At 40.5% G+C, this 288,358-nt stretch overlaps 7 protein-coding genes and 2 long non-coding RNA genes across 16 annotated transcripts; 3 read left to right on the forward strand and 6 right to left on the reverse strand.

Moving 5' to 3' along the window:
- Nucleotides 1-20,169: 20,169 nt before the first annotated feature.
- On the forward strand, nucleotides 20,170-89,556 carry LOC124277824 (acetyl-CoA carboxylase-like). The gene is given in 53 exon segments (XM_046713538.1): nucleotides 20,170-20,303; nucleotides 23,452-23,702; nucleotides 36,183-36,306; nucleotides 37,344-37,482; nucleotides 38,017-38,126; nucleotides 39,062-39,143; nucleotides 39,578-39,897; nucleotides 40,863-41,004; nucleotides 41,007-41,071; nucleotides 41,840-42,013; nucleotides 42,938-43,115; nucleotides 43,118-43,262; nucleotides 43,697-43,951; nucleotides 44,829-44,910; nucleotides 45,592-45,662; nucleotides 45,914-46,054; nucleotides 47,178-47,306; nucleotides 48,095-48,189; nucleotides 48,880-49,088; nucleotides 50,086-50,205; nucleotides 50,487-50,676; nucleotides 51,159-51,283; nucleotides 51,632-51,745; nucleotides 53,230-53,343; nucleotides 59,142-59,183; nucleotides 62,821-62,910; nucleotides 63,622-63,740; nucleotides 64,900-65,049; nucleotides 65,298-65,403; nucleotides 65,819-65,932; nucleotides 66,566-66,622; nucleotides 67,523-67,564; nucleotides 68,506-68,643; nucleotides 69,386-69,463; nucleotides 70,276-70,365; nucleotides 70,577-70,648; nucleotides 71,819-71,910; nucleotides 72,689-72,956; nucleotides 74,070-74,216; nucleotides 75,481-75,612; nucleotides 75,813-75,950; nucleotides 76,291-76,411; nucleotides 78,378-78,586; nucleotides 78,709-78,852; nucleotides 79,550-79,670; nucleotides 80,491-80,584; nucleotides 81,849-81,945; nucleotides 82,880-83,015; nucleotides 84,005-84,182; nucleotides 85,261-85,528; nucleotides 86,203-86,374; nucleotides 87,149-87,281; nucleotides 87,954-89,556. Coding segments are annotated over 53 exon segments (7,068 nt in total). The 5' UTR covers nucleotides 20,170-20,273; the 3' UTR covers nucleotides 88,069-89,556.
- A 2,694-nt stretch (nucleotides 89,557-92,250) lies between these two features.
- Nucleotides 92,251-154,696, reverse strand: LOC124277825 (CNK3/IPCEF1 fusion protein-like). Its single transcript, XM_046713539.1, is given in 22 exon segments — nucleotides 92,251-92,616; nucleotides 97,230-97,438; nucleotides 97,982-98,188; nucleotides 101,389-101,501; nucleotides 102,308-102,356; nucleotides 102,359-102,375; nucleotides 106,764-106,840; nucleotides 107,979-108,100; nucleotides 108,103-108,129; nucleotides 110,418-110,463; nucleotides 110,611-110,683; nucleotides 111,047-111,141; nucleotides 111,906-112,135; nucleotides 113,705-114,129; nucleotides 138,543-138,802; nucleotides 146,794-146,862; nucleotides 147,565-147,624; nucleotides 147,850-147,966; nucleotides 148,179-148,308; nucleotides 149,504-149,724; nucleotides 151,762-151,925; nucleotides 154,583-154,696. Coding segments are annotated over 22 exon segments (2,880 nt in total). The 5' UTR covers nucleotides 154,656-154,696; the 3' UTR covers nucleotides 92,251-92,520.
- Nucleotides 93,106-96,372, reverse strand: LOC124277826. 6 transcript variants are annotated; one of them, XR_006898926.1, is made up of 4 exons: nucleotides 93,798-96,372; nucleotides 93,572-93,695; nucleotides 93,386-93,469; nucleotides 93,171-93,195 (listed from the first exon to the last, which is right to left on the reverse strand). It is a non-coding gene; the product is annotated as an uncharacterized LOC124277826 (long non-coding RNA). The 6 variants fall into 6 exon arrangements; XR_006898927.1 differs by lacking the exons at nucleotides 93,171-93,195; nucleotides 93,386-93,469 and adding an exon at nucleotides 93,106-93,141 and having other exon boundaries at nucleotides 93,554-93,695; XR_006898928.1 differs by lacking the exon at nucleotides 93,386-93,469 and having other exon boundaries at nucleotides 93,171-93,224.
- A 3,671-nt stretch (nucleotides 154,697-158,367) lies between the features above and the next one.
- LOC124277828 (NADH dehydrogenase [ubiquinone] 1 beta subcomplex subunit 2, mitochondrial-like) lies at nucleotides 158,368-165,519 on the reverse strand. Its single transcript, XM_046713541.1, has 3 exons — nucleotides 165,355-165,519; nucleotides 161,243-161,366; nucleotides 158,368-158,627 (listed from the first exon to the last, which is right to left on the reverse strand). The coding sequence occupies exons 1-3, from the start codon at nucleotides 165,513-165,515 to the stop codon at nucleotides 158,562-158,564; spliced, it is 351 nt and encodes a 116-aa protein (XP_046569497.1). The 5' UTR covers nucleotides 165,516-165,519; the 3' UTR covers nucleotides 158,368-158,561.
- A 156-nt stretch (nucleotides 165,520-165,675) lies between these two features.
- LOC124277827 lies at nucleotides 165,676-186,571 on the forward strand. The gene is given in 8 exon segments (XM_046713540.1): nucleotides 165,676-165,768; nucleotides 167,730-168,766; nucleotides 173,272-173,431; nucleotides 173,434-173,493; nucleotides 182,194-183,177; nucleotides 183,579-183,783; nucleotides 184,754-185,093; nucleotides 186,141-186,571. Coding segments are annotated over 7 exon segments (2,988 nt in total). The 5' UTR covers nucleotides 165,676-165,768; nucleotides 167,730-167,752; the 3' UTR covers nucleotides 186,366-186,571.
- A 9,098-nt stretch (nucleotides 186,572-195,669) lies between these two features.
- On the forward strand, nucleotides 195,670-208,710 carry LOC124277829 (deoxyribonuclease-1-like). Its single transcript, XM_046713542.1, has 9 exons — nucleotides 195,670-195,719; nucleotides 196,851-196,984; nucleotides 199,032-199,114; nucleotides 201,185-201,268; nucleotides 202,469-202,569; nucleotides 203,037-203,149; nucleotides 203,589-203,746; nucleotides 205,022-205,118; nucleotides 208,600-208,710. The coding sequence occupies exons 2-9, from the start codon at nucleotides 196,853-196,855 to the stop codon at nucleotides 208,651-208,653; spliced, it is 822 nt and encodes a 273-aa protein (XP_046569498.1). The 5' UTR covers nucleotides 195,670-195,719; nucleotides 196,851-196,852; the 3' UTR covers nucleotides 208,654-208,710.
- LOC124277831 lies at nucleotides 208,385-218,498 on the reverse strand. The gene is made up of 3 exons (XR_006898929.1): nucleotides 217,461-218,498; nucleotides 215,270-217,112; nucleotides 208,385-208,405 (listed from the first exon to the last, which is right to left on the reverse strand). It is a non-coding gene; the product is annotated as an uncharacterized LOC124277831 (long non-coding RNA).
- Nucleotides 218,499-224,391: 5,893 nt separating this feature from the next.
- On the reverse strand, nucleotides 224,392-235,657 carry LOC124277830 (bcl-2 homologous antagonist/killer-like). 2 transcript variants are annotated; one of them, XM_046713543.1, is made up of 5 exons: nucleotides 235,604-235,657; nucleotides 233,004-233,334; nucleotides 229,325-229,468; nucleotides 226,248-226,437; nucleotides 224,392-225,690 (listed from the first exon to the last, which is right to left on the reverse strand). In XM_046713543.1, the coding sequence occupies exons 2-5, from the start codon at nucleotides 233,258-233,260 to the stop codon at nucleotides 225,580-225,582; spliced, it is 702 nt and encodes a 233-aa protein (XP_046569499.1). In that variant the 5' UTR covers nucleotides 233,261-233,334; nucleotides 235,604-235,657; the 3' UTR covers nucleotides 224,392-225,579. The 2 variants fall into 2 exon arrangements, with proteins under 2 accessions (XP_046569499.1, XP_046569500.1); XM_046713544.1 differs by lacking the exon at nucleotides 235,604-235,657 and adding an exon at nucleotides 235,461-235,558.
- Nucleotides 235,658-248,488: 12,831 nt separating this feature from the next.
- LOC124277815 (probable insulin-like peptide 7) lies at nucleotides 248,489-274,545 on the reverse strand. 2 transcript variants are annotated; one of them, XM_046713530.1, is made up of 4 exons: nucleotides 274,476-274,545; nucleotides 263,857-263,989; nucleotides 254,609-254,793; nucleotides 248,489-249,186 (listed from the first exon to the last, which is right to left on the reverse strand). In XM_046713530.1, exons 1-4 carry the CDS (start codon nucleotides 274,486-274,488, stop codon nucleotides 248,972-248,974), a joined length of 546 nt encoding a protein of 181 aa, XP_046569486.1. In that variant the 5' UTR covers nucleotides 274,489-274,545; the 3' UTR covers nucleotides 248,489-248,971. The 2 variants fall into 2 exon arrangements, with proteins under 2 accessions (XP_046569486.1, XP_046569485.1); XM_046713529.1 differs by lacking the exon at nucleotides 274,476-274,545 and adding an exon at nucleotides 267,888-268,206.
- Nucleotides 274,546-288,358: the final 13,813 nt, after the last annotated feature.

Consider the following 288,358-nt stretch of genomic DNA (forward strand, 5'->3'; position numbering starts at 1 on the left):
CAGGACCCGTGAAGATCCAGGTTTGAATTGATCTTCAGTAACCCATGCTTGTCGTAAGAGGGGACTAACGGGATCGGATGGTCATACTCCCCGGCTTGGTTGACACAGATCATCGTATCCTAATTGTGAAGATCGATGCTCATGTTGTAGATCACTGGATTGTCTGGTCCAGACTTGACCACCACCATATAGCTGGAAAATTGCGAAACAGTGTGTCTCACAGTCCCAAGAACCATAGTATTTCCCCTACTGCCTTGAAGCAAGTCCCAGGTTCAGGTCATCTCTGGTCTCCCTGGGGCTCCTTTTCAGTTTAAACGGGTTTATTTGTTACAATCAAAATTACATATATTCAGAGACTAAGAGCTAGCCTATCAACGAAACTGCACAATTTAGAGAGAATAGTGCAGAAAAACAAAAGCACGTCAGTCCAACAAAAATGTTTATTTTCCAAAACTACAACTTGTGAATGAACATTTTATACTTTTTCAGCAATCAGTGAAAAGTGTTAAACTTGCAGCACTAGTTTGAAGTAAGGTACCCGTAAATGCCCAAGTAATTTACGTTCATGGGTAACTATACTAGGCACATAAAGAAACTGTGCATACAAAAATTTAAAATCTAAATTTATCAAACCTGTGTAGACACATAAGGATTCAAAATCAGAGATTAGTGACATGTATCCAACATGCATGCATGTGCCACGTTCCGTGACGTCAGTGGGTTCGTCCTTGAGACGTGCAATACGTTGTTGCACGTGCATTCCGGGAAAGAGAAACAGAGCAAATGAATGCCACACAATACTGTCACTTTGGAAAGCTCAACCGCTGCCCTTGCGATCGTTCAAAAATTAAACGGCTATTGAAACGCATAGCATGCCAAGGCTCACGTCTGCACAACGTCATGGGGCCATTGGGATGGTCCGTGGGGGAATGTCTCAACGACAAGTGGCTGCACATTTCCACTGCCACCGGAACACCATTTCTGCACTGGTGATACGCTACCAGACCACAAATGACGTCATCGATCGGCCACGTTCTGGACGTCCACGTGTAACAACGCCAAGACAGGACATATGGATAAGGGTGACCCATCTTCGCCACAGGTTTCAGACTGCAGTGATGACTGCCCGAACCATCCCAGGACTTCGCCGTATCCACCCCAACACAGTTCGACACGTTTACGTCATCACGGGATCAGACCACGACGTCCCGCCATACGGCCTATCCTGACACAACGTCATCGACAAGCTCGCCGAATGTGGTGCCGAAATCATGTCCGCAGACCCTTGTTTTGGTGGAGAAATGTTGTTTTTACAGATGAGTCCAGGTTTAACATTTCCCATAGTGATGGACGTCAACGTGCCTATAGACGCGTGGGAGAACGTTATGCACAGGCCTGTGTCTTGGAGAGGAATCGCTTTGGTGGTGGTTCCGTGATGATTTGGGGTGGAATAACAGCACGCCAAAGAACTCTTTTGGTGATTGTTCAGGGCAACTTAACTGGTGTGGGCTACAGGGATCAGATTCTTCGACCTTGGCAATTCCTTTTCTGCAACGTCATGGCCCTGGGTTAACATTCCAACAGGACAATGCCCGCCCTCATACGGCAAGGGTTGCTATGGATTTCTTGCAACACCACAACGTTGACTTACTGCCTTGGCCTGCAAATTCAGCGGACCTCTCCCCGATAGAGCATGTTTGGGACGAGATGGATCGACGTCTACGCCGTCTTCCTCATTTGCCAGATAACGTCCTTGACCTTGCAACAGAACTTGAGAGAATCTGGCGTGACATCCCACAAGCCTTCCTTGCACGTTTGATAGGCTCTATGCGTCGTCGATGCACTGCTGTTCTCAATGCCGATGGTGGACATACCCGTTATTGAGCTTGTGACATGGTCGTTTGACCCCTGTCCCGCTTGTGGACTCGTGACGTCATTGTGATTGACTTTTCAGTTGAAATTCTCCCGACTTGTTATGGTCTCATGATCCCTCCATTAAAGTTTATATGTACCTTTGACATTGTTATCGTACTTATCAACTGGGATAATATTTTGACAATACACAGTTTCTTAATGTGGCTAGTATATTAGTATCAACATAAATCTCGAGAAAATCTTTTGTTCTTGTTTTGATTCAAACATCGAATAAGGAAACAATTAATTCATCTGAAAACACATTTGAAAATCAACCATGGGACGCAGAGGATGCATGCCTGAAAATCAGAGACATAAAGCGATTGGGAGACTGAATGCTTGTCAAACAATTACAGACGTAATTTCAGCGGAGCAAAATTTCACGTCTCCAGACACATGTCAGCAAACCGGTCATGTCAGAGATCGGCCACTCTCTGGCAGACCCCGTAAGACCACACCCCGGGCAGACCGATTTTTGGTGACGTCATCACGACGTCACAGGTTTACAAGTGCTCCAAAGTTGGCTAGCCAGTTGCAACAGGCCACCGACACGACTGTTCATCCCTAAACGGTAAGGAACCGTTTGGCCTGACTGTTTGCCCGACGTCCAGTGGTTGGAGTTCCATTGAGTCAACGTCACAGACAGGAACATTTGCAATGGGCACGTGCTCATCGGCGCTGGCGTCGTCACCAATGGAACCAGACATTATTCACTGATGAATCACGTTTCTGTGTGGAATTTGCAGATGGACGACGAAGAGTATGGCGTCGAGTGGGTGAACGTTTTGACGCCAATAACGTCATCGAACGTGACCGCTATGGAGGAGGCAGCATCATGGTTTGGGCTGGGATCCATGCAGGAGGAAAGACAGACTTGATTCTTGTCCCAGGAAACCTGAATGCACAACGTTACTGCGACGAGATGATCAGACGCAACAAAACCCCGGCTTTACGTTTCAACATGACAACGCTAGACCGCACACAGCCATTCGAACAAGAGATCTTCTTCGGCAACACAACATTCAACCTCTACTTTGGCCAGCAAGATCCCCAGACCTCTCTCCCATAGAGCATGTGTGGGACATTCTCAGCAGGAGGGTCAGAGAACATCACCCCCTTATTGATTATTGTTGTGACCTTGAAAATGCCCTCATTCGTGAATGGGGTAACATTAACATTGGTGAGTTGAGAGCAGTTGTTAACAGCATGAGACGGCGATGTACAGCTGTAATTCAGGCCAATGAAGGTCACACACGATATTGACGTTTTTGGAGCAATACCCCACTCTTGATTTTGGGGTCATAGTGGCGTTATGGAGAACAATGAACAAAGACTGAATTTTGATTAAACGCCAAAGATGACAAAACAGTAAAAATCTTTGCACCATATATGTAACCAAAAGGGAAGTGGAAATTCTTCTGGAAACATGGCCGAGACAGTCGAGCAACATTGAGATGTCTACAAGCAACAATCACACTTGTTTACTTTTGGAGTCATACTAATTTAGAGTAAGTTGAAAACAAAAGAAAACCAAGTTCGATGGATTAAAAAAACATTCTGGATTAAACAATCTGTATAGTTTACAAAACGTACACTTTAATTTCATCAACATATTAAATTGCTTTATCATCTTAAGTAATGATTCTGTAAGGAATATTCGTATGAATATACGTAACAGCTTCAATAATTTACGTTAGGGTGAAAAAGTGGCATGATCGACAAAGGAATCCATAGAATTGGCATTGTTTCATATTATTACGTCTTCTCAATTCGTAAAGTGTCAGAAACTATCAAAGACACATATAGGTACAAATTAGAAGTGATAAAATGCGAGGAATCATTCATGCATACCATCCACCAGTGATGTGTGACTTGAAACAACTTGATTCTTCAGTGAACAACCCTCCCTGCTGGCATACAGAAATTCAAACGGGTATTAACACATCATTTTTGGATAACGGGTCATTTCACCCCAAACACGTTCACCCCAGGCTGTTTCACCCTGGTTGTTTCACCCGCAGGGTTCGATTCACTGTTTGGACAATAATTTTAAAAATAAAAGTCTAGATTTTTGCAACCGTGTTTTGTTTTCATATGTTATGAGCAACTTATATTTCAAATCTGAACGAAATCGGCGAAGAAATGGAGTTTTTAGAAAATTCTCCCGCTACACTCTAGATTTTTATTTAAAAAAATTATTGTCCAAACAGCGATTCGAACCCCTGTGGTTTCACCCCATACAGTTTCACCCAATTTAGAGGTTGTTTCGCCCAGAAAATAAAATATTATTATTATCAACTATAAAATTGGTTCAATAATTTATTCATAATGTATAGTTTCGAAATAGCATATTGAGATTGTTTGAATAATTATTCAGTTCGTATTGGCTGTGTTGGATCGGGTGAAGTCCTTCAGTGACGATAGCAAGTAGCTGCCTTGGACAGGAATGAACTTGTGGAGAGTTCCTTGTCTATGTACTGTGTCCAGAGGTTAAGAAGCTTCTCGTGGATCTTCTTGAATTTCTGCCTATTGTCTCTTGTTAGAAGACCATTCTGAACCAGGCGCACGTGGGTTTTCACTTGGTTAGCCTCACTTCCCAAGAGTCGCACAAGAACATAAAATGGCAATCCAGCACCACCACCCTCACTTTTGTTTAGCCGCCCGAGCCATCCTTCTACGTCATTATTGGTCCTGACTGCATGCTGGAACACAGATGGACTCTGGTGTGTACAGGTCTGATGTCATCCACGTTGTTTCCAGGTCACAAACTCTCGTAAGTGTTCTGTGTTGGCACGGGTCTTCAGAAAAGGCTGGAACAATGTGGTCTGCAGGGAGAAACGGCAGTTTAAGATGAACATACCTTCACCACATCCGAGGACACAAGTTTAGAACCTCCCCTCCTGTTACCGTTTGCAACAACAGCAAAGGTCACTTCTTCCGGAGTTTCAATGAAGGTTTCCGTCATCGATGGCTCTGGGGTGGAATAAAACATGCAAAGACAATATTTTAATATCCATTTAACGTTTGTATATATGTGACATGAGACGAAAATATGATAAAGTATATTTGAAATCTTTTCAAAAACACTTACTTCTCAATGACCTCCTGGATGTCTGTAGTAGCTGTTGTGATGTCAAACGAGTCATTCAGAGTAGCCGACGGATCAGTTGCAGAAGGTGAGGTGAGGTGAAATTGGGTTTAACGTCGTGCTTGAGAATATTTCGCTCATATGACGACGTGCATGCGTGTGTATGTGTATGTGCGGCTGCTTGTACTAGCCCAGACTTAAGCTGGTTTTATAGTGCTAGCTCACTGAGATACCATGCCGCAGTGAAGCATGAATACCCCCACTCAGACACATTATACTGACTCCGAGCCGACCAGTCCTTGTTGTACCCATTAATGCCGAGCGCCAGGCAGGGACCAACAAGTACCATATTTTAACGTCTTTTGGTATGACGCGGTCGGGGATCGAACCCGCGACGTTCCGCTCTCCGGGCGGACGCTCTAACCACGACACCACGGAGGCGGTCAGTTGCAGAAGATGTCTGATGTTCATCGGTAGCACTTGAGATCACCAACCTGTCAATGAGTAACACATGCAAACATCACTGAGGTACCTTCCTTTCACAATATCCATCTTTCCATAATAAGGTTAACTGAAGAGCTTTGTACCTCACCCCTTTCCAATATTAAGCTTCGTGTATTCTGTGCTGCGGGTCTGACGGAGGAACTCTACATATACTCATGCCAATAATGGTTGTCACCCCCTTCAATTTTTTTTATTGGAGAGGGGGGGTGACAACCATTATTGGCATGATTATAGAATAGAATAGAATAATACTTCAATGCCTTTTCAGGAATTTGTGTTACATCAGCACAGCTACTGACACATCAGAGAGATACAATTTATACATAACATATTTACATAAATTCATTGATTTAAATATCTTCACATTTGTTTATGTGAGATATGGTACTTGGAATAAAGGATGTACGGACTATCTTAGTTTTTACAATTGGAACTTTGTAGCGGCGGCCTGAAGGGAGGAGGTTGTATTCCGAATTTAAGTAGTGAGTTGGGTCAGATATAATTTTTACAGCTTGATTCACGATTTGCCGCTCATATATTGATGATAAACATTCAAATCTGACTCCAGCGGTTTTACTTGCAGTGTTAACAATTTTGTCTATCGTAGATTTGAGATGAACTGAGAGAGACCCGTACCAACAATGGAAGGAAAATGTCAAAATACTCTGAATAAATGCTGCATAAAATGATGACATCACAGATGGGCTAACACTAAAAGATCTCAGTTTACGCATGAGATGAAGACGTTGCTGACACTGGTTGTATAGGGCTTCAGTGTTAGAGTTCCAGTTCAGCTTAGAGTCAATGAAGGTTCCCAGATACTTATACTCCGACACTGTCTCAACACATTCACCGTTGATTACAGTCTTTGATGACTGATTTCTTCACAAACTGAAGCTTTTATATGCAAGTATGTAATAAACAAATGTACATGTACTTTGTCAGTGTTTCGTCTTTATACGCATTCATGTAACATGTGTTTCATGCACAATCGTATGTTCGTCAAAGGGAGATAACTCCATTACAATCTGTGTACTTCGGACTACTGTATTATTCGGACTTTTTAGTCGGTCCCAAGCTGGTCCGAATTAGACAGAGTGCACTGTATTACTGAAAGCATTTCTGTGGGCTTACTCCGAAAGTCAATTATCAGTTCCTTTGTTTTTATGACATTTAAGAGTAAGTGGTTTTCTGCACACCAAGTCGTGAAATGATTAATGTCCTCTTTATACAGTTCTTCAGAATCAGTGTCGTTCAGCCTGCCGACAATCATCTGTGAACTTTACAGCTGAACTGGTTGAATTAGAGCTTGCACAAGCATTAGTGTAAAGGGTGAAAAGAACAGGAGATATTACACAGCCTTGTGGTGCACCAGTGTTGATGGTCCGTTTACTCGATACAGCCCCGTTAACTGTGACGAACTGCTGTCTGTCAACAAGAAAGTTTTCGATCCACTTGATGAGGTATGAGTTAACGCCCATGTCTAACAATTTCTGTATCATGATATGTGGCTGGATGGTGCTGAACACAGATGAAAAATCAACGAAGAGGATCCTGATATTATTAAGACATTATTATTATTATTATTATTATTATTATTATTATTATTATTATTATTATTATAATCATTATTATTATTATTATTATTATGTTTTACAGATTAAAGATAATATGCAGCAGAGAGGGTTCGGGTGATCCTGGCACAGTCAGGCTGGTAAGGCTCATCATCAGCTCAGGGCCCTTGCCCCCTCTACACGCAGCCCAGACAGCGAATGGGACTACTCCCAGGAAACGCTGCCTAGTCGAACCCACCAAGAACTTTCCGGAGAATATGAAGGCTCCCCAACACTGCAGCCTTCTGCATTACCCAGAGTGTCAGAAGGGCTGTACTCCCGGTGGAGAACCCGGGCACTCTCTTGATCTGCGCCAAGAGATCAGGAGGTACCAAACCAAGGGCACCGAGAACAATGGGGAGCCTGACGACAGTGTACTTGGGATGCAAGCGAGACATTTCAAAGGCGAGGTCCGCATATTTATCATGCTTTTTCCTGAATCTTGCCAATCACATTGGTGTCAAAAGGGACAGAAAATTCTATGATATAAATAAATTCATTGGCTTTATCAAAAAGGACAAGATCAGGTTTGTTGGCTGGAATTCTTCTGAGGCTGTATATGGGCCTATTCCACAGAAGTTTGAAAGCATCATTTTCCATGACGCCCTGGACATGTTCAGGGTCGTACCATGGATGGACCTCGGAGTCAAAGCCACAGGCATGGCGGAGACGGTAGTAAAAGCAACGAACCATGTCATCATGTCATTTAAGATATGCTGTTTGTGCCAAGGAAGGGCATCCACTGACAAGGTGTTGGACGGTCTCTGTAAATTCATTGCAAAGTCGACATTTCATATTGATATTTTCTTTAAGAATCACATTTAGGCGATTACGAGTGGGAAGTGACTGGTCCTGAGCAGCAAAAAGGAAGCCCTCGGTTTCACATTTAAGACCAGCCGACTTCATCCAGGCGAAGGAGTCGGTGGGATTGCTATTCTGTTCAACACACTGCATGTACACACGATGCAATGGCTTCTCAGAAAGCTTCTCCACAAAGACCGACTCTGGGCAGACTTGGTGAAGGACTTCACCTGGTTTACTCCCATCGCTGTACCGTCCAGCAGTACATTGCCTATCAGCAAAGTCAACCTCAAATTTCAGATTCTGTCCAACAACCTTGGCACGCTTAAAATAGCTGTGGAATTCCTTGCTTTCATCATGAGTCTTCACATGCATCACCAGAGGATCATCCGATAAATAAATATGTGCAAAAGTACACAATAAAATTCTGTCATGAAGAGCCTCCACATTAATCAAACCCCGACCTCCAGAATTGATTGGCATGTATAAACGGTTAAGAGAGGAACGAGGGTGGTGGGCTCTGTTATCAGACATGATCCTTCTGGTCAGACGGTCAAGACTCTGATGTCTTGTTTTGTCCAATCAACTACTCCAAAGGAATAGGAGAGGACTGGCACAGCAAAAGTATTGGTGGCTTTGACCTTGTTACGAGCATTTAGCTCTGAGCTCCAGATTTTCTTTAAACGAGATTTATACTGGCCCGAAGTTTGTCTTGAATCTGGGCATCCTGGAGCTTGTCTCGAACTTGCATTCCAAGATAGGTGTAGGCCTGATCTTCCACAAGATGCTCAATAACTCCTCCCCTTGTAACCTGACCGATCCATCATTAGTTACCTTGCCACGTTTCAAATGAAGAGTATTACATTTGTCGAGTCCAAATGTCATACCAATATCATTAGAAAAGGACTCGACAAGGAGAACCTGCTCTTTCAATTGGAATCTCCTTTGGCAAGGAGTTCGATGTCATCCATGTAAAGGAGATGAGTAAGAGGTGTTGGGGATCTGTGCTGAGGAGGTCCGATGGTAACCCTCCTCTTTATTGAGCAGAAAGCTCAAAGGATTTAGAGAAAGACAAAAAGCAAAGGACTAAAGGAATCCCCTGAAATATTCCCCTTCTGATTGGAATAGATTCCGAAGTCTGCACCTGCCCTTGTGAGTACATCTCAAGTTGAGTCGACCAGCAACTCATTAAAGACTTGAGTAAATCAAGTAGTCGCTGAGGGATGTCAATACAATGAAGAGACTTCAGAATCCATTCGTGAGGGACAGAGTCGTATGCTTTTGTGTAGTCAATCCAGCACATGGAGAGGTTGCGGTGATATGTTTTAGCCTCTTCCAAAATCATTTTCTGTACAAGAAGTTGATCCTTGCACCCCCAACATCCCTTTCTTGCCCCCTTCTGCTCTCTGTAAATGATATCATTGGAAGAGCAGTAAGATGACACGAGGTTTCTTAAACACCCTGTGAATAACTTGTTTGAGTGGCATTTTAGAAGTTGAGACGTACAATATATAACAAGTTTTATGGATAACAACTTCTTTATTTTCGTGAGTGCGACGTTTCGATACAGATTCTTGTACCGTTGTCAAGCAAGAGTGAATATTTTGTATTGTGTATTCAAACATGTGATAGGGCGGAAGTTTTTGGGATCAGTCAAGTCTCCTTTCTTGGGGAGAAGTATTGTGCGACCTTTGCAGAACCATGGAGGAACATCACCTGTGTCCACGAGAGTATTGAAACAGTGTAGTAATGGTGTTTGGACACAGGGGAACAGTTTCCAATACCCGTTTCGAATGCCATCAGGCCCTGGAGCTGTATTAGATTTGGACTTTTTTATAACACTTTTCAGGCAATCTGGTGAGATGTAACAGACAAACGACCTAGTTACCTTCTCATGCATTGCATGGTCATAATCACGGACCCATGGTGCCTCAAGGTTACAGCTGCCAGGGTACAGACCACAACTGTTTCCAGAACCTTTCATTGGCATCCATGGGAGGCCTTTTGTCATGTTCACCATCACCTTTGTTTTCAGTTGCCTGTAGAAGTGTTTTCATTGGTTCTAAAAAGTTTATTTTGTTTGATGAATTTATTTTTCCTTTTCCCATTTTTCTTTCTTTCAGTCCAAACCTTTATTTTAGCCTTAAGGAATCGACAATTTGAAGAAGTACCTTCTCTTTTGTTGTCTTGTATTGTAATTTTAATTTTCTCCAAATTGCCTTTTGCCGTTTTGACATTGGACTCCCTGATGATCTTAACTTCAGGCACAGTTCTATCCAGGAAATGTATTTTCTAGTTTCCGTTAGTTTTACTTGAAACCGCTTTTTCTTTGGTGTATTGTCCTTAGTGTTAGATGTTTTTTCTTTGGAAACTGTGTGAATTTCCTCCAAGGTTCGAGCAGCAGCATGGACAGCAGCAAGTTTCATAGAAATAATATCATTTAATAAATTGATTTCAGTTTTGGGAAAAGATTCATTTGTTTGTTTAATTGGCCTCCGATTTTCTACAGGTATGCCAGATATTTCATCATAAATAGAATGAAACAAAATATACACAGGGTTTTCGGAGAGATCTGCAACTGAAGAAGAGGAAGAGTGATTGTCCGAAATTTCGGGGCCAATTAACTCTTTGTCGGAAGAGTTTCCATCAGCAAGAGGAAAGAGGTTGACACGGACGTCCATTAGAAGTTTTGGGTCTGCTGCCACTTGAGCATTCTGTTTATGCAAAGGTTCCTGACGGACACCAGTTGTGGGTTGAACTGGCTCACGGGGCAAGAGATTTTAAGTCACCGAATTGGTCGCGGAGATTTTGCCCGTCAGGTAAGCATACATGGGCATGGCATTGTCCCAATGCAGCTTCAGCTTAATTTGCCATTGATTCGTGGATTTTCAGGCCATCCTGTCGCTCTCACACTCAAGTAGTGTGGTTTTAAGGTGGTTTGACCAAGATATTCTTGGTCGGGTTCTGTGCCTTCCCCTGGGGCAAGTCCCATCTCCAGTATGGTTGGTGTCACTACCGGAGGAAGGCTGACTGGGCTGCGGAAGTGAATCTAAACTTTCCTTTTGGCTGTCTGTAACCCAGTGAAAAACCAGCTTCGGGGGGTCAGCCCTAACTGGGTGATGCACGTTTGGTTCAGGGAATATAATTCCCCTATCTAGGCCCACCACGGAGAGGCGTACATCATCAGGCCCTTATTATTATTATGTTTTACAGATTAAAGAAAATATGCAGCAGAGAGGGTTCGGGTGATCCTGGCACAGTCAGGCTGGTAAGGCTCATCATCAGCTCAGGGTCCTTGCCCCCTCTACACGCAGCCCAGACAGCGAATGGGACTTCTCCCAGGAAACGCTGCCTAGTCGAACCCACCAAGAACTTTCTCGGAGAATATGAAGGCTCCCCAACACTGCAGCCTTCTGCATTACCCAGAGTGTCAGAAGGGCTGTACTCCCGGTGGAGAACCCGGGCACTCTCTTGATCTGCGCCAAGAGATCAGGGAGAACCAAACCAAGAGCACCGAGAACAATGGGGAGCCTGACGACAGTGTACTTGGGATGCAAGCGAGACATTTCAAAGGCGAGGTCCGCATATTTATCATGCTTTTCCTTAATCTTGCCAATCACATTCCTGTCAAAAGGGACAGAAAATTCAATGATATAAATACATTCATTGGCTTTATCAAAAAGAACAAGATCAGGTTTGTTAGCTGGAATTCTTCTGAGGCTGTATATGGGCCTATTCCACAGAAGTTTGAAAGCATCATTTTCCATGACGCCCTGGACATGTTCAGGGTCGTACCATGGATGGACCTCAGAGTCAAAGCCACAGGCATGTCGGAGACGGTAGTAAAAGCAACGAACCATGCCATCATGTCGTTTAAGATATGCTGTTTGTGCCAAGGAAGGGCATCCACTGACAAGGTGTTGGACAGTCTCTGTAAATTCATTGCAAAGTCGACATTTCATGTTAATATTCTCTTTAAGAATCACATTTAGGCGATTACGGTGGGAAGTGACTGGTCCTGAGCAGCAAAAAGGAAGCCCCCAGTTTCACATTTAAGACCAGCCGACTTCATCCAGGCTTAAGGAGTCGGTGGGATTGCTATTCTGTTCAACACACTGCATGTACACACGATGCAATGGCTTCTCAGAAAGCTTCTCCACAAAAGACCGACTCTGGGCAGACTTGGTGAAGGACTTCACCTGGTTTACTCCCATCGCTGTACCGTCCAGCAGTACATCACCATCAGCAAAGTCAACCTCAAATTTCAGATTCTGTCCAACAACCTTGGCACGCTTAAAATAGCTGTGGAATTCCTTGCTTTTATCATGAGTCTTCACATGCATCACCAGAGGATCATCTGATAAATAAATATGTGCAAAAGTACACAATAAAACTCTGTCATGAAGAGCCTCCACATTAATCAAACCCCGACCTCCAGAATTGATTGGCATGTATAAACGGTTAAGAGAGGAACGAGGGTGGTGGGCTCTGTTATCAGACATGATCCTTCTGGTCAGACTCGGTCAAGACTCTGGATGTCTTGTTTTGTCCAATCAACTACTCCAAAGGAATAGGAGAGGACTGGCACAGCAAAAGTATTGGTGGCTTTGACCTTGTTTCGAGCATTTAGCTCTGAGCTCCAGATTTTCTTTAAACGAGATTTATACTCGGCCCGAAGTTTGTCTTGAATCTGGGCATTCTGGAGCTTGTCTCGAACTTGCATCCCAAGATAGGTGTAGGCCTGATCTTCCACAAGATGCTCAATAACTCCTCCCCTTGTAACCTTGACCGATCCATCATTAGTTACCTTGCCACGTTTCAAATGAAGAGTATTACATTTGTCGAGTCCAAATGTCATGCCAATATCATTCGAAAAGGACTCGACAAGGAGAACCTGCTCTTTCAAATTGGAATCTTCTTTGGCAAGGAGTTCGATGTCATCCATGTAAAGGAGATGAGTAAGAGGTGTTGGGGATCTGTGCTGAGGAGATCCGGGATGGTAACCCTCCTCTTTATTGAGCAGAAAGCTCAAAGGATTTAGAGAAAGACAAAAAAGCAAAGGACTAAAGGAATCCCCCTGAAATATTCCCCTTCTGATTGGAATAGATTCCGAAGTCTGCACCTGCCCTTGCGAGTACATCTCAAGTTGAGTCGACCAGCAGCTCATTAAAGACTTGAGTAAATCAAGTAGTCGCTCAGGGAGGTCAATACAATTAAGAGACTTCAGAATCCATTCATGAGGAACAAAGTCGTATGCTTTTGTGTAGTCAATCCAGCACATGGAGAGGTTGCGGTGATATGTTTTAGCCTCTTCCAAAATCATTTTCTGTACAAGAAATTGATCCTTGCACCCCCAACATCCCTTTCTTGCTCCCTTCTGCTCTCTGTAAATGACATCATTGGAAGAGCAGTAAGACGACACGAGGTTTGTCAAACACCCTGTGAATATTTTGTATTGTGTATTCAAACATGTGATAGGGCGAAGTTTTGGGATCAGTCAAGTCTCCTTTCTTGGGAAGAAGTATTGTGCGACCTTTGCAGAACCATGGAGGAACATCACCTGTGTCCACGAGAGTATTGAAACAGTGTAGTAATGGTGTTTGGACACAGGGGAACAGTTTCCAATACCCGTTTCGAATGCCATCAGGCCCTGGAGCTGTATTAGATTTGGACTTTTTTATAACACTTTTCAGGCAATCTGGTGAGATGTAACAGACAAACGACCTAGTTACCTTCTCATGCATTGCATGGTCATAATCACGGACCCATGGTGCCTCAAGGTTACAGTTGCCAGGTACAGACCACAACTGTTTCCAGAACCTTTCATTGGCATCCATGGGAGGCCTTTTGTCATGTTCACCATCACCTTTTGCTTTCAGTTGCCTGTAGAAGTGTTTTTCATTGGTTCTAAAAAGTTTGTTTTGTTTGATGAATTTATTTTTCTTTTCCCATTTTTTTCTTTCTTTCAGTCCAAACCTTTATTTTAGCCTTAAGGGAATCGACAATTTAGAGAAGTACCTTTTCTTTTGTTGTCTTGTATTGTAATTTTAATTTTCTCCAAATTGCCTTTTGCCGTTTTGACATTGGACTCCCTGATGATCTTAACTTCAGGCACAGTTCTATCCAGGAAATGTATTTTCTAGTTTCCGTTAGTTTTACTTGAAACCGCTTTTTCTTTGGTGTATTGTCCTTAGTGTTAGATGTTTTTTCTTTGGAAACTGTGTGAGTTTCCTCCAAGGTTCGAGCGGCAGCATAGACACAACAATTAACTTCATGTAATTAACAGTCCGATGAAAGTTTCATAGAAATAATATCATTTAATAAATTGATTTCAGTTTTGGGAAAAGATTCATTTGTTTGTTTAATTGGCCTCCGATTTTCTAAAGGTATGCCAGATATTTCATCATAAATAGAATGAAACAAAATATACACAGGGTTTTCGGAGAGATCTGCAACTGAAGAAGAGGAAGAGTGAGGGTCTGAAATTTCAAATAATTAGCTCTTTGTCGGAAGAGTTTCCATCAGCAAGAGGAAAGAGGTTGACACGGACGTCCATTAGAAGTTTTGGGTCTGCTGCCACTTGAGCATTCTGTTTATGCAAAGGTTCCTGACGGGCACCAGTTGTGGGTTGAACTGGCTCACGGGCAAGAGATTTTAAGCCGCCGGAATTGGTCGCGGAGATTTTGCTCCGTCAGGTAAGCATACATGGGCATGGCATTGTCCCAATGCAGCTTCAGCGACTTGCCATTGATTCGTGGATTTTCAGGCCATCCTGTCGCTCTCGCACACTCAAGTAGTGTGGTTTTAAGGTGGTTTGACCAAGATATTCTTGGTCGGGTTCTGTGCCTTCCCTGGGGCAAGTCCCATCTCCAGTATGGTTGGTGTCACTACCGGAGGAAGGCTGACTGGGCTGCGGAAGTGAATTTAAACTTTCCTTTGGCTGTCTGTAACCCAGTGAAAAACCAGCTTCAGGGGTCAGCCCTAACTGGGTGATGCACGTTTGGTTCAGGGAATATAATTCCCCTATATAGGCCTACCACGGAGAGGCGTACATCATCAGGCCCTTATTATTATTATGTTTTACAGATTAAAGATAATATGCAGCAGAGAGGGTTCGGGTGATCCTGGCACAGTCAGGCTGGTAAGGCTCATCATCAGCTCAGGGCCCTTGCCCCCTCTACACGCAGCCCAGACAGCGAATGGGACTTCTCCCAGGAAACGCTGCCTAGTCGAACCCACCAAGAACTTTCCGGAGAATATGAAGGCTCCCCAACACTGAAGCCTTCTGCATTACCCAGAGTGTCAGAAGGGCTGTACTCCCGGTGGAGAACCCGGGCACTCTCTTGATCTGCGCCAAGAGATCAGGAGGTACCAAACCAAGGGCACCGAGAACAATGGGAAGCCTGACGACAGTGTACTTGGGATGCAAGCGAGACATTTATATTATTATTATTATTATTATTAAAGACATTATTAAGGAGTGACAGTGTGGCATCAATAACTCTTCTCCTTGACATGTAGGCGAACTGAAGCGGGTCCAGTATGTCGGCAACTTCCTGTCGGAGATGTCCCAGCAAGATGCGTTCCAGCGACTTCATTGCTATAGATGTGAGAGCAACTGGCCTGTGGTCGTTGAGTTCTTTAGGTTGTGTCTTTTTAGGAACTGGTACAATCTCTGATGTTTTCCAGACCGAAGGAATAACGTGTGTATCCACTGAGAATTGAAAACTGTACACAGTTGAATTGCACTCCTTCAACACAATGCCTTCATGGTTGTCAGGTCCTTTTGCTTTTCTTATGTTAATTCTGGAGAAACGTTGAATGACGTCAGCTCCTGGTATATGGATACGACTTTCACTATCCTGTACGGCTTCACTAACTTGAGCTCTCTCATTGGTAAAGTCGTGACAATCAAAGGCTGTTGAAAGTGTTGAGGTCCTCAGCAAAGGTCTTATTGTCCCCGGCGTTGATTGTCTGTCGTCGTCTGCTCTTGCCAATCATCGTGTTCACGCCTTGCCAGGCTTGTTGCAGAGTGCTTTGCTGAAACTGTCTCTCGACTTTGTTTGTACGCTAGTTTACACCCACGAGCTTTCAGATTGATGTCCTTCTGTATGCATTTGAGTTTTATTCCATCTTTCTTGATGTACGCTCGTTTCTTTTCGTTTAATAAAGATTTCATTTCTTTTGTAATCCAGCACTTATTGTTTGGGAAAATTCTGATTTCTTTTTCTGGTATTATCTTGTTGACACAAAAGTTATACAATCAGTAATGACGTCACTCATTCCTTGTAATGTTTGTTCTGGATCATAGAACATGCGGGCTTGCCAACACGCATCATAAGACCAGCTGTCATTTGCTTCACGACGCATTACCCGGTAATAAAGTCTTGATATTCCTGATGGTTAAATGTATTCCTATACAGACACATTAGACAAGTAAATATTCAGTTTATTGAATAATAACAATTTACCGATTACATTTACCATGTTTCCATGTAACACCATGCCCGCCATACATATAACTGGAATAGTGCTGAGTGTGGCGTAAAACTACACTCGCTCACTGTAACGTCATGGCCCAATCTAACTATCAGGTAAACGTAAAATACAAAACGTAATTATATTTTGTTTATCTGAAGTGATCCTCCGGGTTGTGCGGTTGTGTTTCTGCGTTGATGCTGTATTAAACTATAGAACGAACTGTTGTTTCAAAGTAACCAATAGTCCCATAACGCTTCGCAGCAACGTAACAGTATCATCACCGCCACGTATGATTACGTTCTTTTAAAATTCAAGCTTTAAAATGAAATTACAGCTAGGTCTGTATTCACCTAACGTGTATCTTTCTTAGACATAACATATGCTTGCTATCTAAACTATTTCATTTCATGTCCTAATTAACACTTTTTTGGTATTGTAACAGTTTCTAGTTTTTAGTTGTGGGTAATACAATCTGACATAACGTAAATTACACGCGTGCTTTGCCGTCAATGTTTATTGCTTTAATTGCAATGTTGTATGTTTGCACATGTATACATGCGTATTTGATGGTTTGCTTTTTCATAAACAGTTTCCTGATTACTTTCAAAACTTAACTACATTCGACTCGTGGTAGCAGTGGTCATCTTAGAGGCAGCTTTTATTGACGGGTACATCACTCACCGTCACCAGAAAAACAGTCCCCCTACCCATGTATGTCAATCCATGCTAAGCCTTTGTTTAAATGACTTGTTAGTTTTCTTGCTTTTATGTTTCCTCTACTTTACTTGTTATTATTAACGTATTTAAAGATCAAAAAGTTCTTTTGGTTTCGTGAAAAGCATCTTGCAAACTCCTGCACTATACTGCTATATAGTAAATAGTCGTTCATTTTGTTTTCAATCAATTGACGTAAATGTGACGTAACCCTTTTAATTGAAGGTATATTTTGAAAACATTTTTCTCTTCACTACATGCGACTTCAAAACAAAGGAAATAAACTTACAGGATTATAAAATAGAAACATCGTGTGTGAGCATCTGGGATTCTCTGTTGGTGTCATTGACAAATCACTGATAAATGCGAATCAGTGAACATGGCCAAACTGCATGGATATTTGCATTACCGTGTACTTAAGAAATATTTAACATCGATTAATATTCACTTCTACATTATCAGCTACTGTGCGTATAATTATTTGACACATAAGACTACAGTAAACATCATACGATGTTATTTTTTAGCCCACACCCCATTCAATCCATGCAAACCCACCCAAACGTGGCTAGGCCCCGCATGTGAATAACTAATATTTCAAGCTCACGCCATATCGGACGAAGATACTATTTCCCACAAAGAACATTACATATTGAGTGAAATATTTTAACAACGAAACAGTTTATTAATGTATACTTCATGATGCATATATTTGTATAATAAAACCGTAACACGTCTGCTAAAACAATATTTAACACCATTACATGTTGCACACCCATTAATTTTTAATAATAACAAATATATAGATGGCATAAGTCGTTATACATGCCGCTCCGCATTTACCGGAAGGGAAAGATCGTTTTGACAACAAACTCAGGTGCACATGTTTCTCGTGTACTTAATAGATTTAAGAGTTGTGACTGAGAAAGGTAATGCGCCATGAATTCATATTCATTGTATATTATATTTTTTTAATTGTATGCTTATCCGTCCTTAGGTAGTTAAATTCAAAAAATGCGTTTTTGCTTTGAAAGACAAATTTACAAATTACAAGCCGGTTGCCCGGTTGTCCGGAATCTATATTGGGTCCCTTTGATGAAATGAACGCGCGTCACAAACAAGTATGACAGGTTAATGAACGTAAACCTCTGTGAATTACATTTATCCAAAACATGTTTGGAATATATTGCATTCGTCAGAATCAGCATAGTTGCATAGACTTTTTTACGAAAAGGCAGATGTGGGCGTGACCATTTCAAATGATATCTATCGGCTCCGCAATTAAAAACCACAATATTCACATAGTTTGAACACAACACACTGGTATTTATTTCGTCAAAGGTTAATGGCAGTTGTCAGTCCTTTTTTTTTAGTAGGCTGCATATTTTCTGCTAGAAGTAGGGACTCTGCAATTAGAGATACACATTGTTGACGCAGGACGGCACAATAGTCTCAGGTGGCGTTTTCCATAGCAATAGGTACCCAGATGCCTTTATTGTGGTACAGCCACAGTTTATGGGCACCATGCAACTGAATAAGTTTCTGACATGCCATAATAATGTTGTTCCAATTAAATGTAACAGCTGTTGTCATGCTTATTGTCATCATTATTCTTATGTATGAACAAAAATTGGAGCACTTTAGTTTTTTTGGACACTACATCTCGCTTAAAGTTTTATATTACCTATCAAGGCCCCAAAGTTTTGTTCCATGTCAAAAATCCGTTGTCCACGTATTCGTTCATTGTGTATGTATTACACTGTTCTACTTGTCACAACTGGAGGCTACATATCAACTCATTCGCTATCGGTCCAAGATTATACAAACAGCCCTGCAACACACAAATGTCAAATGACACATGTCATTCTATCCCAGGTTTACAGACCGCCATCATATAGCTGGAATATTGCAGAGTGCAGCGTATGACTAAACCCATGCACTCATTCACAGTTAGGTGAAATCATTGCTGAGCCGAAGGCCCGTTTCTGGTGTCCCCTGCCATGTAAACCATACTCTCTCACTTTCTCACTCACTCATTCACCCACTTACTCTCTCTCTCTCTGTGGCTGGAATATTGGTGATTGAGGTGATAACTCCCTCCATTATTTACGGTCTGCAGTTGTATATGAAAATACAGCTGTGTGCACTTGTACTGACAGTTGTATATGAAAAATTCGGCTGTGTGCAATTGTACTAACAGTTGTATAGAAAATTCGGCTGTGTGCACTTGTACTGACAGTTGTATATGAAAAACCCTGTGAAGATCCAGGTTAGAATTGATCTTCAGCAACCCATGCTTGTCAAAAGAGGCGACTAACGGGATCTGGTGGTCAGGCTTGCTGACTGGGGTGACACATGTCATCGTATCCCAATTGCGTAGATCGATGTTCATGCTGTTGATCCATGGATTGTCTGGTCCAGACTCAATTATTTACAGACCTCCACCATATAGCTGGAATATTGCTGAGTGCAACGTAAAACTAAACTCACTCACTCATGTATATGAAAATACAGGAAAAAAATTCACCGCGTCCAGAAGGACACACAATATTATTCACTGTACCCACAACCCATCAATGACTTTGTAAAGTATTTGTTTCTTTTTTCTGTGCAGTTATGTGCATCATTTCGTATGTCAGTCCACATGATCAGTGATTAATTCCAGGCTCTCAAGAAATTATCAAAATGTACGCTATTACTTCACAGGACCCTCGTGTTGCCCGCAAGGACCCTTAAAAAGTAAAAAGTGTCACTTTAATTTCAGTGAAATATACAATTAGTGTCAGTTCTTGTGCTACTTAATTACTGTGTGGGTATAGTAGACTGCATGAAGGTGCAGTAACCGGTGGGTTTGATTGGCCATTAGAACTCTGGAACACAAAGACTGATGTCATTTATGTATTATGTTCTGTTGAAATATGACACATCGAAAGTGGCAAAATTATTTGAAAATTTGAATGGCTGATATTAATGTATGTTGTTTATTGGCCATCCGTTTAAAAGGTTCAATTCAGACAGGCCTTTTCAGTCAGTTGTTTGTTGGTGTTGGGGAGAAGGTTTGTCAATATCACAGGAAGGTGTTGAGTTACTGGCTCTAGTTCCATACTTGCTGGACGACTGTGTTTGAGAGACAGGATAGTGCTGTTGCCTTCTGGTTGATGTACAGAGTATATCAGTGGTTGACACAGGTTGGTAGTATGCCTCGCTGATTGTAGGGTTTCAAATTGGTTTGAAGACTTTTGTGTGATGGGGAAAAGATCGGATTGGTATAAGAATGGGTGTCTTTTTGGATTGTTACCTGTATTTAGATCTTACACTACGATCATGAATCATCACTTTGATCTTTTCAGTGGGGCAGTAGACAATGTTTTTCTCATCAGTTGTCATGGTTTTAAATTGATAACAGGGCCAGGTATGAAAAAAATGGTCGACATTTTTATTGTTACTTTTATTCAGACCTTTACTTTATGATCCTGAAGTACCAATGTGTTCATTTCAGAAGGGCAGTATGGTAGCCTGAGCCCGTTCACAAAGCAATTGTAGCACTTAGGTGATCATAACTCCCATACTTTAACATAGACTAATGACAGTCGTAGCACTACAATCGCTTTGTGAAACGGGCCTAGTTGATTTAAAGTGTTTGTCACAGACCCAGGTTTCATTTAACACATAGGTATAATGTGTTTAGCCCATTGCATGTGTTCCCAGCTGTTGTATTCCTAAAAAGCAGCATACAACCTTACTCTTTTTCAGAAGTGACAATATTTGCAATGTGAGAAATTAAGAAAGCACCTGGTATCATTGAGATTTTCGGATGGGTTATTTGAATCACCAGTCCCCTTTAATCTTTTATTTGTGCTGGAGTGTGACAGATTTTTATGCACTTGTATCATCATTTGATAAGACTGTATTTGAGGCTGATGAAATGTATGATGTTCCTTTGATAAATGTACATAACTATATACTAACTATAACTATGAGTGAGATTTCATGAAAATTAACGAAAACAAACGGCGGTTATATCTTATTACAGTCTAAGTAAACTTAGTCTCAGTATTATTCGTTACACCTGCTATATTTCTACTGAGTCTGAGTAGTCAACAAACCCTAGTAGAAGGTCATGTCAGCTAACCTTTGAGTGAGTTGAATTGACCTATGACCGTCCAATCAAAAGTGTGAGACAGCTGAACAGATTTAACCAATAAGACAACGGCTGCTTTTACGATTCAGTTGGACTTACAAAACGCGTTTTTTATATTTTCACTTCCCTGATCGCTGACACTGATCTCTCAACAAACGAAAAAGGTCCGCTAACCTATAAAAATCACTGATATTTGACCTGCAGTAGCTATATACAGTTGCTTAGGGGTTTCTGATGACGTGGTTACTATTCCGCAAGATGACATCCTGGAATATTGACAAAAACGCTATTTTCAGCGACTGTTTACTCGCTGTTGTGAATAATGTGTCCTCCATGTGTAACATTTGGAATCGATCATGCGGAAAATAGCATCTGGAATCTTTCGAGGTAAAAGTTCAAACGGTATGTGCGAATGTTAACTTTCGCAATTTGGTAAGCTGCTAGAAATGTTCATTGTAGAAAACTTAAATATCTTATATTGGGAATAACAGATTAGAACTGTTTTGTGCGAGCATTTGGTCAGCATAATACATATTTTTACTGCCACATGTATGTGTGTGTGTATGTATGTATGTATGTATGTATGTATGTATGTATGTATGTATGTATGTATGTATGTATGTATGTATGTATGTATGTATGTATGTATGTATGTATGTATGTATGTATGTATGTATGTATGTATGTATGTATGTATGTCATGTTATTTATGACAGTGATAATTCTTTTTTCAAATATTATTCTTAAAATAATGGATGTATAAAACATGTATGTATGTATGTATGTATGTATGTATGTAATGTTATTTATGACATAGTGATAATTCTTTTTTCAAATATTATTCTTAAAATAATGGATGTATAAAACATAACTACGCTAAATGAAGAAGTTGTAGATGTACATATGAATACCGGTACATTTTTTTGAATGGGTCATGTAGTGCCAAATGACTTGTAGGCATGTTTGTTGTACCCATGAAAATCTGGGTTAAAACTTCAGTAACCCATGCTTGTCATAAGCGGCGAGTAACCGGATGCAGTGGTCTGGCTTGCTGACTTGGTTGACACATGTAGTTGTATCCCAGTTGCATAGATCGATCACTGGATTGTCTGGTCCAGGCTCAATTATTTACAGACTGCCACCATATTGCTGGTATATTGCTGAGTGCGGTGTTAAACAACCAACAAATCCCGCTGCTGGTACAATGGTTCCTATAACACTATGGAATATATGGGTATATTATTCTATATTATTGCTAAACTGAACAATATTTGTTTTGGTCAGCCTATGTCCTTGAAAAATGAACTGATATGAAGCTAACCTCAACCGCAAGCCTTTGAGATAGATAACTCTGTCGAGCATACTTGTGTTGTGTTCACACTGTATTGTTTCTGTAACTATCAGCTGGTGGGCTCATGACGCAGACTGTGACCCTCTTTTCTCTGGGAGTAGTGGTCTCATACTGAAGTCACTTACTGAATGAGTGATGTTTACGGCCAACGGCAGTCATATTCAGCCATCTCAGCCTGTGAATGATTTATGGAGTAATTCTTTACCCAGTGGTGTGGATCTATGCTCATGATATCAGACTCTGTCAACCTTCCTGTGATATCACTGGAATACTGCTCGAAACAACAAACACTGGATAGACCTCTATGGTGTTGAGATGTGATTTAGATTTCTCATCTTTTTACCATTTTTGTGTTCAGGTATTTATTTTAAAGCATTGCCATGGCTTGATTCCCGTGGGTTGAAGAATGGAGCCCATATCTGGAGTCCCAACCCATGATGTTGCTGGGATATTGCTAAAAGGGCATAAAACCATATGCACTCATTCATGTTATAGACCTGTGAAGGTCCGGGTTAGAATGAACCTTCATTAACCCTATACTTGTCGTAAGAGGCGACTAACAGGATCGGGTGGTCAGGCTCGCTGGCTTGTTAACACATGTCATCGGTTCCCAATTGCGCAGGTCGATGCTCATGCTGTTGATCACTGGATTGTCTGGTCCAGACTCGATTATTTACAGACCACCGCCATATAGCTGGAATATTGCTGAGTCCGGCGTAAAACTGAACTCACTCACTCACTCACTCATTCATTCATGTTATATGTAATCTGATGCCATGTTTGTGGAAGACTAGTCATCTACAGCAAGTACAATAATATTTTAACAACCTGTTTTTGTCCACAGACAGAGGACCAAGCAGGGCCCTCCAATATGGCTGAGGATGGTAAAGACAAGGTGACTTTTGACCTTGGAGAATCAACAGCGAACGATGATGCTGGCTCTTCAGTGGATGAACAAGAGCAACCAGAGTCGGAGAGAAGAGATTCTGTTTCGGAAATTATAAGAAGGAAGCCATCCGATGGTGATAGCGCCCGTGACTCGGACTCATCCTTCTTCTCCAGCCCTGATGCACACAGTCCCAGAGCCCAGATGAGGTGAGACCTTGTTGTATGGCAGTTACATGGCACCTGTTGTGTTAAGGTGAATTTGATCTCCAGAGTTGCATCCCTTAGTTGTGCTAGAATACTCTTGACCTTGGTCTTCAAGTAAGCATGACAGGATACGCAATCGAATTGAAAATAATCATCTTTTTTGTGCCTTTAAATTTGTTAGTCATGACACCTTTACAAGTTGATTGATGTGGTTGAAGAACTGACTCGTTACGTTCTCATTCCAATAGATACCCAAAACAGCTGCTTTCTTTTATTTCCAATTTCTGCTGGGGTGGTAGGGTAGCCCAGTGGTTATCATGTTTGCTCGTAATACCGAAGATCTGGGTTTGATTCTTCTCATGGGTACAACGTGTGAAGCTTACTTCTGGTGTCCCTCTGTCATGATATTTCTGTAATATTGCTTTAAAGTGGCATAAAACCATGCTCACTTATTTTCTATTTTCATTGGACTTGGGAAGATCAAGGTTAGAATTGATCTTTAGTATCCCATGCTTGTCATAAGAGGCGACTGACGGGATCGGGTGGTCAGGCTCGCTGGCTTGGTTGACACATGTCATGGTATCCCAGTTGTGTAGATCGATGCTCATACTGTTGATCACTAGATTGTCTGGTTCAGACTCGATTATTTTCAGACCACCGTTACATAGCTGGAATTTGGAATATTGCTTAGTGTGGCATAAAACTAAACTCATTCACTCACTCATTCTTATTTCTGTTAATCACAAAAGCAAATTTCAGTATTATAGTGAAAGGTACAAATGCCTTAATGATCACTTGGGGTATCAAAATTGTAGTTCTCCATATTGAATATAGGTGTCCCTCTAGCACTGCTCCGTGGCTGATGATTGGTCACAAGTGACCTGCAAATATTACGAATTCAGAAATTGAAATTAAAGGTCTTCATATATCTGAATATCTGACCCGCTGTACGTGTTTACATGTCCATTGTCATGTGAGAAGAAATGGCTGCCAAATTTCATTTCAGTGAAGATCTTCAACGGTAAATCGTTTTGTTTGATGTTAAGTTTAATATTTATTGTTATCGGTTGGATTGTTGACAGTGCCAGTTTGATTTCTTGTGTATGACTGGCAGTGCTCTTGGGGAACATGGATTTAGTGTGGATCCAGCACACCATTGCTTTTCATGAGGGGCGAGAAAATTAAGAGAGAATCTATGCAATAGGTCCCCCTAGTCTATGTTGGTTTAAGAGGTGACTTAACCATGGAAATAAATGGGTTTAGAATTGATCATCAGTAACCCATGCTTGTCATAAGAGACGACTAATGGTATTGGGTGTTCAGGCTCACCGACTTGGTTGACACAAGTCATCGTATCCCAATTGCGTAGGTCGATGATGCTGATCACTGAATTGTCTGGTCCAGGTTCGATTATTGACAGACTGCCCTTATATAGCTGGAATATTGCTAAGTGGGCGTAAAACTCACTCACTCATTCACTCGTATCCTGACATAATGGATCACTGCTGACAATGTGAATCAGTGGATTGCCTGGTCCAGATGTGATGAAATAGAAAGAATATTGCTGTGTGCTGTGTTATAAACAACAATAAGAAACACATGGGAACTGATTTAACAATCACTTACGTCTCACTTTAGGTAAACTTTTAGCATGAGCAACAACTGTGGTTCTGTGTCAAATCAAATTCAAATATATATATGAGTATTTTCAGTGTATTGTTACCAATTTGTAGATTGATGCTCATGATGTTGATCACTGGATTAACTGGCCCATACCTGATTATTTAGAGACTGCTGTAAAAACTGGAATATTGCTGAGTGTGGCATTAAACAACAGAGTATTATTAGACAAAAATGATCAAATGTCCTGGGACAAAGCCATCAATGGTCTGTGATATTGGAATAGAATTAATAACCTATAGTGGATACAGCTGGTTGAAAAGTAACTGATACCCTGGCCGTATTTTTTACGAGTTGCTAAAATGAAGTTGCAGCCATAGTAATTGCCAACTGTTGCTGTGGAATTCAGCTGGAGTCACAAGTTATTCTCAGATTGTGTTTGTCGTGTAGTGGAACATGTGCAGGGGCTGTGGGTCCGCCTTATGGTTAAAACTTTCTCTCATCACGCTGAAGACCCGGGTTCGATTCCCCTCAATGTGTGAAGCCCATTTCTGGTGTCCCCCACCGTGATATTGCTGGAATATTGCTAAAAGCGGCGTAAAACTAAACTCACTCACTCACAAACATGTGTAGAGTTTGTCTGTATTTAACCGCAAACTAATCAACTAATTTTTAAACACTTCCTTTTGAGCTAAACAAGAAACTGAACTAACCTATCACTAATAATAAAACTATGGATGATTAATTAGCAACTCTCTTCTATTGTTGAAAATGAACTTTGAATGAAAAGGCTAACTGAAGTTTATTGTCTAACCAGGGCCCCTGGACCGAGAGCATTCTAATTCAAAGCAGTACCCTAATCTTATGCCCAAACCCCTAACTACCTCTTTTTTCACATGCACTCATAACCATCTTTAGGTGTATTCCATCAACCATCGACCAGTCGGCAACAGGTGCCCTTGGCGTGATGTTTTAACATGTTTAATGCAAAACCAAAATGTTTTGGGAGTCTACTCGGGTATGATGAGGTATATTGGATCACACATTGTAACTACTGGATGACTTGTGTGGTAAGGTAAACTTATCTTTTATAAGTTAGTGAAATGTTTTACAGTTGTTCACGTGATCAGCCAAACAATAACAAATGTTTCTTATGTGTAAACCCATAATACAAGGACAAGTGATTCTGTTCCATGTCTGTGACGCCATAAACGGCATCTCTGAAGGAAAAGTACAGACTTTTTATAAGGATTGTACAGCACAAATTGTTATGATATTCAATTATGGGCTTATTACTGACCACAATCAATGTTAAAACCTAAATCAAAGGAGTTCAAATTACACAGATTGCTGTTTCTGCATATGAACACATAACAGTCACTGACCCTATTGTTTGTAAACAAACATGTTGTCACATCCACGATTTTCATCTTGGTAACCTCTAGGGGTGTTTGGAGATGAATTCAATCTCCAATTAGAATGGTTCAATGATGACCCACTAGATTCAACTGATGTGAATGAAATTCCTAGCCAACATAATACAGGTATAAATATTGGAATAAAAAAATAGCAAAATACAATGTTGGTAAGTTAACTCTTACAAAATTAAGTTAAGTGTTACAAAATGCATACTACATATGATTGCTACTGTCAAAATTTACATGAATATAAAAACAAGTTTTATAACTGTTTCACCAAACCAATTATTTTAAGGGTAAGACATCTGTGTTCTTCCTGAGGCTATTGTAGTTTCTTGAAAACTTCACACAACTCCCTGAATTCAGTCAGTTTAGTGTAACATTAGTCTGTCTCCTAGACCCAAGAAAGGAATACAACTCATATCTAGAATGATTGTAGTACCAGCCAAAGTTAAGAAATTACCCATAAAGATCCAGGTTAGAATTGGTTGCTGAAATCAGCTGGCATGAGAGATTATCTACACTAATATGAACAAATCAAGTGGTCATGAACTTGTCTTTAGTGCTATATATAGGACATGTAGGTACACACATTTGTCAAGGATAGAAATACTTTTTTTTCTAAGTGTGCCTTAGGGCACCAGACAAATATTTTAGGTGTGCCTTTCTGAAATCGAGTATGCCCACATGTTTTTAGAATAAATGACAATGATGATGATCATTTGAAATTTATTGTTAAATAAAGAAATGGGTTTATGAGCATTCAGATATATATGGTATTATTCAATTTGGAAAAAAAATTGTTTTGGGGATTAAATGACTAAATGTGAGTTATGTCTCTTAAAAAATTAGGCGTGTCAAAAGGGCACTGAGAACATTTTTTAGCCGTGCCATTTCTGTATTTACCGTGCCATGGCACACTAATATATGGGGTATTTCGAACCCTGTTTGTACTGAATTTTAAGAAGGGAGAACTTTACGGCCTGATTGTGACGATATAAATAGAAGTTAAAAACTTGACATTCATGTCGTACCTGTGTCAAGTGAACTTTAGCTGTAACTCTTGTGTAGTGAGGAGGGTTTGAGCAGGTCAACCGGGCATGGACACGGCTAGAGGCTATGTTGAGGCTATGTTGAGGCCATGTGGAGGCCATGTGTGTAAGATGTGTAAGAAACAAGTGATACATGGAAGGTGTCCCATTAACAGCTGTGATTTGCTTGTCGGACGAGGGATCATCTCAAAAGTATCCCATACCATTTTGGAAAAACTTCTCTATTATTGACTTGATATAGTTAGCAATTATTTGAATATAATTAATTGTTAATTTCCTCTTATGGATATGTGATGCTGAAAGTTAATTTAACCTTGCTTTTACAAATAAGCTAATATGAGCTAATAAAGTAAAGTTGGTTTTGACATGCCCCCTACACTTGAGACTCCATGTCATAACAGTAGACATGAAACAGGATGAAGACACACGTAAGGGTACACTACTGAATGTTTACAGTCATCATGTAGGCGTAGCCTGGGATACTGCATGGTTTAGTGGCTGTAGTTTTAGAGTAGAACGAAGTCAGTGTAAATCATCACCACCTCAGAGGAGGTTACCTGGTTCAACGTTCAAACATGGACAAACCTACTTCTCCCAGAAGCTTAATGCAGGAGCACTATGCACCCAGGTATATAGCTCTCCCAGCCTCATATCTGAGATTTAATTAATAACATTAAAAAATATTTGTGTTCACTCTGTTACAATTTCATTCCACCTGTAGATTACATTATTATTTTTTTGACTTCACAAATTTATAATTGTATACCTTGAATATGTACTACTTAACTTTTTACTACTTAACTATTGTTAATAATAGGGAATATCTAGTGGCATCTGGATGGGATTTATTGCTATGATAAGTCATCATACAAATAGTATTCGAGATTTTTATAAAATGAAGTTTGTGTGGCTTCATTGTTGACTGATTGTTGAAGTTGAGTGAACGTAAATACACAGTTGAACAAGTTGTCACTTTCCTTCCCAGACTGAAATATCTTGGTATCTCTATGAAAAAATGAGTTATATTTTGAGGTATTTTATGTATTTTATGCTATTACAAGCTAAATAACAGTGAAGTCTTTTGTCTTGTTAGTAGGTGTGTTTTTTCCATCATATTTATAATTACGTACAATATCCATTGCGGAATATGTCCAATTGGTTGTTGAGTTACAATTTGTTTCATGACACCAAACAAACCTCACATTGTGTACAGAGAACTGAAACTGTCAGTAAAAGAATGAAAGCAACAGGTGTTCATGACATTATGTCTATATTGATTGTAACTAGTCAATTAATATTTCACATTTGGCATGTTGTAATTGTGACCTGATTTGATATTTCATGGATGAAAACTAGTGAAATACAGATGGATTGCTAATTGTAACCACAGCAAATATGCAGGCAACAATACTAGACTTATCAGGAGCAAATGGATTTCCTCCCAATACTGCATTTTCATTGGCTAATAATAATGTGCTTAAATTCTCAAATCTCGGTTATGTTTGAATTATAAAATCCGTAATAGGAGTTTGAACATCACATTCATTTTTCTCTGCTAATGAATAAAAAAATAAAACTAATAAAACATAAATTTATTTATATATTTTCATATTTATTTCTATACCTTCAAATGACCAAGTGATACTTTTTAAAATCTAAAACACATGCAGTTTCTGATGCTGGTAGTTTTCCCATACATCAGTTCCAGGTCAGATTGTGTCCCCAGTTAACCATATTATGAATGGAACTAATTAAAATGGGTTCTGTGTGATCAAGCTCTGGGGAGTGCATGTCATCATAACTTTCTGGCAAGGGTCGATGCTCATGATATCAGTCATTGGATCATTCCCAGGCCAAAGTGTTTCTTGTTAAATACTGCACCCAGCAATATTCCAGCTGTATAACAGACATGACTGTAAATAATCAAGTCTAAACCAGACAATCAAATGACTGACATTATCCGCATCTACACATTCCAGATATGGTGACAACTAGTGGTGGTATAATTAATTGAAATAATCAAAGATTGGTCACAGTGACTAAAAGACCAAGCAATTGATCATGTTTTCTCATAATCAAACACAAGCAATTTTGGAACACTTGTTTGTATCAACAATATTTTTCACAAGGTTGGTTTGTCTGAGTCGTTGAATTTACAAAACATAAGCACTACGAGCTCGTTCAAAGTCATGATTGAATTTATCTTAAAGACTCCAGGAAATGTATGTTCCTAACGTACTAGTCATCCATTAAAGATGTGAACTTTGCAAATGCATTTTGTGCAATTTTCAAAAGGACACCGAAAGAAGTACACTGTCTTCTTTATTTTTTTGTGCATTAACAAACATAACAGGAAAATTTGATGAATGACGCTAACCAATTATTTTCGATGATTGGCCCAAGTGAACTATCGCTGAGTTTTAAACAATATTTACTCACTGGTAGTATGATGCAGCTATGATGGTCCCAACTCTACTACCCCTTATGAAATGAGAGGGGCCTCTTGGGGATTCAGTGTTAGGATTAGTCCTCAGTACATGTGCATGTCACGAGGATCAATCCAAAATGGACCGGGTAGTCAGCTTGGTTACTTAGTTGAGAACATGTCATCGCAACCTCATGTTGCTCATCATATCAATCACTAGTTTTTCTGGTCTGGATCTGACGTTTTTGACTGATGTCATGAAGCAGGAGACACTTGAATATTCCAGGTTAGAATTTATCCACACTCAATGATTTACAGGCTGCCACCATATAGCTGGAATATTGACAAGTGTGGCATTAAACAACAAACAAACATGTAGCTGGAATATTACTGAGAGTTATTTTAAACAACAAAGGAAATAAACCCTCAGTAATGAGGGTCCTGGTCTGTGTTGTGTATATTACTGAGAGTTATGTTAAACAACAAATGAAATAAACCCTCAGAAAAGAGGGTCCTGGTCTGTGTTGTGTATATTACTGAGAGTTATGTTAAACAACAAATGAAATAAACCCTCAGAAAAGAGGGTCCTGGTCTGTGTTGTGTGTCCACCTGCTGATATCCACAGATACAACACTGTTTCAATGTCAGTAATCTGGGCAGAGTTATCTACTCTTTCTTTACCACTGATCATAATAAGGGTGTTGACATTAGAAGCATGGTCTTGTGTGAAGCATGATGTAGTAGCGGATAGGATTTGCCAATGTAATGCACACTATATTCCTAATATCTCACCTTTATGATAAAGATACACATAAACATAATAATATCTTATCAGTATTGTGAATTAAGCATAAATGTCACAGCTGATAGACATGAGATGGATATTGAGAGTTTGAATGCCTAGCACACCACGTTTACAACAGTTTCATTAATGTAACAATTGATTTTACAAATTGTCACATATGTTTGTCCAATTCTAGTGCCCTCCTCCGTGATACTACTGAAATAATATGCCTAAAAGCAGCATAAAACCAACTTCACTCACTCATACATGTGAAGCAGTTTGATGGCAGTCCCTACCATGTGACCTCATCTGGATTTTTATCACATTGTGATACAGGGTTTATCCGATAGGTCATGGCAAGATAACACCATATATACACTGTGTGACAGATGGAGATATAACATTCTTATATAACTCAGTGAGTAAATATGGTTTTATGCCGCTTGTAGCAATATTCCATCAGTATTACAGCGGGGAACATCAATGTCACAATACCACACATTTGCCAGGACATGTGAAGACCTTAACCACTAAACTACCCCACCGCCCAAACAACTTTTGGAAATAAGTTGAAATGAACCTGAAAATTTGTTTGATTATTGTGCCATGAAATACTACAAGCCTTTCTATGACACTATTAAATGCTAATTGTTCAGCATCTTCAAGATAATAGTCATATTTAGTGACCATTGTGTGGAATAAATAAAACCAAAAATTCCCTTTCAAATTATTATTCTGAATCCACAATACTATATAGAAACAGGTAGAAACAGGTAAAATGTAACACATGTTATATTTAGGATTACAGAACAGTGTGTGGTGCCGATTAGGTGTCTCAGTGTGGGTTCGAATCTCGGATGGGACGCAACCAAACAAAGTACTACAAGGTGGACATTGTTGAGAAAGTGTAATCCCTAAAAACAAACAAACATGTATTACTTTCAAAAGGTGGTGAAGTATTTGTTAATTCTCCCTATCTGGTGATTTCTGCCTGGTTGTATCACATGCTTATGTAGTACACTCAAGGATAACATTCATTATCTACTGAATCATTGTCTTATCCATGTGATAAACTATTTTTATAAACTTTTTGATTAATATGCAAATGAGGTCATCTAGCTGGAACAACTTTTAGAAAGGTCTATGCATTACTGCATCCACTATTAGGGGTTAAAGAACTGCTTATATTGTTTGTTAAAGAAGCACAGCACATGCATCAATAGTGTAAATGTTTTACTATTTTGTCATGGAATTGGTTTAAGATTTTTGAAAATGTGATGTCAAATAACATTGGTGTCTAATACAAAGTTCTGTCTTTTGATAAGTACAATCTTTAGGTCACGTCTTTGAAAGCAAACCTTCGAGGGTATCATGTGGTTCAACCCCAAAATTAAGATTAGTAAGACTGACCTTCCCGACATTTAGTGGAAATGGTGTTCATAGCTGTGTAAGTATAAACTCTCTCTCATTGCGTTCCATATGTACTCAGGGCAGTGGAGTAGTGTTTTGTTAAAGTTTTCGGTCGTCATAATGAAGATCTGTGTTGAATCCCACATGGGTACAATGTGCGAAGTCCATTTTTGGTGTCCCCTCCCATAATATTGCTGGAATATTGCTAAAACTGGCATAAAACCATACTCATTCACTCACTCACTTACCCCCACATGTACGCAGAAGTTTTGGGATATATGTTTCTTTTTTTCGGATATTTTGAGGTGTTTTGCACTTTTTGTGCCTAGAGCAGTATAAATGACTATCTTCCTGTATCAGTTGTCTTTTAAATATCTTAATTGTGAAAGTACATTTTAGGCCAGACATTTTCTAAGTTAATGTTCAGCTGACTCTCAAAAGAAACCTAAAATGTGTAAAAAAAAATGAAAAGACAATAGATAATAGAAACTCAATGTTATTTAATAATCATCTTTGTAAACCGAAAATATGTAAAATAATTTTAATAACATTTAACATAGACTTAAATGAATTGTAGAGCATGGGTCACTTTGTGTTATGGGACCATGTTGGTTTCTCATATCTTCACGTTAGCCTGAAGTATCAATATGACATCTACATCATCATAAAGTGGATGATAAACAACCATGCTGTCACAAGCTGGGAATCCTCAGGACAGGTTGAAATGTACCTATCACCAAGACACCATACTATGCATGCAATGTGATAGGGCTAGAATTTAGCGCTAGAAGTACTTAAGGTGTCATAAGGGCTAGAAGTACTGAAGGTAAGTTCGGGAAAATTAATAGCATCTGTATCGGTCAGTGCTGGTCAGTGGTCAAAACTTCCTGCCCGATAAGCAGGTTGATGATAGAGGCTGCCTCACCCAGCTGCAAGCTGCTTGGGTAAAGGTTAAGGTCCTGAACTGTTGGATCAACAATTTCTGTTTCTCAGACTGACCAAGTACATGGTAAGATTTGGCTAATGGCCCTTTTTATCGGGGGTAAAGATGTGAATATGAATGTATTGAGATTCTCACCAATTTGTGCTTCCATGTCAAATAATACAACACTGATAGATAAATGTTAAAAATTAGGCTTGGAGTTTATTATAAGATTCAATCCGCGAGCATTGATATATCTGATATCCACAGATGAGGGTGAGATTCTATTTGTTATAACAAAAAGTTGTTCATCAAAATATTTCAGTTATTAAGACCAGTGTCTTATGTAAAAAGGGCACAGCTGTGCATCTTCGTGGCAGAGAGATTAGTGATATTGATTGTGATGACATATTGATTGTGATGTCATAATTAGATGATAGCAGTACAATGGTTCCTCAAATTGTGATGTAATTCTATTGTAGCAGTCTCCAAGAAGATATACCTGTGAAGGTCCAGGTTAGAATATTGATCTTCAGTAACCCATGCTTGTCGTAAGAGGCGACTAACAGGATCGGGTGGTCAGGCTCGCTGACTTGGTTGAGACATGTCATTGGTTCCCAATTGTGCAGATTGATGCTCATGCTGTTGATCACTGAATTGTCAGGTCCAGACTCGATTATTTACAGACCGCTGCCATATAGCTGGATATTGCTTAGTGCGGCGTAAAACTAAACTCACTCACTCACTCCAAGAAGATATTGCTTTATCCAAGTGAGATAATTTCTGAAAGCATATTTTAAAGGATAAATTGTGTAACTGTATTATTAACAATCATTTGTGAGAAGGTGATGAAATATTTGTTGAATGTTACATTCTTTTCTAATTTCTGAAGTTTACCAATTTGAAAGTTTGTTTGCTTGTTGCTTTTTTTAACTAAGTGCTACTCAGTGTGCTAAATTTTACATTTGAAAGAACATGGCCCATTTCTCAAAGGGACCATGATTCATTGTGCAGAGAGTTATGTCCCTTAGGTATGCCAGAATCCTATGATCTGGGGTTCGAATACTGGTTCACAGCAATTATCATTCTTGGTTTTTCAGCACTATACCTGTGCTATCGGGTTTCAGCAAATTGGTTTTAAATGAGACTTCCTTTAGTTCAGGCTATCTTCACATTTTAACTGTAATACCATGATAATATGGAAATACTATTTTAAGTGACATCATACCCAAATCACTTACTTGGCTAACCCATGAAGATCGGGGTTAGAATTGATCTTCAGCAACCCATGCTTGTCATAACAGGTGACTAACGGGATCAGGTGCTCAGACTCGCAGTCTTGGTTGACACATGTCATCATATCAAAGTTGCATAGATCAATGCTCATGCTGTTGATCACTGGATTGTCTGGTCCAGACTTGATTATAGTCAGAATACTGCTGAGTGTGGCATTTAACAACAACCAACTGACCACTTACTGGGGCTGGGACGGGTCCAAATTTTCTACCCAGGTACCCTACCCCCTATTACCCTACCCTACCCGATACCCATAATGTTTATTCCTGACATTAAATTTGCTAGAAATGGCAATATATTCTTCAGCTCGGAGGCTAAAATTTCGATTTGTTCAAAATCTTAACCATGTATTATATTCAAAAGAAGTGACTGTAAAGTATGTCTAAATCTTCAAAGACAATACAATCATGAAAGAACAACATGTTACTTTGTTTAATCTATTAGTCACATGATCGATCATTATGGGTCCAGGTATTGAGACGGGTACCCTGGTCCAACGCATTACCCATCCGTCCCGGGTATCCAGGTTACCCTATCGGAATCCCAGCCCTACCACTTACTCGGCTAATCCCTCGGTATCTGTGTTAATACACCAGAGTTTATTGTGTCAAGGTAGAATCAGTATTGCATACTATGCTTCAGTATATAGCTTGGTCAGGTGTACATTTTACCAGGCTAATACAGAAAAAAACACAATATGTTTATCACACAATTAAACGCTGTAAACTTATCAAAGCTGGATAATATGAAAGACCTGTTGCCATGGTTACTTTGATTTCATGTTATGCGAGGCCACGATGCCATGTTCCTCATATTAACTAAGCCTATACTTTACTGAATGTTATTGATTGTATTGTTTCTGTTTATCATGTCTATGATATGAAATTCTTCAAAAATAAGACTTCTACTCATGCTTGTGTAAGGATGATAAGATTGTTATCTGAAGGGACTTAACAGGCTGAATAAAGTAGGCATAATTTGGCTAATGCCTGCAGTTTCTCTTTCTGAAGGTCACTGTTTGTTTTTTCAAGGGTTATATTGTCAACTGAGTATTGATAACATGGAGTGGAATTTAGCAGTTGCTGATATACATTGGTTGACATTAGTTGTGTGTCTATCGACTACTCAACATTACAGTGGCAAGCCTGATTAATTGGAGCCCCCTGTAGTAGTTGTCGCAGGATGGGTGTGGCTATGGTGGTATATATGTGATATACACTGAGTGTTTAGAGTTGTCGGTGTTTTTCAGGTTAGAATATTCCTATATTCCCTTCTTGCAGTGTGCATTTGTCTACTCATGCTGAGAAGTAAATATTGTTTGTCATGGTAGATATTCTACACATAGTGTATTGCGTTAAATCTTTGACCTGCTTACAACATTACTAATCTTAATCCACATGGTCAGTTGGTGCCATGTGACATGAAACTTGTTACGTACTTGCTCTTGGTGTTGGTGTGTGATTTGGATATCGTCCAGCTGGTATTGTTAGGACGTTGAGGTTGTGGTGATGTTGTGAGGGAGGGTAGAACACTGTTGACAATGCTGCTGTTTTCAGGCATACAATGTCCGGGATCACTCTGGACACGACGCGGGGGAAGAGGCAGTATTTGAAAGACTTCTGTGTTGCCACACCGGAGGAGTATGTGAAGCGCTTTGGTGGCAACCGAGTCATTAACAAGGTCAGTCTCATTGGTTAGGTGTTTGTGGGAGGATTAGGTCACTTCCCCCTGCACACCCCTATTTCACCTCTCTCTATACTGGACCACCTCTCTCCCACCCATCCGTCTCCCTCCTCTCTCCCTTCTCCCCCTCCCTCTCTCACCTTCCTCCCCTCCCTCCTCCTCTCCCTCTCCCTCCTTCCTCTCCCTACCCCTTCTCCCCATCCCTCCCTTCCTCTCCCTCTCCTCCTTATCCTCCTCCCCCCTCCCCTCCCTCCTCTCCTCCCTCATCCCTCCCCACCTTTCCCTCCTCCGCTCCTCCTCTCTCCCTTCCTTCCCTCTATCTCTCCTTCACCCTCCCTCCTCCCTCCTCTCCTCTCCTTCCTCCTCCTCCCTCTCCCTCCCTCCCTCCCCCATCCCTCCCTCTCCCTCTCTCCCTCTCCCATCCCTCTCTCTCCCTCCGTTCCTCCTCACTTGCCCATCCTCTCCTTTCCCCTCTCTCTCTCCCTCCCTCCCTCCCTCAACATCCCCCTCCTCTCTCCCTTCCCTCCTCCACCATCCCTGCCTTCCTCACCATCCCTTATCTCTCCCTTCCCCCTCCCTCCCTCCTCTCCCTCTCCCTCTTTTCCATCCCTCCTTCCTCTCCCCTTTCCTTCTTCCCCCATCCGTCCCTCTCCCCATCCCATCCATCCTCCCTCCCTCCCCATCTCTCCTCTTCCCTCCCCTCCCTCCCCCCTCCCCTCTTCCTCCCCCCTCCCTCCCTCCCTCTCCCTCTCTCTCCCCCTCCTCCCCATCCTCCCCTCCTCTCCCTCCCTCTCCTCCCTCTCCCTCTCCTTCCTTTCCCTCCTCCCTCCCTCCCTCCCCTCCTCCAGCTCCTTCCTCCTCCCTCTCTCCCCCCTTACCCTCCCTCCCTCCCTCTCTCCTTCCCTCCCTCCGTCCTCCCCAGTACAAATTGTGTGTCTCTCTCCTAGGATTTAGGTGCAAAATAAACCTCCAGTACCTTGTTCCTATGTCATTGTGGAGAATTGCTGCTGTAAAATGTCTTGTCTGTGCTGCAGGTTCTGATTGCCAACAATGGTATTGCTGCTGTGAAGTGTATGAGATCTGTACGGAGGTGGGCGTACGAGATGTTCCGGAATGAGCGGGCCATTCGTTTCGTGGTAATGGTCACACCAGAAGATCTCAAGGCTAATGCTGGTATGCATACCTCTGAGCCTATATATAGGTCTTACTTAGCATATGAATGATATTTAATAAGTATAGCGATGTAACAATGTAATGATATACTGTGTAACATTATGATAACATATTTCCTCGAAATAATACCATACCATACCCAGACAGTGTGGATTATTGTTCTATATAGATCACTTGATGTGATCATTTATAATTTGACCTATAACTGAAACGCTTAGTCCTTGAATGTATATAATTTTGATAGTAACAAATAAACCCATTTAAATTGAAAAGGAGCCCCAGTGAGTTGGGAGATTCCTGAACAGGGGGAAATCTAGACTTGCTTCATTTAGGCTTTAGCATTGCAGGGACAGCTAGGTATTAGGAAAATAATGTGGTTCAGGTACTGTGAGACAGACTACTGAAATGCTGTTCGATGCAACATTAAACCAAATAGACTCAAGTACTTATGCACCATAGCGAATGGATGAGCAGTAGAAACCTTCTGTGTCATGACACCTACGTATGATGCTAATAGCTGATGCACCATTCCAGAATACATCCGAATGGCAGACCAGTACATACCTGTGTCTGGTGGCACCAACAACAACAACTACGCCAATGTGGAACTCATCCTCGACATCTCGAAGAGAACACAGGTTCAGGTGAGGCAAGGGACACTACTCTCATAGCCAGAGATCACAAATATACTGATTGATCAAAGTAAGGGAACGCATCTGAGTATATCTGGATACATTTACCCTTTTTGTGTGATGAAATCTAGTACAGTCGAGCACCGTTGTTGGGAATATCATCACTTATCACTATGGAAGAAATGTTTTGATTCGAAACTATAATCCGTTATCGGTAGTGTTTAGTCGTAACAGTGAGTACTTCCAAATTAAATACCAAACAAGTGACACCTTCAACTCAATTAACCCTAATTAGTTTACACTACCGCATCCCTTTGATTCATGCCGCACCGTAAACATGTGGAAACAATCTCAGTTCAGAGGGATACTTGCCCAACAAAGGTAGGTTAATATTGAGTTTCTTTGCAGATATCGAGTTAAAGGGTAATTTTGCTTGTTGGGACCATGAAATTATATCGAGATATCTGAATTATCGAGACATCCGTATCGAGTTAAAAGAGCTTGAATAATGATAAATTATGAAGGATTTTGCCAGGACCGAGATATTATATCGAGACAACCGAGTTATCAGAGTTCGATACAACGGTGCTCGACTGTATAACATGACAGCAATATTGATCAATTCAATTATAGAACAACTTAGTTTTACTTTGTCATACAAAACTATAGGTCCAGTGAAATCCAAATGCCGGTAAGGTAATGAATGGTTTAGTCTACAGTTCTGTACTGTATTGTCAGATTTAGTAATTACTTTAGTTACAGGAACTTCGTTTCTTGTCAGGAATTGTTACTATGGCGATTATTGTAAGTGCTCCGGGATGCAGTATGCCTTATTTTTCTGCTTCAGTTCCGTATATTTGTGCATACTGCGTGCACACTAAAACCCCGGATTCCATTCTGGTTGTATTTCACATAGTGTTTTCTAATCACCTGATTCTCTCCTCTAGGCTGTGTGGGCAGGATGGGGCCATGCCTCTGAAAACCCCAAGCTTCCAGACTTACTCCACAAAAATGGGATCGCATTCATAGGTGGGTTTGTCAGCATTGTGTCTGTAGTGCCAGGTGTACATAAGTTTGTGTTGAATTACGATTAATTTACAGGTGATAAATGCTTGATAAATCAGTCCCAGAAACTATATAATTATATGAACTTATCCATAGTATTTTTTACAAGTGCAGTGCCAAGATGAGGTAAGAAAGCAAGGGCTTCTAAAGGGCATACAAATTAGTTAATTTTATATCAGGGAATTTTTTGTTACGGTAGTGGTGAAAGTGTTAGTTCATCAAACAGTAATCATTCCTAAACATGATTGTATTTACAGTACTGTCTTTAAATTTACGATTAATTTATCAATTATTTATAATTAGGTCATCTTACAAGACTCAAACTTACTTTTAGCCCTAACAACTGGCAACGAAATGTTTTTGACTGTTTTGCCGATATAAATGTATGTATGTGACAGGTCCCCCGGAGATGGCTATGTGGTCTTTGGGAGACAAGATCGCCTCCTCCATTGTGGCCCAGACAGCTGGAGTGCCCACCCTACCCTGGAGTGGCTCAGGTGTCTTGCTGAAGATTGCGGAGAAGGACATGTCCAAGCTCAGGCAGGTGGTTGTACCCAACGACCTCTACAAGAAGGGCTGCACACCAGACGTGGAGTCTGGCCTCAAGTCGGCCAATGTCATCGGCTTCCCTGTTATGATCAAGGCTTCGGAGGGTGGTGGAGGCAAGGGCATCAGGAGAGCTGACAATGCAGATGACTTCCCAAATCTCTTCAGACAGGTGAGATGCAGTTAAATCACTTTGAGTTGTCTCAGGGCTTTGGGTTACTGTAGGGTTTATTCAGATTTGTGTTAGCCTTTAGTGGGAGCAAAGCTGAAGTGATGTTGGTTGCAGACATCAACAACCTTGGGGCAACCCGTAAGCAGGACTTTGGTGCTAGCAAAAACAGGATCATAATCTGGACGAAAAAATAGGTTCCAAACCATAATTAGCTCGCTTGATTTCATCTGTGTCCAGATTTCCATATACAGTGAAACCTGTCTAAACCGGCACTCAACGGACCGAAATAAAATGTCGGTTTAGACAGGGTGCCGGATTTGACAGTGACAATCATTTTCCAATATGGCTGCCATTTAGGCTCATCAATCTCTTTATCTCATACCCATGCCTGCTTAGAGCGTTTGATTCACCGTACAATCACTACTTCCTGATTATCTAGCGTGCCAAGAGGATTACAGTGTAATTAGTGTATTGGATTATGGGTCCTTGATTGGACTGCTCATACCCAGGCTGGTTTAGACAGTGGTAATTACAGTCAAGTCGTGCTTGAATACGGAATAGACAGGTGCCGGATTAGACAATGTTTTAATGATCATAATATCGTTGTAAAATGGCGGGACCAAAGTTTTATGCCGGTTTTTACAGTGTGCCGGATTAGACAGGTGCCGGTGTTGCCAGGTTTTCACTGTAGTTTTAATGACCATGAATGTTGTTGTATATCACCAGAGCAAAAATAGACTCCCTGCCCATCATACTCCCTAAAAATACAAACTCATTTAATAAGCTGAAGCCAAGTGCATGATAAATGGGTTGACCCCTTGACACTTATCATGTTAATAAGTTAGTTAGCACCATGCTCACAGGTTTATCGCGCATCCTTTGGGCTTTCCTCCCATATTAAGCGGACACACTGTCATATAATTGGAATAATTTTTTAATTTTCTTCACTTACCTGATGACTGCAGGTGCAAGCAGAGGTTCCAGGTTCCCCAATTTTCATCATGAAGTTGGCGTCTGCTGCCCGGCATCTTGAGGTCCAACTTCTGGCAGACAATTATGGTAACGCCATCTCACTGTTTGGCCGGGACTGTTCCATACAGCGGAGGCACCAAAGATCATCGAGGAAGCACCAGTTGTCATTGCAAAATCTGACATCTTTGAGAGAATGGAGAAGGTAATTAGCTGTTGTATATTATACTGTAAATGTGTTGTCATGAATCTTAAAGTTGAGTACCATGTAATTGCTAGAAACTCTAGAACTGGGGCTCCTTTCACGAAGTAAGCTTTACTAAGGTTAACCTTAACTCCCATTCTTAAACACTGCACTAATGTTACCTTCGTGACTTACGATCACCTCAGTGCTTTGTGGAAAGAGGCCCTGTTCGTCAATAACACCTTGGGGCACTCATGCTTGTCGTAAGAGGCGACTAACGGGATTGGGTGGTCAGGCTCTCTGGCTTTGTTGACAGATGTTGTGTAGATCGATGTTCATGGTGTTGATCACTTGATTGTCTGGTCCAGACTTGATTGTTTACAGACCGCTGCCACATAGCTGGAATATTGCTGAGTGATCAGTGTTCACTTAATGGTGTCACCAATTCTTAAACAGGCACATTGGGTCCTGTAAGTTTCAGATGTCTGTCTGACCCATTGAAAATTCACAGGATCCACAGAATAAAATTAAACGCGACATTTGTCAGTTTTAACATTTCACTAATTGGCATTGAAATTATCAACAAACATAAGATTTATAAACAGCAAACAAGTGTCACATGTCACATATAACAATTTCAGTCAAAGTCATTGTGAAATATACAGTCAGACACTGGGGATCGGTGGATTGTCTGGTCTTCTATCGAACCGCTGGCGAATTGCCGGATTTGTCAGACCGCTGCCACATAGCTGGAATATTGCTGAGTGATGTTTAATCTTGGCATTGCAGGCTGCTGTGACGCTGGCCAAGATGGTTGGCTATGTGAGTGCCGGCACCGTGGAGTACCTGTACAATGCGGAACAGGATGAGTTCTTCTTCCTGGAGCTGAACCCCAGACTGCAGGTGGAGCATCCCTGCACTGAGATGGTGGCAGACATCAACCTCCCCGCCGCCCAGCTACAGGTGAGCTTGTCACAGGCTAGTCCACAACCAAGATGTTAATACTTTGTGCCTCTATCTCGAATGATTGTGACTGTTTAAATTCATGTTCTTTCATACAGACCGTATTCATTTAAGGTCACAGGGCCCTGATTCTCTGTTACTGCTTGATACTCAAAAGGAACAGGACATTTTACATCATAGCTGGAAGAAGAATCTGTTATTTCTTGAATTGTATCTTGCATTTAAGAACCTAAGAGATTGCCACTTTCCTTCTGTCTATGCTCTGATACAGAGTCGGCAAAGGAACTCATTGACTTGTTGATCTGTGTAGTAGTGATCTTTGATAAACTACTGGCAAACAAGGATAAGTTGGACCGGCGCAGAGAACGCATTTACGAGAAGTTGGCGGTGCATGGCAATGAGCAAACCCATTTGGTTTGTGAAAGGTAGAGCAGATGTAGGCTAGTGCACGTGCATTGCATGATGATGAAATTGATTCCGCGCATAGCTGCACACGCCTTGCGCCTTGCTTCACCCATCGCACTAAACTTGATCGCGGACAACCTGGGGCTAACAATGGCAAGCCAGTGAGTGGCACTCATTACATGTTAATAATTGTCAGGTCGATGCTCAACCTCTCCTTGTTTGCCAGTACATGTTGTTGAATTCTCCATCACCCAAGTTGAACAATTGGATTATAGTAAGTACTGAGTGCATATATGTCATCCCTGGCTGTTTGTGTCTATGTATCACAATGGCTGGATTGTAGCTTGTTATGTCAGCCATTGATATTCCTTTATCAGTCTAGATGATTCCAGGGTTAGATATTGACACACTGCTAACAGTGGCCTAGTACTTCATATACTCACTCACTCACTGACTGGATGCCTGCGTATCATGTACAGATTCACCTGCTTCTAATCACCTGGTTTGCTTCTCTGTCAGGTTGCGATGGGTCTGCCACTTCATCGTATCAAAGACATCCGTGTTTTGTACGGCGAAGACCCATGGGGAGAGACAGCCATTGACTTCGAGAGCCCACGAGCTAAACCCCATCCTAGAGGTCATGTGATTGCTGCCAGAATCACCAGCGAGAACCCTGATGAAGGCTTCAAGCCCAGCTCCGTACCGTCCAGGAGCTCAACTTCCGCAGCAACAAGAACGTGTGGGGATATTTCAGTGTGGCAGCATCTGGAGGTCTTCACGAGTTTGCAGACTCCCAGTTCGGCCACTGCTTCTCTTGGGGAGAGGACCGAGAAGATGCTAGAGAGTGAGTAACAGTTAACACTTGGCTAAACCTGCCTCTGTGCAAATTTAGGATCAGAATAGGTAAGCAGCAATGTATGCTGGCTGAAAGAGACAGTTACATGGATTGGATGACTATTATCTCCCACATGAAGCTGACATTCTGTGTTGTAACTGTTTGAAGCAGAGTTAAATTGGAGGCTACAATCTGTAAGGAATTCTACAGATTCTGTCTTTGTCATTCAGTCTACATATAGGTCCAGTCTGTGACTTAAGCCACTAATCCATGGCTTGAGTCAAATAAGTCTAGCTAATAATAATTGTTCATACTTATTGTGGTTAGGATCTACTGAAATGGTTTCAAGCCATGTTGGGCAAGTAGACTCTGAAGTTTTTCCATTGACCGCAAGTTTGAAACTTTTGCAATGAGACCTGACCTTGACCTTGTGATTTGTCCAGGAATCTGGTGGTTGCCCTGAAGGAGTTGTCAATCCGTGGAGATTTCCGCACAACGGTGGAGTACCTCATCAAACTGCTGGAGACGGAGTCCTTCCAAGGCAACACCATCACCACAGCCTGGCTGGACAAACTCATCTCGGAGAAGGTTCAGGCTGAGAAGCCAGACACCATGTTGGGGGTCATCTGTGGGGCATTGCACATTGCCGACCAGAGGATCCTTGGCAGCTTCCAGGACTTCCAGACTTCACTGGAGAGGTGCATTTTGGTTCCTGGTTCTTGGTGACAGTAACAAAATAATTCCCATGTTCTTGTATATAGTTCCTTTCTTCATCGATATCATTCCCCTTTTTGCTGTGTATAAGTTTCTGTTTTCATACATACATTTCGTTTCATCTTTGTATTTCCACTTTTTCAAGGTTGTGATTCCCTTCATGTACATAATTCCTTTGTAAGAGACTGCCTCCGTGGTGTAGTGGTTAGAGCGTCCGCCCGGAGAGCGGAAGGTCGCGGGTTCGATCCCCGACAGCATCATACCAAAAGACGTTAAAATATGGTACTTGTTGGTCCCTGCCTGGCTCTCGGCATTAATGGGTACAACAAGGACTGGTCGGCTCGGAGTCAGTTTAATGTGTCTGAGTGGGGTATTCATGCTTCACTGCGGCATGGTATCTCAGTGGGCTAGCACTATAAAACCAGCTTAAGTCTGGGCTAGTACAAGCAGCCGCACATACACATACACACGCATGCACGTCGTCATATGAGCGAAATATTCTCAAGCACGACGTTAAACCCAATTCACCTCACCTCACCTTTGTAAGAAGCGACTAATGGAATAGGGTGGTCAGACTTGCTGACTTGGTTGACACATGCCATTGTATCCCAAATGCTTAGATTGATGCTTATGCTGTTGAACACTGGATTGTCTGGTCCAGATTGGAGTATTTACAGACTGCCACCATATAGCTGGAATATTGCTGAGTGGCATTAAACAACAAACAAACAAAACACAATTCCCTCCTGTTGTTTAATGCCAACTTTTGAAGTTCATGTTGGTCAGCTACACAGGTTTTCTGTGCTGTCAGCCATTAGGAACCATTTCAAATATATGAGACAGGAGTATTTTTTGTTTCAGAGGCCAGATCTTGCCATCATCATCTTTAAAGAACATTGCTGATGTCGAGTTCATTATGGAAGGTGTCAAGTACGTCTTGCAGGTAGGTTCTGCTTCATCCTGGTACATAATAAGTTTGGGGCTGGGGTAGCCTAGTGGTTAAAGCGTATCTTTTCATCCCCGGTTCGATTCCCCACATGGGTACAATGTGTGAAGCCCATTTCTGGTGTCCCCCTAGGCCCGGATGTGTGCTGGAATATTGCTAAAAGCATGTACTCACTCACTCACATAATAAGTTTGTATTTTTTTATGTAGCATGTTCCATTTTATGGTTTTAGTCATATAATTTCAGATCTGTAGGTTTTTGTTAAGGAGAACAAGTTCTCACAGGTGGTTTTGAGAATTAAGCCAAGTAGTGTTTTGAATTCAGCTGTCAGCTGATGACTCATATTGAACATGGTATTTGGGACAACACTGCAGGGTATGAATTTACATGTGTTGGAGGAATGTTGTGTATTGTGTTTCATTGCACAGACACATGGTCCTGTGAACAGCAAACAGGATACATTATCAGATGAAGTTAAGCATATGTTGGTTGCAGAGTGTATGTAGTTGGCTGTGTGAACTGCTTGTCAGGTTGGCTCATGGTTTTAGGGCTTTAATCCTGATTATATTCGATATATGCCTCTGTTCATCAAGCAGTGAATGGGTACCCGGTGGGGTGAGAAGGTAATGTGACTGTTAACCTTGTTTGACCAATGTGTGGCCTGTTGTGTCTCTCCAGGTGATCAAGACCGGCATCAGCAGCTACTTCCTGTGCATGAACAACTCCGTCTTGGATGTCGAGGCACATCGGTGAGAATTGATTGTCATTGAGATTCAGTTCTGGAAGAAAATATTTCACAATTTGCCAGGTTGCTGCTCAGTTCAGTTTGGCACATATTCCATAGATCTCCAAACTCTGAAAACTTTCTTCTCTTCTCAGTACAATTTTGTGCATATTTCATGCTAGTAATGGCATTTAACAAAGGCACATGCTAGTTCATTTGCTGCCCTTCTTCCAATGACACTTTAATTACAGAATTCATGTTGTTGGTGTGTTTCAGTCTGTCTGATGGCGGCCTGCTTCTGTCCGTGGATGGGTCCAGCCACACAACCTACATGAAGGACCAAGTCAGCAGCTACCGTGTCACCATCGGCAACAAGACCTGTGTCCTGCACCGGGAGAACGACCCCACAGTGCTCAGGTCAGTAGCGCAGGTCAGTAGCACACAATCACTCATCTATCACACATCACACCATTCTGAAGACAGGGGTCCAGGTCATCGGATTCACAGTCAGTCAGTCTATCACTCTCCATGTCATCACAAGGAATCATTACATGAAAAAATTGAACTCTCCACCAGGCCCGTGAGTAAACAGGAAGTCATGGAACATTGTAACAGCTTGAGTACTAGAAATGTTGGATGGTTGGATTTTACAGGGCATGCTGTAATTCATTCCATTCATGTTAGTTACAGACAAGACTTAGTGTTCAATGTTACAGATAGTAAGGGTGGAATTTTGAAAAATCTAATCACATCCATCCAGAATTAAGATTGCAATTGGGTTCCAGGAGCTTTCAACAAGTTTATGCAGTATATGGACATAGTAGTGATGTGTATATTGTTAAAAAGCTAAGGGGGGCGGTGGGGTAGCCTAATGGTTAAAGCATTGGCTCATCACGCCGAAGACCCGGGTTCGAATCCCAACTTGGGCACAATGTGTGAAGCCCATTTCTGGTTTCCCCCTGCCGTGATGTTGCTGGAATATTGCTAAAAGCGGCGTAAAACCAAACTCACTCAGTCAGTCAGTAGAAAGCTAAGGAAATGAGGCTGTTTGAAAGTCCACAAGTAGACTAAGCCTGTACCACCATAGACTTTATGTGAACTAGTGCCAGATACTGAAGTGGTATGCTGGTCTGATAGTTGCAAGTCTGTCATGTGTTGCATGAAATATACTGTCATTTATGGAAATGTAATCTGAGTGCTTATTGGGGCGGTGGGGTAGCCTAGTGGTTAAAGCGTTGTCTCGTCATGCCGAAGACCTGGGTTCGAATCCCCACATGGGTACAATGTGTGAAGCCCATTTCTGGTGTCCCCGCCGTCGATGTTGCTGGAATATTGCTAAAAGCGGCGTAAAACCAAACTCAGTCAGTCAGTCAGTCTGAGTGCTTATTGGTCTAAGCACATATTGATTCATTGGTCGAACATAACAACCACATGGCAAATGAGATGTATTAATTCATAGGTTGTTGATTAGCCGATTGAGCTTGTGGAAATAACATGGAAGCTTTGACAGTGTTATGATTAGTGTTTTTGAACCATTTAGATCACCATCTGCTGGCAAGTTGATCAACTACATCGTGGAGGATGGAGGTCACGTGTTTGCAGGGGACGCGTACGCTGAGATTGAGGTGATGAAGATGGTGATGGAACTACGTGCCACCGAGAGTGGATGGTAAGTTGAAGCCTGTGTAGATCTCTGTGATCTTGGCCTCAATGTGCATGTGGTTGAAAATGCTGCAATGCATGTGGTGCATCCTTTATCTGTTATGAATTGTATGTAGAACAAACTATGTGATAGAGAGATGTAGCGGTAATTTAAAGTCTGTAGAACGAACTACGCACCACAAAGTGGGTGGTAACTTGACACACATGTGATATTGTAGATAAATAACCTTCGAATCCACATAAATCCCAAAAGTCACTCTCATAAGCTGTTGAGAGTGCTGATAAAACTAATTGTTCCCTCTTCTTTTCAAAGTAGAGGGTACGTAAGTCCCAAAACTTTCAAAGTTAAATTTTTGCTTACCCTATTTTTAAACGTAGTATATTTGTTCCTTTAAATTTCGGCTAAACTTGCCCTACAATCGCCAGCGGCTGAAGGGATGGTCTAAATCCAACTAGGGTCCATGCAGGTAGCAAAGGCACTGTAAGTCCCAATGGTCCCTAGTATGGTGATCTGCCTTCAGTTGTTGGCGATCTATAGCCCATTTTACATTGTATTGTCCAGAAATATCTTTCTACTTTTAAAGATATATGCTAGCTAGTTTTAACTCAATCTGTGATAATCTAGTGGTTTTACTGTCCTTCGTTGACAGGCTTGTATATATTATATGTATGCATTATGAATTTAGAACTAGTTTTAGTCACGATATGGCTGAAATATTGCCGATGTGACTTTAAATCTTAACTCACTCACTCACTCTTCTTTTCAAAGTAATGGAGACTTTTCTTTTCTCCCAGCATTCACTACGTGAAGCGTCAGGCAGCAGTGCTGGACCCAGGTGTGATTGTGGCTCGCATGCAGCTGGACGACCCAAGCAGAGTACAACAAGTATGTGCATAGCAGTCTGTGACTTTAATTGCTTGTCCTTAAACCCAAGTCCACTCTGTTTAAGTCAAGGAGTGAGAGAGTTTAGGTTTACGCTGCTTTTAGCAATATTGTAACAATATCACAGCGGTGCACACCAAAATGGGCTTTAAACATTGAACCCATGTCGGGAAATGAACTTTGGTTTTCAGTGTGACAATCGAAAGCTTTAACCACTAGGCTACCCCACTGCTCCTTTTAGTCAAGGAAGTTGATTATATAACATTAAGAGGTACTGAAAATGGTGCTAGGTTTAGTGTAGAGGACCCAAAAGAGTCATGCAAATGTACTCTTCAGTTTGAGCACACTGTGGTTTAGTAGACAGAGCATCTGTCCTGAAATTGGACGGTTGGTAGTTTAATCAAGTTATTATGAAAATATGTTAGTTGTTACCCTGGCTTATGCTTGCCTGGTTTGTTCATAGTCACAGCATATGGGAAATACATTTTAGAATGTTTCATGCCTTCTCAAGTAACCATAAACCTGGCTTTAGCCTGAACTATTGCTCATACATGTACACTGACACATGTGCTGTTATAACAGTAAGACCTTGGAGATCAAAAGTGCCATGTTCGACATTAATATGACCCTGTAGATGACCCTGTAGATGTTTCTGTTTCTGTTGCCTGTCAGTTGTAGCTGTATGTTTCAGGCCCAGTTGTTTACGGGACACTGCCGACCCCCCAGAATCCTACGCTGCATGGCGACCGCCTCCACCAGGTGTTCCAGCGGGCCCGCATACAGCTGGAGAACATCATGGCAGGATACGTTCTCCCCGAACCTTACTTCAAAGAGAGGCTGATGGCCAATTTGGAGTGCATTATGAAATGTCTAAAGGAACCTTCTCTACCGCTGCTTGAGCTGCAGGTAGGTTGTGACTCTGAAGAGTTGGTTTTGGTATATCGACTGATTTGTTGACAGCTTAGGGAAGGCATTATCTGAATTATGTGCATTTATTTTTAATTAGATCCCCAATACTCCACAGTTGTGTTGAAGGCTGATGATGGAAGGTTGCTGTCAACCTCTAGTGTGCCTGGCCTTATGTGTTGGTTACAGGTGATGTCATAGGTCACAGTGATGTGCAAGGTCATTGTGATGTCATAGGTCACTATGATGTGAAAGGTTACAGTGATGTCATAGGTCACTGTGATGTGAAAGGTTACAGTGATGTCATGGGTCACTGTGATGTGCAAGGTCATTGTGATGTCATAGGTCACTGTGGTGTGAAAGGTTACAGTGATGTCATAGGTCACTGTGATGTGCAAGGTCATTGTGATGTCATAGGTCACTGTGATGTGAAAGGTTACAGTGATGTCATAGGTCACTGTGATGTGCAAGGTCATTGTGATGTCATAGATCACTGTGATGTGAAAGGTTACAGTGATGTCATAGGTCACTATGATGTGCAAGGTCATTGTGATCTTAATGGTCATGGTGATGTTAAAGTTCATTGTGATTTTATAGGTCACAATGCTAGAATATTGCAAGATATTACTGTGTGGGAGTAAAAAAATCATTCATTTTCTCTTGAAATGAATTTGTGGTTGTGCGGAAAGGTTTTGTTCAAATTACAGCATATATATTTATCATTAGATCAAATTACAGCATATATATTTATCATTAGATTTTTTGTTGCACCTGCTGACATCATGATGGGAATGACGAAGGGGGCAAGGATTCTGCATCCTTTCATTAATAAAGAAAATACTTTTGTTGCATTCCTTGATGAAGCTTAAACTCATGTAAAGGTGAATTTGAGATTATGTAGATCAAGATGCTCATAATTCTTCTTGTCATCTTCGTGGGCACACAAAGTGGTTAGAGCAGCAATGAGGCAGGTTTGAAATGTTTGCCTCTCTTCCAGGACTTGATTTCCATGATCTCTGGGAGAATTCCTGCCAAAGTGGAGAAGTCGATGCGGAGGCTGATGGCTTCCTATGCAAGCAATATCACGTCCGTCCTGTGTCAGTTTCCTAGTCAGCAGGTCAGTATCTCTCTCTCTCTCTCTCTCTCTCTCTCTCTCTCTCTCTCTCTCTCTCTCTCACTCTCTCACTCTCTCTCTCTCTCACTCACTCACTCACTCACTCACTCACTCACTCACACTCACTCACTCACTCACTCACTCACTCACTCACTCACTCACTCAACTCACAGTCAAATCAAATCAAATGATATGATACATGGAATAAATCATATTGGATAGTATTGTAGTGTTGGAAATTCTGTATCATATTTCAAACTAATCTGGGCCAACTTCTTCTACAGATTGCCAACGTTATTGACAGCTATGCTGCTACACTGACGAAACGAACAGAGAGAGATGTTTTCTTCATGACAACTCAGGGTATCGTGCAGCTTGTCCAGAGGTATCGCAGTGGTATTCGAGGTCACCTCAAGTCTGTTGTGCAGGATCTCCTCCGCCAGTACCTCAGGGTAGAGCTACAGTTTCAGCAGGGTAAGCCTGACCCTATGTGTGTGCCTGGCCAAGTGTGTTCACTGACCCTATGTGTGTGCCAGGCCAAGTGTGTTCACTGACCCTATGTGTGTGCCAGGCCAAGTGTGTTCACTGACCCTGTGTGTGTGCCAGGCCAAGTGTGTTCACTGACCCTGTGTGTGTGCCAGGCCAAGTGTGTTCACTGACCCTATGTGTGTGCCAGGCCAAGTGTGTTCACTGACCCTATGTGTGTGCCAGGCCAAGTGTGTTCACTGACCCTATGTGTGTGCCAGGCCAAGTGTGTTCACTGACCCTATGTGTGTGCCAGGCCAAGTGTGTTCACTGACCCTATGTGTGTGCCAGGCCAAGTGTGTTCACTGACCCTATGTGTGTGCCAGGCCAAGTGTGTTCACTGACCCTATGTGTGTGCCAGGCCAAGTGTGTTCACTGACCCTGTGTGTGTGCCAGGCCAAGTGTGTTCACTGACCCTATGTGTGTGACAGGTCACTACGACAAGTGTGTCTACCAGCTGCGAGAGAAGAACAAAGATGACATGGCCACCGTTGTTGCCACAATCTTCTCCCATCTTGCTGTCCAGCAGAAGAACAACCTCGTCATCATGCTCATTGTGAGTACCTTGACGCCCATACATTGTACTCTAGGCCAGGGTTTGAAAAGAATATCTATCCCTTGTCAAAGGTGTCTTTTATGGCCCAGTTGTCTAAGATGCTGCGATTGGCTGAGAATAGTTGTGTCCCATGGAAGCAATAATTTAGTCTGATGTTAAGGATAACAAAATCAGCTTCGAAAACACATATTGAAGCTAAAAGTGAAGGTTGAAGGGGAGGTAACTCTGATTGGTGACCCCATGAGAAAGAAATAAGTAGAGAAGTAAAAAATAATTATGTTTTTACCTGAAACTGGCTGACTTTTCCAATAAAAATCCCCGGTACGTCTATGTGTTGCTGGATTTCAGGACCACCTGTGTGGGAAGGAGCCAGGGGTCACAGATGAGATGGCATCCATCTTGAATGACCTCACACAACTCAACAAGAAGGAAAATGCCAAGGTTGCCCTCCGAGGCAGACAGGTAATCATGTTGATGTAACTTTTCTCTTCTGATTTACTACACTAACCCGAGTCTTTAATGATGATAATATAATAAGGCCACTTATATAGCTCTGAACTCTACGCCACAGCGCCACAAAGGGCATGCTCTAAGAGCATACAACATGATGGACATTTATAACTCCGATAACCCAAGCTGCCTGTGAGGCACCATCCTCGATAATATCCAGGGTATACGTTACGATAACGCTCCACTAGACCCTGGACGCATCTACGGCTTGGCCCGATGATTTTATTACCTCCCTTGGCTGGCTCTGCATTATCACAGTAGCCAATCAGCTAAGCCGCCGTTACAACCGAACTTGCCAGTGTCAACAAAGATGGCAGCCGCAGCTGCGAAGGTTTGTTCGCAGTGCGACTCAGATTTTTGGGGAAATCATACAGACAAATTTACAGGTCTGAAACTGTAAAAAAATATATGCAAGAACTCCTTCAACCTCTTTCAGAGTATTGCTGCATCAATTGTGTTGCCAAGTTTAATCGGTTAGATAATTTAAGAAGCGAAAGTGAGTTGTGATTGGTCTGCTCAACTTCCCAGTGTAGACACCTGATTGCATAAGAGGCCAGCCAAGGGAGGTAATAAAATTATCTGGAACTGTAGAACTATAGTAGATTATAAATAACGTCCAGCCTGGAGATATAGTGGACTAGGAGGTTGATAGTCTTTAGTCTGTAAGGTTCATTGGCCTTCCAGTAAACTCAGGTACGGCAATTTGCTGTGAAGAGTTGAAGACATTGGGTATGCCAGAAACCTCGTGTTCTGGCTACAAATAACTCTTTCCCCTGATTCCGAAACCTGCAACTTCCGAAACCTGCGTCACTTCAGACTTTCCACATTTAGCTGACACACCTTGGTGTAAATGAAATACTGAAGCCTCAAACCCACTCAGGTTGGTTATGGTGCCTGTTCCTGCTGAAGCATGGGTGAAATACTCATGCCACCTATTATTATGCTGGTGATATTAGGCGACTTCAGGGATCCCGTGCTCAGGTTCTGTGACTTACTTGATGGAATGTTATTGCAGTCTGACAGGTGGGATCATTCAGGGGTGGAAATAAGTTTAAAATTGCTAATGTACTCCGGTACAGTGGCACATGTAAAAGTCACTTGTCCTGATTATTTTCCCACTATACCAACCATTTTCTTGCTGATTTTTTAAATAAACAACATAATAAACATTGGAAAGTCAACTGGACACCGGTACAGTGTGATATACAAATTTGCTTGCCCGACAGAAAAAAACACTGGACTCGGACGTCGGGCAATGGGTTATTTCCACCCCTGATCATTGCTAACAATGACACTAACTGGATTGTCTGGTCAACTCTTCAATACTTCGATCTGATCCCATATACGTGCTTCTGTAAATGCACTCATCACTCGTACACACACCTACTGAAGCCAAACCACCCAGTACCATCTAATAACGCAAGAATGTCTTCCAGGTTCTGATTGCTGCCCACCAGCCACCTTACGAGCTTCGTCATAACCAGATGGAGTCCATCTTCCTCTCCGCCATCGACATCTACGGCCATGAGTTTTGTCCAGAGAACCTCCAGGTGGGTAACAAGCTGTTCTGTAGTGTGCTCAGCTTTGGATTTCTTGAAGTACCATGTGTTTGTTGTTGCTTGTCACAGGCCAGACTTTTCTTTTTACTGGTTTACACACTCAGTGTCATTAAGTAAAATATTGAAACATAGAGCGAGGAAGAAAAAGGTTGTATGTTGAACATGTCAGTTTACTTTAAGCCCCATAATATTTAAGGATAGTGCTTTCAGCTATCTCTTTGTTTAATTAGTCCCAGTGCTTTCAGCTATCTCTTTGGTTAGTGGGGTGGTGGGGTAGCCTAGTGGTTAAAGCGTTGGCTCGTCACGCCGAAGACCCGGGTTCGAATCCCCACATGGGTACAATGTGTGAAGCCCATTTCTGGTGTCCCCCGCCATGATGTTGGTGGAATATTGCTAAAAGCTGCATAAAACCAAACTCAGTCAGTCAGACAGTCTTTGGTTAGTTAGGGACTATATAGTTATGAAGGGTATAATTATCATAGCTTTAGTGTCATATTTTGCCAACCCTCCTAATGTTATGTAGGATTGTTTCATTCTGCAACCGCCACCCCCACACCCTCACCCTCACCACCCCCACCCTCACACCCCCCCCCAACCCCCATAAATGACAAGTTCTGAAATAATATTCATGTTTATGATCTATATATACTTCTCTTCAAGAGTTTCAACTCACTTAAAACACTTACTATATGTTATGTGTATATATATGGTTACATCAAAGATTGATTTCTCCACTAACTTGGGGGAACCAACTGCATACGTTTTGGTGTAAGGTTTTGTTAAGAATTTGCTAATTTTCACTGATAGTTAATCATTTACTGAACTCATCACAATAATCTTTTCAACATTATGAATTTGTTTTACAATACATCAGTTCATGTGTAAACAGTATGGAATATTTTGCAAAATTTTATTTGCCTGAAGTAAGTGGCTATATTTACACTAGTGAGTCTAAACTTTTGATGAGCAGTATATTTGAAGAATGGAACTGTCATTTTATCAGGACCACTCATTTGTGATTTGTGTCAACCCAACCCCTTCCTTCAGCTACATCATTGTATAATGACCCCAATCCCCATTAAAACTCCCCACACTGATGATAAATTACCAGTTCTTGTTTGTAAACCAGTTTATAAGGTGTTGTGATTGTGATGCAGTGATTGTGATGTTGTGATATTGCACTGTTTATATGTGCAGTTCTCTAGCTGGTTATTAACTGGTCAGTGCTGCTTTAATTGTAACACATGAATGGTCTGCCTATGGTTGCCATGAAGCATAAACTTGTGTTTCTGTTCCAGGATATGCCGCGGGCCATATACATGGTTTGAACTGTTTGCTGTGAAATTTGAAATTTATTCATTTATTCTTTTATGTTTTTATAATTACTCTTGGCTCAATTGGTCCAAGACCTACTGACGTATAAATGCCGGACGCCCCCCGCCACTCATGAATAGCTTCTGAAACCAAATTTCAATATGGCTGACTATTTAATGTTAGACTTTTACTCAGCTATGTAGGGTACATTCATGTGCTGTATGGTATATACTGATTGGTAGACTGCCTCGGAGGGTAAGTGGATAGTGTGTCTGCCCTGAGAATGGAAAGTTGCTGGTTTGATGTCTTTCCACATCATACCCTTATTTGTTAGAAGATGGTGCCTGTTGATACCACACCACACCACACACAACACAACACAACACACCCACAGCAAACACCACAACACAACACACACACCCACAGCACACACAACAGCACAGCACACAACACAACACAACAGCACCCACAGCACACAACACACACACAGCACACACACACAACACACCCACAGCACACACCACAACACAACACACACACAACACAACACAACACAACACAACACAGCACACCACACAACACAACACACACACAACACAACACACCACAGCACACACACACACACACCACACAGCATACACAACACACACCACAGCACACACAACACAGCACACACACACAACAACACAGCACACAACACACACACACACCACACACACAACACCACACAACACACAACACACACAGCACACAACACACACACACAACACCACACACACACAACACACAACACACCACACACACACACACCAGCAACACAAACACAACACACACAGCATACACACACACACCACAACACACCACACACAACACACACACACACACACACAACACACCACACACCACACACACACACAACACAACACAACACACACACACACAGCACACACACACAACACACACACACACACAACACAACACACAACACAACACACCACACATACACCACACACACACACACACACACACACACACAACACACAGCACACACACACAACACACACAACACACACAACACACACAACACAGCATACACACAGCACACACACACACACAACACACCCACAGCACACACCACAACACAACACAGCACCACACCCACACACACACAACCACAGCACACCACAACACCACACACACAACACACCACACACATACACACACAACACAGCACACACACACAACACACACCCACAGCATACACACAACACACCACACACACACCACAACACACAGCACACACATACACAACACAACACAACACACACACAGCACACACAACACACACACACAGCATACACACAACACACACACACAACACAACACACAACACAGCACACACCACACACAACACACCACAGCATACACACACACCACACACACCACAACACCACAACACACACAACACAACACACACCACAGCACACACACACACAACACAACACACCCACAGCATACACCACAACACAACACACACCACACAGCACACCACAACACAACACACACACCCACAGCACAGCACAACACAACACAGCACACACACCCACAGCACCACACAACACAACACACACCACAGCACACCACACACCACACAACACACACACACAACACACAACACACACACAACACACACACACACAACACAACACACAACACAGCATACACACCACACACACAACACACACACCACAACACACCCACAGCATACACCACAACACACAACACAACACACAACACAACACAACACAACACAACACAACACACAGACACATGTATGCCCACAATTGTTATGTAAGTACAAAACATTTAAATGCGATATTATCTCCTCACTCTAACGACTGTTATCAGATCTGACATCCTTACAGATATAGATAATACATGGCCTAATACCAGTTTACAACCATTTCTGACGAGGTCACCTACACACTGTTGGCCTTCAGATATGTCCGAATCCTGGATCATTCCTGATAGATTATTCTTGGCCTGTCTGTTTTGGGTTTCAGTGAAGTGGTAAACAATTGGCTTTTCAAAGTGGCTTTTCAACTTGTCCACACTCATGATATGATTTATTCAAGGTCACAGTTTCCGTAGCCAGTTGATATATTTTTTTACATAATAACTAGTTAGTATTATAGTTCCGTCTTGTATTCTCACGGATTTCCTATTTTCGTAGTGGCCCAAATCTGCGAGTGATCAAAATCTTGCAATGTCACGAATATTGATGAGTTTATACCAACTTAGATGTATCTTAACTTTATCCCGCCCTTGCTGTCAGGATTGCTCTTCCATACACTCCATAACATCACTTCCTCGTTATAACGCGGAGAATGGGAGAAGCCTCATTTCATCAGTGGCGGATGGCATTGTTTATCACCGGGCTCACGAGTGGTAATTCACCTGATGGATCTGGCAGCTGATAGATGTAGATGTTAGAGGAGAAGGCCCTTCATTTAAAAACAACACGCATTCATATGATAAGAATTGTTTGTGTTATTTTTTCAGCTGATATCCGTAAGTACCGCGAGAATAGGAAATGCCTTCCTACTTGTTAAGAAGGCACAATCGAAATGGCAAGGGAAATCCTGACTTGAATCAAATACAATCCGATGTGATGCCATCAGAACATTAGCATGACGTCATCATCATGGTTAAGGTATTGGGAGCGATAAAGAATCATTCATCGGGGTTGGATTCCCCATATGCTTACAATGTGTGTGGCCAAATTGCTGGTGTCCAGTGCCTTGATTTGCTGGTAAATTGCAAACGGGGAAATATGATACTAGCTCATTATTTGTATTTGTTGCTGGTTAGAAGGGCAGATTTCTTACATTTTTTTCTTAAATTTTTCATTGTTAAGTACTGATCATAGTACACTTTACATTAATAGTGATAGAATAGCAGTACATGGTATGTTTAGTGCAGAATCAATTCGTCTGTCGACAGGCTTGTATGGGTAGCTCTACCCAGTGCTAAAATCAGCTTATCTGGCTGCTTGTTTATCAGCTTCAGATATGCTTTTCACTTTGATATGCCCAGAGTTTCCTACACACCTGTATGTAAGAGACCCATTTGAGAAAATTCGTATGACGTGTGTGAAAGCAAATTCCAGATCCATGATTAGTTACTTAATGGTGATGACCTAAAGACAGATTATGATGGCCTACATTCAGGATTGTAACAGATTGATGCTTGGGTCGAACTCACTTATGTCGGTGTTCAAACTTTATGGTTTCAGAGTATTCATAAATGAGAGGTGTTATCTTGTCCCCATTATCATACTCGTATTTGCATTGATAATCCACAGGTAAGACATGGGGGTCACCCGAGGTATGAGTACGAAGCAGTAGGCCAGATAACGTCAGAAGTGACCATTGATGTATTAATGCTGCTGTGATCTTAGGAATATATCAAATGTATCTTGATTTGATACTAAAATCGGTGCGATTTTAAGGTGTGTAAGAAACACTGCACTTGTGCCTATCAGATACCATTTATGTTTCAACTTGTTTAGCTTTCACCTGTGATATGCAGATGATATATGGTATGTTATTGGTATGCTATTGTAATCTCTATCATGAGCTACACTGATGTATTTTCATTATGGAATATATGGTCCTCTTAGGAGAGCGGACTAAGCATTGGGTGGTTTGAAGGTGAGATCTGGCTTGTCTCAAGTGTATCTGTGCCAATTTCGCTAGTTAATGCATTATGAAACAACTTGTGATATACATGGTATATGAAATTGGTAGAGTATTCTGTATATACAATATATTGGTTTCTATTTCTCAGATATATAGAGGGGCGTTGGGGTAGCCTAGTGGTTAAAGCGTTCGCTCGTCACGCCGAAGACCCGGGTTCGAATCCCCACATGGGCACAATGTGTGAAGCCCATTTCTGGTGTCCCCCGCCGTGATATTGCTGGAATATTGCTAAAAGCAGCGTAAAACCTAACTTACTCACTCAGATATAGAGACCGCCTCTGTGGTGTAGTGGTTAGAGCGTCTGCCCGGAGAGCGGAAGGTCGCGGGTTCGATCCCCGACCGCGTCATACCAAAAGACGTTAAAATATGGTACTTGTTGGTCCCTGCCTGGCGCCCGGCATTAATGGGTACAACAAGGACTGGTCGGCTCGGAGTCAGTTTAATGTGTCTGAGTGGGGTATTCATGCTTCACTGTGGCATGGTATCTCAGTGGGCTAGCACTATAAAACCAGCTTCAGTCTGGGCTAGTACAAGCAGCCGCACATACACATACACACGCATGCACGTCGTCATATGAGCGAAATATTCTCAAGCACGACGTTAAACCCAATTACACCTCACCTCAGATATATAGACACTTGATAGTTTCATAGAATAGTTTGACAGCTTAAACTTTATTGAATTATTAAAGTGCACTTTGATCATTTTTGGTAGGTGATGTGCCTTAATGATTTCAAGAGGGTCTCAAACGTAAAGGTGATAATAATAAATAATTCATTGTGTATGGTTAATGAATAAAGTCTCACGTTTGTATGCTTTGATATCAACTGTTGTTAATAACAGCAGAAAACAGCATGATTCCTCCCAAGCTTTGCTAACTAATCAATGTTGTTAATGATATCTAAATACACTTTCTATCTCCACCCTCACAGAGCATTCTCTCACTTTCTATAGCACTTCTTGAAAATATTTTATCAGAATTTTAATTAACTTCATAAACGATATCTCAAGAAAGATCAACTATGGACAATGTAGTAGTCATTGTGTAATATCTGCTTCTTCAACTTGATCAAATTATACTTCTGTAAAATTTAAGATAATATGCTGCTTATTGTGCTTAATAATCTTTCTCTATGCAGCTTGTAAGATGGCATTCTCATGCATACTCTGTGCTTGATTTCTACGCAGTTTTGACATCGGTAATAATTCAGATTTAATGCATCCATGATTTTGATTAGGTTCCTATGGCAACATAGCGTAGCTGCGTGTGGCCCCTACCCAAGTAAGCATCCCTTAACCAATTTACAGTCTAGTTTGCAATACTAAGTGAAAAAATGTGCATGACAGTCCGTATCTTTTTTATCTATTAACTAACAAAGGTATCACTGGCATATGAAATTGCCTCATAGTATTATCAAAAAGTTTAGTTTCGTAGGGTTTTTCTCTTTAATGCTTGACAACAAATTAAACCCACTAGTTGTGGTTTTAATTAGAGCCCCCCAATATTACTTGACACACATAAATGAGTAGGAATATTTCCTTTTGTAGCATTTAAAAATATCATGGATTTATGGTTTCAGAAATATGAAATATGTGGGATATTAATTATGTTCATTGATGATCCACTGTACGAAAGTCTTGAGGCATATAGTTAACCTTGTCTTACTTACTTTCATATCAGAATTTAATATTAATAATTATATGTTTGTAAAGCGCGTGACTCAATATGCAGGCAATATATGCCTGAAGTGGTGCATTATTATGCCGCTCAAGATTCAAGATTTTTATTTGTAGAAAGGCCATATGACACAAAGTACAAATGTACAATATAACATAAGATTTTACAGAGTTACTTTCTTTAGTTTTATACCTTCAAACACATGTTTAAGAAATTTAGCAAGATTATGCAGATCAGTGAGCAATGAACATTGCATTTTCAGCTCCATGGGAATTACTTTTGCAGTTTGCTTACTTTAAATTATCAGAGGGCACTGCTTGAGACCCATGAATATCCGTGAAATGACCCATGAAGGTTTGGGGTAGAAATTTCCTTTAGCAACCCATGCTAGTCGTAAGAAGTTACTAACATGTTTGGGTTGCCAGGCTTTGATGTACGTCATCATGCAGCATTTGCATAGATCGATGCTCATGATGTCAATCACTGGATTGTCTGGTCCAGACTTGATTAATTAGTCCACTGTCATATAGTTGAAATATTGCTGAGCAAGTATTTTGAACTTGTTTGTTTCCAATACTTTATTCTTGGCATGGAGAACTTGTTGATGATAAGATACTTTTTTAGGAAGGATTTCTTTGTTGTTTGCCCGTCTTGACCCTTTATGGGAAAGTAAATTGATCATGTCCTCAAATTCAGATGAATTTTTAAAATTCCAGTTCATGTCTTCGAATTCCTGGTAAAATGAGTAAACAAAACAAGCAGTTGGGAAAGCGATTCATCGTAATGTTTACTGATGATTGATCTGTTCTCAGAGATAGACTAATGACATGGACACTTCTAAAAGGTCCTAACTATGCATTGTTAAGATAACTCAACTTTTTAAAGGTGTTTTTCTACACTGACAAGATTATTTACAGACCACCGCCATATAGCTGGAATATTGCTGAGTGCGGCGTAAAACTCAACTCACTCACTCACTCTACACTGACAATCCAAAGAAATACATTAATGACCACAAAAGTTTTCAAGTAGACAGTCGGTAAATTAGGAATAATTTTGCTTATTCCAGTCACTGGATAAGGGCAGGAACCATATGTGTAATGATTCTTTGTGTCATTTTTAAAAGCCTGAAATACTGGCTCACTTTCACTCACTCACTCACAAACACATGACAAATAGTTATACTCTGCACAAATAGTTAACACTGATTGTCCAATCAGTGAAGACCTTTTCTCCAAGTACCGGTAAATACAGCACAACTTTCACATGTTTCTTACATATCTTTGGCAGCAGTTTGCTGTTCACATTAAAGTCACCTATTTTGTATCACAGCTTTTCAGGCGTGGAGGTTCAGCTGGTTTAGTCGGTTACTGTGCCGCAATTCACTCAGCAGAGTTGTGTCCCTTGAGACCACCAGAAACCAATGACCTTTGGTTTGAATCTCCGTTTGCCCTGTGTCTGCGTTTGTTAGCACCATACTTGCCTGTGTATTTACCGAAGAGGTAAATGCCTGTGTCCTGTATTGCTTGGGGCTGACATGCTGTGATGTAACTGGAATGTTGGTCAAAGCACCAGTGCAACTCACTAACGACAGGACAGTACAAAGTATGAAATGTAAATACTGAATGGAACATACAAATACTGAACTCTGCAACAGAACCTGTTTTGGGTCACTGGTTACCAGTCTGTTATGCATAAGTTTATCTGTATCTTGTCTTTATCCTGTCTTATGTGCCATGATAGGCATGCCAGAAATGCATAGCTGTGGTTCAATCCCAGTTCATCCTGATTATGTGTCTAGAGTTGTCGGGGCAATGGGGTAGCCAAGTGGTTAAAGCGTTTGCTCATCATGCCTGGGTTCGATTCCCCACAGGGATACAATGTGTGAAGCCCATTTCTGGTGTCTCCCACTGTGATGTTGCTGGAATATTGCTAAAAGCGGCGTAAAACCAATCTAACTCACTCACTCCAGAGTGTCAACACTATACACGAGTTTATGGGTTTTACCAAGATGGTAAACATCTAAAACCTACATCAATCCCTTGGGGCTTTCCAAGACATCACTCACTCACCCAAGACATCACGGGCGGTGGGGTAGCCTAATGGTTAAAGCGTTGGCCGTCACGCCGAAGACCCGGGTTCGAATCCCCACATGGGCACAATGTGTGAAGCCCATTTCTGGTGTCTCCCGCTGTGATGTTGCTGGAATATTGCTAAAAGCGGCGTAAAACCAAACTCAGTCAGTCAGTCAGTCAGTCCAAGACATCACTCACTCACTCCAAGACATCAAACTCACATGTTGTATAACTGAAATACTGTTCAAAGTCGAGTCAAACCAGACTCACTCACTGACTCACTTGTAACATGGCTCCCCAAATATTTCTGTCTGGCGGGGACTGGGAGTAACCGAGTGATTCCTATTCTGTATTTCCAAATTTAACTGTTGTAAGATCATTTGGTACCTTGTTTCTGTGATGTATTTGTGTTACAGCTTTGGATAATCATCTCAAAGTTTGTTATTGTTCCTTTGTTCAGATTTGCATTTTGAATTTCAATTGCTGTGTGGATGTGGGGTTTAAGAACCTTTTTCGTTTTCCTTTTTTCTTTTGTTCTCCATTTTGTAAGCTTGTGAATACCTGGTGTGGTGCATGCTGGGAGATAGCGCTGAACATGTTTCAATGCAGGAATAATGTCACGTGTCCGTCTTCTCAACAGAAACTGATCAACTCGGAGACCGCCATCTATGATGTTCTGCAGGAGTTCTTCTTTCACAGCAATGACTTGGTGAAGAGTGCTGCCCTGGAGGTATGTGGTTACTGGTGTTCAGAATCTACTCCCATCTGAATCGCAGAACGACTAACGGGATCGGGTGGTCAGTTGCGCTGACTTGGTTGACACATGTCATCGGTTCCCAATTCCGCAGATCGATGCTCATGCTGTTGATCACTGGATTGTCTGGTCCAGACTTGTTTATTTACAGACCGCTGCCATATAGCTGGAATATTGCTGAGTCCGGCGTAAAACTAAACTCACTCACTCACTGAATCGCAGAAAGTACTAAGCAGTCTAATAACCCATACCAATACTCCACATTCCTCTGTGTCGATACTTCTGTTGTTGATCACTGGATTGTCTGTCCAGACTATTGTTTACAGACCGCCTCCATATAGTTGGAACATTGCTGAGTGTAGCGTTAAACAACAGACCAACCAACTTACTTTCACACTTTAGACTGTCGCTGTGCTACAATTGTTTGGTGGAATGAGGTCCAGTTTCATTACAATGTCTTCAGTATTGACTTTAATGTCCCAAACATGTCCCACCAGGGGAATCTGCAGTTCCGGGTACACATGCACTCTTTGATGCCAAATCCGTGCGATGATGGGATATGATCAGGAGCACAAAACAAGGCCATGTCCACTGCTGTTGTGGAAACAGATACTGAATATTTCATAAGATGCAGAAGGTTCTGTGTACTTCATGCCATGCTAACAGCAACCTGTGTCTGTGTGTCAGGTATATGTCCGCCGTGCCTACATCGCCTACGAGCTGCACTGCCTCCAACACTGTATGCTGGAGGATGGGCTGAGAGTGGTGGAGTTCAGGTTTCTCCTGCCGAGGTCACATCCTAACAGGTCACATCGTGAGTTACATTTTACATGTCACATCCTCCTGTAGTTACATGTCACATCCTAACAGGTGCATTACATGGTCACATCCTAACAGGTGTGTAGTTACATGGTCACATCCTTTACATGGTCACATCCTAACTGGTGCGTAGTTACATGGTCACATCCTAACAGGTGTGTAGTTACATTGTCACATCCTTTACATGGTCACATCCTTTAAATGATCACACCCAACCAGGTGTGTAGTTACATGGTCACATCCTTTACATGGTCACATCCTTTACATGGTCACATCCTTTACAAGGCCACATCCTAACAGGTGCGTAGTTACATGGTCACATCCTAACAGGTGTGTAGTTACATGGTCACATCCTAACAGGTGTGTAGTTACATTGTCACATCCTAACAGGTGTGTAGTTATATGGTCACACCCTAACGGTGTCAACAGCACAACCCTCTCCATAATCAGTACAATAGAGAGCTCAGATCCAAGGACCACATTCTTGTCATAACACATATCTGAATGGGTTGCAAATGTGATATAATGTGCATGAAATGTATTCAAACATTCTTTGGCATGATAACATTCTTTCATGTGTTATGCATTTATGAACAAATAGAAATGATATTCACAATGTTTTCATTTAAGGGACTAAAATATTCATGTTTTTTTTTTCTGACTTGAAGTCGGAGCAGAGAAATTTGTAAACAAGAAAAACCCTGAAAGTATGATCGTGAACATTACTTGTCCAGTCCATATATGTTGCCCTTTTGTGAATTCTGTGGTAGAATTTGTCCCCAGCTTAAAAGGATGACATCATTCAAAGTCTTACATTTCACACCCAAATGGCACGACAGTTTGCTCACTTTATCAACCACTAGTTCATCTGGCCCTGACTGGATCATTCACAGGTCACTGTGATATTGCTTAAATATTGCTTACCACAGTATTTGACAACAGTCCGGGTGGTGGGGTAGCCTCGTGGTTAAAGTCTTCGCTCGTCACGCAGAAGACCCGGGTACAATGTGTGAAGCCTATTTCTGGTGTCCCCTGCCGTGATGTTGCGGGATGATTTCTAAAGGTGGTGTGAAACTAAAACTCACTTATTTAAACAATAGTAAACAAACAGAACATGTTTTGATGTATCTGCCTGACTACATACAGGTTGATGGTGACTCGCTTCGAGAGTTCATTGATGCGAGTGCCAAGTGAGGACGAGGACGTCTCTCTTGCCAATGAACTAGTAGAGGAGATCCCCATCTGTCAGAGGATGGGTGTCATGGCTGCCTTCGCCTCATTTTCAGATTTCCAAAAGTAAGTTCACTTTGATAGTTTACTGATTCAGTGATCACAGCCAAAAATTATAATCAAAATGTAAAGTATAACATTTTGTATTGGATTGCTTTTTCTTTGAGGGATTATGGAAGTGAAAAATATATCCGAAAGAAAGATTATGTTTGATTGACATTGTTATGCTATGAATATGATGTGGTTTGGTCCGTGTTTTGTCAAGGGTAATTTAATGCCCATGCCAATGGTTATTGTGATTTTTGTAATTACAGGAATTTCGACAAGTTGATCGAGAGCTTCTCCCTCGACACACCCCCAGCGAGCCCACTGTTGTCAGAACACTGCTTCCTCAATGCTGAAGATTCCACATCTGTACATGTAAGTATCATTGCATTGCTTTTGTTAGAGTTACTTCCCTTTGATATGTCAGGATTGGCTTTTGTTTGATTGGAACCTAACATTCTTGGTTTACCTGTACCATACATGTTCTTTTATACTTTCATACGTCTTTTAAGTGTTAAGTACCTCAGTTTAGGCCTGTATGTTGCTTTTAAGTGCTGTAATCATGAATGCAGTGTTAAACCTAATTTCACATCGGGGCAGTGGGGTAGCCTAGTGGTTAAGTGTTAGTTTGTCATGCTGAAGACCAGGGTTTGATTCCCTTCATGGGCCCCATGTGATAATGCTGGAATATTGGTAGGAGCAGCATAATACCAGAATCACTCACTCCACTCCATACACAGCTATAGCCCTTATTCTGTAAACACTCGTTAATGTGTTGATTGTTGTACAGAGTATGTCGGACGTGGACGACCCCATCCACATCATCAACGTGGCCATCAGCTGCCACTCCCAGATGGAGGACGACGAGCTGGCGAATCAGTTCCATCTCTTCTGCCGGGAGAAGGTCAGTCGGTTTTCTCATGTTGTTTCATATGTAGTATGTTAACAAGATCATGTTTACCAGTCAGATCTCATTGTGATATACCCGTGAAGGTCCGGGTTAGAATATTGATCTTCAGTAACCCATACTTGTCGTAAGAGGCGATGAACAGGATCGGTGGTCAGGCTCACTGAATTGGTTGACACATGTCATGGGTTCCCAGTTGCGTAGATCGATGCTCATGCTATTGATCACTGGATTGTCTTGTCCTAAACAGACTGCCGCCATATAGCACTCACTCACTCATCATCATTGTGATAGAGATAAGATAACCACTATATTTTTGCAAGGCTTTTCTGCAGAAAAAGTTTCAATTTTGATTCCTTTTAAACCAGTAAAAATCACAAAAACAGCTGTAATCAGTGAACAAAACACAATTATATTGCACAGTATTCAATTCTTCAGTGAGCAGATTTAATGTTGACCTTTTATGGATAGAAACTCTTCATACATTTAAGATAGTTTTTCACTTGTTTCATGTTAAACATTTACCCCTTTGTTGACCTGCACATGTTGAAATGTCCATGGCAGCATTGAGATACTGATCCGACCAAGAATTGAAACAAACTCAACCATTGTGTGATTGATATTTTACAGGCACAAATGATGTACGATCGTGGTATCCGCCGAGTCACCTTCGTTGTACTACATAAGGTGAGTGGATGACTACCTCACTGTCACTACTTAAGTCCATGAGCTCGGCTTTCAGAAAAGGGCTCGGTTTGTGATATGGCAAATATATGCTAGAGGTGCGCTTACCATGGTATAGTACATATTGCGGTACAAGGCCTTCGGTTCATTTCCGGGGTGGTGGGGTAGCCTAGTGGTTAAAGCGTTGGCTCGTCCCACCGAAGACCGGTTCGAATCCCATACAATGTGTGAAGCCCATTTCTAGTGTCCCCGCCGTGAGAATATTGCTAAAAGCGGTGTAAAAACAAAACTCAGTCAGTCGGTTCATTTCCATTTTGATTCGTTATATGAGATATGATCATAATGCAGAAAACTGACAACAAGAGCCAAACCTTACATTGTTAAAAAACATGGAAAGACATAACCATAATCTTTGTTATTTTGAATGAACAAAACCGTCATTTTATGACTAGATAGAAATGAAGGTGTGAAAACTGAAAATACTGAATTTTTGGATTGCATTACGGTATACTGAACCAAAGGCAAAATACCGCGGTATACCGTTTCACCCCTAATATATATGCTTCATAAATGAGCGTGGATGACATCTGATATGTCCTTGATAAAGCTACTAAAGTAGTGCTTCCACATGTATTGATTTTACGGTAAATTTAGTTTCAACTCAAAGCACCCTGAGAGGGTACATAAGACCACATCATTGCAAGCATAATAATTTGTACCATGTTTTAATTGTAGAATATGTGTTCCTTTAATTCATATCTAAGTTTGTCAAAATCACTAACATCTGAAGGGATGGCGTGAATTATTAGTCCATGCAAGTAGTGAAAGTACTGTAATTAATAGAGACATGGATGAGATCACTGTATGGATACATCCTTGTAAAAGGTTATGTTTTTGTTTCAGAGGACAGTACCTAAATACTTCACCTTCAGAGCCAAGTTTGAGGTATGTTGAAACCGCTGATACTGTAAGCAGTTTAGGAAACTTGACAGAAAATTCTACCAGACACGAGGACTGGTAACTCTGAAATATCACCAGCCGTTCCCAAAAGTTAACAGACCAACTTTAATTTCAGCCATTCTACATTACTGTCACTGTCAATCGCCTTTTTACGATTGGCTCACTCACTAACATTGAGCAATAGATGTTCGCCTTACTTCAGTGTAATCAACTTGACACGGATTCCACAAAATTGAATCAACTTGACACGAATCTCAACTAATACATCTCAAGTGTTTTTGTTATAAAAGCAGTCTCACAGATAAGATTCTCATGATTACACATAAAATATGAGCCCGACAGTCGGGCTGGTAAGATTTATTTTTTGCCAGCCCACCACAGAATTAAACCGTCTTGGGCGATCGTGTAGGCAGTAGTTTCTTACAGTGCTGTAAGTCAAATTCATCATTGAATCAGTCCTAGAACTAAATGAATCGGTTGGTCAGGCTACCTGGCTTGGTTGATCCATGTCATCATGTCCCAGTTGATTAGATCGAGTCTCATTATGTCAGTCACTTGAGTGGGAAGGACCAGTTGGGTAGCCTAGTGGTTCAAGGGTTCGCTTTTCACACTGAAGATCCAGGTTTGATTCTCCACATGAGTACAATGTTATGAAGCCCATTTATGGTGTCTTTTGCCTTGATGTTGCTGGACTATTTGCCAAAAGTGGTGTACAACCACACTCCCTCCCTCCCTGGATTTGTCTAGTCCAGAATCAATGACTCACAGACCGCAGACTGAATATTGCTGAACGTTGCGTTAAATAAGTCATTCAAGTCAGAATACCGTGTCTGTATTTCTGTGCCTTTATGTGTGCACACCCAAATGTGTTTGTGTGATCAATTACAATATGTGAGACCCATGGTGATGATTTTGTGTGTGTACAGTTCCAGGAGGATCGCATCTACCGTCACTTGGAACCAGCGCTGGCCTTCCAGCTCGAGATCAACAGACTCCGCAACTTTGACCTCGAGGCCATCCCTACCGCCAACTATATGATGCATCTCTACCTCGGCAAGGCCAAGGTCAGCATTCATTAACTGTAGTTGCAAGTTAATTGGGAATGGAAACATTTTTGTTCGACTAGCGCATTAATGTCTAGAACCTGTGTACAGTTATCTCGAAGTAAACGTTTTCTAGGCTCTCCTTTTGTATTATTTTTCATTTGTGTTGAACCTTGGATATGGTGGTACATGGTCCTGTGCATAGCGGTCAGGTCACAAATCAGTTGAAGTTAAGCAACGTTGGGCTCGGACAGCCCTTGGATGGGTGACCGTGTTGGCAGCTTAACTCCTGAGAGTTTCTAGGACTCCAGTCCTGCCCCACAATGAAGCATGTGATACATGTGGTCTCACCTTAGGCAAGTGAGTTTGTTCACAATTGCCTCTGTTCACCCAGCAGGAAATGGGTACCCGGTGAAATAAGTCGTGAGACTATTAACCTTCTAGCGCCTAACAGGCAGCTTGGGTTATCCGGGGTAATAATGATCAGATTGTGCACTTTGAGCAGGATATCTAGCCTGGAAAAGTCACGTTATATATATTCTCATTATTCTCATTATATCTCGAAGTATTTACGTACAATCGACACAACTGTCTTGGACTTCATTTAGTCCATGCATTTTGTTTATGTATGATGGTTTCTACAAATTGTTTGATGTTATGAAAGTGAAGTAACAGACTTTTCAATTTAGATTACTGGTTCCAAAATTCAGGTTTTGATTTTTAAACAGAATTATCTATATCATTATCATGTCTTACACTGCAGGTGGCCAAGGGGCAGGAGGTCACGGACTATCGTGTATTTGTGAGGTCTATCATCAGACACTCCGACCTCGTCACAAAGGTGAGCTTGAGACATCTTCTATAATCAGCATAGATCTACATACCTGTAGTCAGACAGGGCATGAGTGTTAAGTGGATGTAAATCTGCCCTAGTGGATGTAATATCTGCCTTAGTGGATGTAAATCTGCTTTTAGTGGATGTAATATCTGCTTTTAGTGGATGTAAATCTGCCCTAGTGGATGTAAATCTGCCCTAGTGGATGTAAACCCTCTTTAGTGGATGTAAATCTGCCTTAGCGGATGTAATATCTGCCTTAGTGGATGTAACTCTGCTTTAGTGGATGTAACTCTGCTTTAGTGGATGTAAATCCGCCTTAGTGGATGTAAATCTGCCTTAGCGGATGTAAACCCTCTTTAGTGGATGTAAATCTGCCTTAGTGGATGTAAACCCTCTTTAGTGGATGTAAATCTGCCTTAGTGGATGTAAATGTTGCGTATGTACAATAAAGAAGTTGACATCCATAATATTTTGTCTTATACCTGAAGACCAACTTCTACATTCTTCACAAGAACCTTTGTTTGATGTATTTTCATATTTATGAGATTGTCTGGTACTAACATTTAACAGTAGGCAGACTACTGTAACAAAACACAGGACAGTTTAGAACCTTCTTTAACTTTAAAGTAAACTTTGGTGTGGTAAAATGAGCTATGGACTCGTCCAGTCAAGCCATCCCAGGGCTCCGGTCCTTGGGTCCTTGTTTTCACAGACTGACCTCATCAAGAGTACATATTTGTACTGTACCCCAACATAACATGCAATTGAATATCAGGGGTCATTTTACAGTCTAATGGGGATGTTCTGTGTTCCAGGAAGCTTCTTTTGAGTACCTGCAAAATGAAGGGGAGAGAACTCTGTTGGAAGCAATGGACTCATTAGAAGTGGCTTTCTCCCATCCTCAGGTAATGTCTTCCTCATGACAGCTTCATATGTACGTGAATATTTTAAGAGGAAAGTATATCATCCTGTAATTCTCTCAGTTTAGTTACTTTTTGACAGTTATTAAAACAAGAATGTGTTTCCAGCCTAGATATTGTTTTCATGAACTGTTGCTTTTAGAATATGGTGTGATGTGCTGCTTTCATGGTGTGATATGGTTTTTTCTCGTTCTAGTCCAAGAAGACTGATTGTAATCACATCTTCCTCAACTTTGTACCAACTCTGACACTCACAGAGCCAGGAAAGGTAAGTCGGAATAACATTTACAGTTCAATTCCTGCAAGACAATTGTAGAGTTTGCTTTATTCCACACTAAACTCTGCCACTGATTTTATTTAATACCTGTGTTATCTCCCCTAGTTGGAGGAGACGGTGCGGAGTATGGTGATACAGAACTGTATTTAATACCTGTGTTATCTCCCCTAGTTGGAGGAGACGGTGCGGAGTATGGTGATATAGAACTGTATTTAATACCTGTGTTATCTCCCCTAGTTGGAGGAGACGGTGCGGAGTATGGTGATGTAGAACTATATTTAATGCCTGTGTTATCTCCCCTAGTTGGAGGAGACGGTGCGGAGTATGGTGATACAGAACTGTATTTAATACCTGTGTTATCTCCCCTAGTTGGAGGAGACGGTGGGGAGTATGGTGATATAGAACTGTATTTAATACCTGTGTTATCTCCCCTAGTTGGAGGAGACGGTGTGGAGTATGGTGATGTAGAACTATATTTAATGCCTGTGTTATCTCCCCTAGTTGGAGGAAACGGTGCGGAGTATGGTGATGTAGAACTATATTTAATGCCTGTGTTATCTCCCCTAGTTGGAGGAGACGGTGCGGAGCATGGTGATACAGAACTGTATTTAATACCTGTGTTATCTCCCCTAGTTGGAGGAGACGGTGCGGAGTATGGTGATATAGAACTGTATTTAATACCTGTGTTATCTCCCCTAGTTGGAGGAGACGGTGCGGAGTATGGTGATGTAGAACTATATTTAATACCTGTGTTATCTCCCCTAGTTGGAGGAGACGGTGGGGAGTATGGTGATATAGAACTGTATTTAATACCTGTGTTATCTCCCCTAGTTGGAGGAGACGGTGGGGAGTATGGTGATATAGAACTGTATTTAATACCTGTGTTATCTCCCCTAGTTGGAGGAGACGGTGTGGAGTATGGTGATGTAGAACTGTATTTAATACCTGTGTTATCTCCCCTAGTTGGAGGAGACGGTGGGGAGTATGGTGATATAGAACTGTATTTAATACCTGTGTTATCTCCCCTAGTTGGAGGAGACGGTGTGGAGTATGGTGATGTAGAACTATATTTAATGCCTGTGTTATCTCCCCTAGTTGGAGGAAACGGTGCGGAGTATGGTGATGTAGAACTGTATTTAATGCCTGTGTTATCTCCCCTAGTTGGAGGAGACGGTGAGGAGCATGGTGATGAGGTATGGCAGTCGGCTGTTGAAGATGAGAGTGCTGCACGCAGAACTCAAGTTTACCATCAGGTATGGATTTGGGACTCCATAATAATGTTGATAAACATTATATGATAAGACTGATATTTCTAAATTTGCTGTAATTGATGTATCTTTGTATGCTGAATGAAGTGCAGGTATCAGTAAACTGGAATAGAATATGTCGTCATAATCAGGGGTTGAAAAATACCATTGCTTGACGCCCGGGTCGAGTTGAAGTCTCCGGTCGGTCAGGTAAATATCCACATTAAACTTTACCGTGGTACAGTAGTGCCAAACTACTGAAATGTTTTGATATATGTATTTTGATGATGAAGTAAACATGCAATTGCTACCAAGTGATGAAGATTATTTGCAAAAGAAACCAAATTGTTAATTGTGGTCAAGTGAAATTAATATTTGGTCAAGTGGATTTGAAAAGTTTACTGGACCTGTGTCCAGTTGAGTTTTGAAAAACTTTTCAACCCCTGTCATAATATTTTTCGGCATGGTATTACCTTTTCGTCTGAATAAACTTTTTCCCTTGTACTATGTCCCAATGAAGATCTGGGTTGTGTAAGCGGCAACTGACCAGATTGGGCGCCAGACTTTCTGACTTGGTGATGCATGGCAAGTCAGTTGATAGACAGATGTTTATAATTGTCAGGTCCAGACTTGACTGTATACAGACTACCATCATAAAGCTGGAATATTGCGGAGTGAAACATTAAACAAACTATGAACAATTGCAGTGCAATGATAATTTGCTAGACCCCTCGTACCTACCTTAGTCTGCAGCTTTTATAAGACATGTTTACATCTCCTCCAGACTTACCACCAATGGAACAAGTTTCCCAATCCGGTTGTTCCTGACCAATGAGAGTGGTTACTACCTGGATATAAGTCTGTACCGCGAGGTGACGGATCCCCGCACGGGCCAGGTGATGTTCCAGGCATATGGTGCCGTGCAGGGGCCACTTCATGGACTCCTCATCAGCACCCCCTACCTCACCAAGGACCATCTGCAACTCAAACGCTTCCAGGCACAGTCAATGGGCACCACCTACGTCTATGATTTCCCGGAGATGTTCCGACAGGTGAGGTTTTGACAGTTTTGTTCGGACTCTTACTGGTACCCTGTGCTTTCTGTGCTTGATGGTAATCCATGGTTGTTGTAAGGACTGTCTTAGATAGGGGTCAGGTTGACTTTCCAATCCACAGTTGCTTGTGGTCATCTGGAGATCCATGGAAATCTGGGTTAGAACTGATCTTCAGTAACCCATGCTTGTCGTAAGAGGTGACTAACGGGATCAGGTGGTCAGGCTCGCTGACTTGGTTGACACATGTCATCGTATCCCAATTGTGTAGATCGATGCTCATGTTATTGATCACTGGATTGTCTGGTCCAGACTTGATTGTTTACATACCGCCACCATGTAGCTGGAATATTGCTGAAGGCGGCATGAAACTAAACTCACTCACTCCCTCTTGTGGTCAACCAAGTACCTCTACCTCAGGTCAGTCAGAAGTAGTGCTGGTTATTGCTCACAATATGCAGGTCGATAATAGGAGCCCAGTAAACGGTCAATAACCGATTGTAATCATCCTCCCCACCGTTAAAGCACGATAACATTGTGCAAAAGAAACAGGCACCGATTGATACTACAATCAAGGCGATCATTGATACTTTCTGTTGAGATGCACACCAGATTATTGTTTACATTGCAGTTTTACGAGTCAAGAAACTGCAGCAGTTGTTTATGTCTTGACTTAATAAACATTGAGAAACATTCTTACTGAAATTTAGTTTGTTTCATTTTCGATATGAATATCGATTAGTCTCTTCAGCCCATTGATAACTGCTGACACAATCGAGATTGATCAATTGACCGATTATATAATCAATCACTCCAGCACTAGTGAGATGTGACTTTTTATTTTATCTTACACAGTCCATTCAACTAATAATGTATGTTCATGACCTACTAAATTTCTTTATGTCAACGTCATGGTGGCATATGTTGTGAAATGTAATTTGCATTGAGTAAATAACCCCAAATGTGAAAAACTATTTCCATTTGCATGTCATAGTTTGTTTACATTGGTTGTTCTGACCTACGTTCTGACATGGAAGTCTTATGGACAGCTGGTGATGATGTCACTCCGGTGTGTAGAGATGTGTTGTCCTGACAGTCTATAATTGTTGACAGTCCCTGATGAAGCTGTGGAAGGAGCACTATCAGCGCAATCATCTGACGCCTAAAGACATGCCCACCGACGCCGTCACTTCCACAGAACTGGTCCTCGACAGTCATGGCAACCTGTGCATGCAGAAGAGGCTTCCAGGGGAGAATGAGGTATGCTTGCTTACCTAGACAATAGCTTGTTATATCTCTTAATGAATAATAATGGCATATGTATATGAACACTAAAATCTATATGGATGGATCCCAAGAGATCAGTTAAGTAGTTTAGAAGTTTTGTACACTGACTGCTCAGGACTGATGAATAATATTGTATTGTGTGCATTTAAGAAGATTCAAGGAAAGATTTACAGAAATTCAGTTGGTGTTAGTTAGTAGAGGTAACTCCATGTGGTGGGGGCCATATAATAGATAAAAAAAGATTTTATTTATTGTACAATATTTTTATTAAAACATTGATACAACTGTCACAGGACATTTTCAGCCGCAGAAAATGCATATATGTACCCCAAGGACGATTCTCTTCAAAGAATTGTAAACCTCTACAGGTTTGTCTAAATTTATATTAAAATTTCCAATATTTGGCAACATCTTTGGCTTTTGGCCCTAGTCACGTCAACTCTTTATAAAATTATATCCCCTGTACTTCAGATCCAACCTGTTGTTGCTATATTAGGTCATGTACTATATAAGATCATGTACTATATTAGGTCATGTACTATATAAGGTCTTGTTCTATATTAGGTCATGTTCTATATAAGGCCTTGTTCTATATTAGGTCATGTTCTATATAAGGTCATGTACTATATTAGGTCATGTACTATATATGATCATGTACTATAGTATAACTTGTTCACTGGTCTCGAGGGGGACATAGGTTGATGTACCCTTGATGTTTGTTTATGTTCCCTGAGCCCTAAGGGCAAGGGGAACATAAAGAAACATTGAGGGTACATCAACCCTATGGGCATCGAGGGACCAGTGAACAACTTATTTATCTATCAAACACCTCAATGGTAATTTTGAACTGTTTGACGCACTGGTATCGGATCATAGTATGGAGTAGAAAATGTTACTTGCTTGTAAGATAATACATTGAAAATAATAGAAGAGTGCTCAGCCAATCAGAAAACACCATTTATGTCAGGCAAGATAATAGGTTGTGTACTATATTCGGTCATGTACTATATTAGGTCATGTACTATATAAGGTCATGTTCTATATTAGGTCATGTACTATATAAGGTCATGTTATGTATTAGGTCATATGCTATATTAGGTCATGTGCTATAATTAGGTCATGTACTATATAAGGTCATGTTCTATATTAGGTCATGTACTATATAAGGTCATGTACTACATAAGGTCATGTTCTATATTAGGTCATGTACTGATTGTAAGGATGTTGCTGTTGATAGAATGGTATGGTGGCATGGAAGATGACCTTGAAGACGCCAGAGTTCCAGGACGGCCGAGATATTATTGTCATTTCCAACGACATGACCCACAAGATTGGATCATTTGGTCCACAAGAAGACGTGCTGTTCAAGGTCAGTACTACACTGATAAAACCAAGAGGTGGAGGATATTGATGGCTGGATGTTTCTATTGATGTTTATTGTTGTATTTTCACTCATCACACCGACCCAGGTTTGATTCCCCACATGGGTAAAATGTGTGCCCTCTGCCGGGATATTGCTGGAATATTGCTAAAAGTAGCATAGAACTAAACTCACTCACTCCATTACAGAAAGCATCCGAGTTATCCAGGAAGCTGGGCATTCCCCGTATCTACCTGTCTGCCAACAGTGGTGCACGTATTGGCCTGGCTGAGGAGATCAAGCACCTGTTCCGTGTTGCATGGGTGGATCCCAAAGATCCCAACAAGGTACGACACAAGACACTTTCCGTGGAGCTTGTGTTGGGGAATGTCAATACATAAATAGAAATTTAGAATGTTATATACTGGTTAACGGTGGTTAGTGATTGTACAATGTTTTCATAATTATCTCAGTTATTGCAAGATGTGTTATTGAGGAAAGTGTTTTTCAAGATTTCTTTGTACTGCAAAAAAATTGTATTTAAAATGAAAATGTATTTCAAATGATAGAAATTGTAGACTTTTTGTGTCCAGCATTTGAATGAATTGCCATCACCACTATTTACCATTCTTGGGGGAGAGATGTTATTAGCGTCATTTTGGCTTATCTACGCACTTTTCTGTGTAGGGTTTCAAGTATTTGTACCTGCGTCCTGACGACTTCAAGAAAGTCAGTGCCATGAACTCCGTGAGAGCAGAGCTGATAGAGGATCAGGGAGAATCTCGATACAAGCTCACAGATGTAATAGGTATGTCAGCCAGTTCTCTCACAACACTTGCCCTATCGCAGACATTGGAATGTCACAATGTTCCAGCTGTGTTTTACCCAGGCAATTGTTGTACCTATGTACTTCCCAGGTAATTGCTGCATCTGTTTTTGTTTCACCAGGTACTTGTTTCACTTGCTTATTTTCCCAAGTACTTGTTTCACCTGTGTTTGTTTCACCAGGTAATTGTTTCACCTGTGTTTGTTTCACCAGGTGATTGTTTCACCTGTGTTTGTTTCACCAGGTGATTGTTTCACCTGTGTTTGTTTCACCAGGTGTTTCATTGGAATGTCACAATTGTTGTTTCACCAGGTGTTTGTTTCACCAGGTGATTGTTTCACCTGTGTTTGTTTCACCAGGTGATTGTTTCACCTGTGTTTGTTTCACCAGGTGATTGTTTCACCTGTGTTTGTTTCACCAGGTGATTGTTTCACCTGTGTTTGTTTCACCAGGTGATTGTTTCACCTGTGTTTGTTTCCCCTGTGTTTGGTTTTACCAGATTGGTGATTGTTTCACCTGTGTTTGTTTCACCAGGTGATTGTTTCCAGGTGATTGTTTCACCTGTGTTTGTTTCACCAGGTGTTTGTTTCACCAGTTTGTTTCACCTGTGATTGTTTCACCAGGTGTTTCACCAGGTAGTTGTTTCACCAGGTGTTGTTTTTTGTTTCACCAGGTGTGTTTGTTTCACCTGATTGTTTCATCAGGTCACCTGTGTTTGTTTCACCAGTGTGATTGTTTCATCAGGTAGTTTGTTTCATCAGGTGATTGTTTCACCAGTGTTTCATGTTTTTCACCAGGTGATTGTTTCATCAGGTAGTTGTTTCACACCTGTGTTTGTTTCACCAGGTAGATTGTTTTTCACCAGGTGTTTGTTTCACCTGTGTTTTCACCAGTTTTTCACCAGGTGATTGTTTGTTTCCACCCACCAGGTGTTTGTTTCACCAGGTAGGTTTGTTTCACCTGTGTTTGTTTCACCAGGTGATTGTTTCATCAGTTAGTTGTTTCACCTGTGTTTGTTTCACCAGGTGATTGTTTCATCAGGTAGTTGTTTCACCTGTGTTTGTTTCACCAGGTGATTGTTTCACCTGTGTTTGTTTCACCAGGTGATTGTTTCACTGGTGTTTGTTTCATCAGGTAGTTGTTTCACCTGTGTTTGTTTCACCAGGTAATTGTTTCACCTGTGTTTGTTTCACCAGGTAATTGTTTCACCAGGTAATTGTTTCACCTGTGTTTGTTTCATCAGGTAATTGTTTCACCTGTGTGTTTGTTTCACCAGGTGATTGTTTCATCAGGTAGTTGTTTCACCTGTGTTTGTTTCACCAGGTAATTGTTTCACCTGTGTTTGTTTCACCAGGTGATTGTTTCACCTGTGTTTGTTTCACCAGGTAATTGTTTCACCTGTGTTTGTTTCACCAGGTGATTGTTTCATCAGGTAGTTGTTTCACCTGTGTTTGTTTCACCAGGTGATTGTTTCAACAGGTAGTTGTTTCACCTGTGTTTGTTTCACCAGGTAATTGTTTCACCTGTGTTTGTTTCACCAGGTGATTGTTTCATCCTGTTTCACCTGTGTTTGTTTCACCAGGTGTTTCACCAGGTGATTGTTTCATCAGGTGAGTTGTTTCACCTGTGTTTGTTTCACCAGGTAATTGTTTCACCTGTGTTTGTTTCACCAGGTGATTGTTTCATCCTGTGTTTGTTTCACCAGGTTTCACCAGGTAATTGTTTCACCTGTGTTTGTTTCACCAGGTAATTGTTTCACCTGTGTTTGTTTCACCAGGTAATTGTTTCACCTGTGTTTGTTTCACCAGGTGACCTTGTTTCACCAGTGATTGTTTCAGCTAGGTTTGTTTCACCAGGTAATTGTTTCACCTGTGTTTGTTTCCCAGGTAATTGTTTCACCTGTGTTTGTTTCCCCAGGTAATTGTTTCACCTGTGTTTGTTTCCCCAGGTAAGGATGATGGTCTGGGTGTGGAGAACCTGAGAGGGTCAGGTATGATTGCTGGGGAAACCTCCACAGCCTACAATGAGGTCATCACCATCAACCTCGTCACTTGTAGAGCCATTGGTATCGGTGCTTACCTAGTGAGACTTGGACAGAGGATCATTCAGGTGGAGAACTCCCATATCATCCTCACAGGAGCTGGGGCACTCAATAAGGTAGGCTTGTGACAGGAGCTGGTTCAAAGGAATAAATGTTCTACCAATTTTCTTCTTTGTGCTTGATAACGAGCAAGCATGATCTGTCTGGTACTTGTCAGTGAGTGTATATGACGTTTCAGGTACTGGGGCGAGAAGTGTACACAAGCAACAACCAGCTTGGTGGCATACAGATCATGCACAACAATGGAGTCTCCCATGATGTGGTGCCGGATGACTTCGAGGGCTGCTGTAAAATTCTCCAGTGGCTCTCCTACATGCCTCTGGTAAGTCCTACAGTGTTTAGTTAGAGACTATCTCGTCTCTGTCCTTGCTATTCTGTTCAGGTGGCTATCTAAGTCATCAGTGGGGCGATGGGGTAGCCTAATGGTAAAGCGTCTGCTCGCTGATGACCCAGGTTCGATTCCCCACGTGGGTACAATGTGTGAAGACCATTTCTGGTGTTCCCTGCCATGATATTGCTGGAATATTGCTAAAAGTTGCATAAAACTAAACACGCTTACTGGCATGTCGTCCGTATGTCCAACAGTGGTGTTTAGTGTCCATCTTGGCTCTGTGCCTTTGGGATGTCCTTGACTGTTATTTAGCGGCCATCTTGTCTGTTGATTGTTTACCTCTGTGCCAAGATGTTGATGATAACGCCTTACACAAGCAAGTTCAGCTATTGGCCTGAACACTAGTTCCCAGTTAGCTTAAGACTTTTACAGGTTACAGGTGCAGGTTAGAATTTGTCCTCAGCTACTTCAGCTTGTCATAAGACACAGGTGGTCAGGCTTGCCGACTTTGTTGATTAAGACCCATGATGTGAATCACTGGTCTGGTCCAGTCAGTTATTTACAGACTGCTACCTGGACTGTTGACAAGAGTGGGGTTAAACATTACAAATAGGTTAACGAGCTTTTACACAACTTTGTTTATTGACTTTGCTGAGTTTCCTGATAATAGATGTTCCTCTGTGTTCAGAAAACAAACGGACCTCTACCAATAATTCCGTCCTATGACCCAGTAGACAGAGATGTGAGCTTTGTTCCAACTAAGGCCCCATATGATGTACGGTGGATGCTGTCAGGCCGAATGAATCCAGGTAAGACCTTTTCACCCCACTGTTGTCTGTTTGTAGTGTTGTCTGTTTGTAGTGTTGCCTTATGTTGGTACATGGAGCTGAGGGGTAAATGTGTCCCCGTGAAGATCTGGGTTAGAATTGATCTTCAGTAACCCATTCTTATAAGAGGCGACTAACTGGATCGGGTGGTCAGGCTCACTGACTTCGTCGACACGCCATTGGATCCCAGTTGCGTAGATCGATGCTCATGATGTTGATCACTGGATTGTCTGGTCCAGACTCAATTATTTACAGATTGCCACCATGTAGCTGGAATATTGCTGAGTGTGGCATTAAACAACCAAATACCAACCATAAGATGCTGTGTTAAATGTTAAGACACTCATGCCAAAAAACCCATCTTAGCAGGACAATGGTAAGTCATGTGCTAAGTTTTTGTGTAGTTTTAGAAACATTTTTGCTATTAAAGTGTGTATGTTTCTGCGTGTGTGTCTTTCTCTCTGTGCGTGTGTGTGTGCATATATGTCTGTGTAATATCTGATACATTGCACTGACTCCATTACTCTTGTCATCTTAGCACAAAGACAACCATAGCTTCCATACTCAAACATACACTTACATCAATTGTAGCACTAGGACTGCTTTGTTGAATGGATCTTTCTGTATCCTACAAGCAACTACAATAGTTGATATTTAGGTACTGTTACATCAACTGTCCTAAGCCATCTTTGTTTTGTGAAACAGGACCCTGGTTTGAAACATTGAAGACTTGAAAGAGTGTTCATGAGAGAGACGGAATGACTATGGATATAAGTGATTAATGTTGAGTTGTGTTTTGTAGAGACACGCGAGTGGCAGAGTGGCTTCTTTGACAAAGATTCCTTCATGGAGATTCTCAACCCATGGGCTCAAACAGTAGTCGTTGGCAGGGCCAGGTAAATAACTCATGGTTCTCTGACAGCTGTATTGCACATATTCTCTGCCATGTCTACAAATTATATTCCAAATTGAAAATAAAAATTCTCTTATACATCTAGTGTAGAGAACAATGTTTCACTGCAAGTTGTGACAGACTTGACCATACATATCAGTTTGAAGCAGATCAGGCAGTGGGGTAGCCCAGTGGTTAAAGCGTTGGCTCGTCATGCCGAAGACCCGGGTTCGAATCCCCACATGGGTACAATATGTGAAGCCGATTTCTGGTGTCCCCCACCGTGATATTGCTGGAATATTGCTGGAATATTGCCAAATCACTCACTTGTAGCAGATCAGGTGTATACTGCTGATTGCCATACTGGTTTATCTCACAGGACAGTTGCTGATAGTATTCTTGATCTTAATTCTTATTCTTAGCATACAGAAAATATAACTGAAATTGTAAATCATCATGTTTGGTAAAAAGGTTATCACCAGTTACACATTATCAATTCTCCACGTGTGTTGTCTCCTATTTATTCACCTTAAGTAATACACCTGTGAAGATCTGGGTTAGAATTGGTCTTCAGCAACACATGCTTGTGGCAAGAGGCGACTAACGGGATCAGGTGGTCAGACTTCGCTGAATTGGTTGACACGTCATTGTATTCCATTTGCATATAGTGTGAAGCCCTGTTTTGGTGTCCCTCGCCGTGATATTGGTGGAATATTGCTAAAAGTGGCGTAAAACCATACTCACGTACCCATTTATGTATATCGATGTGCATGCTGTACCCGTGAAGGTCTGGGTTAAAATATTGATCTTCAGTAACACATGCTTGTGGTAAGAGGCGACTAACGGGATCGGGTGGTCAGGCTTGCTGCCTTGGTTGACACATGTCATCGGTTCGAATTCCCAATTGCGCTGATCAATGCTCATGCTGTTGATCACTGGATTGTTTGATCCAGACTCGATTATTTACAGACCGCTGCCATATAGCTGGAATATTGCTGAGTGCGGCGTGAACCTAAACTCACTCACTCACTGTTAAACACTGGATTCCCTGGTCCATACTTGTTTATTTACAGACCCCCTTCATATAGCTGTAAAATTGTTGAGTGCTTCTTCACCTAAAGTAATGCAATATAGTATATATTCGAAATTTGTCCCTGAAAATAGAACCCAAAAGTGTGGTGTATTCACAATTTTCATGAAAATATGTCAGTAATAATATTGTTTTAGTACAGATGATGAATGAGTGTATATTTTGTGTGTTCCATCAGACTGGGAGGTATTCCTGTTGGTGTCGTGAGTGTGGAGACTCGGTCCGTGGAGGTCGTCGTCCCAGCTGATCCGGCTAACCTCGACTCAGAATCTAAGGTACGACACTCTCACAGCAGTCAGCTTTCATTTACTGAAGTGTTGATGCAGTAGCAGTGTAGCAACTTGTATGTCATGTCTGCACTAGATGTGCTCAGTCACATGTTCCATATAAGCTGGAGGGCACAGGTAGCCCTTTGTCTCCCCTTGGTGTGCAAGGATCCATTGTGGGCTGGTTTGGACCTTGGTTTCATGATTCAGGTGGATGGGTTTTACTAAATTACAAACAATTATGGCTTGTGTCAATTTTGTGTATCCTGCCACATGAACCTGGCACCAGGACTGTAATAGAGTTCAAAGAAGAACTAACTGCATCAGGTTCTAAAGGAGATTTTACCCCAATTCATACTAGCAAGCACCTGTCACAAGGTGCCCACCCTACCTCCTCTGTCTTGTCTCGTTCAGTCCAGTCCCTTCCCATCCTATCCCATTATATCCTGTCCTTTACTCTTGGGGCGGTGGGGTAGCCTAGTGGTTAAAGTGTTCGCTCGTCACGCTGAAGACCGGGTTCGATTCCCCATGGCCTATCCCCCGCTGTGATATTGCTGGAGTATTGCTGTAAGCGGCGTAAAACCTAACTCACTCACTCACTGTCCTTTACTCATAAAGATCCGTGTTAGAATTTGTCTTCTGCAGTCCTTGCATCGTGGAGACAACTTATGGGATCGGCTTGTCAGACTCGCTGACTTGGTTGACACATGTCATTGTACCCCAGTTAAGTAGATGGATGCTGCTGACCACTGGATTGTCTGGACAAGACTATTTCGAGACTGCTGCCAACAGCTGAAATATTGCTAAGTGCGGTGTTACACTACCATAAAAACAAACCTCCTCTTTTCTTCTGTCCCATCCTGCACTGGTCTGTCCTGCCACTCCTTTCCTCCCCTCCATTGTCCTCCACCACCAGCTCCATGCTACTATTCCACTGCTGCAGGCAACACAACAAGCCGGGCAGGTGTGGTTCCCTGACTCCGCCTTCAAGACAGCCCAGGCCATCAAGGACTTCAACCGTGAGCAGCTGCCTCTCATCATCTTCGCCAACTGGAGAGGATTCTCGGGGGGCATGAAAGGTGAGGTGATGTCCCCACACAGATCCTGCTAGAATAGTGATGAGATTTCCCAGAGATGAAGATCATTGCTTCCTAAAGCTGATAATTTTTCTGGTGGCTTAGTTGATGGTGGAAGGTCTGCTGTTGATGATCAACAGTATTTCATGATCATCTCTGTGGGGTGTCTGGGTTAGATGAACAATCTGTGAGTGTCTGGGTTAGATGAACAATCTGTGGGTGTCTGGTTTAAGTTAGATCAACAATCTGTGGGTGTCTGGGTTAGATCAACAATCTGTGAGTGTCTGGGTTAGATGAACAATCTGTGAGTGTGTCTGGGTTAGATCAACAATCTGTGATGTCTGGGTTAGGTGTCTGGGTTAGATCAACAATCTGTGGGTGTCTGGGTTAGATCAACAATCTGTGGGTGTCTGGGTTAGATCAACAATCTGTGGGTGTCTGGGTTAGATCAACAATCTGTGGGTGTCTGGGTTAGATCAACAATCTGTGGGTGTCTGGGTTAGATCAACAATCTGGGTGTCTGGGTTAGATCTCTCTGGGTGTCTGGGTTAGATAAACAATCTGTGGGTGTCTGGGTTAGATCAACAATCTCTGGGAGTCTGGGTTAGAACTGGTCCCCAGCAACCTCTTGTCAGAACAAACTCAATGGATCAGGTTGTCAGACTCAACGACATTGATTATGGGGTGGTGGAGTAGCCTAGTCGTGAAAGCGTCGCCTTGTCATCCTGGAGACCGGGCTTTGATTCCTATATAGGTACAATATGTGAAGCCAATTTCTGGTGTCCCCTGCCATGATATTGTTGGAATATTGCTAACAAAGCAGTGTAAAACCATTCATTCACTTACTATGATAGCAATCACTGGATTGTCTGGTAGGGGCTGTATTATCAACAGCCTGCCATCATGTGTATATATACCTGGAATATTGCAGTGTGTAGATTCAGACAACAAACTGAAATCTATTGAGAAAACACTGATATTTGTGACTGCAGACATGTACGACCAAGTCCTCAAGTTTGGATCTTACATCGTGGATGGACTAGTGGACTACAAGCAGCCTATCTTAATCTACATCCCTCCCTATGCTGAACTGAGGGGCGGGGCATGGGTGGTGGTCGACCCCACCATCAACCCCACCCACATGGAGATGTTTGCCGACCAGCTGTCCAGGTACATCATTAGCGGAGTGAGGAGTAACAGCAGTAGGGTTGCAGTTAAAGCATTGGCTTGTCACTCTCGGAACTGCCTCCGTGGTGTAGTGGTTAGAGCGTCCGTCGCCCGGAAGGTCGGGGGCGGGTTCGATCCCCGACCGCGTCATACCAAAAGACGTTAAAATATGGTACTTGTTGGTCCCTGCCTGGCGTTCGGCATTAATGGGTACAACAAGGACTGGTCGGCTCGAGTCAGTATAATGTGTCTGAGTGGGGTATTCATGCTTCACTGCGGCATGGTATCTCAGTGGGCTAGCACTATAAAACCAGCTTAAGTCTGGGCTAGTACAAGCAGTCGCACCTACACATACACACGCATGCACGTCGTCATATGAGCGAAATATTCTCAAGCACGACGTTAAACCCAATTTCACCTCACCTCACCTTGTCACTCTCGGGATCCAGGCAGGGTTGATACATGTTGACACTTTGGTACTATGTGTGAGTGACATTTCTGGTGCCATATGACATCCCACAGGTTAAAATCCTAAAGATGATAAACAATTCCTTGTCAAGGATTTCTAATGGCATATTTCATGACAATGCATTTGTTTGTTCGCTGTGTGGGTCTTGGGATAGAATTTGTCCCCAGCAATCTATGCTTCTTGTACTAAATGACGGGAATTTTGTTAGTTGAACCTACATCCACTCATCCCTGGTATCATTCTCCTGCATCTTCTTAACTTCCTTGTCCTTCAGATTCTAGGTTAGTTGGTCCAACACACTCTATACTTCATCCTAAGATACAAAACAGACTGGTCAAGTGAATTGGCTGATAGAATGTCATTCTACACCATGGCCTGTTCTTGATTTAGAACATTTAGAAGTTGGACGAACATGAATACATGACATATTTTATGTATAACAACTTCTTTTTTATTCTTTATAACTAATTCAGAGCTAATTCTTGCTCGTTCACCATGGCATGTTGCACATGATATGAAACACTGGATAGTCTGGTCCTGACTAGATTATTGCTACCATTATAATTGTAACAAACAGACAGAACTAATGCTATATTTTGTGCCTTCTTGTAGAGGTGGGGTGTTGGAGCCAGAAGGTACAGTGGAGATCAAGTTCCGGCGGAAGGACCTGGAGAAGGCGATGCGGCGCCTGGACCCGGTCGTGCGGCAGCTGGTGGAAGACCTTGGGGACCCCAACCTTGCTGAGGAGAAGAAGGTGGAGCTGGAGGCCAACCTGGCCAAGAGGGAGGAGAGTCTCCTCTCCATCTACCACACGGTCGCTGTGCAGTTCGCAGACCTCCACGACACTCCGGGACGTATGGAGGAGAAGGGGGTCATCTCGGTCAGTTGCACAAATAATAGTGCTCAAAAGAGGATAAGGACCAACTGATTCTCTAGATTTGCTGCAGTTAGTCTGTGTCAAGACTAAAAGATTTAGGAACAATCTGATTCACATTACTATTGTTAACATGAAAAAAACAGGTGGTCTGTATCTATTTATTTGAAGTACAGATGGATACTGGACCAATTGATTCTGTAAATTTGCTTTATTATTTATTCAATTTGCCTTCAGTCAAAAAGATTAAAGATGACTGGATTCATTCCCTCCCTCACTGTTATTGAGGCTCTCACTATTTGGATCTTTTTTTTTTATAGTTTTTTATTTTGTTGCATTTTTCAACATTTTATACAAACAAATAACAATGATATTCCAGTATACATGATGAAAAATCAAATAGTTTTAGCAGAATAAATCATGACATGACGACCAGAACATGTAGAAAGCATTGATATTACAACTAATTATTGACGAACACTTTGTTAACATATAATATTCAAACAGTTTATGTTGATAAACTTGAAAAGATGGCATAATGTTGTTAAACTTATTTTGAAAAATTAGTTACTTGAAGAGAATTAAGATGATATTTATTGGATCATTTTTTTTCTTTGGGTAACCAAGCGTTACATGTTACTATTTGGATCTTGTTGAGCATGGTTCAGTGTCTTCTGTAGGCTATCCTCAAGTGGGAACGTAGTCGTGAGTTCTTCTACTGGCGACTGCGGCGGCGTCTCCTGGAGAACGAGGTCAAGAAGAAGTTACGCCAGTTCACCAAGGACTCGAGTGAGGCCCAGTTGGACTCCATGCTTGGACGGTGGTTTGTGGAGGACCAAGGCACAGTCAATGTAAGTATCACTGTTAACTCCAGCTCTCTGTGGACCTTGTTAGGCTGCTTCCACTGGACTTGCCATAGGTCACCCATGCTTGTCATAGGTCATAGCAATGTGTCAAATTGGTCCCCCTTGCTTGGAATAGGTTCCCAACTTTATGATAGGTTCCCTGGGGTTGCAGTTTCATTGTGCCCCTGAAGACTTAGAATAGGTCTGTGGTTTGGGGGGACCACTGACTACAGTCCTCTTTGAGTCAGGACCGAGAATTGCATTCATTGTCCAAAGTTACCTTCCTGAACTGGACTCCATTTACTAATACCCAACAGGTTTCTTATATTTGGGGACCACTGTCACCAAAAATTTCTGTAGAAACTATCATTAAAATTTTGCACAGTTCAGATTAGCTACCTTGAGGACTGCAGAGCTTAGGGACAGCAGGTGTTCCTGAAGCATGTAAAGTGCCGGTATTGACCCATCATTTTGCTGATTCCATCCTTTCTGGCACATGGGCTCTCTGAATAGATAGGAGCACTGATGTCCTTGTTGTCTAAGGTGCCATGATACACTGTACTGACTTGCATTCCTGAGGAGTTCAAGAAGCCTTTGAATGTGGGTTCGAATCTCTGTCCCAGTTTTGTTTCTTGGTTTCTTAGCAACATACAGGTGCCTGTTCCACCAAAGTGGTAAATGTCCTCCCTCCAAGAGTTGATGAGAACAGGCAGTTCTCCCCAGCAAGCTAGTATGCAGCAGATTCTTGTTTCTAAATGTTCTGCTTTCTGCATCGACAGGCGATATCTGTACGAGGACGATGAGGCGGCTGTGGAGTGGCTGGTGAACCAGCTGGACGAGACACAAGAGAAGAACACTGTGCTGGAGAACATCCGATGTCTACAGAGAGACCATGTGTTGCAGCAAGTCCGGAGGTCAGTCAATTCATCATTACTCAGAATCAACAAGATTCCTCATAGCCTTCAGCAGTCATAGCACTTCGCTTATTGCAACTACGGGTGGTCAGGCTCGCTGACTTTGTAACTGTGAGGTTCCCAATCGATGCTCATGCTGTTGATCACTGGAGCACTATGATTACTTTGTAGAATGAGGTCTTGCTGAGTTAGAGCACTCACTCTCATGAGAATCTAGCCTCCTCGGCTGTAAGAGCCTACTTACACTAAATATATTGAGATGGAGGGGTGGTGGGGCTAGCCTAGTGGTTGAAGAGTTCGCTCGTCTCGCCGCCAAAGACCCAGATTCGATTCCCCACATTGGTACAATGTGTAAGGCCCATTTGTGGTGTCCCCTGCCATGATATTCCTGGAATATTGCTGAAAGCAGCCTAAAACTAAACTCACTCATTATACTGAGAGGCTCAGACAGAGATTTGCTCAGTTGGTCACGGATCATGACTCTGTGGAGCAATGTTCTTAATATCAATCACTAGATTGTCTGCTCCAGAATTGTTTTTAGGCTAGCATCTTGTATTGGGAATATTATTAAATTGTGTATTGTTCAGGGGTAAACCATGTATAACAGTAATGAATTCCCTTCCCTCTTTGAAATCTGTAATTGTTTCCATGACAACTGTTGCCTTGTTACAGTTTGATCCAGGACAACCCGGAGGTGGCTATGGACTCAATCGTCCACATCACACAGCACATGACACAGACACAGCGTGCTGAGATCTCTCACATCCTTGCCAACATGGAGACGTAGAGACCCTCCAGATGGCGCTACAGGCGAGGATGGTAAACGACAGGTGGCTCTGTCCGATTTTGGTTGAAGAATAGAGATCTCGTGGGACTACACAATCTGTGTTCAGACAAACTCATCACTTATCATGCTTGTGTTTGTGATTTCAAGTTCAAACTGAATCATATTTTATGATGAGAAAAGTGGATTCATGTTTGGCAAGATACCTCAGGACTGACTTATAGAAAATGTTGAAGTTATGTTGGAATATGATGTGACTCCGTCATGAGATGAAATGTAACGTGATTTAATCCTTCATGACACGTGTAGTGCATTTAATAGGGTTACCATATTACCATGTCAAATACATTTGTCGTAAATATTTCACCAAAATATTTTCAACTCGTGAGCAAATTATTGTCACTAGAAAGATATTCATACTAGTGGTATACACACCTCATCCAGCTAGTGCTGCCACTACTCAACACTACTCCATTTTGAACAGATAGTCTCAGTTGGGTGGGTTCAGATTGTATATGTTGTCATTGTACAGTGGCCTTAAGCAGAGGGACGGTGGGGTAGCCTAGTGGTTAAAGTGTTCGCTCGTCATCAGCCAAAAGATCCAGGTTCGATTCCCCACATGGGTACAATGTGTGAAACCCATTTCTGTGTCCACCGCCATGATATTGCTGGAATATTGCTGAAAGTGGCGTTAAACTAAACTCATTCAGATAAACAGATGGCTACACACCTGGGTGTCAATGTGTTTTTACAGAATGGAATGCTGCATGTTCAAAACTTATTCAAAGATTGTTCAAAGATATACCACAAGAGATATATTATACTGTTTCAAGATTGACCTATGTATTTGCATCTGATCAAAATTGTTTGAAATGAAATTTTGTACAATATTTGAAACTACTTGTTTGTTGCTGATACTACTTATTTCTTTTCTTGAAGTGTATATATTGAACAAAACTAAAATGTACAGAGCAGGATTATTTATTGCTGATTTGTGAGTAATTACGTGTTAAGTTATACAACCTAGTTGTGCATTTACATTGCACTGTTGCGGTGTGTGTTTCGTTGTACTGAAGTTTGGCATTAATGAATGAGTGTCCGTTGGGTGAACTTGTTGATGTTCAGCTGAAGTGGATGGCAGTTCTTCTGTTGCAGTGGTTTCATTCAGAGGATTTGTTTTGTATATGTGTGTGTGCATCAGTTGTCAGGAAATACATTGTTTGCTGTGAAAGGATGCATTTTGAAATTAGAATTTGTTTTTGACTTTACATGTTTGCCCGACATCTAGAAGTTCCTTAGATACAAGACCATGTATTAGGTAGACTTCTTTCTACCTGTATGAGAGTACTGTCATTACAATAATTGACAGAATTTGGTTTTGAATGTGTATCCATGACTACCAGTACATCAAATACCATGCATTTAGTGGAGTCTGTGAGATGACCTGAATGATTGTCTCCCATTGTTGTGCCAGGATGCAAGGATGTTGGGTATGAGTCCTGTTACATACATCTCATGATTTTTACAAAGATGGTACATATCTTACATCTTCATCATGTTCCTTCCCCAGTAATTGTGATGCAAGACTATTTCAGCACAACTTGCAAATCCGGTGAGTTTGTTTCTCCTCTGATAAACTGAATGTAAAAATAACATGTGGAACTCAAAAAATGTTAAAAGTATCTTGTTTTATGGTGATCAAATTGATAGTAGATGAAGACTAATATGATGGAACAACTGACATTTGACTTTCCTTTCATTGAATTTCATTTACTGGGCTATCTGTGTGTGGCTTTCTGTATTAGGTAGGGTAAAAGTTACCAATTCTTGTCTCAAGGCCCCGCTTTCAATCAGTTATGTGGCTGTACAGGACAGCTTTAAACCACAAGCTTAAAATGTGATCACATGATCATATTCATCCCTGAAGCCCCTTCTCTAGAGTGGCTTCTTTACAAGCTCTTTTTTGCATCCTGCCATCATCAGTGAATCACAAATGAGAAATTTTGTGTTAAGTTGGGTGATAAGAGAAGTTGAAATGTGGAATGAAATTTTACTGTTATAGTCTGTTTGCAGTGAAAACATACCGATGAATGTCACTTTAAACCCAAAAGTAAAACAAATAAAGTGAAATTAAGACTGCGAATCCACATGGTTTTACCTTGCCAATTGAACATTTAAATCTCAGAATTTTAAACGACTTAGGATAAAAGTTGTTTAACAAACGATCATCGTTTCACATGGCTATTATTGGTTTGTATTACAAGGGGGTAAGCACATCAAATGAAACACTGAAAACGACAAGGGTTGTTGTTAACGCTCTTCACGTACTGCACGTTTCATTTGTTTCACTGTTCCAACGACTGCGCTTACCCCCTTGTAATACAAACCAATAATAGCGATTTGAATCTATGATCGTTTGTTAAACAACTTTTATCCTAATTTGAATAAAATTTTGAGATTTAAATGTTCAACTGGCAAGGTAAAATCATGAGTATTCGCAAAATTAATTTCACTTTATTTGATTTACTCCTTTCTTTAAAGTGAATTTTATCGGTACGTTTTCACTGCAAACAAACTATAAATCTGGTTTTGAGTAATTATTTTTTGATCATGGAAAAGTAAAAATTGATTGCTCTCAGGCACAATTAACCCACCTAGTCAAAGTATATATTTCCAACCCATTACATAGCCAAGAGATTCAATTGTAATGTTGTTCAGACCATAGTTGTAAGAGACATAATTATGGGGTATTCCCCTATTTCAGTGTAGGACAAAAATAGAACTGTGTAGACCATTATTTTATTTTCAACAAAAGGTGTCAAAGTATCATTCTGTCCCGTTTTGTTATGCTGGTTGCTATTCATCCAGTATTGGGAACTCTTGACTTTTTTTTTTTGAATAAATATTTTCTACAAAGATATAATTCATGTGTTTTCTGTGACAGTAATTTTCTATTCAGTGATGTCATGAAGTTTTGGTTTTATGTCAGTGTTTTCTGCGATTGATATGAGATCATGTTTTCAGTGTTTAACCATGCTGACACTGTCTGAAGTCAATGTCCCAGTTTCAACTAATTTTTCACCGGGCTGTTCCAAGTTTGTTTTCAAAACATCTTTGAAAAATTAACAAAAGTATTTCTGTAATATTTTGCAAAAACAGTTTCAACTGAATGTTCAGAGACAATATTTCTAGGACCATACAAATTCACATGCATAAAACATCTAAGAAACCATATCCAGCACATTTTGCGAAATGTCTGAAAGCAGTACTAAACCCAATTCACTCTCAACACATGAACAATTTCAATGAAATTAAAGTCATCAGGTGTCTTTGGTGATTGTATGTCATCATGGACATTGGCCCAGGCGGGGCGGTGGTGTAGCCTAGTGGTAAAAGCGTTCGCTCATCATGCCGAAGCCTCGGCTTCGATTCCCCACATGGGTACGAAGTGTGAAGCCCATTTCTGGTGTCCCTCACTGGCGAAAATACTCACTCACCATACTCACTCTGGCCTATCCACAGTTACTTCCATTGTGATGATGTGGACTGCAAAATGTATTTCTCAGATCTTATAATCAAACCAACACAGACTATATGAAACAACAACTTTACTGTTTGCGCATAAAACAAAAACAATATTTATACACAAATATTTGCAGTTGGCTGTAATACGTAGAAACATCTTGAACATAACTGAGAATGACACTGAACCACACAAGCATCAAGACGAGAACGATGATCACGTAACTTCAATGAATGTACCTCACTTGTGAAGTAATGACACAAAATTGGTTTTGAAGAACAAGGAGCCTAGAAGAAGCCCATATCACTTTCATTTGGGGATTCCTGGGCGGAATTGTTACGAAGTGCCACATTCTTGCCCAGAGTGTAGCAGGAATAGAACCTTGTAATGACATACCAGAAATGAAATGAGCCTCAAGAAACAAATATTCAACTTGTGTGCGACATCAGACATCCCTGCACAGAGTGCTCCAACATGGGGCATCCCTGCTCAAAGACCTCGAACACCGGCCATCCCTGCACAAAGACCTCGGACACAGGCCATCCCTGCACAAAGACCTCGAGCCACCCCTGCATAAAGACCTCAGACACAGGCCACCCCTGCACAAAGTCCATTCCTGCATAAAGCACACAGGCCACCCCTGCACAAAGAGCTCCTCTGCAGCAGCTCTCGTATCATAAATCCCTGCACACAGAGTTCTATTGCTGGCACTCCTGGCACTACACCTGCACAGCCATGACAGGATCTGCAAATGTTTCTCTTAAAGGATACCAGTTGTGAGCCTGCTCTTCAGCTCGGGGATGTTTGTATCACATGATCTTGCTTGTCCACAGATGTTGCAACAGTGGTGGTGTCACTGTCTAAAGTTTGTTGATTCATGCACAATCACACGATCCAAATTGTCCATGAATGCACCAAAGGAGGTGGTCACTCTACCCAGTGTATTGTTCCTTGAACTCACTTATCGACTCATGTGTCAGAGTCTTCTCAAAGAAATTGTTGATTTCAGACAGTTCCAGCTGCTTAGCCTGAAACATAAAGACAGGTGCTATTGGCAATGCCTACTCATCTCCAGGTTTGCCCATACAATGGTACACACAGAGATCATCACAATAAAACACATTTCCCAAGTCTCCTTTAATGTTCACCATGCACTGATCTCATAAATTACATTAACCCTCAACATTAAACTTCAAGGTTGTAAGCCAAAATAACCTTAAAGGTCGTGATCAGAATATTTAACAATTCAATAAACCACCCTTCCCCAGGCTACTATTTCATGCACCATACCCCAGGTTACCAGTCAATGCCCACCTACCCCAGGCTACTTTTTCACGCGACCCTTCCCTAAGCTACCAGTCCATGCCCACCCTACCCCAGGCTATTTTTTTCATGCACCCTACCCCAGGTTACCAGTCAATGCCCACCCTACCCCAGGTTACCAGTCAATGCCCACCCTACCCCAGGTTACAAGTCAATGCCCACCCTACCCCAGGTTACAAGTCAATGCCCACTGCCCCCAGACTACCAGTCAATTCCCACCCTACCCCACACTCACCAGTCCAGTCAATGCCCACCCCACCCCCACACTACCAGTCAATGCCCACCTACCCCAAGTTACCAGTCAATGCCCACCCTATCCCAGGTTACCAGTCAATGCCCAGACTACCAGTCAATGCCCACCCTACCCTTGGGTACCAGTCAATGCCCACCCTACCCCAGGTTACAAGTCAATGCCCACCTACCCCAGGTTACAAGTCAATGCCCACCTACCCCAAGTTACAAGTCAATGCCCACCTACCCCAGACTACCAGTCAATGCCCACCTACCCCAGACTACCAGTCAATGCCCACCTACCCCAGGTTACCAGTCAATGCCCACCTACCCCAGGTTACAAGTCAATGCCCACCTACCCCAGGTTACCCGTCAATGCCCACCTACCCCAGGTTACCAGTCGATGCCCACCTACCAGTCAATCCCCACCTACCCCAGACTACCAGTCAATGCCCGCCCTACCCCAGACTACCAGTCAATGCCCGCCCTACCCCAGACTACCAGTCAATGCCCACCTACCCCAGACTACCAGTCAATGCCCACCTACCCCAGACTACCAGTCAATGCCCACCCTACCAGTCAATGCCCACCTACCAGTCAATGCCCAGATACCCCAGACTACCAGTCAATGCCCACCCTACCAGTCAATGCCCACCTACCAGTCAATGCCCACCTACCCCAGACTACCAGTCAATGCCTACTTTACCCCAGCCTTCCATTCCATGTCTCTTCCATCTGTTAGATATATGTTAAGTAACCAAGACATGAAGAACCCCGCAGCGTGAAATCAATCCCCCCAAGTGTGAGAGTTAGTATAACACCTAAAAGAACCACTCAGCTCCTCCCAGCGAGGGAACGATCACCCCAAAGTGTGTGTTAGTACAACATCATAAGGAGACCAATGTCAAGCAGAGCAAACAAGAGAAATCCTGCTAACATCAAGTCAAGGCCTACAGTATATATAACTTAATGAATGATATATGGGACTATTGAAACTGAAAACATACCAGGGTCTAAAGTGACATGCTTCTTCCCATAAGCCATTTTCCATGCCAGCAATGATAATATACTACTCAAAAGAAGGAATATCCAATTTTTTCACATATTTTACTGATTTTTCTTTTTACTGATTAACATAACACTCAGATGTAACCAAGTTATGATCAGAGCTGGTAGTCATACTTACCTCCCATCACATGTATGTAATGACATTGAGAGACATTAGCCATATTCTCATTCACAAGAATTACCATCAATAAATTCAGAATGTCAATCCTTATTTCATTATTCGAAATAAAGTTATTTTAACAGAAGAAATTTCTTCAGGATAAGACATTAAGGATAACAAATTCTTAACTATTCAAATACAGCAACGTATGGTGGGAACAAACTCCTTAAAAATACACATAAAGAAGATTTTTCTTTCTTTCACAATTCAACAACACCATGAAGCAACAAAACCACTCCCTCGACTACACACACAAAAAGCATGCTGGTTAGGATAGTATTTAAATGAAGCATGAGCGTTAAATATGATATGAATGAATAAATATTATATAGTTTAATAAATATTCTACGCTAACAGTGAATAAAATCAATCAAAAAAGCTTCATGTTTTATAACATGAAGTCAGAGGCATCGATATGGACAAACTACGCGAGTCTATTCTTTGATTCTTACCGTCCATGATAATTTTGAAGATATTATCTGTTAACGAAAAAGCTAAATATATTGTGTTAGAAGTGAGCATCTGATGAACTGAATAAATAATTTAACATTAGGTCCATTGTATGTGTATGATGATGGTGATGACGATGATGAGAAAGAAGTGGTTTTCAATTTAGAAAGTTCCTCTATATGACATCAGAAATCATTAAAACCACAGAGTGAGACGATGATGAGGTTTGTTGTTCCAGCTGGAAGGGAGTTAGCTGGCAAAGGTGAGGGGGAGCGTGTACAAGGCCAGAACCCTGCACCAGAGCACCGGAACACTCTCACTCATGACCTCCTTGTTGGACGTCTTCCCTGTATCCAGTCCATAATGTCCCCATTGTAGAATGACAAGCACTATGGACCCATTAACCTTAGCTTTGTATCGATACAGCTCATGTACAGATGTACAGTAAAGAACGGTTATCATGAACACAAATGCACCACTAGTTTCAGATCATTATAAAGGCGGACTCACACGGGTTGGCTTGTCCAAACAATATGCCGAATTTGATGGATTCATATCGTCTGAGTGATTAATTGAATTCAACAAACAGTACAAATCTGCCAGTTTAACCCGTGTTGATTGTGTTGTGAGTGTGTAGAGTCTGTTCTAGATATTCGGCAAGTTGGATGTGTGTTGGTGTCACGTGGTAAATGTTTACAAGCACGAAACATGGCTTCGTCTGCTTCAAAGAAACCACACCTTGAATTTTCACGATTGTTTGTCTTCAATTTCAAGTTCTTTAATGAGATGGTTGTATGCTCCATGCGTGTTGGGACAGAGAAACTTAATTTTGTCCAAAAAATTATCTTTTTCTTTGCTTTGGCTTCTTCACATAGTATCGCGCAGCAGATAACTGCTACTATGTCTGCTTCCGACAGTTTGATACCATGGATACAGAATACCGCGAGATATTACGAGATTGACCCTAGATTGAATCGTGTTAGAGGTAGCTAATTGATCAGTCGATATTCGTTACAACCACCGACCATGTTGTACAATGTAAGGAAATCGGTAGGTCATTATGACGTCCCGACCTGTGTGAGTCCTGCTTAACTGCAGTTTGTCATAACCAATTTTAGTTGTATACATTTCGACTAACACATACATCAAGTGGCCGGGATCCCAAACTAGCTTGTTATGTCAGTTCGTTTATGATATTTCTTGTTTGAAACATCTTGTGTTTCCCACTCAGTAATATCCCTTAGTTATAATGATAGCCATTATAATCCATAGCTTCATTTTGACAGTCAGTGTGGTGTTGGCAGATACATTTTGCATCATCTAACCGATAGTATCACGGATGAGAATGGGTAGAAATGCAAAAAGAGGAATATGTGCCAGGGTCTTGGGGGCCGCAGGTTTAGACAATTCACAAGAATGACCCCAGTGTGATCAAATCAGTGGAATTCCGTGAAAAATTCTCACCCCACATAAACTTTGTATCATATCCCAATTGTACAATGACAGGTATTTTGGAGTGAGTGAGTTTAGTTTTACCCCGCACTCTGCAATATTCCAGCTATATGGCGACTGTCTGTAAACAATCGAGTCTGGACCAGACAATCCAGTGATCAACAGCATGAGCATCGATCTGCGCAATTGGGAACCGATGACATGTGTCAACCAAGTCAGCGAACCTGACCACCCGATCCCATTAGTTGCCTCTTACGACAAGCATTTTCGCCTTTTGTGGCAAGCATGGGTTGCTGAAGACCACTAAACATTTCACAGATAACTGGTATATGATGCTTCCCAAACTATCAGAATCATTTGGAAAATAGCTAAAGCTATGAAAAGAAGCTATGAAATTGAACTCTTTCAGGGATTTTTCTAGGCCATTAATTCATGTTAATTATTAAATTTATAACAGATAAGTACTTTGAAGAGTTGACTATGTCACTAATAATACTAAGGCACTTGAATGATTAGTTATGAATTATTGCATGAAATAAGAAAAAATAAATGCATAAAAATACATCCTGATTATAAAAATAACATTTTTGTCAGGTATGACTGACAAGTGCATCCTAGAAAAATCCCCATTTCTATATCCGAAAGAAATGAAAAACGTAAAAATAAGATCTAAATCTATATCACCTCAAAACTAATGTTCAGACTTTGAAAATACCAAAAAAAACCCAGTATCTCACTTTCAAAATCAAATCTGACATCAAATAAATAAATAAAATATATAATAAAGCAGCAATGAATGTAAGCCAGGTCCTGAACTACATAGCGTGTACAGCTACTTCTCCATATACGGTTAACAACAAAGCAGTGAGAACTAGTTGTATACAAGGAGCGTCATGTTGAGTGAGGCGTTCCGCTACTGCCTGGAGCAAAAAGCAGGAACAGATCTAAGACAGACACCTTCAATGTCCTCTGCAGTGACTGGAGTTTCCTAAGTTTGTTTAGCTCTCCTCGCGACGATTTCAGCAAGTCGGTCGACGTTATGTGACTTCTACGTAGTCGTTCCCTATCAATGCCATCTATTGTGAGGTTTTGTCCATGTAGGTTGCGTAAAATACCTGTGAGATCGTCAGGGCTACCTGAAGGTGGTTCCGAAGACACACTGGAGTCTGCAAGAGATGGGAGATGGTGTTCAAACATCAGTATATGCCAGTACAATATGGTGACATTGAATTTTCTGTTCCACATATTGAATGGTTTGTTTACAGGTTAACAGCTCATGACAAGAGTATATGCTGCTCGGTGTAAGACAGCAAATACATTTTGTATGTTTTAAGCAAATTGTGTTTGCTCAATGTGCTGCTCAGGACATGATTGCCTTTTTAGCAAACAATTACTGTTATCATTGATTTTCAGTGATTCTTTTGTATAATTTCACCACTGTTTTGCTTTGCACGTCAAATAGAATCTGACTGAGTAGATATCTAAGACTGATTATTCACTGGCATTGATGTTTCAAATATAATTATGTCATGGGAATGTGTTGACAATCAAGATTGGGTCAACCAGCAGTTGACTGACTAAGAAGACCTTCACTTATTGGCCTTCAGTTGACTGTAGAAGAAATGACCTTCACCTATTCACATTCTGTTGACTGAATAAGTGATCTTCAATTGTTCAGTTCGGTGATCCCGATTAACACTTGCATCTACCTTTCTGTCTTTTCTCTACAGGTACTGAGGATTCAGCCGTTGGCACCAGAGTGGAGGTGCTGCCACCTACTTCCTGTGTTGCTGGTCCCGACAGGGTGTTGCTGCTGCAGGCGGATGACTGACTGACCAGTGATATCTGACTGCCCATCTGACTGCCGACAGACACGTCGTCTTCTCCCTCGTCCTCTGACTCTGAGTAGTAGATATCTGGGGGGAGAAGATTGTAGTGATTGTAGATATCCGAGGGGAGAAGATTGTAGTGATTGTAAATATCTGAGGGGAGAAGATTGTAGTGATTTTAAATTTCTGAGGGAAGAAGATTGTAGTGATTGTAGATATCTGAAGGGAGAAGATTGTAGTGATTGTAAATATCTGAGGGAAGAAGATTGTAGTAATTGTAAATATCTGAGGGGAGAAGATAGTAGTAATTGTAAATATCTGAGGGAAGAAGATTGTAGTAATTGTAAATATCTGAGGGGAGAAGATTGTAGTGATTGTAGATATCTGAGGGAGAAGATTGTAGTAATTGTAAATATCTGAGGGAAGAAGATTGTAGTAATTGTAAATATCTGAGGGGAGAAGATTGTAGTAATTGTAAATATCTGAGGGGAGAAGATTGTAGTAATTGTAAATATCTGAGGGGAGAAGATTGTAGTGATTGTAAATATCTGAGGGGAGAATATTGTAGTAATTGTAAATATCTGAGGGGAGAAGATTGTAGTGATTGTAAATATCTGAAGGGAGAAGATTGTAGTGATTGTAGATATCTGAAGGGAGAAGATTGTAGTGATTGTAGATATCTGAGGGGAGAAGATTGTAGTGATTGTAGATATCTGAGGGGAGAAGATTGTAGTGATTGTAAATATCTGAGGGGAGAAGATTGTAGTAATTGTAAATATCTGAGGGAAGAAGATTGTAGTAATTGTAAATATCTGAAGGGAGAAGATAGTAGTAATTGTAAATATCTGAGGGAAGAAGATTGTAGTAATTGTAAATATCTGAGGGGAGAAGATAGTAGTAATTGTAAATATCTGAGGGAAGAAGATTGTAGTAATTGTAAATATCTGAGGGGAGAAGATTGTAGTGATTGTAAATATCTGAGGGAAGAAGATTGTAGTAATTGTAAATATCTGAGGGGAGAAGATAGTAGTAATTGTAAATATCTGAGGGGAGAAGATTGTAGTAATTGTAAATATCTGAGGGAAGAAGATTGTAGTAATTGTAAATATCTGAGGGGAGAAGATTGTAGTAATTGTAAATATCTGAGGGAAGAAGATTGTAGTAATTGTAAATATCTGAGGGGAGAAGATTGTAGTGATTGTAGATATCTGAGGGGAGAAGATTGTAGTAATTGTAAATATCTGAGGGAAGAAGATTGTAGTAATTGTAAATATCTGAGGGGAGAAGATTGTAGTAATTGTAAATATCTGAGGGGAGAAGATTGTAGTAATTGTAAATATCTGAGGGGAGAAGATTGTAGTGATTGTAAATATCTGAGGGGAGAAGATTGTAGTAATTGTAAATATCTGAGGGGAGAAGATTGTAGTGATTGTAAATATCTGAAGGGAGAAGATTGTAGTGATTGTAGATATCTGAAGGGAGAAGATTGTAGTGATTGTAGATATCTGAGGGGAGAAGATTGTAGTGATTGTAGATATCTGAGGGGAGAAGATTGTAGTAATTGTAAATATCTGAAGGGAGAAGATAGTAGTGATTGTAAATATCTGAAAGGAGAAGATTGTAGTGATTGTAGATATCTGAGGGGAGAAGATTGTAGTAATTGTAAATATCTGAGGGAAGAAGATTGTAGTAATTGTAAATATCTGAGGGGAGAAGATTGTAGTGATTGTAGATATCTGAGGGGAGAAGATTGTAGTAACTGTAAATATCTGAGGGAAGAAGATTGTAGTAATTGTAAATATCTGAGGGGAGAAGATTGTAGTAATTGTAAATATCTGAGGGGAGAAGATTGTAGTGATTGTAAATATCTGAAGGGAGAAGATTGTAAATATCTGAAGGGAGAAGATTGTAGTGATTGTAAATATCTGAAGGGAGAAGATTGTAGTAATTGTAAATATCTGAGGGGAGAAGATTGTAGTAATTGTAAATATCTGAGGGGAGAAGATTGTAGTGATTGTAAATATCTGAGGGGAGAAGATTGTAGTGATTGTAAATATCTGAGGGGAGAAGATTGTAGTGATTGTAAATATCTGAGGGAAGAAGATTGTAGTAATTGTAAATATCTGAGGGGAGAAGATTGTAGTGATTGTAGATATCTGAAGGGAGAAGATGGTAGTGATTGTAAATATCTGAGGGGAGAAGATTGTAGTGATTGTAAATATCTGAAGGGAGAAGATTGTAGTGATTGTAAATATCTGAGGGGAGAAGATTGTAGTGATTGTAGATATCTGAAGGGAGAAGATAGTAGTAATTGTAAATATCTGAGGGGAGAAGATTGTAGTGATTGTAGATATCTGAAGGGAGAAGATAGTAGTGATTGTAAATATCTGAAGGAAGAAGATTGTAGTGATTGTAAATATCTGAGGGGAGAAGATTGTAGTGATTGTAGATATCTGAAGGGAGAAGATTGTAGTAATTGTAAATATCTGAGGGGAGAAGATTGTAGTAATTGTAAATATCTGAGGGGAGAAGATTGTAGTGATTGTAGATATCTGAAGGGAGAAGATTGTAGTGATTGTAAATATCTGAGGGGAGAAGATTGTAGTGATTGTAAATATCTGAAGGGAGAAGATTGTAGTGATTGTAAATATCTGAGGGGAGAAGATTGTAGTGATTGTAGATATCCGAGGGGAGAAGATTGTAGTGATTGTAGATATCTGAAGGGAGAAGATTGTAGTGATTGTAAATATCTGAGGGGAGAAGATTGTAGTGATTGTAGATATCTGAGGGGAGAAGATAGTAGTGATTGCACAGTATAGTGATTGTGATCAGACAGTACCTTGAGTAGTAAAAAAGTGAGATAGTGTCTAGGATTACAGTAGCAAGTTGGTAGTCTGGATAGTGGTATAATAGTAGTCAGTAACTAGGATAGTCAAATAGTAGTCAGGTTGTAGCTAGGATATAGTACAGTGAAACAGTGGCTAGGATTTCAAAATAACAATAGCTAGATAGTGAGTGAGTGAGTTTAGTTTTACGCCGCACTCAGCAATATTCCAGCTTTATGGCAACGGTCTGTAAATAATCGAGTCTGGACCAGACAATCCAGTGATCAACAGCAGGAGCATCGATCTGCGCAAATTGGGAACCGATGACATGTGTCAACCAAGTCAGCGAGCCTGACCACCAGATCCCGTTAGTCGCCTCTCACGACAAGCATGGGTTGCTGAAGACCAATTATAACACAGACCTTCATGGGTCCAGTGCACTATAATGATGATAGTACTTACTCTGTACCCCCATGGGGTGGGGTGAGCGCGGCTCGGGCTTGATGAAGCCCCCTGTGGTGATGACCCGACTAGTATCAAAGTTGATGGCTGCCAGGCCCATTTTGTTCATCCATCTGAGAAGAGGCACATAGGTCACTTAACGGTGTTGATAACACAGAGCTCCAGATAAGATTTAGCTCATGTGGGTACTGTACCCACTGTATTTTTTTGGAGAGGGTATTATGAATGTTGAGTGGGTATTTCATTTTGCGTTACCCACTGCTTTCAAATATGTGCGTATTTCAGTCATTTTACTTACCTAAGTATTATGTGACTGAGTAAGTTTACTAAGCAGGTATGTTCTGCCTTATGTCATACCTAATCAAAACCAACTTAAATATAATGGAAATGATTTCATAAAAAAATCACTCATTCTATACTGACAGTACAACACTTGTCCTATACTAACAGTACATCTTGATAGCATTTGATGTCTTTTTCATTACGCAAGCGATTTTTATAAATATATTCCGTACGCATTTGTTTTAAACTATTTGCGTATCTAACATTTTAAATGCGTAATTGGTACGCAACAATTACTTTTCAATGCGTAATTTGAAATTTTCTATGCGTATTTTACCCGGATACGCAGCTTATCTGGGCCTCTGGATAACATGTTCAACAGATTACAACTCGTCAAGAAGATGCTGTGGAGATGAGGCAGTGGAATGATACATATTGTGTGATGTTTTATGTACACAGTTTACACCCATGAGGTATGGTCCTCACCAACCCAGAAACAGATTTGGAGTGAACTGGGGTTCGAACCCAGAGAATGCAATTCAGCACACCGAACTAGACGACTGTGCTACAAGTGCTGCCTGGATGGAGAGAGGGAGAAAGGAACGAGGCTAAATGAAACTGTATTGCAGTCACTCACTTGCTCATGTCATCCTGTCTCTCTGATGCGAAGTAGGACGTCGTGCCGGGTTGTGGATCTTGAAGGCACTGAAATCACAACACAATTTACATGTCGAGATGCAAGTGAATCATGGCTTGCTGTGACTGTCATCATCATCATCATCATCATCATCATCATCATCATCATCATCACCACCATCCTATCATGGTCGTCGTCATCATCATCATCATTACCATCATATCATGGTCGTCATCATCATCATCATCATCATCATCATCATACCATGGTCGTCATCATCATCACCACCATCATCATCCTGCCGTTATTATCATGGTCATTAACACTGTCATCGCCACCAAGATTAAAACAATAGTACTGTTTTGATTAACACCGCACCAGAAGACGTAAAAACTGGCAAAGATGAAAAACTTGTAAAGGCTTGAAATTTATCCATGACCATGAATGTATATTTTGCGCAAACAAGTTAAAATAACAAGAATATGTAAAACATCAGCTTTTTATGCGAACTCAGCCTCAATATTTTATCCTCCGTACGATGTGATCATAAACGTTATGAACACCTTTAAAAGGCTTAAGAAAAACTGCAACACCATAGTTGGATTGCTCTCTCATGATACAACAAAACACCATTAAAATATCAATCACATAATTATCATAGACATGTGTGAGCTCTAGGTTCATATTTCCTGATTGTGTTTTCTCAACAAAAAACCCACTTTAACGACCATGCAGTGCTACTCAAAAGAAGTCAAGGACAGATCATGACATATTAACTATATGTGAGTGAGTGAGTGAGTAACATTTTACACTGCTCCTTGCAATATATCCAGCAATATCACGGCAGGAGACATCAGAAATTGGTTTCACAATGGGCTTCACGCATTGTACCCTTGTGAGTAAATGAACCTGTGACGAATAACCGCCTCAACCACTATAGTTTGTTTGCAGTGAAAACGTACCGATGAATTTCGCTCTAAACAAAAAAGTAAATCAATAACATGGAATTAAGATTGCGAATCCTCATAATTTCACCTTGCCAATTAAACATTTAAATCTCAGAATTTCATTCAACTTAGGATAAAAGTTGTTTAACAAACGATCACTAATTCGAATCGGTATTATTGGGTTGGATAGACTACAGGCTACCCACCATCCCCATATAACATAGATCACAATAGATTAACTACAATCATGCAAAATGTGTGTTCCTAGACTTCTGTTGAGTAGAATACAGAGAACAACAATAGTCCGCAACAGTAAACAAAACTCAAGAAAAGTATTTTAACGGTTTACACCTGCCCCTCACAATACAACGATACAGTTTGAAATGAAAAAAAACCACAACTAAAACCAGCAGTGTCTGAAATAAGACTCTTATTTTATCATATCACACCTAAATACTGTGGAATTCAGGCTTTTTGGTTCACAAGAATCATGCTTAGTGTTGCAATACATGTGATACAAAGTATCTCGCCCAACTTACTGATGTTACAGTCATACGGACTGGATCTTATTGAATGTTTGTTGGCTGTTTATTGCTGCCCTCAGCGTTATTCCAGCTATATGGTGGCGGGCTGCAAATAATCGAGTATGGACCAGACAATCCAGTTATCAACAGCATGAGCATTGATCTACACACTTAGGATATGAAGACATGTGTCAACCAAGTCAGCGAGCCTGACCACCCGTCCTGTTACTCGCTTCTTACAACACTGACTAAGTTTGGTTTTATGCCACTTTTAGTAATATTCCAGCAATATCACAGCAGGGGACACCAGAAATTGGCTTCACACTTTATACCCATGTGGGGAATCAAACCCGAGTCTTTGGCGTGACGAGCGAACGCTTTAACCACTAGGCTACCCCAGGGGTGGAAATAACTTAAAATTGATAGTGTACTTCGGTACAGTGGCACATGTAAAATCACTTGCCCTGATAATGTTTCCACTGTACCGGCCGTTTTCTTGTTGATTTTTTAAATAAACAACATAATTTACATTGGAAAGTCAACTGGACACCGGTACAGTGTGATAAGCAAATTTGCTTGCCCGACAGAAAAAAACACTGGACTCGGACGTCGGGCAATGGGTTATTTCCACCCATGTACCCCACCGCTCCCTTCTTACAACAAGCAGGGGTTGCTGGAGTTCAATTTTAACCCCAATCTTCAAGGGTACATGTGGTTGTGGCTGGGACCAGCATGATAATAGGATGGAAATATTACACCCTGCACAACAGAGGATGCACTATCACAAGGTTCAGTCTTAGTTCAGACACTGCAAAGGGAACTAATATTTAGATTGATGTTTGAACAGAACACAATTATCCAACGGACGGAACACAATTATTCAGCTGACAGAACCCTGTGAGCCTTCATACTCACCTATGCTCACTGCACAGCAGCCGAGGGTGAAAATAGATATATTGTAACCATGGCAACATGATGATTGACAGACACACAAGTACAGTCATTTCATACTCTGATTCCGAAAGTATATCCGCTTTTACTCCGCTTTTACCAATATTCCAGCAATATCACGGCGGGGTACACCAGAAATGGGCTTCACACATTGTACCCATGTGGGGATTCGAACCCGGGTCTTCGGCGTGACGAGCGAATGTCTTAACCACTAGTGTACCCCACCGCCCCTATATACCTCTGCAAATTAAGACCTTGTTGGCATTTAGAAAGATAATGAAGACCAAAAGCTGTTGAAACAACTTGTACTTTGTTTATACAAATCATTTTTACTATTTACCCCGGTAATCCTTTATCAAGGAATTACTGAGACTGACTGACTGGCTGAGTTTAGTTTTACGCCGCTTTTAGCAATATTCCAGCAATATCACGGCGGGGGACACCAGAAATGGGCTTAACACAGTGTGCCCATGTGGGGAATCGAACCCGGGTCTTCGGCGTGACGAGCCAACGCTTTAACCACTAGGCTACCCCACCGCCCCAGGAATTACTGAGAAAGCCCACAGGAGTTTATAAAACCTGTAAACAGAATACAATTTCCTTTCAAATACAGCATACATATAGTTGCTTCACAACTGTTCTCAAAATGCTCTTTCATAAAAGTTATCAGTTGAACAGTTTTTTAGGTCAAGAGTGTATGAAAGGAGATACTGGTATTCAAGGCGACTGCAGATATGTTATCGTATTGTGAAACTGCAAATACAACTTCAATGATATAACTTCCTCATCGGATGTCTGGCTATTAAACTGGCAGATCTGGTCTGGAGAGCTGTGTTGACGAAGATGAGTCATGGTTTGCAGTCACACACTGGAACAACAGTGTAAATACTTGGGTGGAGTGGCTGGGATTTACTTTGGCGACTAGACAGTTTTCAGCTGCACATATATTTTTTTACACATATTGTTTAACATTTTAAAAATTGAAACCATGAGCCTAAATATTTATTTTCCATAACCCCTTGCTACAATATAAATTTTTATATTTTCCCCCCCAAAAGTATAAAAGTCTGAAGCATAATTAGTTTTGCAAAAATTTCCACAATATATTTTTTTCAAGAAAATCCCAACTACCTCTTCCCAGGCCCCTCACAAAATGGCTGATTCATAAAGTTTGTGTTTATTGTCCACCAAAATGCAGTCATTTGTACCCATGCATACAAGGGCACCTCTTTTCACTATTAAGTCAAGTATAAGGTCAAGGCTGTATGTCTGACAGCAGTGCATTGTAAGTATAAATATATACCCAATTCAACGCAGGCGTACGTGTTGCTATAGTTTCAAAACAATAGCAGCAAAAAAGTTTGTATTTGTTATGGTCTGGCGGTAAAGGACATTGGACATTGAGTTGAAGCCATGCATAAACTTGCACAGATTACAATAACTGCACCACATTCATTATTTGTCAGTCTTTCAAATGTTCAACTTGATATGTTGTTAGAAAAAACTGTTTAACCCTAAATATAATTCTAAAATATGAAGTGTCATATCATCTCCACTATGAGTCCCAGTTTTGAGGTGTAAATGCTTGATGTAGGTTTCTATTCAATTTTAAAGAGAAACACTGCAAGGAGACTTATAATTATTCCCCAAATATCATAACAAGGAAATGTACACAATGCACCCATTTTGGGAATAAAACCTGGACCATAGCATAATGGGCAAACACTTGAATACCTTGGCTACCAAAGCCCATTGACAGTTTAAACGGTTGGTTGTTTTATGGAGCATTCTTGATTCATAAATAATTTTACACTAGTTTTTCAACAGGACGAAAAACACCACTACCCTTATGAATTGTTGAGTTGTGTTCTTCTGTACAAGTGAAATGATTATCGACAAATTAAAATGCATTGTTGGACAAACAGACATACAGAAACTCATTCACACTGATGTATGCATGCACTCTTATGCACATATGCACACAAACTCACATTTCACTGCCAACCATTGACGCTATGTCCACCATGGACTTACCTCTTCTTGGTCTTGATGTCCGTGGCTGGAGAAACCTGGAAAGCTGGCAGATGGATCACCCCTTCTGCCTTCAGATCCTGTACACAACACACACCAGATCAATACCTGGGTCAATTCAGGGTCAATGCTGGGTCAATTTGGGTGAGTGAGTGAGTGAGTTAATATTTATCGTCACATCGGCAATATTTCAGCCATATCGTGAAGAGAACAGTTTATAATTATATTACAGATCAATAAAGTAGGACATTAAAAAACCTGTTGACGAAGAACAGTAAAACTACTAGTGTATCACAGATATCCATTTAAAACTAGCAATTAAATATAAAATATTGACACTATAAATTACAATACAATATAAAAACAGGCTATAGATTGCCAACAACTGAAGGTAGATCACCACACTTGGGACCATGGGGACTTACAGTACATTGGGTCAAATTGGATCAACACTAGGTTAACTACAGGTCAACAGCAAATCAACTACAGGTCTGCACCAGGTCAAGGTCAGATCAACCTTAGGTCTACACCAGGTCAAGGTCAGATCGACACAGGGTGAACACCAGGTCAATCAGGTGAAGGTCATGTTAACATTGGGTCAATATCGGTTAAACACCAGGCTGACCAATATTGGGTTAAACACTGACTACACCAAAAGCCATGTCTTCATTCTTGGCTAAAATTTCTTACTGCAAACAAACATTGTTGGTAGGTGGGGGAAAATCATACATATACAGTAAATTCCAATATATCTTTTTGTTATCAAATCTTGTCCAAATATATTACCATGTTGCAATTAATATGAAACTCATCAGCTGTCCAGCAACAATGAAGATGTCTTCCCAATTACTGTGTAATTTTCCCATCAAAGTTGCGGCAACATGAGGTGAAATTGGGTTTAACGTCAGCAACAATGAATATTTTCCCAATTACTCATATGACCCATCAAAGGCAACATGACACATGTGGTTGTAGAACATAATTCCACCCACATTTGGTATTTCTGATTATATATAACCTCAACTTAACATGCATCCTCACAAGCTTTGTTTATATTCTCAACACCTGAGTTAGCTAACCCTGAACATGAGTGTTTGAGCCTAAATTCCAATGCACACAACAAACTTTGGTTCCATTTATCATGTATGGACTATGACAGTAACCAATATGGAAGAGAATCTATGTTTCATATCATTAGAGAAGTGCTGAAAAACTTACGTCCTTCTCCTTGTAGTAGAAGAGGTTGGAGGTCTTGAGGATGCACCATCTCTTGGCCCAGCTCTTGTTGAGGATTCCACGAGACATCTTCCTCTTCAGCAGCCAACCCTCACAGTCCCCTTGCCAAGGTCCTTACATGACACACGGCGATCTGAAGGGAACAGGAGACAGTAAGAGAAACTGCAGACGGACAGATGATCAGACAGACAGAGAGACATACATACAAACAGACAGATGATCAGACAGACAGAGAGACATACATACAAACAGACAGATGATCAGACAGACAGAGAGACATACATACAAACAGACTGATGATCAGACAGACAGAGAGACATACATACAAACAGACAGATGATCAGACAGAGAGACATACATACAAACAGACAGATGATCAGACAGACAGAGACATACATACAAACAGACAGATGATCAGACAGACAGAGAGACATACATACAAACAGACAGATGATCAGACAGACAGAGAGACATACATACAAACAGACAGATGATCAGACAGACAGAGACATAGACCTACAAACAGACAGATGACCAGACAGACAGAGACATACATACAAACAGACAGATGATCAGACAGACAGAGAGACATACATACAAACAGACAGATGATCAGACAGACAGAGAGACATACATACAAACAGACAGATGATCAGACAGACAGAGACATACATACAAACAGACAGATGATCAGACAGACAGAGAGACATACAAACATACATACAAACAGACTGACGATCAGACAGACAGAGAGACATACATACAAACAGACAGATGATCAGACAGACAGAGAGACATACATACAAACAGACAGATGATCAGACAGAGAGACATACATACAAACAGACAGATGATCAGACAGAGAGACATACACAGACAGATGACAGACAGAGAGACATACATACAAACAGACAGATGATCAGACAGACAGAGAGACATACATACAAACAGACAGATGATCAGACAGACAGAGAGACATACATACAAACAGACAGATGATCAGACAGACAGAGAGACATACATACAAACAGACAGATGATCAGACAGAGAGACATACATACAAACAGACAGATGATCAGACAGACAGAGAGACATACATACAAACAGACAGATGATCAGACAGACAGAGAGACATACATACAAACAGACAGATGATCAGACAGACAGAGACATACATACAAACAGACAGATGATCAGACAGACAGAGACATACATACAAACAGACAGATGATCAGACAGACAGAGAGACATACATACAAACAGACAGATGATCAGACAGACAGAGAGACATACATACAAACAGACAGATGATCAGACAGACAGAGACATACATACAAACAGACAGATGATCAGACAGACAGACAAACACCCTACAAACAGACAGATGATCAGACAGACAGAGAGACATACATACAAACAGACAGATGATCAGACAGACAGAGACAGACATACAAACAGACAGAAACAGATCAGACAGACAGAGAGACATACATACAAACAGACAGCGATCAGACAGACAGAGACAGACATACATACAAACAGACATGATCAGACAGACAGAGAGACATACATACAAACAGACAGATGATCAGACAGAGAGACATACATACAAACAGACAGATGATCAGACAGACAGAGACAAACATACAAACAGACAGATGATCAGACAGACAGAGAGACATACATACAAACAGACAGATGATCAGACAGACAGAGAGACATACATACAAACAGACAGATGATCAGACAGACAGAGACATACATACAAACAGACAGATGATCAGACAGACAGAGAGACATACATACAAACAGACAGATGATCAGACAGACAGAGAGACATACATACAAACAGACAGATGATCAGACAGACAGAGAGACATACATACAAACAGACAGATGATCAGACAGACAGAGAGACATACATACAAACAGACAGATGATCAGACAGACAGAGAGACATACATACAAACAGACACATGATCAGACAGACAGAGAGACATACATACAAACAGACAGACGATCAGACAGACATTGATGTCAGTCCTTTCAGCAATCTGGAGTGGAACAGAAGACAGACAGACAGAAGACAGTTTCCAATGCCTAGGTCCTTACATAACAGCATGATCTGGAGGGGAACAGAGAGACAGAGAGAGACAGACAGACAGACAAGGCAGTCCCTCTTGCCAATATCCTACACAATCCTACATTGATCTCAGAAGAACATGGCACAGACACAGACAGACAGACAGACAGACAAGGCAGTCCCTCTTGCCAATATCCTACACAATCCTACATTGATCTCAGAAGAACATGGCACAGATACATAGACAGGGCAGTGCCACAAAGTCCTAACAAGACAATCTGATGGGAACAGAAAACATCAAAATAACAGCAGATGGTTTCAAACAATAAACATCTCACCAAGTCTCTTGGTTCCAGTTTTGGCTCTCCTTCTCACAGTCGGGGACTGAAGGGTAAAACATACATAGCTGAAAAAACGATTTCCATTGAACAAAGAGTGCTTTCACCTCCTTCTATTTATTGCCACAAATAATCTCATTTACCATCACAACCACACAGCAAGTTTTACACAAATAATTATGTCAACACTTACATCAGATACGAAGACTTGACTCTTGTCCACGGGTATCTTCTGCACCACGCCGCCCACCACTATGGTGGTGTAGCTGCAAACACATTTAGAGGAAGTGGCCTTCAAGCATTGGTGAGTGTTTGGCTTTTAACAGTATTCATTTACATCACAGCTTATCAGGTTGATGTGACAGGAAAGCCTGGAGTGAGTGAGCCTTATGATGGCGGTCTGTAAATATCGGAATCTGCACCAGATAATCCAGTGATCGATATCAAGAGCATCGGTATTTGCAGTTGTGACACGATGACATGAACCAACCAAGTCAGCAAGCCTGACCACCAAACCCATTAGTCACCTCTTTGGATAAGCATGGGTTGTTGAAGATCAGTTCTAGCCCGGATCGTCACAGGTTGCATCTTCATCGTGGTGATGTTGAATCCTGACCTCAGTTACTCACCTCACGCTCTCCTCACTCTCCTCCTTACAGTCGGCGGCAAAACCAACATGTTTCTTCTCCTTCGGTGAACCTTGTTCTTCCTTTAATTTGATTTCCTGCAATACGGAAACATCATCATCATCATCATCATCATCATCCACAATGCAGCATCATCTCAGTTGTTATTCACTCTTGGTGAATCGTTTCAAATGACCCAATAATGTAACTTCCAAGAACTGTGACAAAATGAATGGAGGTGAGGTGAGGTGAAATTGGGTTTAACGTCGTGCTTGAGAATATTTCGCTCATATGACGATGTGCATGCGTGTGTATGTGTATGTGCGGCTGCTTGTACTAGCCCAGACTGAAGCTGGTTTTATAATGCTAGCCCACTGAGATACCATGCCGCAGTGAAGCATGAATACCCCACTCAGACACATTATACGGACTCCGAGCCGACCAGTCCTTGATGTACCCATTAATGCTGAGCGCCAGGCAGGAACCAACAAGTACCATATTTTAACGTCTTTTGGTAAGACGCGGTCGGGGATCGAACTTGCGACCTTCCGCTCTCCGGGCAGACGCTCTAACCACTACACCACGGAGGCGGTCACAAAATGAATGGAAGAATTGTATCTAAAAGTATTATTTCATCAGGAATAATGTATTCCAAAATTGTGTTGCATTATCAAAAAAGAATAACAAAAGGTCATAGTTGAGATTTCCCATCCTGTTACGTTGTTTTGATCTAGAAAACATTTCGTTGACACCAGTCTTTGGATGATTGGATATTTTTTATCAGTTTGGAACCAAGCCTCAATGGGAACCTAGCACTGTGTCTACAATATAACTCAAAATCAAATACAGCTCCACCACGTACCTCTGATCGGGTAGATGAATCAATACGTTTTATCTTCATGAGCTTGGGTTGGTCACGTGCATTGTTGTCTGTGGCTACTTCTGACACGACCTCCTTGGACTGGGAGTATGGACGTTCAACTGACATGTATGGGTTCTCTAGAACGTGGGGGGTGGGTTTGGTCACCCGGAACTCCTGGCGACGAACCTCTACAGACTTCTGGTCTGGGGTTTCAACAGTCTCGGGGGAATCTGGAGACATAAGACTTCTCTGTGAGTGAGTGTGTGAGTTAGTTAGTGAGAGGGGTTTGACGCCACTTTTAGCAATATTACAGCAATATCACGGCAAGGACACCAGAAATGGCCTTCACACATTGTTCCCATATGGGAATCGAACCCGGGTCTTCGGTGTGATGAGTTTGAAATATGTGATGAGTTTGAAATACAGTCAAATCCCAATGAGTCGAATGCCGGTGTCTCGAATATTATGCATAACTCGAAGTACCTGTCGGTCCTGACCATTCCCTTTTATAGTTGTCATCATTTGAATACCGGTTACACGAATTCGACTCATAAATACACACGATGACTAGAGAAGAAAATTTGGTCCCATGAGATTCAAACAACAGCAATCTTGTATACATAAGCCGAAGTCAGTCAATGAGAAGTTGATTGGTGTAGCAAACTGATCCAATTAACAAACCACGGCGGCTCACACCTTTCCGCCTTTGACGGGTGAGTTCAAAAGGCAGATTAGTGATTTTAGGAAAATCACTATCTGTGCTAATCAGACTGGAACTGATAAGGTGCCCCTATTTGTGACAGGGAAATCATTAGATAAACAAATGCTTAGGCGGAGGAATTAGGACTGGATCATCTTTTTTTCTACCCTCATAGACATACCTATGTCTCGAATACATCAATAAGTTGAATTTATTACTTGGTCCCCAGAGATTCGACTCATTGGGATTTGACTGTATATTCATTTCTTTAAGACTTTCTTATAGCAATTTTGCTCAGTTATCTCTCAGATATTTATCAATAATCAATCGATATTTAGTCAACGGTTATTGATCTCAATGATCTATTGATAGCCATTCCTAAGACCTGGATCACAATTTATCGCAGGTTATTTGTCAATACACAGCCCTACCTTACAGGGTAATTCCAATAATAACAGCTGAGGGATGAGGGAGTGAGTGAGATAAGGTTTACTCCGCTTTTAGCAATATTCCAGCAATATTATGGCAGGGGACACCTGAAATGGGCTTCACACATTGTACCCATGTGGGGAATCGAACCCGTGTCTTCAGCGTGACGAGCGAACGCTTTAACCTCTATGCTACCCCATTGCGTCCAATAACAGATGAAGGGGCAGTGGGGTAGCCTAGATGTTAAAGCGTTGGCTCGCCTCCTCCAAGACCGGTTGAATCCCCATGGGGTACAATGTGTGAAGCTCATTTCAGGTGTCCCCCGCCGTGATGTTGCTGAAATATTGCTAAAAGCGGCGTAAAAGCGGATATACTTTTGGAATCAGAGTATGAAATGACTGTATTTGTGTCTTTGTCAATCATCATGTTGCCATGGTTACAATATGTCTATTTTCACCCTCGGCTGCTGTACAGTGAGCATAGGTGAGTATGAAGGCTCACAGGGTTCTGTCAGCTGAATAATTGTGTTACGTCCGTTGGATAATTGTGTTCTGTTCAAACATCAATCTAAAGATTAGTTCCCTTTGCAGTCAGTCCAATAACAGATGAAGCAATATAATAAAGCTATAAGTTCAGTTGGTGATCTACACCACTGTGAGTGGTATTTTACCTTCAGACACTGATGCTTGTGGAGACTCTGTAGTGGACGATGGCGAATCTACTGTCATATTCTGACTCACTTTGGCTGCAAATTTCTCAATTCTCTGCTGACTCTCGCTGGCTGTGAGTTCCGACATCTCCTTGGACTTGTCGTCCCAGATCTTGGCCACGCCGAGTCTGTTCTCTGAGGCTGCCAGGGCAGCCATTGCTGCCTCCTTCTCCGCAGAGTTAACAAACTGTGACTTTGGCCTTGTGGGAGGGTCAAGGTCTTGTATGACCAATGAGGGTCGCTCTAATGTTGGTGACCCTCCACTCACTGTGGCGCGGCGATGTTTGGGGTCAACACCTACAGGAAGTGTGAACTGGGGGGACTCGGAACCGCTACGGAAGACATCATTATCGGTGTCATTGCCATCTGTGTTCTCAGGGGCGTCTCTGGAAAAAGAACATTCATAGTGTAAAGGGGGTGTAATGGGGTTTTAAATTGCATTCAAGGATAATGCAGTTATACAACAATGTTCATGTGTGTCATGCATGTGTCTGCTATCTGTCTGGGTGTGTGCATGCATGTGTCTGTGCATGTTTGCATCTGTGTGTGTGTCACACAGAGGTTGCTTGTTGTAGTCTTGGGCTTCGTTTCACAAAGCTCTTGTAGGCCTAACATCTCGAAACTTTTCTCTTAGCATTGGTACCTGCTTTACTGTAACATAGGAGGTACGAATGCTACGAGAAAAGTTACGAGATCTTAGGCCTTCGAGAGCTTTGTGAAACGGTGCTCAGACTAATAACTGTTTTATATGGTAGCTCCAATAAGATACCACAGATCCAGTCTAACATATATACTCCTCTCACACACTGTACACTGACACAAGACATCATTCCCTTAAGTGAGGCACCAGGCAGGGCAACAACAAATAACATCTCTAAGTATGACACATTTTTCAACAAAACCTTCTATTCTAATTGAACATAACTGACATTTGTTATTACTTTATGTTATTGTTATTACAATGCATCATTGTTATCATTATACGGGGGCATTGTAGGCGAGCTGTCTAAGGCGCCAGGCTAGTGATCCAGTAAACTTGAGGAGCCGGGATCGAGCCCACCTGTGACACATCTAAGGATCGAACCTTCTATTGTAACTGAACTGACTGATATTTGCTGTTACTTTATGTTATTGTTATTACTTTATGTTATTGTTATTACTTTATGTTATTGTTATTACTTTATGTTATTGTTATTACTTTATGTTATTGTTATTACTTTATGTTATTGTTATTTTTATGTATTGTTATTACTTTATGTATTGTTATTACTTTATGTTATTGTTATTACTTTATGTATTGTTGTTACTTTATGTATTGTTATTACTTTATGTAATTGTTATTACTTTATGTATTGTTATTACTTTATGTTATTGTTATTACTTTGTATGTATTGTTATTACTTTATGTATTGTTACTTTGTTTGTTACTTTATGTATTGTTATTACTTTATGTTATTGTTATTACTTTATGTAATGTTATTTTTGTATTGTTATTACTTTATGTATGTTAACTTGTTATTACTTTATGTAATTGTTGTTACTTTATGTTATTGTTATTACTTGATGTAATTGTTGTTTACTTTGTTATTACTTTATGTTATTGTTATTACTTATTGTTATTGTTATTACTTTATGTAATTGTTATTACTTTATGTTATTGTTATTACTTTATGTTGTTGTTACTTGTTTATTACTTTATGTAATTGTTATTACTTTATGTTATTGTTATTACTTTATGTATTACTTTTATTGTTATTACTTTTATGTTATTGTTATTACTTTTATGTTATTACTTTATGTTTGTTATTACTTTATGTATTGTTATTACTTTATGTTATTGTTATTACTTTATTTATTTATTTTATTTTAATGTTATTGTTACTTTTTATGTTATTGTTACTACTTTATGTAATTGTTATTACTTTATGTTATTGTTATTTTTATTACTTTATGTATTGTTATTACTTTTGTATGTATTGTTATTACTTTATGTATTGTTATTACTTTATTGTTATTACTTTATGTTTGTTATTACTTTATGTTATTGTTATTACTTATTGTTGTTATTACTTTATGTTATTGTTATTACTTTTATGTATGTATTGTTATTACTTTATGTTATTGTTATTACTTTATGTTATTGTTATTTCTTTATGTATTGTTATTTCTTTATGTATTGTTATTTCTTTATGTATTGTTATTACTTTATGTATTGTTATTACTTTATGTTATTGTTATTACTTTATGTATTGTTATTTCTTTATGTATATTGTTATTTATGTAATTGTTATTACTTTATGTTATTGTTATTACTTTATGTATTGTTATTACTTTATGTTATTGTTATTATTGCATTATTATTATTTATGATTTCTCACTGTCTTGACATTAGTTTAAAACCATTCATTACATTTAGATCACACAGCAGGCGCAAGTTGGCTTAAAAGTTCACAATCAAAACATTATTACCCACCTCTTGCAAGATCATAATTTGTAGAACCAACAGGAATGAACTAAATCAGATTTACCACATAAAAATTAATCTCTATTTAGCACAAAGCTAGTGACTAGCAGGTTGATGGTGTCACGTTAGGATGTTGCAAGGGTCATGCCAGTAGGCTGCTAGGCTAGTTGTGTAAATAGGCAGCTATTGTTAAGTCATCAGAAAATTGCTGTTGGCCAAGGCAGAGGCTACCCTCTTCCCCAACATTCACCCAAGCTGTTCTCACACAGCACCAGATGAACACTTTCAAAGTTCTGCAAATGGTTCTATGCTATTGGGATGATTGTGTGATATCCTCAGAGGATTATATGTGAATGTGTGTCAAATGTAGTGGAGAATTGTCAATATCAGGTGTTTATGTTCAACTGTTGGTGTGTTGGTCTAAGAGAAAGTAATTTACCATGCCTGGGCAAACCACAATGAGCTTACCTAGGTGCACAGATCTGCAGCACAAGGTCAAAACAAATACATCCTCAAGACGTTATTAGCGTCAACAGTTCATATTTTTCAAAATATAACAGGGTTTTACGCGTCCAAGAAATGTGCGACCGGCACAATCAAATGTAGAGATTGTAGAAAAGGACTCACAATATTATTCACTATACCCACAACACATCTATGACTTTGCCAAGTGTTTGGTTGTTACTTTCAGAGTGGTTACATGCATCATTTTATAAATCAGTCCACATGATCAATGATTCATTCCAATACAAAACACACAGTTCTCTACATCATTACTTCACAGGTCCCTCATATTGCCTGCAAGGACCCTTAAAACTAATAATTGGGGGTCCAGTGGACCCCCATGTTTGTGAGTTGAGGTAACACCCTGAGAACATATCAGTTGTAGAAATTAAATGATGTTATTTCAAAGATCCCTACACCCTGCATCCATTTTCTAATCATGGCAAACGCTATACGATGACTGGCCATCTGAAAAGCATGTAGTGAGTTAGTGAGTGAGTTTAGTTTTACGCCACACTCAGCAATATTCCAGCTATATGGCGGCGGTCTGTAAATAATCGAGTCTGGACCAGACAATCCAGTGATCAACAGCATGAGCACCGATCTGCGCAATTGGGATCCGATGCCATGTGTCAACCAAGTCAGCGAGCCTGACCACCCGATCCCGTTAGTCGCCTCTTACGACAAGCATTACTAAGTCGCCTTTTGTGGCAAGCATGGTTTGCTGAAGACCTATTCTACCCCGGATCTTCACGGGTCCTGAAGAGCATGTAATGGCAGTAGAGTAGCCTAGTGGTTAAAGTGTTCGCTCGTCACGCCAAAGACCCGGGTTCATTGCCCCCACATGGGTACACTGTGTGAAGCCCATTTCTTGTGTCCCTAACATAATATTGCTGGAATATCGCTAAAAGCAGCATAAAAGCATTCTCATTTGATCAAGAGTACATTAATTGGATTTGAATATGAATGGGAAGTAATTATATATCACCTTGTTCAGATGTTCAATCCATAATATAAATTTGAAGCAGGCCATATTTTATTATCCTCCTTGTGGAATATCATACAGACTGCACACAGCGTAGGCTGCACATAAACTTAGGATGTTTTTAACCTGCACTGATCCAGTCGTCAATGGGAAGTGAAACCCTGCAGATAACATACTCCACGAAAGAAGATCTACGTTGACTGTTCAACACACACACTTCAGTTTGTCTAAATCTGGCCTTGTATGTATTTAAGGCTGGTCCTTTCAACGATGTACAGCACATCAATTTTTTTTACTAGCAAACTGAGAGGCATTCAGCCCATAGAAATGTGTTGAGAGTTGGACGTCTGCTTGCTGATAAACATGAGTAAACATGAGTAAACATGCAGCAGTCATCAGATTGCAGAGGAAGGGCAAACGTTTCAGGGGAAATCTTTTTATTAGGGTTTGAAAATATACGAAAGGGAAGTGATATTCAGTGACATTACACCAGGATGTACAGATCCTTCCTGTTATTGCTGATACTACTCACACAATTTATAACACATAGACACATGACCACTGTTGATTGTATTCTTTTTACATTGCCATGACAGTTTGCATACAGTCCTACATAAAGAGAGAATGCAATTTACACTCTAATCTTTTCGATGAAAGTGATATACAAAAAGGTCATTTAGATCTGATACTTGTTGATACAATGAAGCAATGCCATCAGGAAAATAGCACCAGAAAACTACTTTCATTCCACTTAATCCAACACAACAAACAAACACTTGTTGATACAATGAAGCAATGCCATCAGGAAAATAGCACCAGAAAACTTCTTTCATTCCACTTAATCCAACACAACAAACAAACACTTGTTGATATGATGAAACAATGCCATCAGGAAAATAGCACTAGAAAATTACTATGATCCAACCCAACTAACAAATAAATAATTTCAGCAATCATACATTTCAAATCTTAATTCCAGCAATAAAGAAGCTAAGTATATGCTCAGGGGGTTCAACTGTCTACTTTTACAACAACTTATAAGTGCCCAAATACTCATACAACTCACACAGGTGACCCAGTCATCAAAGGTACCAAAGCTCACTGTGTGGAGATATGTCACCCTGGCAAGCAAGAAACTTATGATTGTAGGGTTAAATCCTAGCTTCTTGCTCATGGATTTCACTGAAGAGGTAAACATCTTGCATCACTTTGGGCTGTCTTCCCATCCATCAGTCCATCCATCAGCCCGTCCATCTATCCAAGCCGCCATATAGCTGGAATATTGCTGAGTGCAGGGTATAACTAAACTCACCCACTAAAACTCCATCCATCTATCAGTTCATCTATCCATGGATCATTCCATCTAGCCATGGATCATTCCATCTAGCCATCCATCATTCCATTTATCATCCATCCATCAGTTCATTTATCTATCCATCCATTAGTCTATCTATCCACCCATCAGTTGATCTATCAACCCATCCATCAGTTCATCTATCCATCCATCCATCAGTTCATTTATCTATCCATCCATTAGTCTATCTATCCACCCATCAGTTGATCTATCCACCCATCCATCAGTTCATCTATCCATCCATCCATCAGTTCATTTATCTATCCATCCATTAGTCTATCTATCCACCCATCAGTTGATCTATCCACCCATCCATCAGTTCATCTATCCATCCATCCATCAGTTCATCTATCCATCCATCCATTCATCTATCCATCCATCCATCAGTTCATCTATCCATCCATCCATCAGTTCATCTATCCACCCATCCATCAGTTCATCTATCCACCCATCCATCAGTTCATCTATCCATCCATCAGTTCATCTATCCATCATCAGTTCATCTATCCATCCATCCATCAGTTCATCTATCCACCCATCCATCAGTTCATCTATCCACCCATCCATCAGTTCATCTATCCATCCATCCATCAGTTCATCTATCCACCCATCCATCAGTTCATCTATCCACCCATCCATCAGTCAGTTCATCTATCCATCCATCATCAGTTCATCTATCCACCCATCCATCAGTTCATCTATCCATCCATCCATCAGTTCATCTATCATTCATATTTATCTATCCATCCTTCAGACTGTCCACCCATCCATCACTTCATCTATCCATCGTCATTCCATCCATTAGTTATCCATCTATCATCGATCAGTCCATCTATCCATCCATCACTCCATCCATCCATCACTCCATTTATCTACCCATCCATCAGTTCATCTATCATTCATATTTATCTATCCATCCTTCAGACTGTCCACCCATCCATCACTTCATCTACCCATCGTCATTCCATCCATTAGTATCCATCTATCATTGATCAGTCCATCTATCCATCCATCACTCCATTTATCTATCCATCCATCAGTTCATCTATCCATCCATCCATCAGGTAATCTATCCATCCATCTATCCATCAGTTCATCTATTCATCCATCCACCAATGCATCAGTCCATCCACCAGTCCATCCCTCTATTCATCCATCCACTCATACATCCATCCAGGTTCCACAGGTTGAGTGAGGGAGTCAGGTGAGTGAGTGAGTGAGTGAGTGAGTGAGTGAGTGAGTGAGTGAGTGAGTGAGTGAGTGAGTGAGTGAGTGAGTGAGTGAGTAAGTTTCATATCACATGCTTTCATTATCTTACAATGAAATAATATAAGTGATGTATTGTAAATAATGCATTTGCCTTAGTATGACCTTTGGATTCAACTCTGATGGACATTCATTCAATCATTCATTCCATAAATCATCCCAGCCCTACAACAATACATTCAGATGACCGAGACTTAAAGTTCAGCCCTGTTGCTGGCCAACAGAATGATAAAGACACCGCACCAAGAAAGCAGCAACCCTGCCTACACCATGTATTCAGTGACGTACTGCTTCCTTTCATTCCAGCAGCTCCACAAAGGTCCATACACTACCGGGGACCACACGCTTTTGTGAACGGCATACTCACGATTTGACACACGACATTTGAATAAAAATATATGACTGTACACTCTCAGCACACAAAGTATGCGTAACATGACTTACGATCTGTGACTCCCCAAGTACTACCCCACCAGCCTTGCAATAAAAGTATTCAAGGGGCATCACACCTGGACCTCAGCATGAAAAACAAACACTTTAACCACTTAACTACCCAACCACTCCAAAATGATCATAGAACGATGAGTACTGGCAGTCAATGAACTCAGCCTAATATATCAAATAAAAAGTTAGAATTTTGAAACTTGGATCCAAATATATGAAATCTAGCAGTAATAAAAACCATTTTCTAAAACGCCTCAACCATGACCACTTTCATTAATTACTCGACCCCTGAAGTACTGGATTAGAATTGGTCTTTGTAAGCCCTTAGGGGCGACTAACGGGATCAGGTGGTCAGGCTTGCTGACTTGTTTGACACATGTCATTGTGTCTCAGTTGTGTAGATCGATGCTCATGATGTCAATCACTGGATTGTATAGTCCTGACTCGTTTATTTACAGACTATCATATAGCTGGAATATTGATGAGTGCAAAATTAACAAACAAAATAAAGAAATAATTAACTTCTTTCAGAGGTATGTTAGAAGTTGTATAGATGAAGGAAAACCAAGTTCTATGGATAGTCAACTTCTTTATTGCAAAGAGTGCACGTAGATCACTTGCTTGATAACGGTCTTAGTACCACCATCATTGCCCTAGCCCCAAGTTGTTACAAGCACTAGGGCTAGAGGTACTAATTAGTGGCTTGTAACAACAAGGGGCTAGGGGGGTGGGGGGCTCGTAGAGTCTTAGTTACCTACACCGAAACGTCACACTCATTGCAATAAAGAAGTTGACTATCCATAGAACTTGGTTTTCCTTTAAAAAATAATTAGTAGATTCTTGTACCAATCCATTTGACTATTATCAACCCTGCCTCAAATAATTTTATTGATGTGTACATCATAAAGAATCCTTACAGAAAATCATGAAACACACTTTTCAAACCTGTCATAAATATGGCCCCTGCTATTAATTATTAGATGTTCATCCAAACTCACCTAAAAATGATTTTTTTAAACCCATAGATACAAAGAATTGACAAGGAAAATCACATTTTGAATTCCCTTCTTTACCAGATGAGGGAGTGAGTTTGGTTTTACGCCGCTATTAGCAATATTCCAGCAACATCACGGCGGGCGACACCAGAAATGGGCTTCACACATTGTACCCATATGGGAAAACGAACCTGTGTCTTGAGCGTAACGAGCGGACGCTTTAACCATTAGGCTACCCCATCGCCCCGCATTACCAGATGAAACACACTATATACACATTTATCTTACCTCGCACATAATTGTCGCTTTCTGATTGGCTGAGCGCTATTCTATTATTTTCAATGTACCCCGCTTACAAGCGAGTAACATTTCAATGTACCCCCGCTGTCAATGGCAACTCATTCTGTACTTCGTGGTAGTAATTCTTTATCTCGAATGACATTGAATCACGTAATGATGTACGGAAATTACCGATGTTTTGCGAATGCAAATCGATGGAAGGGAGATAACTCTAAATCTGTTTTTCTTGTCGGAAAAATATAGCGATGGCTACAAAAAGATTTGTACCCGTGCTTCAAACAGTTCAAAATTCGGTAAGATAAATACGTTGTACACTGGTCTCTCGGGGCCCATGGGTTGATGTACCCTTCGGGTTCAGGGAACATAAACAAACATGGAGGGTAGATCAACCCATGCCCCCCTCGTGACCAGTGAACAACTTATAAAATACTACTCAAAAGAAGTTTAGAACAGAAAGGATAATAGAGAGTCATTTTACATCTTTAAACAGTACTGGCTGCCGAACAGTTATTGCCAGATATTAGCAGTATTTACAAAATTACTCCAACATTCGTTAAATTAATGAAACAGAATTAAATGATACTTAAATAGCTATTAGCCAATGTGTCCAGCCCGTTCACTGCCACCGATCGTGGTTTTATATACTGAACCACAAAAGAAACATCGCTTTTCATAACCAAATGCAAAATGTTGTTCTTGCAAGGTGGTGTTTTTATTATGATTGTACCGTTTTCTTAACATGTTTTTCAATCCAAATTGACAGTTATTACCAACATCAGTGTGTTTTCTGATGAAAAAGCATATCGACCAAACGCACCAAAAAAAAGGCAGACATGGTAAAAGGTTCCGTATGACATTCGTGAAAATGAAAATGCATGTGCATGTTGTGACAACCCTACCCATGAAAGCGAGTCCCAAACTCACCTGAAATCATTTTTGTTTTGACACAACCACCATGCCACGTCTTACAAGAAATCAGAGGAACCAAGTCGTGGGACGGTTGCAAGTTGTCACTAACAGCATTCAAGACCATCAACGCAGTGGGCGACGTTCAGTAACATCACAAAGTCAAGAATGGCAGGCTGTGCGCAACCATCTGCAGAATCGCTTCCCCAAAGCGATGGAAACAGCACGGCAGACCATTTGGACTCACAACAGACCCGTCAGTGCCGATACAGTGTGTGGACGTTTGCACAGAAGAAACCTCTTCTGTCACAGGCCACATCATAGTCCTGTCCTCACCACGAAAACCGACCAAAATGGGCAACTCAGAATCGAAATTGGCGCTATCAACAATGGAGAACTGTGCTGTTATCTCATGAAGGCCGATATTGTGTTTTGACAGTCGATGGCAGAGTGAGAGTATGGCGAGGGCGTAGTGAAATGTTTTCCAATGAGTGTATTGTTGAAAGAGACTCCTGGGGTGGTCCAAGCATCATAGTGTGAGGTGCAATCGGCCTGAACCAGTTAGTTAATACCATGGTGTTGGTCCAGGATGAGGAAATGACATGACAGCTGCTCACTATATTGATTAAGTCATAAGACCCCACGTTGTACCACAGTTTCAACGTTACAGAAATCACATCTTCCAGCAAGACAACGGTCGTGCCCACACTATCAGAGCATCATTGGACTTCATATGATAGTATAGCATCCAAACCCTACAAAATCTTGCACTCAGTCCGAATTTAAGTCCAGTAGAACATCTTTGGGATGAGATTCAAAGAAGACTGAACGGCATCCAACCAAGGCCGACAACTACGGCTAGACTCGATCAGGCATTTTTTCGCAGAGTATGGACCCAAGTGCGTATGACCGTCATCGACTGGCGAACTCATTCGATGACCAGACGATGCAACGATTTCATCGATGCCCATAGAGGCCACACATGATACTGACTTTGGTGTATCTTAATGGTACCATTTTTGATGATTTTGTTTGTGTGAACTCTCATTGTGATTCCCGAAAATGTGTTAACCATAATTGTCAAGTTTGAACTCAGTCCTCCGCTTTGATTGTAAATTAGAGTGAAATTAAAGTGTGTGCTTTAAGAAACCCCTATCAGTGCGACATTTCTTTTGTGGTTCAGTATATAATGCGGCAGAAGGGAATCATGGCAGTACAAATAGAAGTTTTCTCACAACTAACTGTAACAGTTATCGCCATTTCAGAATTAATGACTTGTGAACTTGAACTTGCTATTATATTGATCGTGTGACATCCCCCCGAGTAATTAAAACTTTTTTTATAGGGTTCATAACTTATCTCTATTTTTTCTCTTATGTTACTTACCGTAAAGAATTTTTTTTTACTGTCCTTTATTGTTGTCAAATACCTTGGGGAAAAATACTGGAATTGTAATTGGCCAGAACAGCGCACATGTGATACTGATGTATCGGCGATAACTGTTCGCTAGCCAGAATACATATTCTTGTCAAATGTGCTTAATATAAACTACCGACATTGATACTTTAAGCATACATGCATTGAATACTTTGCTCTGAAAAAAAAGTCAATAAACAAATGTACATAAATTATTAATTCACTGCAGTGTATATGTTTAAATTCCTGTGTAAATATGACTTTATCTACATTTAAAAATAATATAAACTTTGCTGACCTGTATGCCTGTCTAAGCGGCTGACAAGAGGATATATAGGTGAGGTATATGTTAACACTGCCTCAACTGTAATACACAGAGGATCACTCACTTCCTGGTCGAGACATTCCAACATCGACAGCAGCAACGTCAGTCTGGTGGATTATCACATTTGCATTGGTTAAAAACCTAGCTTCCTTTTTTCTCTAGCCCAGGATAAACAAATTCACATTTCATTTTTCCTTTCAAATATTTGAAGTATTTGTAATAAGTTCTTTTTTAATCTGAAACGGTTCTGAATTAATGTTATTTATGTTTAATTTAGCAAGGGCAAATCTACAGGAAAACATCTCTACATTGAAAAGACAATATGTTTACAGCCCTCCTAACACATTCAGTAAGTTTCTAAACCAGTACGCCTCAGCTAAAAGTATGGAGATGTTAGAGTACCCAATCTTCCCTTCAACCACCTCCTAACACATTCAGTAAGTTTCTAAACCAGTACAGCTCAGGTAAAAGCATGGAGATGTTAGAGTACCCAATCTTCCCTTCAACCACCTCCTAACACATTCAGTAACCAGGTTTTATTTTCGCACAAAATATTTTACCGCGAAAATTTATACAGAGCGAATAAACTTTTCATTCATTCACTCTACCCACGCTCGCCTCTGAGTTGTTACCATAACAACATACTTAACTGTCGCTGTAATAGATTTCCCAAATCATGTCCCCAAAATAAATAATGAGCCAAATCCTATTGCCGAATTAGCGAAAACAGCAATGTGTGTTGTGGCCGCCATTGAAATTGGTCACATGTTCTATTTTGACAGATGGTTTGATACAAAACGGATTACCATGAAACGACTCGGAAAGTAATAATACAGCAGCATTTTATTTATTCATTAAGATTTTATTTATTATTTAGCAGTGTGTTGAATTATCAGCATAATAAAATATTCCAAAGGTTAGTAAGCATTAACCTGACGAAGAAATATGTGCTTTTCAGATGCACTTTTTGCAAATTAAACTGCAAATGAGTATTGCACAAAGTATATTGCAAAAAATTTCCTTGTGTTCTCGCCCATTTATAAAGAGACACGAAGCTATCACCAGTTACATGCCACATGGTTTAAACATATTTATATTTCATAAATATAATCTGGCTCAGAAAACACACAAAAACATTGCTTATATAATTACATCTCGTGGTTGACCAGATTACAGAATTCATGTTGAACATAGATATGTTACAGTCAGATTGTGAAATAACTAAACATTTCAGTCATTTCGTGAAATAACTAAGAGGGTCAGCCATTCAGTTATCCCTAATGCTCGTTCTCTTTCTTCCTGGGTTAACCTTGGCATTCTCTCGGTGTGACTTTATGTGCAGTGATATTGCAGTGTTGGACAGGCCATGTATACTGATTTTCCGCACGATCTTTCCCATGTATCTGCCCAAGACATCTGTTTCGTGTTTCCTAGAGTCGGGGCCACAAAATGCGTTTTGGCGATTTGTTTCTGCATCACGAACATTGGCAATCGTTATCAAGCACATTTACATCAAATTTGATGGAAACGTCCAAACCTATTTATATAGCCAATAGCGAAATGGCTGATCCTCTAAGTCATTTCATGACATGACTGATTTCACAATCTGACTGTAACATATACACCTGTAAAATACATGAATTTAATCTGCAACCGTATGCCAGTCGCATCAGTCATGACTGAACTATGAACCTTGTACTGCATGGACTACCTGCGTCATAGAGATGGGAGCATGGCTGATAACACACTCTTGTCATCTATTACACCAACACCATAATTATTTGGGCATAAAGGTAAACCACAGTTATAACGAAATCAAAGGGACTACTCATTTTCTTCTATTACAACAGTACTTCTTTATACATCAAATTTACAGTGGTCTGGTGGGTTGTTTTGTTGTTTAACGCCGCACTCAGCAATAATCGAGTCTGGACCAGACAATCCAGTGATCAACATCATGAACATCAATCTACACAACTGGCCGCCTCCGTGGTGTAGTGGTTAGAGCGTCCGCCCGGAGAGCGGAAGGTCGCGGGTTCGATCCCCGACCGCGTCATGCCAAAAGATGTTAAAATATGGTACTTGTTGGTCCCTGCCTGGCGCTCGGCATTAATGGGTACAACAAGGACTGGTCGGCTCGGAGTCAGTATACTGTGTCTGAGTGGGGTATTCATGCTTCACTGCGGCATGATATCTCAGTGAGCTAGCACTATAAAACCAGTCTCTGTCTGGGCTAGTACAAGCAGCCGCATATACACACGCATGCACGTCGTCATATGAGCGAAATATTCTAAAGCACGACGTTAAACCCAATTTCACCTCACCTCCCCTCACATCACCAATCTACACAACTGGGATACAATGGCATGTGTCAACCAAGTCTGCAAGCCTAACCACCCGATCCCATTAGTCACCTCTTACAACAAGCATGGGTTACTGAAGATCAATATTCTAACCCGGACCATCACAGGTCCGGCATGCACATTGATATACATAAATGGGTAAGTGAGTATGTTTTTTACGCCACTTTTAGCAATATTCCAGCAATATCACGGCGAGGGACACCAAAATTGGGGTTCACACTATATGCAAAGGGCAGTTTGGTATATATGTCAGTTGATTATGGGCATGCTTGTGAAAATTGTTTATAGTATTTAGAATTCCCTCATGAAGCTTTTCACAGCCATACAGCTGGAATAGTGCAGCGTACAGCTTAACACTCACTCACTCATGAAGCTTTTCAAAGTCTATTCCCATTATTATCATAGCTACAATCGAATAATTATTACATAATTGTGAGGTAGGGGGCATTTTATTGTCAATGTTTTAATTTTGGTTAAAAAATAATCATTGAAGGAACCTGTGTTTGAGTGAGTGAGTGAGTGAGTGAGTGAGTGAGTGAGTGAGTGAGTGAGTGAGTGAGTGAGTGAGTGAGTGAGTGAGGAGTGAGTGAGTGAGTGAGTGAGTGAGTGAGTGAGTGAGTGAGTGAGTGAGTGAGTGAGTGAGTGAGTGAGTGAGTGAGTGCGTGCGTCCGTGCGTGCGCACTGCATTTAGGAATATTTCAGCAATATCATTGCAGGGGACACCAGAAATGGACTTCACACATCATACCTAAATGGAGGACTGAACCAGATAACTACACAATCGACACAGCTCGGATACAGTGACATGCTTCAAGTCAGCAAATATCATTACATAATCCCATGATACACCCCGCACATCAAGCACAAGTTGGGCCCGGTATAATATTTCAGTGTTCAGGTATCTAGCCATTGTGGACTAGGCCGAGCACCAACTCCCAGTCAACCCTTACCCCATCAATGTTAGAGCAACAACAAATTATATCTTTTTGCCATGTTTTGGCATGACAGTGATATTTGAAAACATGACATTTCATATTCAACCTGATGATTCCCATTGTCATATTTACTCACAAAGAGTCAGGTTGTTTCATGATGCATCTTACACATATTTTGTCAGGATTATTCCTTAACAGAATCAGAATCTTTCCCCAAAAAAATGATACCCGTGAAGTTCCGGGTTAGAATATTGATCTTCAGTATCCCATGCTTGTCGTAAGAGGCGACTAACAGGATCGGGTGGTCAGGCTTGCTGACTTGGTTGACACATCGGTTCCCCATTGCGCAGGTCGATGCTCATGCTGTTGATCACTGGATTGTCTGGTCCTGACTCGATTATTTACAGACCACTGCCATATAGCTGGAATATTGCTGAGTGCGGCGTAAAACTGAACTCACTCACTCACTCCAAAAAACCTGGGCACAATGTTGGAAACATCTAATTCATACAATGAAGGTATGGTAATGTATATTTAAAAAATAATCTCAATCTCATTCTGCATTTACATAAGACCAAGATAACAAGTCCATTTTCATCCAAGTAGACTTTGATGAACACTGTCAATATGTCAAAACAAAAATACATTGTACAACTTCTCCCAAAAAGTTCAGGTGAGTACACTATTTGGCATGTACATCTGAAATGAACGACCATGCCACTCGTCAATCACTGCTGACGGCCTGATATGTTTGGAACAATCTCCTTACCTGTGCTTTACGACATCGAGCACACCGCCATGACATGTAATCCAAACATACAGGTCCTACATATACTTTAGTGGTTTCAAGCCTCAACAAAGACTGACACAGATGTATGGCTTTCCGTGTGTGAAATACAAACCTGTTTAAAACTTCAGTGTTAACCCTACCTGGGCTAACAATAACTTCCTGGTTCAAGCTTTGTATATATATATATACCCTGATAGACATAAGTAGATAGCTGCCACTCATGGGCATTTTATACAGTGTTAGACACTGGTTGTGTTGAGAGCAGTGTTGGGAGTTAGTTTAACTCTTTCAACACCAGTCAACCTGAGGCATTTACTGCCATGACACCGAGTTCCCAGAGACCCTGAGGTCATAGATGAAGCCTATGTTTATGAAGGAAATTATAAGCTTGCAAAACGTTATTGCTACTACATCCCATACACCATTTAAAAGATCTAATCCTACTGTTGATAAATATGAAGTTTATTTTTATAATATTATTCAAATAATACAACTACAACTTAAATAAAATTATTTTGAATGAAAATGCAAGCTTACATTTATAACGTCCAGATAAACCATGAAAGAAGCAAAAACTAAGGCGATTTTTTTCCATTTGTGACATGTCATAACATGCCCGTGCCTTTTGTCTTTTATATTTTCACTTTTACGTAATCAGAAAATTATTATAAAAAGATTTCTTAAATAATATGTATGGTCGCCTATTTTCCGCTCTGTAACATGACATAACAACGGAAAATACCTCCGTTTTCGAAGCTTCGTATGAATAACATGGGAGGCGAATCATTTGATGCCGGGTATCGTTCGAAAGCTCTGAACATCAACAACATCACTGAACCCTTGCCGAGAGTATTTTCACAGTTGTAAGAAGCGATTTTATTGGATAAAAATTGGTTGCTAATGACGCTTTTTTGCTACAGTCTGCTATAAGGGTCGTGATTGGTCAAAATCAGACACGTGACCTAAGGCAGCCAATCATATTACGGCAATGGATACCGTCCTCGTAAATGAAAACTTTTAGATTTAGACGAAAGTTTTTGGGTAAAATAATGCTATTCTGAACATATTAAGCAAGAAATCGCTACATATACGTAAATTATGGGACTTATTGGACGATCGTGCTAGGTTATGACCTGTGACAAAAATGCTTCATGCATATATTTTCGCATTAAACATCGTGTCCCGAAAGTGAAGATTGAGGCTACGGCGAGCGAGATGTCACTTGTCAGTGACTTGACTTGCATTACATGATCGCACAAAAAGATGGAAAAAGTAATTTTATATGTACGTTTGACAACTTTTATGAATGCTGTTGTTGATTTTATTCATTAGTTTATTCTATTTATTTAATCATTTCCTCGAAACATCGTTACTTTGCTCTTTGACAATGTTATTGTGGACCCGCTCCCGAAGCATGTGAATCGTTGTTTTCAATTACATTGCGAAAAATAGTTTATAATTTTAATTCTGCCGATAATATATGATCATTTGAAATTTAATAAGTGTTTCCAGACATTGTGAAATGTGATGGATTTAATATATGAATCATAAGTCAGGTAAGTTCCTAAAATTATGTCTCATTTTGACGTGACTACTGCCTGGCCGCTTAAGCGGCCTCCGGTGTCTGGGGACTCATAACGTTGTGGCTTTAAGCGGCCTGCGGTGTTGAAAGGGTTAACTCTCATAATTGATGATTGGTTCATTACTACTGATCAATCATCGAAAATAATTTGTTAGCGTCATTTATGAAATTTGTTAATGTACATAAATACAAGGGAAAGAAATGTAGTTCTTTTGAGGTTTATTTTGCAAAATTTCACATCTTTAAAGGATGACTGGTATGTTAGGAACATACATTTCTTGGAATCTTTAAGATAAATTCAATCGTGACTTGAAACGAGCTTGTAGTGCTTACGAAATGTAACAGACAAAACCAACCATGTGAAAAATATTGTTAATGAAAACAAGTGTTCCAGAATTGTTTGTGTTCGATTATGAGAAATTATGATCGATTGCTTGGTCGTTTAGTCACTACGACCAATCTTTGATTATTTCAATTAATCGGACCACCACTAGTTGAGAGCTGGTCCTAAATTTGATTGATTTGAAATAAATATTCATGATCAAATAATCACTGATCATTAATAATATTATTGAAAAATTATATATATAGAGCTTATTCATAACGTCCAAATGGAGATTTGAATCACATAGATGAAAATAATATGTCACTGCAGTCCTCAGGACTTTGCTCTAGAACTGGCCTATAAAAATAGGTTTAGATTACGTGATGGTGTCATCATAATGTTATCTTGCCTCTCAACACTTTCTGACATACATTTATCGCCCTATTTTTAAAAACTTTCACCATTTTTTAGAAAGCTTTCATAATTTCAAACATCAGAAATTATATTATCTTACTTGTAGAATACTTGACATGGGTCAACTGCCATCTTCATATAAGTTATCGACTGTTATCGATGCATGCAGATAGTGCCTTTTATACTGTGTTACATGTATCTGTTATCATCGTTATCCATCTGACCTACATCGGATGACATCAAGACCTGTATTGGTCGGCTTCATCGATAGTGCATTGGCATGTGGTATCAGTGTCCATGACCCCAGATGTTTTAAAGTGAGTGGGTGAGTTTGGTTCTATGCTGCTTTTAGCAATATTCCAACAATTTCACGGCGGGGGACACCTGAAATGGACTTCACACATGGGTACAATGTGTGAATCGAACCCGGGTCTTCAGCATGTCAAGCGAACGCTTTAACCACTAGGCTACCCCTACACCCTAGAAGATGTTTTAGAACTTGAGTTAAAATTCTATCAATTCTCAAACAGAGAGTTGTGAAAACTTCAAAAATCAAAAAGACAAATTTTATCCTTCAACTAGAAATATGTAAAATGTAAAAAACCCACTAAATCACTTTCTTTCACTATCAAAATAAATAAATGATTAAATATAACTAGTCCATTACTTATTTTGAATAGTATATTTTGGCACAAGCTTAGCTAATAAGCTCTGTCTTTTTTTCAGAAAGTGACGATCACAAAGATATCACTTTCCTTCATGACAACATTCATTATTTGAGATTATATGAAACATAATCTAGAATTCTCTCATACACTGACTTTCTTGAAACAATATTATATTTATAGTATGTAGTTTGGAATCACCTAAAGTAGATGCTGAAATTGTCTCTTCACATATCACATCTATTTTCTGCCATAAACCATACCCATGCAATTCTCAAACAAACCAAAAGAAGAGGGTTTTTGGTTTAACATGTTGACTGCCACAACGAGTATACTCGTATTACCAATTCTGGCAGAATTGGCCATTACGAGTCATCTTGTAGATATATCAGTGGTATTTTAAAACAAGTTTCGCTACACCTACAGAATACCGTATACCTACCAGCCATATTGTTTAGCGTCACGTCACCCTAACACTAACCTTGACCCTAAACCTTACCCTAACCCTAAACCTTACCCTAACCCTGACCCTAAACCTTACCCTAACCCTAACCCTAACCATAAGTAAACTTGCATGCTTTCAAAGAAAACAGAAGGTATCCAGTATTCTGTAGTCTTACCCAAGTTTCACATGTTGGCAAAATAGTCAAAAGAAACAAACGTCTCCTCACGTTCTTGGTTACTGCCAGGAGACAATTGCTTCTTGTGCCTATTTCGTCAACATGTGAAACTTATTTAAAATACCACTGATATAGCTACGAGATAACTCGTAGTGGCAAATTCTGCCAGAATTGATAATACAAGTATTCTCGTGGTGGCAGTCAACGGGTTAACTGACAAATGTAAACATGTGATCATTCGAGCTTTTTTCACAGGTTACAGGTGTCCTCAGCATGTAGAAACTTCATGTTAGGTTCAGGCCATCTCAAAATATTATAAGAGCTAAAATACATGATGCAGTCTTCCTTGTTCTAATGAACCCATTACGATCCGGGTTAGAAATAGTCTTCAGCAATCCATGCTTGTCTTAAAAGTGAGTGAGTGAGTGAGTTTGGTTTTACACCGCCTTTAGCTATATTCCAGCAATATGACGGCAGGGGACACCAGAAATGGGCTTCACACACATCATACCCATGTGGGGAATTGAACTCAGGTCTTCGGCGTGACGAGCCGATGCTTTAAGTTAACCACTAGGTTACCCATCGCCCCTTTTCTTAAAATGATCAACTGAGGAGATCGGGTGGTCAGGTTTGTTGACTTGGTCGATGCAGGTCATCGAATCCAAATTGGGAAGAGTGATTCTCATGATGTCAATCACTGGATTGTCTGGTCCAAGCTTGTGTACAGACTGCCATCATATGGCTGTAATATTGCTGAATGCTATGACAGACAGACAGAGGGCCTGGAGTGCTGAGTGAGTTAAGTGAGAGAGTGAAAATTAATTGTCAAATCGGCAGTATTTCTGCCACATCGTGACTTCAGCACTGAGACAAATACATCTAACTAGGAAATCCAAAATGGTTGGCCATAGGAAACCCTGTACATCGTCCATTGGCGGATCCAGAGGGGGGTATGTGTGTGTGTATGCGAGCGCGCGTGCGTGCATGCGTGCGTGCGTGCGTGCATACGTGCATGTGTGTTTCAGGAGGTTCGGAACCCCACCCTGAAAATGACTTAAGACCACATTAAAGATTTTGTTTTCTTTGCCGGAGTCAATGGGGGCTTCAAGGGGTCCCTGAACCCACCCCCTTTCACAATTCCTGGATCCGCCCATGTCATCTCTGCTGTTTATACTACTGAGGAAGCAATGCTAGCTCCTGTACCGTGCATGGCCTAACTTTCCCCACTTTTACATCAAAACTTCTGCGTTTGTCATGTTTGTCGTGAGTTTGCTGGGCTGTGAAGTAATAAAAGTCAAGCTGTACACACTGTCACTTGTCGGCACTCAGCTTGTACTATGTACATCCTTTTTACTGACAATGTTAAAGTTGGGTCAGTGGGGATTTCCGCTTGTTGTGTTTATGTGTGAGGGCTTACTCATGTTATAATGAGGTGGTGATGACATGTGATTGTTCACTTGTTATAATGAGGGGTGGTGTTTTACACTGGTGATAATAGGATGTGAGGTTTTATATTGGTTATAAAGATGATGTGAGGTTGTGTACTGGTTATAAAGATGATGTGAGGTTGTGTACTGGTTATAATGGGATGTGAGGTTTATCACTGCTAATAACGAAGATGTCAGGCTTTACTCTTCATATAATGAGGGGTGAAGTTTTACAATTCTATAATGGAGGTGAGGTCTTACACTATAATGAGTGGGAGGGGGGTCAGGTTTTACACTAATCTCAAAAAGGGGGTGAGATTTCACACTGGTTATAATGAGTGGGTGAGGGGTACACTGTCTATAAGGAAATGGAGTTAAATACTGGCTATAGTGAGTGATTGAATTGGTTTTACACCGCCTTTAGCAATATTCCAGCAATATCACAGCGGGGACACCACAAATGGGCTTCACACATTGTACCCATGTGGGGAATCGAACTCGGGTCCTTGGCATGACGAGTAAATGCTTTAGCCACTAGACTTCCTCACTACCCCAAATATTGGTTATAACGAGGTTTAGTGTTGGGAATTGGTTAAAATCTCATAATTGATGATTGGTTCATTACAACCGATCAATCATCGAAAAAAATTGGTTAGCGTCATTAATGAAATTTGTTAATGCACATAAAAATATGGAAAAAGCATGTAGTTCTTTTGGATTTTTTGGCAAAATTTCACATCTTTAAAGGAAGACTAGTATGTCAGGAACATAAATGTCTTGGAGTCTTTAAGATAAATTCAATCATGACTTGAAACGAGCTGTAGTGCTTATGAAATGTAACAGACAAAACCAACCTTGTGAAAAATATTGTTTATGAAAACAAGTGTTCCAGAATTGTTTGTGTTCGATTATGAGAAAACATGATCGATTGCTTGGTCGTTTAGTCACTGAGACCAATCTTCGATTATTTCAATTAATCGGACCACCACTAACGAGGATACATGTTATAACACTGGTTATACTAATGGGGATACTAAAGCACCACATCTTCTGCTCCGACACTGCCAGGGACACACTATCCACATGCCCACAGCAATCAAACACAACCTCATCACTAACAGTGAATCATGTCAAGTCACACTCAGCACATAAAGAAAATCAAGTTACTTTCAAATAATGATCCATATTTGTATATTCCACTTCACATCAGAAAACAGTTCCTGATTCTTGTGAGACTACTAGAGCTGTGTATCATGGCCTAAGTGGCAAGACGATATATTCCGATACCAGTTTAATGAGGCGAAACGATATATCATGAAAGTATTGGCAAGGAACCTGCGAGATGATTATCATCACGGTACAATAGTGGCAATACGATACGTATCCCGATACTTTACAATTAGAAGACAAAGCTACTCTGTTTTCAGTTTTGCGGTCCTTTATCGTTGATATAAGACTGCTAAATGTAATTTAAAAACCGAAAGCGTTAGCACGACTGATAAACGTTTTAAAACCGAACTGTTTGGCGCGCAAGAACACAAGGCGCAAAGGGGCCTTTTTCCTGAAAATCGTATGGAATCGTCCCATTGAGGAACAGGTTGTGTAGCGAACAAAATATGACATTGTAAATAACATAAATGCTTTATTTATGGAACCAGTATGCTTGTATTTGTAACAAGTAGCATACGTGAATAAAAATAACAGTTTATACTGTGAGCAAGTACAATTATCTGATTTTTCTCAAGCAAATTATTGATCTCCCCTACTGTATGACAATCGACTCGCCCCAATCTATGCCGTGAACTCACTCAGTTTAGTAGCTGCTAACTTTATTCACGGAAATAATTATTGATATCCACCCTACTATGACATGACATGACATGACATGCCACGTTTTATGTGGGATACATGGACAGTGGAAGTGGAAGGACTGGGCATTACGGACGGGACGGAAGCGGTCAGGTTAGGACACGTGGGCCGATGTGTGTTTGTCGACGTCATGCCCACTAGTTGTAGACCCGGTTTGAATACTGCTGCTTTTGCGCTGCTGACGAATTTTCCAGCTTCGTAGTTAATTCACAGGGATAACTGACAAGGAATTCTTCTTCAAACCATTCGCTTATTACTTCAAAACCATCAAAGATGCTGCTGGGGTAGAAATCGCCAATGTCCGACATGTTTGTTTACAAACAATAGGGTCAACGAGTTCATTGTATTCATACGTGGTGAATCAGTCACTTTAATTAGCAGTCTTAAACTGCCATTTAAGTACGGTTTTGATGAGCTCTCAGCCAATCAGAATTGAGTATCACACAATGTCGTGCTAGAATTTCTAATAACAAAACAGATATGGTAGATAAAATGACTGAAACTTTATTTGTTACCTTGATCTATATATACATTTGAAAGTGAAGTTTCCCTCGGGAAGTTGTGTTTCTGCACCAATGCTTTCACAAACAACTCAATGTAATTTATATCAGAATTCAGAATCACTGAAAAAAACTCTTAAGTCTGCTTTCTAAATTTTATCTTCTCTTTGTTCTCTTTCTTAACAGAGCTAAGACATCGTTCATAGTTGTTAATAAATGGTGTTATTTGTCAAACAACTAAAACATATCTGCATATTTCAATTACTTGAAGACAAGTATTCTACAGTTCACAGAGTTTGTATAATGTTCACACTCTGTGACTTATACACCAACTCCTTTGTTCATGTAACAAAGATAACAGACACAAACAAATTCCTTTAAAGTTCAATTTGTTTTTAAAATTCAGAAGAATTTCAAAGAGACTCCTTTCCTATTCTTAATGCAATACTCCTTTAAGTAGTATTTAAGTTGTATCGGGATGTATCATCTCTTGTGGCGATACATCGATGTATCATGTACCCTCGCGATATAAATATCCTTATATATTGCCTCGATGCACTCGTATCGCGTAGTTGACGATGTAAACATCGATACTATCGATGAATCGTTACACCACAAGTGACTACTGCATCAAACGTATCAAACCAGTGATAAATAAGTAGCACATGTATGTAAGAGCATCCTGCAAACAAAACACTGAACACAGGCCCACATGCACAAAACTATCTTAGCTCTACAACTACTTAAGTCTATGTTATAATATGGAAGTTACGACCGACTATCTAGTGCTAAGATCACTTTGTGCACATGGATTCTGGTTATTCTTGATTCCCATGAAAGTACTGCATCAAGTATATAAAAAAAAGAAGAGTTAAATGTGTTTTGTTTGTTGTTTAACATCTCACTCAGCAATATTCCAGCTATATGGCGGCGGTCTGTAAATAATCGTGTCTGTACCAGACAATCCAGTGATCAACATCATGAGCATTGTTCTACACAGTTGGGATACGATGACATGTGTCAACCAAGTCAGCGAGTCTGACTACCCGATCCCATTAGTCACCTCTTACGACAAGCATGGGTTGCTGAAGACCAATTCTAACCTGGATCTTCACGGGTCAAAATACTGAAAGAATGTTGATCACTGGATTGTCTGGGCCAGACTCAGTTATTAACAAACCACCTCCATATAGCTTGACTATTACTGAATGGGGAGTTAAACTACAAACCAACAACAATCTTTCAGTATTTCACAGCAAGCCTGTTCAATGTGGGCTTTCCTTCTACAATGAGTGAGTGAATGAGTTTATTTTTACGCCACACTCAGCAATATTCCAGCTATATGGCAGCGGTCTGCAAATAATCGAGTCTGGACCAGACAATCCAGTAATCAACGTCATGAGTATCGATCTACGCAATTAGTAACTGATGACGAGTCAACCAAGCCAGCGAGACTGACCACCCGATCCCATTAGTCGCCTCTTACGACAAACATGGGTTACTGAAGGTTCATTCTAACCCAGACGTTCACGGCTTTCCTTCTACAGTTTCAATGTTTAAGAGATTTACGTGTTTGTTGAATCCAAAGACCACAGTGAACAGTTATGAGTGAGTGAGCGAGTTTGATTTTACGCAGCTTTTAGCAATATTCCAGCAATGTCACGGCTGGGGACACCACAAATGGGCCTCACACATTGTACCCATGTGGGGAATCGAACCCGGGTCTTCGGTATGACGAGCGAACGCTTTAACCACAAGGCTACCCCACCGCCCCAGTTGCGAAATCAGAAGGGCATCCATAGCAGTTTCTCTGTCATAGCAAACCGAGCTTTACAAACAAAGGAACACAATCAATGCATGGGATCTGGACCTATGATCAGCAGATCTTGCTATGACCAAGGGACATAACCTGATTCACATGAGCCAGCCATAGGAGGGATTAATTTTGACCAAAAGACCAAAATTCAGACATATGCTTGCAAAAAGTATCAATACCAAAGCACTTGTTCCAAACTGTAGTCCCAGTTCAGGTTTTTTCAGAGGTATAGCTATTTCTATTTATTTTCACTGATTAATTCAATAATTTATGATCGATATTATGGCCTAGTAAAGATGATTTGAATTTCACTGAAAAAGGGCCAGGAAATTAAGAGGTTTTCATGTTCAATTCTACATTCTTGCATGGATAGCAGTCATGGAATGAAATGTTCAAATATGCTCAGAATTTAGGTGAACCTACGAACCTATTTTTCCAAGTTTGCCCAGGAGAACTTTTTCAAAATTCTAGATAAATCAATGAATGCCATTTCTGAAACAAACCATTTAAAAATAAATAAATACATGTACTCACTTAGTGACGTAGATGTCCCCCGACGGTGCAGAGGAGGTGAACTCCTGCAGTGATGGCCGAGTCTGTTTGGCGTCACCTTCACGTGACCGCCGTTTCTTCAGTATCTTTGGCAAGGTTGCTGCTTGAGCATGCTGTTTGTTCTTCCGGTTGGGCAGATTCCCGAACGGACTGATATGACGAGGCCTCTTCTTCAGCAACAGCACAACCTCCTTTGGTTTCTCTTTCAACGTCTCCACCAGCTTCTTCAGCTGCCAGCCAAGCTGCAACACACGAATGAGAGGAACTTTTTTTAAAGCCATAATGATAATGTGTATTTTTTCATATGCCAGATCCACACCGCACTACAATTTATTTTTTCATCTCCCTGGGGAGTATTGAACCCATACTAAACATGAGGCGGTAGAAGTATAACAGTCAGACATCCTATTTACCATCCCACCGGGAACCCATTCACCGCTATGTCATCACAGGCATGTATATGAAAAGTCCCTTGCTATTAACACACCTGTGTTTTAGTGAACAGGATTGAAGTAATAGAAACACTCACTAGTTAAGTTTGCTAAACACAGTTACCACTCAACCCTGTGACCACTGTGTCTTAACTTTGCCTGGTCGACAATGTACAGGGGCTATGTGCCACCACTGTGTCATTTTAGTGTGAGACAGGACTGTAGTGTTGGGAATTGGTTAAAATCTCATATTTGATGATTGCTTCATTACAACCGATCAATCATCGAAAATAATTGGTTAGCGTCATTTATGAATTTGTCCTGGTTATTTTTAGTTACTGCACAAAAACATAAAGAAAAAACATGTAGTTCTTTGGTTTTTGGGGGGCAAATTTCACATCTTGAACGGATAACTAGTATGTTAGGAACATAACTTTCTTGGGGTGTTTCAGATAAATTCAATCATGACTTGGAACGAGCTTATAGTACTCATGAAATGTAACTGATAAAACCAACCGTGTGAAAAATATTGTTAATGCAAAAAGTGTTCCAGAATTGTTTGTGTTCGATTCTGAGAAAACATGATCGATTGCTTGGTCGTTTCGTCACTGCGACCAATCTTCGATTATCTAATTAATCGGACCACCACTACAGGACTGAAGTCCTAGAAACACTCAAAAGTCAAGAATCAAGATCATCTCTGCGACCTGTGTCTCTGCACTCCGCCTGATTTGTTGCCATGCAGTAATTTCACACTGGTAAATGAGCACAGAAGGCACAAAGGTGATACAGGTTGAAGACTGAGTGAGTCAAGATTAACACTGGTTTGAATAGTATTCCAGTTATAACATAGAGTGTCAACTTCATCCCAGAGTTGGGGCGGTGGGGTAGCATAGTGGTTAAAGCGTTCGTTCGTCACGCCAAAGACCCGGGTTCGATTCCCCACATGGGTACAATATGTGAAGCCCATTTCTGGTGTTCCCCGCCGTGATATAGCTGGAATATTGCTAAAAGCGGTGTAAAACTAAACTCACTCACTCACTCATCCCTCCCAGAGTTATGCAAGTGAATCCCACAATCAAGTGTATAGTGTAGCCAAACTGGGACAGACCTAGTTTCAAGTCTACAATCATAAGATATCTTTCATACCCAAGTTAAACTACACAACTACTGCAGAGCCTCAGATATTCTTGTCCCCTATAGCCCTTAATAATGACATTTAGCGTTGTTTCGCTAATTGGGTTTATGGGCAGCATTTACAATTCAGCGCATAACTTTAAACTCTAACACTTGCCTATTGCCTCTGCTAAATAATTCTATCTAATCATGTTGTGTTGTCAACTTACTTCCAAATTCTCTATTAAATACCAGTAAGTCGCGTTAAAGCTTTCATCCGCTTCTTTCCGGTCTTCTTTTCATTCATCTAATTGACAAGATGTAGTTGTAGCTCTACACCACGTGCTAGCATGCGCGACTCACCACCATGCCTCCAAAGCACAGAGCAGCAGCCAATCACTCTGTAGTAAAGGACATGCAAAGCGGCGAAGCGACAGGCAAAGAGTGTGCGTCGCGACTTTGTGCTCTTCCCATGAGCACTGCCCCCCAGGCCTGCTCAGGCCCATGACAACTGAGGCATCCCTGCGCTACCCACCACTACACCTCCGCTGGAGCCAACATTCGCCACCCCGCTGGCTATGTCAGTCAACTCACAAGGTATGTCACCCTTGACCATGTTAATATATTGTCCGATTATTGATTCCTCGTGGTAATCAGGCACCGTTGAGCTGTAGCAATCTCAAGTAACTCCCTCCACGCCTCAGACAGGGTGTTACAGTCAACCCCTCACAAAACAATACACTTGTGAATCGCGGACATGCTGCCACATCAGCAGCTTAGCTTTAGGGCAGAGACCATTAGTTTCCACCTAAGACAGGCGTAAGGGAAAAATACATCGGGGAGTTTGTTGACATGACACTCTCTTACCAGCGGAAACCAAGCAACACAGAAGAGTCAGAATTTCGATGGAGCTGATGGAGGCAGCAGTCCACTTTCAGTCAATTAAACATTGGGTCTTGGGCGTCTGCCTTTTACCTACATCAGTGTAGTCATTGAGCGTCAAACGGATGTAAAATTTATCCAACAAATGTTGTCATATATGGAGGCGATCCAGCGGTGCAGCACTAAGCCAGGCTTTGGCGGTGACTGCTGGTCTCAATATGACATACAGTTTTGGCAGAAAATGGACAGAGATCCATTACGTTCTTGGGGTGCAATCGACGGACAGCTGTGGCTGCAGCTAATGCTTCCCAGCAATAAACAGCAGACACACACACCTTCTGCCGGATATCCCAGCTACCTCAACACAGCATGCCTACCGAGGTTTGTAGGAATTTCAATCGCGTGCGTGGCGCGATCGGGGACAGGCATGTCGTTATGCACACAAATGCTTGGCATGCAACATAGGTGGCCATGGGGCATCGTCCTGTTTTTGTGCCAAAAGCACAACACAGTCCCTCGCACAAACCCCATGCGACCTACTGCCCTGCCAACCAGAAATGCTTATGGCCCCATCTCCAGTTAATGTTATCTACTTGCAACAATGGCTGGAGCATTATCATTCAATCAACCCATTAGCAGCTCAGTTAATGGAGCGGGGTTTTAGTCAAGGCTTTAGTTTAAGATATTCAGGGCCACGGGTTGCTCGGGATGCGGTCAGCCTTAAATCTGCGATTGAGCAGCCACTACTGGTGGAGCAAAACTACAGAAAGAAATTCAGTTGGGTCGCATAGCTGGCCCATTCTCACACAGGTGATGTGAGGTGAAATTAGGTTTTACGCTTGTACTTTGAGAATATTTCGGCTCATATGACAACATGCATGCGTGTAGTATGTGTATGTGTGCGGCTGCTTGTACTAGCCCAGACTTGCTGGTTTTATAGTGCTAGCCCACTGAGATACCATGCCAGTGAGTAAAGCATGAATAATTCCCACTCAGACATATTATACTGACTCGAAGCCGACCAGTTCTTGTTGTACCCATTAATGCCGAAAATGCCAGGCAGGGACCAACAAGTACCATATTTTAACGCTCTTTGGTATGACGCCAGCGATCGGGATCGAATCCCGCGAACCTTCCGCATTCGAGGCGGACGCTCTAACCACTACACCACGGAGGCGGTCTATTCACACAGATCAGTGGACTCCCTTATAGTTTCCCCAATCGGCTTGGTGCCTAAGAAATCGATTCATCTGTCCAGGGTGAGGCTGCTTCCCGCCTCATCCATCACTTATCATATCCTGTAGGATCATCGGTGAATGACTCTATACCGCATGAAGCATGCACAGTGCAGTACACCAGTTTTGATCAGGCGGTAGCTATGATTCAAAACCTTGACAGTGGTGCATAATGTCCAAATTTGATATCAAATCAGCCTTTTCGTCTCCAGCCGGTGGCACCGTCCGGACTTCCAGCTGCTTTCGGCATGAAGTTTCAGGGAAAAATTTTCATTGATAAATGTCTCCCCTTCGGCTGTTCCATCTCTTGTGCTCTATTCAAGTCATTTAGCACTTTCATCAAATGGGCCATCAAGGCCACACGCGGCAGCAGGATATATATACTGTAATCGATATATTTTCATGGGGTGCAATTTTCGCAGAAAGTTCACAAAAGACCTATTAAGCGCAGTAGTTTTTCGCATTTCATTTCAAGCTTGAGTGATGGTGTCCATCACAAAGTTTTCACAACCCATAGACATGCAATGATCGAAGCTAATGCCATATAATTGAATCGTGTTTTACTAAAACAATCAGAGAGATGTGGGATTATACTTGTGTCAAACATTGTGATTTGTGACTGATGTAAGTGAGCTTCTGTTCATTTTGTGATTCACGAGTAATCAGCTATCAATTAACTGACAAACTGATAACAAACATTTTGCTGATTGTGATCGCTATTACTAGTATACTAGTGTATGCCTCTATTCCTTTGTATATTGTTTTGATGTTGTTATCTGAGAGAATAAACAAATTGCATGTTGTTCCTACTTTGAGTATTTGTCATGACTTGACCATGAATATTTCTCTTGGTATGATTATTGACGACAATCATTTTGTGCGCTCAAAATCGCTGGAAAATTAATCCCATGCGAAAAATAACTCTGATTGCAGTAGCTCATTATCTGGATGATTTTATTCTGGCTGCGGGCGTTTAAACATCTGCTCGCGACATGCTCAAGACTTCCCTTCAATTCCCCAATCGCCTAGGCATGCCAATCGCATACACCAAAACAGTACAACCCACAACTTGTCTTACATTTCTTGGTCTCACCATAGACACGGAGAGGGGGGAAATCAGGTTGCCCACATGACAAGTTAGAGCAACTGGTTCATCAACTAGCACAGCTAGTAGCGGCCTTATCCAAGGTCACACTGCATACCCCTGCAAATCTATAGTAGGTAAGCTGAATGTTGTATGCAGGGCAATTCCCATGGGTCAGCCCATTCTTAAGCGCGTCTTATATATGCTCAAAATGGGGCAAGCAAACCAAAGCATCACAGAATAATGCGTATCAGCGGGCATGACAGGACCTCAAACTATGGTTTCAGTTCCTTGCCAAGCATAATGGCACAACTTTATTCTTGGAGCAAGGATGGGTTGCTACCCCACTTCTACAGCTTTATACAGAAGCAGCAGGAAGCCAGGGTTGTGGTGCATACTTCCGCCATTGGGCTAATGCCAAGTGGCCAGAGTGAGTGAGTGAGTATGGTTTTTTAGCTTTTAGCAATATACCAGCAATATCAATGGTGGGGGACACCAGAAATGGGCTGCACACATTATACCCATGTGGGGAATCGAACCCGGGTCTTTGCCGTGGACGAGCTTTAACGCTTTAACCACTAGGCTACCCCATGCATCGCCAAGTGGCCAGACCTATGGCTACAACAAGGATGGGTGAAAGACTTGACTTTCTTGGAGCTTTTCCTATAGTCATGGCATTGCGGATCTGGGGCAGCAGTTTGGTGAACAAAAGAGTGCTAATGTTCTCCGACAACCAGGCGTGGTGAGTATCATCAATAGGCACACAGCAAAAAGGGTAATGAAACTGCTCAGGCGTATGGTCCTGATATGCTTACAAAACAACATCCCACTTCAAGGCACGTTATATACCCTCACAGAATAACATAATAGCAGACGGCTCTTCGAGGATTTCAGGAGGTCACGGTTTTGGAGCTGCAGCCCCTCAGGCGGATCAACAGGCCTCTGCAATCCCAGCGGACATCTGGCTCATCTAATGGCAGAAGTAAGCAGTCTGGTAGCCAACTCAATGGCAGCAAACACCTGGAGGACATATGAGTCAGCAGTTCAGTCACTCGCGAGGGATTTGGTGATTGTACTCCCCTGCCTGACCTATGGCCAGTCCCTTTAGTTCATATGCTACATTTTATAGCCTATCTCTGCGTTATCAGGTAGGTCTCCGAGCAACGCCCGGCTCCTACATTTCAGCCTTGTCCTCCATCCATAAAGCTCAACTCCTTGCAGTGCATGTCTAATCCTTTTCTAGTGCAGAAAGCCATTGCAGGGGATGTCAGGACGTCGTCGGTCATCTGGACAGGAGACAGCCTATTACGGTGGATCTTATTACGAGCATTGTGCAACTCCTTCCCACGGTTTGTAAGTCTACATATGAAGCCACGCTGTTCGGCAGCATATCTACTGACATTTTTGGGTTTTCCAGGGTAAAGCGAGGTAGTGGCAGATTCAGGTAATGACTCATCACAGCCAAGCGCGAGTGTTGCTAAGCGGATTTATCCGTGGCTAGCGACCAATCCTACCTGGAGGTTGGTACTCACGGGCAGCCAAAACAGACCAACAGGGCCAGGGCACACGCATTGCCATCCAGGCAGTTCGAGTCTATGCTATGCCTAGCCTGGCAAAGCCCTCCGCATACGGTTTTATCAGTCGCGACCCGCGGTCAGACGGGTATTTATTTGTACATACAAACTTCACTCCTTTAACAAGATTTCAGTTTCAGGCAGTGCTGACAAAGACCCATTAATGTTAAAATGTATTCTTCCATTCATTTTCGCATAGGGCAGCAACCACGGCAGCGTTACAAGGCATCCCATCAGAGTAAATGCAGGAAGTTGGCCACTGGAGATCTAAGCGATACCAGTCGTATATCCGCATTCATCAGCCTGGCGCACAAGCGTAAGCATTTATGGGGTGCAGGGCGGCTTGGGTGATTGGCTCCAGCTTTACATGGTGAGGCCGAAACATCTTGGGCGCAATGGAGCAGCCTTGGCCTCGCCGGGGATGTGATCTGAGTGCGTCGAAGGGGGCCTCAAGTAGGCCCGACCTCAGAGGCAGGATTGAGAGTCTACTTAAGCGAGAGGGCCCATGCAGGTCATTCATTGTGATCCACCTCGGATGCGAATGACCTGTGTGAGTCCCCTCAAAGGCGCTATATGACATGATGTGCGAGGATCTCCTCTACATGCGCCTCGCGCTGCCCAGCTGCCCGCGATTATCCTGATCGCCCGATGCTGCTTGCACGGCTGGCGGAGCCGACGACCAACGGCGTCAGGCCCTCGATCTGAAGCGAAAGATCAATCGGCGGCTGAGGAACGTGGTACAGGGGCAGTTAGGGCGATTGGGTGGTATCATTTAACCCGGGCATCTCCCACTACCTGGAATGAGGGTCCACCTCGCAATTTGGGCATGTCGGCTGGCAGCATCCGGGGAAGGCTGAGGTTGGTAATTTTTACTTATGTTAAGCCATCATTGTACAGAACATAAACAAGGTGTATCCAGAAGTCCATTTTTCTTAATAAAATAGGTCGCGGTGGGCATGGTGCAGCCGGGACTAACCAGCAAGCGCTGCCACAACTAGGTATATACTTGGCATATGCTTTACGGCGGCAGCCCTAAACATTCCTGACTGCTGGCTCCGTGGGAGGAAGTACCAAAGTTTCCATGCTTTACCGAGGGCCGCAATTGGCTAATATCGCATTTGGTCCTGTAGGTAGCCATCCACGTCACGCTCTTTGTCATCCACACATCTGTCTTGTTTAGTCTGTTTACCGAGGAGGAATACCTTTACAAGGTCATTCTCATCTATCTCCTGCCATATCATCTTATCAATTGAAAGGTCTATATATATAAATAAAAAACTTTCAGCTATCACAGATGGCTCAGGACCTATTCTAACTCACACTCTTCATCAAATCACTTTACGATCAGCACTGTTTGGTAGATGACCTGTGTGACATTCCCCTTCTGAAGGGAAATAACTCTTCCCAAGGGAAACAACTCTACACAGCACACTGCAGTGTTTCAGACATCTGTGCCCACTATACAAAGAACCCTTACAACCAGCATGGGTTGTTCGGGACCTATGCAAACCCAGGTTACCCAATGGGTCACTGTCTCCACACCACTGTTTGGTAGTTGACCTGGATGACTGCCTTGCCCTTTAGAAGGGAAACAACTCTGACCAAGGGACACAACTCTACACAACAAATTGCAGTGCCTCAGATGACTGTGCCCTGACAGTCCTCAATATCTGAAGAACCCTTACAAGCAGCTCAGGTTGCTGAGTACCTATTGAAACACAGACTCCTCATTGGGTCACTGTCTGTATGATCTCATTGCTCTTCAGAAGGGAAATAACTCTGCCCAAGGGAAATAACTCTACCCAGCAAATTGCAGTGTCTCAGATGTCTGTGCTATTGGCTCTCATCGTACTAAAAACCCTTACAAGCAGCACGTAACCCAGACTCCCCAATGGGTCACTGTCTACTCACCACTGTTTGGTAGTTGACCTGGATGACCTCATCGCCCTTCTCAATCTTCCTGCACAGGTCAGCTGGACTCTACAAAACGACAACACTTACAACACAACATTTCTCCACAACATTATCACACAGTAACCCTCTTCCGGCTCTATTAAACCCGCCTGACAAATTGCAAGACTAGTGAGTGAGTGAGTTTAGTTTTACGCTGCTTTTAGCAATATTCCAGTAATATCACAGTGGGGGGACACCACAAATGAGCTTCACATATTGTACCCATGTGGGGAATCGAACCCGGGTATCCGCATGACGAGTGAACGCTTTATCCACTAGGTTACCCCAGTTGTAAGACGAACATGTACATAATCATCATATGTTCCTTGAGCAACACCCAGCAGTATCAAATTGGGTTTTGTCAGTTTCCATTTTAACAAGTTCACCAACATACTCCTTTGTAAATGACCAGTGGTATACCAAACTGAAATATCACCAGTACTTTCTGAACTTTACTAGTCTCAGAGTAGCAGACTTATGTTATTTTCATATAAATGTCTAAAATGATGGTTATTACTTAGGACAAGCAAGAAAATAGCTGACATTGATAACACAACATTTATAATTATCATTAATTTCAACTGTCAGCTATGTCTTTTCCCATTAAATTTCTCCAATCACTACTCAGACCTGGTCAATCTCCAAGCATCTTTATCACGTCCTGACAAACAATTGTCAGTTTGGCTATTGACAACATTTCAAAGGCAACATAAACATGATAAATCTTACCAATTCCTTTATTCCGCTTATAGCATGAATTCCATAATATGAGGAGGAAATATGCAGACCCTGCAAGAATACAAAAGTTCCATGTAAATAAGAACCCTAACTCTACATATATTTTGAAAATTAAATAACAAGAATGAAAAATTGCAAAAGTAGTGTGTCTCATCATGTTTTAATTCTGTAATCAGTTCAAAAAGGTATTGACAATGTTAATAGTGTTAGATACGACAGTAGGAACTATAGTACAGGACTCCTGTACAATGCAGCCCCTCACTGCCAGACACTCACCAGCTCCTCCGGCTGTTTCTTCCTGATGGTGGCGACCTCTAGTGATGCAGGCTGCACCACCAGCGGCTCCTTGGAGTTCATCACCAGGTCATCGCAGATCTCAAACAACGTCCGACACTGGTCAATGGAAATATACATGTTAAAATAATAATAATGATAATCAGTTTGCCACAATATACTCACAGGTCCAATATCGACCAAGGTATAGATTCACAGATGTAATAATCAAGTCTGCCATGATCCACTCACAGATCAGACGTCTGCCATGATGTTCTCACTGACCTGATGTCAGCCTTGATGTACTGATGAGTGATATACGATGTACTCACCGATCTCATAATGGACTCCTCCGTCTCTGTCAGGTTGGAGTCTCGCTGTGCAGCATGGACGAGCTCCATCCCAAACTTCACGATGGAGTTCCTCAACAAACACATGTCATGGATACCTTCAAACGGGGCTCTGAAATCAAAACTAAACTGTTTCAATCTGATGTCATTTTGAAAACAGTCTTTCATTTGTGCAACAACAGAAAACATGACACGAGTAAAAGTTTAAATTTGTTGAGTTTTTTGCACATATATATGAAGATATACATTGGGGGCTGGCTCATCTCGAAGCTATTAATGGGTGATAACCCGTGAAAATGTAAGCGCGGGAGGTGTCCTGGCTGTTAAGCCCGGACATGTTGGTGAAGAGCTGCCTTGGGGGCATAGCCCGATTCCTAGGAGGAATGGCTGAATACCCAAAAGCGAGGTTATACAACGAGAGCCCCCAAGAAGGTGGAATAGTGATTAAGGGGATGGAATTGAATTGAGAATAGAAAGGGAATGCCTACTGAGGTTAAGCATAAAAAACTGAACCAGAGCAAAATAAGTAGGAGGGAGGAGTGCAGAGAAAGGGACAGCCAGGTGTTAAAGAGCGGATGGAGATGGCACAGCACTGGTTAATGAATCAATAACTTTGTCTGTGAGCGTGCTTCTTGAACACCTGGCTGTCCCTTTCTCTGCACTCCTCCCTCGTAACAAACAGTGAACTGTGTCAATATTTTAATGATAGTTTGTTAAACAACTTTTTATTTTTAGGACAAAAATTCTGCAAAAACCTCACAGAGTGGGTATGATGTTTTGATTATGATCAGCGTTTCATTGAGTATGTTATGTTTATTAGTTTTCGAGTTAGATTGCAATTCATCGGTCGGCTTTTGAGCCAAGCGGACTATAGTTGCAGTATAGTTTTATTTCACTTGAAAGTGGGATATCAATCATATATTGTTGATATACACAGCACTAATTACTTATTCTACCATGACACTGAAGAAATTATTAAGAATCTTGATTCTGACTGAAATGAATTTCTAAAGACAGTCAAGAGCTCACTCCAAATCAAAAACAGGTACAGATTCTACAGTAGGACAACCTCATATGTCAAAACGCAGAACGTTTACCATCTAAATACAATATAGAACAAACTTTATGGATAACAGCTTGTTTTATTGGTGAGTGCGACAACATGCTTGACAATGGTACAAGAATCTGTATCGAAATGTTTCACTTACGAATAAAAGAAGTTGTTATCCATAAAGTTTGTTCTATATTGTACTTCCCAACTTCTAAAATGCCGCTCAAAGAAGAATCTAAATACAAAACAAGCCTACCTGTCGAGCCATGACACTAGACACTTGAGCGTTGACAGGAGGTCGGCCATAGCAGACAGGACCTCGACGGTGAGCTGTTTGCGGCGGTCGTGATGCGAGACGTTGGCACGGTTCTTGTCGTTCTCCCCAGTGATGGCCTGGACCATGTTGTGGAGGCTGCGAGCCTTGCATCCCAGCTGGAGGGCCAAGTGCTGCAGGTTCTCGGTGTCGTGGCCGTAACGCTGTGGAGACACGCAGGAGGCATGAGTGGGTGGGATATAGGACCAGGGCTCCAGATAAGGGCCGTATCGACGTATGTATGGATAAAAAATATGCACGATACGGTAGGAAATAATTTTGAAAACGTAGCAGATATGCACCACAGCAATGGTTTACGAATCATTTACAGACATATTTATATGAAAAAGTATTGTTTTATTGTTTATTGACCTGTTTACACAAGAGTAGCAATGTTGTGGTGCATATACCAAACGAAACACAAGAATACTGATTACTAATTTCCATTCAGTACTCTAAATGTACTCTTAAGTTTTTCCAGTACTTCTATATTGAAAAAATAAGGAGTACGTACTCCTGATGTTGAAAAATTATCTGGAGCCCTGTAGCACCTATAGCAATGTTCCAGTAAATTCATGTAGCGGCCATAAAATTTCCGTATCCCGTGCTGGGAATCAAACTACGGAACTTCTGATCCGAAGTCACACGCCTTGTCCACATAACCAAAGAGGTTAACCCCAAGCTGACAAGGCAAGGATGTCGTCTATGGGATGACTCCACGCCCTGCTACATATTCCCCCGTGAACAGAAGGCACATCCCGAACCACATAGGAGGGTACTGAGACTTTTGCTCAAATTTCATATGAACGTGGTCAACTCCACATTGGGCAGCATAAAATAAAATTGTCCTGTCCCGTGCTGGGAATCGAACCACAGAACTTCTGATCCGAAGTTGAAAGCCTTGTCCACATGACGAAAAGAGGTTAACCTCGTCAGCAAACTGACAAGGTCAGGACGTCATCTATGGGATGCTACATTCATAGCTGGGGATGTATTTGTTACTAACCCTCACAATGTCATCAGACATGTCAAAGACCACCGTATTGACAAAAAAGATTAAAAGCAGAATACTCGAATACAGGTCTGTGTTATTTGTATATTGGGGTCTTATTGTTGATTGTCTGACTGACACGGATTGTTATTACAGATCCTACACACTAAAGTTAATGTAGTCAGTCACCGTCATTTCGTAGTCGTGAATACAAGAGGTGAAGTGAAATGGGGTTTAACGTCGTGCTGGAGAATATTTCGCTCATATGACGACGTGCATGTGTGTGTATATGAAAGTGCAGCTGCTTGTACTAGCCCAGACTGAAGCTGGTTTAATAGTGCTAGCCCACTGAGATACCATGCCGCAGTGAAGCATGAATACCCCACTCAGACACATTATACTGACTCCGAGCCGACCAGTCCTTGTTGTACCCATTAATGCCGAGTGCCAGGCAGGGACCAACAAGTACCATATTAACGTCTTTTGGTATGACGTGGTCGGGGATCGAACCCGCGACATTCCGCGTAGAGTGAGTCAGTGACGTTTACACAGCCTTTAGCAATATTCCAGCAATATCACGGTAGGGGACACCAGAAATGGGCTTCACACATCGTACCCATGTAGGGAATAGAACCTGGGTCTTTGGTGTGATGAGCGAACGCTTTAAACACTGGGCTCCTCCACCACACCGTTATTTAGTTAACGATTATCAATCTCTGTGACCTATATTGATATGCCTCCCTACTTACTCCTAGGCCAAATGTAGAGATAACATCATTATCAGGTAATATCACCCATACTGCATATCCTGATCATGTTGAACACCAGTGCTTGTCACCCTCCATTAAACCATGTGGTTAATACTCATGCAGTTGGTCTATGAACATGTGGACACTGTTTCAACAGAGGGGTAAACCTTGTTTGTTTTCAGCAACCTGATACATTCTGTGTCTAGTTCCACATTGACAAGAATCTCTGGAGGGTGGGAGTTGTCATACCAATTACTGGATAACGCTTTTACTGCTGCTGAGAGATCCTGAAAGATAGGGACTTTTCTAACATTTGGCCTAGGACTATACTACAGTGCATGGTGTTACACATGCTGCTGATGATGATGATTTGGAAATTTAACATGCACTTTTCAACATAAAGCATATTTCGCACACAGATTACACATGCAGAATAGAAACTGAAATATACATGTACTAACCATTGCTCTCAGAAGGTCTACAGCTTCCAATATCAGCTCCTGGTGACCTAGTTTTGAGACACTGAGTTTTTCGAGGTCTGAGTGGGTGATCATCAAGAGTTTCTTGCCATCAATGCCGTTGTTGTGAAAATGCTGGACATACTGACCAACTGCCTCGTCCAGACCTGGAATACATGAAATACACAATAACTGACCACTTCAGAACACAACTACAAGAACAGCGCCAATGAACAAAATTGATCTCTCAAATACTATGCAGTTTATTCAGTAACCATGGTCAGGCTAAAAAAGAAGATACTAAAAGATCAAATGGTAAAACATAAAGAGATTTCTGAAAAAGAGTGCCTTTGCAGAAAAAATTGGGGGAAGTCATAATATGTTCAAAATTGGATTTTTTAAAGTGGTCATATTTTTGTCAGTTTGGAGACCTTTTAGCTCTAATATTTACTGCAATTTTCTGCAGGTTTAGGGTCAAACATCAACCTCAGGGTAGGTGAGGATAAATTCCTGAAATGTTCACAATTTTGGCCAAACCATCATGCAAGGTTGGAATAAGAACAAAATACAGTGCCATGATCAGCATTATTTTGAATATTAATCTGCCTGGGCAGGACAAACCAGTGGTTGACAGAATGAGTATGATAACGCACATCCAGCGAGGATTCACTAAGTAAACTCTTTTTCAGATAAAGTTACAACAATCAATGATTATGGGGACTTCTTATTTTTGCCATGAATATCACCTCATAAACTGAACTGAATGAACCATGGTCACATTCTTCAGTTATGTTTTTGTACAACAGAGTGAGTAGTCCCCATGTTTGTTATTCTTTCAATACTGTTCATCACATCATTATTTTGATCTAAGTACAGGGGTGGAAATAACTTTAAAATTGATAGTGTACTCCGGTACAGTGGCACATGTAATGCCACTTGCCCTGATAATTTTTCCACTATACCGACCGTTTTCCTGCTGATTTTTTAAATAAACAACATAATTAACATTGGAAAGTCAACTGGACACCGGTACAGTGTGATATACAAACTTGCTTGCCCGACAGAAAAAACACTGGATTCAGACGTCGTGCAATGGGTTATTTCCACCCCTGAAGTATGCTGACATTTTGCCCTGCAACAACCCTGATATCTATGTTTTTGTTTAGTCCATGGTCGCATTGCATCAGTTCCAAGCAAACCAGTCAAAATATCACATACATATCATGTCTGATAAACACAAAACCCAATAATTGGGGCCAAATGTGCTACAAATGTTAGTATAAAATCTCAAAATAGAATGACAAATTTCCTAAATCATGTTAACAGATGACCTGTATTCCATTGGTAATTTCAGCAAAATATCAACATTGTTTCAGATTGCCTGACAAGGCTACTTAGTTTAAAATCCTGGATAAATTCAAATAGAATCTGTTTTGTTACTGACTGCATGTCAATTGCATATTACCTTCACTTATCAGTGACACTTGTGTGATAAATAGCACCCAAGACATGTTAAAGAACACTCGATATTTTTCACATTACAACAATATATTATGACATGACAGATTAACTAGACTGATATGAAACAGGGCTCCAGATAACTTTTGGGGGTGCGAGTGTACTTACACATCATATTGCAAGTGGAGGTGTACTTAGAATTTTGAAGGAGTACTGACATGTTTTTTGTGTGAGCGAGTTGGTGATGTGGTTTGTCTGGACGATTCATCGATCACTATTTCCAACCATGTGTTTGTATTTGAAGACGCGTGAGAAATAACTGAACGACCATGTGATGCGCGAAATGTCAGGTCAGACTGGATATAAATAGGAACAATGTAGTTTTTAGCCAATCGAAAAATAGTGAGGCATAGCGTTGCATGGCAACGCAAGTGATTCCTACTGTCGGGGTTTCCTCATGTGTCAAATCGTGTTTCGCAAAAGAAACTTGACAAGTATTTATCCGAAATAGATTTCCATTTGCGCGATACGCACGGAAATTAAATGTTAGACGTACAAAGGTATTTATGTGCGTACACGATACGCTTGAAATCTTATATTATGTCGTACTTAATTGATTTTGAGGCGTACATTAGGCGTGTACGCCCCTGATCTGTAGCCCTGTGAAAGGATCTGGTGTTCCATAACGTTTGATGAGACATTTTTTTCTAACACCCAGTCCATAATTTAAACAGGCTATCAAATACTTGGCTTATCAGCTGATAAGAATTCAAACCAATCAAATTCTTGTTAAGACCAGAGACCATATAATAGATATGGTCTCTGTTAAGACTATTAGTAGATTAGCCATGAGCTGCCATAAGACTTTACATACTTCTGTGACACTGACAGGGTAATACACTGCTTTATACATCTTCTTAAGGATAATAAAATGCAATACTGTGAGTATTGAGTACCTAAACGTTCGTATCAGAAATGAAATATCAGATCTGCCTTGTCTACATCAGATATTCCAACATCCAACAATATGCTCTTACCTGCACGGTTAATAGTGTACGTCTACTTTCAAATTTGATATGCATAGGATGCATTATTTTGCTTCCAGTAAAACCTGCACTTGAACATTTTATCCAATCTTCCTGCATGAATATGCAATACCTTACTACATGTTCAATTTCATAGCAGTTCTCAAATCCTAAACTCTCATTATCGCGACATCGATAATCACTGGTATTGATAATATGGTAACAGTTGAGAATGGCATCGGTGCGACAAACGACATTTTAATCATGTCTGTCCCAGGTGTGTGCAGCACTCAGGCAGCTGAAGCTACTGACAGAATTGTCTAGTGAGAACATGTTTGTACCTCTGAGCCAGGCAGCTACTTGGTCAGGACTCCAACCTTCGAATTGGATATGAGATGTATTCGCCATTTTCATTGAAATGGAGTCTTGAACATATTCCACTTCCGTGTGATATGAGGTAAGGGACGTAACTCTAATCATGGACTTACACAGATCGAAGAAGCGGCAGGTAAATACCCACGTGAGAACGCCAAGCCAAAAAAAGTAATAAACTGAAAAACAAAACTGTAGTTTTGATTTGGGCTTTCGATAATGCTTATCATTACGAAACTAGACTGTCCCAAGCAAAATTTATTTTGTAAGATTGCTAAATTTTGCATCAACCTGACGCGATAATATACGCATCCATTGTAAATAACGTTACTAATTTGCAGAGGAGACACCCCATTTAATTTTTCTGAATCTATCTTCTACCCTGAGTACATATGATTGACTTGGAATAACAGAATTTATCACCCAAAAGTGATTTAACTGAAGACGTCCCTTTTCGTGACATCAGCAAAACATGGTCCAATGAACTTGCATCACAGTGCTATCAGATCATTTTGGCGTCATTGTTACCATGACGTCATAATTAAATGACATCACTTATCTCGTCAATTTAACTTGTTTTTCAAATCATGCCAGTGATAGTGCTCCTGAATTCAAGCTTAAATGTACAATGTTGGAGGATAAAAATAATTCTCACCATCGTCTCTATTTTAAATCAAACATGTCAACACTCGCTGATAAATATTCTGTCACCTCGACCAGCCTTAAAACATTCGGATTTCATCCAGTCTGTGTTGATACAATTCATAAAAAAACTCAGGTCAGAGTTTCTCCATATATTTCTCCAATGGTGTAAATGTGGTTATTAACTCACATATAATAAAGGCAACCTTATAAGGCAATAAACCAATCAGATAAATCAGTATCTCATAAATATGCAAATGAGGTCACCTAGTAGGAACTACTTTCAAGCTCAATGCATTGACGCTCTATTTCTTTTATTTTTCTCAATGAACTATAGACTAACGTTACATATATGATGAAGTGGTTTCGCCCAAAGTTTCGCTGTTTCTGTATTCCCTGCAGTGACAGTAAATCTTCTTCATAGAGCGAAATTATGGATTAAACATCGATTATTTCAAGATGACATCATACGATAAAGATTTTATTAAACTCGCGTGTTTTATGTCTCCAACATATCATATATACTGAAAGCCATTTAAAACGCAATTTGACATTCATACTTTCTTTACTCACACAAATGTCAACATATATAAATGTAACTGGCAGATATGAACATCTGTGGATGATTTCAGCTGAAAATGTCCAATCAACAACAACATCAGTGACGCAACAATGACATCAAACAAAGGAGGGGTCACTTGCAGTCAATATCGTGTGTGTCAACCATGCACTGCAAGACATGCTTGCAGTCTCCGGGGCATTGAAAGACATTATCAGCAACAGCTGTTAAAGGGCCTGTGTCAATTCAGCAACTGTCCTTGCTGGCACAAGTTGATTTCGAGCTTGCCGTCCAAGTTCATCCTACAGATGCTCAATTGGGTTCATGTCATGTTCTGGGGACAATGAAGGCCAGTCCATCACACAAACATTCTCATTATTCAAAAAGTCCCTTGTTACCCTGGCTGTATGCTGAAACAAAAAATGGTTACAACCGCCATGTTGATCCATCATTGTGAGTACAGCCGGAAGAAAGGATATTGTCCGCATAACGTTGAGCATTCAGATTGCCGTTAACCACTACCATCTGGGATCGGAAGCAGGCATTGACAGCACACCAGATCATGACACCACCCCCTCCAAAACGATCATGTTCAAGGACACAGTTTGGCGCAAGTCTTTCTCCTCGACGTCGATAAATCCGTTGACATCCATCTGCAAAGGATACGTTAAACCTGGATTCATCTTAAAAATGACATCTCGCCACAAACTGTTGCCAAGATTGGCCCCATTAGCTGCCCATCGCTGTCTGGCAACTCTGTGGCAATACAATAAAGTTGGACCAGGGTACGGGCGACGACGACACCGGATGTTGAAGGCAGCAAGGCGTCCTCGCACCGTTTGGGTGTTGACATGACGTTGTCTTGTCCCAATTGTCCTCCTTGCTGTATCAGCAGCTGTTTGGAACCGATTTTGCATGTGTGAAACTCGGATATTGCGGTCCTGTCGAGCTGTCGTCACAGGTGGTGCACCAGGTCATGGATGATCAGCAACACTTCCGGTAGCCCGAAAACATTGTCTGAGTTGACTAACAGTGGATGGATGCACATTATTTAAAGTGCCTGGCAATCATCACATCTGAAGCACCTTGGCTGACCATACCGATAATCTAATTCCTTTTCGTCTTACAACCAAGTGTCAAGCGTGGCATTTTTTCAAAGTGATTGAGTTTCGCAATTCCTTGTGCTTTTAAAGGGACTGGGTGCAGGTAATGCACGTGCACATATCTCATGAATGTGCTTGTGTTTACAAGAAATGTCAAAGGTTCAATTTTTAGCATCGAAGTTCATGTGAGAGGAATGCTCGGGGACTTGAACTCGAAATTGGCCAGAATAACAGCCTTTTATCTCTACATCCTGTGAATTGCAGGAAAAAAAATCTTCAATAGAATTTTTGTAAGTTCCAGGACAACAAATACCAATTGCGTTTTTAATGGCTTTCAGTATATTATTGACAAAAAATAAGAGGCGACTTACGGGATCGGGTTGTCAGGCTCGCTGACCTTGTTGACACATGGCATCGTATCCCACCTATGTAGATCAATGCTCATGCTGTTGATCACTGGTCCAGACTGGATTATTTACAGACCGCTGCCATATAGCTGGAGTATTGTTGAGTGCGGTGTTAAACAGCAAATTAAACCAATCAACGAGTTCCTTTCAGAGGTAGTGTACTTGGCAGCCATTTTTTTTTAGCTGTTTCATTGTGGTAGTTTGAGAAATGATACCATGACCTGACTGTCCACCACTGATTTATTCAGTTCTCAATCAATTATTAACAGGCATTTGGAATTCATATCACTAAAAAAAATTACCACCACCAATCGAGTGTTCTTGGAGTATTTTTTCATATATTTGAATAAGAGAACTTTATTTTTGACACTTTGCAGACTTTGTGAAAACAATATACTTTGACTAGGGTGCATAGGGTGATGGAGCTGTAGCCTGATTATGCTGATGTTCAAGTGAAACAACTATAGCCTGTAACACCACTTATCAAACTGGACCCATGTGCTTGTTGTAAAATTTCACTGAATGGATGGAGTGCTGAGGCTTGGTGACCTGTATCACCAACTTAATTTTTATTACAGTATGCATACGTGTGTGAAACAGCCACTGGCCTCCAGCAAATACACTTTCTGTCAGGCTGGAGGATCTGAGTGAGTTTAGTTTTACACCACTTTTAGCAATATTCCAGCAACATCATGGCAGGGGGACACCAGAAATGGGCTTCACACGTTGTGCCCATATTCGGAATCGAACCTGGATCTTCGGTATGAAGAGGTACACCTGAACTACTACGCTACCGCACCGCCCAGAGAATCTGAATGTCTCTTATCTGACGCTAGTGAATATTTAATGGTTATTTGTTCCTTGTCATGTACACCTCAGTGAACCTCAAACTGAAGCTAGAAAATTTGATGTAAGCTGTCACCCCTGGTGAGTAAGAATCTGAATCTAATTCACACACTGGTGCCATCATCATGGTCAACTGGTCACACCGCTGGATTATTGCTCAATGCTGATTAAGCAACAAAACATGAAAAAACAATTCCTTTGAATTGTTGAACTTGTTTATTTATTTGTTGTAACAAATATTTCCCAAACATCCAATGTACAATTATCCACAAAGTTCAGAAAGGCTGTCCCCTCGCAGCTGGTTATGCAGATGCACATTGGTCTGTCTATAGTCAGTTTTTCTCTGTATCACACACATACATAAGTAATGTTCTATCTACACACATCAGCATCATTCCGGGGGTATTCCTAGTTCCTCATCCGTCCATTTGGAGGGGTCAGGGTATTCGAAGTGACCCTGAAATCAAACAATAGAACTTGCTTAATATTAAATAACCCCAACAGCATTTCATTAATAATTACATTTTTTACCAATTTTCTCTCTCATATATATTATCAACAATAATCCTTAAACATACTCAACATCTCTCAGGGTTATTGTTTGTTTGTTGTTTAACGCCTAACTCCACAATATTCCAGCTACGACAGTGGTCTGTAAATATCCAAGCCTGAGCAACAATCCAGTGATCGACATCATGAGCATCGATCTTAACATTTGGCCAGCATCGACCAAGTCAGCAAGCATGAGCTAGTGTTTATTAACTTGGGCTGCGCAATATAACCGGTTTACCGGTATTTACCGGGTCAGACATGAAAACAATACATATTGCGATACGCTGATCGAAAACCGGTATTTTGACATGCATTCGGAAAACTTCGTAACACTTGCGGAATCTTCGGATGTTTCCGTTTTTTTAATTCTTCCTTTCCTTTTTTATTTGTGGCAACTATTGTTTATATTTTTATTAAAGCTTAATCAAGCATAGTCATTTTTTGTGTTTTTGCTTTATAAATCAAGATTATATGTAGTTTTTTTGTTAAAAAAGAAGTTCTTGCAATATATGGCAATACATGCTTTCGCATCGCAATATGAAAATTCTCTGCAATACCCACCCCTATTATTAACTGTACAAGATCACTATTCTCTGTGTTATGTGTAACTTTTATACTTTGGTTGGCTTGAATGACATCATTCAAAATTTCAAAGAGTTGAAAACTAATGTGACACAAGCAGCTGACCAGCCTGTTTACACTTTGATAAATCTACGTGACAAAGCATTCTCTTCCCACAGAGGTTACTTGTCATATCTTCCTACAAACCTCTGTTCTAATATGGTCATATTTCCAGTTCTCGTAAGATCCCCTATTGGCCAAAAATCGCAACATGAATTATCTCCCTTCTTTCTATCCAATCAGAACATGTGTTACATCGACTTAGCTCCAACCTGACTAATACAAGCTAATTTTTGGGCCACAAATATCCCTCCTCCGCCAGTGACTTGTGTTGATGTGACACACAAGACATTTAATGGCTAGCTTGTCCATTGTCAATGAGAGCGATGGAGACACCATAGTTATGTCTAGAAGAAACGTTTGTGCATCGCGCAGGTGAAGAGGTTCTAGTTTTCCCGAAACACATGGACATTACCGAGGCCTTTCGAATGATCACTTTTGAAACAACATCGCTGATTGCACAACTAAATCTGATTGCAACCAATCACGAATCCTGAACACTCGCACCATGAAAGGGACGTATTAGAACAGAGGTTCGTAGGAAGATATGACTGACTCACTGACTGACTGAGTTTGGTTTTACGCCACTTTTAGCAATATTCCAGCAACATCACGGCGGGGGACACCAGAAATGGGCTTCACACATTGTACCCATGTGGGGATTCGAACCCGGGTCTTCGGCGTGACGAGGCAACGCTTTAACCACTAGGCTACCCCACGGCCCCAGGAAGATATGACTAGTAACCTCCGTCAGAAGAGAATGGTGACAAAGGTGCAACCCAGTTTTACATAGAGCACATAGGTTTCCAGGTCAACATACATGCACATGGTGCAAGTTAAATCAAGTTCATTAAACTGAGGACCTGTGAAGATCCGGGGTAGAATAGGTCTTCAGCAACCCATTCTTGTCACAAAAGGCGACTATGCTTGTCGTAAAAGGCGACTAACGGGATCGGGTGGTCAGACTCGCTGACTTGGTTGACACATGTCCTCGGTTCCCAATTGTGCAGATCGATGCTCATGCTGTTGATCACTGGATTGTCTGGTCCAGACTCGATTATTTACAGACTGCCGCCATATAGCTGGAATATTGCTGAGTGCGGCGTAAACTAAACTCACTCACTCACTCATTAAACTGAGTACTGTAACCTTGGTAACCAGCTGGTTACACATCAATTTGAGTACATCTACATCTTTGAATCTATAATTCTCAGACATAAACATGGTGAAGTCAATACATTTGTTCTCCAGTCTGTATTGAAGTAAGCTAATCTCATTAAAATCAGATATTTACTATGACAAGATAACTTTTTTTATGAAACATCTGAAGACCCAGATATCTAAAACAGTTTTGCTTCTGTTTACTCAACTCAAGTTCTGAATGCTTTGATTACTCAAAGTCATACCAAGAATTTAGTAACCTTGATAATAAATGGCTGACTAGAATGTTCACATGAACAGGTTGACAGACCCACATGGAGAAAGATGGTATAGTTATCGCGAATAAGGTGTAATGAGAGAGAGAGAGAGTTTATGGCCTCATGGCCCAGAGTACAAAAAATACATAATTGTTTGTTTGTGCGCATTCAATACATATACATAAATATAGTACATCAATAAGTAGCAGTCAAACAGGTAGATTTCTCTTCAGATAGACTGCTAGACTTTTAATAACATTCACATTTTTGGTGCATAACTGCTTAAACTTAAAGACAGATGGATGTATATGATAATATCCATTTAAATGACACTTGATACATATTGCTATAGTATTATCGACATTGTCTTTATTGAAACGCAACTGTTGGAATAACGTGTAATGGGCCTATTGTAACTTACATAAAGATGGTCTGGCTGTGTTATCAAGTGATAAAGGACCCAGTACCAAAGGGCAAAACCAACTATTTCAGCTTTTATCATTGTTTTCCTGGAGGCTGGAGCAGCTACAGTTCTGTAGACCCATCTGAAAATGAAAGAAATAATTATGAATTCTTTTATTAAAGTAAGGCCAGAAATGCTTGGAAAATGCTTTTTGACTTCAATATCAATATGATGAATTTGACACAAGATAAAAGCATATATGATACATGTACGACTCTACCTAGTTGGAAATTAAAGCTCAGATGAAAAAATGCACTTGAGGGGTGACTTCACAGGAGGAAATTTTGACGTTTTAACAACATTCGTAATTATTCTAAGTACAAACTGTAGTTTTGAAATACAGACTATAATTATTCATATAGCCTCACCTAATTAAATTACTAAAATGATTGTAACAAGTTCTGTTTTTTAACATCTATATGTGAAAAAGATGGAACTGTTGTAGTAGTTAAATTCAAAATAATTACGTAAAAAAGTCTTAATTCAAATCGTATAATAATCTTGTTCACCCATAGATGTTTCACTTCGTGTATGAACATTCAACTGGCAACATGCTTGATATCTCTGCAGAACAATTAATTTCAAATTTATTCCAGTATTTCATACTGGAGAAACAAAGGGGGAAACCTCTCGTCAGCTATGACAGGGTTTACTATAGAATGTGTAAAGCCCTTAATTTGACATATAGTCAGGTTTACAAAGTTGTAAACAAATCAGTTACCTCAGGGGTCGTGTCAAAATCAAAACCAGGTAGGAAACACAAACTGGATAGCTTTGATAAGGGTGTCATACGCCGGTGCAGTTTATAAACTGTATAAACGCAAAATCCCCGTGTGTGCTGTGTGCTAAGATACAATAAATGTCCTGGTGTAATTCCGCTAGAGTCCTCCATCAGCAGTGATACTGACACTTGATATTTTGAGATGGTCCCTGACATGCACTGCCCGTGAGTTACATAACGCTGTCACCCTGTCTGCCTGCCAGGTGGGTCACAGTATAGTTTGTTTCTTAGAAGTGTTTCTACCATGGATTTTTTTCTAAGTTTTTCGATATTTTACGAGTAATCATTATGATTAGGGAATGGTACATCGTGATTACTCATATGCCATATTAGGTCGAGGTGGTATGAATGATTATATATGAGTTTTGAATCTGAAATATCAACCATTGTCAAATAATTGCCAAAAAGCATTTTCCAAGCATTTCTGGCCTTACTTTAGTATCCTTACTTTGTCAGCTTACTGACAGGATTAACCTCTTTGGTCATGTGGACAAGGCATCCGACTTCAGATCAGATGGGCACTCGGAAATTTCATGGCCACTACATGGGGCCCTAATGCCTGAGCATGTTCATATTAAATTTGAGCCAAATGAGTCTCAGAAACCTGCTATGCAGCCGCGACATGCCTTCTGTTGAATGGGAAGTATGTAGCAGGGTGTGGAGTCATCTCACAGATGACATGCTTACCATGTCAGCTTGCTGACGGGTTAACCTCTTTGGCCATGTGGACAAGGCATCAGACTTTGAATCATCAGGTCAGTGGTTCGAATCCCAGCATGGGACTCAGAAATTTTATGGCTGCTACATATGTTTTACCACAAAACAAAACTGTTATTACAAGTATATCTAGTTCCATGAAACATAGTACCCTGTTGACAAATAGCTTTGTGATAAATGTCATTTGGATAATCACACTTGGCAATAGTGTTGGGAATTGGTTAAAATCTCATAATTGATGATTGGTTCATAACCACCGATCAATCATCGAAAATAATTGGTTAGCGTCATTTATGAAATTTGTTAATGCACAAAAAAATAAGGGAAAAAAACATGTAGTTATTTGGGGGATTTTGGCAAATTTCACATCTTTAAAGGATGACTAGTATGTTAGGAACATAAATTTCTTGATGTCTTTAAGATAAATTCAATCATGACTTGGAACGAGCTTGTAGTGCTTATGAAATGTAACAGACAAAACCAACCTTGTGAAAAATATTGTTGATGAAAACAAGTGTTCCAGAATTGTTTGTGTTTGATTATGAGAAAACATGATCGATTGCTTGGTTGTTTAGTCACTGCGACCAATCTTCGATTATTTCAATTAATCGGATCACCACTATCGGTACTTGGCAACACAATGTGAATAACAGATTTAACAGAGTTTTACACAGACTCTAAAAAATGGGAGTCATGGTGACTCACAATATTTATTTTTGGGAGTCATTTTCAATATTTGGGAGTCATGAAAATTTAATATTTCTTTGTGTTAATCATTATTTTTGTGTTAATCTTAGTACGTAACTGTGTATGTCACACAACCAAATGAAACTACAGCATTGTTCAAATCAAACAGCCAGGATTACTGTCTCCTCTGAGTTCTCTGGAACAATCTGACAGCTCTGTGAAAGTCAAACTATCATCGAACAATATCATTTTTTGCTTATCAAATCGATTTTATTGAACTGAATTGTGAGGGCCACCTATAAAATTTGTGTCAAGCTTGACTCGCATGATAATATTTTGAGAGTCGTTAACAAAATTGTTGCGTCAAATACGCAGGAATCACGCGTCATGTAAAACCCTGATTTAACAATACATCAAGTAGCCTGTGACCTCAAAAGAATTTGGCAATCACTGCCAAGTGAATACTTTTCAAATGAAGCATACAACTTTATGGATGACAACTTCTTGTTTATTGCATAGAGTGATGTTTCAATGTAGATTGTTACACAATTTTAACTTTTAGCTTGATAATGGGGTAAGAATCAATCTACATCAAAACGTCACTCTATGCAATAAACAAGAAGTTGTCATCCATAAAGTTTTATGTTTCATTTGTGACTCGCCAACTTCTAGAAAGCCGATCAAACAAAGAATATTTTTCGAGAATAGTGAGTGAGTTTGGTTTTACGCCGCTGTTTAGCAATATTCCATCAATATCACGGTGGGATTTTCGAGAATAGAACTATGACATTTATGTCAGATACAGGGTTTAACATAGATCTTCGAAACTGGGAGGCCTGGGGACTCAGGGCATATTTTTTTAAAGTCCATTTCCAAAATTGGGAATCCATCAATTTGCATGAAATCAATGATCATGGGTGCTTCCCATTTGATAATGATTATGTTATAATATGTGTTACTTTCAATGTCATTAGAATAATGATTGGAAACAGAATGTTTACATTGTAATATGGGATATCATTACAAACTCAGAAAGTTCTTTCCCAGAAACAAATTATATTACGTCCATAAGGACACACTGGATTTTAGTTTGGGGGTCCTACATAAAATTTCTGTGTCCAATACGCAGGAATCACGCATCCCGTAAAACCCTGCATATATCACATGATTGTGATAAGAACACTGATTTGTTGTTGTTAACATTTAAACTTATTCAAAGCTGCATAGAGCACTAACAATAGTAACATATTTCAATATCAGTGAGTATGGTTTTATGCCACTTTAAGCAATATTCAGCAATATCACAGCTGGGGACACCAGAAATATGATTCACACATTGTGCTCAAGGGAATTGAACCCATCCTTTTGGTGTAACAAGTGAATGCTCTAGCTATTCGGTTACCCCAATTTCAATATGATGATATGACATGCACGTTGTTACTGAACCTAAACACGTACCCATTCCGTTCCTGTTATGTTAAATGATCTGCTTATACAAGCAAAGTTGTCTGGGTGCCCATCCACAGAGGCTGTTAAATATATTTTATCGCATGTGGTCATGATAATCTTCCAAAACTAATTAAAGAATTATTTAATTTATTATGCCACAAAATTTGTGCTCAAGCAATGTTTTCACAATGCAAACGATGGTTGAATCTTGCCAAATCAATACATATAGATGGATATATGTTGTACATGAGAAAGAAGTTTATTAAAACGCATCATTGACATGAACCACAAACTTATCCGGATCATATGTTCCTAAAGGAACAGTTTAACGCTAACGACTAGTGTGCACGAAATCTGGTGGTCTGTGAGTTTCAGATAAAGTTTAATGGTTTGCTTAGTATGGATAAATTTTATTATTCATCGTTTCATAACTTACTGGCCCCCGTGTCGAACTGGAACGATCTGTTTACATGCTGTCGATTTAAAGACGGCACCCGCCGTCCTTAATCGCGACAAAAATACATGACTTTCCCAACGAAATGTTGAAGGGGAAATGGCGTCTGTCAAGGTCAAGGTGAAAGAAAATATCTCGATCATGATTTTTTACATTTAAACTAATAGAAGACAATTCATATTAATTTACTACTCTACTAAATCCTCATTCGAAATTTTCCAAGCACAAAATATTTCAATCGTCATATTTTAAATCAATATTTCAGCCACAAAAGCGCCCTCTATGATTGTCCAAGATGGCGTCCTTAGCGACAGGTGCCCGTTGTAAATAGTGACAGTTTACTTGACAATTGAGTGCGAGATGGGAGTAACCGGCTGGTGGCTTTGACAACGTCGTGTGAGTTGAAACATTTATCTGTGTCTGTATTATCACGTAACAAGTATCTGTCTCTTAATTGGTTTGTTTGATGTTAGTTTGTCTTCAGAAACTATCATTTTGTTGGCATATGCCTGTTTGAGACTGAAAACTCAACTCGAACAGCATTGAACCATGCATGTTAAGTCTGGGACATAATTACCGATAGGAGATTAATTTCGGCGATACGGGTATGTAAATAACAATTATTTTGAATTTACATATGAAGGATTTGATTAAATATTATCATATGTTTTTGTGAAATTAATATGAAATATGACCATAAGGTCACTATGACATAAACAGTATCTCTTTTGTTCAACTGGAGAATTTTCATCAGATGATATTTGCATGATGAGCTTCCATGACCAGTTACTGTTAGTTAACAGCAGTGCAAAATGTTACGTTAATATATATGAGAGAGAACCTTACACAAAATCATTTCTGTGTGTCTGAATTCCAAGTCTTGTAAAATTTCATCTTAATCTAGTCCATTTGTTAAGACTAAATATGCTCAACAAAGACTGAACAAATTAGTAATTACCAAAGCATAAGTTCAGGCCAGTAGGTTCAAACATATTTTGCATAATGTTAATTAATTTTATGATTAACAATCATCATCAGCTGATCGCTTGAGTCACAATCTGAGATGTTGTATTTATTCTTTCATGTGTTCAATGAATAATTACAGTGTTGACATCATTTGTAATGTCCAACTCGTCACATAACCTACTTTTAATGAAACTGAGTTTTTGTTCATCTTCAGAAACTATTAACTCTTCAACACACAAGACTCTCAAAGCATATATTAGGATTTTACCTATGTTTCTTAAAGTGGAACGTCATCATGGTCAAGAGGATTCCAATGTTTCATTTTCAAAGTCAACCCATATTACACAGTGATGCAGAATTTGTGATTTTTCGACATGATGTGTTATTACTTATAATGAATAATTACAGTTGTAACTTAAGAACATTTCATTAGTAATCTTTGTCTTTTTGACTTATTAATCAACTGATTATTTTAGTTTATGAATTTCAAGTAGAGCATATTATTTTTTATGCTCATGTCCGGTACAGCTGTTACGATTCACTAGTGTATTTGGTGACTCAAACTGTGTCTCTTCATGTATTCAATCTGTTATTTGCATGTACTAGAATAAATTTGTTTACGAATTTGTTTTGAAAAGAGATTTTTGCACTTGGAACTCAATGGTTATTTATAATGTTTATCAAAGTAAAATATGCAAAATGGAATGTACAAAAGCCATGCAGTTGTGTAACCTGTGTGAGTTTGCCAAGGCCCCTTACGACCGAACAAAATATTAGCAAGAGAGACATTGTTGCATTACTAAAAATATCACAAACATTTTTTAGCATTAGCAATTACAACATGCACGAGAAATATTTGGTAGTTTAATTCCTTCAATTCCTGCATATACTAACATTTTGTTGGGTTTTGTTAGCTTAGCAAATAACAGTCCATAATTTATAACACTGAAGTATACTGAAAATGGTGTTAATAACCATGTTTATGCTTATAAACGGGAATGTTTTTAGAACAGATTGTGTGAAACCCAAATATGTGCTAATATATATATTTATATATTTTTGTGTATATGTGTGTTTCCTCTCTGTTTGTGTGTTTCTTTTGTGTGTGTTTGTTGTGTATATGCACATGTTTTAGATTGGATAAGTATATACAGTGGACTCACTCTAAACCGACCTCCCTCTAATCCAACATTCCCTGTAAACCGACATATTTATTTGGTCCCAAATTTGTCCCTATTTAATATGATAAGAAACTCCCTCCAATCCAACATCCCTCTTAGTAATTCCGAATTCTGACACTCTAATCCAATATATAATGCTTATTTTTAAGTTTAGATTAAACTGAACATTTTAACATATTTGCTAATTGTGATTTTTCTTCAACTCTACAGTTCCATTAGACAAGTATATAACCATGGCAAATGTGCCAGAAAAACAAGAAACCGAGGCAGTCGCTGCCCCTAAGGAACCTCGTCTGATGCCATCAGCGCCTCCAGGACCAAATCTTCCAACAATGTTTGGAGAAATCCTGGAAACCAGTGTGACATTTTGTGTGGATACTTCCGGCAGCATGTACAACTCCTTGCATGTCGTACAGGAACAGTTGATCGAGACTCTTTATAAACATGCTCATCGTGACCGAGACACTCTGTTCAACATCATAGAATTCAACACAGAAGTGACACAGTGGGCGGACAAGATGGTGAAATGTACGCCTGAGACTGTTGCCGTTGCCGCAGAGTGGATTAACAAGTTATCAGCAAAAACAGGAACAAATACCCAGGATGCTCTTCTTACTGCCTTCAGCGTTCCGAAGTGTCGTGCTGTGTATTTAGTTACTGACGGTCTGCCGGATCAGCAAACCGAGGACATTTTGGACCATGTTGCCTATGTAAATGAGAACCGACCCGTCCACTGCATCTATATCTGTGAAAACAAAGCCGACGAAGCCGCAACAGAATTTCTCGAAGATCTGTCCGTTGAAACTTATGGATCTTTCCACATTGTTACCATGACGACTCACGGATGCGTCGAGCGCATTACCCCTGTATACCGATCAGATCACGCCCAAGAACGACTTATAAGAACTGTGGAGGATCATGTTCGACTCAATGTGAAAACATGCAGCGTGACAACAACGTTGAATGCAGATCCAGAAGATGCGCTTGGTCTACCCAGGGTCTCTGCTCTCAACCAGTGGTCCTACCCACCTTACTGTCATCCTTTTCTTGGACCGTTTCCAATGCGGTACTACTACCCATATTACTGGAGCCGCTACCGCCCGGCAAAGGCGTGGTTGAAGGCTCAGGACTCTTTGTTTGACCCCCTGGATCTGTCGCCTGCTGCTGGCGCCCTGTTGATTGGGAAGAAAGTCATGGCGCGGAGAATTGATGATGGATACTTTTATATGGGGACAGTTCAGAGTCAGGTAATTTCATTTTATTTTTTTATCAAGATTGTAACACGGGTAATTCTTACTTCCAAATTTATAATTTTCAAGAGATGGATATTGGCAATGTTTTGTTTTGCAATACATTGTTACCATGGCAACACAGAGGTTTCAAATATTGATATACAAGCTGACACATCCCTCTTCCTCAGCCAATTTTCAAGCTAGAACTTAGTTTTCCTTTTCACATATTTTTGTTCTTGATTTTGTGACAAGTGTTACCATGGTTACCAAAAAAAAAAGATATAATGTGGAATATACTAATATCATGTTCAAGAATATACTAATATCATTTTAAAGCTGCAATACTTATCACTGGTACATGTATTTTAAATTCGTCATGTGTGGGTCATGTGCTAATATTAGTAGAAGGGAATGATCATTATGATTTTGTGTTCAAAGTTGGGATTATTTAAACTTATTACTGTCTTAGTACAAGGTACTCTAACATGGAGTTTAATGATATAGGGAGAAACTTATTAACTAATAAATATATAAGGCTGGTTCTCATATCAATGAAATATGAGTAAACTCCAACAGAGGTTAACCTTGTCCGCTGACAAAGTAAGGAGGTCAACATTGGGATGAGTTAGTGAGTGAGGTTAATTTTACACCGCACTCAGCAATATTCCAGCTATATGGCGGCATTCTGTAAATAATCGGATCTGGACCAGACAATTCAGGGGTCAACAGCATGAGCATCGATCTACACAATTGGAATATGATGACATGTGTTAACCAAGTCAGCGAGCCTGACCTCCCGATCCCGTTAGTCGCCTCTTACGACAAGCATGGGTTACTGAAGATCAGTATTCTAACCCGGATCTAACAATGGGACGACTCCACATGATGCTACATATAGAGAATACTACACGAGGTCTCATTACATACGAATTATAAACGAACGATTTGCATCAAATCACTGATGGAAACATACATGCACACACACACACACACACACACATACATGCTGCTTTATGTTTCCATAGATGTGTCACCTCACCTCATATGATTAGTCCTTTAATTGTTTAACTAGTTTTATCCATATTGGGAGAATGGTCAATATGAAAGCCTCTTTCTCAATACTGGTCATGTATCAATGAAATACATGTCAACTCTGCAAGTTTATAACATCAATCACAGCTATAATAACATTAAGAGTAGGACTGGCAAAAATAATCAATAATTGGAAATATCGTGGATCATGAAATCATTATTAATGATTATTGATATGAAAATTGTGTCATCAATAATATTTTACATGAATTATTGTGATTAACTTATGTTAATATTTACTCTGACAATACACAAAGTTAAATCTTTATTCATGGGTCAGCTCTTAAATGTTCAGTTAGTAATATATTCTGTAAGTAATAGAAACCTAAATATGTCACCACTCATGTGAAATATTAAATGTGATGATATCTTTCAGATGTTTTTGTCCTTGAAAGTTATTTCTCTGATATCTATCGATAGTCCATCGATATTCACTTAACGATGTCGATGTCTATGATCTATAATCAGTGATGTTTTACTGACATTTGGTGTGGACTCGAGGTCCAAAATAGATCTCTGATCAGATCCTGATTAGTCCCAGGTATTTGACCGAAGCGTTTAACTATTTAGGTAAAATTGGCATGCGTGAAATCCTCTTAGAGTTGTCTACAATACTTAGGGGACTATTCCTGCGTAGCTAGTTTGGTAAGACACAGTCCTGTCAATATTTCATCTTCGGCTCATGTGCTGTAGCCATGCGAACCAGGTTTTGCTGGAGCATCTTTAATGTTGGTCTTCCCTGACTAGTAAGACATGGCCTACTGGTACATGATACTCATTAGATTGGATTAATTAAATAATAATGTGCCTGATAGTGCTATTGACATTCGGATTGCTGTCATTCATGTTTAAGAAACTGACTCACGCTTTACACATCGTTTTTGCTTCTCACTCTTTAATGGTCTTCTACTCTGTGTGCTCCATTTTCCTCACGAGACTTGGATTCAACGTTGTACATTCAGTATTGGTTAATGAATTCTTCCTTCTGCTGTACAAATATGAGAGACGTATGGAGACGTATGTTACTTTTGCCTCCTTTTTCATCCTATTCTTAGCTGACTTTAGTCACTGATTAAATGTTTAAAGAGTTAGAGAACATTCATTTTAAATGTTTCTTCTTTTCACTGTACGTCGCCTCTTGTCAATAGTGGCGGAGAGGTAGCCTAGTGGTTAAAGTGTCTGCTCGTCACGCTGAAGACCCGAGTTAGATTCCCCACATGGGTACAATGTGTGAAGCCCATTTCTGGTGTCCCCCGCTGTGATATTGCTGGAATATTGCTAAAACCAAACTCACTCACTCGCTCCTGTCAATATTTTAACACATGTGAAGCCCATTCTGTGAAACCCATTTCTCAAGTCCAATACTGTGATATGGCTAAAAGACACGTTAAAGCTGACTGAAACTCACTCACTCATTCAAATGACCATTCACCTCACTCACTCACTCAATATTTGAAATACTGTTCACTGTTACAATTATGCTCCAAAAGAGAATTCAATTCTATCAAACATGTGAAAGTTCAGTTTCCATTCAGAAGTTCGGGGACATAGTGAATCCCAATGACATGGAGGTGTGTGAACTAAGCCCCGAACAACTGCCGAACACAGGCGAACAGCCCAGGATAAAGGCAGTATTGTGTACACACAGTGTTCAAGTTGCTAGGTATATGGCTACACACACTGGAGCATGGTACATGTATAATGGCCTATCATGAGGGGTGTGACGAGGTAACGAGGGGACAGATAAAGCCCTGCCCCAGGTGATAGTGAGATTTGTTGGGTAGAAGTACTGTTATGGTTACAGGAATATTTCCTTTACTTTAAGACATTTATATTAGGGTACAGATAATCATTACCTTTTTTGTATGTATTTTGCCTATACAATATATTCATGTATTTTTTTCATTGTGAAAGTATTAGAGTACAGATAATCATTTCTTTTTATTATGTGTTTTATTTAAACAATAATGTAGATATTTTTTCATTGAGAAAATATTTTTTGGCTGCTTTTCATATGTTTTATTAAATACAACCTGATTTTGTGGGCCTTTTAAATAGAACAATATATGTTTTAAATCAGTTATTTAAATAGTGTAGACCTCGGATTCTAAAGCAGAAATTATTGTAGCAATAATTATTTTATAAGACTCTTTAGCTGTCCTACAAAAGAAATGAGCAAATATATGAGTGACTGTTCGTGAAACAGTACATGTGCTGATTTGCAGCTTTTGACTGTGAAAATAAGAATCATCTATCAGATGTGATAGGAGTATTTTTGTCAAAACTAATGACATATTCATCCAATAAGTCAGAAAGGTTAATAAATGTCGATTCCGTGGAAGAAATCGTTATGTTATAAGTTGTGTCATGCAAAATCCTTTTGGTCATGATTCAAATACATATTTAACTACGAGTAGAAAGTAGTTTTTATTTTCTAACTTGATGAAAACAAACCATAATCTCATTAATTCTAACAGACTTTAGCCCGTGACTTTACGATTTTAAAAAATGGCGGTGCCCTGTCGCGAGATAGTGTGAGATATAGTTCCATTCAGTCCCAGAAATATAGTTATCTTATGACATCATATAAAATATATACTAGTATGTTTATCTACAAAACAAATCCAAATGGAGCCCAATACAGTCCTCCACTTCTCCTCAGAGCTGAGTTACCAAATGATTCTAGACAGGACTACGACTCCTATTTGATTCCTTCTCAAGGCTGTAGGAGACAGTGTGAGACATTTGCAGTAGGTCATGATGACATAGTATCCAACAATCATGACAGGCTAATGAAGTGTGGAAGGCCTTTTAATCTACTCCTTTATTTATGTTTAACTGATCAATAACACAACATTAATCAGGTGGAGTCTGTTTCACACCATACTGACATCTTGTCTTTGAAATGAATAATTTTACAGAAAACAGTTAAAAAATTATAATCGTAAAATACAATGAAAAGGAGCTCAGAGAATTTCTCCTCTTCCTGACACTGTGGTAATCTAGACTTGCCACATATTCTAGACTTGCCACATAATCTAGACTTGCCACATATTCTAGACTTGCGACATAATCTAGACTTGCCACATATTCTAGACTTGCCACATATTCTAGACTTGCCACATATTCTAGACTTGCCACATATTCTAGACTTGCATGGGCTTTCTTGGACATATTTGTCTCAGGGTCTGTATGGCAGACAAGAAGCACATACTTTCCTACATTGGAGTGAGTGAGTGAGTGTTACGCCGCCTTAAGCAATATTCCAGCAATATCACAGCAGGGGACACCAGAAATGGGCTTCACACATTGTACCCAGTCATTGTGGGGAATTGAACCTGGATTTTCTGCGTGACAAGTGAACATTTCAACTACTAGGAGATTTTTTTGTAAAACTGTTTTCTTGATATGTGTCCTTTGTTTCACAGATTCTACAGGACAAGTTCCTGGTAGCTTTCGGCCCGTATAAACATGGCAAGTATCGGGACACATCATACCAGGACACCTTTGTGTACGACATTGTGGACTTGATCGATGCAAAGCGACACACCATCCTCACAGGGGACAGGGTCTTGGCCCCCTGGGAGCCTGAGGGGAGAGGTATGGCCCAGGGATCGTCATCGACGGACATGAGAGGAGAGGTGCTGAGGGTAAGAATTTTGATGTGACTCTAAAGTTAAATTTTTACTGTCATGCAGATTTTAAAAGGGATTATTATCCATATGGCGAAAAATAACCAGTGTCATATGTATCTCATATGTGCATGTGTGCACATGTCACTTTTACCTAGCAACCATTGTTTCTGTATTTTGTCGTCCGTGTTGTCATCAAGCAATTGAACGTGACGTCAATGAAGAGGGCCATCACACTCACTTGCTTATCGTGTTTTGCTGCACAAATGTACATGAATAAAATGAATAATAAAGAAATTATTACACTCAAGCAAGTGTGTCATATGACTAAAACAAAAGAAGTGTTTAATTTTTTATTGCCCGAGTGAAAGCATTTCGTATAAATCTATTTATGTTCTGTTTCCCATTACAGGTGCCGATCTACATTTTGTAGATAGTACCACGTGATATTGAGAGATTGTCTCTATGTTACTAGTTCTGATAATCTTGTCTAGTGATGTTTAATTGCATATTTAATTCATTGACAAAAGTCAATGTCTCTTGTTCTTTCACATAAAGCAATACAATGACTGTCTTACCACCAGCAAAATAAGTTTGATGCACGGTCATACATGTATATGGTAATTTGAAAATATTTTGTAATTTGGGATTCTTACAAATATTATAAATCTTAAAATTGACATGTCCTGATGGTTTATCATTTGAAAGGTTCCTGTTCCAGGAGTACCAAAATCACTTTCTGGATTATAAATTTTTGAGGAAGATGGTTCCATAAAACAAGCCTTGACAATTTTAAGGCCTAAGATAAATAAATGTTAAGCAGAAAAATAGGTAAATATTTGACCTTCTGAAACGTTTACCGTAATGTAAGGTAAGACTATACTCAAAACTGTGTTGTACCCTTACGCAGTAGGCTGAAGTAGATGACTAGCATATAGAGTACATTATAAGAAAAACGGGCCAGAAAAAAAACCCAGGTATTTGTTTATCAAGGATTTATTGTATGTTCTGGATCCAAAGTCCGTTTCTAGATTCCTTGTTGTCTGTTAACACCTAAAGCTCAGCTCCATGTACAAAAAGTACTGTGTAGATTACCTTATGATGGATATTGCTAAACGTTTAATAACTTTTTATTGATTTTGTAACTTCGTCTTTTGGGGATAATGTTATTCATCCAGATTTCTACCAGTTTCTTTGAGTCCCTTTGTCTTGGTAACCATTTTGCTTCTAAATGTTTAGTACATAACAATCAGTGAATACCTGATTTTGTTCATTGCTGTAGTTAATATGCCTTAGCAGCCTGTGAAGATGCAGGTTAGAATGTTCTTTAGCACCCTATGCTTGATATAAGAGACCGCAAACATGGACTTGCTGACTTGGTTGATGTACTTCATCGTAACCCAATATTGTACATGGACGCTGATGATGTCAGTACAAGGATTGTATGGCTAAGATTTCATTATTTGCAGACTGCTAACTTACAACCGAGTTTATGATAATTGCTGAGTGTGGTAATAAAAAGCAAACTCTTGGGTACCAAAGGTCATTCTTGCTTGAAGTGGCAGTGGGGTAGCCTGGGCCTAGATTTTCGAAGCTCTCTTAGCTCTAAGATAGTCGTAAGTGCCATACATTAACATTAACTTACGACTATCTTAGCGCTAAGAGAGCTTCGAAAATCTAGGCCATGGTGGTTAAAGCATTTACTCATATTGCCGAAGATCCAGGTTTGATTCCCCACATGGGTACAATGTGTGAAGCCCATTTCTGGTGTTCTCCATCAGAATATTGCCAAAATCGGCATAAAACTAAACTCACTAACCCATTCCTGAGTGATTAAATGTCAAGGGACTGGATGTAGTTTGTTGTTATTCAGTGATGTTTTTTTTCCGTGGTATGTCATGTCGTGGCTGGATGTGCCTGACCTTCGCTGTTGAATGTGTGAATCTTATCCTGGAGGGATCTCTCCCGCCCTGTGTCGCGTGACTGGGCTGAACTTCAATCTGGAGAGCGGGAGTCGTCATGCATACTTTATGAGATTGGTATACAGATCATCCTGATGAAAAAGCATCTCTTGCGTGTTTGTCTTCATGGGTCTTGTGTCTGGCACGGAACTGATACAGTGTTGGACACAGACTGGTGTTAGTGTCTGCAACTGAAATGATACATTGCTGGATACACAGACTGGACGTAGTGTCTGCAACCGTATTAATACAGTGTTGAATACAGACTAGACGTAGTGTCTGAAACCAAACTGACAATGACTGATACAGATTGAAGTTAGTTTCTGAAACCAAATTGAGGGTGTCTGACACAGATTGGAGTTAGTTTCCGAAACCAAACTAAGGGGTCTGACACAGATTGGAGTTAGTGTCTACAATAGAATTAACGGTGTTGGATGCCAGCTGAACCTTGAGTCGGACATGTACGGACAAGATGTCATATCTAAACAGACTAGTCATAATATTTCAGTTGAAAATCTGAATAAAATATGCCATAAAATCAGACCAACACATTGTCTGACGAACCAATTTATTGATTCCTAACAACATCTTATTGAGATAACAGTAACCATGGTAACCAGACCTATTACACCATAATTCCCCACTTATAGCAGGTATAATTTGTACTGGTGTACTTCACACTTTGTGCTTTGTAAGAGATGTGAAATTCAGCATAGGGATTGCTCTGTAGTATTGCTTACAACCATATCATTCCCGACCTAGTTCTGTGTAATAGTTACAGATCACATACAAATTACATTCGGATTATATACAGATTACATTACTGCCTCCACTATTATCAGAGTTAGGGGATAGATAATCTTGGGATTGAGAGATTAGGGCTATCGATAGTATGACTCCATTGGGAGACTTTACCTGCTTGATTTGGCTGATGGATTCTGATTGTCACTTAAAGAATATTTGTTCTGATGTTAAGGTGCAAAATGAGATGTGCATTTGTTTCTATTAGAGATATTGGTATATGTTCTTGTAATTAAATAATTGTGTCTCCACAAAAATTTAAAAATAATTATTTTGATAGATCTTTTTCTTCCAAAGTACTTTTCATTTGCCACCAGACACCAAGCTCTTTCAATGACATAATGACAGCCATATTTCATTCTGTGTAAATAGGCACACCAAGGATTGAACAAATGTGTGTTTGTTTGTGTGTGTGCTTTTCTGTACAATTCATGTACAATTTAGTCCCAGATGGAAATGAAACACGTGACAGAGGGACCTACACACTGGTTGACATGCAACATCTCTGAAGAAAAGGTGTGTGTGCAGCCCCTCACCAAAGTCTCTGCCAAGTTACATTCTTCCCAGATATGGGGGTGAAGAATGAAATAATTCAGTAAAACTTTCTCTCCATGTTTTTATCTTCTTAAAACAATGTGTAAACATTATTTCCAAAGATGATGAAACTAGTCTTATAAAACCAACCTACGGTTATACTGCTTTAGATTTCATAGGGCCAATAAAATTCACCAAAATTGGGTTGTCCATGGTGCTGCATTATTCACTTTGAGTGAGTGAGTGAGTTTGGTTTTACGCTGCTTTTAGCAATATTCCAGCAAGATCACAGTGGGGGACACCAGATTCTGGGCTTCACACATTGTACCCATGTGGGGAATCGAACCCGGGTCAGTGGCGTGATGAGTGGACACTTTAACCACTAGGCTACCCCACCACCGCCATTGTTCACTTTGAGGTAGGCCAGAATCTATGATGTTGTGTCCTTCATGGTTTGCTCCAAACACGGTTCCAGGATCGTGAGCACCAGACACATGCTTGTGGGTTTTGTCAATGCGTGGTTATACGTCGACTCACCCAGGGGAATTTGCTCATGTTTAAGATGAAGTGTACGTACAATGCATTGACAAGACGAAGGAATACGTTGAGCTCAAACTTCTTTAGTTACATGACAGACAAATACACAAGACATAAATGTGGTGAGCGGATTACCCGCTCAACCCCAGGACGTTTCCTACGAGCGGCATTATCCTGCTCGCGGTCGTCCTTACACAAGCAGGCGGTATACCGGACTCGACTCTGTTTTCCTTCACAGTCTAGATGTGAGCATACTAAATATATATATACAGTTTTTGACAACAATGGACAGGCGACGACTCAACAATGGACAGACAGAAATACAATAGCACTTCCTTGACCAGTTGGTGTGATGGCAGACACAGCCAAGGGGGATTACCAATGAAGGTTATAAATGTCTTATACAATAATTAATGGTCTGACAAGTCAATTTACAATGCGGTAGTGATAAGGATGTACAGTAGTGATTAAGAATACAGGTTAGCGTCATATATATATTACAATAAAGTCTCACATGTCTTGAGTACATAGTTTGGACTTTTTAAATATTTGGACGATGGCTGCCCTGAATTAGTCACTATAACAGTTTCACCAAGTGTTTAGTTAAAATTGCTTCTATTTGAGTCTTTTCTTACATCAAGCTCACATGTTGCGATATAACTGGAAATCTGGGTTTTTTTTAGTAGGGGTTGAAGGTTGTGGATGGGTGACCTTTCTCCTCAGTTACTTTGAACTAACTAAGGAAGAATAACAATATATGAATGAACAGTTTCATTTTTATTCTTTATTACAAGTTTTTCATCCATATAAGTGCCTTTCAAAGAACTTAACTTGAACCGTGGAGCAAAAGTAAAATCCTGTACACACCAAGCTAGTCAGTCTTAGTATCATTTAAAACAATACAATCTTCGTAGTTTAAAGGTTGGATAGTTGTTACGGAACTTTCCACATGACATTGGCCTTGTTGCCATACGAATTATGCACCACTTGAAATGAATTTAGTTGCTCCCGACAGTGCTAGTGCATAGGCTCCACACAGGGTCACAGCAACAATCTCCTCAGTGTTGCCAAGGCGACGATACACTCGGCTGTGCCTGTGCAATCAGGAAAACAGTGTCGTGTTCACGTTTAATCAGACCAGTGACAAACAAATGAAGTAATAATGAAGAAATCTGTTGATATGGCTACTTGCCTGGTCTAGACTTGGGGAAGAAATCTCAGTCGTGGCCAAATCATAAGGAATTAATTTGCTGGGATTTACTTCCTGCCATTTAAATCCTGCTGTCGTGGATACAAATTAAAGAATTAATTTACCTCCCCGTGAGCCATGACTTCTGTTTGATGAGAAAGTGAATGAAGCTGTCTGTTACATGCCTTAGGTTGAAATGAAATCTGACTTACTATAGTCAAGCTGGAGCGGGTTTTTTCAGATTAAAACAAAATACTTCTGTTTCTCTTGACATGACTATCTCATTATAGTGCTGTTGACCTGGAACTTATTTTCAATTGTTTGATATAAAGTCTTCGAGAAAAGTTTTCAAGTCCAAATTAATAAGTACGATAATAAACAAACAAACAAATAGATTGATAAATAAATAAATAAATAAATAAATAAATAAATAAATAAATAAATAAATAAATAAATATCTAGACACTATCTCTGACTATATCTTATCAGTGTTGATGTAAAAGTTTGGTCTTCCTTCGATCTAAACAAGGCTTTGGGAACCAGTAAAATAACACTAACAGGTTTGATAAAAACTGTGCCATTTAACCAAAATTGTATTAATGAAATATTAAATTTTTTACAGCATTTTTATAAATATAATATGCTTCACCATACATTAAAGTTACACCAAATGTCAAATAAAATATCCATTTTCATCATATATTTGAAAACAATCCTTAGAAAACCACTGAATGTTTAATCTCATAACAACAATGTTTTATTTTGTTTGTAAATGTAATAAAAATATGTCGTATGATCAAAGTTCCTGGAAGTGAAATAAGCCCATACAGCTGAAACACTTACACCACAGAGCTGGAGACGTGTCACCATAATAGCAGGCTATTTGTAGATATATTGATTCTGTCACTCAGTCCCAGTGTTTGGACTCTTGGATACAGTAAACACCAAGTCGCATCTGTTTAATCTGCTGAATCATCAATTAAAACTTCATAAAATAATTTCAATAATGTTTAATTTTTTTAAACACTCCTTGGCATGAGTTTGTTGAGAAATAGCAATGATTTTCATGTACGATTAACTAAATATTTGACTTTGTTGTTTTTTGTTTGGTGTGTTACTATGATATCGAGGCATTGTGTTTGACATCATTGTGGAGTTCAAGTTGATCATTTGTCTCACTTATTGGTCTCGGTGATGGAATATAGATCTCTATCTGTTGGTTAGTGTTATGACTGTTTCATGTCGAAACGTCATTCTGGTCTGGTGGCTTGTTTGAGTGTTTCAGTTATGTGGTGACTTGAATAAAGGTATATACAATGGCACGAATACAATACACGCCATAAATATTGGATAACAAGTTAAAAATTCTTTCACAAATATCCTAACGTGTCATGTATTGCTGTGTGTGGCATTAAACAACAAACAAACTATTATTTGTTATATACTACTCACACTTTGCTAAGGATCACAAAAAATCACAACTTTACTTAAACGTAAATTTATATTTTGAAATTGTATCCATTTAAAACTGGGTAAATAATTATATGGTAACGTCTCTTTAGGCAAAAAGTCACTTTAATCTAACCTTATGCACTTGATACATGAGTAACCATAGAAATGGTTTTCATGGCACCAGTCAACCATTTTGCATATCATGGAACGAGTCATTGACAAGTACACAAAACCTGTCAATAACAAGTGTGGGATCCACAAGATGAAATGACATACTGAAACCTAGGATCCATGCTTACAGTAAGCTTAGATATTTAAACCAAATTTGACCCCACATCATAATTTTCTGTTGAATTCATGATTTGATCCTTAGCAAAGTGTGAATAGTATAGTTGGTCAAATAATAACCAAATAAAAGATATGGCATTGATCAAATAATAACCAAACTAAAATGAAATATATATGGATCATGTTTTTATTTTTCCATGACCTTCACAAGTGTTTACATTTGTCATGACAATGACCAGTGGCCATCGCATTTCACTATTAAGCCATATAGTGAATAGTATATAGCTGTGGGAAACAAAATAAAGGATCACAGTGATCCTTTATTTTTCCCTCAGGAGTATAGTATTAACTATCACCAAGTTTGGATCTGTTTTGTTTTGCACATGTGCTTTGGTAAATAATAATAAAATAAAAATATTCAATAGAATTAAAAATATTCATAAATATTCAGTTCTAGTTATCACAAATAATGAATTGAATTAATAAAGGAATATAGTTCAGTTCACCAAATGTGACTGAATCATAACAGTCATGTAACTAGATATGCTGGTATACTGTTTGGGAAAGATTATCAAATTGATGTGGTCAGACTTTCTTAAGGAAATAAATGTATCATTATCAAGTCAAATTCTGTGACTAAAATAACATGAAAGTAATTTTCAGTGTGTTTGGTACTGGATTTGTTTCATGACACTATAATGTCATGTTCGCGGCAGCTCTTAGTAAGCTTACAAAATGACATTTGCATAATTTAATGTATTAAAACATGAAATTTTGTGTAAAGCATGAATAGTTGAAATTCTGACATCAACAAAAAATGGCATTTCATAATAATGTGTGGAAGCTTAATTCTATATGACTTGTGAAGATCCGGGTTAGAATTGATCTTCAGCAACCCATGCTTGTTGTAAGAGGTGACTAACGGGATCGGGTGGTCAGGCTTGCTGACTTGGTTGCCACATGTCATCGCATCCCAATTGCGTAGATCGATGCTCATGCTGTTGATCACTGGATTGTGTGTTCCAGACTCTATAATTTACAGACTGCCACCATATAGCTGGAATATTGCTGAGTGCGGCGTAAAACTAAACTCACTCACTTGCTCATTCTATATGTCTGCACTGACTACATTTCAACCAAAGGGAATTACTTTTCATGAGCTTATGTAAAACGAAAAAGACATGTACTTTTGGAAGTATTTATCACAAGCCATTCAGTAGTGGATAAGACCTCCATTTCTGATTATTTTATCAAGGTGTTGAAAATGGGAGTTGTGGTGGCCCAGTTGTCTGTGGTGATTGTGGGTTCAGATTGATTGATTGATTTATTGATTGATTGATTGATTGACATCGCACTCAGCACTTGCCGGTCTGTAAATAATCGAATACTACTATGGGCCAGACAATCCAGTGATCAACAGCATGAGCATTGAGCTATGCAATTGGGGTTGAGAACTAGTTCACTGCAGTTGTGTTTCTAGGCTCTTCAGCACCCATGCTTGTGGGTTTCACCAAAGTAGGGAATGTCTGTCCCTGCAGCATGATGTAACTGGAATCCTGTTTAAAGTAGCATCAAAACACAACAGTTTACTGTGGATGGAATTTGTACACACCTCCGTCATAAGCGCCATGAGCATACACAAGTGGGTGGCGATGACGCCATACAACTAGACATTATTATTATTGTTATTATTATAAGCTTGGTGGAAAGTGAAATTCATTCTTACCAAACCAGGGATCAGGTGGTCAGACTAGCTGACTTGGTTGACACATGTCATCATATATCCCAATTGTGTACATTGATGCTCATGCTGTTGATCACTGGATTGTCTGAACCAGACTCGATTATTTACAGACCACCACCATATAGCTGGAATATTGCTGAGTGCGGCGTAAAAATGTACTCACTCACTCTTACCAAACCTTATTCACATGTCCTTTGCTCTCCTTGTTTCAGGACCAGATGACAGTCAGATCACAGTAACATTCAGCAATGGCAAGACGGAAAAAGTCGTGGAGGACCAGGCTGTCTGGATCCCTGAGCCCGTGTATGAGCGTCTTGCGCTGGAGCTAAAGATGCCTCGAGTTGCCCGGGAGACCCTTCAGAATGAAGAGAACTATCCTCAGGACACCCTTCCGGGCTACCCAGTGTCGGGACCTGTTGCCTACCCTCCCGAATTCCCCCAAGCAAACCCCCTGGTGGTTGACACCGAGCCAGGTGTTATGGACCGAGGGTTGTACCGATGTCCTCCTTACGTCCCTACCTACCCGGTCGTGCATCAGGCCCGGACCAAGAAGGCCAAGGCAGCTGTGAAGAGTGAAGACATGGATGCTGTGATTCCTGGAACAAACATGACAAGCAAGGAGCTGCAGGACAAGGTCTCGTCTCAGCTCAGCGAGCTTTCGGACGAGAAGGAAGAAAAGGCTGAGCTGGATGAGAAGGAGATTGAGACAATTAACCGGAGGAAGAGGTTGCTGAAGAAGCGGGAGAAGCAGTTTGCAAACTCTTGCAGGAAATCTGTCTCGTTTGATGATTCTGTTAAAGAAGCTTATTACCGTAACAACGATGTCCGTTTGGAGGATTTTGACCTTGGTGATGCAGACAGTGGGTATGCAACATCACCGGATTTGAGTGAGGAGAGGGACAGGCTGGAGAGGAAGAGGCAAGAATGTGAGCAAGAGAGATGGCTTCTGAGAAGGGAAAGAGAGGACCTGGAGCAAGAACTTAGACTACGAGAAAGAGACGTTGGTGTCAACACCGACTCCAGTCTGCTGTTCAGGAAGTCAACTCCAGTTGGCAGACGGCCTCCATGGAGGTACTGGAAGCGGGATCCCAGTCCTGGAAGGAGGAGAGCGAAGTCTGCAGTTACACCTTTCAGAGAGACAGCTTTGCAGGCTCCACTTGAAGCTCGGGATCAGAGGAATGCAGCCATCAACTCAGGTTAGTTCACAAACAAGATTCTAGGTGATACATGTGATGCACAGTTAGATCAAAGGTATCCTGTGGCAACAAGCCAGAAGGTGGGTGTTAGGCCCTAGAATCTCAGAGACCAAAGCATATACTGGTAGATATACTAGTAGTGCTAATCAGCAATATGCTCTGAATTTATCACTGCTCCATGGGGATTCAGGGTTTGAAGTTGTGTTTGAGATCAGATCAGATTGTCAGGCTTGGTTGCTAGGAGACCAGGATGAAAGCATCATAGCGCCATCATTTCCCATCTCAAAGACTGGTTTGTCTGATCCACTGATATGAATATTTACAGGCCACCTTCGTGTAACTGAAAATCTTTTGTTGTCATGCAGTAAAGAATTAACAATGAAACATTTTCACCTTCACAGTGGAATGGAGGAGCCCAGTCTTCAAGTATGTGGATCCCCAGGCAAGGGGAGACTACTCTAACTCGGTGGAGCTGCTGTTAAAGACGCCCAAGCCACCCAGCACTAAAGCTGGTACTGTCCCTAGGGATGGGGACGGCGTGGCCAGTTCCCTGGGATACAGGATAATGACAGAGCATGACATTGCCTTAGCCAGGAGGGAATACAGGTAACACTGTCAATGACATTATGTTTTTATTGAGATATTTTGTCGTGGTAACCATACAGTCAGGTTTCGTAATTGCAAGTTTATCGGGTGACTTTAAATGGCTGGAATTCTGTAATGAAGCTGCACAAAGAAAACATTTATTGCAAAGATGTCACGGAACTTAGCACCAAAATCATTACATTACTTTGCATCAATTTCCATTAGTAGCATTTTGTGAAATATTTTGTGAGTGTTTAGAAATTATTAAGCCCGGTGTAAATTCATTGTTAATGAATTGTGATATCTCCATAATAAGAACCAAAAGAATTTCAGTATTTGATGACACAGACTTTTATCACGACGTGTGTGCTTTGTGCACTTGCACATGCTTTTACTACTCCAGATTTGTTATTATGTTGGTTAAATAGTTCTATCCTAATGAACCGCCTCCGTGGTGTAGTGGTTAGAGCGTCCGCCCAGAGAGCGTAAGGTCGCAGGTTCGATCCCCGACCGCATCATAGTAAAGACGGTAAAATATGGTACTTGTTGGTCCCTGCCTAGCGCCTGGCATTAATGGATACAACAAGGACTGGTCAGCTCGGAGTCAGTATACTGTGTCTGAGTGGGGTATTCATGCTTCACTGCGGCATGGTATCTCAGTGGGCTAGCACTATAAAACCAGCTTAAGTCTGGGCTAGTACAAGCAGCTGCACATACATATACACACGCATGCACGTCGTCATATGAGCGAAATATTCTCAAGCACGACATTAAACCCAGTTTCACCTTCACCCTCTATCCTAATGAGATACCATGCCACAGTTTAAGATGGTTGCAACAATCAGATAGGCCAACAACTAGAACCATGTTTTTTGTTTTTGTGTGTGATTGAACCTGGGATCTAACCACCAACCTCTTGTTCTCAAGGCTGACTTTCTATACACTTGACCAAAGGGATGAAAACAGTATCTCATACACATGTTATCCACAGACGTCAGCAGATCATCAAGCGGCGAGACGACTGGCAGAATCGTCTGGCGGAGGAGAACAGCATGAAGCTGGCCATGAAGGACCAGCACCACCAACGCATCCTGGAACAGCTGACCCGGGAACGCGACCGCCAGCTGCAGGAACAGCAGATGATCGCCAATCAGCGGGAAGCTAAGAAGAAGATCAGCTTTGAGCTGAAACAGAGGATTGAGAAGAACCAGCAGGTTGAGGTCACTCGTGAGGAGAAGCGCATCGATGCTCTGAGGAACAGGCGGGAACACAGGGAGGCTTTGCAGACACAGCGTCAGAAGCAGGTCGAGGCTGTCAGTCTCCGGAGACAGGTGAGCTGGATTCAGACATCTTGGTTCAGTCGGTTCAGTTAGTTCATACTGTATAATCGTTAGGATGAGAAAGCCACAATAACTCGGTGCACCTAGTGGCAGCAAGAGTTGTATACTCCCCAGGGAGTTGAGATTGATAATACGATGTGCCCTTGAGATTGACGTCCGATGATCGAGGGGAAAATAACAGCGCCTTGAGCATGCACTAGTTGTGTGGATACGTGCGCTATATAAATATCCTACAATAATAAATGATAATAATAATTGAATAGGCTATGACTATGGCTGACTATCGACAGAGATGGTACACCTACAGAATACCGGATACCTACCAGCCATATTGTTTAGTGTCACGTCACCCTATCCCTAACCCTAAACCTTACCCCAACCCTAAACCTAACCCTAAAACTAACCAAAAGTAAACCTGCTTTCTTTCAAAGATGGGGGGCGGTGGGGTAGCCTAGTGGTTAAAGCGTTGGCTCTTCACTCCGAAGACCCGTGTTCGAATCCCCACATGGGTACAATGAGTGAAGCCCATTTCTGGTGTCCCCCGCCGTGATGTGCTGGAATATTGTTAAAAGCGGCGTAAAACCAAACTCAGTCAGTCAGTCAGTCTTTCAAAGATGGCTGAAGGTATTCTGTATTCTGTAGTCTTACCACAAAGATCATAGAGATCAATAATCGGATGATTAGACATGGATCTATTATTGATAAGTAATAATTAATTGTCAGTGATAATTAATGACCTATGGAGATCCGGGTCAGAATTTGTCTTCAGCAACCCATGCTTGTCATAAGATACGACTAACGAGATCGGGCAGTCAGACTCGCTGACTTGGTTGACACATGTAATCTTATCCCAGTTGCATAGATAGATGCTCATGCTGTTGTCACTGGATTGTCTGCTCCAGACTCGATTATTTACAGACCGCCACCATATAGCTGGAGTATTGCAGAAGATCAGTTCTAACCTGGATTCTTCTGGACCTTGACATAAGCAACATTCAGTCATTCAGACACGGTAACTCATTTTTGTATATTTTCCAGCAAATCAAAGTTCAGCGCAGCCAGGCCCGTGCTGATGCTTATGCTGCCCAGCTAGATGAGGAGGAGGCCAAGTCCAATTTCCAGATAAAGCAAGCCCAGAGTGCTAAGACAAGTCGTATCAACCACTTCCGTCATCTCGAGGAGGAGGCCCAGCGATCTAAAGACCTTCGGAAGATCGTCACAGACTTGCATCAATCCATGCTGAAATCACAGATATTCCCCTAGGAGGAGGATATCAAGGATATGCCCCAAGAGGAATGATATCGCAGATATTCCCAAAAGGAATATCACAGATACTCCCCTAGAAGAATGTCAGAGATATTCCCTTAGAAGAAAGTCACAGATAATGTCCCAAGAAGAATGTCACAGATATTCCCCTAGAAGAATGTCACAGATATTCCCCTAGAAGAATGTCACAGATAATTTCCCAAGAAGAATGTCACAGATGTTCCCCTCGAAGAATGTCACAGATATATTCTTAGAGAAATGAAATCGCAGATATTCCATTAGAAGATAAGTCACAGATATTCCCTTAAAGAATAATATCACAGATTAATATCACAGATATACTGTTAGAAGACATGTAGTTGTTTATATTTGTACCCTACACACTTTTAACCTTTGCTGTATAATATCCCGACCTCATTTGTGTTTAATCGGAAAGCTAGAGACAGTCTGATATCCTTGCAATGAAATCTTTACCTCAATGAAATGTATGATATTTTCTCATATCCTTGCCATCGATTGCTTCCATTCTGATGTTGGTTCGAGAAGCAGGTGATTATCAGATTTATTGAACATGGGACCATATTCCACAGCATTCCATAGAAAATGTAAACGGAAATAATATTGCTTTTGCTTTCTGTATGTGAGTAAAAAGTGTTTATATAAATGGAGGTAGACCCAGTCAGTGATGACCTACCAGTCCACTGCTTATTTCTGACAAGTGGTTTATGTAACAAGATTTTGGATGAAAACAACTAGTCCTCCTGAATTTTCACTAGTCACTGACTAGTGGGCTAGTGGCCATGTCTATCCCTGTATCATGTAGCTTTCTCCCCTTCTTCATTTTGAATGTAATTATGATACACAATTTACTATTGGCTTCCATTATCTGATATATCAAAAGTCAAAGTTTGGCCTCATTTAAATATTGTCTATTTTCATTTTATTTTATTTGTAAATATATATATCTGGAGGCAAAATATTTGGTAAAAATGTAGTTAATTATTCCCACATAAACCTGCTAAAATATATTATAAAATTTAAAATGTTTTTGATAAAAAATGTATTTTTCGCTTAGGCAATATGAGGGAGAGCTGTTTCATTTCAGTAAAATTTAGGGGAGAACTGTTGATAAAAGAAAAATGTGTTACCATAGCAACACAATTGTTATTTGTTTGTTTCCTTCATACTACTTTTAGACTGTAGTTCTGATCTCAGAGATATATAGTTTATAACCTCCTTAAGTGCCTATAGTCTCACTGAAGCCTTAGAATGGTTACCATAGCAACCAATTTGTACATAATCATAATCCAGCTCTGTAGACGACCTGTTGTTGCATTTGTATAGTGTCTGTTGAGCTTCGTATCTTGTTATTTGTGATGAAAGATGTGTAATGGATACGTTTCCCTGCACCAGTATTATTTGTTATTAGTTGTTGAAGATTTGATTTTATTAATTGTTTAGAAAAATATATCACTAACACTAACATGGAAACTATAGTGACTGCGTTAATTAGACTTTGTTGAAATCTCTTGTTTGAAAGACTGACTCTGCTACAAGTCAACTCAGGTATTGTAAGTAGTGAGCCGTAAATAAGCTAAACACGAACTAACAAATTGGTACTGAAAGACACATGTTTTAGTGCTCTCTCCTCAAATATTTTTACATAATGCATCTTTTGGGGATTTGCCGCTTCTCTTACTTTTTTGAGAAGTGACACGATACGATATGTAGGTATAGCATGGACAGCAGCACTTAAAGGGTGTCTTGCCTGGCGTTAGTTGGCAGTCTAGTTTCAGTTTATTCACAAGCTACTATTGTGGCATGGCTAAGTCTGACTGCCTACTGACTAAAGGCCTTATAGCCAATTGCCTTCTCGAAAAGGCTCCAAACTGTGACCGCCTACTGACTAATGGCCCAAACTCTGCCCTACTGACTAACTAAAGGAGGCAAACTGACTAATGGCCCAAACTCTTGATTGCCTACCAAACTCTTGATTGCCTTCGAACTAAAGGCCCAAACTGTGACCGCCTACTGACTAATGGCCCAAACTCTTGATTGCCTTCGAACTAAAGGCCCAAACTGTGACTGCCTACTGACTAATGGCCCAAACTCTTGATTGCCTACTAACTAAAGGCCCAAACTCTTGATTGCCTTCTAACTAAAGGCCCAAACTGTGACTGCCTACTGACTAATGGCCCAAACTCTTGATTGCCTTCGAACTAAAGGCCCAAACTGTGACTGCCTACTGACTAATGGCCCAAACTCTTGATTGCCTTCGAACTAAAGGCCCAAACTGTGACTGCTTACTGACTAATGGCCTAAACTCTTGACTTGCCTCTTGATTGCCTTCTGAACTAAAGGCCCAAACTGTGACTGTCCTACTGACTAATGGCCCAAACTCTTGATTGCCTTCGAACTAAAGGCCCAAACTGTGACTGCCTACTGACTAATGGCCCAAACTCTTGATTGCCTTCAAACTAAAGGCCCAAACTGTGACTGCCTACTGACTAATGGCCCAAACTCTTGATTGCCTTGCCTTGACCGTCTACTGACTAATGGCCCAAACTGTTGATTGCCTTCGAACTGACTAATGGCCCTGACTAAACTCTTGATTGCCTTCGAACTAAAGGCCCAAACTGTGACTGCCTACTGACTAATGGCCCTCTTGAAACTCTTGATTGCCTTGGCCCAAACTCTTGATTGCTAAAGGCCCACTGTGACTGTGACTGCCTACTGACTAATGGCCCAAACTCTTGATTGCCTTCAAACTAAAGGCCCAAACTGTGACCGCCTACTGACTAATGGCCCAAACTCTTGATTGCCTTCAAACTAAAGGCCCAAACTGTGACCTACTGACTAATGGCCCAAACTCTTGATTGCCTTCAAACTAGGGCCCAAACTGTGACTGCCTACTGACTAACAGCCAGAACTCTTGATTGCCTACTAAGGCTAAAGGCCCAAACTGTGCCTACTACTAAAGGCCCAAACTGCGACCGCCAAACTCACTGACTAATGACCCTAAATCCTATTGCCTACAACCTATAGGCCCTAAATCTGACTGCATACTGACTACATGCCCTAAATCTGACTGCCTACTGAAGTCATTAATCTAACTGCTACTGATCTTGTCCTAAATCCTATATCCTAATGACCACCCGACACCCCATCATGACCCTTGTCGTATGTTTATTATGAAGTATATGTAAGCTCTTTAAACAGGCTTTCTGTTATTTTACTCAGAGAATATCTGGTTACTGGGTGTGTGTTGTAGTTGTGAAAGTGCTTGTGTAGACAGATTCTGCAATTATTGTGGAAATATTGACATAGGTTATATGTATTAAATTCTTCCTTCCTCGCAACCCAGATGGGTTTTACCTCATCAACTGTTTTGTCCACAATTAAACATGTGAAGGATATTTTGAAAATTGAATATGATTATTAATTTCCTCATCACTTGTCAGTAGTATTACTGCATTCGTTTTCCGAACTGTGAAACAAGATTTTATTGTTTGGTAGTTTCTTCAGCTGTATATTTTCCAGTTTTTTTGGCTATAGAGTAATTGTGAAGAAAGTGAAAGTGTAATCCGAGTGTTTTTCTTCTGAGAGAGTTAATGCTATACTTAACGCTAACCCTCTGTCGATGATTGGCAAATTTCTGCTATTCAACACGTCTGTGATACTTATCAAGCTATTATCTTGCTAGTAAATGTGCTTTACATTTATCTGAATAAAATGTTTTCTGTATAATGTTTTTCTTTTTGAGTGGGGAGGGGATGGAGGGTGGTGTTGTGAGAATGTCTGAGCATGTCCAGTGATACTAGTATACAAGTGAGTGAATGCTTTTCATGTGTCAGTCGGTTGGCCCAGTTGTCTATGGGACTGCAATTCACTGTGCAGAGTTGCTTCCCGTGGTCCTGAACGCCAAATACGTACCTGTGATCATGTCTTCAAATCCTGAAGTTTCTAAGTTTGTCAGCACCATTATATATCCTACTTGTTGGTTTCACCAAGATGGTTAACATCTGAGACCTGCATCACCTGTAAATGTGTGAGTGAGTGAGTTTAGTTTTATGCCGCACTCAGCAATATTCCAGCTATATGGCGGCGGTCTGTAAATAATCCAGTCTGGACCAGACAATCCAGTGATCAACAGCATGAGCATCGATCTGCGCAATTTGGAACCGATGACATGTGTCAACCAAGTCAGTGAGCCTGACCACCCGATCCCCTTAGTCGCCTCTTACGACAAGCATGGGTTACTGAAGATCAATTCCAACCCGGATCTTCACAGGTATATAAATGTGTGAGACCTGCATCACCTGTAAATTTGTGAGACCTGCATGACCTGTTAATGTCTGAGGCCTGCATCACCTGTAAATTTGTGAGACCCGCATCACCTGTAAATGTGTGAGACCTGCATCACCTGTAAAATGTCTGAGACCTGCATCACCTGTAAATGTGTGAGACCTGCATGACCTGTAAATGTGTGAGACCTGCATCACCTGTAAATGTGTGAGACCTGCATCACCTGTAAATGTGTGAGACCTGCATCACCTGTAAATGTCTGAGACCTGCATCACCTGTAAATGTCTGAGGCCTGCATCACCTGTAAATGTGTCTGAGACCTGCATCACCTGTAAATGTGTAGAGACCTGCATCACCTGTAAATGTCTGAGACCTGCATCACCTGTAAAATGTCTGGGACCTGCATCACCTGTAAATGTGAGAGACCTGCATCACCTGTAAATGTCTGAGACCTGCATCACCTGTAAATGTGTGAGACCTGCATCACCTGTAAATGTCTGAGACCTGCATCACCTGTAAATGTGCATCACCTGTAAATGTCTGAGAATCACTTGTGAGACCTGCATCACCTGTAAATGTCTGAGATCCCTGCATCACCTGTAAAATGTGTGAGACCCTGCATCACATAAACCTGTAGAATGTCTGTAAATGTCTGAGACCTGCATCACCTGTAAATGTCTGAGACCCTGCATCACCTGTAAATGTCTGAGACCTGCATCACCTGTAAATGTGTGGAGTAAAATGTCTGAGACCTGCATCACCTGTAAATGCCTGCATCACCTAAAATGTGTGAGAGACCTGCATCACCTGTAAATGTCTGAGACCTGCATCACCTGTAAATGTCTGAGACCTGCATCACCTGTAAATGTGTGAGACCTGCATCACCTGTAAATGTCTGAGACCTGCATCACCTGTAAATGTGTGAGGTCTGCATCACCTGCATCACCTGTAAATGTGTGAGACCTGCATCACCTGTAAATGTGTGAGACCTGCATCACCTGTAAATGTCTGAGACCTGCATCACCTGTAAATGTCTGAGACCTGCATCACCTGTAAATGTCTGAGGCCTGCATCACCTGTAAATGTGTGAGACCTGCATCACCTGTAAATGTCTGAGACCTGCATCACCTGTAAATGTGTGAGACCTGCATCACCTGTAAATGTCTGAGACCTGCATCACCTGTAAATGTGTGAGACCTGCATCACCTGTAAATGTGTGAGGCCTGCATCACCTGTGTAAAGACCTGTCTGAGGTCCTGCATCACCTGTAAAATGTCTGAGACCTGCATCACCTGTAAATGTCTGAGACCTGCATCACCTGTAAATGTCTGAGACCTGCATCACCTGTAAATGTCTGAGACCTGCATCACCTGTAAATGTCTGAGACCTGCATCACCTGTAAATGTGTGAGGCCTGCATCACCTTAAATGTCTGACATCTGCATCACTTAAGAATTTCCCCCCAGATCAAGCTGCTAGGCTATGATATAACTAGATACTGTTATGCTGAGTTAAACCCAACTCAATCAGTCATACAGCTGGCATAACAGAACACAGTTTCTGAATAAAGGCTGGTTTTACATGCAAGGGTTGGGATGGAAGGTCATGAATGAACGATGATATATGGGAGGTTAACCAATAACACCACACAGTTCGACCTCACTCATGTATCAGGGGGATTATATAACTTAGGAACAATAAAGGCGAAAATTAGACATTTCTCAAAATCTCAGACACAAGCTCAAATCTGATGACATAGCAAATACCCTGTTGTTCAGTTGAGGATTCTTCTAGCCTCAGGGTAAGTAGTTGTTCGTGAAAGGGTTGAGTTGAGTTGAGATGGTCACATCGGCACCATTCCAGCCATAAAGTGACGAGATCAAGTTTCCATTCATTACCATTTTAAGTCCAAGGTCCAAAAGAGTTATATTTTAAAACACATATATTCATTACATTTTTATTTAAAAACAGAAAATGTCATAGCACCAAATACAAAAGCAAGCAATTTGTTATTCTCTTTACAAAGTTACAATTTATGATACAGGTCAACTTCCCTCAGGTAGTTTACAATCAGATGCCCGCTTACGCGGGAAAACAGATCTTTCAGATTTCTCGCATCATAATGTGCATCCCTTGCAGTCGAAAAGTCCACACAGTCAAGCAGAATATGCTTGATGGTGAACACTTCATCGCAAGAGACACACATGGGAGGTCCATCCCCATCCGTTTTCAGCAGATAGTCATGAGTAAACCGACTGTGGCCAATACGACATCGTCGTAAAATTACCTCATCACGTCTTGACTGACAACCCAAGTAGGTATAACAAATTGTTGGCTTCAATCCATGGAGTTTATTTCTTCCAACTTGGGTGTCCCACCTTTTTTGCATAAGGTCTCGAGTATAACTTTTGATAGTGGGTTTGAAGTCACTGTACGGGATCAGCAGTGGAGATAAGGGCTTGTCAAGAGCTGTTTTAGCTTCAGCATCGGCCTTTGTGTTACCTGGTATGCCTACGTGACCCGGCAACCAGCAGAGGACGATGTCGCATTGGCCAGTGGAAAGATCGTTGTAAAGTTCTAAAATGTCCAGGATGATAGGGTGACTTGAAGTAACATTATGAAGTGCTTGAAGGCAAGACGGTGAATCTGTAAAACCGATGACGTTTTTGGAATGGTTCTGTTGTTTGATATAGGTCAGAGCTGTGAAGATAGCTTTGGCCTCAGCAGTGAAAATAGAGCTATTGTCGGGAATTCTAGAGGAGACAGTTCTTGGATTCAATGACTGTAGCACTGGCAACTTGGCCATCATCCTTGGATCCGTCTGTGAAAATGGATCTATGGGTGTTATACTTAGAACGTAACTGGTTGTATTCCTCTTGGAACACCAAAAGATTTGTTTCGGACTTTTTGAGTTTGGTGAGGGTAAGATCACCATCTTGTGGTTTCACCATCTGCCAGGGTGGGGAAGACAGAAGCCGGTAAGGTGCTATGATATCGAGATCAATGTTAGCTGCAGATATGTGTGGTTGGATTCTGATTCCAAGTGGTGGAACCAGGCTTGGTAGATTCGGATACAGGTTTTCATAGAGAGGGTTGAAAACACAATTGTATGCTGGATTGGACTCATTTGAACGTAACTTAGTGATATACTGCAGTGAAAGTTTAATGCGGCGTTGTTCAAGGGGAGGTTCGTTAGCCTCTGCATATAGACTGTCTACCGGAGAGGTCCTAAAAGCTCCAAGACAGAGCCTAAGGCCTTGGTGGTGGATAGAATCTAATTTTTCTAAATTGCTTTTGCATGCTCCACCATAGACAATGGAGCCGCAATCTACTTTAGAGCGAACCAATGATCTGTACAGGTGAAGGAGGGTAGTCTGATCCCCTCCCCACTCTGTATTTGAAACGATTTTTAGCAAGTCAAGGGCCTTCAAGCACTTTGTTTTCAAATATTTTATCAGTGTATGAAATAAGGCCGTCCGACCGCCCGAGACGGTCTAGATTTCTGACGGACGGTCTAAATTTCCAGCTAGCCAGCCCGATGGTCTGGTAAAATGTTTAGATGTTCCATACATCTGAGTAAGTTCACCATATTTGGTCTGGTTAAATCCATTTTGGGCTGGTAACATTTTGAAGTTACCAGCCCTGATGTCTGGTTGGATTTTTGGCTTATTTCATACACTGATTTTATGTGTGGCAAGAATGTCAAGTGACGGTCGAATATGAGTCCCAGCAAAGAAGAAGGTCACCCTTGGGGATGCCTAGTTAGTACTGCTGGTTGAGACGTGATTTGAGCAATGTTTGGTCAGTGTAAGTGACCTGTTGACTGTGCGTTGTTATAAAATCAATCACTGCATTGTCGGGTCCTAGCTGGGGTAACCCTGTAATGTTTCCTATCAACGATTGTGTACATCTTAAAATAGCGGCCATATTGGATTTTCTACTTGGCCCAATGTCCAAAATGAGGGCAAAACCATCATGCCAAGTTTTATGCAATTATCGAAAAAGTGAACAATTGACAATATTTTGTCATGAAAAAGTGGAAACGTGGGATGATAAGATGTCTAACAATGTGCCGATATTTTTTCATCATCAGTCACAGTTAAGATTCCCTAAATTCAAAATGAATCTGCACATGTAACTGGAATACTGTTCAAAGCCACATTAAGCCGAACACTCTAACTCACTCTAAGAACCCATCTCTTTCCTCTGTCCTCCAACATTAAGGCAGAAACGCTGTGATATAGGTGCAGTGGGGTAGCCCAGTGGTTAAAAGCGTTTGTCGTCCCCCGAAGGCTGGTTCGACTCCCCACAAGGGTACAATGTATGAAGCCCATTTCCGGTGTCCCCCGCCGTGATATTGCTGGAAATTGCTAAAATTGGCGTAAAACTACACTCCTGGTGTAAACAGTATGCAATAGTTTCCATCTTTGCTAGCCAGTCGGTCTAACTATGCCTGAAAGCTACTAGCCCACAAAATAATTCACTAGCCCGAAATCTGAATGTAGAAACTAAGCAAACGATTACAAAAATAGATGATATTGTCGGCATTACACGGATTTCATCATTAAGCTGCTAATATGATGAACATTTTTATGAGGCCATAATCTTGCATGATTTAATAGTGTATTATAACTTAACAAGTCGGAGGGAGTGATATATTTACAAAATGACCCCATGAAAATTCACTAGCCAGTCGGGCCAGTGACTGTAGAGATGTGCTGGCCCGACTGGAATTTTACTAGCCACGGGCTAGCGGGCCAGTGGCTATTTCGCACAGTGGGTGTAAAACTCAACTCGCTCACTCACACCCCGTCACTTTCCTCTCACACTCAAATGTAACCCTACGACACAACTAGCATACTATACGATGCGACTTTAAACAAAACTTTCTTAGCTCTTCTTGCTGGCTCGTGTTGAAATCATTCATTCACTCACATCACACTCATGTCCAATACATCCTACCTACCTCTGAAGGTCGAGATAAGATAAGACACAAGCCTGGTAATTCTGACACGAAAACAGTAGGAACAAGGTGCCCTAGTCACAGGTAAAGAAACCCACTGTCCTACAGTGCTATATAATTTCATTTTGTACGTACCATACCTTGCCTTTTATACCTTGCAGAAAAGGTAGACTTTGATCTGAATAGACCTTTAATATTAACGGTGGGTAAATTTGCTTATTATGTGAGACATACTTATATTATTATTTGAAACACATTATTGTTTTAGACAGATTATTTTTAAAACAGATTATTATTTGAGACACTACTATTTAAAACATAATTGTATTTGAGTCATTATTATCTTTAATCAGCGACTGACGGCAAACAATCTTTTTGGAACCACATTGTTTTTCGGAACATTCGGCGTGACCAACCGATTCGTTATTTTGGTTAAACATGAGAAAAGTTTGTCCAGCGCATTTAGAAATAGAATAAGCAAAGTGCTAAATCTATCTTTACTGGAAATGTAAGCTTCTGAGTGAGTGAATGTTTAGTACATAAGACAGGGCGATCTTTCAGAGTGAGTGAGTGAGTGAGTGAGTTTAGTTTTACGCCGCACTCAGCAATATTCCAGCTATATGGCGGCAGTTTGTAAATAATCGAGTCTGGACCAGTCAATCCAGTGATCAACAGCATGAGCATCGATCTACGCGATTGGGATACGATGCCATGTGTCAACCAAGTCAGCGAGCCTGACCACCTGATCCCGTTAGTGGCCTCTTGCGACAAGCATGGGTTACTGAAGATCAATTCTTAACCCGGATCTTCACGGGTCTTCAATGGAAGAGACAGTATGATACACTTCTAACAATAGTGTATAGTGCTGATTCGTTTGGTCACTACAAGGTAAATACAGCATGTCTACCAAACAGTTATTTTTTTTTACTATACATAAATATACCACATTTCCAGACATCGATATTATATATTTAGTTTTAGCAATATTCAACCTTTTATATGTGAAGCCGATTCCTTGTGTAATCCGCCGTGATATTGCTGGAAAATTGACAAAAAGCGGCGTAAAACTAAACTCACTCACTCACTTCAAACTTCAAGAAATGGGCCCATTCTGTGCACAAATTGGGCATCGAACCCGGGCATTCCGCGTGACGAGTGAATGCTTCCGTCATTTGGCTCTCCCACCCTATACATTTAACAAAATACGTTTTGCAGTCATGAAAATCATCGTGTGTATGCTGTTGGGTTTGTCGGTGGCTGAAGCTCTCAACATCGCCGCCTTCAACATCAAGAGGCTGAGTGAGAACACCCTAAAAAGCCACGCAGGCAGACTGCAGCATCTCACACAGGTAAGGTATACACCGGAAAGGTTGACACTGAAACTTTGGGACCGTTCAGTGTAATTTATGGCTAGGGGTGATGATGATTTTGAGATGTGAGTGTGTAATATTGAAATATAATGCTTAAAAATTAGGGTGGGGTGGGGGTGGTGGTAATTGATTTTGTACATGACATGCACTTTGGGGTCACTTTGGAGTTATCTAGGCTCCAGCAATATTCCATTAGTTTGACAGTGCGGGACATCACACATGCAATGTGGCAGGCAGGGCGACAACATGTACCGTCGTTTGGTATGACGTGCCCGGGGAATCGAACCACCAGCTTTACGCTCTCCAGACAATCACTCTTTTCTATTGGATACCCTTGAAGGTCCGGGTTAGAATATTGATCTTCAGTAACCAATGCTTGTCGTAACGACTAACGGGATCGGGTGGTCAGGCTCGCTGACTTGCTTAACACATGTCATCGGTTCCCAATTGCGCAAATCGATGCTCATGCTGTTGATCACTGAATTGTCTGGTCCAGATTCGATTATTTACAGACCGCCGCCATATAGCTGGAATATTGCTGAGTGCAGCGTTAAACAACAAACCAACCAACCATAGGAGTAAGTGAGTCAGTGTAATTTAAGGCCGCTTCGCTGTCTACAGAACATACTAGCTATGCTATGCTATACTGTAATGTAGGCCATAGGCCCATAATTACAACAATAGTTACAGGATTTCCCTTGGGGGATGTATAACAGATAACTATAGATGAGATTACAGGAGGCAGAGAAACGTTTCACATTTGCATAGTAAATATACATAGCAGTATTTCTAATATCTTCAATATTTGCTGATGACATTAACATATTAAATTTATGTAAAGATGGATACTTGTAAAACTGTTCTGCAATATGTCTAATCCTTGAGTCATTATAATAATCACACGCTAATAAATAATGGTATTCATTTTCAATACATTGTCTGTTACAATATTCACACATTCTCTTATTAGGCTTGGTTTCCTATCACAAAGCACTAAGGTGATTGTAAGTTACTAAGGTTACCTTAGTGCAATGTTAAAGAATGGGAGTTAAGGTTAACCTTAGTAAAGGTTGCTCCGTGAAAGGAGGCCCTGCTCTTTATTGTATCTACCAGTTTCAATCGTAAGGTTATGAGATCCACATCTAAATCTTGCTATAGTTATCCTAAACTTGTTTATTTGTACACAACTTAGATACAATTCTCGCCCGAAACTAGGCTTAAAAAGAGCATAGAAGTTTGTTTTATGAGTTTCACATATATAAGAGTGCCAATTTTGCTCATAGCAAAATTGTAAATCTAGAATCAAATTCTGAAAATAAGTTTTGTCTGTTGATAATAGACTGTTGTTCCCAAATATATCCATAACCTAAAGAATAAATCAGATGTTTAACATCACATACCCAGTTTATTTTACCAGCATCTGCTAATTTTAATAACATATCATATGCTTATGCTAACTTTACATATCTGTTTCTCTTGCAGAGATTCGTACCCAGAATTTAATGATTCTTTTATGAATAAGGATACTGAAGGGGTGACGTCCACATTCCCCATATACAACATATATGATTTGGAGAATTCCTTTTTACACCTAATAAACGTTCACATACTTCTAGCGTCACGCCGAAGACCCGGTTCGATTCCCCACGTGGGTACAATGTGTTAAGCCCATTTCTGGTGTCCCCGCCGTGATATTGCTGGAATATTGCTAAAAGCGGCGTAAAACTAAACTCACTCACTCACATACTTCTAGATGAACAGCTTCAATCTCATTTATGTTACCAAAACCCCAAACGTCAGACCCACATAGTAATATAGGTATTACTTTAGAATCGAAAATCTTGAAAAAATGCATCAAATGGTAACGGCTTTAAAATATGCATAGATTAAAATATACCATAAACAACCTTTTTCGCTTGTAATGCAGCATTAACTAATCACGAACCAGGGTGGTGAACGACCATGGACATTTCGAAGGTTGTGTCAGTCAGTATGCAGCTATAATCTCGTTTTGTTATTTTTTCAGATATTGAGTCGATATGACATCATCAGTGTCGAGGAGGTCATGGACGAATACGGCCTTGCCGACGTCGTCAGGTCAATGAACAGGTACTGGCTCAGTTTTCTAAACGACATTAACCTCCATCAACAGTTCATAACATAGTGTTCCGCCAGAACATAAGGCATGTATGCATCTACAGGGAAGCGTCTTGTGATCATCTGTTCAACCCAAGTTATCGCTTACATATTTTTGAAATGCATACTATAACTTTATTTGGGCTAATTTGTCTGGCGTTCAGGATGAAGTGATATGATGTCATGTGCAACTCTCAGATGACTTATATCAAATGGCACAAGGCACCTCTCTACGTTCTCGTCTTTTATCCTGTAGGCGCTATTAGGGTCTGTCGCAATGCCGCATAACAAAATATGTTTTTCAAGAATGTGATCGTATTTCAAGAATGAATCGTATTAGGTTACCTTTCTTAATGAATGTTCAGATCGTATTTCCAGAATGTTCAGATCGTATTAGGCTACCTGACATATCTTAATGAATGTTCAGATCGTTTTCATAATAGATCGTATTAGGCTACCTGACATATCGTGTTCAGATCGTATTTCCAGACACGTTTCCGAAGCACGTTAAGATCTTTGCCAGACGATCTTTGCAAACAACAATTTTGAAATCCCAATATGAGACCATCTTCTGTAAGACTCAGCAACTGACAACGGCTGAAGTGCATGGTGTAAATCCAGCTAGGGTCCATGCAGGTAGCAAAAGTACTGTAAGTCCCCATGGTCCCTAGTATGCTGATGTACCTTCAGCTGCTGGTGATTTATAGGTCATTTTTATAATGAGTTGTTGTTTATTATTTTATTGTTTTAAATGCAATCAACTAGTTATAACTTATACCTGTGATAATCACTGAATCAGCACTCTCAAGGATCAAGAGTCATCTTCAAGATCGAACACAGTATGTTGGTTCTGCAGCTCCAAATACAACTTCTCTGTCTGTTGGAGTACCTCAAAGATGTGTTCTGGGACCACTCCTTTTCAGTGTCTACATTCTGCCGAATGGGGACATCATAAGAAGTCATGGCATCCAATTCCACTTGTACGCGGATGACAACTAACTATACTCGTCAATCGAACCAGTACCTGCCCACCATGGTGTCCTACAACTGGAAGCTTGCATTGCCGATATAAGAGCATGGGTGGCTCTTAACTACCTTCAGCTGAACGACAGCAATACCGAATTTTTAACTCTCGGATCAAACAAACAGCTTCAAAAGCTCCAACTATCACCCTGTGTAAGAATTGGCGACTCTAAAGTACCGGTGTCAGCCACTGCCAGAAACCTAGGGGTACCATTCCAGAGCTGCATGTCCATGGAACAGCACGTTAACCAACTCTCAAAGGCCTGTTTCTTCCAAATTCGCAACATCAGCAAAGTACGATGTCTCCTGGACACAGCCACAACTAAACTCATGACGCAAACTCTCGTCACCTCACCTCTTGACTACTCCGACGCTCTCTGTTTCAACATCTCAGCCTCACTCATGTCAAAAGCACAGAGAATTGAAAATGCAGCAGCACGGCTAATCTCAAGAACGAAACAATCTGACCATATCTCCTCAGTTCTCAAATCTTTCCACTGGCTTCCTATCAAACAACGCATGAGCTTCAAGATTCTCCTCCTCACCCATACTGCATCTTTGACGACAATTCCTGTTCCTATCTCAAGGACCTTGTCACTCCCCACAAACCCAGGCGATGCCTTCGCTCTGGCGACCAGTTCCTTCTCTCAATTCAGTAAAACAGGAATGAGTGATAGAGCGTTCTCCATCGCAGCTCGCCATCTTTGGAACAGTCTTCCACTATCACTCAGAATACCTATGACCACAACAAAGTTCAAATCTGTTTCTGCAAGCCTTTCAATAACTCTCACTTGTGTACAGCGCCACAGAGAACCTTCTAGATGGATTTTCGGCGCTATATAAATTTATTATTATTAAATTTATTATTAGTTTTAATCTAGTAATTCTACTGTCCATCGATGACCGATTTCTTATTCCTAATATATTAAGTATTTACATTCAAATTCTCGTCACGATATGCCTATTAAATGTTTAACTCACTCACTCGTGTAATGCATGTGTCGTGTGCCGTGTCTTCAGCAACGGAGGTGGGCCCTACGCCATGATAAAGAGCGTCAAGACTGGGAGGACTTCGTACAAGGAGTATTACGCCTTTGTATACAGGTAAGACCTGCCACCGTTTGGTTTACTTTATTGTTTGCAGGCTTATGTAAGATTTAGAAAAGGAAAACCATGCTTTTTAATCATCATCATCATCATCATCATCATCATCATCATCATCATCATCATCATCATCATCATCATAATTTATTATGTGTAGATGGCCATGAGGCCAACAGTACAACATGTGTAAAGAAATTAGGGAAAAAAATGCAATTTACGATTTTACGTCAACCGCCACATAGATATACAAGGAAATGTTATGAAATGTTACGAAGACTAGTCTGATGATAATGGGGATGAGAACTGGTGAAAAACAAGTGAGAAAGTTATCATTTAGATACGGTTTCGGCTATGCATGGATAGCACAAGATGTTGTTGTAACAAGAACGTTTCTTTGAGAATTTTAAACGGCGTTGCAGACATTTATTATCAAGAATGGTATCAATATATAGCTTTTTTCCAAATCCTTGACGTTCTACTTTTAAAAGACAGTACCATATGTTTTTCTCTGCTCTCGAACAACGGACATCGCGAAATACATTCCATATTCGAAGGAGTTGGAGTTGTTTGTTATACTTGAATCTACAATTAGAGGTGAAACGCGATTTGTTATTACAGTGAGTGAGTGAGTTTAGTTTTACGACGTACTCAGCAGTATTCCAACTATATGGCGGCGGTTTGTAAATAATCGAGTCTGGACCAGACAATCCAGTGATCAACAGCATGAGCATCGATCTACGCAATTGGGATACGATGACATATGTCAACCAAGTCAGCGAGCCTGACCACCCGATCCCGTCAGTCGCCTCTTACAACAAGCATGGGTTACTGAAGATCAATTCTAAGCCGGATCCCATATGGCTGGAATATTGCTGAGTGCGGCGTAAAACTATACTCAATCACACTCACCCTGAGACTTGCAGTTTCTTCGGAAAATTTGTTTAGAGCGACCTAAACAGTGAACTTTGGTATATTTGGAAAATTTCTGTTTCCTTTAGAGCGACCTTAAACTCACGGCTCATTTTGCAATATTCCAGCAATATCGCGCGGGGGACACCAGAAATGACCTTCACACGTTGTACCCATGTAGGGAATCGAACCCTTGTCTTCGTCGTGACGAGCGAACACTTTAATCACTAGGCTACCCCACCGTCCCGCCCTTTATGATGATGTGCTTATCGTGGTGTCATTCTTCACCAGGACAGACAAGGTTCAGATCCGGGGGACCTACCAATACCACGACGTACATGACTGGTTCGAGAGGGAACCGTTCTCCGCGTTGTTCCATGCACCGTCGTCACGTAAGCATTTCATCGACACATGCATGACGTCACATTATTATATACGCTAAACGAATATTGACAGGCCCTATATGATGGCCAAAAGGTGTTCAACCACTATCTCAATCTGTTAGGCTTTCCTACTGAAATCAACTTGAACCAAAAATTAACTAAAATTTAATTATGAAAATTCAAGTTCTATTGGCAACAGTGTCTACGGAAACCCATTAGAGCCAGAAATGTATTTTCAAATCCGACGTGATGTCCAAATTCACATGCAAGGGCGTGGGTAAGTGAGTGCGTTTGGTTTTACGCCGCTTTTAGCAATATTCCATCAATATTACGGCGGGGGACACATAAATGGAATTCACACATTGTACCCATGTGAGGAATCGAACCTGGGTCTTTAGCGTGACGAGCGAACACTAGGCTACCCCACCACTCCTGCAATGCATGGTCCTGATGGACTTCCGTACTTTCTTCACCAGAACTCTCTGACTTTGTAATCGCTGCCTGTCATCTGAAGCCAGACCAGGCGAACCCCGAGATCGGCCACCTCGAGGACGTCTACACTGACATCTCCAGCCACTACAACAACATGGTTGGCAACAGTGCTTACGTTAAACTCTCCGTCGCGCGATGTTCACGCAAATAATTTCGAGTAAACCCGAGTCGAGATAAACATAACGTTTGTAAAGTCTAGTACTGACAGTAGGATATGTTTCCTGGTATAAACGTAACATACAAATGATATATATTTTTATTGTTTTTATCATCGGGAGCATGATAAATAAATCATATTCGTAATTGATAACTTTATAGCTTGGTTGGTCGTTTCGCTCGCTCGCTCATTCGTTGGTTTTAGCAATAACCCCGGAAGAGGGCTTCACATGTACCCATGTTGGGAGTCGAACCCAGACCCGAGGCATGACAACCTAGCTCTTAAACCACTAGACTATCGTAAATGGGGAGCTGTGTCTGTGTCGGAGCTTGCTCTTACTGATGAAGTGGTTTGACACCTGTACATCTCTTGTTTCCAGAATGTAATGTTCGATGGCGACTTTAACGCCGACTGCAGCTACCTGTCAGCGACGGCCCTGCTGCACAACCCCCTCTACAAGGACCACAGGTTCCAGTGGTTGCTGTCCAGCGCTGTAGATACCACCGCCAGTCACCACACCAACTGTGCTTATGATAGGTAGGCGGTACACCAACTGTGCTTATGATAGGTAGGCGGTAACCAACTGTGCTTATGATAGGTAGGCGGTAACCAACTGTGCTTATGACAGGTAGGCGGTAACCAACTGTGCTTATGATAGGTAGGCGGTAACCAACTGTGCTTATGATAGGTAGGCGGTAACCAACTGTGCTTATGACAGGTAGGCAGTACACCAACTGTGCTTATGATAGGTGGGGTGGTACACTAACTGTGCTTATGATAGGTGGTGGTGCACCAACTGTGCTTATGATAGGTAGATGGTGCACCAACTGTGCTTATGATAGGTAGGTGGTACACCAACTGTGCTTATGATAGGTAGGTGGTGCACCAACTGTGCTTATGATAGGTAGGCGGTACATCAACTGTGCTTATGACAGGTAGGCGGTAACCAACTGTGCTTATGACGGGCGGTAACCAACTGTGCTTATGATAGGTAGGCGGTAATGATCAGCTATGGCGGTACATCAACTGTGCTTATGATAGGTGGGTGGTACACCAAAGTGTGCTTATGATAGGTAGGCGTTAACCAACTGTGCTTATGACGGGTAGGGCGGTACATCAACTGTGCTTATGATAGGTGGGTGGTACACCAATGATATTGTGCTTATATGATAGGTAGGTGGTACACCAACTGTGCTTATGATAGGTAGGTGGTACACCAAGTGTGCTTATGATAGGTAGGTGGTACACCAACTGTGCTTATGATAGGTGGATGGTGCACCAACTGTGCTTATGATAGGTAGGTGGTACACCCCACTGCTCGTGATAGGTAGGTGGTACACCACACTGCTCGTGATAGGTAGGCGGAAAACCAACTGTGCTTATGATAGGTAAGCGGTCCAGAGATGTGATGTGACAGGTAGGCGGTGCACCAACTGTGCTTGTGGACCGTAAGCAGTGAATCAATGGTGCTTATGATAGAAGTAAGGCTGTACAGCAAACGTGTGACTTAGGCGGGACACTGTGCTAATGAAGGATGGTCGATAGTGCAAACGTGCTTATACATTAGATAGGAGGGACAGCAATACACACGATAGACAGGCAGTGCTTATGATAGGTTGGGAGCTTGTCTTTTAAACATGCATAGCTTACCATTTCATAGTTTCTGCCTGTATCCGTTGGATAAACACGACTAAATATTTATATTGACTCGGACTTTGTTGAATAGACAATATCGTCCAAGTAAGGTATATCTTTAATCGCTGAATATGTGTCTTCTTGTGATCTGTCTGTGAGTGAGTGTCTTCTGTCCAGGTTCGTGGTTGCTGGGTCAGCGTTCCAGGCGGCCGTCGTCCCAGGGAGCGCCACCGTGTACAACTTTGAGACCGCCCTCCGTCTTACATTTACTCAGGTAATACTGAAATAAGGATCTGGATTATTTAACAATAATATTCTGTTCCTGAAAAAACTGGGAAAATTATTTGTCCTTGGGGTTAACCCCAAAATATATCGTTAACTGGACAAAAATAATGTCTTGTGGATAAAAAAGGTGTTTTGCTTCTTCTTTCACGAATGTATATATATATATATATATATTTCCAGGTATGACTTAACTAATATCGAACGTAACTATCAACCTAAAATATTAATGGCCAGGTCCTTGCTGGGTTTAACTTCAGGGCAGTTCTGCTGTTAGGTTCAAAATACATTTAAAAAAACCTTCGAAATTATGTACAAAGTGTACAAAGTGGCTATCAAAATGGCAGCTTCTTTCTTTCTTCCAGTGTACACTTTTCATTGCAGTGGTTTGAATTCGGGGAATAGAGACAGAAAAGCGCCTGTCTAAAATGGGCTACGGAATTGATCGATAATGAAGTCAGTCACTGACCGGTATAAAACTTCCGATAGATGATCGTGGTCTGAAATGTTTTAACAAATCAAAACGATAAGTCAGGCTGAATAATGTGACGAAAATGCCATCTCAGGGGTTGTTGGAGTTTGGGTTACTTAAGAAGAAGATATATGGGTAAAGCATGGCAGCGTCCCGTGTTAAAGTACCCGAGTGTCGTAAGCAGCACCAGCGTCCCGTGTTAATCCCTGATACTGAAAATTATACTACCCTCGAAACTGGATGGTCCAATGCAATGGAGCAGTTTGTATTTCACAGACATGTTTCTGACGTCTCTTAAGTGTCAACATGCTGATAGTTTTACTAACGAACCACGGGACCGTTTCACAAAGCTATTAGGGCACAGTTGCCCCATACACCTGTATGGGGGGAGTCATTCTTGATTTAAACAGTTTTCAAGAAGATCGATAAATCACTGTAGACCATTAATTTTGACAATCATCTTGCATCACACGGTCGTTAGTGTTTTTTTTTGTTTTTTTTTGTTTTTGAAAATGAAAATGAAAATCGCACACATGCAAATTTCACGTCATACACCAATCATCTTTCTAGAGCGATTACTGTACAAACCACTATGGTCAAACGGAAGTGCAAATGGTGATGCGCTCTCTAAACATGCATTATTATCATATCAATATTGATTGACTCCGATATATCTCCCATTTTTGCAGTCGTAGATTAAAATGAGGGTTCCCTTACTTTTTCATGAGTATAGCCCTCTGTGTACGACATCATTTTCTTAGTTGCTGTTACACCATGCTTTCACGCTCCCCGTCCCCATTGTGTAATGGCTGTATGCCGATGGTTTACAAATAAATAAAATGATATAGAGTCTTAATATGGAATGTTTAATTGAAGTATTGCAACAAAGTTTTGCGAACATAATAATGAAGGTAATAGTAGGGCTGTGACGGGTAACCCGGATACCCGGGACGGGTGGGTAATGAGTTGCACCCGGGTACCCGTCTCAATACCCGGACCCGTTATGATCATGTGACTAATAGATTAAACAATGTAATATGTTATTCTTTCATGATTAAAATGTTGTATTGTCTTTGTAGATTTAGACATAATTACAGTCACCTCTTTTGAATATAATACATGGTTAATATATTGAAAAACTCCAAGCTGAGGAATATGTTGCCATTTCTACAAATTTGATGTCAGGAATTAACATAATGGGTATCCGGGTAGGGTGGGGTAATAGTGGGTGGGGTACCCGGGATAAACATTTGGACCCGTCCCAGCCCTAGGTAATAGTATAACATGATGTTCATGGCCAGTGATGTTTGTTTCAACAGAATGCACGTCAAATCTCTTCAGTGCAGTAAGTAATTATTGTTACTGCATGTCAGTGATTCATTCAGATTCAACTCCAACGTCAATATAATTGAGTGAGTGAGTGAGTGTAGTTTTACGCCGCTTTTAGCAATATTCCAGCAAATTCACGGCGGGGGACACCAGAAATGGACTTAACTCATTGTGCCCATGTGGGGAATCGAACCCGGGTTTTCGGCGTGACGAGCGAACGCCTTAACCACTAGGCTACCCCACCGCCCCCAACTTCAATATAAACATGTGTTGACATGAACTATTGCAAAATGAAACAAAACATGATTTTGGTAACTACTTAAGCTTAAAATCGCATGTGACCTCCAGTAACTAAGATCCTTGACTAGAATGTCATTATACAGTCCTAAAAAATTTATAAGACTTAGGCCTTTATGATAACTTGATGACATATGTCCTGTTATGAAACAAACAAAAATAACAAAATAATGTCAATTGTGAAATGGTCACTCAGAGCCAGAGGCCCTACTAATAAGTCCAAAAACAAAACTGGTCCATTTGAGGTCACTTAATTCCTCCAAACTGTCACATATGAAACCATTGTAACCCACAAAAAGCATTTGGTAGAATATTTGGCAGTTTTGGTGCCACTTATAAAGACACTTCCACTTGTAAAATGTTACATGAAACCAACAGAAATATAAGTACATTAACTGTGGCACTTTTAGAGCACATTTTGTTGCTATCGAAATCAAGGGCAGATAATTCAAAGGGAGCTAACTCTGAATGACCCAATATATTAAAGAATCTGAGTCATATAGCAATAATCGTATCGCGAGATACTGTACCGGTATATACCGGTTTACCGGTAATATTGCACAGCCCTAAAAGCTATCGTACCGCTACGACTGTCGCAAATCCCAAACTTTAACATAGACTTACGACGGTCGTAGCGCTACGATAGCTTTGTGAAATGGGGCCCTGGGCCTGGTTTTTTGAACTCTTAGCGCTAAGATAGCCGTAAAGTGCCATACATTAACATGAACCTACGACTATCTTAGCGCTAAAGAGCTTCGAAAATATATATAAACCAGTGGTTCCACAAACTGTAGCGCAAACAGGGGCGCTCGCATGTAGGAAGACTGCGCAACCCCATTTGCGCTACAGTTTGCCTATGCCTAAATCGTTCGTAACGCTACGACACAGCCGTAAGTCTGTGTTGTTGCACGGGAGTTACGATCACCTTAGCGATCGCTTTGTGGAACGGGAGCCCTTACACAAGGAAAACCAATATCATTGGATTCATCTCAAATAGGTCAAAAGATAAACGCCATATCTTAAAAATAATACCCCATTTTCATCCTAAACATTTTCCTGGGAATGCTGGTGTACCCACACTCGTTAGTCAGGCCAAGGGCTCAAGTTCGATACCTCACAATGTGTGATTAAAATTGTTAGTGTCCCCGCCGCTGGTCTTCAAACCATACTCACTCACTCACCTCTCACTCATATGCGGTTAAAAGTGGTTAAACGCTCGTCACGCCAAAGTCCCGGGTTCGATTTTCCACATGGGTATAATGTATGAAGCCAAATTTTGTGTGTCCCCGCCGTGATATTGCTGGTATATTGGTTAAAGCGGCGTAAAGCCAAACGCGTGGCTCACTCACTCATTCACCTATATGTTTTGTTTCAGGCTTGGGACGTCAGCGACCATTACCCGATCGAGATGAAGCTTAAATCAGCTTGAGCAAGGATATCGTGTGACCAGGTTTTCTACAAATGAAATAAAAAAACATCTTCTTAATAACCTCAGAGTTCTATACACAGCTTGCTGCAACACAAGCCGTGGGACCCTTGTAACATGCTTAGGTCCAACTGGAAAAAATAATACTAATCCCAGGAATTTTAATTACAGTACAACCAGAAATTATTGAGAATTTAAAGATTGTAATTTTTTTTCACTCATTACTCACGTATTAATGTGAATATTAGCAGAACATAACTCCAGATTCAAAGACAGGTGAACAGTTAGTATTTTGTCAAGTCACCATGGGCAGCAATGCAGGCTTCAATGCGGCGGGGCATACTACTGATCAAAGAAGTTAGAAAGTCGTGGTCCATGCTGTTCCAATATCGGACCACCTCTTCTTTCATTTCAGCAATATTTGTCAGATTTTTCTTATTGACACGTTCCTTCATAAGTCCCCAAACATTTTCTATTGGATTTAGGTCAGGGCTATAGCTTGGCCAATCTAATAATGTCATATTTTGGGTCCGAAACCAGGCCTGTGAATGCTTTGAACGATGTTTTGGGTCGTTGTCCTGCTGGAAAATCCAAACATTTCCATAGAACACGTGAACAGATGGAAGTAAATGTCCCTCGAGAATATCTGTGTAGCGCTCACTGTTCATATTCCCTTCAAATACACAGAGGGGCGTTGCCCCTAACACAGATATGCCACCCCACACGTTAAATTTCGGACTGTACTTTGGGCGCTGATACAAAGGTTTTTCAGTTTGTTTGGTCCAGAATTTCAGTGTATTAGGAAACAGCCACACAGAACTTTCATCTGAGAAAATCACATTGTCCCAGTTAAAATTTCTATGCTGTAAGCACCAGTTCAACTTTCGCTCCTTTTGTTCAGGTTTTCATGATCGGTGATGGAATTCCTCGACTTTTCTGCCAACCCATTGCATGTAGCTCAGTTCTAATTGTCTCCTTACAGACAGCCAATTCCTCTAGCAATTATATCCAGCCTTAAGTTTTCTAAACTCCTTCGATGTTTTAGAAACAAGAATACCAAGCCGCCTCCTGTCACCGACAGTCAATTTTCTGGGCTTACCTGTGCCTCCCTGGTGCTCAATGCCATATCGATTTGCAATATTTCCAAAACACGATAAACAGTGGACAAAGGGATGCCTGTTCTGCTTGAAATCACTTTAGCTGATCTGATGTTCTTGTTATAATACTCTAAAATCAACTTCCTCTTCTCTAAATCATCCATACTGAGGATCACTGAAAATGCCGTCTGCTAGCAAGTAAACAAAGGGGATAACTCTTCACAAACTAATGAAAAAGGATTAACGGAGTTGACTCTCTTGAATGAAACCAAGCACTTGATAGCTGGTCAAAGGTTGTTTATACTAGCACTCCAATTAAACATATTCCTAAAATTCTCAATAATTTCTGGTCATACTATATCCACAAACCTTATGTTTTGCTTGGTTGGCATTTTTGGTCAAAAATTGCTTATATGATGTTAATTTAAAATATCGAGGTGGGAACAGAAAGTTTGGCATTATGACGTCACTACCGTTGAATAACCTAGTTTGGTTAAACAATACTCGTTGGATAACTTCCAACTGGTTACACAACACCTGTTTCAAACAACCAAACTTATCTCGTAAAGATATTCAGAACACGTGTGTAATACAACGCAGTCACCTGCTAGAAGACAAGGCTCTGTGAAAAACTACCTTTCATTCCAGCCCTTCCGACTAATTTGGGACACCTGGTTCTCTAGGTCGCACCCAAATCGTGTCAAATATGTGGAACAGCTCTTGCCTGAATTATCAACATATGATAAGATAAATCAAAACATAGTTTGGGGATCGTGGTTATTCCATATTATATTATCTTTTCATTTTGCTATGAAATGTGAACAGAAATTATCGATAGATAGAGTTAAACACAATTTATGGTTTACGCCAAATACCAAACATATTGGCGGTTGATCAAGTTCATTCCAGACACTGAGAGAGTAGCAGAGAGAGAGTTTCATTTGAATTACACATGAATTGAGCAGGTTCGTAGTTAAAACGTTCGCTTATCATACAAGTTAGAATTTGCATTTAACACAAAGCTTGTCGTAAGAGGCGACTTACGGAATCTGGTGGTCAGGCTCGCTGACTTAGTTGATACATGTCATCGACTTAAAAAATACGACAAACAAGGCTCGTTTCCTGCAAAGCCATCGTAGCGCTAAGACTGTCGTAAGCTTGTGTTAGAGGGCCCTGTTTCACAAAGCTTTCGTAGCGCTACGACTGTCGTTAGTCTTTGTTACAGTATAGGAGGTGCGAATGCTACGAGAAAAGTTACGAGATCTTAGGCTTACGAGAGCTTTGTGAAACAGGGCCCTGGACCTGGTTTCTGACGACCAATTGTTCACATGGGTAACTATTTATTTATTTATTTATTTATTATGAGGTCCACACTGCAGTGGTATACTGATGACACTAATAAACGCATTAAGAAGCATGACTGTGTGATTAAATGACTTTGTGTTTGATGATCTCATGCATAAATACACAGAACAACCTAGTGTGATTTCTGTAGCTATTCGGTCAAATACTAAAAATCACATTCCTGTATACAAAGTTGGTGCAATGAGACCCATGAAGATCTAGGTTAGAACTGGTCTTCAGGAATCCATGCTTTTGGTTCTATTCTGTATAAAGCCCAACCTACACATACTGCTGTAGTCTGTCTCACAGTCCCTGAACCACATTATTTCCCGGACTGTCAAGCCCTCTCTGCAATGCTAAAGCCCTATATATGAATAGCACAGGGGCTGTCACGCTTAGAAACAGTGTTAGAAAGACATATAGAATATAGACCCTATCCTAGTACCATATAAAAGGATCCTTTTATATAGTACCAGGGGTAGGGTCTATATACCTATATGTCTTTCTAACGCTGTTTCTAAGCGTGACACGCCCCTGTGAAATGAAGCACATCTAGTTTCTGAATCTCCGGTCTCCCTGGGCTCCTTTTTAATTTAGATGGATTTGTTTGTTACTATCAAAATAATATATAATCAGAAACTAAGCTGCTAGTCTAGATACTGCTGCTGTAAGGCTGCCTACACTGTCTTCATGGGGTCTCACTTCAGGCAAGTGAGTTTGTTACAAATTGCCTCTGTTCACCCAGCAGAATATGGGTACCTGGTGGGATGTCATGTGACTAATAACCTAGCGCCTCACTAGCAGGTTGGGTTATCCGGGTAATAATAGTCATATAATAGTGAGCATTCACCTTGTGAATGGAGTCTAGCCTTTATGAATGCACAGTTATTATCATTATTATCTTCCCTTGTATTCCTGGTCACGCGAAGGGATGTGGGCTTCCTTGTCCACTTAGTGAAGATCTGGGTTAGAATTGATCTTCAGCAACCCATACTTTTTCCTAAAAGGCGCCTGACAAGATAGAGTGGTCAGGTTTGCTGACTTGGTCTCTGCGTGTCATTCTATTACAATCGTGTAGATCAATGTTCATAACGTCAATCATTAGATTGTTTCATCCAGAATCGATTTATTTATTGCTGCCATATAGCTGGAATATCCCTGAGTTCTGCATAAAATAAACAATCAAATATTTATGGATAATTGCTGAAAGCTGCATTAAACAACAAACAAACAATATCAGTGCAATGAAAATCAATGTTTTTCTCTCAGGCCACATTCAGTCAGCCACAGTGCAATAAAAACCAACAAACTCAACACCTTCTATTAAACTTTATTGCTAATCATAACATAATTCATTCATCTACAGATCAGCAATGCATTTTCAAATCTCCAATTTCCATGCAAAATTGAAATGTACACAAATCTGAGTCTGACCAATGTACATATGGTATTGAGCTCAACAAGATTACAGAATATCTTCTTCTGAACATTTGTTCTCCAAAGTAAACAGATGAATAATTTAGTGATAGATGACATCATGGTGATAGATGTTATAAACATTAGTTCTGCAAACAAACTGAAAAGTACTAAACAGTCAAACAGGTATCGATTTCAATGATTTATTTAAAACTAAATTTAAATGAAGTTACTTGACATTATATTGACTAATTCCATTCTTGGTCAAGGCACAATTAATGTGTGAAAAGTGCGTTTGCATCTTCTCCCCTGTCTCAGCGAGTCCCCCAAGGTTTACACAGGAAACTGGTCATGATGAGGGTGTTTGAAGAAACAGGGACAAAACCACTGAAGCTTAGCTTCACACATTATGTAGAACGGCCTAAACTCTGTGTCATGAAGTGTTTAACCCTACTGGCAAAACAAGGATAAGTTGGACCGGTGCACAGAAAATGTTTACGAGAAGAAGGTGATGCACGGCAATGGGCAAACTTATTTGGTTTGTGAAAGGTAGAGCAGATGTAGGCTAGTGCATGTGCATAGCATGATGTTGAAATTGATTACTTGCGTAGCTGCACACGCCTTGCTCATAAGACTCTCATGTTGGTGTAGCAAGTCGCACTACACTTGATCGCGGACAACATGGGGCCCCTTAGCTCACAATGGCAAGCGCCAGTGGGCGGCACTCCTACATGCTAATATGGGTCAATTGTCGGTCGGTGCTCAACTTATCCTTGTTTGCCAGTAAGCTTGCTTCCCTCTCCCAACAGAGAAAACAAAAATAACCCAGTATACACTGGAAATCAGCAAAGCAACAGGCCTCAACATTCCCCCCACCATTACTTGTAAAGTGAGTGAGTGAGTGAATTTAGTTTTACACCACTTTTAGCAATACCCCAGCAATATAACGACAGGGGACACCAGAAATGGGCTTCACACATTACTTATACAGATAAATACAGGTAAGTTTGGGGTCAACAGTAATAACCTTATAATTTCATTCAACTGGCTTATGAGACAAACACACAAAAAGGCCCAGCAATTAGCTAAAACATACCATGACTAATGCCAATGGAATTTTGCCTGTTGTACAATTAGATGAATGAAAAGAATATATTGTATCACTGCTTTTGCCTATAAAAATCTTCCAACGAAAAACAACCTTTCACATTTAGTCTGTCTCACACTGTGACAGTCCCTGAACCAAATTATTTTCCCTTTTGTCAAACCCTTTCTGCAAAATAAAAGAAAAGTAAGTCTAGATTTCTTCAGGTCCTCTGAGTTCACTGGGGCTTCTTGTCAATTAAAATAGAGTTATTTGTTTGCATCAAAATTTTACATATTCGGTGACAAAGTGTTAGTCTAATTAACATACAGTATAGTTTTGTGACCATACTTTAATAATTTGATGTAATTTTGTTTTCTGTCAATAATAAGAGTACTCATCTGGAACATGATATTTCACAGCTGACAAGTTAGGGTTGAATATTCTGTACGTCAAAATACAAAATACATGGCCTTGTAAAGACCTTACGGAAGATGAACTCTGAAAATATTGAGACAAAACAACATGGTCAATGCAATGACAATAATTATGATTGAGGTTTAAATATTACTGACTGCACTAAGTCAGTGTATGAAATAAGCCAAAAACCCAGCCAGACATCAGGGCTGGTAACTTCAAAATGTTACCAGCCCAAAATGGATTTAACCAGACCAGACACCAAGATAAAGTGAATTTACTCAGGTGTATGAAACATCTAAAAAATTTACCAGACCATGGGCTGGCAAGCTGAAAATGTAGACTGTCCATCAGAAATCTAGCCCGTCTGGGGTGGTCCGAAGGGCCTTATTTCATACACTGACTAAGTGATAAATATTTTGTAAATACCGTATCAGGATTTCCAGCACATTGATTCGGGACTATTAAAATCATGAGCTTGAGTACACTGATATATCAAAGCTACCTTGGTAACTCTGACAAGTAATAAATGTTACATGATTTATAGCCAAAGTTTGATGCAAACCAACATAAGGATAGTTGGACTAGAAGCTCTAAGGAATATACTGCCATACAACATGGTGTTGTTGCAGACTGAAAGGTGGAAGCATTTCAGACATCTTATTATGGTGAGTGATTATGGTCTTTAGCACTATTCCAGTAATAGTGAGTGAGTGAGTTTAGTTTTAGGCCACACTCAGCAATATTCCAGCTATATGGCGGCTGTTTGTAAATAATCGAGTCTGGACCATACAATCCAGTGATCAACAGCATGAGCATCGATCTGCGCAATTGGGAACCGATGACATGTGTCAACCAAGTCAACGAGCATGATCACCCGATCCCGTTAGTCGCCTCTTACGACAAGCATGGGTTACTGAAGATCAATTCTAACCTGGACCATTCACGGGTTATTCCAGTAAAATCGTAGTGGAGGACACCAGAAATGGCTTTCAGAGATTGCACCCATGTGGGGAATCAAACCCGGGTCTCAGCATGATGAGTGAACACCTTAACCACAGGGTACCCCACCATCCCACTAGAAGGGGAACGTTTGCAATGCTATACTGCCACATGCATCCCATTAGGATGAGACAGACTGAAAATATTGTCATAAAGTGCCCAATGAGCATCTCATAAAGATAGGTGTGAAGTCCATTTCTGGCATCATCACCCGCCGTGATATTGCTGGAATATTGCTAAAACCGGCGTAAAACCATACTCACTCAGATGGCTATTTCAGATTTGTGGAGGAATAGTGACCCTTGAACATCAATAACTTTAATCGGATAACCTTTCTGATGTTCAATGCAGTGTTGTGAAAACAGACACATTTTAGGGGCAAAGACGAATTTTGTAAGTAAACATGACAACAACATTAAGTATAGACAGTGAAAATTATAGCAAGACACTTCGAAATACATGTCTTAAAGTCAATGATGAGACACTTGGGCAGAGGATCACTTACTGGAAAAGACACAATAGTATAAACAAGTTATCCTATCCAGAAACTACTACATGTAATATTACTTCCCAATAGGACGGACTGAGAGCTCAAAGGCAACTAAACAGACTTGTTTAAATACAAGGCCATAGCTGATATTCTCTTAAAGGGAGGTAATTCTAGAGGCTTTAAGGGCCCAATCAGGGTCTGAGATTTTTTAAAGGGATAGTTCTCAAAGGAAGCTGTAAAACCTGATGCTTTAAATATGACTGTATACATTCTGTCATGAGTGAGTGAGTTTGGTTTTACGCCGCTTTTAGCAATATTCCAGCAATATCACGGCTGGGGACACCAGAAATGGGCTTCACACATTGTACCCATGTGGGGAATTGAACCCGGGTCTTCGTCGTGACGATCAAACGCTTTAACCACTAGGCTACCCCACTGCCCCGATTCTGTCATGGTCATGATAGATTAACTACAGTCATATTAAAATTAAATCAGTGTTCTGTAACTTCTTTTAAGCAATATATAATTTTTGCAGTAAGTGCTTAAAAACAAAATGTTTTCTTTGAAAAGAGTCAAACAATTTGTTCTTGAAACACATCAGAACATCCTGCATATCCAGTGAACAATCTTTTATTGATTTCAATTTCTGATAAATTATAAAACAAAACAAATGCATCTCATGCATACCATCCCTTAAGAATAGAAGAATAATTCATAATGTTTTACTGGAATGACAGAAAATTGGGTTGTGATGAAATATACATCATAGTATTTCTTATCACATGAGTATGATTGACAAGATACCTGATAAATGGTATATATCTTGAAATCTAAAACAAGTATATCATAGAAATTAATTATAATCACTGTAATTGTGTTGATGCTAAACTCAATGCCCATTTCAACATATTTGTGGTGATGCCAAACCCGAGTCATTTACATCCATAAATAACCTATTAAAATTAAAAAAATACAGTAAGAATGATTATAAAGATCTCAGCCAATAGTTAAATGACAGAATAATACTTATGGTAAGAAAAACTGAATTCTCACTGTTGCTTCTCCTTCAGACTTATAAGGAACAAAGTGCAGACCCTAAAATGGACTGTACACTGCCCTTTCCTGCAGATATAGTGAGTGAGTGAGTTAATATTTAACGTCACATCGGCAATATCTCAGCCATATCGTGACGACCCTGCATATATACATATTGTGAGTCAGTGAGTGAATTTGGTTTGAAGCAGTTTTGGAACTGTGATAGTGAGATGCGACAGAAAACACTCACCAAAATGATGCTAACGAATTAAATATCATTTTGGTGAATTCACAGCACTGGTCTTGGCTTCCAACAATCAGAGGCATCACCAAGGCAATGTAACTCTTCTACTTACACAAGATGATCATGTAAATGTTAATAATATACTACTTACAATTTACCCATGTGTGCTTCTACAATTAGCAGCCCTTCATGGAGAGATGGTCCTTGCAATAAGGGCTTCTACGCTTAGCTGAACTGCTCCTTGCACTGGACATAGTCCTTACAATAAGGGCTTCTACACTTAGCTGAACTGCTCCTTGCACGGACATAGTCCTTACAATAAGGGCTTCTACGCTTAGCTGAACTGCTACACTCTGTTCCTTGCACAGACATAGTCCTTGCAAAAGGGCTTCTACACTTAGCTGAACTGCTCCTTTGCACGGACATAGCCCCTTAAAATTGAACTGCTCAGCATGAACTGCTCTTAGCCTTGCACGGACATAGTCCTTACAATAAGGGCTTCTACACTTAGCTGAACTGCTTAGCTGAACTGCTCCTTGCACAGACATAGTCCTTACAATAAGGGCTTCTACAGCTTAGCTGAACTGCTCCTTGCACAGACATAGTCCCTTACAATAAGGGCTTCTACACTTAGCTGAACTGCTCCTTGCACGACATAGTCCTTACAATAAGGGCTTCTACCTTAGCTGAACTGCTCCTTGCACGGACATAGTCCTTACAATAAGGGCTTCTACACTTAGCTGAACTGCTCCTTGCACGGACATAGTCCTTACAATAAGGGCTTCTACACTTAGCTGAACTGCTCCTTGCACGGACAAAGTCCTTACATACTGAGACACTAGCCCAACATTAAGTTAGCCACCCACTCTAATAAACTGTATATATACAAGAGAACATATCTGCTGATTTGGTGACCACAGAAATGGAGATGAAGTCTCTCCTACAATAAAACTTTGAATGGCAAAATGGTTCCGGATATTTATTGTTTAAAAAGTAATAGCACAAGCTTTCCCAATTCTCATTAATATGAAGACAAACCTATACATAATGTCTCGTGTTCTCCACATACGGGATGAAAACTGGCAAATTGTTCAGCAATATTTCCTGTTCTAATGATCATTTAAGATCACTGACATACCAAAAACTAACCTTGTCTTGTTGCCAATGTACAATAAACAGTTACCACTGTCATGTTGTGAAGGCAACGAAAGGCAGAGGACATATTAGACGACCTACTAAACTATCTGCATTTGCATAATTGGTTCTCATGAAACTTTATTTTCCCTTTGTACAATGCTCTGTTGCCAACTCCTTGCCAAAATACAGTTCTTTCAAATTGGTACAAGCATTGAAGCTACTAGTTTACCACACAATGAAATGTGTAGGCTATCACAAAGTGGCAGACATGGGTTTGTGACGATCCACAGCTATATCTGGTGGGGGTACGAGAAAGACAAGGGTATTGGGCCACACGTTTTGTGTTTCTGGTTTATGGATTTGACTGAGGAGCCAACCAACCAGAACACTAAATAAAGATTAGAATTTACTCTGAAAGGTTCAAACCACTGACTTTCCCTTCTCTAAGCAGACACTCAATCCAATAGTGAGTGAGGTTTTTTTTACGCCGCACTCAATACTATTTCAGCTATATGGCGGCAGTATGTAAATAATCGAGTCTGGACCATACAATCCAGTGATCAACCATGAACATCGATCTTCGCAATTGGGAACCGATGACTTGTGTCCACCAAGTCAGCGAGCCTGACCACCCGACCCCATTAATCGCCTCTTACGACAAGCATGGGTTACTGAAGATCAATATTCTAACCCAGACCTTCATGGGTACAATCCAATAGACCATGACGGCAGCAAAATGAGAGAAGTAGACACATTACTGTCAAAACAGAACTGATTTTCTTAAAACCTGAAGTAGGTCTTATATTCTTCCTTTTATCGTGACAGAAATAACTTTATGCCAAAAGAAAAGAGCTACTTAGCAGCATAGAATATTTTAATCTTCCAGCCATTTGGTTATTGACAGAGTTGGAATTTTTTATTATATCAGGGTGGATTGGTGTACGTGTGTGAGTGAGTATGGTTTTACGCTGCTTTTAGCAATATTCCAGCAATATCACGGCAGGAAATGGGCTTGACACATTGTACCCATGTGGGGAATCGAGCCCGGCTCTTCAGCATGACGAGCCAACGCTTTAACCACTAGGCTAAACACCCACCCCCCGGATTGGTATAAACTCTGTAAACCATTAAACACAAAGAAGTGTGGCCCAGGGTGTTGGAGGGTGCTGGTCACTCAAATCCAGTCTGTAATGCATGGTGAGATCATCAAATGCCGTATCAGTATCACACAGGAAAATAGCATCGGTATCTATGTACAACTAGCTACAACTACAAACATGTCACATCCAAATTATCGGCATCATGTAAGTTGCCAGTCTCAGCAAATTTATCTGTTTTAAAGCATCTGTAATGTGTCATATATATATCGGTTGTTAGGGTCTTCATTAGGGCTGCGCAATATAACCGGTTTACCGGTATTTACCAGTTTAGACATGAAAACATACGTATTGCGATACGCTGATCGAAAACCGGTATTTTGACTTGCATTCGGAAAACTTTGTAACACTCGGAAATGTTAGGATTTGTCCTTGTTTCATTTGTGCCAAATATTATTCACATTTTTATTTTATCATGATTAAAAGTTGTTATTAAAGCTTAATCAAGCCTAGTGATTTTGTTGTGTTTTTGCTCTATAAATCAAGAAGTAACTCGATTATAAGTAGTTTTTTGTTTAAAAATACTTCATGCAATATATTGCAATACATATCGCAATACATGCTTTCGCATCGCAATATGAAAATTCTCTGATATACCCACCCCTAGATTTCATGATATGCAATAAACAAGATTATGGGAATTATGTTTACAGCTGTGTTTACGTATTGATGGTTCATATGAACACATTATTTGTTTGTTTATTTTCAGCTGCACTCAGGAATATTCCAGCTATATTCCAGCTATATGTAAATAATCGAGTCTGGACCAGACAATTTGGTGATTGACATCATGAACATCGATCTACGTATTTGGAATACGATTACGTGTCAACCAAGTCAGTGATGCTGAATATTCCAGCTATATGACGATGGTCTATAAATAACTGAATCTGGACCAGACAAGCCATTGATCAACAGCATGAGCATCTGTCCACACAATTGGGATTTGATGACATGTGTCAATCAAGTCAGCAAGCCTGAATGAACATAATAATTGTGTGTAATGAGTGTGTAATAAGTGTGAGGATGGTATTATATCAGTTTACTTAAAATCAGTTTATTTAAAATGGCAGAACATATCAAAATTGGGTTTGCAAATGGTGGAAATTGAACCGGATTAGTATGAACACTTAACCTACACCATGACACAATTGAACTTCTGGAGTCACTGCATTGCCAAGCAGCATCTCCTAATCTTTGAGAAACACACAGAACAATAGTGAGTGAGTGAGTGAGTGAGTTTAGTTTTACTCCGCTTTTAGCAATATTCCAGCAACATCACGGCAGGGGACACCAGAAATGGGCTTCACACATTGTACCCTTGTGGGGAATTGAACCCGGGTCTTTGATGTGACGACCGAACGAACGCTTTAACCACTAGGCTACCCCACAGAACAATAGGTCTTACAACTTATTCATATCCTACCTTATTTAGTTGAGATTTATCTTCCTAAACACGAAAATAATTACAAAGGAACGTCCGTTATTAGTGATCAAGTTGATATTGTTTTGTGACAATGGTAGTAATTGCTTTCTCTAGAAATAGAAGGACATCTCATTTGACTGATGAATGGAAACTGACAAATATTTATCTCGGATGTTAATGAGTCAAAAATTCAATGCATTTGGTGAATGACCTTCGTCCTTGGTTTAACAAACACAAAACATCTAACACTTATCTTACCCAAAGACATCCTTAAACAACATTGTTCTTACATCGTTACCAAGGTAACAAATAAAATCACTAAACAGTGTAAAAACCCTAACAAATCCATCTGCTGGATGTCAAAGGTCAAAGGTCAAATGTCAAAGTTCAGGCATTTTCGTTACAACAGAAAATACAAAGGTGTATTGGAACAATACACATTGCATACCAGACGAGTCAGCTCTGTATAGTAATCAAATCTTGAAAAATTCTCGATCACATACTGTAAAAAGTGCTGCATAGACAAAAAACAGGTTAGTTCTGATGTCATGGTGATGGGATATGTACTTCATCCCATTTTGATCATCCTGGCTTCCACGGGAGATATTGCTTTGATGAGACTGATAGTGTTTCCATGGAGATATCACCAATAAATTAATTTGTACCAATAAATTGGCACCTATAAGAATATGTCTGATCCATCTTTAAAATCATATTTCACAAGTGAGCTTGATAATAAGCATTTCTTTTTTAAAAAGTTTAACAAATTTAGATTGATTTACACTTTCTGTTATCAAATCCATCACTATATTTTATTTAACACAGCACACTTTGGAATGTTCCTCATTGCGAATTTATCTGCCCCATTAGTTGCAAGGAATATATTTCTTCACACGAAATATGACTTGAAAGTGTGCCCGATGGCACCAGGATCTTACTTTAACTGTTATGATTATCACACCAAAGACTATCTATTGTCATGTGTCAAGCATATATATTTTTCTTACAACGAAGGATGATTTCAAAGTGTGCCCTTTGGCACCTGGAACTAATTTTACAGATGCCATTACGATCTTAACCATGCAAGTGACACTCTATTGTCCATCATTACTCCCATTTAGTTGTGCCGAGCACATATATTTCTTAAAATAAAATATGATTTCAAAGTGTGCCCTTTGGCACCAAGAAGAAATTTTAACCGTGCCATTATAATAATCATCAAGCCAGTAACTCTGATGCCAGGAAGTTAAAATGGGATGCAGTTACAGGAACCACACATAGATGCTGCTGCCAAATGTCAAGTTCATTGTAACAAGGTCGAGACGAAGTATGTTCATAAACATCCTCATGGACACAAACATTAAAGAAGTCACTTGGAGAGATTCCACACTTGATATGAGTTGAAAAAACGTTACAAATCTAGAGGCAAATCTGCCTCAAAATGATGGCAGTTAAAATATTCAGCAGTGATGCTATCTAAGCGCCCTTTCTTTGAGTACAAGGATTGCTAACCATTCATGTAGGAAGGCGTTTCCTATTCTCGCGGTACTTACGGATATCGGCTGAAAAAATAATTCTAATCGTATTCATGATAGTTGTTTTTAAATGAAGGGCCTTCTCCTCTAACATCTGCATCTATCAGCTGCTACATCCATCAGGTGAATTACCACTCGTGAGCCCGGTGATAAACAATGCCATCCACCATTGACGAAACGAGGCTTCTACCATTCTCGCGGTATTACCAGGAATTAATGTTATTGAGTGTATGTAAGAGCAATCCTGCCGGGAAAGGCGGAAAAAGTAATGATATGTCCCAAGTTGGTATAAACTCCCCAATATTCGTGACACTGCAAGATTTTGATCACTCACAGACTTGGGCCACTTCCTAGTTACAAGTTGGTGATGTAAACAACCGCTAAGTGTCGCGCATCGGCGATTTTGGCAGAAAACGTGTTTACCGCGAGAATAGGACCTATATATGCTTGGGAACCGAAAGCAAAGAAAGGGACTACTTAGACAGAGAAACAGCATAGATAGGGTGGATTTTTTTGCATATCATTAACAAGTCCAAATGTGTTTTTATACGAGTAAGACCATGTGACAATATGGTAAAAAGTAAACTTGTTACCATGGTAACAATCATGAAATCAACGGTTACGTCATGGTAATAATCACCGTGTTTCTATCAATGTGACATGATGAAAAATGACAATCATGACTTTGTTGAATAAAACCTGATCTTGCACCGTAACGGCATGTATTTTATAATTATCAAAACATTCCACAGGACACAAGGACTGCACATATATGTCAAGGTAGATATCATTATCATGATGTTTTAACAAACATCTGAAAAACACTTGGACCAAGAAAGGATATGTCTCCACAGGGTGTTGTAAGGCACAAATCCTGTTCAGTTGTCGGAGATAAACAAACACCAGGCCGACTTGGTTCATTAGTTGCTTTTGCAAATCACATCGAAGTACCAATCAAAATATGAAAGGGTTTAACATTTTTGCATATTTTACACATAACATTTTTTTATCAGTCATTATATTTTTCATTATAAATGGGTCAATGAAAGGTCACTTAACAGATGCTATTTTATGGTTATCAACACCTTTTCTAGTCTGTTTGGCTCAAAAGCGGACCGATGAATTGCAATCTAACTCGAAAACTACTAAACATATAATAATCGATGAAACACTGATCACAATCAAAACATCAGACCAACTCTGTGTTTTTTTTGCAGAATTTATGTCCTAAAACAGGAACACAGGTGTATGCGAAGCACGTGCACACGTGCCGACAAAGTTATTGATTTATCTGTGCTGTGCCGTCTCCATCCGTTCTCTAACACTTGGCTGTCCCTTTCTCTGCACTCCTCCCTTGTAACAAACAGTGAACTGTGTCAAAATTTTAATGATAGTTTGTTAAACAACATTTTTTATTTTTAGGACATAAATTCTGCAAAACAATCACAGAGTTGGTCTGATGTTTTGATTATGATCAGTGTTCCATTGAGTATTATATGTAGTTTTGAGTTAGATTGCAATTCATCAGTCCCCTTTTGAGCCAAACGGACTATAGAAATAGTCTAACTGACAAACTGATGCATGATGCTATCAAATCTTCTCATGACAGTGATACATAAGGCCCCCAGTTTTTCAAATTTCTTTAAACTTCGAACAAATTATTGTGACAAATAATATTTCATGTGAAATCGTGATGAATAATATTTCATACAGAACAAAGGAGTGTTCCAAACTTATACGAGAATGCTTCCACCCTGAGATAACCTTTGTTTCATCATATGCTATTTGAAAGAAGGTAAATAACACCAAAGTTTTCCTATGACTGAGGTAAGTGTCTTATAACTGGTACGTATTGCAACACACTCTCTTCCAGTTGCCATGATTGTAGGAAATCTTTACATGCTTTGAGTAGCATATTCATAAAAACAAAGCATGAACAACCATACGATGCTTATAACATGGGTGGGTGAGATATGGTAGGGAAATGATAACAGTCACAATTTTCATTCTTCTGTCACCGTCAGTATGATCAGAACACAGCTCTTACAGTCAAACATTCTGCATGTGTGAGAATGATCATGACGATATTTTCTCTCTTGGAATATTCCTGTCATCTGTACCCAATGAGCATGGTGAATCCAACCCGAGCAGTCAATGAGTCTATGTCTAACCATGCCAACTACTTGTTCGTCCCATCTCCGTAAATTACTTTATAAAATAAAAAACAAAGAAACAAACACTGACAGACAATTTCTGAACAATTAACATCTTTGTGTTGAGGAATTGTACACATACCCTCAACATGAGGGCATTGACAGTTTGTCAAATCTACTTCACAAAAATGATAAAAACATACATTCACCAAATCAACTTTATCAACAACACTTCAAACTAATTGGTTATTATCAGCACTTCTGATGAAATAGATTATGTGTCTACACAAATCCTGACAGACTCTTTACCCCTTTACAACACTCTTCTGCATACTCTTCAAGTTGTAACCTGAAAAACTTTTGTTTAAAAATGTTCAGCTTCCCATGATGCCTATAGGACTGACTGAGTATAGTTTTACGCCGCTTTTAGCAATATTCCAGCAATATCACGGCGGGGGACACCAGAAATGAGCTTCACACACTGTGCCCATGTGGGGAATCGAACCTGGATCTTCGGTGTGATGAGCAAACACCTTAACCATTAGGCTACTCCACTGCCCTGATGCCTATGGGAAGCAACAATTTCTATCAAAAACATTTATGGTAATCAACAATTCCAGTTTCCTGTCTATACAGTGCAGGGCTGTACAAGCCACAGACATATATGTTCAGTACGCTAAGAATAATGATGTATCCCAAGGAATACATTATTATTCATTGGACCAAGTTTTTGACAAGAAGTATGTAGATTCTGTAATAAGAATGCTAATCAATTTTCAAGTGAGTGAGTGAATTAGTATGGCTTTACTCCACTCCTCAAAATTTCTGCATTATCACGACAGGGGACACCAAAAATGGGCTTTCAGTGTGATGGGCAAATATGTCAGTCACTATGCTACCACACCAGATTCGATATCCCACATGGGTACAACCTGTTAAGCCGATTCCATTTCTGGTGTCCCTTACTGTGATCTTAGAGAAATAATGCTAAAAGTGCTGTTATTGTGTTAAGCCATACTCACTGTTTTGAAGGTCAAGTTAAAACTAAGATCACCTTGTGAAAGTTCTGGACATAACTAACGCATTGACCCTTTTTGATGAACAATATGATGATGTAACACTTGCAAAGGGACATAACTCATAACATAACCATAACAAATACTCAGTAAAAAAATATGACATTATCTCAAGTTCTTGAAATAACGTGACATTATTTTCACTCCCATGCCGGTACCTATTTAGTTCTCTTGTCCTATCACTTTGTCCATGTTGTACACTTTGTACAAAAATCACAGCAATCTCGTAGCTTATATACAACCAATATCACACTGATGTATCTTGTTGGAATATGTTCTCTATAGGTTGTCAATGACGATGATGCGATGACAAGTGTCAGGCAAATGTCTTGTAGTAAATGACGGCACATATCGATGACACTGCGGCCAATCCCACGAAAGCCAATGCAAGGTTACTGGCTGTCGGTTGAAAGGTCAGCGAAGCGATCTGAAATATGGAAATGAAATGCTTATCAGGCATTGATACACACATTAAAATCATCATCATTATCATCATCACTATCATCATCATCATCATCATCATCAAACACCTGCCAGACAGTTCTTTCTCCAAGTTTTCGAAGGGGTGGAAATCAGATGGACTGTGTTAGGTGCAAAACTCTTTTCACCTTAATGCCCTCCAAAGTCCACACACTTCTGCCTCCAATGCAGGACAGCCTGGATACCAATGGTGCAGAACGATTCTGGAATTGGTCTTAGGAACAAAACCTATTTTACCCTACCGACTTCTGTTTTCATTTCATTTACATCATGTTGTACCAACTTGTGGGAGGAAAGCCCCAAGTGATGCAGATCTGCGATGTTTATCAGTTTGGTGAAACCTTCTAGCATCTGGTGCTGACAAACCAAGAAACACAAAATCTGGAAGCTGGGACCAGAACTCAAGATCATGTTGCTAAGGGAGACAACTCTGCACAGCAAATGCTTAAGACGACCTGCCTGCTATGTCTTTGCTAAAGAGGAACAGTGATTTTCAAAACTTACCCAGCCCCCTTGGTCTGCTATCCATTGTGATATTTTCTCTACAAGGAATACTCTGGCCACAGTTGATATGATCATTCTCAGGAAGTCTGGCACCTGAGTGGTACTGTCCTGCAACACTTTCATCACCATACGGAAACCAAAAGACAGTAAAGCTATCACACGACCCCAGCTCAACCCTCCAGCAATGGTCCTGAAACAATGACAGTACAGGTATCACACGACCCCAGCTCAACCCTCCAGCAATGGTCCTGAAACAATAACAGTAAAGCTATCACACGACCCCAGCTCAACCCTCCAGCAATGGTCCTGAAACAATGACACAGTACAGGTATCACACGACCCCAGCTCAACCCTCCAGCAATGGTCCTGAAACAATGACACAGTACAGGTATCACACGCACCCTCCAGCACCCTGAAACAGCTCAACCCTCCAGCAATGGTCCTGAAACAATGACAGTACAGGTATCACACGACCCCAGCTCAACCCTCCAGCAATGGTCCTGAAACAATGACACAGTACAGGTATCACACCCCAGACCCCCAGCAATGGTCAACCCTCCAGCAATGGTCCTGAAACAATGACACAGTACAGGTATCACACGACCCCAGCTCAACCCTCCAGCAATGGTCCTGAAACAATAACAGTACAGGTATCACACGACCCCAGCTCAACCCTCCAGCAATGGTCCTGAAACAATAACAGTACAGCTATCACACGACCCCAGCTCAACCCTCCAGCAATGGTCCTGAAACAATGACAGTACAGGTATCACACGACCCCAGCTCAACCCTCCAGCAATGGTCCTGAAACAATAACAGTACAGGTATCACACACGACCCCAGCTCAACCCTCCAGCAATGGTCCTGAAACAATAACAGTACAGGTATCACTGCGACCCCAGCTCAACCCTCCAGCAATGGTCAATGACAGTACCCACGACCCCAGCTCAACCCTCCAGCAATGGTCCTGAAACAATGAAACAATACACAGTACCAGCTCAACCCTCCACAATGGTCCTGACCCCAGCTCAACCCTCAGCTCAACAATCCAGCAATGGTCCTGAAACAATAACAGTACAGGTATCACACGACCCCAGCTCAACCCTCCAGCAATGGTCCTGAAACAACCCTCACACGACCCCAGCTCAACCCTCCAGCAATGGTCCTGAAACAATGACAGGTAGTACAGGTATCACACCCTCCAGCACCCCAGCTCAACCCTCCAGCAATGGTCCTGAAACAATAACAGTACAGGTATCACACGACCCCAGCTCAACCCTCCAGCAATGGTCCTGAAACAATAACAGTACAGGTATCACCCAACCCTCCACCCTGAAACAGCTCAACCCTCAACCCTCCAGCAATGGTCCTGAAACAATAACAGGTATCACCACAGTACAACCCTCCAGCATGGTCTGAAACAATAACAGGTACCCCAGCTCAACCCTCCAGCAATGGTCCTGAAACAATAACAGTACAGGTATCACACCGACCCCAGCTCAACCCTCCAGCAATGGTCCTGAAACAATAACAGTACAGGTATCACACCGCACCCCAGCTCAACCCTCCAGCAATGGTCCTGAAACAATAACAGTACAGGTATCACACGACCCCAGCTCAACCCTCCAGCAATGGTCCTGAAACAATAACAGTACAGGTATCACACGACCCCAGCTCAACCCTCCAGCAATGGTCCTGAAACAATAACAGTACAGGTATCACACGACCCCAGCTCAACCCTCCAGCAATGGTCCTGAAACAATAACAGTACAGGTATCACACGACCCCAGCTCAACCCTCCAGCAATGGTCCTGAAACAATAACAGTACAGGTATCACACGACCCCAGCTCAACCCTCCAGCAATGGTCCTGAAACAATAACAGTACAGGTATCACACGACCCCAGCTCAACCCTCCAGCAATGGTCCTGAAACAATAACAGTACAGGTATCACACCCGACACCAGCGACCCAATAACAGCTCAACCCTCCAGCAATGGTCCTGAAACAATAACAGTACAGGTATCACACGACCCCAGCTCAACCCTCCAGCAATGGTCCTGAAACAATGACACAGTACAGGTATCACACAACCCCAGCTCAACCCTCCAGCAATGGTCCTGAAACAATAACAGTAAAGCTATCACACAACCCCAGCTCAACTCTCCCGCAATGGTCCTGAAACAATGACACAGTACAGGTATCACACGACCCCAGCTCAACCCTCCAGCAATGGTCCTGAAACAATGACACAGTACAGGTATCACACAACCCCAGCTCAACTCTCCAGCAATGGTCCTGAAACAATAACAGTACAGGTATCCCATGACCCCAGCTCAACTCTCCAGCAATGGTCCTGAAACAATAACAGTACAGGTATCACATGACCCCAGCTCAACTCTCCAGCAATGGTCCTGAAACAATGACAGTACAGGTATCACACAACCCCAGCTCAACCCTCCAGCAATGGTCCTGAAACAATAACAGTACAGGTATCACATGACCCCAGCTCAACTCTCCAGCAATGGTCCTGAAACAATGACAGTACAGGTATCACACGACCCCAGCTCAACCCTCCAGCAATGGTCCTGAAACAATAACAGTAAAGCTATCACACGACCCCAGCTCAACCCTCCAGCAATGGTCCTGAAACAATGACAGTACAGGTATCACACAATCCTGAATGCAAATTGGAAAAAATATATATAACTTCCTCAAAATTGGGATTTAAAAATAATATATAATATTTCTGAAATGCAGACATGGTAGAAGTGTTATTATATTCAGCATATTTTTCCTATTAAGGACAATATTGCATTTTCCTCTTTATTGGTTTTGTCAATGAAATACAAGCCAACTTATTACGGAAGTTGAACAGTTTCTACCAACTTGGAGGCCATATATCCGCCACTGATAGACTCAAGTATAATCATGATAATGTCTACACACCCGATGGATATAGAAATAGATATTTCTGAGGCACTTTCTGTCCTGTGTTCATGGAGTCCACTATGATAATTCTCAATATTTGCTTAGCAGTGGGTCAGGATACATTTCAAAACATGAAAATATACCTACTTCTTGGCAACATTTGTAAAAACATCAAAGATGCTGTTTTTGTCTAACTTGAGACTTCGTATCATCCCATCAAACTCGTCAGAAAAACGGTCGTTGATTTCATCTCCTATACGAGCGAGCTGCCTGCCAATCTGAGCGGTAGAGCTGGAAGGACAAGCAAAGGTTATGGCTCAGGGCCTACATTAACTTACGACTAGCTTAGCGATAAGAGAGCTTCGAAAATCTAGGCCCAGGGTGCCGTTGTACAAAGCGATCCTGGCGCTAATGTGACCGTAACTCCCATACCTTAACATAGACATAAGGTAATCTTAACGCTAAGAGAGCTTCGAAAATCTAGGCCCTGGGTGCCGTTGTACAAAGCGATCCTGGCTAATGTTCCCATACCTTAACATAGACATAAGGTAATCTTAAGCTAAGAGAGCTTGAAAATCTAGGCCCTGGGTTGCCGTTGTACAAAAGTTGCCGTTGTGACAAAACGATCCTTAACATAGACATAAGGCTAATGTGACCGTAACTCCCATACCTTAACATAGACATAAGGTAATCTTAGCGCTAAGGTTGTTTTGTACAACGGCACCCTGGTCTACTATATGTTTGTTTGTTCAATGCCAAACTAAGCAATATTCCAGCTACATGATGGCAGCCTGTATATAACCAAGTCAGACATTCCAGTGATCATACAATGTGTGCAAGGAACCATGTTGCTATTGTCCCGTGCTGGGATTGGAGTGAGTGAGTTGGGTTTTACACCACTTTAAGCAATATTCCAGCAATACCACGGCAGGGGACACCAGAAATGTTCTTCACATATTGTACCCATGTAGGGAATAAAACTGGGGTCTTTGGCGTGATGAGTGAACGCTTAACCACTGCTGGGATTTGAACCATGTACCTTCTCACACGAAGTCGGACGCCTTGTCCACATGACCAAAGAGGTTAATCCCATCAGCAAGCTGACCAGGCAAGCTATTCTCGAAATGTTCATAACCCTACGAACTTCTTAAGCCCATTTTTAACACATTGGCTACGATCAAAGTTAGAATTCTTAGGGCTATGAACGTTTCAAGAATAAGGGCCCTGGTAAAAATGTCATCTGGAATGACTCCACGCCATGCTACACTCTAAAGTTTCCGAGTCTGGCCATCCAATCCACATACTCGCTTATGTGGATTAGATGGCCAGACTCGGAATGTAGACTATAATCAAGTCAGACATTCCAGTGAGTGACATTGTGAGCATCCAACCATGCTGTGATGGTAAAATGACATACAATCAACCAAGTTTCTGAGTCTGACCACCCAATCCACATACTTCAGAGTTTAAGTGACATGTAGAAAATGGATGCAGAAAAAAAATCACCGAGTTCAGGGGGATGCACAATAGTATCCATTGTACCGAAAATACATCTATGACTTTGCTAAGCGTTTCGTTGTTTCTTTCAGTCTACATGATCAATGATTCATTCAAAAGATAATCAGAATGTTACTCATCAGATACTGAAACCAAATGCATAATTTCAAAGCACCGTTTCTGTAAATGTTGTTTTTGTCATGTTTCATGCTCTTTGTTCTTTCATTGGTTTACCAAGCTACTACCGAAAACTTACTCCTGATTTTGCTGTACCTTTTGACAGATCTTACTAAGAAAAAGTCCCGATCATCTGCATTGGGAAGCATCACAACAAAATGTGTTTGATATGTTAAAGAGTAAGCTCTCCACTGACCCAATTCTGAAACTTACAGACTTTACAAAGATGTTTTATCTACGAACTGATGCCTCAGATGTGGGGATTGGTTCTATTCTCCTTCAGAAACATGGAGAAGAACTGTTTCCAGTTGCATATGCCAGTAGAAAGTTGTTGTTGTGTGAGAGAAACTGTGGTCATAGAGCGGGAGTATCGGTCTATGAAGAAATTTGGTTCATATCTGTGTGGTCGGTCATTTATTGTTGAAACTGATCATCAGCTGTTGGCATTCCTATCCAAAGTAAAATGCAAGGTTAATGTGGTGGGCTTTGAGTCTACAAGCATGCTGGTATACAGTCAGATGTTTGAAGGGATGTGAGAACCATGGAGCAGATTTTCTGAGTAGGGTTTGATTGCAGAATGGTAGGAACATTCACTTCTAAAAAGCAAATGTGTTAGTATCAAACTATACTATGTTTTCTGTTGAGGGCCTAATGTCACTTTCATGCTCTTTCATGAAAGTTATTTTGTGTGTATTTTAGTAGGGGCGGATGTTGGCCTTAATGTGGAAACATATCTCCCAAACGCACCATTTCATACATGTGGAAAACATGAATTTGGCTCTGAACATCTGCTATATAAAGTCTTGTTAAGCTGAATTAAACACAGCTGAACTTCATACTGTCAAGGCAGACCTATGGAGATGGCCTTTTTTGTGAGTACATTTTTGTTTCTTTAAACAAAGTTAAATTAGTAGATTTATCACTTTGTGTTTCAAGATTAGAAAATATTTGTCTTTGGAAACTTTGAATAGCATTTTAAGTTATTATTTCAAGAATTTTGTTGTGTTAGATGTTTGGCGAGTGTTATGGTTGTCATTAAAGCGATAGATATTTTGTTATTTCAGACTTTAGGAATTACTCCACTTGTGGTTTCCTATAAATTAATTCAAAGAGTTCAGCAAGACTTTAATGCAGTCTTACACTATTCTGGATGAAATGAACAGGCTTTCAACCATGGACTATTTTTTGTAAATGTGAATGTTTTAGCTTGACTAACATATCTTGAAGTTGTCAGGGCCTGAAAAACTTGTTTAATTGTTTCAAAAAGCTCACTTCACTAACTGATGTGACTGAATATCCTTAAGGTCTAACTTTGATTTGTGACAGTTTTACACTCACATCAGCAACATGTTAGACAAATCAGTGGGAAAATCTGATATAATGAACACCAGCTCATATTGTCAGCATATGGTAATTTACAATCAATCTCTTCGCCTAATGTGACCAACTGCCAAATCTAGTCACCTCTCAGTATTTGCTACATCCTCTATTAACTTATAATGCACATGGAGAGGAATATTTCCTTAGAATTGTTATTGCAATGAAACAATATCAAATAACCATGGAAACATGACACTGACCTTGACCACAAGCATGGACACTTGAAATTGGTTATCTGGGAATAAACTGTTAAGGTGACAAAATATAACTTGACCACGAGATTCACCAACATGACCAATAAACATGATAAATGGGATGAATACAGCTTTGTATATTCAACATACCACACTTGTATGTACCTCTCATTTCGATGGCTTTTCAAATGTTGTGATGAGTAAACTATCATTATTACCAAACATGTTGAACATTTATTTTCAAAATCAAATATGACCCGTGAAGGTCTGGGTTAGAATTGGTCTTCAGTAACCCATGCTTGTCGTAAGAGGCGACTAACGGAATTGGGTGGTCAGGCTCGCTGTCTTGGTTGACACATGTCATCGCATGCTCATGATGTTGACCACTGCACTCTGGTCCAGACTCAATTATTTTACAGATCACCACCATATACCTGGAATATTGCTCTGTGCTTTGTAAAACTAAACTTCATCACTCACGAAATCAAACATATTTTCAAATATCAATCATCACATTCATAATCATCAACAAAAGACAAGTATTTATCTTATCTTCCTAATGTCTATCCTTGGATTACCTGACAGGGTCCTGATTCATACTAACAAACTCCTGTATCCTTGGAGTGGAATCGTATTGTTGACGTATTTGAGTCTGGCGGTAACTCTGGTACATAAAGTTCCTAAACACATCCTCAGTCTGTCTCTGAACATTATCCTCTGTATCTGGACGAAGATTCTCGGGCCGCGGCACCTCCGGAATCGCGTATCTTGGTTCACGAGGAGGATGCGAGAAATCATCATCACTGTTTCTGTCACCTCCATTCCAGCTGGCCATTGTAGTTATCTCCCTTGGTCAGCTGATCACATTGCATGCATAAAAATGTAGTATTCTTTGTAGTTTTCCCAATTCTGAAACATATTTGCAGTTCTAGAGATAAAAAAGATCAGTATTTTCCTTATCATGTCTTAAGACATGTCAACATGTCGGCTAGACTAGTGAAAATATACAGGTATTCAGTCTTTTTGCATCTTAAAGAAACATCTTTGCTGCAGTGAGCTAAGGACTACTTTGGAATTGTCCAAAAGTGTATACCAGTATGTATATCAGATAATGTTGATAACAACTTTAATAAGCATGTTAAGGCCAACTGCCAAGGACCCAAATATCTGGTTCAGGTCATTTAAGTTGATTTGATTAAAATAAATCTGATTCAATGTTAAAGCAGAACGTCTACCTAGCAGTAAATTTGCACACTGTCCATGACGCAAAGAGTTGAGCTGAGAAATTGGAAATCATTAATCCTCCTTCCAACAATATATTTAGAATGCCGGCAGTAACATTCATACAGTGAACACTGATGCAGGGCTCCAGATAATTTTTCAACATCAGGAGTACGTACTCCATATTTTTTTACTACAGGAGTACTGGAAAACCTTTAAAGTACTAGTGGAATTTAATGGTGTATCAGTAATCTTGTGTTTCGATTCATATATGCACCACAACATTGATAGTCTTGTGTAAACAGGTCAATAAACAATAAACCAATATATTTTTCAGATAAATACGTCTGTAAATGATTCTATCTAAGACCGTACACCATTGCCGTGGTGCATACCTGCTACGTTTCCTAAATTATTTGCTACCGTATCGTGCATATTTTGTACCCGTACATACACCGATACGGCCCTTATCGGGAGCCCTGCTGATGCGAAGCTACAATAGTGGACACTTTCTGCCATATTGTCAACTACTGAAATGTGTAAAAGTTCTTTCCTTTAAGTTGGGAAGTTTCTCAGATTTTAGCTGTATCCATAAAACGACAAGGGGTTGTCCCCCAACACAAAAAACTCCAACAAATACCACCTACTTTAATGTCATTTTTAGTTTCCAAACTATCGTAAATGTTATACAGATTATGGATATATGTTTGTTGAAATGTGTCCCTGATTATTAGCAAGGGGGTTAGTGCCTGAAAATTATTGAATGTCTATTTTCTAGTAATGTTGCTATGCTGATGTTTATAACTTGCCTTGGTTAAACCTAAGGTTAATCATACTTAACATGGTGAGGTGAGGTGAGGTGAGGTGAGGTGAGGTGAGGTGAGGTGAGATGAGATTGGGTTTAACGTCGTGCTTGAGAATATTTCACTCATATGACGACGTGCATGCGTGTGTATGTGTGGCTGCTTGTACCAGCCCAGACTTAAGCTGGTTTTATAGTGCTAGCTCACTGACATACCATGCTGCAGTGAAGCATGAACACCCCACTCAGACACAGTATACTGACTCCGAACCGACCAGTCCTTGTTGTACCCATTAAATTGATTAATGCCGAGCGCCAGGCAGGGACCGACAAGTACCATATTAACGTCTTTTGGTATGACATGGTTGGGTATCGAACCAGCGATCTTCCGCTCTCTGGGTGGACGCTCTAACCACTACACCACGGAGGCGGTCCTTAACATGCTGAACCATACAAATGCAAGTATAGTCAGTTTGGCTTTTACAGCCCTCTTCTGAAAAATAGGAATCATTATGTGCTGCTGTGCTCATAGTACCCAACTGACATGGCAGTTGGTGTCCCAAATACAGGAGGAACCGAATGTACACGTTCATGACACTGTACATGTTGCAGCACATGTTGCCTGGCCATAAAGCGTGTTAATGCTGAGAACCACGTTTCACTCCTGATGATGAAATCATTATGATCATAAACATAATATTCCTGTCGACATCTTGTCTGAACATACCAAGTTAAACCAGACGAATAATTGCAAATATGTTAAAAAGAACTAAACCTGTATCTTTCTTGTTAAAATCTTCACATTGTGAAATGTATTGTGTCTCGTAAAGAAAGTATAGTATTATTTCGTGAAAAACTGTGTTAATCGTATGAGTTGAATATTTGTAATGAGCCAGTTAAATATTTCTGTCTTGCACAGAAGCCCGTCAGCGCTGTTTGGTGATGATACAGAATGAAATAGAGAGAGAAACCGCCAACACAAATGCGGTAGTTTGAAACTTGTTCTACGCACCATCCCTGACAACTGGCTAAGTCTTAATTTACTTGAAACACCCTGCAAGTTCACGAAAAATAGAGCATTTTCTCCACCAATTGCACGTTCAAATGTGAGGTAAGCACACAATGTATACAAGAGCTACAAATAACCTCACAAACCTTTTGTTATGATGACCCAACACACCTTTGGCATAGACCGGAAATGGCGTAAGGTTAAATTTTGTTTGACCTAACGTACTTCCGCTGATGCGCTTTCAAATACGTTTGTAGACGAAACCCAGTCCAAACTCCTCACAGGGTGTATGATGCAGAGCAGTGACCGGAGTTGCAGAAATCTACATCAGCTCTGTAAATGGCATAAATTGATTAGTGCCGCCAGAGACCATATATTATATGGTCTCTGGTCACATCGGCATTATTTCAGCCATATAGAGACGAGACCAAGTCTACACACATACAAGTCCATTTTAATAACGAAGATTTAAAGAAATTCTTAACATACGTATTTCTTCATTACAATTAGAACGCCATGACATCAAATTTAGAAACGCAATTTGTCACTCATTGTCACACATGCAGTTTTCCAATTTATGACGCAGACGACAATGAAATACCCGCCCACACAGGTAAACAAATCATTCCAATTTACTGCTTGATAATGTGGAGCCCGTGCATTTTGAAAAGTGCCCACCGTCAAGCAGAATATGCTTGATGGGGCACACTTCATAGCAAGAGACGCACTTCTAAATGAGGTTTATGTCCATCCGCTTTAAGCCGATACAGTAGCCATGAGTAAACCGACTTTGACCAGTACAGCATCATCGTAAAATGACCTCCTTATGTCTTGACTGACAGTACTATATCTCATCGTGCCCGTGGATGGTCTTTCGACGAGGTGATGGAACAGTTTGATCCCTACGATACCCTCGGCAATGAGCGAGTTTAGTTTTACGCCGCACTCAGCAATATTCCAGCTACATGGCGGCGGTCTGTAAATAATCGAGTCTGGACAAACAATCCAGTGATCAACAGCATGAGCATCGATCTGCGCAATTAGGAATCGATGACATGTGTCAACCAAGTGACCACCCGATCCCGGTAGTCGCCTCTTACGACAAGCATGGGTTACTGAAGATTAATATTATAACCCGGACCTTCACGGGTACCCTTGGCAATGAAGACTTTGTAAGACATGTTTCAACCGACACACCTGACACACAGCCTGACAAACACCCATGATCCACAACCCTGCCAAAGGACACAACCTTATCGTCCTGGGCCCAGTTTCACAAAGCTCTCGTAAGCCTAAGGTCTCGTAACTATTCTCGTAGTTATCGTACCTCCTATACTGTAACATTGGCTTACGATAGTCGTAGCGCTACGAGAGCTTTGTGAAACGGGGCCCAGATGTTCTGATGTTACAGTTCACACCGTTTGTAAACAAAAGATCAGGGACGCCCCTAATCCTGCATCTTTTGTCAAGTGTTCTTGTTAGCGAGTGAAATAAAAAGGTGAAAAATGCCAACCTATTATTATTATTATTATTATTGTTTGCATTGGATGCAGCCTTCTGTTGTTCGAGATGGGTGGCCCTGAAAAGGACCGATGTATAGTGAGGGTGTACCTCACAGGGACCACACTTGAGTCATACACTGACACGGATGGATGATTATCTTCGTCAGCTCCCATGTGTCAATCGGCGAACATAAGTATCCTTCAGTCTGGTACCACAATAAACACAAAGGGTACCATTATAAGAACCTCCTCTGCATTATTGGCACTGCCATGCAGGCAATAATGCTGAGGGTGAGGGTGTTGGTGGCGGCTCCAAGGCCATCAGTTCTTCATCCCAGCTTTCTTCCATGTTGACAGTTGAAACGGATGGTGGCTTTAGTATAATGTCGTTTGTCCCCAGTTTCCTTGTGACATGGTGTGACAGCACTGCCATGTCTCTCTCTCTCATGATGGACAGCTCAGCAAATCAAAGGACATGCATGGCGTCACCACCTCACGCTCGACCATGACGTCACCACCCTCACGCGCGATCATGACGTCATCAGAGCCCATGCATTTGTAAAGTCCACAGTGACACTCAAGCAGAATATGCTATTGGTGAACATGAGATGCACTTTTGAAGTCGCTTTCGTATTCAAGTAAGCGGCCATAAAATCATAATCTGGAACTGCCAAGTGCAGAGAGCGAAACTCCTCTTTGCGATGCATTGATGGTATCTCAGTGTGCTAGTATACTGAACCACAAAAGAAACGTCGCTTTTCAAAACCAAACACAAGATTTTGTTCTTACAAAACGGTGTTTTTATTATTTTATCGTTTTGTTAACATGTTTTTCAATCCAAATTGACAGTTATTACCAACATCAGTGTGTTTTCTGATGAAAAAGGATATCGACCAAACGCACCTAAAAATGCAACCGTGGTAAAAGGTTCCGTATGACATTCATGAAAATGAAAATGCACGTGCAAACCATGACAACCCTACCAATGAAAGCGAGTACCAAACTCGCCTGAAATCATTTTTGCTTTGACACCATCGCCATGGCATGACTTACGAGAGATCAGAGGAACCAAGCCTTGTGACGATTGCAAGTGGGCCAGACTGCATGAAGGGTAGCAAATCATTTTTGTTTATGTTGGGACAATCTACCGACTGCAGGAGCAGTATCAGGTCACTAACAGCATCCAAGACCTTCCACGCAGTGGGCGACCTTTAGTAACATCACAACGTCAATACCGACAGATTGTGCGCCACCATTTCCAGGATCGCTTCACCAGAGCGACCTAAACAGCACAGCAGACCATTAGGACTCACAACAGACCCATCAGTGCCGACACAGTGCGTCGACGTTTGCGCTGAAGAAACCTCGGCTATCACAGACCTTATCGTAGTCCTGTCCTCATCGCTAATCAAACCTAAACCGACGGAAATGGGCAACTCAGCATCGAAATTGGCTTTATCGACGATGGAGAACTGTGCGTTTTTCTCACGAAAGCCGATATTGTGGTTCGACAGTCGATGGCAGAGTGAGAGTATGGTGAAGGTGCACTGTTTCCCAATCAGTTTATTGTTGAGACTCATGGGGTGGTCCAAGCATCATGGTGTGGGGTGCAATCGATCTGAACCAGATATAGATGGCACCGTGGTGTTTCAGAATTTCGGTCCAGGATGAAGAAATGACGTGACAGCTGCTCGCTACATTGACCAAGTCATAAGACCCCACGTTGTACCACATTTTGGACATTACTGGAATCGCATCTTCAAGCAAGACAACGCTCGTGCCCACACTGGCAGAGTAAAATTGGACTTCCTAAGACAACATGGCATCCAGATCATACAATAGCCTGCACTCAGTCTGGATTTGAGTCCAATAGAACACCTTTGGGACGAGATTCAAAGAAGACTCCATCCAAGGCCGACAACTGCTGCTGGACTCGATGAGGCATTTCATAGATTATGGACCCAAGTGCCTATGGCCTTCACCAACCGGCTAATTCATTCCATGTATAGACGATGCAACGCTTTTATCGATGCGCGTGGAGGGCCACACACAATGTTTACTGACTTTGGAGTATCTTAATGGTGATTTTTGGTGATTTGTTTGTGTGAACTCTAAATGTGATTCCCAAAATTGTGTTAACCATAATTGTCAAGTTTGAACTCAATCCTCCGTTTTGACTGTAGATTAGAGTGAATTAAAGTGTGTGCTTTCAGAAACAGGTATTGGTGCGACATTTCCTTTGTGGTTCAGTATATATACTGAGAGAAACAAATAAAGGATCACAGTAAAATGCAAGTGTTCCTTTAATATTTTTCAGTTTTCATCAGCACAGCACTATTCAAGGCTGGTGATGAAAACTGGAAAATAATAAAGGAACGCTTGGATTTTCATGTGATCCTTTATTTGTTTCTCTCAGTATATATGTAGGCGATGAAAAACACAACTATAACTTTTGTTCTAAAGCTTCAGATTTCTGTGATTCAGATAAGGCATCCTGGCTTTTTTGCACTTTATTTTAAAATGAAGAGAAACTGGACACGGAAATGTGTTGGTGTTTTAGTAACCTGTTCATGTGTTGCTGTTTTAGTAATCGTTCGTTCTTATATAGCAAGTCACCTGTCTCCGAGCAAACCAGTGTTTTTTTATCCTCCTGACTAGCACCAGGCAGTGGCGGTAGCCGTGGGGTAGCCTTGTGGTTAAGGCGTTCGCTCGTCATGCCAAAGACCCGGGTTCGATTACCTACTTGGGTACATGTGTGAAGCCCATTTCTGGTGTCCCCCGCCGTGATATTGCTGGAATATTGCTAAAAGCGGCGTAAACCCCAACCCACTCGCAAGTACCATACAGCTTATTGTACAAGGACCATCTATTTATGTCTTGTGATATGATGCAGTTGAGGATGAAACGGGGGCGGCCGTGAAGGAGCACCAATTTCCGGCGACATGGCATTCGAAGCTCAGACACAGATTACACTGGATCATCGAGGATGTAATAAAACGTACTCACCTCATTGTACATCGTGAAGATCCGGGTTAGAATTTGTCTTCAGCAACCCATGCTTGTCGCGAGAGACGACCGACGAGAGCGGCTGGTCAGGCTCACTGACTTGTTTGATGAATGTCATCGTGCCCCAGTAGCGAAGATAGATGCTCATGATATCTGTCACTGGGCTCACTGGCCCAGATCCGATTTTCTGAAAATGAGGGTGTCTGTTTCGGGTAGTCATGAAAATAAGTCCGGGGATACTACTAGCCACATAAAGAAACTGTGCATTGTCAAAATATTATCCCAGTTGATAGTACGATAACAATGTCAAAGGTACATATAAACTTTAATGGAGGGATCATGAGACCATAACAAGTCGGGAGGATTTCAATTGAAAAGTCAATCACAATGACGTCACGAGTCCACAAGCGGGACAGGGGTCAAACGACCATGTCACAAGCTCAATAACGGGTATGTCCTCCATCGGCATTGAGAACAGCAGTGCATCGACGACGCATAGAGCCTGTTGCAAGGTCAAGGACGTTATCTGGAGGATGAGGAAGACGGCGTAGACGTCGATCCATCTCGTCCCAAATATACTCTATCGGGGAGAGATCCGGTGAATTTGCAGGCCAAGAAGTAAGTCAACGTTGTGGTGTTGCAAGAAATCCATAGCAACCCTTGCCGTATGAGGGCGGGCATTGTCCTGTTGGAATGTTAACCCAGGGTCATGACGTTGCAGAAAAGGAATTGCCACAGGTCGAAGAATCTGATCCCTGTAGCCCACACCAGTTAAGTTGCCCTGAACAATCACCAAAGGAGTTCTTGGCGTGCTGTTATTCCACCCCAAATCATCACGGAACCACCACCAAAGCGATTCCTCCTCAAAGACAAGCCTGTGCATAACGTTCTCCCACGCGTCTATAGGCACGTTGACGTCCATCACTATGGGAAATGTTAAACCTGGCCTCATCTGTAAAAACAACATTTCTCCACCAAAACAAGGGGATTTCGGCACCACATTCGGGGAGCTTTGTCGATGACGTTTTTTGTCAGGATAGGCCGCATGGCGGGACGTCGTGGTCTGATCCCGTGATGACGTAAACGTTGTCGAACTGTGTTGGGGTGGATACGGCGAAGTCCTGGGATGGTTCGGGCAGTCATCACTGCAGTCTGAAACCTGTGGCGAAGATGGGTCACCCTTATCCATCTGTCCTGTCTTGGCGTTGTTACACGTGGACGTCCAGAACGTGGCCGATCGTTGACGTCATTTGTGTTCTGGTAGCGTCTCACCAGTGCAGAAATGGTGTTCCGGTGGCAGTGGAAATGTGCAGCCACTTGTCGTTGAGACATTCCCCCACGGACCATCCCAATGGCCTCATGACGTTGTGCAGACGTGAGCCTTGGCATGCTATGTGTTTCAATAGCCGTTTAATTTTTGAACGATCGCAAGGGCAGGGGTTGAGCTTTCCAAAGTGACAGTATTGTGTGGCATTCATTTGCTCTGTTTCTCTTTCCCGGAATGCACGCAACAACGTATTGCACGTCTCAAGGACGAACCCACTGACGTCACGGAACGTGGCACGTACATGCATGTTGAATACATGTCACTAATCTCTGAGTCTAAATCCTTATGTGTCTACACAGGTTTGATAAATTTAGATTTAAAATTTTTTGTATGCACAGTTTCTTTATGTGCCTAGTATAGATGCCCTAGGAATTCTCTTAATCTGTCAACACGTGCTCCGTCGGAGGCTCTCAGTTAAGGCACGCATGAGACAATGTCTTATTATCAACATATTCTAATTATGCCTAAGTTGTTTGTTTGTTGTATAACGTTGCACTCATTCGCCTCTTACACACATATGTTGCTGGTGACGAATCCTAACCCGGAATGGTCAGGGAGTAGATATTCAATTACATGCAGAATGTACAATGTAAATAACAGTACCGTACTTCCTCTAGTAGTCGTCTAATAATTCACAGAGGCCTGGCCTAATGTTTGAAGAAATAAACTGTCCTTGTAAGATTAGTAAACGGCATAAAGCGGGGTGTTCGGAAAAAAAAGTCTTCGGAAAAGAAGTACCGGTAAAAAAGTACTAAATTTCCCTAGGAAAAACAGTCCTCCGGAAAAAAGTCCTCCTTTTATGTTTTTATAACAAATGTTAGATATTCGGGTATTTAATACTTTATTCACATACAACAATGTAAATTGACAAAAATACATTTGCAGGACTTTTTAATTTTGTAATACTTTATTCACATGGGCACTTTCACATACAACAATGTAAATTGACAAAAATACATTTGCAGGATTTTTTAATTTTGTAATACTTTATTCACATATGCACTTTCACATTGTACTGTAAATTGAAAATTTGCAAGACTTTGCTGACACTTACTGAGTTTTATGCAGTCTAATATTGGTGGCCACACCATGGAGAAACTCTGGGATTCATTTCCTCCCTGAAACAATGTCAGTACACAGTCACTGCTGACGTTTCTGCATCTTGATGAAGACAGGGTTTTTTTCACAGGCATATTGCCGATGGTGTCCTGAGCAAATACAGTCCGCACTGTTGTTTGCTCCTTGTGGAACCATTCGATGGTTCGCCACACAGATGGGTGATGGTGACCAACCAAGTTAAAGAACTTGGTGTGCCATCCTCACATACATTGTTTGTTCTTGATCACCTGCTAGAGTTGCCTCATGTACGTTCCAGACGTGGGTGGGGAACATAGGAGGACCTCTCCTCACACTCAAGGATAACCCTTCTCCTTGTCGACGTCTGAATGGACCACTCGCATAAGTCCGATCAAAGTATTCTACAAGTTCTTCTCCTTCTGGGTGGTAACCTAACCTGGATCTGACATACTTCCACCCCTCTTCAACACGATCCACTGGTAGGAATGCCAGTCTATCCATCATACCACAGAGCTGACGGAGCTCCTCACTCTGGCTGTAGTGGGTTGCAAGTCCCAAACCTTGGATGTGTCGCCAGGTTGCCTGGGTGAAGTGGTAGAAACACCCACGAGAGTTCACATCACGCCCAAACACAGCTAGAATTGCTCTAAGGACAGCATCCCTCAAAGTCACTGACCACATAGTGACATTCATCTCTAAATCCATCTCTTCACACTTGTCTACAACAGCCTGAAGGAGTTCCTCATAGCAGGCTCGGGTCTTGTTTGGTGATGGTGGTGTCAGGAGGCCCCCACTGCGGGTACGATAAACTGCTGTGATGGTGGTGTCGCTGTATGGGACTCGGATACAGGATACCTAGAAACAAGAAAAAGGTTTATGATTATAAACGTACAATAGGATTAAAGGTATAAAATAGGATTAAAGGTATAAAATAGGAATAAAGGTATAAAATAGGATTAAGGGCATGAAATAGTTCATATTCGTCATAAATAATAAATATTAGCAATACCTGACTGAAAATCTTTGGTGCCATCTTGAAGTTCCCATCCATATAGATGGTTTCTGCATTAGCCAGGACCTCCAATCCTTTCTTTCTTGCTAAAGCAAGGATTATATCGTGGTTGTGTGGGCCGTTGTCGTAGATCAAGAAGCTTTCGGGAGCATCTCCGAAAGTCCTCTTGAACTCTTCTGAGATCACACCGAGTTCACTGCGGTGAGTTGGTGCTGGGGGAGTGGGTCTTTGATTCCTCAAGGTTCTCTTGCAGGTCTCTGGATCAGGAAGTAGGGCTATCACGTCTCCAGCATAGTCTGATACCGCCGCTGCATAGATTTGCCCTGGTTTGTCTCTTGTCTGTGCTGCTCTTCTTTTCATTGACGGACGGAGTTTGGTTAGCGAGAGTGGTTATGAGACTTGGTTACTTCTGCGTGTTCATTTTGCAAGTTAGTCCCAACTTGGCCCTGGCAGTTAATACTTGACTTACGGCTGCACTTACGAATTGCATGTTTAGTGTACATGTGACCATCTAACACCAGCTTCAAGCCACCGTTGTTGGTCTCAATGATTTTCATGATGAAATGGTTACTAAAGTTTTTTCAGGAATACATCTATATACCCTCCGGAAGTTCTTTGATTCAATCAGCTGAAATCACATTTTATTTGACAAACAGAACTCAAACAGTACTCCACACGCCAGTTTGTTAAAACAATCTTGTTGTGAACACTAATTATTCTCTGATTCAAGCAGCTAAAATCACATTTTATTTGACAACATGTCAACATCCATTTAATGTGTTTCCACAATAATAGGACTTTTTTCCGAGGACTTTTTTACCGAGGACTTTTTAACCGAGGACTTTCATCCGTGGAATTTGGGATACTATTTTCCTATAATCTGAAGCGGTTGCTCCTTCTGTATGTGAATTTGGGATACGGTAAAGGCTTTCCCTTGGATACGGCATTAAATGTATTGTGTTGTACGTCAGTAATTGATATTGTTGGAATTCACAAACCTGCTTTATTTATAAAACAATACATGAATAATGTATTCTTTTTCGATTGTTCATAACATCAGAATTTTCTAATTTTCATTATTTAATTAAATGTGAACCTCAATGTTTATTATCCTATTTCTTTAATTACATGTTTTACAACTGAAGAAAATATTTCTTAAATATAAAATGATCAAATAAATAAATAAATTGACAGATTAACAAACAAAATAAGATAAAATAGCATATTTAAAAGTGTAACACGTACACAATGCTATTAACTCATAATCAAACTTTTTTTAAAATATTTACACTTTTAGAAACATATTCCCAAGCGCCAGGCGTGTATTGTGTTGTACGTCAGTACATATTGTTGGAATTGTTATTTATTTACATGCACTTTTAATGACATCAGAACGAATGCTATTTAAGAAATGGAACCTCAATGTATTATCCAATTAATTACTGTTTTTACAACTGAAGAATGTAAATGTACTCGGCTATTTATAAGATGCTATTAATTAACATTGTTGTTTCAGTCACGGCGCTGGCATCGTTGAAGATGCACAACAGGAACTCGTTGACCCTGTCCAGCCTGAGGGACGTCGAAACTGCGCCACGCCTGTTCTGATGGCAAACAGAAAACGTGTCGATCCAGAGCTATGCTCTCCATGGCCCTACTGTTTGTTTGTTTTGTTTATTTGTTGTTACGCCGCCGTCAACAATATTCCAACTATTATTATATTCCAGTCTGTAAATAAGGGAGTCTGAACCAGATAATCCAGTGATCAACATCATGAGCATCGATTTATGCAGCTTTGATACGATGACATGTTTCAAGCCTGTCAGCGAGTCTGACCACCCGGTCCCGTTAGTCGCCTCTTACAAGAATGGGTTACTGAAGGCCAATTCTGACACGGATCTTCACGGGTCGTTGTTCTATTGTGATGCTGTGCTGTGACAATGATGGTAAACAGCGATACTAGTGATGTGAAGTTGCGTGTTTGGTTTAAACGCCGATGTGAATTGCATTCCACTTACATAACGGCGAATACCACTTTGGTGAAACCTATGGGCATGTTTTGTGTGGTGTTGAGAGGCAGGAACCTAATCAGAATAAAACTGGACTCGAACCCATGATCATATGGTTCTGGCGTGCCCAAGGACCGCAACCGAATTGCGAGCTTTTGACGACTCTGCCCATCTTGTGAAATATGGTGAAAAAATAGTTAATAAGGGATGGTGGGGTAGCCTAGTGGTTAAAGCGTTTGATCGTCACGCAGAAACCCCGGGTTCGATTCCCCACATGGGTACAATGTGTGAATCCCATTTCTGGTGTCCCCCGCCGTGATGTTGCTGGAATATTGCTAAAAGCGGCGTAAAACTAAACTCACTCACTCGCTTGCAGAATAAACAGAAAGATCATTGTGTTAGGTCTGCGTGGAAATATGGTGTCACGTTTATCTTTAAAATATATCTTAGGTGCATTTTGTTTGACATTTTTCAGTAGCTGTTTTCGTCAGCTGAAACTGGTGACGATTTAGCCTCGAGAAAGATCACCTATGCCTCTAAGAGTGATATTTGTTGTATACTTTATAACCGTTTGCCTGCATATTGTGGGATAGCCTAGTGGTTAAAGCGTTCGCTCGTCACCCTGAAGACCGGGTTCGATTTCCCACATGGGTACAATGTGTGAATCCCATTTCTCGTGTCCCGTGCCGTGATATGATGTTGCTGGAATATTGCTAAAAGCGTCGTAAAACTAAACTCGCTCACTTGGTCTGCCAGCTAAATGTTTGCTATCATTGGTCATTCAGATTGAGAACATGATTCTGTTTCTTTCGTATGTAATATGCTGTTCAGGTAACAGTTTTGTGAAATCCCATTTGTAACTGAAGTGAGTGAATATGATTTCACACAGCTTTTAGCAATATTCAAGCAATATCAGGGCGGGGAGACATCAGAAATGGGCTTCACAAATTGTATCCATATGGGGAATCGAACCCGGGTCTTTGGAGTGACGAGCGGAGGCTTTAACCACTAGGCTACCTTACCGCTCCTATTTGTAGCTGGACGGAATCTCCCCAAACAGTTCATGACAAATAGGGTCTTTGGGGTAGCCTTGTGGTTTAAGCGTTCGCTCCTCACGCCGAAGACCCGGGTTCGATTCCGAACATGGGCACAATGTGTGAAGCCCATTTGTGGTGTTCCCCGCTGCGATATTGCTAATTGCGACGTAAAACCACTCACTCACTCTGGTGTCCCCTGATCGAGACAGTGCTGGACTCACTCACTCACTCGCTCACTTATGACAAATAACCTTCAAGTTAAACAAAATCCGGGGACGTCAAGGCCGAATAAGATACGTATTTGCCTTACCGCAAATGCAGACATCACTCCATTGATATCGCCCATAATTACATCTGGAACATTATACTATGACTTCTTACCTAAAATAACCTTTTGTTATTGATTGAGTGTTTTTGATACAGATAACAGTGTTTGTGGGAGTATGGTTGTTGATAAATACAACGTTATTGACACTAAAGGCAATTACCCAGAAAATATTTTTAACAAGAGAATGACGTAAGAGCGTCACATTCTGTTTATTTTGTTGTTTTACGTCGAGCTCAACAATATTTTATCTATATGACAGCGGCTTACACGTCAGTATTTTATAAAAAGTTTTGTGAATGTATAAGGAAGATACGTCACAAGCAACGTTTTTTGAAAGTTTTTGTCATGAAATAAAAAGGTGGTTTTGAAGTGAAACATATATTGTACATGTGCGATGACTGTTAGGTGAATTAAGTGAGTGAGTGAGTTTAGTTTTACGCTGCACTCAGCAATATTCCAGCTATATGGCGGCGGTCTGTAAATAATAGAGTCTGGACCAGACAATCTTGTGATCAACAGCATGAGCATCGATCTGCGCAATTGGGATACGATGACATGTGTCAACCAAGCATGAAGATCAATTTTAACCCGGATCTTCACAGGTAAGTTGAAATTAAACAAACAAGAGAAGTTTATTAGAGTCGATAGTGATGTAGGTGTTACTGATATTTCAAATATATCTGGGACCTTTTAGCAATTGCATAGATGCATAGTGATCAACAGCATGAGCGTCAATCTATGCATCTATGCAGTTGCTTATATAAGGTCCAAGACATATCTGAAATATCAGTAACTGGCTCGCTGACTTAGTTGACACATGTCATCGTATCCCATTTGCGCAGATCGATGCTCATGCTGTTGATCACTGAATTGTCTGGTCAGGACTAGATTATTTACAGACCGCCGCCATATGGCTGGAATATTGCTGACTGTGGCTTAAAACTAAATTAACTCACTTACTCAATTGGACCTTAAGTTTACAGTGATTCGTATCGTTTATAATGTTATGGTTTTCAGGTGTTATGTCTTTTCATCAAGTGTTCCAAGCAATATCCCTGATTCCTTCAAATTCCACCACATGGGTACAATGGAAGAAGCCTATTTCTGGAGATACCAGTTTTCTGTGATTTAAAAATTCCCTGCAGAGCGGCGATTCCGGGATATAATAAACTTCCATCCAATCAAAAGAAAGTTTACACTTATGTTTGATTTATAAAAATAACTCACCAAACTTCAACCCAAAACCAAAAGAAATGGTTATTCAATGGTGTGTAATTTGATAATGATACAATAATTAATATGCTTTTTAGGCGACTGTTTTCAACCTGGTAACGTTTCGGTTATGTTTATACTGTTTTGTTTGGATCAATTTTTCAAGTGTAAACTTTCTTTTCCCCTTCAGTTTAGATTCCAGACGCCGTAAGAGACGACTGTGTTATGGTTCGGTTGGTTACAGTGTGTCATTTGGGCCGGGTTCACCAGATACCTCGGAGCTAGGGCTGTCGACATTGGTAGCTATGAGATGCTCTTGTTGATACTGTGTCCTATAAACCCATCGTCGCTCGTGCTATCAGTCACTAGTTTGATGTAGCGTGAATGTTGATGACAATGGTGTAAAACAGCATGCATTCGTCCTCTTCGATGCTTCATGACCCAGACTAGAAAACCAGCTCATATGATCCAATGCTTGTGTTAATGAAATGTTGAATAAATAAACACAAGTGAACACATCGTACGTAGTCAACGGACTGAAATATTCACAACACAAGTATAGATGAACTACACCCAAAATGTACAGTTTTAACAGAAGATCTTGTGTAACGAAACACATACAGTTATAAATAAATAAGTCTTTTTCATATATTTCTTTTACCAAAGTAAAAGATTGCCAACACAAAAATAAGTTTATCTTCAAGCGTTATGGTCAATATTCATTTCTGTGTCTGTCACTTGATATAGGTAGTTGTACAGAGTACATGATGAAATAAACAAAATGGCGGCACCAATGTTTCACTGTATTTGCAACAACAAACTGCTGAGATGCGTTCGAGATTTCATTTTGTCCTTACGAGATGACCACGAGCTGCACAATCCAATATCATCGGTTCGAGGCCAGCTGGCCACCAGAAAGTAACACAAATCACAGAAGGAAGAGAACGGTCGAAACTACTTTCCGCAAGACTGTTGAACGTTCATCCAAACCAACTTCAGATGGCTCATTTGTTACATCTTGTTACGCGGTCCGTTGTTTGTCTGTTGTGGGTGTGGCAAAATTCTCCATACTCCTCCCACGAGCAGGCTTTCATGTAACAACACTCCTCCATAATTCCCCGTTTTACAATTTTGTGACCAACAGTCTTTGTCTTATGTCCAGTTGCCAAAAACGCAGCAGAGGCATGACGGGTAATAAAGATGGACGCTTTCTTCTCGCCTGAAATACAACAACACTATTTTAAAGTATGAATACACAATGCCATTTAGAAAGTGGTCAAATGTAACATATGTTAAATTTGGGATTACACTTTTCGCAGTAAATTACAGACTTGTGGAAGCCGCGGTGGCCGAGTGGGTTAGGCGGTTGACTTTGCGTGCTAGCGATTGGGTGCCTGACTCTGAGGGTGTGGGTTCGAATCCCAATAAAAGACTCAACTCAATAAATGTACTAGAACCTGTACTTTACTGAGAAAGTGCAATCCCAATATAACAAATATACATCAAATACAAAAACTCGATACATCTGAAGCAGTAACAACCTATTCAGGGGTTCCTTTCACGAAGCAACCTTTACTAAGGTTAACCTTAACTCCCATTCTTTAACATTGCACTAAGGTTACCTTAGTGACTTATGATCACCTTTGCGCTTTGTAAAAGGAGGCCCAGAGCAATAAACTGTTCGCAAATGTATTTGCAGTATTTCGTGATGTCATTTTTCTGAAGTCGAAATATCAGAAATATGACACAACAATAATACTTATACCTTAAAACGGACGTGATGAATTAGAACTATCACCAGTTTCAATATGATGCCATTTTATGAAGATAATCTTGCGAACGTGTGTTGTAAATTGGCAACACTACACTGTCGAGCCATGGTGGATATTTTCCATCTGCACCTATTACCCTACTAATAGTTGGATTAACCTTTACAAATACCCGCTGAATCCGTAGTTTATAGACATTGGAAATAACCCACGCTACCGACTGTGTACACCAGTAGTTAAAGTCATAACGCACTGGTTTCAAATTTCAAACAATGTCAGATACGTTTCCCTGTTAACATGCCCGAGCAGTAGTTGAAATTAGGACACAGTAAACACATTCATTTTATTGGGGTGGGGGTGGGTGGTGGGGGTGTGGGGTGGGGGTGGGGTGGTGTGTATTCTAGTGGTTAAAGCGCTCGCTTCTCCACATTGGTAGAAAGGGTGAAGCCCATTTGTGATGTCCCCCGCCGTGATATTGCTGGAATATTGCTAAGAGAGGTGTAAAACTAGACTCACTCACCCTCATTAATTTTATATAGCAAATATATGACATCAACTTCAATTTGAGACTAATGAATGGAAAAATAACGATATACCTATAAGTTTGCCATAAGTAACTTGAACATGTCAAGACTGAATCTGACTCATTCCCATCTCTTGTTCTATCTGTATCACAACCGGCCGAGGGCGTCAACGGCTATATTACCTAGAGGAGGCGTAGGTAAAAGACGATATATGTAGTTATTTCCGTGCTGTATGTTATGTTTTGTAATTTTCTTGTGTGTCTATATTCATTTTCGTGATGTTTCGTAATAGAACGCTATATGCGCGATGTATCGTTTACATCTATTTCCCTGCTGTTTAGATCACAAGCATTCGTTCGGTTTTTGCGATGTTCGAAATTATTTATACATGTACTTTGAGTTTTAGATATTTATTCAATTTCCAAACAGGTCTTTTATGAATTAGTTCGATTTCCGTGATGTTTCCTATGTTAGTTCAGTTTCCGTGATGTTTCCTATGTCAGTTCAGTTTCCGTGATGTTTCGCATGTTAGTTCAGTTTCCGTGATGTTTCGTATGTTAGTTCAGTTTCCGTGATGTTTCGCATGTCAGTTCAGTTTCCGTGATGTTTCCTATGTCAGTTCAGTTTCCGTGATGTTTCGCATGTCAGTTCAGTTTCCGTGATGTTTCGTATGTCAGTTCAGTTTCCGTGATGTTTCGTATGTTAGTTCAATTTCCGTGATGTTTCGTATGTTAGTTCAGTTTCCGTGATGTTTCGCATGTCAGTTCAGTTTCCGTGATGTTTCGTATGTTAGTTCAATTTTCGTGATGCTTCGTATGTTAGTTCAATTTCCATGAAGTTTCCTTTGGTTGTTCAATTTCCGTGATGTTTCATATATTAGTTCGATTTCCGTGATTGTCCCGTACACAGGTTAAATTTTAACATTTCGTATAATAATTACTTTGATTTTCATGATGTTTCGTTCACAAAAGAAACGTATGACAACATCTTAGTTCAATCGACCTTTGCTTCAGTTCTCGACTTTCCGACGTTAACGTTCAGTATGAAATGAAGTTCGTTCTCTTAAGCGCTTCTCGCATGCTTCAGTTCTCGACTTAACCAAGACGTTTTATAGTGAAGACGTTAGCATGACGTTCTGACTCCGAGAGTCAGACAGGAGACAACTACTATCAGATACACATGTATATAGATAGACACATGCAAATGAACTAACTCCAACTTCTTCCATAGAAAGGTCAGTGATATGTAGTTTCCAAGACCTTGCATTAGTAAATAGGACATTCATCGTGTCAGGTGGCAGCACGTCTCCACAACGACACTCCACGTTGTTGTATATCGAAAGGAGATGCCAAGAAGCCGTCAAATATGCAAATATATTCAAAATCTTATTTTGCTGCGCATGTAAAGTCTCCGGAGATTTAGAAGACTAGTATCAGTACACTTTATAATATTTCGGTTTCCGAGAAAGACGATTGCCATGTGTCTGTCGGGCTTAACGTCAAGCGAACATCGAAGCGATAAGTAAAGAATTTGATTACCCTGGTGTGTATAATTTGTATATTTGTTGAGCATCTTTATATTCACATAAACTGAGGGTCAAAAGAAAGTATACAAAGTTTGTTCTGAACGTAACTGCAAATCGAAAGAAGTGTTGTATATATTCAAAAGTCTTTGCCTACATGCTGTACTATTAGCGATTAGGCACATATACGATTAAAACTGTATGTCTGCCATTGTTAAGTTTGTTTAGGAAACGAACACTGCAAGGCTTTGTAAGAATAATCTGTTTCCTATATTATTTCAATTTCTTTGATGTTTCCTGTTCCTGGGTAGTTTTGTGTTCGACATAATTATACTGGTGACAAAAAGACTTACGTTAAAATATATTTCATCCCCTATCATGTTTCAAATTTTGGTTTTGAAGTTTCAAAAAATAATAAAACAAATCAAATCAAAATAATAAAAACACATAGAAGTTTTCTTTGAGTGATGACTAATATAAAATATCGCTAACGTAATATTTTTCTTATTTGAAACTGAAACATATTAGAGGTCAAATTTCTTTTGTTCTCTGCTTATCATGTCCTCTTTGTCAGGGATACTCCTGGATTAAGAGCGAAAGTGTGTTGTTTCAAAGGGAGGTAGTTCTGTTTAACGGGAGAGTGGGTTGTTGTGGTGTATTTGGGTGTGGGTGTGGGTGTGGGTGTAGGCGTGGGTGTATTTTTCTGGCAGAAGCAATCCTATTGTATCAAAGTCGTATTATTGGCGGGCGTAATTGTGATGTAGTGTAGTGGTGAATGTAATCATGTTGTATCTGAGGGTGTCATCGTGTTGTATCGGTGGGTGTAGTCATGTTGTATTGTAGGGTGTATCTGAGTTGTATTTTTGTCGGGCGTGTGGGGTTTGTACTGAAGGGTGTGTTTATTTTGTATTGAAGAATGTGGTTGTGTTGTATTAGAGAATGTGGTTGTGCTGTATTAGAGAATGTGGTTGTGCTGTATTAGAGAATGCGGTTGTGCTGTATTAGAGAATGCGGTTGTGCTGTATTAGAGAATGTGGTTGTGTTGTATTGGAGGGTGTGGTTGTGTTGTATTGCGGTGTGTGGTTGTGTTGTATTGGAGGGTGTGGTTGTGTTGTATTGCGGGTGTGGTTGTGTTGTATTGGAGGTGGTTGTGTTGTGGTTGTGTGCTGTATTGGAGAACGTGGTTGTGTTGTATTGTGTTGTGTTGTATTGGAGGAGTATGTGGTTGTGCTGTATTAGAGAGGTGTGTATTGTGGCTGTGTGTTGTATTGGAGGTGGGTGTGTTGTACCGGAGTTGTGTTGTGTATTGGAGGGTGTGTTGTGTTGTTGTGGAGTGGTGTGGTTGTGCTGTATTGGAGAACGTGGTTGTGTTGTATTGGAGGTGTGGTTGTGTTGTATTGGAGGGTGTTGTGTGTATTGTTGTTGTGTGTATTGTGGTTGTGTTGTATTGGAGAACGTGTGTGTGTATGTGGTTGTGTTGTATTGGTGTGTGGTTGTGTTGTATTGGAGGGTGTGGTTGTGTTGTACTGTATTGGAGGGTGTGGTTGTGTTGTATTGGAGGTGTGGTTGTGTTGTATTGGAGGGTGTGGTTGTGTTGTATTGTATTAGGGGTGTGGTGTTTGTGTTGTATTGGAGGGTGTGGTTGTGTTGTATTGGAGGTGTGTTGGTTGTGTTGTATTGGAGGTGGTTGTGTGTATTGTGTGGTTGTGTTGTATTGGAGGGTGTGTGTGTTGTGTTGTATTGGAGGGTGTGGTTGTGTTGTATTGTGAGAGTGTGGTTGTGTTGTATTGGAGAATGTGGTTGTGTTGTACTGGAGGTGTGTGTTGTGTTGTATTGGGAGGGGTGTGGTTGTGTTGTATTGGACTGGTTGTGTATGTATTGTGTGGTTGTGTTGTATTGGGAGGGTGTGGTTGTGCTTGTATTGTTGTATTGGAGAATGTGGTTGTGTTGTATTGGAGGGAGGGTCGTGGTTGTGTTGTACTGGAGGATGTGGTTGTGCTGTATTAGAGAATGTGGTTGTGTGTTGTATTGAGAGAATGTGGTTGTGTTGTATTGGAGGAGTGTGGTTGTGTTGTATTGGAGGAGTGTGGTTGTGTTGTATTGGAGGGTGTATGGAGTGTGTATTGTGGTTGTGTTGTATTAGAGAGGTGTGGTTGTGTTGTATTGGAGTGTTGGTTGTGTTGTAGGTGTGTGTGTTGTACTGGAGGGTGTGTGTGTTGTACTGGAGGGTGTGATGTGTGGTGTGGTTGTGTTGTATTGGAGGGTGTGGTTGTGCTGTATTGGAGAGAATGTGGTTGTGTTGTACTGGAGGGTGTGGTTGTGTTGTATTGGAGGGTGTGGTTGTGTTGTATTGGAGGGTGTGGTTGTGTTGTATTGGAGGGTGTGGTTGTGTTGTATTGGAGTGTGTGGTTGTGTTGTACTGTATTGGAGGGTGTGGTTGTGTTGTGTATTATTGAGGGTGTGGTCGTGTTGTACCAGGTGTGTGTTTGTACTGTGTTTGTAATGGAGGGTGTGGTTTTGTATTGGAGGGTTTAGCTGGAGTGTGTGTGTGTTGTACTGGAGAGTGTGTGGTTGTGTTGTATTGGAGGGTGTGGTTGTGTTGTACTGGAGGGTGTGGTTATGTTTTAAAAGAGGGTATGAATACGTGTTGTATCGGAGGGTGTCAATGTGTTGTATTGGCGTATAGAGTTTTCGTAATGGAGGGAGTCGGGCAGCCGCGTTTGCCTAGTGGACAGAATGGTCTTGTGCAACACTGTTTAAATGGACGGATATTTTTGTCCTTGGACATTCTCACAGATGAACTGGACACAGAAACATGCAACTTACTGTCGCCATCATGGTCACTGACGTGCTTCCTCACTACCGTGCTGTTCACAGAACGCTTTGAGATTATTTTGTAGGGGTCGTAGCTGCAAGCGAGGTTAATATGTTCTATCAGCTGGGCCCGACAACGTCGGTGACAGTCGGTGTGCCACAGGTCGTAGAGTTCTTCCCCTGACAAGCTACGGAATCTGGAACAGACATGTACGACAACATTGTAACATCGTGCTTAAGAAGTCAGTAGAAATATTGACACATGTCATCGTACCCCAGTTGCGTAGAACGATGATCATGCTGTAGATCACGTATATCACTTAACCGGGTTAGAAGATTGATCTTCAGTAACCCATGCTTGTCGTAAGAAGCGACTAACGGGATCGGGAGGTCAGGCTCGCTGGCTTGGTTGACACGTGTCATCGGTTCCCAATTGCGCAGATCGATGCTCATGCTGTTGATCACTGGATTGTCTGGTCCAGACTCGATTATTTACAGACCTCCGCCATATAGCTGGAATATTGCTGAGTGCGGCGTAAAACCTAAACTCACTCACAATTGAAGCGCCTACACACTGTTGATAACAGACAAATGTCCAGTTAAAATGAATTCTATACATATTATCTTCCTCTACTTTACCTAACCAAAATCTGGCAAATATATTTTCACTGTTTTATTCACGATGGGAAACTTGCTTGAAAAAGCAGATAATTGTTTCTTCTTGAAGGTTCAAATCAATATGTCTTTAAACAGATAATGGTATTTATTTGCCAGATTCGGTGAAACAATACAAATTGTATTGACAGAAAATTGAATTCGGATTTATCAAAGAAATTAGGCCAAGGCCATCTGTTAGATTCGGCCATCTTCCTTTGAACTTGCCTATAATCTGTAAATAACCAAGCTGTATTACAATGGACTTAAATGCATGTTGTACTTGTAAATGTTTAAAAGGTGTTCAAAATAGAAATGACTGTGGATTGCATTAGTGAATGTAAGAAATGAAATGTCTAAGGCACTTTTGGGTAGAACCCCACGAGTCTTTGGAAAACCTTGCATGTGATCTGAAACAGTGATATACATTGATGGTACAAAACCTTGTTGCCAGGATATTGCGCTCATATCAGTGAATAAGTGAAGTTTATCTTGCATTCAGATCGCATCCAGATCGCTTTCAACAGCACAGCCTATTGTCCTATACCAGCGCAGATGAGAGAGTGGGTGAGTGAAGTGACTGAATTATGAGTGAGTAGTTTTACGCCGCTTTTAGCAATATTCCAGCAATACCACGGCGGGGGACACCAGAAATGAGCTTCACACATTGTACCCAGAGTGAATGATGATGAAGTGATTGATGAAGTGCGTGATGATGTGAGTGATTGATGAAGTTAGTGATAAAGTGAGTGAGTGAATGATGACATGAGTGAAAAAGAGAGTTAATGATGACGTGAGTTGGTGAGTGAGTGAATGATGAAGTGAATGATGAAGTTAGTGAGTGCATGAAGTAAGCAAGTAAATGAGTGAACGATGAAGTGCGTGATGAAGTGAATGACTGAATGAGTGATTGACTAAGTGACTAAGTGAGTGAGTAATGAAGTGATTGATATGGCTGAATGAGTGATGAAGTGAGTGAGTGACTGATGAAATTCGTGATGAAGGGAGGGAAGGATGAAATAAGTGACTGAGTGAATGAGGGACAGATGAAGTAAGTGAATGAGGTGATTGATTGACTGAGCGAGTAATGAAGTGGAACAGTACTACAGCCATAGAGCAGCATAACAGGGAGGAACCCCATGACGAAATAATGCGGAAGTTTACTTGTTCGATGAAATACACGAAGACAGAGCGGGTTCATGTATATAATTCTAAGTGCGCTCCAGTTTAGCAAACATTGGCCAGAACACGTATTGTTTCTTGTTGGCAGTACACTTAACCTTGAACAGTGGTCACCTTTAGGAACCTGCTATCTGAACGTGACGTCATTGGCTCTCTCAAAGAACAGAAGCCTTCTGTTATAATATCATGCTGTTATCACATCGCGGAAAGGAATTTGGGAAGCAAGATATTATCATTTTGTAAACTGATAAGCAAATAAATATTTGCTCAGGTTCCTTCACCTACTCTTGGAAACAAAAACTTGGTTCGTTTCCTGTAGAATTAAACGTTGCTATGGATTTGGGTCAAGGTAAAACTAATATTACCATGGCGATTCCACGTGGGTAATATCAATAAGAGCAACACTATTGGTTAGGTTACTACAGGCTAACAATATAAAATGTGATCTTTGACCAGTTTGAATATATAGTTTAGACACACAAGCGTAATGAGACACGCTTTAGGGTTTAAACTAGACTAGCAAATAATCTATTAAATCATTTCTAGAAATTCATTGTAAAATACTTTTTTCAATGGAACCTTTTCTCCTCTGTTGCGCACAGTCGACCCCAAAACAACAACCCCAAAACAACAACCCCAAAACAACAACCCCAAAACAACAACCCCAAAACAACAACCCCAAAACAACAACCCCAAAACAACAACCCCAAAACAACAACCCCAAAACAACAACCCCAAAACAACAACCCCAAAACAACAACCCCAAAACAACAACCCCAAAACAACAACCCCAAAACAACAACCCCAAAACAACAACCCCAAAACAACAACCCCAAAACAACAACCCCAAAACAACAACCCCAAAACAACAACCCCAAAACAACAACCCCAAAACAACAACCCCAAAACAACAACCCCAAAACAACAACCCCAAAACAACAACCCCAAAACAACAACCCCAAAACAACAACCCCAAAACAACAACCCCAAAACAACAACCCCAAAACAACAACCCCAAAACAACAACCCCAAAACAACAACCCCAAAACAACAACCCCAAAACAACAACCCCAAAACAACAACCCCAAAACAACAACCCCAAAACACAAAACCCCCAAAACAACAACCCAAAACCAAAACCAAAACAAAACCAAAACAATTTTTTTTAAAAAAACCCCCAAAAACCATCAAATAAGCAAAACAAAAAAATCCTAAAAGAATGTCCGGAATCGTGCCAGCAGAAACAATCACAGAGGCGTTCCTGCACGTCGTTATAGAAGTGCAATGATTTTGAAGACTAACTTTACCATCATCTCCCGTCTATCATTGCTTAACGCTGTTTAAGCTTTACCAAGTCATAAAGTCAGGACTCGCCATTCCTCGTAAGACAAAAACCCAATCATATATCAAGAAAGTTTTAATTATAGATATATACTTCTTAATCTGATATCTCAATTTGTAAGGAGAGAAATCACCAGTGAATAATGTTACTTCTAAAAATATTGGCTGTGTCCTCCTTGTAAAGAACATATAGATACTTCCTTATCGTCTTCTGAAATAGTTCATATATAAGCTCAAGGCAAACTGGAAATATTGACAGCTGGAAGGGTGAGCAGATTTCCCGATAATTCGAAAGCATGTTGAAATAGTTGGACAGTGCCACAGCCGATGCCTTCCGTTGCAGGAATTCATATCGTGTCAATGGCAGGTGATCGTGGGCACACGTTAATCTCCTAGTCACACTTCTCGCTTGCATGGCGAGGGTCTGAGTGTTTGCTGAGACATGGCCAATAACTTCAGATCACTTTCAGTGCGCCCACTCTTGACACGCACAGTGTATTTCTTTCTCTCATTGTCCAACGTCTAGCTAACAGGGGAAAGGTCCACAGACAGTCTCTCACAATGCCGAGTTGACTTGTTTCAACATGTGCACGGCTGTCATTTGACCTGCATATTTCCCGATTCTGTGACCATATGTGCCACCAAGTTGGGAGACTGATTGGTCGATTGATTGGTTGGGGGGTTTGTTTCTTGTTCTTGGTTAGGCAAGTGCGTGCGTGCGTGCGTGCGTGCGTGCGTGCGTGCGTGCCTGTGAGTGAGTGAAAAAGCAAGCGCGCGTGGGTGCGTGCTTGCGTGTGTGAGTGAGTGAGTGAGTGAAAAAGCGAGCGCGCGTGGGTGCGTGCTTGCGTGTGTGAGTGAGTGAGTGAGTGAGTGCGTGCGTGAGTGAGTGAGTGAGTGAAATAAGCCGGTCTCTTGACTGCACCAATGGAAACGAGTTTGGGGCCGGCGTAAACTAACTATCTGAACAAATCTTTTATTACACATTAACTTATTGTTCTAACCACTTCTAAATGTTTCATATAGATAGCTCGACTTTCCAACTTCTATAACTGAGATTAGTTTGAAATGAATCATATCACCTATTCAGCAGTCATGGCAACCAAAATTAGATTCCAACAAGCGATCATCGGATCTTCCTAAAACCATCACCACCGCGTCTCTCACAAAAGGAGAAGAAAAACTGAAACGTCACGTGACCCAAACATGAATAAACGGGCGAGGCCACTTTTAGCAATATTTCTGCAATAGCTCGATTGCTAGACGCCATGAGGCTGTCCCCCATCTTTTTTGCGAAATTCGGGGTCGATTTAGAGAGTATTCGAGACTTCGGTACGCCTGTTGCAAATAAAATCGTAGTTGTATTCAACATTTAAAATGATGTACGAAAAACGTTTTTGATATAATTCATTTTGTATGTATTTTATCAGTCATTTACCATCAAACTGCGCCATTTATCAGTGCCTTTGAGACTTGTGTGAAGTACTATTCGGAAATGAACTAAATGAACTAAATAGTGAAAATTTAGATGTATTCGGTATTGAGTGAGTGAGTGAGTTCAGTTTTACGCCGCACTCATCAATGTTACAGCTATATGGCGGCGGTCTGTAGTAGTCGGTTTCGAATGGGGATGCGAGGGGCATTGGTACCATCACTGTTGATCTTCAGACGATTCTCCCATGTGGGGCATCAAACATGATGTATCCTTGTGGAGTATCAAACATGATGTATCTCTGTGCTGTACTATAAACCCAATTTACAAGACATTGCAATGGCCGGCCTAGTAAACTTTGAGTACTGTAACACTATTAGTGCTGTGATAAGGTCACACTTGTGGTTTATATGAGCAAAGTGCTCTCGGTTCCCTGGGGGAGTTTCATATCTGTCTGTATACTGTTGCTACAATATATCTGATGCTGATACTCCCAGAAGGTTGGACTGACTCTAAATGTTCCTGAATTGTTCTCGGGACACAACGCCATTGAGGGGTTACCGTGTCGGGATAGCCTCCTGGTTCCACATGCTAGTCATACGAACGGATGACATTATGGATCCAATGGTCAATGTATTGGCTGATTGACGTTTGCGTTGTTCAGGCGTTCAGTCACTGGTTTGTCTGGCCCGTGATCCACTAGTTGTCGCTGGACGTGGTATAGCCGGAATAATATTAAAGCAACGTAAAATAATATTCACTGACTCACGTCAGCTGAATTCTAACTAGAATAAGTGGGTGAGTGAGTGAGTGAGTGAGTGAGTGAGTGAGTGAGTGAGCGAGTATGGATTAAGACCGACTTTACAAATATCCAGCTATATATCACCATAAGAAAAATAAATGGGTTTTATACAGTGTACCCACGCGGGGAATCGGACCTGTTCCTCGAGTGAGTGAGTGAGTGAGTGGGTTTACGCCGCTTTTATCAGTATTCAGTGTCCGGGAATCGAATCCGGCCCTTCTGCGTGGGGACGAACACTTTAACGACTAGCCTAACCCACCGCCCCTTACGGTAATAAAAAACAACATGAAAACATATTAGAAAAACAAAATTAACATTCAATTCATTCTTAGTTCACAAGAACCTTCCAAGAATGGAAGACGAGACATTTCAAGAATGTTAAGAAGGAGGATGTGTTGAATGTGTGGCAAGTCTCTAAAGCTAATTTGACAGTTGCGTCTCTTGGCCATTGTGCAGAGCACAAGCATATGCAAGTATATAAACAATACTGTGTATTCATAACCGATATAATCAGCCCCGAGTACGTGATAACCAGCGCAGAAGACTCGGGGGGAATGTGGAGGAAGGCGTTTAAATTAATTGCCATTGAAAACCATTCCACCATGTGCCAAACTCTGAACCAACTGTTACAGAACATTCACCAAGCCAGCAAACATTTAATTGATACTAGTATTTAGAAATTGTATGGAAAAAGGATTTTTTTAGCATCAAGTAGTACATTCTTATAATAAAACTTACAATCTGACATTTAAATAATATTTAAATAATGTATGCAAAAAGGATATTTTTAGCATTAAGTTGTACATTCTTATTATAACGCGTTATCTCCATCTTCATGAACGACTGTTACCATTGATGCCTTGTTGTAATGCATACAGTAATGTGTTGCTGTATTGGGGTGGTATGAACCGCTGTGGTATCCTGGTATTAATGGGTATACATTACTGTATGAGTGAGTGAGTTTAGTTTTACGCCGCTTTTAGCAATATTCCAGCAATATCACGGCGGGGACACGGCAAATGGGCTTCAGACATTGTACCCATGTGGGGAATCGAACCCGGGTCTTCGGCGTGACGAGCGAACGCTTTAACCACTAGGCTACCCACCGTCCATCAATTCCTGTATGGCTGTATCATGTTATCATATGAATGTGTGATACTTGATATGTTATACTGCATTGCTATACCATATAGTAATAATAATAACAATAACCATTATAAAGCGCCTGTTTTCAGACATTTGTGCATGCTAAAAGCGCTAACACATTATTACCCCGGACAACTCAAGCTGTCTGTTAGGCGCTAGAAGGTTATAGTTACATGACATATCCCACCGGGTACCCATTTTCTGCTGGGTGAAGAGGCAATCTTGAACAAACTCACCTGCCTAAGGTGAGGCCACATGTATCGCATGTGCTTTGTTCTGCGTTTCTGTGGCATGATCTGCTGTGTGGACTTGCTGTAAAGGTCTGCATTGTTATGCTCCCATGCTATATATTGCTTCATTGTTGTGCTGCCACAAACTGTTGTGCTCTGTTGTGTTATATCTATAGTGCTGTATTAATATGTTGTGATCTATTGTATAGCATTGTTGTGTGATACATTAATCTGACGTCGTGTCATGTAGTAATGCTGCATAGCATCGCAGTGGAGTGTTGTACCGTAACTGTTTCGTTGTTGTACCGTAACTGCTTCGTTGTTGTGCCGTAACTGCTTCGTTGTTGTGCCGTAACTGCTTCGTTGTTGTGCCGTAACCGCTTCGTTGTTGTGCCGTAACTGCTTTGTTGTTGTGCCGCAACTGCTTCGTTGTTGTACCGTAACTGTTGAGTTGTTGTACCGTAACTGCTTCGTTGTTGTACTGCTTCCTTATTGTGCGGTCTATGGGTCGTGTAGCTAAGCCTACTGTAATGCCTTACTATGCTCCATCATAATGTATAGTTGTGTTGCTATGCTCTGTTGCACTGCATTTGTGTTTTGCTATGTTCTGACGTGCTGCATTTCTGTGTTGCTATGCTCTGTTGTACTGCATGTTTCTGTTGCTGTAACTTGCTATGCTCTATTTCTGCGTTGTCATGTTAAACTGTACTACATTTTTGAGTTGCTATGTTTTGTTGTACAACATTTCTGTGTTGCTATGCTCTGTTGTACTGCATGTTTCTGTTGCTATAACTTGCTATGCTCTATTGTATATCATCTCTGCGTTGTCATGTTAAACTGTACTGCATTTTTGAGTTGCTATGTTTTGTTGTACAACATTTCTGTGTTGCTATGCTCTGTTGTACTGCATGTTTCTGTTGCTATGCTCTATTGTATATCATTTCTGCATTGTCATGTTAAACTGTACTGAATTTTTTAGTTACAATACTCTGTTGTACAACATTACTGTGTTGCTATGTCCTGTTTACTGCTACTCTGTGATACAATACTCTGTTGTACTGCATTCTTTTGTTGCTGTTCTGTTGTACTGACTGACTGTTCTGTTGTAGTACATTGTTGGGTTGCTATGTTCTGTTGTAGTACATTGTTGTGTTACTATGCTCTGTTGTACTGTATTTTGTGTTGATATGTTCTGTTGTAGTACATTGTTGGGTTGCTATGTTCTGTTATAGTACATTGTGGTGTTGCTATGTTCTGTTGTAGTACATTGTGGTGTTGCTATGTTCTGTTGTAGTACATTGTGGTGTTGCTATGTTCTGTTATAGTACATTGTGGTGTTGCTCTGTTGTATTATATTATATTGTGGTGTTGCTATGTTCTGTTGTAGTACATTGTGGTGTTGCTATGTTCTGTTGTAGTACATTGTGGTGTTGCTATGTTCTGTTGTGGTGTTGCTATGTTGTGTTGTAGTACATTGTGGTGTTGCTATGTTCTGTTATAGTACAGTTTGGTGTTGCTTTGTTCTGTTATAGTACATTGTTGTGTTCTATTGGCTATTGTATTGCAATTCTGTGTTGCAATACTATGTTATAGTGCATTTTGCAATGCTATGCTCAGCTGTACTGCATGTTTGTGTTGCTATGCTTTGTTTTGTGCATATTGCGTTGCTGTGCTCTGTTGTATTGCATTTTTGTTTTACTTCGTTGTGTTGCTATGCTTCAAATAAGAGTTTGCAATTAAAGTTAAACTATTTGAATCAAATATGCTAATTTCATAAAGTGAAGTTTAACTTTAAGTCATTATTACAATCTACTTTGCTGCGGGCCCTGTTAAAGTGTGCTTCATCTGTATTATCGTGTAAATATATATCACGAGATTTTTTGTTTACACATCAACAGGGATAGTTTATGTTTTTATCTGACACCCAGCCCCACAAGTCAAGGCCATTTCCGAGATACAATTTCAAACAATTTCCACCACGTGCCTTTTTTGCACTCGCTATATTTTATCATGATACATCGCAATTCACACGGTAATTTGGCGTGTCGTAACAAAGCTATTCGTCTTCCGGCAAAAACACCCCAAAAGACATATCTAATGACACAGAAATATGACATGAATTTTTTATAATAATCAAATCAGGAATATTCATCGCGAGAAGTACTTGCCAATTACAAAATGTATGGTGTGATTGATGCATATGAAGATAGACGCCATCTTTGTAATTACTACCGCCATCAACTGTCACATCGGTTACAATTGCCTTTAAGCCTGGCAGGATAATGAAAACACACTGCTCAGGGGAAATCATACTGATAATCAGATTTCAATCTATTTGAACATAAACCCTTGTCAAATATAATCTGCTACACACACATTACATACGAACTTATCCATCAGTAGCGCTCGTGATGAAAGCAATCATTCCGAGTTCGTTTTAACTATGTGCAAACTTTTCGAGCAAACAGAAACTTACCTTTCGGCAAATGCACGCACCATCATGTCATCCTCCGCAAAGGCTGGTGAAATTTTGGCGACACATATTAAAGCCAGGACTGTGATACTTGAAATACAAATCGTGGAATGGAGGCTTTTTAGCCCAAAGGCAACTGAAACGAAACGAAACAGAGATGCCATGTGCACATGAGTAGGTTTGATTAGACGGCGCTTTAAACAGTATCAAAGGGATATACACGTCTACTTGTCAGATAGTCCGAGACTTGAAAAAATGAAGACGGACAAGTTATTTTGTTCTTTCAATTAGCTCATTTGACATAAGCACTTGTTCGAAACGAGTTGTAGACGTGTTAAGAATGAATTTGGATTAACGTTGGATTAAGCAAAATTAAAGTTTATCTCGGTACATCACAAAATCGGTTTCAAACATTACACCAATGTGGGAAATCGAACCCGGACTAGTTGGATATGATCAATGGTAAACTTATGTCTACCCTAGTTTCAGTTAAATCAAGGCGTGTCAGGAGAGAGAGGAATGTAAGGAATAGATGATGTTAACTGAAGTGAAACCAACGGCCACGTGATGATGGTAAAACACAGAAAGCGAACACGGTAGGTTTTAGTTTTGAGTTAGTGAGTGAGTGAGTGTAGTTTTACGCCGCTTTTAGCAATATTCCAGCAATATCACTGCGGGGGACACCAGAAATGGGCTTCACACATTGTACCCATGTGCGGAATCGAACCCGGGTCTTCGGCGTGACGAGCGAACGCTTTGACCACTAGGCTACCCCACCGCCCCTTTAGTTTTGAGGTAGGGGTGGGGGTGGTAACAGGAAATAATCGGAAAAAGGGTCACCAAAAATGGGAGGGTTGTAGAAAGTTGTTTTGGTTGGTTGGTTTGTTGTTTAACGCCGCATTCAGCAATATTCCAGCTATAATTGTAAATAATCGAGTCTGGAACAGACAATCCAGTGATCAACATCATGAGCATCGGTCTACGCAATTGCGATACGATGACGTGTCAACCAGGTCAGCGAGCCTGACCACCCGATCCCGTTAGTCGCCTCTTACGACGAGCATGGGTTGCTGAAGATCAATTCAAACCAGGATCTTCACGGGTCATAAAAAGTTGTACACATATTTGGTTTGGATCATTCTGAAAAGATTGACATTTCATGAAAAAAAATGTTTTATTGCATTTTGTCTTTGGAGAGTAGTGAAAAAACCCATGGGGAGGGACATCCAGAAACATGGGTAGGGTTAGTATCTTCAGTACATTCGGGCATCAAAACCTCTGACCCCCAAATTACGTAACATTCGCGTTGAAGACAAAGTCAGAGAATGTGTTCAAGTAGGTACTTTGATAAACATTTCGTGTCTCATTGACTTGTAATAATAATATAGAATAAAATGTTGTGTGAAATGAAGGAAACAACTGATTTTTCTTTCTGACATGAAAACTCGCCACAGTGTTACGTAACCGAAACTGCGTAATTGACTCTTACTCTCACATGCTGTGGATTACAAATATTATCAACAAATAGCAAATAGATTGGGGATGAAGGAGGTCTCCAGTTTGAGCTGTAACAATCTCTGTCAGTTATATATGGGCATAAAGCAGCCCACTTACTGGCGTAAAACGCCCACCTATTGGCATAAAAAATGGCCCACCTATTGGCAATACAAGTACAAAATATTTATTGCTGCTATCAAAGCGTGTGCAAAATGAGAAGTGGAACTTATTAAATGTATTTTGGAGTGGCTTAAGTAAGAGCGTGATTTTGTCATTGGTGGAACTCACAAATTGTGTTTATTCATAAAACAATATGTGAGTGAGTGAGATTAGATTAGTTTTATGCCGCTTTCAGCAATATCACGCTCGGAAACACCAGAAATGGGCTTCACACCGGGTCGTGACGGACGAACGCTTTAACCACTAGCCCCCCCCAACAATATGTGAAGCCTGGGGACTGGGCATAAAGCAAGAAGGAGACCCACTTGTGTTCACAGCCTTGTTGATCTAATTCTTTGTGCATAATATAAATATGTTGTTTTCCCCGCGAGGAAATCAAAGCATGGGAATTCGATCAAGTCGTTTAACCAAATCTTTACAGTTAATTATATGTACAGTAAACTACGGTTATGTCGAAGGGATTACTAATCTCAGTTCGTTACAACCGTAGTTCGTCTTATGCATCTCTACTAAAATATGCATCTCAACTAAAATATACTGAGACAAACAAGCATACATATATTATTAACTGACGTTACCAGCTCCACAGAAATAACCTTGTACGCGCGTTATGTATTTCTGTGATCAAGATTTACACTTTCTCCGCTGTCGGTTAATCGGTTTATGGAAAGGGCATTTTAGGTTAGAAAACTTGAAAAACATAATCCATTTGATCTTTTATTGCCAATAAAATATATTCACACATTTCATTAAAAACTTCAGAATATTGCGAAAGTCGTTTTTGCTTTTTTAACGAACAGTGTTCCACCTACTCCATAAATTGGTGTCCGCGTTGAGGAATTGAGTGTCTTTTGAGGAATGGTGTTTTTTGTAGATTCCAAAATGTATCATATGACTTTTGTTCACATAGTTGTATCACCATAGATGAGTGAGTGTGTGAGTGAGTGAGTTTTACGCCGCACTCTGCAATATTCCAGCTATATGTAGGTGGTCAGTAAATAATCGAGTCTGGACCAGACAATCCAGTGATCAACGGCATGGGTTACTGAAGATCAATTCTATCCCGGATCTCCACGGGTCGAGTCATAACCAAAGCTAATAATTAAGTTGGAATCGGGAGAGGATCATGAACCGTATTATGTCTGTATAATTACACCCACAAGAGTGATTGGATTTCATCATGATGATGTGTTATCGGTGTTTAAGCTTCTAAAACGCACCGGCGCCAGATTAACGACTATTAAAGTAATCGTAAATAGATTTTATGTCAACATGTATGTAGGAAATTGTATCTGATTACGAAAGCTAATATCATGTTCGTACCACACATACACATATTCCTTATAACTTTGATTAGACAAAAATAACACAGAAACCAGATCTGAGCGGCTTAGCGTCATGAAACACGACCACACAGCATGGGTATTATGCTCTGTCACGTGTAAGAGTAATTAAGTGCTCTGTTTGCTGCTTTTAGCAGTATTGCCACAATACAACTGGGAACACAACAACGGGTTTCACATATGGGAATCGAACCGGGTCTTAGTCGTGACGAGCGAACACTTTAACCACTAGGCTACCCCTCACCCTCACATAGAAGAGGAAGTACATGGAAAAATACATTATTGTAATATTATCTGTTTAAACAAACCCCGTCATCCAACTTCAGTAGTCTAACAAAATTGCCAGTGCAACATGAGGAACTTATATGACGAGTAAATTAAAATATTAATAACCTAGTAGGTGTCTGGTCAAGATAATCAATATGTCATCAAATGTCCTTTGGTACACATTGGACACAATTTTCTTAATGATAAAAAAGTTAATTCATTTTTCTATTGTCACAAATTATAAGAGTTACAGGTGACAAGTGCAATGTCATTTTAAAATATACAGATGAAAATATGAATTAACAATTAACATCCATGATATTTCACCATACCCCATAAAAATTCTGGGAATATTATGCTTATATAATAAGATATATGTCTGTATTATAAACGTATGCGTTTAAATTTCTTTGAAAGGATAAACTTTGTATCATATACGAATTTCAATAAATTAAAAGAATGCATTAAACAGTTTACGTAAACAAATATCTTCAAAATATACGTATACATAATACCTATTCTGACAGCAATACACTTAAAAGATGGACACCTTTCATATATATTAAGCATAATTCAGAACCACAAGATCAAAATGTATATTGTCATTTTAATAGATATATTTTTCAGATTTAATGCAATTCAAATAATAAATACATAATATCCACTTTAAGATCTAATGCAACCATGAAAGGTGATAAAGATTTGTAATAAGAGTATCTCAGTTCTAGAGACAAAGTAGAGACGTACCTTTCCTAACTTTCGGCAGAGACATCTCCCCAAGCTGTCAACTGTATATAGCACCTGCTTTCCTGTCATCAACTCTCCTGATGTTTACGAGTCAATGACAGTGGGAACCGCATGCCTACGATCATTTCAAACGCTCGCTTCCTCACTCCAACGCGGATGATAGAAATTAACCAAGTATTCAATAGCACGACTTTAACAATCCTTCAAGTATTACATTTTCATGTTGAAAGCTCAACTGAATACGTGGCAGGCTTAAGGCCGTATATATGGTTACAGTACCGCCTTCAAAATTGTGACGTTTTCACATAAGCGTGTTGTAGCAGCGTGAGAGATCTTAAAGACATACCAGATCGTCATCAACTGAAGGGTATGACAGAAAACTGTTGCTCATCGGCTTAGCAAGCCCGCTACTCAAGTGTACTGAGAAATAGCATGGTGTGTTATTACACCGTTCTTGAAGGGGGGAAGGTGCCTGCGGCTCTACCAATCTGTAAAGGCGATGGTATTAGTGGGAATTAATATCACTCTCAGACGTTACAAAGCGGCAAGCCTGTATTAGGGAGGTGGGCCAGACGGTGCACCCATGAACTCCAGCGACTGGCCAATACGTTTGTATCTGGGGATTGCGTTTAAAACACTTCACTGTATTCGTAAAGCATCATCTCTGTTCATTTCGGTGGCAGAATCTTTACGTATGTAGTTATTAAGAATAGATATATTTATAGGCGAAAGTATTTTTGAATTGGCAATTAGTTTTGTAACTTGAGGAATTGAGACATTTATTTCAGAATGACACTAACGTCATGCCGTTAAGGACTTCAAGCGTTGCTTAGTGGCCTTACGAAACTAAAATACCTATAATAGTTATATTTTGACGTCATTCCCTGAGATATACCACTTAGCTTGTCATTGATGTGAAGATATGTCCTATAATGAAGTATCCAACGTAAGCATATGGGGCGGACATGACTTCGCTGTAATTGCTGTCGAAGACATTTTGAATACTTGTCCAATTGCGGTCATATATCAGAACTTTAATCCAATTACTCCTCCAATGCCGATCTGAAATGGCTATTTTCAAACATGATTTGTGATACCATCAAACAAAACTAAAATTGATCAGCGTCGTGTTTTGTCATTTAAACTAATTTTCCAATCCTTTTAACAACGGTGGCTTAACCTTTGAATTTATAATGAAAATATTTCTAAAGATATCTTATGGTATAAATTTTACCATAACCACAACGAGTAATTCCTTTATTCCAAAATAACATCAGCTAACTAATTCGAATTACCATTTTGTGTCGAGTTTCAATCACCTGCGACAGTATTAGGCGATGGTTTGGGTTTCCTCCGTTCATATGTTTCATAACAACGCTAGTGAGTCAGCTTCCGATAAGCATCACAACCGAAAGCTTGTTTTTCATCAGATACCACATCAGAAACAAGGAAGGTATTTAATTATGACACGTTGAAAAAATTCATATGTCTCCGAGGATGACAGTCGTGAATAGAAGCTGTGCACTTACAAATTAAATTTTCAAAATATATTTGACAGATGAATATTTCATGAACAATGAAATGTCTTTTTGATTTAAAAATATATATGTCACTGTCGTATACACAAATGGTTTTGAAAGTTAATGATGGTAAACACGTAGCAAGAAGATTTGTCAAAAGAAATACCACATTTTAAAAATGACAGACTTTGCTTTTATTGCTGTTGGAATAGGATTTTTTTAGCTACGAATGGACAATTGGCCCAGGCACTTAAGAGAACCGGATACATTCAACAGAATCTTATCCGTAATTAACTGTTATACAACATTGATTCTTTCAGTACAAGTTAAATTCTATATATTTAGCTTTATCATCAAATAATTATATATTTCGTTTTTCTTATATGTTTGATATACATTAGCGTTACGGTTGTCGCCATATGTGTTTTCAGTTCCAATAAATAGCTTCTTAAGTAAAAATAAAGTACAAAATCATCTTCATACTGGCAAGAATTCTCTGTGAAAAACGTCATTTCCGACTGTACCATCAGCACGCGTATGAACCAATGTCAGTTTGTGACGATACCATGTGTTTACTAAACGGTGAGCGGATCCTGGATTTCACATGGCACATCACAAAACACAAGCAACGTCATTATTTTGGTAACTGAGATTGGGAAATGTATTTCTCATAAAAACCTTTCGTCAACATTCCTGTGGCATAAAATGTTATAACCCTGGTTCAACAAATTTTAGGGATAAGCCATAAGACACTCATTGAAATGATATTTGAAAGAACTTACTCGATTGTACACCTACGTTTTGAAATGCAATCACCCTATATACTGGAAAGCTTCATATAAATCGATGGTCTAGTCGTGATTCGAATAAGAATATGATTCCGGGTTTTCCAGCACCACACAAAAGATCGTGAGCTCCATGAGCATGTTCGACCTGCATTACTTTGAAAAGCCTACGATGTTCAAGCATTATAATGAACTCACTCACTAAATATAACTTAAATCCAAAATGCTCTTATTCAGCATTTAAAGGAAAGTCAAGCAAGTTAAGGGTCTCTCACTGTCCGGCAGCGCGTCTGTTGCCATACCGTATGTCCATCAAGGCACCGTCGGTGATGCTTGTGATGCTGGTAACGAGATACGGTGCCACCTACACTACCTGATCTACAGTCAGCAAAATACTCGATGTACATATAGAGATCCTTCACGTCAGTCAAGGGCAGCAATAAGCCATGGCGTACATCTGTGAGGACACGGGGGCTCCTTGAAGTGACCATCCTTCACCGAGGGGGTTTTACTTGACATTAATATGAGCTCACCCTATCCATATTTTAACAAGACATTTCCTGTTCTCAAGGTCGAGAAAATGAACCCATATGGTCATCCTGATTGCAGTCATCGATTGATTTTCATAATCGAAATAAAATTGTCTCGTTTTGCAGCTGGACATGGCGATCTTGACGTGTTGATTTCACGACGCGATGGCGCAAGACCGGAACAACGGGACATAATTGATACTTTAGTGGATTCTATTTCCACGCTGTCTGCTGTAAGAGGCAGTGGCCCATATGGCCGTGCAGCGTTTAAAGGCAGACAAGGCTTCGACCATATTTTATTTCCAGTAACACTGGTTCAAGTGGGTCACGACTTTGACTGCATGTTTAAATCCATGATGACTATTTTTAAGAATGAAACATTTAATTACACAGTCGCACACAGGCAGCTGTGCAGCCATACTCATTGCAGTCTGAAGGTAAAATCATTGGAAATTGTTTTAACTGAAAACTGATTTTACGTCGACTGATCATGGGCAATCTAAAGTAGTTATACACTTTGGATAAATAAAATTGATATACATTTAACGACATTATGTCACTGCAAGAAATATTTCGATTTGTGCAGTATAATATTATTCTTGCTACATTGGGTTTGAATCCAATACCCACGCGTTCGATTCCTCGTTTCATACCACCTGAAGTGTACATGTCTAACGCTAGCGTTACGTCGGGTCCTTAAATGACCGAAATGGTTTTCTTCAAAGCGGCGGAAAGTTTATGTCGACTGACTAGCTATGGGAAATCTTAAGTAGTTCTACACATTGGATATGTGAAGTGGATATATACATTAAAGACATTATGTCACTGAAATAAATATTACGATTTGTGCAGTATATTCTTGCTACATTCCTGGGTTTGAATCCAATACCCACGCGTTGGATTCTTCGTTTCATACCACCCGAAGTGTACATGTTAACGTTTGCGTTAGGTCGGGTCGTAAATGACCGAAATGGTTTTGAAACCGTCGTTAAACCAATCATTCACTGTCAATCGTCATGTCTCCGTCGGTGCCAAGGCCACGGAACCATCAAGGAAGCATGGAGTCAACTGATACCAGCAATCCATCGACTGCGCAAACAGGAAATGCGTTATGGTCTATTTTCATTAATTGTTTTCTTTGTTTCCCAGTATCAGTCACTAAACACAGACAGTATATTATCAGTGCAGGACCGGTTTGCTGTGTTGCCTGGGAATACCTAAAAACTGCCGACCAAGCATAATACTGACTTGGGATGACACATCCCCTATAAAAAAGACATTGCAGTTTGTCTAAAATGACAAACAACAGTATCCATTACTGAAACCATGACATTCTTTGTCTTCTCCAATAAATCTTGAAGACTTATATGGCTACTCATTACACATGAATGTGTGTGAGATGCGGTGGGGTAGCCTTATGGTTAAAGCGTTGGCTCGTCTCGCCGAAGACCCGGGTTCTATCCCTCACATGGGTACAATGTGTGAAGCCCATTTTTGGTTTCCCCCGCCGTGATATTGCTGGAGTATTGCTAAAAGCGGCATAAAATCATACTCACTCACTCACTCACTCACATGTGAATGTGAAGCATATATAGAGGTAGGCCAGGTTCCACAAATCTATCTTAGCGCAACGTTCGCCGTAATTGTATGTTACAGTCACTTAGCGCTAAGATCGCTTTGTGAAACGGAACGAAGAAAACTGAGTTTTCTCGCTTTATGTTAAACCGCCAAGTCTCTACCCCCTTACTCTACCAATCAATCATCAATCAATCAATCAATCAATCATTATTTCAAAATTTAGGGCCGCGTTTGCTCAGTTTAGATATTTTTCACACCGGCTTCGAATTGAAACTGGCTGATGTGTTAATGAACCTAAAGTTGATAGATTATGCCTTGTATGCAAATAACGATATGTTGAAGACGAATACCATCTTTATCAGTATGTACTGTATACCAAGATCTAAGGTTTCTACTTTTACCAAAGACCTACTATCTGAATCCTACTGTACATAAATTTAACATGTTAATGTCAGATGTAAATCCAGAAACTGTAAAAAATCTAGCAGTGCATGTACATAATGTTATGCGACTTAGACAGTCATTGTACATAACCGAACCGTATGTTATAGTTTATACTGTATATACTCTTTCACAGTCAGTTGTAAATGTAGAATGGGCCTGTGGCCTCCACTACAAGATATACAGATTGATTGATTACTCTACCTGTAGATTAGAGAAGGTAAAGTTCGCTTAAAATGAATACGCTTATAACGAACCGTCGGATATAACGAACATTTTTACATGCTTACGAACTTGCTGTATTTTACAGTCGAAATGCATGTGACAAACTGGGTTTATAACGAACTAGAATTAATGGTCCATTTGAGTTCGTTATAACCGTATTTAGAGTTCGTTATAACCGTATTTAGAGTTCGTTATAACCGTATTTAGAGTTCGTTATAACCGTAGTTAGAGTTCGTAATGACCGTAGTTAGAGTTCGTAATGACCGTAGTTAGAGTTCTTTTATACTTTTTAACATTATGTGGCTGTCTTTCATAAAATAAATAGATAGCATTTGTTGGGATTAGAACATGTTATAAAAGCTTAAAATCATCCATGAAAATAGACACTTTAATATTGCTTTTAATATCACTGTTTTGCAAACATGGGGTTAATGAAACGTATATCATGTATGGCTGTCAGTAAAATAAGTCCAATAGTAAGTTTTATAGTACTGTAAAAACTGCAGCCGTTATCATTCCTTTCTAGGCTGTAGATTTTTTTTATTTATGTCATCTTGCTTTCGTGTTAAAAGAACATTCGTCTATTGTTTTTCACCAGCCCGCCTACAAGTGATGTTCTGTTTCCAATCATATGTCCAATAATAAAACCATTTACAACAAACCTGTCTCAGAAGCTTCGAAAAAGATACATGTAGTTGATATTCCACTCTGAAGTTGCGATAAAATTTGTGTCCTATCCTTGCAGATGGTGATTACAATTTGTAAATAAATTTTCTTTAAAAAAAATGGAATTTTATTCATTTAAAAAAAGAGACGTTACACGAACTATATATTATGAATAAAGATGACAAAAAGTGCATATTTGTTCGTAATATACTCATGCCAATAATGGTTGTCACCCCTTCAATTTTTAATTGGAGAGGGGTGTGGGGGCGGTGAGGTGTGTGGGGGTTGGGGTGGGAGGGGTGACAACCATTATTGGCATGAGTATATTTCAAAACTTATATGCTGAAATATTAGCAAATATAATAACCATGAACAGTAAACGATTTTACTACGAACAAATTTATCTCAACTTGTAATAATATTAACATTTTCAATAAGCAAACAGATAAAATGTCTGAAAACAATTATTTCAAATAACCCATTGGATTTACTGTTACAAACGCTTGACCCTGGAATTGTTAAATGTTCCATAAAAATGTTTCCAAAGGTTGAAATAAAATTCCAGCAACACGTACCCTGCCTTGGCATGTGTTTGTGACAGGTGCCGCGCGGGAGCAGGATACGCTCACCTTTTCGCGAACACCTGGTATGATCACTGTTTAAGAGTTATTAATAAACACATGTTTATGATGTGGTAGACATTGTACAAAGAAATCTGCTTTCTGGATATATTTCTGATCATTATAGAATCGGTTTTATCCCTTGTATTTTTATGGTGAACATTGAATATTACATTGCCGTAAATAAATAATAGTAATAATAGTAATAACAATCAACACTTACCATTGGTCATCATGTTTTAGAGATGTACTCTATATGCATAGGGTGTGTATCTCCTTTCAGAGCGTCGTTGGGGATTGCGTGCATAACAACGTTGCTATCGACAACAGCGTTTATATACAGGCAAAATAACCCGAGGCGAACAGGTACCCTCTCATTGCAGAGGCTAGACTGGCGTTTGAGGCCAAGCCTTTCCACCATAGGGTTATTAGCAGAGCCACAACGCGTGGTAGTATTGGCAATCAGAATATTTAAACATGCGCATATTGACAACTATCCATCCTTCGTGACTCAGATCCCGACATGTCAAGCTTGGTAGAACAATGGGATGAGACAGGCATCGGATATGGGAGGTATGACGTCATAATATGAGTAGTGTCGTGACGTCATGAAGGGAAATAAGATGGTTACAATAGTTATTCTAAGATACTTCGCTAAAATATCAATGACGCTGAAAGTACTTAATTTTATTTGTATTCATTTTTTACCTATTACTCACTGTATTGACGTCTAATCCGCTCCCTCGTATTCAAACGTACCCTTTGTTACCGACGTCACGATGCATGTCAGTTGTCAATGCCTAGTACAGTCTCCTACAGTGCAAATTACCCTGTAGCACCCCGTTTCTTGGTTTGCAGTTGCTTCACTCGGCTAACATCACTAGTAGAAACATTACGTTTAACGTAACGACCGAAAAAATGTCTCAGCTCGACTGTTAAACAGCGACAAGGCAACGTTCTCTAACTAAACCTATGTCCCCAGTCCTACAATGAATCCATGGAATGTCGCGTGACTAGTCAGCTTCATCTGGGTTTACTGTCCTAAACTTACGTTGGTAGAAGAAGTTCGACGTTCAAAGAGCAATATGGTCTGCGTTAATCACAGATGTAACGTCAATAGAACAGGACGTCAGTTAGCCCTGAACGAGGATTGTTAATAATAAAGCACATTTTACCCTGAACTATGATAACGTTAAAGCACTCTCACGCAAGTGTCCAGGGCAAAATTGTACTTTATTACACTATACATGGCTGTAGAGCGAACTGTATTTCTTAAGTATGTCTTGTGTGTTCGGTGCATGTTTTAATAAACTGGGTGACAGATAAGCAGGAATGTAGGAATGGGTTCAGCTGAAAAATGGTCTGGGATGAGTTTGAGAAAATACTCCGAATCCGTAGTTTCCTTCTGGGAAATTTAGAAATGTTTGAAAATCATCTACAAAAGAATGATATGTCATGGCAAAATGGAAGTAAAATTGAGTTCGGCATCGTATTGTCGTACACGTGTTGCATTAAGAATAATGTTTGCTCGATTCTGACTTAACGGTAATACGTCATACGCTACTAAAGAGTAGTTACCAATCCAAGCAAAACTAATAATGTGTTAAGCTTAATCCAAAACCACAGCGCCGGAATTTCGAGCCAAATATAATAGTGTAATGGTAATTAGTTTCCGGTTAATATAATCCGGTTTTCTTTGATATTATCAGATGTTATCGTATCATCAGCACATTGTGCCATCGTAATTATGATTGGATTAAAAGTTATTAATCACAAATCCTATCAATCTGTAAAAGAAATCCTGAATTTGAAAATTGAATTTGAGAAAAAGATTGGTTGCTAAATGTTGTGCTTGCCAGTTGGCATAAATACAGAGACAAGCAAAACTGCCACAGGGCAAACTCTGTAACTGCTGGCCTAGCTGTGTTTTCAAACGTAAGTACATTTGACGGGTGAGTGAGTGAGTATGGTGAGTAAGTGAGTGAATAATATCAAATTGGCTTAACACATTGTACCCATATCGGGAATCGAACCCGGGTCTTCGGCGATACGAGCGAACGCTTTAACCACTATCCTAGCCTTGTTCCAAGGCTGTACTGAATGCTAAGCCCATGGCTGTATAGCAGTTGTATCTTCAGAGAGGCAAGTCTAGATAAGCGGACAGGAACCCGGTCTCTTATTTATTGTTTTTTAAAAAAAATTATCATTTAAATTATTAATTTTAACCTTAGAGACTTGTGCAAGTCTACCACTATCCCACCGCCCCCATGAAGCATAAACTGAGTTTGTTGTTATGTAAGTGAAAATAACCTGTGTAATAGAAAATCTTTTTTAAAAAGTCAAATATGATTATGTCTGTTCAGCTATTACTCACTGCAACAGTTTGCGTCTGAGGATGATTAATTTTATGTAAAAACTCAGTGGTAATATGAACACTCGGGTATGAATATGGCATCTGCTCATATGAACAACGAGGAGAGTTCTATGGATATACAACTTCTTCAATATAATATGAGCGATGTTTCCATATCCATAGAACTCTCCTCGTTTTCATCACACCAACTTCTAAATGCCACTCAAACAAGTCGTGTTTGACATGTTTGTGTTGAAAAACAAATGTGTTGATTTTTAAAGATAATGCATCAAAAGTAACAGTTTAATGTTGTGTAGTTTGCAATTTTTGTAAATATTTCGAAAATTATTAATATTTCAAAAACTGAATATCACTTAAAATATTGTTTCAGTGGTGACTAAACGCCAGTACAGTTTATTTGGTGCATACAATATGGCTAATTTTGCGTTCTCATTTGAAAATCAAATATATGATAAAATCAACATAGAGGTATACCTTCGTTTGTTCAAATACAATCTCTGGATTTTCATTGATAACCAACACCCACTCACCTTGACAAATTACATGTACAGCAGGTGTGTCCTTGGAGGGAGTCAGATTTGAAGTTAACGTGACAAGATAAAAACTTCTTGGGAAATAAACCCAAAAAACTAAATGATAACAGACAAAGTAAACACGTTTTTTATGATAGAAAATAGTAAAATTAAATAGTTGCTATAGGTAATATTTGAATGATTATGTTTTTTCAAGCCTTCATCGATTTTTATGCTGCTGCATGCATATATGCAATGTTCAGTATGGCTATTGAAATGGTCGTGGTAGTCGTGGGTGGTGATGGAGGCGATGGTGGGGTTTTGGGTGCGGTGAGGGCTAGACATGATGGAAGGATTGTTGATACATGACGAATTCTTATAATGTTGTTACAGATGGCGTTGGTTCTGCGTAAACCTGTTTGTCTAAACGGTGAATACGATGTTTGAAGTTATGCTCATCTGAGAAGCTAAGCGACAGTGACTCGTCCGTGAAGTGAAAATTAATAGAAAATTGCCGTTTTTTATTTCCTTGACATTATCGTTCAAACTGATGTTTCTGTTGTTGAGTGCATCTTTTGGTGTGTGTCATAAAGGGATTGTGTCTATGGAATCAGAACTTGAGAATTTGGACTGCACTGGAATTCCTTCAGACCATTTACTTAAACCCAGTGTAATCCAGAAATGGCTACTGCATGATAGTAAATAGTATCCCATTCATCGACCAACGTACACCTTTGATTAATATTAAAAAAAACCAAAATAAATAAATAAATTAAAAAAATGAAATGGCAGATACTGACACTCAAGTAGCACCGAAATGGGTGCAATAGGCTGTCCCAGCGCTCCGTAAACCTTTAGAAGTTCGTAGCAGTGGGATGGCCTAATGGTTTAAGCGTTCGCTCGTCCGAATAACCGGGTTCGATCCCCACATAGGTACAATGTGTGAAGCCCATTTCTGGTGACCCCCGTTGTAATACTGCTGGAATATTGCTAAAGGCGGCGTAAAACTAAACCCACTCACTCACTCATTAGAAATTCGTTTCATACGTGTTAAATGTGTGACCTGTAAAAGGGTAAACATGATTTTTTACGCATGAACTGACAAATATAAGATCTAATATTACATGAATTTACTTTTCTGAAGATAAAACACCGTGTGATCATTTTATTGAAATAAAAATTCAAACGTCCTTTAGTCAACTTACATATTATTAAAGAAAGATTAGTAAAGAAAGAAAATTATTACATTTTCAAAAGCATCAGGAACATTAGCCGAGAGCCGCGATGCGGTCCTATACCGTCAAGACATCAGGGTCATATCTTGACTGTATAGGACCGCATCGCGGCTCTCGGCTACAGGAACATGGCTCTCACCAGTGCTCGCTTGCCTCCGAATAATTAAGTCCCCACGACATCCACGTTGCAACCCCTACCTACCCAATTACGCCCACGTGTGTTACACATTAAAAGAACACCCAGGCCAGTTCATGTAAGTAGCCAACTAATGCCCCTTTCCCCGAGACGCGACATAACTTACCCTCCCAGTCGGGTCCCACTCCCTGTCGGGTCTCATTTTCCTGTCAATGTTGATGGCAAAGGTCTCTGACCCTTGATTTATGGCTATGTCGGTCACGATTAAACGTTACACAGCTCGTGTAGAACCAGTACATCATTTTATGAGATTCTGTGTTTGAACCGATGGGTGTACTCAGGGTTATGATGCCGTAATGGATATCATATGTGGGTATCGTATTCTCGGACAGGCAGTAGAATTTATCAAACAGTTAGGTTCGAGTAATTTTTTGTTTGAGTTTGGAAGGAATGAGAGAAGGGTCTCCCCCAACATAATCATGAAGACAATATTGCACACGTCCTCGCTCTTCTCATGAATCCCAAATGAATTTAAATTTTTAATAGAGCTGTTGTGGTGTAAATCTAAATTTCTATTGCTGCACATTAAACTGTGTTTGTATAGATAATAAGTTCAGCCTCCATTTTTTTGCACAAATGTAAATCTCTGTAGAAAACGGTAGGGACGGTTAGTCCAAGCCAAGCCAAGCAAATAAATACTTGTCTTGTCTTGTCTCATGACAAACACTTGTCCACATTGTCCACTCGGACACACGCAACCCCTCACACGCGCACGCGCGCACACACCAATTATGTCCATTCTAGACTAACGTCTAGTCTCTGAATATATATAATTTTGATTGTAACAAAAAAAACCCATTTAAATAATTATTGAAAAGGACCCCAGTTTGGGAAATCTAGTCTTGCTTCATTGAGCTTTAGCATTGCAGAGAGGGCAAGACTATGGGGAAAATAATATGGTTCAGGGAGACTAGTTCCATTCCAACGTTGCCCGTATGACATGGATAATTGGTTTCAGAAATGAAATTCTTATCCCGGAATTTTAAGAAATGTATTCTTTGTCTGAAGAGTTGAAACAAAAACTAGACACTTTTCACCCACCTTATTGGTAATAATTGTGAAGGAGTTATTCTTTTTGGTTTCTTGCAGTGCCATAAACACTCGTAAAACAATGACACTTTGGCTGTTTGAGCGTTGTCTTGGCGACCGACGTAAAAAAATATGGTTATAAAGAGTGAAACACAACAATCACGTGTAGCGAGTCACATGATCACCTTAGGGATTGCAAGTTTATTAAAAAAGCAAATATGCTGCGACTCACATCCGTGGCGTGAGCTTGCCAACGGTAGGCGGTACTGGCTGCTCCAGCCTTGGACTGCAGTTATCCCACAATACACTGTTAGACTAACCTCTAGCCCCTGAAATGACCTCTTTTTACTAAAATAAAGTATCTCAATTATGTTCATAACATAATAGTTAAAGGAGTCCAGAAACTTCAAGTTTCATTTTCAGAAACTGGTAATCTAGACTTGCCATATATTGTAGACTTGGGCTGCTCTGGGCTTATTTGTTTTAGGGTCTGTATGACAGACTAAATACCCGGATGCAACTGACTAGCAGAAAGTCCAAGCCTGTGGTGCTTTGTGTGACCTCACACCAAGATGACGTATCAATCAGGTTACGTCATCTACGCAACAAAATCGTGAAAAGTTGTGTTCGTGAGGTTGACCGATCTGGATGAAGGTCGCAAATTAAATTCTTTGGAAACATTTTGTGCCAATGGTCGATCTCAACTGATTGTTGTCTAGGGTGGTCTTACTGGCATAGAGTATCGGGACCAAGCTTCGAACCCAGTCTTTTTGCCATCTATGCAGCTGCACGGTCCTGTGTTCACATCTCATTATGAAAACGCTACGCCCCATTCTGCAGTATGCTTCAGACGTAACGCTTGTATTGATGGTTGTTGTCATGGACTGGCCTGCTTCCCTATCACCATGGTGCGGTGGGGTAGTCAAGTGGTTAAAGCGTTTGCTCGTCACGTCGAAGACCCGGGTTCTATTCCCCATATGGGTACAATGTGGGAAGCGCATTTCTATGTCCCCGCCGTGATATTGCTGGGATATTGCTAAAACGGCGTAAAACCACACTCACTCACTGGGTACTAGATTCAAATGTTCATCGGCTCGAATCCCGACTGTCAACCCCATACCCGGGCTTCACCCAATCTCCAGACTGACAGATCATCTGAGAGGAGCATTAATCAACCCGAGGCCTTGCAAGCCTTGGGCAAACACCAGTTGACCAATGTCGTCGACGACGAGAGTGTTCCGACAGGTTTTCCTGTCCATAAAGAGAGGTGTTGGCGTCACGGCCTCCCTAGGAGGTCACACTCGTTACTGACTTCTTCAGCTCCATCAGATTTATCGGCCGATTGGGTAGCATTTTTTTAGTGGTTAAAGCGTTCGCTCGTCACGCTGAAGACTCGGGGTCGATTCCCCACATGGGCACATTGTGTGAAGCCCATTTCTGGTGCTCCCTGCAAGGATATTGCTTGAGTATTGCTAAGAGCGATGTCACTCACTCACTCCCTATCCCCAGACTTGAACCCGATCGAACACATCTGAGAGGACGACCCCAGACCAAGACTAAACGCTTAATCTCTGAATATATAGACTACCCAAAACCTTGCAATGTCTTGGGCAAGACCAATGTCGTCAACGTCTGGAGTGTGCCACAGGTTTTCCTGTCCATAAGGAGACGTTGCGTTGCCGTCACGGAGGTCACACTCGTCACTGACGTCTTCGGTTCCAACAGTTTTGTCAGTATGAGGTTCGCGTTGTGGAGGACGGGTGAGGTGCCATGCATTTTTGTTTCAAATAAAATGATGTCGCAATCCACTTTTCATCCACTGGACGCTAACAGTATGGTACTCATGTATTTTCAAACACGCACGCTGTGGGATTGTGGGCGTCAAGTTTTTAATTTGGATGTGTGTTGCAAGCATTGTTGGGAAACAATCTTTCGAATTATTGACACGTGAACCGTTTTTTCCATCATTTTCTAAGCCTCCACAAACGCCTTTGCACCTAATCCATCACACCAAATAAGAAGCAGCCGAGTTGTTCATCCCAACCATCAAAGGATCATAAAAGATGTGAAGATTTTTTTGTAGGCTCAAGATTGAGCTTCATTGGTTTCTAAAGAATACAATTTATAATTATTGATTTCAGCTGACGATATACGAATTTATATTTGAATGTCTCCACGTGGAGTCAAGTTTTTTAATAATTTTAATTAGGTGCTTAATATGTCATAAGCTTGAGATTCTTAACGACCAAAGTCGGAACAATAGGTGAATACATATGTCAACCAAAAAAGTTTCCAGTTCTGAAACTCCATTACTTATCTTTAAAACATGTTGATTGTTGACATACAGTACAATAGGAACCTTAGAATGGGAACTATGCTTTTTGTCTAATAAACTGCGCATCAGGCCTGTGTTCCTTAGTATACTCGATCGTCGTGAGGATTGGCTCGCTAGATGCTCGGAAGAAGGTTTGACGTTAAAACGTCTGGTGACACCTTATGTGGGACACTGGGTTTCAAGAGTTGCTTCAAAGACTGCAACGACTGCCAAGGAATCAACTGATATTTTCCTTTGAAATAAATAAATAAATAAATAAATAAATAAATAAATAAATAAATAAATAAATAAATAAATAAATAAATAAATAAATAAATAAATAAATAAATAAATAAATAAATAAATAAATAAATAAATAAATAAATAAATAAATAAATAAATAAATAATAAATAATTAATTAAATTAATTAATTAATTAATAAATAAATAAATAAATAAATTAAATAAATAAATAAATAAATCGAGGATCAAATTGACAAAACATATTCGATGTCTTCATGACTACAATGTACTTGCACTATGACAACCTGTTGTGTCAATTAAACCAATCTGTCAATCAGAATGTACTGATTATACGAACGTGTCTATGAAACATGCAATGATGGACGCATGTTATATTACAAGATAAAATATTTGGAATTTCTTAGGTTCACATGTACATATGCACTTGACATCAACAAAACAAATGTCACATTACTCGAATAAGGGATACGATAGCAATCTAAGTGCTGTTTTGTAAGTTCAACAGACAACGGACATGTTTGAAAGAAATACTATTCATTTTCTACAGAATGTCTGGCACTTATCTCGGAGGGTCATTTTTGCGATTCATCTACAAAATCAGCAATGAAAGGAGGAATAATTTACTGAAAACCGTTCAGAAGATAACTAAAATGACTGATCTGAAAAGATGCAATACACACCTTCATCCCATGTTGTCTGTAAGTGCCAAAACAAATAAACATATAATGCCAGTATCTGATATGAGGGCAAGAGACAGAGGAGCACTGGTCCAAAGACATTATTTCGTTGGCAATTTAGCTTTCATCCGACATTCCAATTCCTGGCTTCTGAATATTAGTGCACTTAACAGAGTCGTGATGTGTATCACAGTGATATGGTGGCGGTTATCTCTAGGGATGGCCATGCCGGTGAGAACATGGTGATTTATGTATGACGTCACCATCGTCTGTCTGAGGTGACTGACCTGTTGCTGTGACGTCACAGAGTTTCAACCGTCCATCTTGTAAACACCTGTTTTGTTTACAGATAACAATTAGGGCGAGTCGGCAAGTTTGAGTCATCAGTTGTTTGTGATAGTACGTCGTGAAACAGCATGACAAGAGTCATCGGTTCACTTCAGACTTGGGGCGGTGCGGTAGCCTAGTGGTTAAAGCGTTCGCTCGTCACGCCGAGGACCCGGGTTCGATTCCCCATATGGGTACAATGTGTGAAACACATTTCTGGTGTAATCAATGGGTTCGAATCCAGGTTTCCCCTCATGTTTCCCAACCCGTCAGCACCATGCCCTTGCTTATAGGTGTATTTATTATTTATTATTATTATAGGATATTTATATAGCGAACATATCCACGCACTAGTGCATGCTCAAGGCGCTGGTATTTTTTCCCTCGATCATTGGATGTCAATCTCAACGGCACATCGCATTATCAATCTCAACTCCCTGGGGAGTATACAACTCATGCAGCCACTAGGCGCACCGAGTTATTGTGGCTTTCTCATCCTAACGAGGTGCCCATTCACAGCTGGGTGGACTGGGACACATAGTCACAGTACTTTGTCCATGTTCACTGCACGTTGCTGTATCCGCAACTAGGTGTTTGCACGTATTCATGTGCCACCATCTGGTCAAATACCAACTGATTCGTGGGTTCTTTTAAGTGCACAGGGTTGTGTACTGTACACTAGGGGTTGTGACAACACTGAAAGAGTCTGCACACAAAGTTGACTCCAAGGTTTTTACACCCGGTCACAGGTGGGCTCGATCCCGACACCTCAACCTCGCTTGATCACTAGCCTGGCGCCTTAGCCAGCTCGCCCACGCGCCGCGGTTTGATCTAAATGGTCTCACAACGTGCATTACTTCGGGTTTTCCTCCCATATAAGCTGACCGTGTCAACTGAAATACTGTTCCAAGCAGATGTAAACTCAACTCCCTCACTCACTCTTTCATGTTACTATGGACAACTACATAAACACTCTCGTGGTAGATATGAACTGAAAACCTCGTTAAAACGGATAGTGATAGTCTGGAAACTTTGCTTTCTGGGCGAATCGCAAACGTCCGCATATATATAAGCATTTATATAGGCTTTTGACTCTTTAATAAAGATTCGTTCATCCAGGTGAAATGGAAAGTGAGTGAGTGAATATGATTGTACGCCGCTTTTAGCAATATTCCAGTAATATCACGGCGGGGCACACCAGAAACTGGCTTCACAAACTGCACCCATGTTGGGAATCCAACCCGGGTATTCCTCGTGACGAGCCAACGCTTTGACCACTAGGCTAACCCACCGCCCCAAATGGGAGGTGAAGACGATAAATAATTTATGTTTGCTATAAGCAAACAATGTACATAAGCTGACCAATGAGCACAATTGAAATTGAGCCACCAACATAGTTTAATTAACTTCTTCAAAGTAACTAGTAGCCCTATTGTATTTAACAAAGAACAAAAATATTTCAAATTATGTAAACATAAAACATCGGGTTTGCATGAGCTTTGTAATTGTTCTTAATATATATAACGCAAATCAAAGTATTATGCAAGAGGTAAAAATGAACGAAAACCGAATTATAGAAACATGCGCATAGGCGGATCCTGAGGGAGGGGTGGGGTGTGTGCAGGGGTGCGCGACCTCCTCTTGTCCTGTAAGTTTATTAAATGACCATTGAAACTCGGATGAAAAAGAAGTGTGCAAAAAAAACAAACCCATTATTCTCAAAAGTGTGCACCCCCCTTTTTGAATAATCTGTATCCGCCCCAGATGCGAGATAACGAAAACCCCAGCTGTAGCATCCGAATCTTCTGAAAAGAACGGAGCACGTGTATCTCACGCCGGGCATGACTAATATCTATATATATATATCACGAGCGTACTAATGATTTACGTTTGTAGCTCAGACAAGAAACACATAAAGTAATTGTACTGTCTAGGACACCCCGACTGCCTACAGTGCTCAGAAAGTACTGCTTGACTTCCTTGATTACACGTGCACTAGGGTGACCTGTGAAGGTCAGGTACAGAGGCGTCATTATGCACGTGTGAATCATTACTATGGGCTGGGCTAAATGTCACTATCTATTGTCCTTCTTATTATTCTGCTGTCTAAAGCGCGGCGCATATTGAAATGGTGGTAAGGTGAATCTTACATTACGGTGATCGGGTTTGTTTGTTTGTTGTTTAACGCCGCACTCATTTACCATAAATTTAGCGGCGGTCTGTAACTACTCGAGTCTGGACCAGTCAATCCAGTGATCAACAGCATGAGCATCGATCTGCGCAATTGGGATACGATGACATGAACCACGTCAGCGAGCCTGACCACCCGATCCCGTTAGTCGCCTCTTACTACAAATATGGGTCACCGAAGACCAATTCTAACCCGGATCTTCACTGGTGACCTGTAAAAACCAAGTTGTATCACACTGACCCATTAATTAGTGAGATAATATGTGACTCTATCAATGTCCCCACTTTATGTTCGATTCACTCGACAATTGATCCACATTAATCCTGCAAATCCGGTCTACTCGTCTCACACGACAATCGTGTTAAATAATTAATTATAAACTGACACTAACAGTGAGGAGATTCACTATGACAACCCATATCATTATAAGTCGGTTCACACAAATGTTATCACAATGACTGACTGAGTTTGGTTTTACGCCGCTTTTAGCAATATTCCAGCAATATCACGGCGGGGGACACCAGAAATGGGCTTCACACATTGTACCCATGTGGGGATTCGAACCCGGGTCTTCGGCGTGACGAGCCAACGCTTTAACCATTAGGCTACCCCACCGCCCCTGTTATCACACACTGTGGGTTAGGAGACACACGGTAACTGCTAAAATCGGGATGGGCAGGTATCGTGATTTAGTCGGTTCACACAATGGTGCGACACTGACAGTCGGGATACACACGGTAACTGCTAAAATCGGGATGGTCAGGTATCGTGTTTTAGTCGGTTCACAGAATGGTGGGACACTGACAGTCGGGATACACACGGTAACTGCTAAAATCGGGATGGTCAGGTATCGTGTTTTAGTCAGTTCACAGAATGGTGGGACAGTGACAGTCGGGATACACACGGTAACTGCTAAAATCGGGATGGTCAGGTATCGTGTTTTAGTCGGTTCACACAATGGTGGGACAGTGACAGTCGGGATACACACGGTAACTGCTAAAATCGGGATGGTCAGGTATCGTGTTTTAGTCGGTTCACACAATGGTGGGACACTGACAGTCGGGATACACACGGTAACTGCTAAAATCGGGATGGTCAGGTATCGTGTTTTAGTCGGTTCACAGAATGGTGCGACGCTGACAGTCAGGAGACACGATAACCACCCATCCCATTTTATTCTGTTCCCAAGACAATGATTGGACATTATGGGATTCAGCCGACCAGCCAAGAACATCGCAGATATCATACCACCGAGACCCAATGAAAAGCCCTTGAACCTGACACGCCAGATTCATCGCACCAATACCTTACACACAAACCTACACATATATACATACATAATGAAAGTATCACGAAGCCTCACGGGGTCGCCGCTTGTTTGTTTGTAAGAAGGGTCACCATCCTTCACCGATATCCTTGGAACTGAAGGCCACTTGACTCTTCCCCAGGCTCGCATAGGGGGCCCTCCTTCATCAGTTCCGACCATCAAGGCACTTTGTTGTGTACATCCATGGTCGTCCTGCGTGTACCAATTATTGTACAACATTGGGGTTAATGGTGTTATTTACATTAAAATATTGTTTGAGGTCAATAATATTTTAGGCCTTGAATACATTTTTAAATTATATCACAGTCACTGTAAATTGCCCTAAATATTTAAATTTTATGCAAATTGAAACTGATTAAGTCAAATTTTAAAATGCCTAAGTATTGAAATGATTTTACAAATTCACTCTGTAATCAGTGACTGAAACGTATTGAGAAGATTAATAGAACTTAGCGGAATAAATAGACAAACTGTTTAGGATTAAACTCCAGGAAGGTCAAGGTTAACGTAAGTGAGGTTTCACTGATATTCCGAGCGTTAAAATATTCTCTACATGAGGGTCAGCGCAGCCTTAGTCTGATCAAACGGAAATCTCGTCTTATTGCAGAATAAACGGCGAGTGTCTCAATTCAGTTTATGGCAATATATCACTTACATCATGTGTATGTGGTCGCGATAAGGAGCAACGTGGTACAGGGCTTAAACGTTTACTTCTTGGGTGAAACCCGGGTATGGTGTTGGCAATCAGGATTCGAGCCGTTGAACATTTGAATCTGGTACCCAGTGAGTGAGTTTGGCTTTACGCCGCTTTTAGCAATATTACAGCAATATCACAGCGGTGACACCAGAAATGGGCTTCCCACATTGTACCCATGTGGAGAATCGAACCCGGGTCATCGGCGTGACGAGCGAAAGCTTTAACCACTGGGCTACCCCACCGCCCCGTACCCAGTGAATTGTGCCACCGTGCACTACTAACATATATATGATTATTCCTTGATTGCCATGAATTATCTGGAGCACATGTTGCTCACAACTTCTCCTTGACCCGTCCTCACATCTTGCAAACAAACATAATATTATCACCTTTCGGCTACGATTAACAACTTAAGTGTTAATAGCTATATACTATCTGCGATGTATGTAAAAAACATACAGTCATTTCATAATTGTTCATGGGTTAAGAAAAGCCTATATCAAGAACATTTGTCCCATTGCCCCCTCCCCGACTGGCTCCCCCTCCCCTAACATATCCCCACCTCCAACACGTCACAGTGTTGAGTCTTCACGGGTTAAAAACCTCTGAGTTCATACATGAAATGAGCAACCGTTAACCTAAATAAGACTGGACAGATACGACCCCCTTGACCTACATGCTTACATGTCCCGCGTGCACTTACCATGATAGTGCCAAGAAGCTGCCACCAGCACCTCCCCAACCCCCCACCCCTTGTCGGATCAGTCGCCAAGATATGATTGGCAAGTTACCGTTTCTACGCATCTAACTTCAAGAGTTTCGCGAGTGTAAATTATGCAAACAATAACACGGACAAGGTCATTCGGCGTATTTCATCGACTTCAGCAAAACAGGAAAGACCTACACTATCTCTGATGGTAATATCAGCTGCATTATCAAAGAAGACGCATTGTTGACCGTTGA

The sequence above is a fragment of the Haliotis rubra genome, unplaced genomic scaffold (genome assembly GCF_003918875.1).
Source record: "Haliotis rubra isolate DU_JTF1 unplaced genomic scaffold, ASM391887v1 Scf228, whole genome shotgun sequence".
NCBI lineage: Eukaryota > Metazoa > Mollusca > Gastropoda > Lepetellida > Haliotidae > Haliotis > Haliotis rubra.

Coding starts and splice junctions, on each gene's coding strand:
- LOC124277830 (XM_046713543.1), bottom strand. CDS start 233,260: ATGGCCAGCTGGAATGGAGGTGACAGAAACAGTGATGATGATTTCTCG. Junction 229,469..233,003: donor ATGAATCAGGACCCTGTCAG/GTAATCCAAGGA, acceptor TTGTCCTTCCAG/CTCTACCGCTCAGATTGGCA. Junction 225,691..226,247: donor TAGCAGACCAAGGGGGCTGG/GTAAGTTTTGAA, acceptor TCCATATTTCAG/ATCGCTTCGCTGACCTTTCA.
- LOC124277815 (XM_046713529.1), bottom strand. CDS start 267,912: ATGTCTCTGCCGAAAGTTAGGAAAG. Junction 263,990..267,887: donor TCTGCCGAAAGTTAGGAAAG/GTACGTCTCTAC, acceptor GTTTCGTTTCAG/TTGCCTTTGGGCTAAAAAGC. Junction 249,187..254,608: donor CAGTGACCATGATGGCGACA/GTAAGTTGCATG, acceptor GTTGTATTTCAG/GCGAGAAGAAAGCGTCCATC.
- LOC124277829 (XM_046713542.1), top strand. CDS start 196,853: ATGAAAATCATCGTGTGTATGCTGTTGGGTTTGTCGGTGGCTGAAGCT. Junction 203,747..205,021: donor ACCAACTGTGCTTATGATAG/GTAGGCGGTACA, acceptor TCTTCTGTCCAG/GTTCGTGGTTGCTGGGTCAG. Junction 205,119..208,599: donor TCCGTCTTACATTTACTCAG/GTAATACTGAAA, acceptor GTTTTGTTTCAG/GCTTGGGACGTCAGCGACCA.
- LOC124277828 (XM_046713541.1), bottom strand. CDS start 165,515: ATGATCGAGATATTTTCTTTCACCTTGACCTTGACAGACGCCATTTCC. Junction 161,367..165,354: donor CCAGTTCGACACGGGGGCCA/GTAAGTTATGAA, acceptor TTTCATTTTCAG/ATGGGTCTACAGAACTGTAG. Junction 158,628..161,242: donor CACAGCCAGACCATCTTTAT/GTAAGTTACAAT, acceptor GTTTGATTTCAG/GGTCACTTCGAATACCCTGA.